Below are 288,358 nucleotides of genomic sequence, written 5' to 3' on the forward strand. Positions count from 1 at the left end.
TGTCAATGTTTGAAATGTTCTTGACTGGACCCTTCTACCGTGTTCGTTCCCATATATGCCACATATTCGTGTCAGTGTTTTGCCCTATATGTTACTCTTCAATGTTACGCACCATGTTCATCTACAATGTTCTGTAATGTAACACCTTTATACCTTGTTCTTTGTCAAATTGAATGTTCTGTCACGTTCTTCACTTGACGACACCTTTATACCTTGTTCGCTCATATTTCATGTCACACATTAGTTGTCAGGGTTTTGTTCCATGTGTGTGTACAATTGTGGGCTGTATGTTCGTCGTCAACGATTCTCCTCATGTTCGTCTACAATGTTCTACATCCAAATTTTAAACCTACGTGTAAATTTGTCGTCAACGTAAATTTCTTTCCATTTAAAAGCAGGTAAAAATGACAACAAAAGTGGATTTTCAACGACTTACTTTACTGCAATTGGTTTACGGACTGTATGTCAGATTACTTAATGGCACTTATATGCACAGTAGATATACAACAAAACGAAACACGAGTAGTGAGCCAAGCCTGACTAAATTAAAAACATTCGGCGCCGGGTTTATTGAGAGAAAACGGTGCTCACCCTTTGAGAGTTTTATGTTCTACAATTGACAGCAGAGATCACTTGTCTAAGGACAATAGACAATCATACATCAAATGAAGACAGGATTACTATAGAGCATTCTCGTGTCCTTGTTAAAAGTCGATCCAAAACGTACAATAAGAAAATGACCTTGCCAATTGAACAATGAATACAGTGATATAGAGCGTGAATCCATGCATTCTCTGCTCACAAATTGACTCTGATCCACTGACAAATTTAACAACAATGATCTTATAAGTGTATTTGTTGCCTATCTATCTGCATTTCAATTACATTCCAGGGAGTACTCAAGTCAGTTGACCCCTAGTCACCTTAGTTGCGAACCAACAATGGCGATAAAAGCCACCTGTTGATGTGAAGAGATTTCATAATATGTCCTCACGTTCAGATAATCACGATCTCGTACCACAATAAGATGTCAGATAACGACCACGTTGCCGCCAAAATTCACGCAATGATTGATGTTGTTGTTGTTGTTATCATTGTTTTTTGTCGTAGTCGTTGTCGTCGTCATCATCATCATCATCGTCGTGGTTGTTGTCATCGTCGTTGTTGTCGCCAATTGTTGTTTTCGCTATAAGTGCTGTCGTTATTAATGTTCCCTACTCATTTCTGACCAGATTTTAAAGAGTATATTCGGAATGGATTGATTTAAACACTAAGAATTGATCAAGTGTGGCATTTACTTTTACCTCGATCGATATATTATTGTACTAGATCGATATGGTGAGAGCAATTTCAATATCCACCCCGTTTTCAAATAAAAAAAAAATAAAAACGTTCTTCACGTGTGTGTCGATATTTAATAATAGACATTAGACATCGAAAAACTGATAGACATGTCATGTATTTGTGTGTTATAAGAAACCTGGGTGTCGTTGCTTGCTAGGCACCTGTAGTTATAGCTACACTGTTTCCTGCTATCACATAGCTATTTAGCAGACGACATTGCAATCCTTGAAAGCCTTGATTACTTGTCTGAAAGTCACATAATGATTAGATTGTTATCCTGGCAGTGACTAAAAGCAACCAAAACAACTAATGTTTCCTTTCTTAGGTAATATTCCCTTATAATGTCTTCAGTTCGTTTAGCAGAGGAAAATATGAGTGATCTAAGTGGTCTTTCACTGCTAGTCGAATACGACTCGAAGAATTAAAGACCAAACTCAACTAAAAGAAGCATTTAGGTATGAAAACAAGTGTTTGACAACTAAATAGAATATGTTGGTCTAGAACATAAGGCCAACTAAACAAGTTGTTTGGTTCTGTTACCCGATCCCACCTAGTTTGTCACGCCGACCTTGAACTTGTTTTTTACATATTCTAGAAAAAATAAGGAAATCGCGAAAATTGTGAGATCTCGCAAGACATAGTGGATGCGGCAACTGACATCAACAGAAAAAGACAATATAAAAAAGTTCTTCCAATCTGTAATGGCAGTACATCTGATGTGAAGAAACCAATAATACAGAGACCATATGGAAAACAACATAAAAAATATAACTACCTGAACTAGACACTCACATATGAAAAAAAAAATTAAAAACTAAAATAAAATTCGACCTACCCCACCTATTTTAAAATGGAATGTTACAGTAATCGGAACCACACATTTGTATTACGCCTAAGGATGGTTCTATGTCATCCTTATGCGGCTACACTGATAAGTGGTCCATTTATAAGATAGCACTATAGCTAAAGCGTGAACCTGGAATGGAAATTCAGGTCTTTAAGGAGCCCCTAAGGCCACGAGTATTGTTTAGACTGTAAGATATGTCGTGTTGTTAATCCCTATCAGGCTTCTGATTGATATTGTGACGTATCGTATCTTGTAGACTAGAGTACTTTCCGACTGAGTGAAAGCATAATTGGGCATAATAGAATTACCCCTATGAAAGATCAGGAAGAATTACTGACAACTTTGAAAGTCTTGACTCATTTCTTTTCGTCTTTTTATCTATAGTCTCAACATGCATTAGGTAGACTGTATGGCATGCTTTGTAATATAAAAAGTACATATACATATCTACATTACAAATTGTCGCTTTACGTGTGAAGCTTTATTGGTGGCAGGAGATTGAAATGGTACTTTGAAGTTGTCGATTCTGACGAAAGAACACACTCAATGTTTAAACTCCTATTTGATGTAGAGCGCAGAGACACATGTAGTAGGACGGTTGTTTTCATTCATAACGACCTTATTAACAGAATTGAATGTTACTATATAAAGGTACCAGATGATATCAATATTTTGATACCTTAAAACAGGTAACCGTTGTTTAGTCGTCAGCTGAAGGGATATATTGTTATCTGCCAAGTTAGAGATACACTCAGACTGATTTCATTATCTATATTAATTTCATGGAGTGTATTGTATTGGCTAGTTGATGTCACGTGGTCATCCTTTTAGTTGCTCGAGAGGAATTTTCTTTCTTTCACTGTCTGTCTGTCTGTCTGTCTATCTGTCTGTCTGTCTGTCGGTCTGTATGTATGTATGTATGTATGTGTCAGTCAGTCTGTGTCTATATATATATATATCTATGTCTGTCTGTCTGTCTCTGTCTGTCTGTCTGTCAGTCTGTCTGTCTGTCTGTCTGTCTGTCTGTCTGTCAATCTGTAATGTCAGTCTGCCTGCCTGTCTGTCTGTCTGTCTGTCTGTCTGTCAGTCAGTCAGTCAGTCAGTCAGTCAGACAGTCAGTCAGTCATCAATCCGTCCTTCCGTCCGTCCGTCTATGTTTGTCAATTATCTGTATGTCTATCAGTGTATCTGTTTCCCTGTCATACTACGTAACTATGTATGTATGTATTATGTATGTATGTATGTATGTTTGTCCGGTTATGTGTCTGACTTTAAGTCAACGTCTCATTTTTTTTCAAACATGTAACGGTCTTTGTCCTAATACCAATCAAGGCCATAGGCATACACATAGTATGAATTGAACCTGTAAAGAAAACAAATGCCCTTGTTTGTCAGCCAATTCAATAACAGAAAGGTATAATGATTTACGAGTGTATACAACCAACGTAATTGGTGTACAATAATTTACAATGGGGTTTTACGATTCCACGCAATATGGAACTGTTGGACCATAGAGTCATACCGGATATGAATTGAAAGTGCTCTCATTAAATATCTCGACTTTAAGCCTGGGTCAGAAAAAGAAACGTGATCAAATCGCCAAATACGCAAATTAGGCAAAATCTTGCCATACGGAAGATTGCCTTGAAATCCTTTTTAAAAAATGGGGGCTTACTATCTTGTTTTTCATGAAATCGTCATTTTTTTCCCCATGGAGTCGTGTTATAGTTATTGTAACAGTAGTCGGCTGCTAGTTTGGATCCTAAATAACTTGCTACTCATACTAATGTCACCCCTGTTTATTAAAATTGCATCGTCAATTTTCTTTAATAAAATAATAGTACATTCATTTTCCGAGGCGCTTTTAAAACACACGAATGTATCAATCATGGTTTCACTTCATTTAAATAAATCTTCATACATATGTAGATTTATGCAAATTAGGATGATTGATATGCCTGAGCTTCATCTAAATGCAATAACTTCTAGTCGTAACCACATACAATGTAGCAAGAAATTTCATTTCTTTTAGACCATCTACATTGGAGACAATGTTTTTAGAAAAATTTGATAATTCGTATGCTAATTCTGCAAATGAAATCACATACATTACTCATTTGTCACAAAACTTTTCACATTATCACGTTTACCTTTGTTGTGTTCTTCTCACTTTTCTGTTTACTAATATTATCGACCAAAAGTGCATCGACCATGTACAAAAGAACATACATTTATAATGTGGAAAAACCTGTTATAATGTATTTATCAACGTTTTGGTATGACTAGAACACCTTTATCGAGCTGTGTGATATATATTAGACTAGTAAAATCATGATCCTGATTTATTTGTGATGATTTGTATCGATTTGTGAGTTAGACAACTGAAATCTCACGTGACTGCGAAACATCGCGTGATTGTTGCACATCGTTTTAATAAGAATCAAGACGTGGTTCTGATTAAATCGTTTATGTAGTCATGAGATATCTCAATGTTTATTCACAACCCGATCAAAAGTCACAAAATAAAAGAATCAGTCAACTTTAGAAGTCTATTATCTAAAGTTTGATATATATATATATATATACTAGTATATATATATATATATATATATATATATATATATATATATATATATATATATATATATATATATTGTGTGTGTGTGTGTGTTTTTTTTGTGTGTGTGTGTGATATACAGTATGCGTATGTGGAATACTATTAACATAATGTTTATGTATTGACTCATGCAGTCTTAAAGTTTAGAGTACAGTCGAACTTTTGTGAACTGTTATTTATATCAGCCATAATTCTTCATACACAATTTTCTTGTGGTTATAAAAATGAATATAAATAGCTATCTGCTCCCATTAGCGGATGGAGTTTTTTGTGTGATGTATTTTATGGTTTTTGAAACAGAGATGAAAGCACTGAAACTTAACGAGCATTTCTTTAGTAATCGTCAAGTCTTTTATAAGTTTGATTATTTCGTAATACAAGCAGTTTTAAGTGTCTATATGATAACTTCCTCATCATTAGCCCCGCCAGGCATAAAAGGTCTTTCATTTTCCTATGCTTACCTTGATTGTGTATAAATGGCATTTTGAAATACATTTAGCGCTTCCATTCCAATTTTGATGTAGGTTATCGGTAAGAATGATAACCTTAACAATCTTTATGACTTATTGAAATGTTTTTTTAATGTTCATCTCTCTTTAAAGATTAACATCGGAATAACTTTTGAAAATCAGATTAACTTTTTTCTAACTAGCTGCACGCTCATTTCAAAACTTGTTCTTTCGAAATCCTGTAATATCGTACGGTGATACTGCTATTTTATGCCAAAGCCGCATAAGGTCACTCGATTGACAATTACAGTTTACAAAAAGGAGGCAAAAACACAAAATTTACATACATACAAACACACACACACATACATACACACACACACAAACCAATTTAATAAAACAAGCAAAATTGGGACAAAATTCAAAGTCTTCTTTACCTGATTAAGGCATATATGCTTTTAAAACTAATGAATACTATTGTCTTGCAGATACCCTTGCAAGACATGTTAACACAATGTCACATTATTATATATAATAGTATATATGTTAAAATCAACATCCACTCCAAGTTATGACGTCATTGCCACCGAGTCACGAGTCCTTGCGATTTAACTTTCTTTGACGTTTTCGTAACGACGTCACTGAACGATTTTGACATCCGTTGTTGTTGAGTCATATTGAAAGGTATTAGCCTCGGGTCTTGTCTATATATTGTGATGAATTTCACAATTCTAAAGACCCTGTAACTGAAAACGTTATCACCTTAAGGCAATTATTCAAGGTGAGCACTATACTAGCGATCATCAAATCCCTTGGACGTAGGCCTAAAAAATTGTTTGGTTCCGGTTACCCGACCCCACCTAGTTTTTCACTGCCGACCCTAAACTTTTTTTTACGTATTCCAGAAAAAAAAATAAAATCGCGCAAAAATTGTGAAGTCTCACGAGAAATAGTGGATGTGGAAACTGACGTCAACTTAAAAAGACAACATAAAACTATTCTTCCAATCTGTAATGGCAGTACATCTGATAGGGAGAAATAAACAACACATAGACCATTTGGAAAACAATGGAAAACGTGAACTAGACACTCACACATGAAAACAAACATATCATAAAATAAAATTTAAAAAAATCTACCTTCCCCACCTATTCTAAAATTGAGCGTAATCGGAACCACACAATTTTTTTATTAGGCGTAAGCATGATTTCTTTTCTTGTATACACAGCTGGAAACGAATTCATAGTGGGTCAAATGACCGGAAGGGAAAGGGGAACATTATTTAGCTATGGATACATTATTTGTCGGATGATCATGAGGATAAAGGGAATAGTTACTGTGTTAGTATTTTGTAAAATAAAGTGCCATTTCATTCAATTGGTAAAATCACAAACAACAGAAGAAACTATATTGGTATTGTCTTCGTTGTACCATACACAAGCCAAGCTATTTCCTTTGAACAGAAAATATGGATTGTATACCCCATCATTCTATGTCATGGCAACCCATGTCTACATCTTTGCTTCTGTAGTGCTTGGATTATGAGTTGAAAGGTTCCAAATCGCCATTATTTTCCCGATTTTTCTTAAAGTATGCTTGAGGAGGCACGATTATATTATTCCCAATATATATTATTCATTACGCCGGAAAAGATTCATGACCGTTTTGCCTCTACCCGTCTAGCTACCCATAGAGACAAGGCCACTTAGGTCACTTGTATTTTCCTTGACCGAACAAAGAAACCTATTTGAGAATGGTATCTAATTATGCCACACGTAAGCCAAAGTATTTATAAACCATCCAATAGGCATTGCCCAATAATTGTCAGTGTTAGTGAAGGAAGAAACCTGCGTTGTTCGGTAGAGTCTAACTGAACGACACTCTTCTTACTTACAGAGTGGTTAATTTAATCAAACACTGAATGGGGTTCGAACCCCAACCGCAGAGGTAAGAGGCAAGTGGACGGCCACCAACAACCCTATATGCGTTCGAACAAAACCGTTATGGGGTTATACCATTTTCTGGCTATTCCAAGACAGCAAACGACTAAGTCACTGGTTCTTCCATGTACAATGTGAGTGGCAGCTACAAGACCCCCTTAGGCCACGCGTGTTTTCCGGAAAAAAATATTTTGGGAAAAAATAATTATCTATTAAAGTCAATTTATTGTATTTAAATTGATATAAATCGTTACCGTCTTCATTCTCTATTGAAAATCAAATATACTTCATATGAAACCCTCGACTATGTCCTGTGGTTCACAAAATTTGATAATAATTCGATTATTGTTTTGTAAAACTTGATCAGACTTTTGTTGTATTCTGCCTGCCTTCACCTTGATCAAATCTGTACTAACATCATTTGAAACGATTTTTTAAGAATTATTTAATTATTTATATTTTTCTTTTAAATTTGAAAACTAAACAACTGCAGAGGTCTGTTAGACTATCGTTTTGTATTTTATTATAACGAGTAAACGAATTGGGCAATGCCGTGAAAGGGAACAATCTTTATTGGGACACAGGATTTGAAAAGATAGCTTTGGTGATAGAAATGCAATACACATTCATAGGTTAACATCATCATCTTCGCTAAGAAATGTGTTTAAAATGTAGCTTCTCTTTATAAACTCTTTAAAAACATGCATTTCTTTTTGTTCGCACAGAATTGATCACTTTCCCATTGTATCGAATTTCAAGTGCTTCATTTATTTACTTTCTAAGTATAGATCGAGTTTGTACAAATATATCGCCCATCAGAAGATCGAATTGAAAAAAAGGAGAAGAAATCGATTTTACCAAAATGCATGAGAATTATTTCTCAGTTAATTTTACGAGACTGTAAAATTATGTTTGTATTTTACAATGTTTGAACTACTCCTCACCTTAAGTGGAAAGTATAACATCACTTTAAAGTCGAAAGAAGGAATAAAGCAGAGTACGGAAAACATCTGTACCTTCACGTGGGAAATCACACTCAAGTGTAGAGGAAAAGACAAGCTATGAAGGGCCTTCTTGTTATTCAATTGTACGTGGGAAATCTCGGAAAATATATGGGAAGACAAGCTATGAACGATCTCTTTGTACATGGAAAATCTCAGAAAAGGTATGGGGGGGGAGACAGGCTATGAAGAGCCGTCTTGTCATTCAATCGTACGTGGGAAATCTCAGAAAACTTAGGGGTAGGCCTTCTTGTATGTAGAAACCTCCGAAAAGGTAGAGGAACTGGGAGAGGCTATGATATGAAGGGCCTTCTTGTTATTCCATTGCACGTGTGAAATCATACCAGAGTAGGAGGAAATAAGGCAACGAAGGGTCGCCTCGTCACATGGGAAATCACACAAAAACGCAGAGAGAAAAAGGGGCTGCAAAGGATCTCCTAATCACTCACACATGACACGTTTATAATGGCATGGTAATAATGTGAGTAGGCTGTAAACATTCAGAGAATGGTTTTCAACGTTATCACTAATTTCTATAAAGTGTTAGATATAGGTTCATCATACTATAAGTACTATGCTTGAAATGCTCGTAGTATGGATTCAATACACACCGAGGAAAACATCTTGTAATCGCTTCACAATACCAATATCCGTTTGATATCTTAAACCATGTCAATTAAATGACAGGTCGTCGATTCCTTAATTAATTAGACATCGGATACCTAGATTAACTTAGCTATCTGATTAATATATGCATTCATTTAATCACCAAGTTCTTCAATATTTCATAACACACATCCTCTATGAAATATTAAAACCAACATTAGAGTTTCCGTCGCCCCCTTCCCGTTGCCATGCCTACGACTACAACATAACATTCTTTGTTATTGACTAAATGGCAACAGATACAGATGTAAACTTCAAAAATAATGAATTTAAATAAATGCTACAAAGTAACACTTAGGTATACAATACACTATTACCTTCAACGTGTAAGTCTTTGTCATAGCATTAAGACTATCTTTTATCTATTGTCTCCCTTGAAAACAATGACGTGAATCAATTTGTCGACGATCTGTAGTATTTTTTAGTGAGCGTAGTCAATCTTATTCGTTAACTACTTTATGCTTATATTTGTACAAAAGGCGATATATGATGCAGTTTTTGCGCGCACATACATGCACAAAGGCATCCACATCTACAAAAACACAATGATATACATACATACATACATACACACACATCCATACATACATACATACATACATACATACATACATACATACATACATACATACATACATACATACACACACACATACATACATACATACATACATACATACATACATACATACATACATACATACATACATACATATTACATATATACCATAACCTACACAATCTTAAAACATATTAGGTTAAGCAATCCATGACTGAAGCCGGTTTCCAAAGCAACAATCGTTACCCAAAGTTGACCATATTAATATCAACGTTTTGTATTAGCTTGCACGGTGACTTACTGGTTAATTTACTAGTGTGTGTATCGACGTATCTGTATATGGTCAGTTATAATGTGATCTTTTGCACTAATATCAAAGAATCGTACCAATAGAGGGTATCATTGGACAAGTGATTTGATATGACTCAGATATGTAGCCTTGGAGCAATCTATTTATCCAGTATTCATTGCAATAATTGCCATATTAACGAATACATTGACTATGATTCGTACACTTGTTATATCCCTCTTGTATGGATTTCATACCTAGACATGCATTATATATATCTATGCAAGAAAGTAGCGAATAAGAAAGACTTTACTGTTAAAACTACAGTTCGGTGTCTACTTTGAAGATATACGAATGGCATGCAAGTAACCGTTGAGATAGTCTAGCTGTTAGACCCTTGGGCATATCTGCTAACTTTAAAAGCAAGTACAGGTCAGGTCGCATAGCGCCAAAGGCCGAAGACATGTACAGGTACTGTCACCCACGGCTTTGGTTCGGCAACCTTTCAGGTGCAGACCCGTGTCTTACGCTACAAGACTACCGTCGGATCGTCTTCTCATGACATCTTATATTACCTCAACCGCATGTTTTGGAAACTTTGTCTATTTTACCAATTGTTAGGGTCCGTTTTGTTTACAACTTTAAAAAAGGACCTTTACTGTTAAAATGAGGCACATGTCTGCAGTAAACAATCATAGACGAACGAAGGGACATTATTGGATATAAAAATGTAAAAAAAAAAAAAACTAAAAGAAACCTTGAATTAAACGTTTGATATCCATTTGAAAATAATGACTGTCCCTATTGTGTAATTATAGAATAGCTCGGTGATGAAAACAAACGTATATGCTACAAATTATCGTCATCAATTAATTAGGATATGCTGACTAGTATTATTCAAGCCATTAAAATGATTGCATATTGCAATTAGTGGAAATGTCAAATATTATTTTTCGTCAAACATACTGTTATAACATAAGATGCTTAATGAGACTCTGGAGTATTGCCGGAGTAGTATTAATTGCATTTATTATTTCTTCGAAATATGTATCCCTTTTATTTTAATTGGAAATTTTTTTTCATTTCTTCTCGTAAAAGTGAATTATTATTAAAATATTTCAACATTAATTGGTTCAACTCACTTCAACTGACTGGGAGGGGCTGCTGTTTTAGGTGGCAGGGGGGGGGGGTGAGGCGATCATTTTGAAAAAAAACGCCACTTGAGGTGGAGGTCAGTTTGGAAAACGACAAAGTAAGTTTCATTTTGGTACTGTGAAATGACTCCTGAACAACCGTAACTTGTAAAAATGTTCTATCGTGGAACAGAATACCCTCCGTACCCTCCCCTATTCATAGATCTTTTCCACCTACGCTCGTGCAAATGTGCATTATTTCTCAAAGTATTTCAACTATTTAGTACTGGGGTATATAGCAGTTGTGTATTAGGCCTAACCATACAATTTGTGTGGTTCCGATTACGCTCAATCTTAGGATAGGTAGGTAGATTATTTTATTTTCTATTTTTTAAAGTATTTTTTTCAAATGTGAGTGTCTAGTTCAGGTAGTTACGTTTTCCATTGTTTTCCATATGGCCTCTGTGTTATTGGTTTCTTCTCATCAGATCAGATACAATAAAATATACAGATTGAAAGAAAAGTTTTATATTATCTTTTTAAGTTGTCAGTTTCCGCATCCACTATTTCTTGCGAGACTTCACAATTTTCGCGATTTGATTAATGTTTTCTTGGTTTCTTCTCATCAGATGTTCAACTATTACAGATTGGAAGAACAGTTTTATATTGTCATTTTAAGTTGCCAGTTTTCGCATCCAGTATTTCTTTCTTGCAAGACTTCAAAATTTTCGCTATTTGATTATTTTATCTCGAATAGATGAAAAAAGTACAGGTTCGGCAGAGAAGCTGGGAAATGGCTTATTACCAGGAAACCAATAAAAAGAAGATAGAGAAGACGAAATGGAGAGGCAGAGAAACATGAAGAAATTTTTAAATACTTTTTTGAGGCGTTTATTTGGTTCCGATTACCCAATCCCACCTAGTTTTTCACTACTGACCCTCGTGAATTCTCATGCGAATAGTGGATGCGGAAACGGGCATCACCTTAAAAGAGACAATATAAAACTGTTCTTCCAATCTGTAATGGCTATACATTCGATAAGAAGAAATAAATAACACATAGACCATTTGGAAAACCTGAACTAGACACTCACACATGAAAAAATATAATAAAATAAAATAAAAAATCTACCTTCCCCACCTATTCTAAAATTTAGTGTTCCCAGAACCAAATAATTTTTTTGTACTAGGCCTTATTCTAAATCGACGGACCGACCCAGAGTTGCCATTAAAAAGTAATGGGAGACCTAAACACACTAGGGTCACCCTAATCTGATTGCCTTGTTTAGTTTGGTTTATAGATAAAGCAAAGTATCAGTGTAACTGGAATTAGTAGTTGACACAAATATATTATGATGCTAGGACTTGACAAGTACATAACTTTGACTTCGAGTTGACGAAAGACAAGTTCGGGGTTATCAAACTAGCATTAACTTAAAACTAGCGAGGTTTCAACTGTTTACAAGCATTATTTATCAAGAGCGCGGGTGAATGCTTACAGGCGGTTCAAAACTGTCTATTGTGTATACGTAGCAAATTGTTAAACATATACATTTATATGGTGCTCAAGTGATATAGTATCCATATGTTATCCTGTATGAACCATTTACAAAAGAGATCCTAAATGTATCAGGTTACTATGGTTACACAACAGGCACAATTAATTTCTTCTTCTTGTTATGATATTTTAATGAAGTAAGCTTACCTTGCGTGAGAATTTTATTTTTATTTGTAATCTATATGATATACAAGTGTGCTTATCGAAGATATTTCGTCGAAGTCACAATTGAAAACTATATTGAAGTCTATTATGTATAATCAGGAACGTGTAGCAGCTAGTAATGAATACTTATTGCTTCACGACCATTTTGATGTTGCACTGTGCACAACTTACATTCAATCTTGTTTGGCACATAACACGTTATTAGCCATCTCTCTTCAGGTTGTCTTGTGTAGCATGCCTCGAGTCACTGTCTGACCTATTTCAAGTATTATAACTATTCTCAGAGGATGAAATCTTGACTTATTACCATTCGTGTGAATGAATTTGTAGTTTGTACTTTTACTACTGCATTGAAGAACATGAATCAAAAATGCGCCAACAATCGTGCCCTTTTTATGAAATGATGCAAGTTTAACTTCAAGTCAATTTATGAGTCATTTGTATGATATCAGTTTAATTTCATATATGTTTCTGTGTAAATCTATTATATACGATAGCGTCTGAATTGTGTTTTTTATCATTATAGTGTAAACTACATTTGTACACCAAGTCCATAGACTGACTAACAAACCCACAGACTGGCCACTAAACTAAGAGATTGGTAAAAACAAATCCACAAGTTGGTCAAACAACCAACGGAATGGTCAACAAACAAACAGACCAGTAAAACAACAAACCTACGCACTTTTTTCAAGGTATACATGGTGCCTCACGGCAATCGGTAATTCATCGTACAATGGAAACTAACTACCATAACATAGCAAATATATAGTTTATGTGTTTCCATACATGGTCCTTTCCAAAGGCCATCACGTCATACCGTGCCTTGAGCCAATTCACGACCGTCACGTCATCATGTGCCGTGGGCCAATGACCATTATATTTCGGCATAATCTCTACATTTGTTTAGAGGCAGATCGGGTGAGCACTTATCCCGCACAAATCTTAAAGCGGACTGGTGTCCCGTGAGTGATTAACGATAAAATTGGACTAATTTCTACTAAATCCTACATGGTGTAAGGCGTCCCACGATTATAATAGATTAAAATCACCAATTCTCGTTGACAAACTATCGCCGCGTACCATCCTTGGAATCAAATTTCACTATTTTATATCTAATGAGTTTACACATTACGTCAGAATCGTGCCATGGCCATTGGCAAATTATAAGAAAATATAGAATATGTATGTGTGTGTATGTGTGTGTGTATGTATGTATGTATGTATGTATGCATGTATGTGTGTGTGTGTGTGTGTGTGTATGTATGTATGTATGTATGTATGTATGTATGTATGTATGTATGTATGTGTGTGTGTACTCTCTTTGTATGTATGTATGTATGTATGTATGTATGTATGTATGTATGTATGTATGTATGTGTGTGTGTGTGTATGTATGTATGTATGTATGTATGTATGTATGTATGTATGTGTATTCTCTTTGTATGTATGTATGTATGGATGTATGTATGTATGTATGTATGTATGTATGTATGTATGGTGTGTGCGTGTGCGTTTGTATGTACAGCATACTCAGGGTGAAATTAGACATGTACTATGCATTACGTTGAGCTTTGATATAAAATAACAAATCAGTTGATGTGTTTATCGTCAAAACTATCTTTGAGATTGAACTCGGACTGCTTCGAGCAGAATGATGAAGTTTTATATACAGACGCAACAACTCACAACATAGTACTGTATGAACAGATACACGTTTTGATAGGGAGGCAGCTATTTTCAAAAGTGGCTGGTAAAGTGTGAACTGTAAAAGTGTGAATGTCTATTAACAAGACCCGTGGATCTGCCTGACAATGGATATATACCAGTTGAAACAAAGAACTGTTAAGCAAATTTTTGAGAAATAGCCGTCAAAATATTGCAGAGTAGCCCGGTTGTCTTGCCGGCTACCGGTCCCTGGATTAAGGTACAATAAATTTACAACTATAGTTTCACCATGAGAGCGTCAATAAAGAACAACAGGAGTAATTATATATAATATGAAAATGGCAGATTGATTATGCTGGTTTTAACAGTAGTATAAATGGGTGCGATATATAGCTACGACGACATTACGTTTGAACGTCCCTATATCTGAACTACTACAGACAAAAGTCAGACATATTAATTACCCCATAAAGTACCATAGAAGTCCCCTCACCAAAAGATATACCATACTTAGTCAGGAGCAGCTAACGAACAAAGTCATTTGTGTATGACTTATGTCAGCGAAAAGCCACAGTTACCCATTTTGTATATAATTACCCATGCAAAAAATGAGAGGGGCTTTTTCATGGTGAAGTGTGTATGCGTAGGAAATCTACCCCATTTACTCTCACTAGCCATCTTTGTGCCCACTGGTCCATTGCCCTAGGCCTCAAGCCGACATGACAGTTCCCCAGTTGACCACTGCCCTTCAGAAGTGTTTGCATTCCCACTGCAGATTTAACTGATTTCGGACCTAACGCTCCCGCCAATATGTTGCATGGCGAAACGTCAGAGGTTAACCTCATTTTATATTTCAAATCCCTGGTGACATATTTTCAATATTTTTCTCTCCTCATTGAGGTGAACTACAATGCATCGACTACATTTTCGCTATTCCCACTGACGTCGAAACAAAATTTCCCACCTGATAAAATGTCGCATACAAGAATATAGTTTTCTCCAAGAATAGCTTTGTTGGCCGCATCTGATTTATAGTACACCTTTAGCAGAACATTAGGAATAAGATGAACAGTGTGTGTATCAGCACTATGTCAACTCACCGTACCGAACATGCAGCCTCCCCGCTGCCTACGCTACCTGCCTTCATCTGACTGCCGATGTAGCAAGTGGAGGCTGACTGCGCGACTTCTAATCAAATGAAACATAAAAGAGTGGACGCATCAGTGAATACATATCGTTCCACCTGCGGGGATATCACATGCATCAGGTCCCAAACGTTCATTAAATGTGGACACATACAAAGCCTTAGGGGATACTTGCATGGCAGTTTTCACTACTCTTTTGCAAAACATTGTCACTTCAATGTACGACAGTAACAGACAGTCTTCCATTCCTTAAAACATACCAACCCTTGTACCACCATAAACAATAAGTTAAATGACAAGTAACATGTATGCCTAACCTCAGCCCAGTATAGAATATTTTCTGTAATGGTCTGAAATTTAGCTGCCCGATTAGTGGCAATATACACGTAGGTAAGTAGCCTGTTTAGTGATATTTCATTTACAGTCTAGCCTTCAGGTCATAGTTTGGAGGTCACTGCAAGAACTATAATTTACCATTTAGCAAATAATTTATATCTCTGGTTTTGAGGCGAGGGACACCTCAATTCGTGGTTTACACAAGAAGTGAACAGCCACGATTATTTCGAATTGTAGTGAACAAAAACGTGAAAGGACAACATAAAAGCAAAGTTTCCCTCCGACCAACGGATGTTGTGTGGACTAGAAGGTGTTTGGGTATCGCCATCTTATCATAAAACTTGGCCCAATTCTTCATTCATACATATTCTTCCTTCATACATATAATACATTGTTTAGTAAAGAATCACGTACTTTGTACTGATACAGATACACTTAATAATCGTCTCTTGTATCACACAGTGATTTACTAGGTTATCTTTGACTCCTGTATATTATTCTGCTGATTTAAGAGTTTGATTTTAATAGCCTTATAGTATTTCATTACAGCAGAACTTCCTCTGTATATACGAAATGCCTACGTATAACTTACTCATTCTGTTACCTCATTAGTATTTCTGCTGCCTGTCATACCTGCATCAAGACGAATTGATACAAACGCAAAAAGCAGTGTCGCATGTAGGTTTGATAAATTTGACAGATTAGCTGCTAAGGAGCAGATAAGTAAATTGTTCATGTTACTTAAAAAAGAAAATATAAAGAATACAACTCATTTCATGTTAGTGTTCAATGGCTCTGTTGATGCAGACCCCAATAAGAAACTGTACATTCTACAAGCAAGATCGCAAGTCCTTGCCACAGTTTGTCTAGATGAAATAAACCATTTAAATGTACTGTAACCAGAAGCAGACACCCTGGCGCCAATGTTTTGATGCCTGTACTTCATATCTGCACGGTGGCATGTTAATGCTCTTCATTCAAACACAATACGGCAAAGAAACCGTTTAGTCAATCTTGCTATCTTAAGGTGTAACATTGCAAATGTTTCTTGGTTTCTCCTTGGTGGCATCAAACAAAATCTGGTGGAAGCTTCCATAAAACGGGTTGTGCCAATGGATATACTTGGTGCGAAGATAGTATGTGATTGATATACATGTATAATGTAATTCTGGTGATTGGATGCCTATTTGCCAAAATTGATAGTTCTTCATTCTCGCAATATCTTCTTAATCATTGGAAGTTTTCGATTCCCAACATTACAGAACCCAATGATGCGCGATTACAATCGCTTACAGTGTCCTTTGCGGTCGTACTTTCACGACGGCAGCAAGTAAAAAGCAGCAGAAAATCCACATGCAACTAGAGGCGTATATTCGAGGATTTATGTTTTTGACTACTTTTAAATATATTAAAAATGACACTATAAATGTGTAGTTGTTCTCACCTAATTCACAATTAAAGTGTACACATAGGGTGTTAATTGTTCAGCCACACTTGGAGACTTTGTGTGCACATTCGCCGTTTACCTTAAGCTAAATCTACCTTCTTACCATAGCAAGGCTATGTACAATTTCTGTTTTCTTACCCACCCTAAAAAAAAACCAGTCCGCATATATTTAATTTTGACATCAAACTCAAACAGGAACCATTGAATAGATTTATAGTATTAATCAGCGACACAAACTAGATAGGTTGCCATGGAAACTCAACACGCTGAAACATAATGAATTTGTAGTTGCCGATTGTGATGGAAGTGTTTCTTTATAATCATTGAATGGTATAGGCCTGTTTCCATAGGACGTGAATTGAATACGGTTTGATATCTGCACACAACGATATGACCTATAACTGGCCGAAAGATAAAACGTATCCTGAGCCAAATTCCAATTAACCGCAGTAACGCTATAACCCTCTAAGCGGGTTTGAATTTGGAAGTCTTTTTACCCTGGAGAATATAGAAGACCTGCAATAGCTGATGCGGATATGATAGAAGGGAATGCCAGTAAATGATAGTGTTTGTTGAAACATATGTCCACAACTGATGAAACTCCGGTCGTCTGCTGAGCTTTAGTTTCTTGCACAGCAGGTTGAAACACGATTTCTGACAATCAACCGTCATCGATGTCTGAATTCATGGATGTCAGATAGAAAAAAATGATTCTGACAAACACTCGTTACGGATGTCTTGGGGTCACGGACATCAGATTGATTCTTGAAAGACAACCTTTATCGATAGTCGGAGCCAAACGAACACAAATCAATCATCAAACATTCAGGTTAGTTGCGGAGCAATGGAAATAAATTTTAGAGAAATATGTGCGGTATATGCTCCCAGCTGTGCTTTACAATGCACGAAACTATATATCTTTTATATATATTTTCCCCCAACATGTACGACTGTACAGAAACCACAGATACAAATGGAACACGTATCCGTTTAAAGACTTTCTCAGAATTCTACAAACGGTATATCAAAACTTCAAAAAATCGTACGTTTATATATATGGCAGTGATTTTTTAACTTTTGTGTGCATATTATCTTGAACAACTGTGTTCCAGTGTCTTCGTTACAAATTGAAATAAAGAATAATATGAAAAATTGAAATTTTGATAAATTTTGAAAAAAATCATTAATTTAAATAACAGATTAATATAAATTGAAACCACAATAGATTAGAAATGTCATTATGGAAAGATCGTTCTCTCAAATCCATTTGTCCTGCATTTTGGAATACTTTGCATTGTAATCTCCATCAAGTCCTTCCGTTATCCACTCAAGAACCATATCTTTAAACCGCTCCACTTGCCCTGTATCCAGTGTCTGTGTATTCACTCTCCCTGTTTTCAATACTGTAAAACACCTCCTCATTTCTACGCCTTTGCTTACAGGCTTACACGAATTATAAACCAGTTTTCTGTATGATTAGTATTAACGTTATTGCTGTTGTTATCAAATACATACATACATACATACATACATACATACATACATACACACATACACACATACATACATACATACATACATACATACATACATACATACATACATACATACATACATACATACATAGACATACATACATACATACATACATACATACATACATACATACATACATACTTACATACATACATACATACATACATACATACATACATGTACTAAACTTAGTCGGGTGCAAGTGAGTCTTTCTGTTTCTGCTTTCTTCCCGCTCGCCGGAACTCTAAATAAGTCACCTGGTGTTTAATTGTAGAACAAGACGTAATTGAGACTGTGTTGGTAAAATAGTCGTGATGTCATATGGTGTTCGAATGAAAGTACAGTAAGTGCCTGAAGGTAGGCAGACAGACTACTTTCTATCTAGATATATATACACATTACTGTCACTATTAGTTTTTGAATTTTGATATATTACAAACGGATATCCATTTTGTGGTGGAATCCGTTTCGCTACCTAGTATCATAGACATCATACATACATACATACATACATACATACATACGTATACACACTCACACATACATACATACATACATACATACATACATACATACATACATACATACATACATACATACATACATACATACATACATACATACATCTCTCATTTTTTGTGTATATAATCTGTTTTAAGGATATGCTTGCGGTGGTATTTAACGCAAACCGACATTTGATTACACTATTAATAGTAAATTCTAGGACATCAAACGGACATTTAGTCGATTATATGAAGCAACACATCAGTGACAGATGTTGACTTAGATGTTATTTTGTACGTTTGGACGTCATTGAAGTGGACGTTTTGTTAAACACACAGTGATGCAAGAAAAGTAATTTAGTTGTAGTCATTTTTATCAAGAAATCGGGACATCGATCGTTAATGAAAATCATTGTCACAGACCATCATTCGTGGTGCCGGAAGCTGAACATGCTATAAGAAATCGGTATCACTTTGACTTTAGATTCAACTTCGTATGTCTTGCTGTCATGGTGACTAAACACTGAAAATTCACATTGTAAATTTACTAGTAAAGCTGTTGTCTGTTCATCAAATCTAGACTTTATAAATCATACAGGAGAATTTTAACGTTAGTTTGCACAAGCAATCAAACAACCAACAATATTTTCACAGAAAATTGTTAACATACTAATAATTAGACACTATACATATTAGTTATCCATAAGTACCATTTAAAAAAAATTCCCAACCGTTGCCGCTAGTGCAGTTTTAAGGTTGTATTTCTATGGGTCTATACAACTAACAGCATGCAACACGCCTCAAAATGATGACTCTGTACTTACGTGAGTCTGTAATACTGAGAGTATGATCCTGACGTCTTGACTCGTCGACGATTTGTGTACATCAAAACATGTTGTTACCACACCATATAAGTAGTGTAGGGGCGAATTCACAATGCATTATGTGATGTCTGACAACCCTTATTAACTGCATTATTCAAATCAACGGGATACTTATCGAGTTTCAAAGTATGTACAATCTTACTAGGCAGTGACAGTAATATTTGACCATGTATACACATATCGGGATCGGCTGTTAAATTAAACAATAGTACTGTTGTATCAAATCCCGATTTGTGAATTGAAACTTCCAATTACAGATGGGTATATGAATTTATTCTGACCAAGTCAAGCACTTCCACAGGGTGGGGGGGGGGGGGGGGGCATTCAAAATAATGTTTTAACATAATTGCATGGTCATAAGAACATATACTACCAAATTGTGTATTTTGGTAAGGAAACCTGACAATTTTCCAATGTAATTTTCCGAAGTATTCAACTGAATTATTTTATCATGACTCATAAGGAGATAAATGCCACCATTATATTATTTTTAAGTCATTACTCAAAATGATTGAATAACTATTTATTGTAATGTGTAGCTGACTACATTGTGTGATACTCGTGTGCTATAACACTTATTTAGAAAGTATAGCACAATTCACATTATGATTATATTTTGTCTAAACATTGTTGCAATAGTTATTTGTATGCTTGTTTGCACCGTTCTAAATTAAATCAGACATCTGTAAAGTCTTAAGAGGAATTATCATACAATACAATTACACTAGCAATAGAAACAATCGGTAACAGGTTTAACGGAAGTTACCTGGCAAGGCTAATGCGTCACATCCGCTTAAGTTAGGATAGATGTCAGCTCCGTACTGGCAAGTGAAAGTGAAGCAAACCCACACATGTTATCTCGTTAATATCCGAGCTTTTATAAAACGTAATCAATTCACTCGGCACCATTTCCTTTCAATAACTTGACTTTAAATCATATCATCTTCAAACACATGCTTGTCTTTATTTCAACCAAATGTAGTAGACGGAATCTTGATGAAGTTCATGTTACAGTTATGCTTTGCGGTTTCCAGAGCAACCGATCTCATTATCGCACATCTTGAGATAAGATGATATCTATTGCGCCATTGATACGATTATGGTCAAGTGCTCAATTTACGTTTTATTCAATCAAAGAATGCCATCTGCCTTTTATACAATCCTTTCCATTCCTTTATTACCCGATCAAAAAAAGTGAAGAGAAAAAATGGCATCACAAACATAAATACAAAGAATAAAACAATCAGATCGGATAGCAGGAGTCAGAAAATAGCGATGCTAATTGTGTCTGACCCCTGGAAACAGTAAATAATGGTATACGTTTAGGGTGTATATAAATGTTCAAAATGTAACTATACCCTCGTTCCCCTCCCCCCCATATATCTCTGAGTGGCAAAATACAAGGAAGGCATATATCATATCAATATTTTACACTGCTATGCGGTATACTCTTTCATTAAATCTTTACGTAATGATGCTATGAATCGCTGTCTTCTCGGTTCATTTCTGGTGCCGTGTTGTATTGAATTCCATGTGATTACACCTGTGTATGTCATTGATTGTTTACCATAATATGTTTTAACAGAAGGTACACAAACATTATCCTGTTCTTTTTGTCATGTATTGCAGTCATAGCTTAACCTCTTAGTGGTCTGAGATTTAACACATTACAGTATTCATCAATAGAGTGTGGTAAATTATTGTGCAGCAAATCATAAACAAAGATACTGACCAAAAACCTCTGCAGGTTATATACATCGAGACTTTCTAGCTTGTGATACGAAAACACAATTGAAATAGGAATGTAAAGTGTTTCCCCAAACGTCTGTACCATATGATATATGTGGTTGAACGAAAGTCTTGTTGAGTAAAATTAGTATATTTTGGGGTACAAAATCCCCGAGTTTATACATTGCTCCTATTTACCGCCGTATAGTCTTATTTACAGTATCAATGTGCTTATTCCACGTAGATGGTTGTCGAAGATGATGTCAACAAAAGATGCAGTCAACTTGCTTAATGATATTTTCATTACTGCACAAGGTTCCATTAGCGTTCAGTTGTTTTCTGTGGCCTCTAATAAACATGAATTGCCTTTTTCTCATTGATAGTGAGTTTATTTGCAGTACACCAATTTGTCACATATACAAAGTCATTGTTCACCAATGAGATGTCAGTATTGTTAAGATGTTGAGGAATGTATGTAAGAAGTCGAAAAATGATGATGAGAGTGGGAGATCATTAATATATAGTAAGAATAGTGTATGGCCAAGAACCGATCCCTGTGGAACTCCACAAGAAATAGGCAAGTAAATCGAGTTGACACCGTCAGAGCTAACATACTGCTGACGATTATGTAAGTAGTTCTGAAACCATATCAGGGGTATACCTCTAATGCCATAATGATCAAGCTTAGACAACAATATATCATGGTTGATAGTATCAAAAGCTTTAGAGAAATCAATGAAATGCCAAGAGTAATCCTACCATCGTGTAATCGCTTCAGGAGATAATTCGCTAAATTAATGACAGACAGTTTTGTGCTGTACTTTTTTCGGAAGCCATATTGATGCACATGCAAACAAAAATGTATTATAATTAAGAAATGACCATAAGCGATTATCAACTAGTTTTTCCAAAATTTTATTCGAAAGGGGGAGAATAGAGATTGGTCTATAATTGTCCGGGGTATGTTCTGAACCCTTTTTATATATTGGATTGACTTTTGCTGTTTTGAGGGCATTTAGAACCTCATCAGAAGAAAATGAAGGTTAAAAATATATACCAAGGGCTTGACTATAGTGTCAGCTGCATCCAACAAATTTTTAACCCGGATGTTATCATAACCAGATGATTTAATGATATCGAGCGTTCGCAAAAGATTCTGGACTCATACTGGGTCTTGGGGTAAAGATAAAATGAATTGGGGATTCGGTCTGTTAAATAATCTTTATAATTACTATCTGATATTTTTCCAGGAAGTCTTGGCTATTCACATCATTGAAACCTGACACAATGTCCTGTGGTGAGGTGTATTCACATTGATTTCCGTCTGAAGAAATTATAAGTTTGTCAGATAGACTATCATTGGCATTACGATTCTCCTTTCCAAGAACATCATTAATTACAGTCTAAGGTTTCTTCCTGTTACCTCTGTTTTCAAAAAATAAATTACCATAGTACATCTTTATTGCATCCCCGATAACAGAAGGTAAAATGTTCCTACAGTGTTTATATTTACTGACAATACAAGGTTTGAAATTTGATTTGATGACATTAATATACAATGTATGTTTCCTAGTAATCGATTTCTTGATAATTCGTGTGATCCATGGTTTGTTAGGCTTGGACCTTTTAACATCGCATGAAATGACTGGCGCATACCTATCACAGATTGCAATGAAAATCGAACTAAATTTATCATATGCTGAGTTTACATTTGAACATTCATAGACAACACCACAGTTTACTCCGTCAAGGTGTCTCCCGAATAATTCTGCATCATAATATCTATAACTTCTGTAGGAATCGGCCTTTTATTCAGTTAGAATTGACGTACCCAACGCAGTTTACAAATGGAACTGATTTCTATACGTACTGCAAAAGAAACGAAAAGCAAGATATATCCAGCAATTGGCGTGAATTAGACATTCCTAAGGTGTACAATTCCTGCCATTCGCTAAGATATTAAGGTATGATCTGTCAATTTCTATATATGCTATAACGTTTCGTGGCAATCATTCTATTGAATAAGTTCTGAAGTGTATTACTACTTCCTTGGAAACAGCATAATAACAAAATAAAAGAGATGTGTGAATATTCAGTGAGCACGTCAAACCATTTCCCAATAGTGCAAATATGAATGAAGTAGAAGACAAACAGGAAAGAGAAATTTGATGAGAATCATCAAGGTAATAAGACCGAGACTCAATTAGCTAATTAAAGCCAATGATGGGTATCAACCCAAAGAGTGTTAAATTGCACAAAATAATCATACAAATATTATTCTAACGTCAAATTGGCACATCACATTTCTATGCAGTTAATCTAATGTTTTTCTGACATATGGGTCAACAACATTAATTAATTAGGGTTTGTTAGGAGATCCTTCACATACCATGACAACCACACACTGAATAACAACAACTTTTCATTGCCCTCGTGTTTCCGCTATTGGAGTGCGCCAACGTCATCTGGACACCATTTTTGTCAAGGATTCTTATTTAAAGACAATGCGGTAAGGAGAAGAGCCACCACGTTAAGGATTTTAGTTATTAAAATGATCTAATGACACTCTTACATATTCCAATTATACCATACGAAGGATGAGGGTGATGCGATAGAAGTATTTAAATATATGCATGGTATATGTTCTGTTTCCAGCATCTTTTGTTTTGTAACCCAGACAATGTCACCAGTGGTTTTATACCTAAACTTTGGAGTATGAAATCCACTCATGCCATTCATTTCATATCGACACATGTGTTCAGTACCTGGAGTAAAATGCCTTGTTACAGCAAACACTATTTCATTGTGAATGATTTGTTTTAGATAGTCGTTGGACAGACTATGAATATATAACAAATGTGTATTTAGATGTTGTCATGACAATTTCTGGAATTTGTAACGTGTACATTCTTTGAAATTTAAACATTTTCTGAATACTATGTTTTACAGTATGGCTTAGAACTAAACTAATATTTGGTTACTCTGCTGGTTGCTAGGACAATAGTACTACACTTATATTGTTTATAAATTTGCAGCATATACATATACCAATCCTTGAACATTTGACTGAGTTCTATCCGAATACCCATTGATAAATATGTTATGTCTCTTACCAGAATACCAACTGTCACTTTAGTATGAGTATAACTCAGTGTTACAAAACGACTCACTGTCACTTTATGCCCATTTATGTCCGCATATCCACTCTTACTTTGGGATAAATATGTTAAATAGGCCATAAATGTGTTCTTAGTTACCAGCATATCTACTGTTACTTCAAACTTAGACCATGAATGTGCTCTTAATAGTTACCAGCATACCTACTGTTACTTTAGGCCATAAATGTGTGGTTAGTTACCAACATACCCATTGTTACGTCAGGCCATAAATGTGTTGTTAGTTACCAGCATATACATACTCTTACTTTAGGTGTGTCTTAAGTTATCAGAATACCCAGTATTAATTGTCTATTACCAGCATACGAAGTTACGTTTTGCCATAAATATTTTGTCAGTTACCAGCAGAATACGAACTGCTACTTTTTGACATAACACTGTTTGACTATTACCAACATAACCACTGTCTCCTTGGGATAAAAATTATCTTCCATTGGCAGATTTTAGATAAATACCTCCTGTAAGGATTGCATGATTTTCGTTATTCTTAGACATCAATGCATTGCCAGTACACATACGTTGCAAATTCATTGAGGTTAGAAGGAACCTATCACTCAAAGTAATTCAATATTGTAACAGTTGTAACAAAATAGCTGGCTCATGACATGTTTGTTTCATTAGTTGAAAATGCACAGAACTATACATTTAAATTATCAATATTATGTTAATTAGTTTAGTTAGTATACGAATATATATACCATACATGAGTGTATGATTACAAGTTTTCATAATTAGCAAAAATATGTTATTCATACAAATTGTGTTTATGTGCACCATTTTACTCCCAAGTGACCATGTTTTATGTGACATGAAGAAGATACCTATAGCAGGTTTATATAATAAATACAATCACATGACGTTGAAAATGCATCATGGACACATACATTTACATAACTGGTCCAAGAACAGAATATACTGAATATAATCGTAGATTCAAGGCATACTACACACTATACAATGTTTCCTAGACAACGGTATACTTTAATATCGTTGAGATTTAAGACGTCAGTCTTCTGTATTATATACATTGAAACGCAATCGAGTTACACGACTGCACTTTGCATGCTTTGGATGTTTCATGACAGAGAATGGTATTAGACATTACATGGGAATGATTGGCCAATAATATTTGAATGTCATGTATTCTGTAAATGGTTGAATTTATAATGTAATTTTCTTTTTTTGTGTACTGTGTATGTTAAAATAATACTCGTTTATTTTTGTTACTTATATTGCATTGACTTGCATTTCATTGTATACATTGTATAGTATAGTGTTCTCTTCTGTTGCTTTGTATCAGTATGTTTATTGTACAGAATTGTATTGATTGTATTGTATTGCATTGCATTGCATTGTATTTCATTTATATGTTATTGTGTTCCGTCCTGTTGCTTTGCGTTGTATCAATATGTATACTGAAGTGTATTGTAATGTAATTTATTGTATTGCAGTGCATTGTATTGTTTTGTATGATTGTATTTTATTGTATCCCATTGAATTAAGTTTTGTCCTGTTGTGTTGCGTTGCGTTGCGTTGCGTTGCGTTGCGTTGTGTTGCGTTGTGTTGTGTTGTGTTGTGTTGTGTTGTTTCGCGTCGCATCGCGTTTCTCTTTTCTTTGTTGCATCCTATCGTATCAATCCTATCGCATCGTATGGTATCGTGCATTGTGCATCAATTGTACTGTACCAACAAGTTTGTCAATCATGTAGCACGTCCTTTCCTGAACTTTAATATGGTCGTTAATTGTCAATCATCAGGCAACTCACTGACCAATAAGGACTGCCTTCATACCACTATAAAACACACACGACATATAGAAGTATTTGGTACGGCATACCGTATCAGATAATACTAACTTATTTTTATTTTGTGATTGTCAAATGTAATTTTTAATTTTGAAATATTACTTGTAATGATTGTACTTGGTATTAGTCTCTGACAACTTATTTGACCTCATAAAATAAGAATTTTGCTCGAGTATGTAGTATTGACAATGACGAATTTGTGAGATTAAGTCTGCAGGATAAACTAGGTAATGCTGTTTCATAGATAGAATCGTATGAATTCACCTAGCTTTGAATTATACTGTCCAGTCACCAATACGTATTGTATTATCACGAGCACATACACGAGGAAATAACAAATAAATATGAAATACTTACCTTCACTTTATCCAGCAACTGATCTGGATGAGCTTTTCAGACTTCTAGTGCGTATTGAGAAACAAATGTTACGTCATTGAAGCAATGTTTGGCACAAACATAGCCATAGACCGTCCACGACGTAAATATCTTCTATCAGTGTGCATCATCGATGTCGTAGAATACGTGCAATTTCGATATGCTGTACTTGGTTGGTTGTATTGGCGATCACCAGAGGGCGTACATTGGTTAGCGAGGGAAATTGAGATGTATGCGCTGCAATTTTACGGTAGATTAGAAGTTGTTAAGACATTGACAACTGAGAGCAACACGATTCTTCTTAATTGTTCGGTTATATTATTTTTTTGAACATTCTGACTTATTCAAAGAATATTTAACTCTTAAAATATACAAGAACGGAGGGCAAGATAGACAAAGTTTATTGTAAAACGACACATGGAACTGAGAAGCTGTAAATGACAAAGAACATACAATGTATCCACACACACACACACACACACACACACACACACACACACCATAGTGTAATGGGTATGGACACGGTATCAGATAAATTGATGATTTCAAAGTAAATTGTCCTATGTTGTCATGTCAATTGTATTTTAACCGAAAATCGAATTTCCGGATGATGAGTTAGTCTATACGTGGTGTTCTTTAGTAGAGGTATGGTTAGTTTATCGATATCTACATCTATATGTGTGGGTGGGCCATTGGCCAGTGGTGGTGGTGGTAACTAATTTTATTAAGATGCCATTCTAACAGGTAGAATGCATTTCGGGGACGAATGTCACTGACATCAAAGTGTTTTTTAAAAAATAATAAACCCCAAACGTTGCCATATGAAGATATATAATAGCGTATGTCTGGTCCTTTTAACATTGAAATGATAAGATAAAATGTTGTGGTCGATAATCACTTGACCTCTTTTCAACCCCAGCCGTTCCCTTGTAAATTATGACAAGTGGGGGAGGAAGCGATTACATCGTCGCTCTCTATATAATACTGTACAATATGGTTTAGTACAGCTGTTGGTGGTGATCTGAAATTCATAACGGATTTATGTGTTGCAAGGGCGAACATCTTTGCGTAGATTGGATAGTATCTTGAGATTGTAAGACGAACAAACATCTCATGGCTATCATTAAAAGTAATGAATGCACGATCAAATTTCGTAGTTTGACATCGATAACGTCCATTACGTATTTGAAATAATTATTTTGATGAGGAAATTGTAATCCAATCATTTTAGTGTACATAGATATGTGAATTGGACATTTTGTTGCAATTTTCAAATTTCAATAATCTGTGACCAAAATAGGCAAATTTAGATAGTTCGGAAATAAGCACTGGGGACACGTCAAACCCCTGCACTTCATAGTCACTGTGTGCTATAATAACATTCATTGTTGAAACTATATATTGTCGTCATACTCTGATAAGGGTGGCTGAAAATGAAAACAGAAACGGAATTTTATAACAACACGTAATAGGACCTCTATTTCCAAGAACTTCGGAACCTATAGTTGTTGGATCTGTTTTGTGCTGCATTGACCGTCTAGTTAGTCTATTGCAGATACAGATATAAGTAGTCTTTTGCTCGACGTATCAGGGCAATTTCAATTTTGATTTCCCTATACATTGATTGATTGATTGATTGATTGATTGATTGATTGATTGATTGATTGACTGATCAAAATGTGTCTCTTCTACAATACAAACCTTGATGTATTCAGTGAAGTATAAATACAAAATTCTGTTGTCGGTCATTGTATTTATTTATTTATTTATTTATTTATTTATTTATTTATTTATTTATTTATTTTATTTATGTATTTATTCATTTAATTAATTAATTAATTAAATAAGATTGTATTACATTCAGCACTGTTATGTAATTAATAATTATTGAGTAAGTAACAGAAAATGTCATAAAAGACATTCAATTCAATGCTTATCCATTCCGAATATCTCATTTGTAATTTTATAATCAAACCTTAATAATTTATTTGCAATTGTGTAAAATAATCTACCTGCAATGTCATTTGCTTCATCAAGCTATCATCTCCATCTTGGTGTATTCTTGGGGCGTCTTTTAATCATTAATTGGCCATTAGTTCAATCATATATCGGCTACTTTTTAATCAAGTGGCATTTTAATGAAACTTATGAAATATTCATATCATGGTCTACAAGTGGAGGTCAAATTAATGTCAACCATCTTTGCATTTGTCTTATCAACCTACCTTTATGGGTAGCAGTTTAACAAGAACACACAGAAATAGTATAATATAATATAATATAATATAATATAATATAATATAATATATTATAATATAATATAATATGTAATTATAATACTTGTACAAAATTACTTAGACAATGGCGTCTCATAGGGAGAACAGGACTGAATGTAATATGTAATGTCTCTGTCTGTCTATCTATCTATCTATCTGTCTGTCTGTCTGTCTGTCTGTCTGTCCGTCGGTCGGTACGTCTGTCTGTCTGTCTGTCTGTCTGTCTGTCTGTCTGTCTGTCTGTCTGTCTGTCTGTATTAACATTTTGAAAAGTACGGCTGTCTCAATTATTTCAAACGAAGTTTGGTGCACGTGTTCTGTGGGGTAGTGACAAGAACTGACTAGGTCCTGGCAAACATATAATGGTTTTCGGTAATTACGCTATATCTTAAGAATGCACACTTCAAATTCAATGTACCTTGGTACATACATTTGGGATACCACATTGCATCTGTTTGGAAAATATTATTGATGTAGCCTTTAGTTTTAATAAGTTATTTGCATATTTTCGGTAATTAGATCTTTAGACAAACAAAAATGAAAAAAAATTGTTTCTGGTCAGGACATGTTGTCTTAGTGGTGTGACAACGCGAATTTTTTTAAATTAATCTCAACAAACGTTACTCAATCTACTATTCATGGCAGTTACTGTTCTCTTTATTTAGTACTTTACAGCAAGATTGTATGATGGGCTGATGCGAAAGAATCCTTTTTTGGCCTTATAAACTCTTTCTATGGTGAGAGACCCATTCTTCAACATTCTACACACACACACACTAATATAATCCTAGTCCATTATATATAAACTAAGCAACCTCTAGTTATATTTGTGATACATTTATTACTTATCTTGAAAAACTCTAACAGCGAAAAGCTGATAGGTAATGCATTTAGATAGCATCAAGTTGTTGGCATACTGGCCTGAGTTGATTAGTAAACTTATATTATTTATGAATTATGCATGTTCAATGAACTGTTATATCGCTCTTTGAGGCGTTTTGTGCATCTTTATAGTTAAGTTGATACATGTTGATATCAGTAGAATGATGTCTACATAGCATTCCGAGTGACTACGTAGCATATGGAACAAAGATAAAGATATGGTGTACAATTGCAACAGATATGTAAGTCCTAACAGATAATAGGAACAACGTACATAAACAATTATTATTCAATGATCCTATGGCAACTTTGCAGACATAATCGAGTACAAATAATCAAGGTACAGCGGAAGCTTTCATTCACACTGTCTTCAAATTTAATTATTAAGCTAGAATGCGTCATCAGGACCAATTTCAACAAAAACCAGAGTTCTTAAATTATCTCCAAAACTTTGACATATGAAAGTTTGCTTCTGGTCCGTTTAACAGAAATGTGTGGCTCCAGCATCATATTTTAAAGAAAATGACTTTTATTTTCCCATAGGGGTTAACACTGTGACATGTATTCGGTGGCCACATTATATTTTTAAATGACTGTATTTTGAGAACATGTTGACAACTATCTAAAAAATGCACGTGGCTACCCCTGATTGTTTTTCTTGATTTTAACTAAGAATGTTTTGGCGTTAACAGCAAAATTTAAAAGTTTATTTTACAGGCGCATTTCACTACAATTGCGTTGTTGCGTGAATTAGCTTTAGAGGCACAGGAATATTAATTTAGGAAGTAATCAACTTTTGAATTGTCGAAAAAGCAAAAGTTCATGTAACATGTACGACTCCTGTCATGTCGTTGTTTTGTAGCTCACATGTGAGATTACCGCTGATATAATTATTACAGTTGTAACCTTGAGGTACATGTTTGATAAGACAGATAATAAAAAAACGGTCCGTTTCGTTTATGAAGTATCATAGGTATACGATCCCGTCTTTTAATTAACTCTGCATGAAGCCCCCTCTTAATTATACTATTGTCGTGAGGTGTCATACAGCAGCCATATTACTGAAGTAGATGGTAAGATTTGACTTTCACACATTCAAAATGCAATACTTGCAGGCGTAACTGAAGAGAGCAGGAAGATATTATTTCCATTTATAATCAAATCAAAATAGCTCTATGACTTCTGGCTGCATTAGTGTTCTCGCAGTGTGTTATCTACGTGTATATATTTTCAATACCAAAGCTTCCACATGGCTTCAAATGGGTCAAGGTTTTAATATCCTTTCCATACATCAATAGACAAGGTGAAAATACTGCCTACAGTACTGCCTAACAAGTCAATTATCATGTTTTCAACACATCATGATATTGAGACGATACCAAGATCTCGGCCATGGCGATTACTATAATTGGAGGCCTATTTGGATTTCGCTTGGTTTATACTACTGTTCAAGAGAAAGTCCTCGGTTGATAAAAACGATGACAGTACGTAAGAGCAAAGTGAAATCTGTCATACGCAAATTAGGTCGAGCTGACAGCCATTAAAGAGACATGACCCAACTTGAAATACTCTTTAAATTTAAACGTGAAGTACACAAATTTATGCAAATTTCGCAAAATCGATCGTGGCTACAGTCAGATGGAATATAAGGCGTCCTTCGGGCGGGAAAGAAACCGCAGGTTAGGCGACTTATACCACCCACTTACTCTAGACCTGTATAATATCAAGCAATGCATTTGTACACTCTAATACACAACCAGGCTTATTATACTGTATGGCCACATGGCAGAATTTAAATCAAATATATCCATGTGGAAATCTGGGTAAAACATTTATTTTCAATTTCTGAGAGGATAATTTATGTCGAATAATATACATGGAATCGGGTGCCAATGTCTGCAGATATAAACAAACTATCTCATCTCAAACATATTCAATTGAAGAATTGACAATAATGCATGTATTTTCAGTACCTCATATTTTCAACTTGTGGCCATAATAGTCAATCCAATCTATGAGGTGTCAAATCTGTACTATTACTTGTGATAATATGCCTCTGATCAATTTCTCACTTCGACATATGAAGTCGCTATGAACTACATGACCCACTTTTACAAGTATGTTTTCCTTCTAAACTTTAACATTTCCATGGTTACACATGGCACTTTCACTCTTAACGACACAAAACCCCATATTGGGAAATAAGATATTCCTCCTAAACTGCACCGTTTCCATGACTACATTGACAAGTCACTTTCACTACTTACATGATATAGGTTAAACTATTATTTCACAAATAACACGTCAAAGAGATCGATGTAAGGTGAACACTTATGGTATATAGCCCTATGTGACATGGTTTCAGCGCTCAACCTTTGAAAGGAGTCTATGCATGATGGTATATATACAACAGAGCCATATTTAATAAGGCTGCCATTGTGTTATATATCTCATGCTGGTATCAAAAGTGTGTGAATTCCAGTTGTGTTTATGCATATCCTAAAATCTCAATTGTTGCAGAAGTAAGGTTCTATACACTTTGTTTAATTTAATTTAATTTAATTTTTTTTTCAAAATCCTAGCCCAGCCCAAAGGCCCAGTCCACGAACCGAGCCCAGGATCCGAGACAAGCTTTTAGGATATGCTTACAAAGAATTGTTATTACCGAAAAATCAGCTTTACATTAACTTATTTGCATGGTGGCACATTCTGTCGTGCAGCGTTGTTGTATATATCATGCTCTGGATATATAATGATGCGGGCAAGATACTATTGAATCTGCTATCTTCAATACGCAATACATCTATAGCCCCAGAGAGTTTTATATGACGCCGAGTTATTAAATGCACACGGCAAGATGGGTTTATTTGATAACTCTAGGAAATTTTACACATTTCGAAAGGCATTACTGAGTTTTTATGTTTCATAAAAACGTAGAACCAAATATTGTATTACCAATTTGAGACGAGGAGAGCCACAGAGCGCCTAGAGCAAATAATGTCTGAAAGGTTTACTGTTACATTGTACAGGAAGACTCCAGCACATTCTCATTTAAAAGAAAACATATCAGTGGTCATTATACAAACTTTTTAAATTGAGGTAAAGGTTATTTTAATTTTAGAGTCCAAAATAACCCCTGAGTAGTGCATTAACTGTATGGGGTAATAAAACATTGTCAAAGCCCTGACAAACAATGCACTCAATACTGTTGCTATATGATTTGGAAACGACGTAGAAAACGGCAAATATTGTATTTCAAACCTCCCATCGAAGTGCAATGGACATTATACCATGCTCAAGCTAAGTTGAACAAAACATATGGAATATATACTTTGGTCGTTCTACGTCAAGACAACGCGCGTATAGCTACTCGTAGTGACAAAGGCCCCTTTAGGTCAGTTGTATTGCCGTTGGCTGAACTAAGAAAAACATTGGGGAATAACAGCTAATAATACATCGAAAGCCATTGAAATTCGTTGTAAAGCAATGTCACGTGTAAACCAAGATGGCTTTCAACATTGGATCTTTCAGACGTCCGTTCATTGAGACATTGACCTGACAGCTACCGGCAGAAACACAATCTGACTAGTTTCTCTTATTCCAATGGGAACTATCTAAACATTGATCGCAGAATTGACAATATGCTTTATATCGCTCGAATAGTGTAAACTGATACATTTCAACACATCATTTTTACCCTGTTCAAGCAACTATTTCCTATTACATGGAATTTGACGACTTCTTTTATAGAGATATTGGCACTGCCAGACTTTTGGCTGCGATATCTTGTTGCTCAAAGACTCTTGGGATGTCATTACCAAAACGCTACCAGTTACTCTAAAAGCAAGTTGACACTTCCTTGAAAGCATACAATGCTAAAGAAAACGTGTTATCAATATAATCATGTTAGTAATTGCCCTGCAATATACAATATCCCCTATATTTCAATCCATGCACGTCTTCTTCTAGTCAAGGTACACACAGACATAGTGAGGGGTTTACTATACTCTTATTAGCTAAGGAAAGGATATAACAATTTAATTGGTAGTTACATGTACATTTGCCTTTTCCAGTTTGTTACATCATATAAGATTCAGTTGATTTTAAACAAAACACCATCTTGCTTGAAAAAAAAATGTTACTAATATTGCGACATTTTGTCGTCTAGCTCAACACACATCACTAGCCGTCGTGACAACAATCTTATAAACTTTGGTTCAGTCATATAATTGCTTTTAAGCAACCGTTATCTTTGCAGATATGTTGTCAAATTGACAACGTTGGCTTGCCAGTGAATACAAATGTAACATTTGTACGACATATGTTGTGGTGCCAAACGATAAGATGCAGCAATATAATGTTATTAGTAAGATTTGTGTCGAGACAGACGATAAAAGGTAGCAATGAAAGTAAGATTCTTGTCACGCCTAAGGGACGATTGCACAATGTCGCACAAGCTCAATAAATGAACTTTGTTCAGGGGAGTGTGAGTACTGAAATTCATTGTACCACTTCTAACCAAATTTCGAAAATGTTCATGCCTTCAATGATAACATGTTCTATATTTACTACTGAGCTGTTGATAAGTTGACTCAAATTTACCCCTTATGTGATATATATGCAGTGCTGGGTTTCCGGTTAATGTTTTAATGTGTTTAACATTATGTTTTTACATTGCATCGATCGTAGTGGTGTGACCGCTATAATTTTGAGGACGGTTTACATCATATATAAACGTGTCGATGTCGTATTTGTGAACGTTCTTTTAGGGGTAGGTGGAGGGGCTTTTGTCCTGAACATTCGTTTATTGAGATCAAGTTTTTGCGACAATGTGCTAAATTGGCAAGATTTTTTGTCGAAATAGACGACGACTTAAGTGCCGACTCTCATTATTTTAGTATTCTTAACTCTCATTGAAGCATCCGCAAGCGTGCGATAATTATATTCTGTAAAATTGATAATGAGTAATTCCCATTAGTATACAGATATGATTAATACCTTCTTCAAGTATTCAATGTTGATGGTTGTCTAATGGAACTCTAACGATAAGCTTCTACGTTGTCTTCCAAGTCTCTATTACAAATCTACCCTTAGGCTAACTGTCTGGGCATAAACACACGTGTCTAAATCAATCTAACATTAGATATAACGCACTACACAAAATAGATTTATAATACCCAACACAGGGAGCGCAAATGCCCATAGCTCGAATACAGATGTCTCATGACGTAATACCACAAATGCTCCCAGTGTACATCCCACTCATTTATTTCAATATTAATGAACAATGCTTCATGCAAACAAGGATTAGGGGAATGTGAGTCTTTAAAGTCTTTGTAAAGATTTGAGTATAAGATATGTATATAAAAGAGGAACAGTCTTTACCTTTTAGAGTATGTCTCTTCATATATAATAGCATTTAGATTTGTTCTTCTGTGTATTTTGTATGCATAATGTGTTTGATAAGTTAATATTGTAACCTGTTTCAGTCCACCATATCCTTCCTACTTGATATTGATTTCTTCAAAATGCAGATGGATTGTCTGGCAGTGATGCGTGTCGCTCAAGATAATGGTGATGCGCGCCGTGCGGCTGGCGCCAGATATTATTTCCGTTCATTGAACCTTAAAAGGGTAAAGTTTACTATATCAATATGTCATCTCAGTTCATGGGCTATTATTGTTACACCTAAGGCCACTCTACTGGTTTCAGATTACACATACAATGAATGAAATTGAGTGTATTCTGATAACAATCTTTCAGCACCCATCTTTCAGCACAGTAATCGCAGTTGGCTATTTATAAAGCATGACGCTGTGGTTGGGTCAAAGGTCAATAGAAAATATGAAAGCTGGCCAATTTGGTAACGTGTATCAATATTTCACTAAAATTCAGTGAACGCAATCATCGTCAAGTTTTGCACTATCTGAACATCAAGTATGAACAGAAAAGAGCTCGATGTTATGCTATGAATTTGTCTGAGTTCATGCTATCACATCGACCCTGTTAGATTAATAAGTTTATAAGAGTTCATGCTATCACAATCAACCCTGGCAGATTAATAAGATTATTTTCGGATCAAGGTTACATTACGCAATAACCCAACTTGTCAGTACAAAGATTATTGTGTTTCATTGGTTATTCCTATAATCAATATTCTAGTTACATTGCGATTTTGACGACAGCAATATCAACCCAAAAGACTTAGATATATATATAAGTTAACATTAGTATTACGAAACAAGGGGATATCAAACATTTTTTATCCATTATTGGCGTCCATTACTTTTCAGGATATTATCAATTTCGTTCGTTTCAGCATACGAACGGATTTGCATTTTTTTACATGTATAGTATTCGCTGCAACAATTTCCTTTTTGAATCATAGCACCTTATCACTCAATTATTGAAATATTTGCATACGTTAACACATACAGGAAGTCGGAATTTCTTCAGAAAAGAAAGAAATGTGCTTAATGTGTTATGAATAGGGAATTACTCTTATCATGGATAAACATCTGATAATTACTGTACACCATATTATGATATTTCTAATTTGATACAAAATTGTAAATAGCTTCAAATGCATCGATTTAACACACGCACACACACACATACATACATACATACATACATACATACATACATACATACATACATACATACACACACACACACACACACACATACATACATACATACATACATACATACATACATACATACATACATACATACATACATATACACACATACCGTCACACGCATACACGCACACGTACATACAAATGCACACCCATATATGCAATGCGCACTACATTCTGTTGATTATCATACGTTTGTCACAAGTTGATGTGTTATGGGTCAGTCATACCAAAAACGTTAATAAATACTGTATTGTGAGGAATTTGGCGAAAGACTGAAGTTACGAATATATATCCCTGATCAGTTCACGTCGTGAGTATCTGTATATCTATATACATTTACCTGTATGAGTATGCATATGTGTGCATGGGGGTGTCAGTGGGTGTATGTGTATATTGGGGCCTCGTTGAATATGTGTGTATGCGGAGGTGTCGGTAGGTATATATGTGTATGCGGGTGACGGTGGGTATGTACGTGTATATTGATCAATACTAAACGTTTAATATCCCAACCCGAGAATGTTAACTTGTCCTTTAAAGACTACTTTGATTTTAGAATTAATAAGAACGATAAAATGGAGAACGTTGATATAAATATTTTAAATATTTACTGACGATCAGCTTTGTATGATTACGATTCGAACAAATTGTTGTCTATCTTTTATCTTAGTCTTTGAATTATAATAATTACGATTCATACTAAGACAATATTGCCACATTGTTTGAATAACATATGGTAGTGAACAATGTCACCTTGTAGAATAGGAATATCGTATGAGCGAATTACATGTTTTGTAGAAGCAACCAAACAGAAATTAGAGCACAGACGCACCAGAGTTGCCTGCCGGGTCGTCTACTTACAGATCTAGTTTACGAATGGAAATATATCGGTTGAATGACAATACCTGGTTCAAGTTATTAATTCCCTGGGGGCGTGCGTACTTCTGCTGACAGCAGCTGCTTACTATTAAAAAAACCTCCTAGGGTTCCGCTGACAAAATACTGAGGTTTGAAATGTAACCCAGTGTGTTTGTTTTAGTGAACGATGAATGAAGTAGTTGCGAAAGACAGTGTTGATTAAAATGAAATAGTTTAAGAAAGTAATGCCTCATGTAATTCGGTTATTGAATAGTTATTCAAAGATGAAAACCCGCATAAAACATAAACTTAATTCTGACTCCACACTCTGGGTGACTATCTAGTCATTCTATATGTTGTTGCTGTTGTTGTTGTTGCTGTTGTTGTTGTTGCTATTGTCGTTATTGCTGCTGCTGCTGTTAACGTTTTTGTTGTTGTTGTTGACTGTTGTTGACTGCACAGAATAAATTCAACTTACAGTCTCAAAGAGGGTTTCTCTTTCATTAGTCTTTTTTAAAGTCCAAAGATACTTAGGCAAGGCAATTTACACAGAGATAGAAGTACATTTTCACCATTTTACCTTTTTGAATATAAAACAGTGTTTAGAGTCGGCCGGTTAAACTTAGTTCATAGGGTATCGGAAACATAACTTTTTTTTTATTTGGCCTTATGATATAGAACATAGAACCGTCATGTACGTAAAAACGAACAAATGACATTCACAGTTCAATAACACAATTCCAAAGTCACATTTTTTTTGTGTTTAGATAGATATATATCCATAGAAGATACAATGAATGCAATGTTTACATATTATATGCTATATTTTGATTTCACTGTATAATGGTGAGTGAGATTACATATCGCAACTTAATTCTTTATTAAACCCTCATCAATATTCATTAAAATTATTTATTAATTTCTCCATCTCTCCGGAAAGAGTTAAAAAAGTATAACCAGAAGTAAATGAGTACAAAACGAGTTGATTAACAAGATGCAATATCTTTTGAGGCAAACACTAAGGGGGTTCAAATGAATAGAGAAAGCTTAACAAAATGATCCACGCTATCTTTCTGTCCTACCTTCAGAAACGTATTTCCCAAGAGAATCATTTCAATGATACCAATATAACCGGAAACAATCTCGTAGTCATGGAAACCTTTTGCAGTGACGCCCGTTGGGTTTATGAAGGATGTCATTGAATGTTATTTTGTCGATTATCAGAACACCAGCGTGGATGAATTAAACGTAAATTTTGAAAGCCAATTTCAAACATGGGACATTTAATTTATTCTTTGAATTATCTTGGACTGAAGCTCCGTTCAACCAAGTGACGTGTTTGAACTTTTACATATGCAGTATGCCTTTTTTTAACTTCAAGATGACACACTTTGCTTGTTTGGTACACTTTTATAAGCCTTAGTGAGTAATTGTTGACTCAGACATTAAAAACATGAATTCGTGATCCTTAAGACCGAGTTGAAAATGTCATTACAGTTTAAGGTTGCACTTTTGTGTATGTTGCTTTCCGTACACTGTATCATTAATGCATATATTTGTAGACATTGCTTATTCAAATCATTATAAAAGTAATACATATAATTATGAATGTTGCCGTGTGTTCATTATAAAAGTACTATATGTATATGTATGTATGTTACCGTGTCCTCATCATAAAAAATGCATATATCTACAAGTATGTGTTTTGCGGCATGCGTGTGTTCATTATAGTTATACATATATCTCTTCGCTCTATAAATAGTGTATATGTATTTAGAGGAGAAATAGAAGGAGACGAAATAATTGATTGGTAAATCCAATTAGTTATAAATTCAAGGTTAATTCTATAATCTTACTTCATACAACATTTCGCGTGTGTTTATGCATCATATACGACTGTATTTGTTTGTTTGTTTGTTTGTTTGTTTGTTTGTTTGTTTGTGTGTGTTTGTTTGTTTGTTTGTTTCTGTGTATGTGTGTGTATGTACCTACAAGTATCTTGCCTTCGTATCCTTTGTAAAACAATATTCATTCGAAATGTCAGGATTGTACTTATTGATCAGGACTGTTTTATTCATTACTTTTGTACCCCTATGTATGTACAATGTATGTATATGTATGTATGTATGTATGTATGTATGTGTGTATGTATGTATGTATGTATGTATGTATGTATGTATGTATTTGTGTTCATGTGTGTGTGTGTGCATGCAGTTCGCTGTATAGTTATCTAAACACGAAATTTAATAGTCTAAGACAAAGATCGTTACAACGTAATTGAAGGACATGAACTGGAGTGTTGGCAAATCTAAGTAATCATAAAATCAAGATGAATTCTATAGCCTACCTCACTATCATGAATACTATGTAAATGTGATTAACTTAGGATTGGGAATATCATTGATACACGTAATATAATTGAAGATTTTGATTGGATTGATATCCTATAACTCATGAATTGTACTTTTAACAATTTAAATCCCGGACGCAACGGTAAGAAGTATACAAACTATCAGATGTTGTAAATGTGATTAAAGGAAAAAAAAACATTTAACTTGGTTGATGGATAATTGATGATCGTATATGCTTAGTGCTTTTTCCCTAAGGTTAGGTATTACAGAGGCGAGAAATCTAGTAATTTCGTATAGATTTTCATCCCTTATACTTTGTCCTATTCTGCCACTAAGAAGCTTGACGAACGTTCCTTTTCTTACACTGCTTCTTCAATTTGGAACAGTCTTCTCTACAATGTTCGTCATTCGCATTCATTTCTAAGTTTTCGTTCCGCTCTGCTGGCCATAAAACTTACCTATTTCAATCTTAACTCCCATTCATTTACTTACTGCGCTCTGCATCTTTCCATGTTTCAAATTGGTTTTCAGTATACTTTTATTTTTTAAGTAGTTCGTTGTCAGTGCCTCGAGCTCTTTGGAGCATAGGCGCATGATAAATACTCTATCTTTGGCTCGTTAGTACCCTAGTAAGAATATAAATAGGGGACTCATATAGATTTTATATCCTTGAATTCTGAGTAACCACGGTGGTGAAAGTCATTATTTTGCTTTAGTCGTGGAAACAAGAAATACATAGACATAAATAAATCAAATTAAATCAAATTGATTTTTTCTGCTTGGTCTTTCGACTTAAAAATAATTTACCTGACTGCAGGTTGTGAATCCGTATTTGAAAATATGCTTTATTAAGTTTATGCTATACACCTATAAAATTGAATATCCTGACAGTTCACATTTCATGGTCAGCCAGGGTTTATCATTTCAGCCTTATATGAATCTTACGACTAATAACGTACGACAAGAAAATGAGGACATGCCAAAGTGGATAAGAATATATCTTGGTATGACGTACAAAAGATCATCAGGTCACCTGGATATTACATGAACTATGATGTAAAACACGTCACTGGGAAAGTATCGTGTCGCAAGGTTATTACATGATCTATGACGTCCAACACATAATTGGGAAAGTGTCGTTTCGCAAGGTTATTACACGATCTATGACGTAAGACACGTCATTCCTGAAAGTATTGTATCACGAGTTTATCACATGATCTAAATCCATCACTCATCCTTAGTTAAGCATCGTTTTACAGGGATAATAATTACACGAGCTATGAAGTACAACACATTATGTAAGATCCCATCACATAGTTATCACACGATCTGTGACATGTTACAACACATCATTTCACTTATAAAGTTATTACATGATCTATGACGTATAACACATCATTATGTAAGATCCCATCACAATGTTATCACACGATCTGTGACATGTCACAACACATCATTTCAGTTATAAGGTTATTACATGATCTATGACGTATAACACATCATTATGTAAGATCCCATCACAATTTTATCACACGATCTGTGACATGTTACAATACATCATTTCAGTCATAAGGTTATCACATGATCTATGACGTATAACACATCATTAACATACGCATCATGTCACAAGGTTATTTCGTGATGTATGACGTACAACACTGCATTAAAGTGGTTATATATTTATGAGAAATCTGTATTAATTTTTGAAGATTTTCAGTCATAGAATAATGTTACCATTGTTTCCTACTTTAGAGCAATTTCACGCTAGTAACTCAATACATTGCGAAAAACTATGTAAACTGTCTATTGCTGTACCTACAAAATTTTAACTTTTTTATTTATTCGTATTTTTTTGCAATTATTAAGTTACCAACAGGGACTTGCTTATGTTCTTTTACACTGCATTTACACATAGAAAAACACATTTCTTTTATCAAAGAAATGTTTTTAAAAATCCCAAATAAGTACGAATTACGTCACAAGGTTAGGCCTTTAAAAAAATATTATTTGGTTCCGGTTATCCGTCCCCACCTAGTTTTTCACTGCTGACCCTAAACTGTTTTTACGTATTCGAGAAAAAAAAATGATAAAAATTGTGTGAAGTCTCATGAGAACTAGTGGATGCGGAAACTGACTTCAACTTAAAATGACAATATAAAACTGTTCTTCCAATCTGTAATGGCTGTACATCTGATAGAAAGAAATAAAAAACACAAAGACCGTTTTGAAAACAATGGAAAACCTGAACTTGACACTCACACACGAAAAAAAATCTATAATAACATTATAAAATAAAAAAAATCTATCTACCCCACCCTATTCTAAAATTGAATGTAACCAGAACCACAAAATTGTTTTTATCAAGCATTATTACACGATCTATAGCGTACAGCACATCCTTAAATAAGCAGTGTCATAAGCCAATCACATCTATATAACATATATCGAGACATATGCTGGTACTATCATACCATGCCCTTTGCTTGGTTGTTTAATAGAATCTGTCACCAAGGTAACAAAAGATACTGAAATTAAGTTGCTGCTACAACGACCCTGATTTCTAACCATTAGCCTGGATTTACTGAAACCATAATTACACGCGAAGTATTGGCAGCTTAAGTCCAACGACAAATCTTATAATTAAAAATCAAGTTCACTTGGTTCGCCAGTGTTTGGTAAGATAAAAATCCTTGTATAATTATAGTATATTCAGAAAATATGTCAGTATATATTGATATAAGAGATCATGTCTAAATCCATTTATACTGGAGTCTCTTGATGTCAGGATTTTGAAATCGTTATTTGAGGAACCAGCTGTATGTACTTTTGGATTATTATCTGTCCATTCATCTTCAATAAATTGGTGTGCTATTCATTATTCTGTATTGATCTCAAATATTGACTACAGCTCAGCTTCTACTTTACTTGTATGGACATGCCGACACTCTTTGAAATACTAATATACAACTGAAACGAAATGTGCGTGTTGATGACTCATAATAGAATATTGGAGAGACTCTCGTAGAAGCTTAGAATGTATAGTTGGTTCTCTAGTTTTCAAAGGCGGGGGGGGGGGTTGAATTACAGCCATGCCTTTCACAAATTTCTAATTGAAAAGTCTGATATGACAGCGGGGAGGTAACACAGGCCCGATTTAAAACTATCGTCGTAAGCTGTTAATAACAGCTGAACAGACGTTGATGTATTAAACTCGCAGTAGGGTGACGTCTCTGATGGCAAGTTTTTTTTCCTCTGGCTGAACATTCAATCTCATTCAGTGCGTTTACACTGACATGGTTACAAGGTGATTCACACCAGCACGGCACCATTATCACCTATATTTGTAATCTACCACATTGAACAACAGTAATGTGTGTTATAGCCTATTAGTATGTAAGTCAGTTGATCTATCGAGCTGAAGAACGTGTTCGGTCAATTGTCATTTGAGTGTGTGTCTATCTTAGGCGATAGCTTTTTTTCCGTAGTAAACAAATACATGTGATCGGTAATGAATATTTGGCGATTAATTAACCGACAGACAAAACAGAGCAAAGGTTCTATCGCATATATGTACAGTTGGGGAGGGGTATTCTATGAAGACTTGTTCCATCACTTACACACAGGTGTGAGAGATAAATTAAAAACCGTAATCCCTACTACAGTGGGAATAATACAAGTTACACTTTATATTAACTGATGGTTTAAGTATAGAGATACAAATAAATAGCATTTTCTTCATTTGTAGCGATTCGGTGTTTGAGGACACAGTAATCAAGACACACCTTAAATACAAGATAATGTCTTCAATTCTAATGTTTGTCGTTGAAACTTTATTGAAAACAAGCTATCTCCCGGCAAAGTAGTGATTATGTGGTTATTTCAAAAAGACGCTGTCAGTTAACAGTATTAGTTTATTCATCGACAGTTCTGAAACGCACTCCATATTCAAGTACCACACCCTGCTATCTTTGTGCCAAGATTAATTTTCAAGTAAACATGGTCATTGATTACGCCAATTTGAATGGAACTTTGTAGATCCGGATTTGCAATTTGCGCACGGCGATTAAATTGTATTTCTAAGATGAACATGCAGTTGAATTGTATAATACAATGTAAATATAAGCCAGTCATCATCACAAAGCCATGGTATTAATAGAAGATGCAACTCGGCCTGAACGGGCATAATTGGATAGACCCCCTACATGCGTAGAGTCTATGGTTGTATTTCTATCAGGGCAATGAAATTCGTGATCTATTCGTATATTATTTTAAATACCTATGTTGAACTTGTTCTCTAAGTGGTTCTAATACTCTGCTATAACAGGATGCATATCAGTATTTCGTCAACATGAACGAATAGACAAATCAAAAACACGCCGTATATGGTACACATAGACATCATTTCAGGCATAGTCATATTCTGTTCGAGTTTCTTTCTTCCAACAAGTTGTAATCAAGCCTTCGTGTTCGGCTCCTTGTATAGGTGGTTACTATGACAATAAAAAAATATTACCATGACAACTAGCTAATGTAATACAAGTAACACAAAACATTGAACACGAAAATGACCTAGATTGATATCCGAACATACTCAAAACTGTTTGTAAATGTTCCACATGATTCCCTACGATGGAATCATTTCTGAATTGCACAGTTTGAACAGGAGGATGTTGTATAGGCGATTATATAGTAATTGCCCAAATCCTCCGCTGAGTGACTATAGTATTCAATATTTACTTTACCGGATATAATACCAGCTAAGGATTTATACACACATTCCCCATGCCCTTAAATAGATATCAATTTCCTTTCACAACAACTTCCAATTTATTGCTCAACATTGATATGAAATTGAATTCTTGATTGACTGGCAAAAAAAACGACGATTCTTTGAATTTCCCAATAATCATGTCTTCCCGCGGTCATCTGATGACATGAAAAAGGGGCAGCGTCAAATAATATTTCATATAGGTAATCGTAAATACATGTTTCATCTTTTTGAAGGTATAGGTAGTGACACGGATTAGGTTAAACTAAAATAAATGTTTCCAAGTTTTTGTTGATGGAAATTGTTTCAACTCATAGACGAGATACTCATTGGTCACAATACTTCTGTGATAGTTCGATGAGGTGTAAAAGAAGTAAATGTAGACAATACAGGCCATTCCAGACTGCAAATAGGAAATCGAATACAGCGCCCTCGCTCAAATTGAGGATATCGTCATCTCACAGTACCACTTCTTAAGAGCTTTGTTCCTTAGTATCATGTAGAAGAGTAAATCGGGGATGCGTTTGGTATTGTTCAGACATCAAGGAAAGCAGCAGTGCTCTATGATTATCCAATTGCAAGTAACCTATACCATGTATACCCCCAAGGTACACCCAGACAGAAAGTAGAGCGCCACCATGGCAAATTTTGGAAAAGCCTATTATACGAACACAATACACAGACTGTATTATATAAATTCAACTTTTTTTTTGAAAGACTCGATTTCTTTGGAATGCGATTTTATAAAAAAGAATTGAACAAATGATACTTTAGCAAAAACATTTGCATGGAAATGGAACTAAATACTCACCCTTTTAACTTTTTTTAATGTAAAAAGAACATGTTTAGGGTCGGCGGCTTAAACTAGGGTTGGTCTAGTTATCGGAAACGCATTTTTTTTATTTGGCCTAACCAAACTAATTTGCCTTAACACTGTAAAACCACAGACATATCACAGTTGTCCGAAATATATAGTCAGGGAGCTATGGAAAGTGTTAATCATGTGTCTGACATCAAAACGTTTGGTGGTATTTTTTAATAGAATAGTTCTTGTAACCTTGTAATAACATTCCGTACTTGCAGCAGCCTAATATGAAATACTTTGCCATCGATAGTTTGTCAATAGTATCCTACATGAGAAGGATATTATATAGGTATTGACCTGGAGGTTAGTCCATGTTTGAGATGTATTCCGTGAGATTTCAAGGACAGCGCCATCATCAACCATGTTATAATATTCTTTCTATAGCTCATGGCCTGTATCCTTATTTGTATGAATTGGTTTGGGGTAAATCTGAATGAAAGAGCTAATTTAGTTAGGCTGGTTGTGGTTGAATTACACATGTTCATATGTTTGAGTGTTTCAAAGAATCTCGTCACATTGGTACGTATTTTGTGTTTTCATTGAAGACACACACGTAATCAAAGGCCCTCAATTGTGGGTTATGACGTTACTAATAGCTACTAAACACAACATTCACAAATCATTCAATGAGGCCAAATAAAAAATAGTGTGTTTTCGATAACCCGGCCGACCCTAGTTTGAGTACCCGGCCGTAAACACTTTTAAATTGTAATTGTTTTCATTCACTTCTTTTACACATCATCAAACGCTCACAGAAGTATTGTGACCGACGAGTATCTTATCTTGGAGTCGAAGTAATTAAAAAAAAAATTGAACTACCTTAAATTAAACTACCTACCGTATATTCTGAAGTAATGTTATCGGAAACAAACATTTTTTATATAATACCAGAATAGATAATCCGTATCAATCATTAAACTTCCACGGGGTTTAACAGATAAACATAATTAATATGTAATCTGCGTCAATCATTAAACAATCACTGTAAACCCAACATATTATACATACATGTACATCCATCTGTTGTACTGAAGTCCGTTGTTTACCATATCTGGATTCGTGTCAGTCCGGTAGACGTCACCACACAACCGTCACTGTCAGTGTTGAGCAACTACCAAGTGTATACTTCGTCTGTAAGAGGTAGGGATTCCAAAATATGTTACAATAATTGATATGGACGTTGCACATTGCGACTATGACAATCAATAGCGAGCAAAACGAGCAATGTTTTATAAAATCAGTAAATTATACCAATACTAATCAATATTGACTAACTTCAAAAGGTCAATTTGTTGGTCATAAACTGTCAACTTTACTTTACCGAAGTGTCACGTAAGCTACTGCTCACTACATCATTTCCGTCTTCACAAAATTCAACATGGACATTTATTAGATTTATTCTTGTTACCTACTGGTAACTAGACAGTAAGTCAAAGGTTCAATAAAGGTAGGTTAATACTTCGAAGTCGTGATAAGCCACACATATTTGCCAGTACTTTACGGAGAGATCACATGCACCATTAGTACGAAATGACAAATCAGATGACGTCACTTCCGTTAATAGCATACATTCCCGAAATACATTTGGTATGAGTCAATGCTAAAATCTGTACATCCGTCCTCGATAATTTATGGTTTGTCATGTGTCCCATTGCAGATTCAACAAATATTTCGGTGTCTTTTTAATACTATACTATCTAATTGTATATAATTGCTAGCCGTGTTCAGCCTCTGTAAGCACTCTAACATCACGTAAATTAAAGTTATAATAGTTAAATTAGATATTAAATACTAAATACACAATACGGCGACAGACCAAAGTCTGGCACTGTGTAACATACTGATATCAATGTTTAGTCGTATTTTGCAAACATTCTAGTATAGACGACTGTACCACTGAAATGCTTTACAGGAAAATTTCACTTCGGGTCCCAAATTCAAGAGTGAGCTGGCAACTTGACAAAACAAAACTATAAAGTTTACTAAGGCCTAATAAAAAAAAGAGTGTGTGGTTCCGATTACGCTCAGTTTTAGAATAGGTGGGGTAGGTAGATTTTTTATTTTTATTATATTTTTTCTGCGTGTGTGTCTAGTTCACGTTTTCCATTGTTTTCCAAAACATCTCTGTGTTGTTTATTTCTTTCCTTCAGCTGTACAGCCATTACAGATTGGAAGAACAGGTTTATTTTGTCTTTTTAAGTTGATGTCGGTTTCCGCATCAATTATTTCTCGCGAGACTTCACACAATTTTTGCGATTTTATTTTTTTTCTCTCGAATACGTAAAACAAAGTTTAAGGTCGACCGTGAAAAACTAGGTGGGGTCGGGTACCGGAACCAAACAGTTATTTTTTTAGGCCTAATGAAATCATTGTACATCTAACCCTGCTGTGGTAGCAACAGTATATCAGAGGGTGTTTGCATTTATTGTTGTTGATATAACTGAGACACATATGCCCCAGCCCTAAAAAGAACTTAACTTTACGACAATATTGTGCATGTTGCAATAATAAACATTTATCCTACAGATTTATGTCGTCATGGCAATGGACAGACGCCGTGTGTCTTGTGTAAGCGAAATACAGAGAGGTGATCACGTGGTAATTGAGCAATTTGGTGGTTTTCATTCACACCATGCCATAGCTGTGGATAATGGAACACTTGACAGCACCGTTGATGTCGTTCATTACACCAGCTGCTTCAGTAAACTCCAAGGGAAAGTACAACGTAAAACTATCAACCTGAAACCACAAAAACAGGTGGTTTATCGGATATTCAAGACTGCTATTTCAAGTATAAGCACATACCATGAAGCTGAAAGGAGTGAGAAATTTCTGAAAAAGGTCAAAAGCCAGCTTGGCAGGAGAAGATATTCAACCGAAAGCCTGACTTGCGAACATTTCGTAGAATGGTGTAAAACAGATAATCAGTATCGAGAAGCCGTGTCAAAGGTCACAGATATTAAAGCAGGTGATCATATTATCATTCGAAAGCAGTATAGATTACGTGAAGTTGATCAGCATTTCTTGGCTACTGAAGATGGTCACATGACGGACAATATTCGAGTTATACATTATTCAAGAGGCAAGGTCGTAGAAGAAGACATCAAACTATGTCCAGAGAAGGATAGGATATTTCAAATGGTGACTGCAAACAGCAAAGAGGCGTGTGCAAGTGTAGATTCCAAGATAAAGAAAGCAAGAAAACAAGTTGGACAAGAGATGTACTCATACAAAGAAAATAGCAACGAGCATTTCCTGTTGTGGTGTGGTCTTCAAACTGATTACACAGAATGGATCTCTTCCCTGAGTGACATTCAACATGGTGACCATCTTATAATCAAGGGTTATGGTAATTTACATGACCATCATGTTCTAGTAACAGATGATTGTAATACTCTATCATCCAATCACGTGAATTCTGTCCACTACACACCTGGTGAGTTGGTACATATATTAACAGCTTGTAGTAAATCCCAGCCAATCAACACGCTCAACGTCATTCACTACACACAGGGTGAAGTAGATGAAGAAGCTATCCAACTAAGGCCTGGTGAAAGTGACAAGGTCTTCCGGTTTAAACACGGTGCATACAGTTCATCAGATATTTCACAGTGGATAGTGAAAGCCAGAGGACACATTGGAAAGAAGAAATATGCAGTTGCTAAAAACAACTGCCAACATTTCATTGAGTGGTGTATGACTGATAGTCAAGAGGAACGCATCTTTGAGTTGAGTGCTGTGAAAAAGGGAGATCATCTTATTCTACGTAACCATGGCTTTAATCACAATCACCACTATTTGGCCACCGAAGACGGCACAAATCAGCACAATATATGGATGATCCATTACTCGGGTTGTAAGACGTCAAGAAAAGCTCGAATTATTGAAGAAAACGTGCAACTCAATGCTTATAAGATGAACGTCTTCCGGCGAATAAGCAGTGATACATTCATAGATGACGTCATCACTGATGTTGATGATGTCATTCGTAAAGCAAGAGGTCTGCTGGGAGAGAGTGTGTATTCCGAGGAAATGAATAGTTGTGAACATTTTGTACTTTGGTGCAAGAGAAGAACTTCCTATCGTGAGCGAATTGATGACGTAAGCAATATCAAAATGGGTGACCATATAATCACACAAAAAGGGTCACATGAGCACCACTCACTGGCTTCTGAAGATGGTTGTCAAGGTAACACATTGAGTGTTATACACTATCGCACCGTAAAGCGAGTAAGTAAAGTCTCACATGAGCAGATCACGCTTAACCCACGAAACGAAAGAATATTTCGTCAAATTGATTACAATGATGGGAACAATAATACAACAGTTGCTGATAAAGAAAGTGTCATCAATAAAGCAAAAAAGTATGAAGGCCAAAAGAAATACCATCCAACAAACAACAGATGTAAACATTTTGTGAACTGGTGTAAATACAGCACGATTGATGGAGAACGTTTGACCAGTATCCTAGATGTCAGAAAGGGGGATCACCTTGTTTGTCAGAGGTATGGACCACTACGTGACCATCATGTACTGGCTATAGAAGACGGAAAGGTTACAAATAATGTTCAAGTGATGCATTTCTCAGCCATGGATACCAAAGTGGCTGTCAACAAGATTGAAGTGCGTCCTGGGCCTGCAGACCAAGTCACACAAAATAAACTCAACGTTATTCATTATCATGGAGGTAAAGTCACTGAAGACAACATAGATCTTAACTTTGAAACGGACAAGATCTTTCGGTTATTTGATGATGAATGCGATGAATTATACAGCTACACAGAAGGTGTGATTAAAAAGGCACGAAGTCAACTTGGTCAGGAAAGGTATTCCAGCGATAGTAATAACTCTGAGCATTTTGTTAATTGGTGCAGAACTAGAACTGGTTACAGAGAACGTATTACAAATATTAATAACATCATTAAGGGTGATCACCTGATTCTTAGGAAATATCGTCGGCTGCATGACCATCATGTATTGGCAGTAGCAAATGGCAAGTACAACAAAATAGTTCATGTCATTCACTACACTGGTGGGAGAGTTGCTGAAGAACAAATGAAGTTGAGTCCAGAAGAGGATGTAATATTTAGAGTTATAGAAGAAGAAGAAAATGAGGATGATGGCGACAATGGGGATGATTACAATGATGACAATGATTATGAAGATGATGATAGTGGTGATGGTAGTGAGGGGGAGGAGGAGGAGGAGGAAGGAGATGGGGAAGATGTAATGGAAGGAGGCAGAGATGCAGAAAGAGAAGAAAGTTGGGAAGAGGAAGAACAGAAAATAGAAACGTTGAAAGTAGGAGATGATTGTGAAAGTTCGAAAAACAGCAAAGAGATGATCCGTAAAGGAGGAAAGCAATCAAATTATATCACAGGAAACAGACTGTATAAGACCATGCAGGAGGATGACACAGACAGCTTGACTGATGATATTAACGGAGGTGACAACCAAAGAAATACAGTGTATCTGGATAAAGTGGTAAACAAGGCAAGAAAACAGGTTGGAGAAAGTCAATATTTCTCAGATAGTAACAACAATTGTGAAGATTTCGTGAAATGGTGCATGGCTATCACTGGCCACAGACAACGTGTTCACCAGCTAACAGATATCAAAGAAGGTGATCATGTGGTAATGAAAAACCGATCCCATTATCACCACATGCTAGCCACTGAATCTGGCGCTTTAGGTGACAAACTCAATGTCATCCACTTCACACGCTGCAGGCAATTCAGAGGGAAGGTAATGGAAGAGACGATAGCTTTGAACCCATCAAAAGAAGCTATATTCCGAGTTGTGGACGACTATGAAAATATTGGTAGTGATCTAAACAAAAGCAAAGACATGATACGTAAAGCAAGAAGTCAGCTCGGATTGAAAGAATATTCATCCAAGGAAAATAGTTGCAAACACTTCTTAGAATGGTGCCAAGAAGGAATACCTCTTGTAGAGCTGGTATGTAATGTTTCTGAAATCCAAAGGGGAGACCACTGTATGACCAAACCTATCAGAGGTTGCCATTACCACCATATGTTGGCTGTTGAAGATGGACGCGAAGATGACATACTTCATGTAATTCACTTAACATGCAATGATGGAGACCAAACTGGTTTGCCACCTTTCCAGGTTGTTGAGGAAGACATTTCCATCCTGGCCCAGAAATCACTTCTGTTCCGCATTTCATACACAGGGCACTACAATGCTGAGGAAGCAATAAAACATGCAAGACAACGACTGGGTGAAAGAGTAAACCAAGATAATGACATCAATTGTGAAAAGTTCGTAACTCATTGCAAAGGGCGAGGAGATCCAAGTGAGCCATTAACTGACCAGTTCACACGACAGCTCACAATTGAGATTGCAAACCAGAGTTTGCCACTAAGTTCGTCAGGCATCAGTTACCTAGCTCTACAAAGGATAACGGTGCGGTCAATCAGTCGAATGTTTTCACGTTCAACAGCTCGTACACTGTCTCAATCACTTGACGGCATCAGGGCTCTTGCTGCTTTCACAGCCATTACCACAGAAAGCATTTTCTTAGCCCATGACATGACTAGATTGAGAAGAACATCAAACAAAGTCCGACTGTCAAATAAAGAATGGAGAGATGTAAGCGTCCAGAAATGGAAGATGGGCGGGACCTATGCTGGTGCAGTAGTTGGCCCCGTTGGTGGGTTCATCGCTGGAAGTATTCTTATTCCACTACCAATCTTGGGTGGGGCAATCGGTGGTCTTCTAGGAGGCATTTTTGGAAGGCAAGTTGGAGGAAGGGTTGCAGAGAGATTTGGTCGTCTCAGTTACAAACCTCGTATTTACAGACATTTGAGGCAATTTAATGTGAGCAAAGGTCGCATGAGAAAACGAAAGAACAGCAGTAAAAAGGCACCAGGGAAACGACCAAGATGTACAAGTGGGAAAGTTGTGAGAAGAAGAAAGGGTAAACAGAAAACCAGTACATTACTTGTGAGGAGGAAATCTCAAGAAGTACAACCAGCTGTGAATGATTAATACAAAATGCAGTGCCAAGATATACTTGATAGCACTTGTCTTTCTCAGTGATAATTTTAGTACAACACAATCATGATGGTGAAGGAGTTAAGTACATGTAATAGATATGTATCCTCTAATGCTGGCAAACAGCGACAGTCAAGTACAGAGCCTTAAGTGTATGTGACACAGTGTGAGCGACAAAGATTACCGAGTAAAAAGAGTTATACTGAGCACTCTTCATAACGTCCCCATTGGGCAAACCACGTCTCCTATATATAGTAGAACACTGGCAGGGTGACGGACAACTTTTGATAGTTCTATTCATCATATAGCGTCTGTTAACAACAACAGTCAAGTGCAGAAAACGTTTCAAGCAGTTCGTGACATATATGTTGGACATGGACACCTGCAGCTGCAGTAAGACAAAGAAATTAATTCCGCACTTTGACAATTGCAATTGCTAAAATTCCATTACTGCATATCAATATTTCTATTTGAGACTTTACCAACGGCAATTAGCATAATATAATCATAGAATACATTACAATATCCTTTAATTAGCCTGTCTACGCCACTGATGTGTTACTCTGATAGCTGTCGTATTCTCACAAGACTACAAATAGGAGAATACGAGAGCTATCAGAGTACAGATCAGCACCACGGAATGACATCCTTAATAAAAAAATCTGGCCATACCAATACTTTAATAGTGAAATTATCTCAATGACAATTCTTCTGATGAATATTCGAAATATCTTGCGAGATGTGATATCATTTAACTTTGCAATAGCTACTACAGTAACAAATGCTACTCCAGCACCTAATGCAACACCCAGAAATTCAACTGATATTTTAACATGAATAATCCAAACACTCGATTTGTTGCTATGGAAGAGCAAATTGCTTTTCCCCAATTTTTTATGCTAAGAAAAACAAACAACACTTTCCTGACTTGTAAAGAAGTATTGTATACTGAATACAAATAATGAAATATATGATGTTGCTCGTCAACCATGCCCATATATGGCAGTAGAGTGATCAAGCTTATAGTACACAAATTACCATGATGATTGCCAGTTAGAAAATAAACAATTGAAGCCATTAAAATCATCAAGTCCATATGTAATGTTTACAGAAGGAGCCTGCTTGTATTGAACTGTACAAGCAGCAATGTGTTATGGGTAAAGGATCCTGTTGTGTGTGTGTTGTGTTTCTGTCATTGCTATATAGTTTTAGGTTAACATATGTCTATCTTTATGTCAAAAACGTGTCCATGAGTGAAACACCAAACCAACATCATTCCACTGTAAAATACAGAATTAAACAAGCATGTCTTCTTAATTTTATTGACTAACAAATTTATTGTCAAAAAATATCATCCATCCCCTACCAACTCACATCGACAAGCAATTCCAGACATATTTGTCTTCAAAATTTCAATGTAAACATCTTTGTAATGTGATTAAATATAAGGTCATTCATAATCAGATTTAGATTTTGGTAATAGAAAAATATATAGGACACAAATGACAGCTGGAGGACTGTTGTGGATGATAACTCGCAATAAACCAGATCCATACATTTCAAATTTCACTACAACCTCAATGATATGAAATTAATATATAATTATATATCTATGACCTGTATATTTCGATACATGTATGGGATAATAGTATTTATACTTCCTGAATATCTGTACACATAGAAGTATAGAAATTAAGTCTTTCAACAAAAGAAAAAATATACGGAATATCATGAATAAAGAGCTTGATGAAATAGCTGCTGAAGAGTCTGTAAAGTGTAAGGTATGCCATGATGGACGCCCTCAGTCATCAACCAACCCCTTTCAAGTCTGTCTCAATCTGTACCTATGCTGGCATCTTCCAGCCAACTCTGGTTTCAGTCAATCAGGTATAGTTCTGTGACTGAGGGTGTTAACATGACCATGATGCCACATTTGTCGCTCATTTATAGCCATGTTGCTGTCAATGATATCAAAATAAATTTCCACCAAATCTGGTAACTTATCAAATTCAAACAATTGAGAAATATCTTCATGACAACAATTGTTCTAATCACCTGTCGTAGACATTTAGATATTACTCCCCAGTATTTTTCTTCACTCATCCAAGGGGAAAATATGAGTGACCTAAGGGGCCTTGTAACTACAAGTCGCAAGAGGAGTAGTGGCAAACCATTAGGTCATGAGTATTTTCTGTAAAGTGCAGAACTGAATCATCTTGGGCCATTTAGTTTCCTACTGTACTAAATGCCATTACAAAGTATTACATACATGTAGATTTACATGGTGTTATTCTCAAGTTAATACCAGTCTTTGATCTCAGCACCAAACTAATGAAACGATTTGGAGCAGGCTTTTGGTGGTCCAAGTCAATCTGAAAGTGATGTAGAATTGTTGCTATAGTAACTTTCATCTCATTCATTGCAAAATTCTGTCCAATACAGTTTCTGTGAAGAGAAAGAACAAAGATAGACATCACATTTTAAACTGATATCAAATGCAAAGAGTCTGTCAACACCTTGCATCAAGAAGACTAAATGCCATAGATAAACAAAGCAAGAGTATGGCGAGAGAGAAAGACTGGCACAAGTCCCCTGAAACATGGTTTTGTATGATAATAATGTAAATAATTTAAACACAAACTATACATACCTGTTGGTACAGAGAGAGAGAGAGAGAGAGAGAGAGAGAGAGAGAGAGAGAGAGAGAGAGAGAGAGAGAGAGAGAGAGAGAGAGAGAGAGAGAGAGAGAGAGAGAGAGAGAGAGAGAGAGAGAGAGAGAGAGGGGGGGAGGGGAGGGAGGAAGAGAGCAAGAGAGAATGAGAGAGCGAGGGGAGGGAGGGATGGAGAGAGAGTGAGAGAGAGAATGAGAGAGATACAAAGAGTGTGTGTCCTACTAGCCACTAGAATCTAAGTCATAAAATGTACAACTTAATTTGTAGTTCCTCATGTATGTCATTCCAACCACTGACAGTTGTGTGCCCCCCCCCCCCCCCCACACACACACACAGCTGAGTTGTAAGTCTCTTGTACGTAATAACCTACACTAGGCCTACAATGTCGGATTTCATTTGTTAAAATGAAATCTAACTGTCAATTTATAATAAGAGAGATGTCATGCATTTATACTTACTTGGATTAATTGTCTGATGCCTAGAGAAGATCTAGACAGAAAATTGATATTACACAAGTTGGGATTGGATGAGTTATGTCAGTAAAAGTAGCAATAGTAAATGCAATAATTTCATTATATTAAAGAGGTTTAAGAGTAAGATCATGATGCTTGAATGGTTAGAGTGGCCAGCTTGGAATCTGCATGTTGTAGGTTCAAACCACATTTGTTTCTGAATGGCTAAAGTCCTTGATTTGAACCAAAATGTTACAGCTGTCAACAAGATATATAATTGGGGTCCTGGTAGGCCCCATGGTAGAGCTTGCATTATGAATGATTTAATCCTTTATAGAGGCTGCAAAACAGAAGGGAGTAAATCAAGTATAAAGGACTATTGTGCCACTATATGTCTATGTAAAGTGCTTTGAGCCCAGTGAAAAAGTGTATCATTATTATACAATATAGTTAACAGACCTTGGTCCAGCTGCAAAAGGTACATATGCATATGGTGATCTCCCCTTTGTGTTCTCTGGAGTGAATCTCTCTGGCCTGTATTCACAAGGATCATCCCATACCAGTTGGTTATGATGTAAGTTGTTAATTTGTATTGTAACCCTGTAACCTAGGCAACAAAACATTATTTCAAAACTAATAATGTGCACTTTATACAGCATTTTCCAACCAAATACAGTACACAATGTACTGTACAAGTACTGAACATCTCACTTCTTTATTCACATTATTGTATTGTCCTCATGTTTAAATGGTAACAGTGGCTGGCATATGCATGGAATCACAAGTTGTTAGTTCAAGCCTTGTTACCGTCATTTGTGTCTGGTTGAGTAAAGTTCTTGGTCAATATGTGAGCCACAATAAAGACCCAGAAAATCCAACTGTCACATGTACAAATATGGAATTCGTTGGTTGGTTAGTTACCTTAATTTGCATATAGGAGTACTAGTCACGTTCTATTTTCCCTAGGGCAATAATCACGGAATGAAAAGTGGCATTCCTTGGTTAAACACAGAAATGCCCTATATAAAGAGGATTATGGCTAATACATGCAAATGCAGGAAATTCAAACTGCTGTACAGAGCACTAGCTTCTGGGTCTTGTTTTCAGCATTTTTTCTGTACTCAGAGAAACACACAGGTCATGAATCATGCACAAATTGTTTGTGAATGTCGCAAGATGGTAACTTGATACACAAATTAGTTGAAAATGAATCTGTTTGTTTCATAGAATGTAAAAACCTTCCAAAATGAGATGAATTCCCCTGCAGACAGCTGTTTAGATTGTGTGTCACTCAGGATTATTCAAATATGTGACATTTGCATGTGTGAACAACCCAGCTAGGGAATGTTTATATTTTGGCAATTAGTTGCCAGTGAGTCACCACAAGTTCTACACTCCCAAAACATAGTCAGTCATATGCAAAATTGGGTGCCAGGCACAGGCAGTCATGCCTTTAAGGCTAGTAGCTGATTTGGAAATGCTGTTAAAGCAAATTAAACTAATCCACTGCACTTACCAAAGATGACGTATATTAATATCGCTGATAATTAATAGAAATGAATTAAAGGCAGAGATAAATCTGATTAGACTTTTCATTTAAGTATTTATTACCTGCAGGGACTGTCCTACCATCTGGAAAGGTCAAAGGTGAAGTCAATAATCGACTTATAGCAGGCACTGGTGGATTCAATCTGAGGCTTTCCTTTATACATAATGTAAGATATCGAAGTTCATTAAGATCATCCCTGTCACAGAAATGATATATTTGTGAAATTATACAACTATGTGTTCTTGGTTGTAGTGCTTGAGTAGTCATAGGGTGATTTAATCATGTATTGAAGGATGCATAAAAGGCTTAGTGATATTTTTGATTATAACAAGTTGCATTCACATAGCCTTCAGTGATTGGCTTAGAACATGCCACCTGGTATAGACTTGTGACCCATTATTACCTTAATTTGCATATAGGGGCACTAGCCACATTATATTTTCCCTTGGGCAATATTCTCAGCATGAAAAGTGGCATTTCCGGTTTTGTACACATGATGGTTACGAAACACAATTTTGGTTATAACACATCGCATTCACATAGCTAGCCTTCAGTGATTAGCTTAGAACGTACCACCTAGTATGGACTTTTGACCCATAATGACCTGAATTTGCATTTCTGGATTTTTGGCAATTCCATTGTGTGACTCACGTATATGGAACTGGAAATGCCACCCTTTTATGCAATGATTCATGTGGCACTGAAGTCTTATTGGGGATTTGTTTTGAGCTGTATAGAAACAATATGTGCCCAAGAATGTGATGTGTTATGAAATACTTACTACCCCGCCTTATTTGGGCACTAGTAGACATCGTATCACCCTCCATGCTGTGATGTAGCAACTGTTTCTGAGGTTCACAGTTGCTACATAACAACTCTTGGAACAATACACGTCTATAAGTGCCCTCATAGCCAGGCTATAAATATATAATTGAACATGTAGTATATAGTATGTATGTTTACCAGAAATATATTTTTAACAGCTGGTCTAGTCAGTAATTTAACAAAGAGAGATTTACTGTTATACTGCCATACCTGCACTTTACATGCAAAATGATATTTTCAGATGTGATCCTCCATTACATACAAATTAATCATGACTGCAGACAGCCATAAAAACAAATATATATATTTATGTTTTTCTATCTGACAAATATAGATATTATTTTACACTTGCTTACACAGAACTACTTTTTTGTACCTCTAGCCCTAAAATCAAAGGATTGTGAATAGGAAGTGACACCTATAGTATTACCATAGAGACTCTTTTACGAATAGACTTGCATATAGGAAATACACTTACATTACTGTGTTTTGCATACATTAAACTTTGAAATAATTTAAATAATAATAATTGTAATTTATTTTATATAGTGTCAGTATCCACAGTCAAAACATGTGATCAAAGACGCTTATTAAAAAGTATACATGACACTAAAAATGAAAAAAAAAATAGTTAATAGCTAAACTTAATTACTTGAAATAAAAACAACATCAAAATGTTAATAAATAGCTATTCTAAAAATGGTGAGTGTTAAGTTAAGATTTACAAATTGCTAGGTTTGGGTAATGATGGTCTTCGAGAGATGGGACTTGTACCTCGTGTAGTTAAAATGGAAATGTAGTTTTACCTATTAACACATTTGTTTTAGTGTCAGTTTGTAAACCCTTACTGTTTGTCACAAGTGTTAGCACCAATGACATAATCAGGCTGGTCACTTTTAACTAGCTGGGGAGACAGGGGGAGGGGGGGGGGACATTTTGGAAACAGAACTTCAAGTGGGGAGGGAGTCATTTTGGAAACCACCACCTCAAGAGTGTGTGCATGTATGTGTGTATGTGGGGGGGGGGGGGGCTTTGGTAAACATCACTCAAGGTAATTAGCACCTGTACAAAAGGTAATTAGCACCTGTACAAAAAGATCAGTGTATTTGTAATTCTGATGTTATGGAGTGACTCTTTAACAACTTTAATTGGTCAACATTTAGTTGTCAACATTACAATGCGTCTATTCTGAAGCTCTACATCAAACCATGGCAAATGCCTTTGGAAGCACAGAAATCATTCTGAAAATACCACCAGCACCTGTGCTAAAATATGAATGGATCTTAACACACTTATAATAGGCAACATTAACAGTACTAATAATAGTCATGTCTGGTTACAATTTCATCTGTTCATATATTTACATACAAGATCCACTTTAAAATGGACATATAGATGAGTATTAGGTACATATTTTTGATTTGTAATTAATAAAAAAACTTTATCATGTCTTTCTACTTGAAAAGTCAATGTGAAACAACATTAACTAAGCCTGTGTGTGTAACTCAATACATTGCAAAAAGCGACAAAAATGTGTAAAAAGTTTGATATTGTATGTACAATAACAAACAATTTACACATTTATTATGCTTGTGCAATTTATTGAGTTACAAACACAGACTTAGTCAATGTTGTTTCACATTGATTTTTCAAGTAGAAAGACATGATAAAGTTTTTGTATTAATTACAAATCCAAAATAAATACCTAATACTCATCTATATGGCCACTTTAATTGACATAACTTAAGCTGCTGGTGGTAATTTTAAATGCAGAACCATTTCCCAGCATAGGTAATAGCCCTTGGCCTAGTGTAGAGAGCTTCTTAAAATGTAACACCAAGACAAGTTTCTATGTGAATATGAAATTTTACCATTCAATTTCTTGACTGTCTTTTCCTGCCAAAAGGTCATTCACCTCCTGTCTACATCTGTCTTGGTGTTCTGGATGTTTGGCTAGGTTGTACAAACACCATGATATACCACTAGCTGTTGTGTCATGACCTTCAAACAGAAATGTGTCCACCTCGTCTTTGATTTCTTGTTCTGTTAACCCATTGTTATCTTCATCCTGTGCAACACATAAGTATCATCAATGAATATGATACACAAACTATGATATATGATATAGTTATGATATATGATGTAATGTGATGGGTGGGGAGGGTGGGTGGGACGTTATGTGATGTGATGTGGTGTGGTGTGGTGTGGTGTGGTAAGGTATGATAGATATGATATGATACATTATATGATATATGATGTGTTATATATTATGGTATGATATAATATATGGTGCGATATCATGTGTGATATGATATATGATAAAAATATTTATCGAGTGGCTAGTATCTATTAGTAATACTCACTGACTTTCTACTGACAACATGAAGTAAATAACCTCTCTAAAAAATGTAGGTCTTAAATTTTATTTCTACTGTTTCCAATATGAGGTGAATAAGCATGATAACTGGATGTTGAGAGTGATATCAGGATAATGTGCGATTTCTCTCTCTCTCTCTTTCTCTCTCTCCTTGTAAGTATTCCTCTCTACTTTTTAATATATCATTTGTTGTGATATCTTAGAGTCACATAATTTCTTATCTGTATTCACAAGCACGTGCACGCGCACACACACACACACACACACACACACACATTGCATGTTAAACACAACTTCCAATACAACGCATTTATAATTCAGAGGGCCTTCCATTGTGAGATAATTGTGCTGTACAATTATTACTCTTGGCACAGACCTATATCAGCACAACAGCCCTAAATACTAACTTTCTCAACTCCCTCAGGAGCTTATCATATCAGCAGATTATTCATTCTTTTATTTCTAAGCTGTCATTGTGTCATTATGTATAATATAAATCTCACTCTCACCCTCTCTGTTTCAGATACCCATCTGGTGTAAATACAAAGATGAAATATAATCATAAATACCCTTGCTTTCAACAGAATGTCCAGAAAATCTACATATTTCCTGTTAACTGTTTTCCCATCTTCCTGAACCAAAGCAGCTTTTCTTTCTTGGATAACTTTCCATGAATATCGATGGACAACCTTTAAAGCCTTGTAAAACCTACGGCCACTTGGACTCAGCTGGTAGATGAAGTCCGAGTAAAATGGAGGGAAGCGAATCCTCTCAACGATCAAAGATGACAACGTGTATACCCCTTCTATATAAGGAATGTCTTTTCTGGAAAATAAAATGACGGATGTCAATATGTATGCATAAATTATACAACTCAGGCCTGAGGAAAATACCAAGTTCTACGGATTGTGACTTATATCACTCATATTTCCTTTAGCTAAATGAAAACAAATATTGGGAATATCAATTGGATATTATTCCCCAATATTTATCTTCCTTCAGCTAAGAGAAATATGAATGACCTAGGGGGCCCTGTCACTACGCATCACCGTAGGTAAGTAGTGAAAAAACCTTGTGGTCCCAAGTATTTTCATGCTGAATGAAGAAAAATATTATGGATTAATATATTCATAAATAAATCATAATTTATAAAACATCAGAAAAAACAATGTCAATTTTGAATGGTTTGAAACATATGTGGAGTGCCACAGAATGATGACATAGACACGGATTGTCATGATGTACAGCGATCATGGTATGTCATATTTTTTGCGTAAAGACAATAACTGGCTAGTGCATGGTATAATATCTAATTATAGCTTATAATAAGAATAGGAATATTGACTAATCTCTCAATACAGTGCTGATGTTCTCCGTACATGTGAAAAGATGAAAATACTATACATTTTATAAAAGAAATTTTAAATTGCATGAAGAATATACCTTAATTTGTAAGATACGATATGTGTCATGCCACTCTAAAAGTTTCTCTTCAGAAGGGCGGGCATAGACAGGCACCCTAACATGGCCTATCTTACAGAAAACTCATGTTTGAATGTGTATAAATAATGAATATAAACTTACATTTGTGTTTGACAATGACTATCTTGACTGAAAATACACTTCAATAAACTATCTAGTGTCATTAAACTGATATGTTCAAACATCTCAACAGGAACATCCTGAGAGTCTGATGATTTGCATATGGCAGACCACTTATCCTGGTGAAATTAAAATAGTTAATTATCAAAATAGGTAGTGTAGCTTTTACATAAAAATGATGCAATTTGACCCCTTAGTCTAATAAAAACTCTGACTTGACTCCCTAGTAAAACGAAAATGTTCATATTACCCCCATAGTATATAAGACTATATGACTGATTTAACCCTAGTACAATTAAATGCTGACTGGAACACAGCCCCCTCACCTTCCCCTTGAATGACAATGACCAACAACTAGACCCCCTAGGATACTATTCATTAAATTGTTGATGCAGGTTGTGGGAAATAACAGAATAACAGTAAATAAACTTGTAATCGTACACGTAGATTTACAAAAATAAAGTAAGGTTGCCTATAATATTATTATTCATATTTGAAGTGGCCATATGGATGACCAAGGGGTATACATTTTGGATTTTTAAACAACTTTACCATTTTTTTCCTACTTGAAAATAAATGTGAAATAGTATCGATAAAGTCCATGTTTGTAGTTAAATAAATTGCAAGAAAGAGTTTTCTTAAAATGTGGAAAAAATGTAATATTGTACGTACTAATATTAATAGGTATTAAATAAACACTTTGCACACTTTAATTTTTTGCAATTTATTGGGTTACAAACAACAACAGCTTGGTATGTGTGTTGCTTAACATTAGTTTTTCACGTGGACAAATACAATGTACAGGAAAGCTCTTCTAGCAATTAAAAATCCAAAATAGAGACCTAAAAATCCATATGGCCACTTTAATATAGAATGCACCGCGGAAATAAATATTGTACAATCTCACTGGTAAGGAAATCCAAAGCCATACTTAGTTGGAAAATCAGGTGTCATTGTACAAATTTAACAAATTTGTTAAATAGAGGTAAGAAATCAAAATAAATCAAAGATATCAAAATTTAGAATCAAATATGGTCACTGAATACTATGTTAACTTGTAGGAAATTCCTTAAACAAGAAGAGTGGCACCTAGTTATTTTATCCATATCGAAAGGATCATGAACAAGCTTTCATATGGGAGAGGTTTTAAGAACTTGGGCACATTCCATCTTAACTTCATCAAAAGTAAGGGAGAGGGGTGGGGTGATCACTGGTTAGAAACTTACCACAAGGTCAAGGGCACATTGATTGAATATCTTTACATAAGGTTTCAATATGTCAAAGTGAAAGCCAGGTGTTAAAAGTCGTCTATTTCGAAACCATTTCTTTCCTTTACTGACAAGCAAACCATCACCAAGCCAGGTACGAATAATTCCATACATAACTTCATCTTTGGGTTCTATAAGTGAACAAAGAACACACCTGTTAATCTGTGATATTATTCATAATATCTATCTCCAAGTTTCAGTAATTTGAGGACTTAGACTGTTGAAGGGGTAATCTGTATGCTCCCTGGGGAGATATCGATGAGGAAGACTAAAGGGCTGTTGTGCCGTTCTGATCCAAGCCAGGGGTAATAACTGTAAAGTGCTTTGAGCATGGCATGGGAAAGCACTATATAAGAACCCGAGATTATTATTATTATTATTATCTGGGATATTATTCATACATTTATGGCATAAGAATTTTGTCCTTAATTGTGTTTTTTAACTCATAGGGACAAACTCCCTTTTGTCACTTTTTACTTAAATGTATTATAGTGTACCGCACCGGTAATTTGGAAGGCAATGTTTTGTTGTGAGTCAGGGGTGACACGTCAATATGGCTGTTATTTTGTTATGTGTAAGCAGCATCAATTCAAGTTACTGTTTTACAGCAAAACACAATGATGGGTCATGCTTGTGACTTTAAATCAATTAGTTCTTGATAACTCATGTTGACTTTTGATGGATGTATAAATGGACCACACTAAATTTGCGGTATCACATGAAAATTGTTCTATCAGTGGTCTATCAATTTGTCTTAGAAAGTAACACAATGATGGGTTGTGGTCTAAACCCAGCATTTTTTATATAGTGCACATCAAACTGCTAATAGATGGAGAAAAACAACAGTAGCAATGCATGGGCCATACCAAAGTATGTGGCTTCATAAGAAATTGTGTTGGTGGTTCTACACAAAGTGGGCTTAGAAAGTACCACAATGATGGGTTGTGGTCTAAACCCAGCATTCATTGATATAGTGCACATCAAACTGCTAATGGATGGAGAAAAACAACAGTAGCAATGTATGGGCCATACCAAAGTATGTGGCATCATAAGAAATTGTGTTCGTGGTTCTACACAAAGTGGGCTTAGAAAGTACCACAATGATGGGTTGTGGTCTAAACCCAGCATTCATTGATATAGTGCACATCAAACTGCTAATGGGTGGAGAAAAACAACAGTAGCAATGTATGGGCCATACCAAAGTATGTGGCATCATAAGAAATTGTGTTCGTGGTTCTACACAAAGTGGGCTTAGAAAGTAACAAAATGATGGGTTGTGGTCTAAACCCAGCATTCATTGATATAGTGCACATCAAACTGCTAATAGATGGAGAAAAACAACAGTAGCAATGCATGGGCCATACAAAAGTATGTGGCATCATAAGAAATTGTGTTGGTGGTTCTACACAAAGTGGGCTTAGAAAGTAACAAAATGATGGGTCTTGACTTCAAACCTACCAGTTGTTGATAATACACATCGAACTGTTGATGGATGGATACAGACAACGCCGGCAATAAATGGACCAATCCAGTTTACCCTGGCTGGACTGTATGGTCCATTCAATGTTGTCTCTTGCACAATGAATTTCTCTTCTGAACTGTTACCCTTCAAATCAAAAGAGAAAACAATAAAAATAAGAAGAACAACTATAAGAACTATAAACATCGAAAGTTTACTGAGTGCATGTATCATGTAACGTTTGATAATATAGTTTGTAGTTTTAATGACTCATTTGCATAATTAATGATTTTCAGTAATTAGGCTATAACTTACGAATGCGCACTTCAAATTCAATATAATTTTGCACATACTTCAAACATAGGAAATGGCACGTGTCCAGAAAAGCTTGTTGATGTAGCTTTTAGTTTTAAGGAGTCATGTGCATAATTAATTCTTTTCAGTATTTAGGCTATACATGAAGAGTACAAGCTTCAAATTCCATATACTTTGGTATGTACATTAATGATACCAGAGTGCATGTCTCATAAGGCTTAATGATGTATCACTTAGTTTTAATGAGTCATTTGCATAATGAATGTCCCCCTTCAAATTTAATATAATTTGATATATATATTGATGGTAACAAAGTTCATGCACCATATAAAATTTGATAATGTATCTTTTTAGTTTTAATGACTCATTTGCATAATTAAAGATTTTCAGTAATTAGGCTATATCTTTAAAATACATACTTCAAATTGAATATAATTTGGTACATACTTCAAATGTAACTGATCACATATGTTCTGTTGCATTCCAACAATCATTGTGTGTAAGAACAAAAATCTAAAGTCTTTACCCTTATGGAAGGCATTCAGTTAGTTTTGGCACTGCAGTCATTAGAGAAGTACGTAATACTACGCTCAACAGTATAACGCGGAAGTGATTTTGTTTTAAAATGAAACAGCATTTTTAGACATTCAAAAATGAATTCATAGTCGCAGGTGACGTATAAGTATGTTATTTGCCAAATACTGTTCCACATCTTGATGCTCGAGGTAATTTTTCTGGTATAACGGCTCGCCTCCGGTTCTCCGTTATACCAGAAAAAATTACCTCTCGCAGCAAGATATGGAACGGTATTTGGCAAATAACATGTACGTACATGTATAGCCAATAATACTGACTTGTGAAATATCATGATATCTGCAGATAGCGATTTGGTGTATGTATGTGGTTATGAACATTAGATAGTGCTACTAGTCTTGAAGTCCATAATCTGTAAATGAAGACGAAAACGATCTATCAACTGGATATGAGCTCACTATTTCTTGTGATGTGAGCGTCCTGTTGTCAGTACTAGCTTGGAGTAATTATAGTTACGCATGGGATCATGACATGGACTGATAAACTGCTTCAAATGGGTCTTGGACTAAAATGGAATCAATATACTTACGAGACCGATATGTCCGAACAGCCAATGTCGTGGCGGGGTTGGAAATGCCGACAGATCGCTCTCCGCTTGCCAACGCCGTCTTACAAGTTCAACGCACTTTGCAATAAATAAACACGCCGTAATAACAAGCAGTGTTAGCGATGACAGTTTGACGTAATAAACGGGAGAATTTGTCTCCAATACTGCAAAGACTTGTTCCCGCCATGAACTCAAAAACGCTGACATATTCACTAGCCAGCAGCCAGTAGTTATATATAGCACTTGACGAACCTTAGTATAAACAGACAGACCTAGACCGTAGACGTCCTACGAAGCTTCGCGCTGTTTACGTTAGCCAAGGGTAGGTCAACGTTCAGCGTTTCGGATATCTTCCAGACGACCGCAAGCGGGCGGGCTTCGAGCAGAATTTTCTGTAGGAGATGGACTGAGGCGAGTCAGCCCGAGCCATGAACATTCTTATCGTATGAAAGAAAGGAGAACTTGAAATATTTTGCTCTTGATTTGCAGTTTTTGGAACCAAATAATTTAGGCTGGGGTTAGAATTTACGGAGGGGGGGGGGTGAAGGGGAAAAAATATTTTGGTCAAAATGTTTTTCGTACCCCCCCCCCCCCCCAGTGCTCTCAAAGAATTCCAATACTTCTGCCCGGATGCAGTTTACAGTGAATGATATCTTGTCCATTACAGCATATAGGTTAGATGCTATAAACATACAATGGGTGGTTCAACATCAAATGTTACACATATAGTTGCCCCAAAAGGGAATTTGCAAACCCACCATGTTGAATGTTGCATCATGGGAAATATAATAAACACTAATGAATTGGTATTGTAAACAATACTGTTACATTGTTTGCAACCACAAACGATCAATTCATAGTACCTGACCATTGTTGGATGTTTATTTTATTGGTAGCTCCAGATTATAACCACATATAATCCCATAGTCCTTTGCGTCTGAGCATGCTCAGTCTAGATTGCAAGTTCCTATTGCAATGTGCGTGTATTGCCGTCAATGCATTAATCACATTATAAATATAACGTTCTAAAAAAACGTCGTCTGTCACAGGGAAAATCATTGTATCGAAAACACAAAAACAGTAACTTTATCTTTTAATACAGAACTATTGAAATGTTCTATGGAACACTAGTGAGTAAAATGTGGATTCACATTTATGTCTGACACAATGTTTGTACCGTCTATGACTGATGCTGTGTTCTTGTTGTATTTCATATTGCATATGACTACACAAGGAAAGGTCTAGTCTTGTAACGAGACCTCAAAATCACATTTGAAAGGGTGCCGAGCATAGCTAAATTAAAGTGTACATGCAAAGTGTTGAAATCGATATATTTACTCTATTGACAATCTATGAATCTCTTTTCGATATGCCAATAAGAACTATCGATCAACGTATAGTAGGGAATTATACTCAGCAAGAGGTGCACACGAAATCACTGTATAGGGACACGACCAGAATAAAACTTCAAGCTGATTTATTAGCTGACACCGGCTGGTATACCACTTCAATACAGATCTCGGGAGATTTAAAATCTTAGAATCTCCCCAACAAGCCCCAAGCTACCATCCATCTCTCCAGCCATATCTCTCTATAAAGCTACAATAGTTATCCTATCTTATAGCCCAGAAAAAGGGCGTCTCTCGATATGCAAAGCATATTAAAATCACAAGACAATTTTTATTCTAAATCAGCATCCGGTGTCATGAGACGTTTCAAACATCCGACGTCTCTAGAGTTGAAAGCTTATTCAATGGTTCCCTTTGTTTCAAGCCCAGCACTCTAACTTGAACTTGACACTATCACTAACAAAAGCTATAGATTAGGTTTTTAGGCACTTATTGTTCTCGCTACTAATAGCTTTTTCCATTGTTTCGTTCAATTGTATTCTTTTGTTATTCTCGTGTCTTTGTACCTGATTGGAATGTTCTCTTTTGTAGTTATAATTGTGTGTTGGTTTTGCTAAAGTGCTTGGCTAAAAGACAATAGGAGCCATTATATCGATGTTTGGCCATAGCTCGTTGAATCCTTTTCTTGTTGAAGACTGTAAATATATGAGATTTTGCAAAATCTGTAACACAACTATGGTAGAGGACGAATATCACTTTCTCGTAATATGCCCACTTTATAACAATTTAAGAATCCAATACTTGCCATGTGATATGTTTTTAGAACCAAATTACTTTAAGTTTACTAAGATTATGAGATCAACCGATTCAAATATTTTGCTTAAACTCTGCAGTTTTGTTCATAAAGCAATCAGGCTTAGAGATAAGGTGTGTTTGACGTGATTGCTTCCATTATCATTTGATTGTATCATAGACGTTGGTGTAGGGTCTATGATTATATATATCGATTTTCAGTGAAGTTCTCTCAGAGCGATTGTATTTTCAGAGTCTTTCAAATTGTATTTATCTTTTCAACTGTTTTTGATAATACCACTTTTTTTCTGATGCATCCACCTTTGCATTTGGGCCGGTGGCCGTGAAACGCAAATAAAACCTATATATACTTTCATGTCAAAATCGTTACATTCTAGTTTTAAAATTGTAAATATATCTTCATATCAAAATTGTAAGTAACACTCCTTTCATTTCAAGCAAAACGTCCCGGTTTGCAGTGACAGTAATACAATTATATATGTAACACTCCTTTCATTTCAAGTCTTAGCCTATACCATCACCAAGCAAGTACAAAAAAATTGAAAATTGAAAGTTTGTAAAAACAAAATGTCTGAAAATAGAATACAGTAAAAATTTAAAATGTATAAAATGAAACTCACTTAAGTATACCATCACCATAATACAATAAGTCTTGTGAAAAATTAGAAGAAAAAATTCAATAAAGACTTGAGTAATTATATATTTACATGGACGTCCTAAAAATGGCCTCGTTTGGCTTTCATCATATACATTATCAAAAAAAATGTGGCCTCCTTCGGCTTTCATCGTTTACATTATCAATTAGGGAGCTGAACGGACATAATCATAGACAGATTTATCACTGTCTGAACTCACGTTGAACCCGCTCATGATCATATCGTAAAAAGTCCCTTCATCGACACTAGTGTCTCTATCATTACTTGTATCTTGCGATCCCTTGTCGCTTATCAAACTTAACTCAATACTCTCTTTGTTATTACTTATTTTCCTTAAGTTAGTGGACGCTCACGACTCTACATCTCTTTGATGTGATTTACCTAAACCTGTAGGGATTTGCGCGCTTGCCGTGGACGAATGTCCAATACTAAACTTATATAGGTCTGCTGGACGGAGTGCTTTCTTATGTATTAATCCTATCCAATTGCTGTACGCCTATTGAAAGAAGATCGTGGAGAAGACAGCGATTTGTTATTTTATTATTCGCCAATCATCTATACCCTAATATAAAGGATGAAGATCCTAATCACACAAACACACATCACATTCTTTCGCATTTATACATAGAGCTCGAGCTCCAGGACGTTTACTTTCGCACTCATTCATTATAGTGACTTGTCACTCATACACAGGATTTTCTTCTTCCTTTTAAGTTATTAAGGTATATTGAATTTTTATTTGAATAACGCAGCTACCGTTGCCTTGCCAGTAATCTTAACAGGATTACGCTTAAGGTATTCTTTAATACTTCTATTTAAATTATTTTCAATCTCCCAACTATCGTGTTTTGCTGAATAACCCTTCCATTTAACTAAATATTATATTATTACATTTGTAACGGCCTTTTTACTGATTGTATCGCTATTAATTAGACAAAGAACTCCCGATCTCCTGGTTATTCACAGAATCAACACCCTACCTCAATGTATCTATTGAATATATTTTCCGAAACAAAGGGCAACAAAACACTTTAACTTCACTATCTTTAACCTAAAATAAAATTATGGAACATTCCTGTAGTTCCTTCTAAAATCAGACCACTCCTTGGGTCATCTCGACTATAAATCGACCTCTCTTTGGGTCATTAAAACTTATAATTCCTTTACATTAAAACGAGACAGCTGCAACGTTATCGTATTTTCTTCATCTTTAACTTAGTCAAACATTTTCTCTAGAACGCTTCAATAGACTATACATTCTGTGAATGACAGTGATCAAATGTTGTCACCCTAATTATAATTTATTATTTCTGGCCGAAAGTGTATCCTTTCTAAATCTGTCTATATCTCAAAAATTTTTAGACGTAATTTTGTTCTTCTGAGTTTAACTTAATCTTAAATAAATTAATTTAAGTCCTAGTAACTGAAGATTGGTTCGTTTAACCATGGAGGGTCCCTTATATCTCCATGGTTTAACAAGTCCACATCTTATTACCAACACGCATGTTTTCATAGATACCGTCTATTATTTAAAATATAAATTCCTATCAGTGTAACTATAGCGAATATATTCATCCATTCAAAGACAATGAGAAACTTCAAATCGACCACTCCTAGGTCATTTTAACTTAACACTGGCCATCGTCTGGGCCTAAAATATCACATCGACCATCTCTTGGTCATCTTACTTACACAATGTGTATTGCTATCAATCTCATACTCACATTATAAATGGAAAGTTCTAAAAACGTCTATCATTTGGAAAAGAGGTACTCAGTTAGCACATGTAAACATGACTTATGTAAAAAAAAATAGAAAAAGAAAAAAAAAGACATATCATACCAGTGATAAAAATATACGTAGAGTCTGTTTCCTATAATAGTAGCAATCACGATTATTAGTTTACAGCTAACATACTAGCATCTAATGCAGCTCCAAATTTGTGGGTACACTTTACACGTGTTACTAAGGGTTTGACTCAGTCACATCCAAAGGACACGTAGAATTGTTTGTAATATTATACAATTGTACATTGTGAGATAATAGCTATGTTATGTTCCATTGAATGGTTTCTTGTTATTTGTGAACATAGGAAATAGTATGTGTGTGTGTGTGTGGGGGGGGGGGGTTCTTTCTTTTGACAGTACTGGTTACAGGGTTACAGCAGTTCGTCACTGGGAATCATCATGACAATATATATTCAGTTCAGACACATTTGTCAAGGTGTAGAATTAAGTTCTTGTCTTGAGTTGTTTTATTTTTTCTTTCCACGTGCCGAAATCTTTGATTTCTTCTTTCTGGAGATCCTTGGATAATATCTGTAAACATCCGTTTTGTGCAAGGCATTTCCAATTCTACCAGCAGTCAAACAACTGGAAAATCTTCCAACAAAACCACCAAAAACACCACCAACAACTGCACCTAATATGGGTACAGGAATTAATAGCTGGCCGATTGCAGCTCCCCCTGCTGATCCGACAACACCACCTACAAATGTACCAGCTATTTTCCACTGCTTTTCAAACATTTCCCTCGATTCTTCAGGTTTAAGTCGAACTTGATTTGTTTTACCTCTGAGCTTCACAACATCATACGTCAGAAAGGCACCTTCTGCAACAGCAGCAGAACCAGCTGCAATACCCGCTGATGCTGCAAGGCCTGGAATAGTTGCACGAGATATCCCACCAATGAATATCCGAGATGCACCTTTCAAGGAGATACGCTCTATGGCACCAATAGAGTATTTACCAACAACTCTCAATCCATTTCGGAAAACAAATGGAACTGGTCTCGCCTCTTCAGCAAAGTGCGCTACAATCTTAGTATTGGCAGATGATGCTAACTGATGACACTTATGTATTTGGGTTTTACACCAAACAACGAAATGTTCACAATTATTATTTGCAGGGGAGTACTGGCATTCACCAACCCTCTTTTTAGCTCTACATATTACTGCTTCCGTATCACTGGTACCTTGATAACTGACTCGGTAAATTCTTTGCTTTTCTAGACATACAGGGTATTGCTCTTCAGTAACCTTGCCAAGACTATGTCCTGTTAACAGTATTGAACTATCGTCTGTACATGCTTTGTAGTGGATAGCACCAAAAGTGTTATCTTGACTGCCATCTTCCACTGCAAGTACATGATGGTAGAACAGACCTTTTGCTCTCTCTATCATAATGTGATCACCCCTTCTTATGTCGCTGACTGCCATCACTCGTTCATTGCAGTAGATAGCATTCTTGCAAACCTCGATAAAGTGCTGGCAATTGCATTCTGATGAGTATTTGATCTCAAACAAAAATGATCTTGCCTTCTCAATCACTTTACTCCGATCATATGCAACAGTCTCATCATCAAAGGGAATCACACGGAAGATCTCCCACTCTTTGAAGTTCAGGTACATTTGTTCCTCTGCTACCCTTTTGTGTACATGGTCACAGTCAGCATAGTGGACTACCTCTACACCAAGATAACCATCCTGAACAGACAACATGTGATGGCCTTGGAAGGTTTTGCCTTTCTTAGATTTCCTAATGATGAGATGGTCCCCAGCCTTGATATCTCTGACTTTGTGAATTTGTTGGAGGTGTTCCATTGCTTCTTTACACCACTGGACAAAGTGCTCATTGGTGTTATTTTCAAGTGAATATCTCTTCTTACCTAGCTGACTTTGTGCTTTCTGTACAATATCCTTAGCATTCTTTGGTTGGTCATCATCGCAGAAGTCGTCATGAAAGACGAACACCTTATGTTTTCCATCAACAACTGGGAAATGCTCTTGCACCACCTCTTTAGCATTATTGTCATAATGTACAAGTACCAAAGAGTTGTTGTCTTTGAAATCTTCTGTTGCTAAGGAATGCAAATGCGTAGCTCCTTTGTAATCTTCAATAATAATGTGGTCACCTTTCTTTATGTCGCTGAGAGAGGAGACGAATTCTCTATGCGCTTGTCTGGTTTTGCACCAAAATACAAAATGCTTACAACTCTGACTCTCAGAACAGTAAGTGGTTCGCCCAACTTGCCTTTGAGCTTGTATAATGACGTCATCAATATCTTCTTGTGTTTCATCATCTTTGTCATCAAGATACTGAAAGATGTCTTCTTTGTTTGGAGAAACAGTAATCACCTCCTCCACCACTTTTGCTTTTCTAATGCCTCCATCTTTGTAATGGATTACAGTGATTGTGTTGTTATCATTACCATTTTCAACTGCTAGCATGTGATGTTCATGACGTCTGAACTTCATCACAAGATGATCACCCTTTTTTATGTGTTTTATGGAAGATACACGTAACTGGTGTCCTGTGTATGTTTCACACCAATTGACGAAGTGCTCACAGTTGTTGTACTCTGTGGAATATTTACTCTCCATCAGCTGACATCTAGCCTTCTGAACTACTCTGTCAGCATCGTAAAGACACTCTGCTAACATGTCATCAATACCCTCCTCCTCATCACCCTCGTAGCTATCATCTCGTTTTACATCTGTTAGTTTATCATCACCCGTGTCGTTTTCATCCCCATATTTGTAGTAGTATCTTGGCGAATTAGGATCCATAACCTTGGAAACCTTTTCTTTCGTTGGGTCCAATTTTATGTCTTCTTCAATTATCTTGCCTTTTATGAAGTGAATAACACTAACCACATTGTCATGGCGGCCATCTGCAACAGCCAATGAATGATGTTCATGGAGATTCTTATATTTTTTGGTGATGATGTGGTCTCCTTTTCTGATGTTGATGGTATTCTTTACAGGTTTTCTGAAGCTTGTTAATGTAAGGCACCAGCTAACGAAATTTTCACAGTTGTTGTTCTCTGGACAATATTTCCATTCGCCAATTTGAGCCTTTGCTTTCCGGATGCTCTCGTCTATCGGTATGGTTCGCTGTTTGTCAACATTAACCCTAAAAACTGGTGTGCTAAGGGGCTCCAAGGTTAATACCGTTTCTTCTACTATGCCAAAAATTCTTGGACAATTGCGATAGTGGATAACACGTATTGTGTTGTCATTGCAACCGTCTTCTATTGCAAGTAAGTGGTGTTTATGAATTCCTAGATGCTTCTTTATGAGAAGGTGATCTCCACGCTTTATCTCTGTCACAGTCGATATTTTTGTGGGTTCCATTGTTCAGCTATACCACAACAGAGCTGTGCTTTCGACCTGTAGAATATTGGAGAGGGATACTGCGTTACACATGATGAAACGTTATAATGAAATTACACACACACACACACACACACACACACACACACACACACACACACACACACACACACACACACACATACACATACGCACGCACGCACGCAAATACAAACACAGTCGATATTTTTGTGGGTTCCATTGTTCAGCTATACCACAACAGAGCTGTGCTTTCGACCTGTCGAATATTGGAGAGGGATACTGCGTTACACATGATGAAACGTTATAATGAAATTACACACACACACACACACACACACACACACACACATACACATACACATACGCACGCACGCACGCACATACAAACACACAGTCTCACAATACATGGGCGTGGTCGCATTGTCATATTCATAATTCTCTTTTTCAATAATGAGTTTGAAGTGTTTGTGATCCAACAATGCACCTTAGGGAGCAATTTCATTGGAAATAAAGGTTCTTAAAGAGGCCATGTATGGATGACGACTGGGGTATTTCTTTTGGGGAGGGGGGGGGGATTCTTAATTTCTGAAGCATTTTTATGACACCTTCCTTCTTGAAAAACCAATGTGGAAAACAATATATGCCAAGTCCTTTTTCGCAACTCAAGAAATTGCAAATATGTAAAATTTCTGTTGCTGTATGCATAATAACAAATATTGTAAACATTTGTTAGCCTTTTGCAATGTATTAAGTCGCAACACAGGCCTGAAATTCTTTTATGAATTAAAAACCGAAAATAAATATCCAATAATCATCCATATTGCCACTATCTCATCAAACTTTGCAATGTAAAAACTTGTTTTCCTATAAATAAAAAAGAATTTGAAGGTTTCCCACCTTGTTTTAAAGTAAATTGTATATATTTTACTTTCCCCATGGCACTGTTGTATTGTATTCTAAAATAGCTTTGGTATCAGTTTGAAATCTATTTATAAGGGTTATGATGACCTCTCATTTCTTTTCCTTGATTTGAACTGATTTGAGTATGGGTTTACTTTGTCCAAAAGAAAAAGTTTCAACAGTGGTGCATTATATGTTCAACGACAATTTGATGATGATATATGATACATGAATATATTTATTCCATATAACACTAGTACATCAATACTAATGTAAAATGAGAAAAAGAAAACGCCGACTCCTTTCAATGGAGAAGTAAAACTTAAATACACGGGAACGCAATGAACTATTGGTGAAAAATATAACACTAGTACATCAATACTAATGTAAAATGAAAAATTCACAATCTGATTTAATCTTATTACCAGAAAGGTAATTAACTATTAAATGTTATTGTCATAATTATGATTGTTTTGGGGGTTTACAATTTACTGAAAACATGAATCATTGTCATTGTAGGCATTGTTACCTTATGAAAAAGTTGTCATTTTTTTAAAGAAAAAAGTTCAGAAAATTTTCCATCAATTTAATGAACTACACATGTTTACTTAAATTCTCCCAATGACCAAGACGTTTGGTAAATGTAATATAAATCGCATCGTATTTAAACTCATGAATATGGGTTGAAGGACACGTTGTCAGTTATGGTGTGAGGAGAGACATTAGTCCCAAAGGAGAGGAAGGGGAGGTAGTGCGTTAAAACGTGACTGCTAATGTAATTGAACGGGGTGTTGACGTCTGCCCAGGCCAAGTCGATGTTGCATCCACCTTGCATTGAACTGAACTATGTTTGTGATTAGGACAACGTGGTTTATTTTTGATTCACTAAATTCATCAGCTGTGCTATTTTTTTAATGATTTTACATAAAAACATTTTTCGGACAAGATTTTCTGACAAACTAAGCGAAAGTGGGGACAAGTGTTGTAAAGACAGCCATGCCATACGTGAACAAAGTGATAGATGTTATACCATGGATATCAAACAACGACAAATGAAAGGTGTTAACTGTGTATGTATATATACAGAACTACTCACACTTAGGAGAGAGATTCCTTATAACGCGGCTCTCAAAACTGACATGACAGGTCACCCATGGAATTGTTGTCGTGCTATTACAAAGGGGACAGAGACACCAGACACCGACACTACAAAACATTTGCATTTGCATAGTAACAAACAACTTATAGAAGCTTAAACTTAGATCTACGAGTTCTTGTTTGGCCTTTGCCCCAACTCAATCGTGCAATGGAGACAGTAAAGGTTTTTACCTATTTTAACACAGCATAAAATAGAAAACAGACAACAGAATCTTTCGCAGTAGTCACAATAATAATAATATTTATTGTCCTTTAAATTGGCAATTAATTAATTGTCCCTACTATCAGAATGTACAAATGTTGGTACTCATGACTCGAGTCCTGCCACAGCATACCCTAACTATATACAGGTACTGCAGTCGGCACGATGCCAAGATGACGACAAATAAAAGCCCGGATGTATACGTACCGAAACCAAAAAGTGAATTCAGCAAAAAATAAAGTAAGAAGCCACAAGTGACTGATATAATTGAAGACATATACTGAACACTTGCTATTTTTGATTTTAAATATTGTACAAACCTATATTCTTACAACTACAAAATAGTGATTTCTCCTTATTTTCGTATTTTTAAGCGCTTGCAATTATGCAATTCACATGGGTCTTTAAAACATTCATCGCGTAGATAGGTCATCGGGTACAGCCAGCAAAGTGGTGACAATTTGAACAATTTAAAGGCACGTCTACCTAAAACAGACTGAATGTTACTCGCAATCGAAGTTGATAAGTGCTTTTGGTCGTCTGACAAGAATTATTCAGTGCAATAGAATTTGGGTTGTTAGTTTACTCTTGTGTATGGCCATGCAATGACTGAATTTCACATATACATATCCTGCTGAAAGTATCCTGTATTCAAATACGACACCGGCACCCAGGTAAACAATATAGAATCCTAAGATAACAACGCTCAGCAGCAGAACAACACATTCATTGCCCATTATTTACCTATAACCTACTATTTATCAGTTGGATATTGTGTATATTTTGTGTTCAGTACCATATGCAATGTTTTTGGATATGTACAATTACATTTAAAAGGTAAACTTACTTGTTAGATGATACGACGGGTATAAGACACCTTGGTGAACTGCTTTGGTGAAGTGTTTTTGTATGTGTATTCGTTACGCATGCGTGATGTCATTATATTCGAGACATACAACACAGCACCAATAGCAACAATACTTATACAGAATGCCCTCTGTGGTAACTACACTTGTCCTACGACAAATCTGCTTGCTACTGTACTGAACTGAACGTACTGTTGCAAGCAGGCAACAAATGAGAGTTCAGATGTACTGAAACTGCAAGATATATTGACAAAATAATGTCATTAAAGTGAAGTCTCCTTCTGTATAATAAAGTGTTCTGAAACGAACCTATCAAGATGTACATTGATATTTGTTTCTATAGAAATATTAGGGCGAATATTTTCTCCTTTATGATGTGCCAAAATATGTTAAACTCCCAAGTACAATGGCAATAAACGATATGACCATTCAATCACATCAACAAATCAAACTTAGCGTACAAGAAATATATACCAATTGTTGACTAAATTATACATAGTAAGTATGCGTATAGACGTCTCGCTCCAACGTCTATGGTATGTCAAGTACTAAAACATGCTAAAATGGCATTACTATATCTACAATAGTAATGAGCCTATGCCCGTCATGCTAAAAAGTGACCCTAAATTTCCATTCTCTAACAACGGCCCTCCCCTTTAATTTTTTTTTTCAAAGTAATGGGTCAAACGGTGTTAGCCATGGAAAAAGACATTAGTCCCAGAATCAATGGTTTATAGGACTTAATCCCATCGCTGCCACCATGTTGAAAGTTTTAAAAGATAATGGTTATTCCTCAACAAGCACCCTGCTACCAACGTAGTGAATTGTATTTTATAAAAGAAATCAGTGAAGCCACGCATGTGCAATTAGTAAACTCTCTGTGATCCACTACAGTATGTTCAGTTTCAAAAGAACACAGGTCATTGTAGAGGCTATCAAGATAGACCCTAAAACAGACCAGATGTTTCGCTTCATTGATCTCGAATTGACCGACCCACAAAAAATTATTGATAAGGCTATAAAGTATGAAGGAATAAAAGATTATTATTATGGATAACGGTCTAATTACATTTGGCATCTTTATTGACCTTAAAAAGGCTTTTGATACTATTGACCACCAAATTCTACTCAAAAAACTTTCTTACTATGGAATCAGAGGTGTACCTCTCCGCTGGTTCCAAAGCTATCTGGAAAATCGTCAACAGGTTGTTAATATCAACGGCTTCACTTCAAACCCAAGACAGATCAAATGTGGTGTACCGCAAGGATCTATCTTGGGACCTATCCCTTTCTTGATTTATATTAACGATATTAACAAATCTACTGATGCTTTCAACATTCGACTATTTGCTGACGGTACTAATCTTTTCAAATACATGACATCCACCCATATTAACCTTTCTCTTCTCAGTAAACCTCTTGACAAAGTCAACAAATGGTGCAATGCAAACAAACTTACAATTAACATCGAAAAAACAAACTATATGGTCATAAAAACGCCCCAAAAATCCACCCATTTGGAAGGACGTCTTTGTATTGGCAATACACCCGTAGAGGGAGTGTTGTCAGCCACATACCTAGGCGTAGCAATCGACCCCTCTCTTACTTGGAAGTCACATATTGAAAAAGTGAGGAACACAATCAGTCCGAAAGTTGGCATAATTTCACGCATTCGGCACTATGTTCCTAAATCTGTCCTCATCCTCCTCTATAATAGTCTAATTCTCCCCCACCTTAGTTATTGTTTTGAAATCTGGGGAAACACTTATCCAACAGCCCTTGACCCACTCTACCGTCTACAAAAGAAAATAGTTCGTCTCATAACCTTCTCTGACTACCATGCACACTCTACTCCTCTCTTTAACCAACTTAATATTCTTGACATCTATAAACTTTGTAAACTTCAGACTTGCATGTTCATCTATGATCTAAAGCATAATCGCTTTACACACACTCTTGACGTTATGTTTATAAGCTTCCATTTAATTTTGCCACCAACACTTCTCTTTATTTACTAAGAATTGTATTTTTGTTGTTATTGTGAAACTCGTACCAGCCCAAATTTGTATTTATTATGTACATGTACGGTCCATGGACATTGATTAGTTCCTACGAACTATTTCCATGGCCCTCACCAGAAATGTTCTATCTGTTGCTTTCAGAGTTTGTGTATATATTTTTCTCTTCTGGTGGAATAAATTTCAATTCAATTAACACCCATCAGAAAACAGCTGTCGTGGTGGGGTTGGAAATGCCGACAGATCGCTCTCTGCTTGCCAACGCCGTAAAAAAATACAAGGTCAACGCACTTTGCAATAACTAAACACGCCGTAATAACAAGCAGTGTTAGGGATGACAGTTTGACGTAATAAACAGGAGAATTTGTCTCCAATACTGCTAAGACTTGTTCCCGCCATGAACTCAAAAACGCTGACATATTCACTAGCCAGCAGCCAGTAGTTATATATAGCACTTGACGAACGTTAGTATAAACAGACAGACCTAGACCGTAGACGTCCTACGAAGCTTCGCGCTGTTTACGTTAGCCAAGGGTAGGTCAACGTTCAGCGTTTCGGATATCTTCCAGTCGACCTCAAGCGGGCGGGCTAAGAGAAGAATTTTCTGTAGGAGATGGACCGAGGCGAGTCAGCGGGAGCCATGAACATTCTTATCGTATGAAAGAAAAGGAGAACTTGAAATATTTTGCTCTTGATTTACAGTTTTTGGAACCAAATAATCTTAGGCTGGGGTTAGAATTTACGGAGGGGGAGGGGGATGAAGGGGAAAAAATATTTTGGTCAAAATGTTTTTCCTAGCCCCCCCCCCCCCTCTCCCCCCCCCGTGCTCTCAAAGAATTCCAATACTTCTGCCCGGATGCAGTTTACAGTGAATGATATCTTGTCCATTACAGCATATAGGTTAGATGCTATAAACATACAATGGGTGGTTCAACATCAAATGTTACACATATAGTTGCCCCAAAAGGGAACTTGCAAACCTGCCATGTTGAATGTTGCAACATGGGAAATATGATAATAAATACTAATGAATTGGTATTGTAAACAATACTGTTACATTGTTTGCAACCACGAATGATCAATTCATAGTCACCCTGACCATTGTTGGAGGTTTATTTTATTGGTAGCTCCAGATTAGGTATTACGATAACCACAGATAATCCCATAGTCCTTTGCATCTGAGCATGCTCAGCCTGGATTGCAAGGTCCTATTGCAATGTGCGTGTATTGCCGTCAATGTCATAATCACATTATATATGGCAAGTTCTAAAAACGTCGTCTGTCACAGGGAAATACATTGTATCGAAAACACAAAAACAGTAACTTTATCTTTACAGAACTATTGAATGTTCTATGGAACACAGTGAGTAAAATGTGGATTCACAATTATGTCTGACACAATGTTTGCACCGTCTATGACTGATGCTGTGTTCTTGTTGTATTTCATATTGCATATGACTACACAAGGAAAGGTCTAGTCTTGTAACAAGACCTCGAAATCAAATTTGAAAGGTTGCCGAACATGGCAATACTTCTGCGCGGGACAGTTTTACAGTGAATTATATCTCGTCGATTATAGCATATAGGTTAGATGCTATAAACATACATACAATGGGTAGTTCAACATCGTAATTTGGAACGACCAAACGTTACACATACAGTTACCCCAATGTGTATTGCCATCAATCTCATACTCACATTATAAATGGGAAGTTCTAAAAACGTCTGTCATTTGGAAAAGAGGTACTCAGTTAGCACAATGCATGTAAACATGACTTATGTCTTGTTATTTGTGAACATATTTTTTCTTTCCACGTGCCGAAATCTTTGATTTCTTCTTTCTGGAGATCCTTGGATAATATCTGTAAACATCCGTTTTGTGCAAGGCATTTCCAATTCTACCAGCAGTCAAACAACTGGAAAATCTTCCAACAATACCACCAACAACACCACCAACAACTGCGCCTAATATGGGTACAGGAATTAATAGCTGGCCGATTGCAGCTCCCCCTGCTGATCCGGCAACACCACCTATAAATGTACCAGCTATTTTCCACTGCTTTTCAAACATTTCCCTCAATTCTTCAGGTTTAAGTCGAACTTGATTTGTTTTACCCCTGAGCTTCACAACATCATACGTCAGAAAGGCACCTTCTGCAATAGCAGCAGAACCAGCTGCAATACCCGCTGATGCTGCAAGGCCCGGAATAGTTGCACGAGATATCCCACCAACAAATATCCGAGATGCACCTTTCAAGGAGATACGCTCTATGGCACCAATAGAGCATTTACCAACAACTCTCAATCCATTTCGAAAAACAAATGGAACTGGTCTCGCCTCTTCAGCAACGTGCGCTACAATCTTAGTATTAGCAGATGATGCTAACTGATGACACTTATTTATTTGTGTTTTACACCAAACAACGAAATGTTCACAGTTATTATTGACAGGGGAGTACTGGCATTCAGCAACCCTCTCTTCAGCTCTACATATTACTGCTTCCGTATCACTGGTACCTTGATAACTGACTCGGAAAATTCTTTGCTTTTCTAGGCTTACAGGATATCGCTCTTTAGTAACCTTGCCAAGACTATGTCCTGTAAACAGTATTGAACTATCGTCTGTACATGCTTTGTAGTGGATTGCACCAAAAGTGTTATCTTGACTGCCATCTTCCACTGCAAGTACATGATGGTAGTACAGACCTTTCGCTCTCTCTATCATAATGTGATCACCCCTTCTTATGTCGCTGACTGCCATCACTCGTTCATTGCAGTAGATAGCATTCTTGCAAACCTCGATAAAGTGCTGGCAATTGCATTCTGATGAGTATTTGGTCTCAAACAAAAATGATCTTGCTTTCTCAATCACTTTACTCCGATCATATGCAACAGTCTCATCATCAAAGGGAATCACACGGAAGATCTCCCACTCTTTGAAGTCCAGGTACATTTGTTCCTCTGCCACTTTTTTGTGTACATGGTCACAGTCAGCATAGTGGACTACCTCAACACCAAGCTTAAGATTACCATCCTGAACAGACAACAAATGATGGTCTTGGAAGGTTTTGCCTTTCTTAGATTTCCTAATGATGAGATGGTCCCCAGCCTTGATATCTCTGACTTTGTGAATTTGTTGAAGGTGTTCCATTGCTTCTTTACACCACTGGACGAAGTGCTCATTGGTGTTCCTTTCAAGTGAATATGTCTTCTTACCTAGCTGACTTAGAGCTTTCCGTATAATCTCCTCAACATTCTTTGACTGGTCATCGTCAGAGAAGTCGTCATGAAAGACGAATACCTTATGTTTTCCAATAACAACTTGGAAATGCTCTTGGACCACCTCTTTGGCATTATTTTCATAATGTACAAGTACCAAAGAGTTGTTGTCTTTGAAATCTTCTGTTGCTAAGGAATGCAAAGGCTTAGCACCTTTGTAATCTTCAATAATAATGTGGTCACCTTTCTTTATGTCACTGACAGAGGAGAAGAATTCTCTATGCGCTTGTCTGGTTTTGCACCAAAATACAAAATGCTTACAGCTCTGACTCTCAGAACAGTAAGTGGTTCGACCAACTTGCCTTCGAGCTTGTATAATGACATCATCTATATCTTCTTGTGTTTCATCATCTTTGTCATCAAGATACTGAAAGATGTCTTCTTTGTTTGGAGAAACAGTAATCACCTCCTCCACCACTTTTGCTTCTCTAATTCCTCCATCTTTGTAATGGATTACAGTGATTTTGTTGTCATCACTACCATTGTCAACTGCCAGCAAATGATGTTCATGAAGGTTGGACTTGATAACAAGATGATCACCCTTTTTAATGTGTTCTATGGAAGATACACGTAACTTGTGTCCTGTGTGTGTTGTACACCAATTGACGAAGTGCTCACAGTTGTTGTACTCTGTGGAATATTTACTCTCCGTCAATTGGCATCTAGCTTTCTGAACTACTCTACCAGCATCATAAAGACACACTGCTAACATATCATCAATGCCCTCCTCCTCATCACCCTCGTAGCTATCATCTCGTTTTACATCTGTTAGTTTATCATCACCCGTGTCGTTTTCATCCCCATAGTTGTAGTAGTATCTTGGCGAATTAGGATCCATCATTTTGAAAACCTTTTCTTTCTTTGGGTCCAATTTTATGTCTTCTTCAATTATCTTGCCTTTTATGAAGTGAATAACACTAACCACATTGTCATGGCGGCCATCTGCAACAGCCAATGAATGATGTTCATGGAGATTCTTATATTTCTTGGTGATGATGTGGTCTCCTTTTCTGATGTTGATGGTATTCTTTACACGTTTTCTGAAGCTTGTTAATGTAAGGCACCAGCTTACGAAATTTTCACAGTTGTTGTTCTCTGGACAATATTTCCATTCGCCAATTTGAGCCTTTGCTTTCCGGATGCTCTCGTCTATCGGTATGGTTCGATGTTTGTCAACATTAACCCTAAAAACTGGTGTGCTAAGGGGTTCCAAGGTTAATACCGTTTCTTCTACTATGCCAAAAATTCTTGGACAATTACGATAGTGGATAACACGTATTGTGTTGTCATGGCAACCGTCTTCTATTGCAAGTAAGTGGTGTTTATGAATTCCTAGATGCTTCTTTATGAGAAGGTGATCTCCACGCTTTATCTCTGTCACAGTCGATATTTTTGTGGGTTCCATTGTTAAGCTATACCACAACAGAGCTGTGCATTTGACCTGTAGAATATTGGAGAAGGATACTGTGTTACACATGATGAAACGTTATAATTAAATTACACACACACAGTCTCAGAATACATGGGCGGGGTCGCATTGTCATATTCATAATTCTCTTTTTCAATAATGAGTTCGAAGTGTTCGTGATCTAACACTGCACCTTGGGGAGCAATTTCATTGAAAATAAAGGTTCTTAATGAGGCCATGTATGGATGACGATTGGGGTATTTATGTCGGATTTTTGATCGATAAAGCATTTTTATCCTGGCTTCCTACTTGACAAGTCTAATGTGGAAAACAATATATGCCAAGCCCTATTTTGTAACTCATTAACTTGCAAATGTGTAATATATATGTTTGTAAACATATTGCACATTTTTTATTTTTTTTGCAATGTATTGTTACAAACACAGGCCTGATCAATCTTGTTTCGCACTGATTGTCCAAGTACAAAACCATGATAACATTCTTTTATAAATGAAAAATCCAAAATAAACACCTGGTCCACTTGGTTGGGAGAGAGATTCTTGATAACATGACCCTAAAAACTGACATGACTGGTCACCCATGGAAATGTTGGCATGCTATTGCAAAGGGCACACAGATGCCAGACACCGAGACTACAACTTATTTCCAGTTCCATAGTAACAAACATCTTATACTCTTAACTTAGATCTACGAGTTCTTGTTACAAAATCGTGCAACTGAGACGGTAAATGTGTTTACCCATTTTAACACATGATAAAATATAAAACAGGCAATAGAACCTTTCCCAGTAGTCACAATAATAATAGTATTTATTGACCTTTAAATCGGCAATAAATCGATTGCCCCTGCTATCGAATTAATGTACAAATGTTGGTACTCATGACTCATATATATGCTTATTACAGTCATTATTGCTGTCACCTATTCATACCAATCAAAGCTTGATCAAGCTTGTAAACTATGGCGTACAATTTTAAAACTAAACTTGGGCATGTGTGACCTATGTACGGGATGGATAACCCAACCCCCCGCACGGACTAGTTTGAAACCAATCTATTATACCTGGGTCATGACAGGTCTATCTTACTAACATTGCTACATTTATTCATCTGGCTCAACAAACAATTTACTAACACTGCTACATTTTATCACCAACTCACATTGACTGACACTTCCACTGACCTATCAGTAGCCAGTTAAAGAGAAAATAAGTCGCTATGCAAACACATGAAAATATGGTGTAGGATGAATTGGATGTGCGATTTGGATATTCTGGCAGTAACATTTTATCATGATTTTTCTGCAAGTTCAACATAAGTTTTATGTAAATCAAAACAGCAACAAACAGCTGATAAACGCTAGGTCATGTAGATAGTAGCCTAGGTCAAGCTAGTATGCCTTGGTGAATATGATGGGGACAATGTTTGGCGAAATGTAAATGCTAAATATCAAACAGTCTGGGCAAACGCCTCGTTGATTTTCAATACCTAGATTGTTCCACATACTTATCGTCTGGCATGACTCGACAGCATTAATATCTTACTATCAATCACTGCTAAATGTTATGGTCTTGCTAGACAAATACCTCTGTTGGTAAGATTTGTGTGGAGTCAGACGATAAAATGTACTGCAGTTAAGATTTTTGTTGACTCTGAATTTAAAATTTAGCACTGGGTTCTGGTGAAACTTTTGTCGGTTCAACCGACGTTTTATTAATTGCACTGTCTTGTAATTGTCACAAAACTGAACCGGTCTACAGTCTGCTACTCTGGGTCAGCGACTCAAGTCCTGCCATAGCATACCATAACACCAGGTATTGCAGTAGGAACGTTGGCATGGAGACGACAAATAAAAGCCCGAGTGTACCGAAACCGAAAATGAATTCAGCAAAGTAATATTAAGCCCCACATGGCTGATATCAGTGAAGACATACCTGAACACCTGCTATTCGATTCTTAATTTTAAAACAAATTATACAAAACTATTTTGTTACAACTAAAAAAAGTTATTTCTTATTTTGTAATTCTTTTTAAAGCTTGCAATACTGCAATTGGCATGGGTCTTTAAAACATTCATCGGGCAGGTAGTCAACAGGTAAAGCCAGCAAATGAATAATTTGAAAGTCTGTCGACCTGAACAGACAGAACGTTACTCGAGTTGATAAGTGTTTTTGGTCGACCGACAAGCATTATTCATTACAATAGAATTTGGGTTGTTAGTTTATTATAATCGTGTATGGCTATGCAAATGCTGAATTCGACACAAACTTATCCTGCTGAAAGTATCTTGTATTCAAATACGACACCCAGGTAAACAATATAGAATCCTAAGATATCAACAAAAAGCTCAGCAGAACAACACATTCATTGTCCATTATTTACCTATAACCTACTATTTATCAGTTGGATATTGTGTATATTTTGTGTTCAGTACCATATGCAACGTTTTTGGATATGTACAATTACATTTAAAAGGTAAACTTACTAGTTAGATGATACGACGGGTATAAGACACCTTGGTGAACTGCTTTGGTGAAGTGTTTTTGTATGTGTATTCGTTACGCATGCGTGATGTCATTATATTCGAGACATACAGCACAGCACCAATACTTATACAGAATGCCCTCTGTGGTAACTACACTTGTCCTACGACACATCTGCTTGCTACTGTACTGAACTGAATGTACTGTTGCAAGCAGGCAACAAATGGGAGTTCAGATGTACTGAAACTGCAAGATAAATTAATGTCATTAAAGTGAAGTCTCCTTCTGTATAATAAAGTGTTCTGAAACGAACCTATCAAGATGTACATTGATATTTGTTTCTATAGAAATATTAGGGCGAATATTATCTCCTTTACGATGTGCCAAAATATGCCAAACTCTCAAGTACATTGGCAATGTACGATATGACTGTTCAATCACATCAACAAATCAAACTTAGCTTACAAGAAATATATACCAATTGTTGACTAAATTATACATAGTAAGTATGCGTATAGACGTCTCGCTCCAACGTCGACGTCTATGGTATGTCAAGTTCTAAAACATGCTAAAATGGCATTACTATATCTACAATAGTAATGAGCCTATGCCCGTCATGCTAAAAAGTGACCCTAAATTTCCTTTCTCTAACAACGGCCCTCCCTTTTAATTTTTTTTCAAAGTAATGGGTCAAACGATGTTAGCCATGGAAAAAGACATTAGTCCCAGAATCAATGGTTTAGAGGACTTAATCCCATCGCTGCCACCACGTTGAAAGTTATAAAAGATATTGGTTATTCCTCAGCAAGCGCCCTGCTACCAACGTAGTGAATTGTAGTTTATAAAAGAAATCAGTGAAGCCACGCATGTGCAATTAGTAAACTCTCTGTGATCCACTACAGTACGTTCAGTTTCAAAAGAACACAGGTCATTGTAGAGGCTATCAAGATAGACCCTAAAACAGACAAGATGTTTCGCTTCATTGATCTCGAATTGACCGACCCACAAAAAGTTATTGATAAGTCTATAAAGTATGAAGGAATAAAAGATTATCACCCATCAGAAAACAGCTGTGAGCACTTTGTAACCTGGTCATGATGGCATTTGTGGTGAACGAGTTTTATGTCTAACAGACATTCAGATAGGTGACCATATTCTTTATCAAAAGTTCCCTTTTGACCGTCACTATTTGGCCATTGACTAAAAGGAACCAAATGTGTCTGTAATGCATTATGATAGCCGAGTCATGGAAGATAACCTCTGTGTTCGCTTCGATGAGGAGAAAATCTTTCGCTTATTTGATGATGAGTCCGACCAATTATACAGCTACACTGAAGGTGTGATTAAAAAGGCACGAAGTCAGCTTGGTCAGGAAAAGTATTCCAGTGATAGTAATAACTCTGAGCACTTTGTTAATTGATGTAAAACACTTACCGGATACAAAGAATGTATCACGGATATTAAGGAAATCATGGAGGGGGACCATCTGATCGTTTTGAAGTGCCGTGGGCTACACGACCATCATATACTTGCAGTAGGAAATGAAAGTGAAACTGGTCAGATTGATGTTGTACTTTGCACTCGTGAAAAGTAGTCAGAGAATTGCTAAAGGTTAACCTTGAGAAAGACAAAGTATATAAAATGATAGAGGAAGAAGAAAATAGAGATAGGGAAAATGATAGTAACAGTGGAAATGGTAACTTTGAGGTGTTTATAGAAAATGAAGATGTGGAAGAGGTGATCAATGTATCCACAGACACATTATTGGACAATAACAGAGTTATCGAGAAAGCAAAAGCACAGGTTGGCGAGAACGAATATTGCTCAGAAAGTCAACACAACTGTGAAGATTTCGTGGAGTGGTGTAAAACTGTCACAACACATCGAAGAAAAGTAAAAGAAATGACAGAAATAAAAAGGGGTGATCACTTGATCCATAAACGAAAACATCACCGCCTTCACTTGCTTGCAACTACAGCAGGTGCTGAAGGCAAACCTTTAAGTGTCATTCATTTTAGTACAAGGCTTTTGGCTGTAGGCAGCCAAGTACTTGAAGAGGACCTAACTTTTAAACCGAGTGAGGGTACACTTTACCGCGTTGTGGACGACTCAGTTAGATCCTACTGATGTAACCAACATGATAGAAAGGGCAAGACGTGTAAAGGGTCATCACGTATATTCTCACAAAGGACATGACTGTTGGCATTTCATTCACTGGTGTCAAGAGGGCAGTGATGAAAGGGTCCTTCAAGTCAGTGACATAAAACGTGGTGATCATATCATTGCAGAAAGGAAGAATGGTATTTATTACCATCACATGCTTGCAGTTGAAAATGGAGATCATGATAGAGTCACCGTCATTCACTACATCAAGAATTGGTCGATTACTTTCACAAAGAGTATTGGTATAATTAAAAAAGAGCCTATGCACTTTGAGCCTGGAAATGTTCTGTTTCGTGCTGCATACAAAGAGTGTTATGATACTAAGAAGACAATAGAAAATGCACAGAGCCGCCTTGGAGAGATGGAGTATTCCTTTATCAGAAATAACTGTGAACATTTTGTTACTTGGTGCAAAACTGGCAATGACGTATGTCATCAGCTAATTGACACTATAGCAGGCCAAACAGTCGAGGAAATTTCCAGTCAGGGTTTTCCAATGCGAACAACAATTAAAACTGCTGGTAACAGTGCGGGTAAGACTGTTGTTATAACTGCAGAAGGGTCGACTTTGCAAACTGCAGGGCATGCTGCTGCTGGTAGCACTGTTCGATCACTATCTCGTTCAGTTTCAGTCACAGCAGGTGCTGCTGCTGGTAGTGCCGCAGCTACAGAATTAATCTTCTTAGCCCATGATACGTATAAGCTGCATGTTAAGAAAAACAAAGTTAGACGTACCCCTGAAGAACGTAGAGAAGATAGTGCACAGGAAGGGAAAATAGTAGGTACCTTTGCTGGTGGAGTTACTGGTGCAACAACAGGGGCTGTTGTTGGTCAGATCGCTATTCCTGTTCCAGTACTTGGTGCGGTAATTGGTGGGTTTGTCGGTGGTGTAATCGGAAGGCAATTGATTGGATTCGTCGGTAAAAGAGTTGGCCATCTACTCCACAAACCTCTGCTTTACAAACAACTCAGAAGGTTAAAGATCATAAGGCAGAACAGAAAACAAAAACAACTTCAACTAATGACGGACTGATTATCCCATGAAGGGCGATCGAACACAAGCAAAACACCTCACTATAAATGATCATATTGGTGTCTTGTGAACAAACCGCTCACTATTGAAACACGAACGAAACGTGGAGAAAATCGGCGTTGCTTTTGTGAATACATTCTTACATAGAAACTGATTCTTCAATACCGAGGACAAATTTTTAACGGAGACACCTGCAACAATTACACATTCTGAGTGAGTGAGTGAGTGAGTGAGTGAGTGAATGAGTGTGTACATTGCTCGTATAGATTAGCCTATTCTTAGCCTAGATAACAAATACGTAACCAGTACAGATGTCAACTGAATACCGTCAGTAAGGATGGTTTATCCTATATCTTTTAGTACCATCAACTTATATACCAACTTATATGATGTTTGAGGTAGGCATTGTTAAGGTAGAACATTAAGACATTGCTTAATTATTGAAAAAAGTTCCCCATTATGCAAATGACCCATTAAAAGTAAAAGTCAAACCTAAATTCAAAAGATTTGTTAACTACTTAATATATACTTGTATACAATTATATACAATTTGAAGCAAAGTCTAATTCCCGACAATTTTTAATTATGCTAATGATTCGTTAACTCATTCAATGTTTAACAATAGCTAAGCCATTCAAATAATGTATTTTAAGAGTTACTACTCTCCTCTCTCTCTCCATTTATAGTCTCACTAATATTAAATATGTGTTTGATTTTGACACAACGAAATGGTGTTATTGAGGCATTTGACTTACCCCCCCCCCCTCCACACACATTCAAACATACGTACATGCATGTACGTACACACATACATTATACACATCTACATACACACATTCACATACATACATACATACATACATACATTATACATACACATACATACATACATACATACATACATACATACATACATACAACTATCCAGCTATCAACTGTCCTTCCATCCATCCATCCATCCATTACCTACATGTACATGCATAACACGTATTGTACTGTTCTATCATTTTTAATCTAGATAATAAATAAAAGTATTATGCAGTCGCTCCAATTTAATTCTAATTTACATTACATCTGAAAGTGTGACCTTCACACAACAGAATACAGGTATGAGTGAGTCATATTTATAGACTGATGTTACATCTATCAATGTAAATAGATAGAAAGAAAACATTTCATTTGGATGGACAGCAATTGTTCTGCTATTTGAAGGGATTAACGGAAAGGTATCAGACGCTTTAGGCCTGCGAACTTGTCTCAAAGGAACCTGCATGCAATACAAGATGTGAAATATTCCCCAGACTGCACTGCTCTGGGAGATCTTGAGAGATATCCAGTGTGGGCAAATTGGAATTATGTTTCCTCAGACTATTGTCTGGGTGGTCTTGTGGTAGAGCCCCCAGCAGAGAGAGAGAGAGTCTGGGTAACTGAGGCTACAGTTAGCTACACTTTATTTCTATCAAACATTGCAGGGTTCTCTCCAATACAGAGAAAGCAGTGCTAGCATCATGTATGTCACCCAGGTAGTCTTGCCTGGCAGGTAATTGTCTCTGTTTAGTCTGTAAGGTATGCTGTGACAGGGCGCATTCACACATCAGTCGACCCCTCTAGCTATGCTTCAAAGACCTTTTACCATTCTTGACTATAGTAATTGTCCCTGTTAACAATATTATAATTAACACTTTTACACAGAGAAATGAGTGATCCTAATTTCCACAATTGTGACAATTGTATTTGACAGTAAGCATAACCACTGAAAGGGCCACTTTGAAAAAGGATTAAATATTAGGTGTGGAAAAAATTTGTCTGACAGAACTTTAGAAAAAGTTGGCCCAGAACAAAAGAATAATCCTATGTAATCCTCAAGGCATCACTGATAAGATAACACTAATGAAAGAATCTGGGATTGAAACCTGGCCTTTAAATGTTTGCTCCAATGCTGAAGATGTGCATATATTAATTTATGCATTATGTAAATTACTGTAGTATTGATACGATGCAATATAATACAACACAATACAATACAATACAATACAATACAATAAAACTTTATTGATCCATACCAGGAATTTTCTGTGTTTGCCATAAAATCAATTTAAACAAGTAAATAAAAACAATAAAAACAAGTACATAAAAGCAAGACTTTTAAAATCAAAATACGTACATGACAACAACTTGAAAAGTGTGGACTTTAAAAAAGAATGGCCACAGCTAAACATGTGAGTATGTAGGGCTACAGTCGGGGTCTGTCTGCCTGTTGGTGGTTTATATTAATTGCTGCTGGTAAGAATGATTGCTTGTAGCATGTTGTTCTGGTACGTGGGAGTCTGAGTCTGCTGCTTTTATCTATTCGTTGACTGTCAAGTTCTGGCCTAAGTGGATGTGTGTTGTCAGCTAATATCATTCCCAGTCTGTCCATAATGTGTCTGTGGTATATGTTGTCAATGTAACTCTGTTTTTTACCCACCACCCCTCCCACTTTTCTGATGATTTTGTCAAGTCTGTCTTTGTCTTGTTTAGTAATATTTCCAGCCCAACATACTCCAAAAGTAAAAAGAGTGCTCGAAGTTGAAGTATAAAACATTTGTGTAGTAGATCTACGCTATCTCAGTTTTCTCAAGCAGTACAATCGACTGTGAAGTTTTTTGACGTTCCATGAAAGCTTATCATGGAGATAAATACGTATATGTTCCAGCTCTATTGACAACTTCATCCTTGATTAAAATATCTTCATACACAGACAGCTTTCTTCTAAAATTGACAATCATTTCTTTGGTTTTACCTACATTAAGTTCTAGATAGTTCTGGTCACACCAGTTTACATGTACAAATGTACTTCTTTCTAATTGCTTATTTTGCTGTAACGTCGTTGTCTGTTATCAGTCCAGCCAGTCCATACATACATGTATGTATGATGCAGAGATTGTTCCAAAAATTCACAGCAGATCTTTATCTATCTATCCTGGGGATATAGGCTGCACTGTCCATAGTGTCTATCATCGGGGGAATACTGAATGTATTTCAAAACCCAGAACACAGCATCATATCCAAACACCTAGACAATGTTGTCTACACTATGTTCTCATCATTCAGAAACTTCAGACATTTCAGCAGCCACATCCTTGCATCATTCATCATTTGAGTTGGATAATGTGATTGTATGAAGCTGCATACATCAAGTAAGGCTTGGTATCTCACTCTCACATCAAAGTGTAAAGCATGCTGTAGTTTCCTCAGACAGATCGGACACAGAAACAATGGCTGTGACATTGCTTCTTCCACAGAACCACTTTCATTCATAGCACAATCAAAGTAGACACAGTGTGCTAGACCAAACACATGACAAGTTTCATGACTCATCACCTGTAAAAACAACAAAATAAAGATTAATATATATATACAAAATGAAGATATATATATATATATACACATGTGTACACGAATAGAAACCACTGGTCATGGTACAAGAACTAAAAATATAATATATAAATTGTGTACCTTGATGAGTCTCCATAAAATTTCTCCATCAATTGCATTGATACCTGGATCATCATCCCCCTTGTTGCCTTGGTAACTCTTTGGTTCATAACGACCAAAACTAAAAACAGCTGAACGGTGTTTGTACGATGCTTCTCCAAGAACAAAATTTAATTCTTCACACGGATACAGGTCAGTCCAGGAAAGACCCACAACAAGATCATTCTTTACAGAATGTTTCACAAACTTTTTAAGTTTTGAATTCAAGTCTGTCACGAGTACTTGTTTTTGTCCTGTCACGTGATGGTATCGTGACGTACAACCTAACGTGTCTATGTTAATTTCTTCCTGTAATTCAACTTTCATACCGAGGAAGAATGCAGCTGCAAATTCATGTAACAAGTGCAACAAAGACTTCGTTCCAATGTTAAAATCCCTGATGTGGTTTGGAAATTCACCAAGAGGTTGAAGAAAGAGTGTTTTCATGCGTCTCTTGCGAAATAAATTAAAAGTAAACAAGGAATCCATCTCCATGACGACTTTCCATTGAGGAAACGACTGCCTCCCGAGCCTCGGAATTTGACTTTTGACCGAAAATAGTTTGTCTATTTGTATTGCTTGAATTTCAATGGGGTCATTTCCTGGCCATTCATTTCCAGTTCGAATTCTTTTCGCTGTAGTCTCGAGAACTTCGAGACAAACTTCGGATACTAGGAATAGTTTCTTGACTTGTTTGTCAAATTTTCTGATATCACCAATAAGAACTCTCACTCGACGTGCTCGTGGTGTTTTCCTCATTATACTGATATATTTCACTATCATCGACAACAGACACAAGAATGTAGCACAGGTTACGAAATAATCAGTCGTATAGTCTGTTATGTAGGTTGGTGGCCAAGGGAAGGGAGGCCGAGCGTGCATATGGTTCGAACTCCTACTTCTCCACTGGCTATGGTTGTTCCAAGGAGTTTCCTCCATGGTTGTCATCTAGCATACGCGACTTTGAGTTCATCTCGATCGGGTCACGCCATGCCACCACCGTACCGAGTGCAATGAAGTGATAGAAGTGTGTGTACATAAACTCTTCACTTCCGTAAACATAAACGAACTGTATGATGGGAAGAAGAACAAAATTTGGCTGTATTTTTTCTTATAAATACACACATAATGAACGAGATATTAGTCAGGATGAGGTCGCAAATATTTATAATAAATTGATTTGTCATATATTATGGTTAGACAGAAACTGATGTAAGCGCTACACTTTACATGGTTCAAAGGTCACTTTGCTGGCCAAAGTTCACCCAAGTGATAAAAAGTTCATTCACACCCTGATTCACACGATATCTACAGACTACAGCTGTAAAACTCGCCAAGGTGTCAGCCTGCCTATACTGTAGGCTCACGATTGACGTGATTTTTATTTGGACGTTAGATCTTTGACAAGTGCGAAAAATGTCTTGGTTTTTGTGGTTTTTCTTCACTGCGATATTTTTGTATTTTCTGCGAAATCTGTATTTGCCCGAGGCTGTTGCACTGTACGGGAAATATGCAAGACGAGGTCCATGGTACTGGGAGAAACGGGGCATCTTTCTGTTACTGTTGAAACTTAGGAAATATCGTGCCGAAAAGGATGACGCTAAGGCTTCGGAGGGAGGTGCAGGCTATGGTGTGAAATCCAAGAGTGATGTCAAAGATATGGATTGTGCACAAAAATTGGAAAGTACCCCAAAAGTATGTTTATATCGTTATGATTTTTATTGAAAAAGAGTCATAACACTTAAATATAACAGGTTGGCTTAACATGTATTTAAAAAATATTATATATATATATATATATATATATATATATATATATATATATATATATATATATATATATATATATATATATATATATATATATATATATATATATATATATATACATACATAAATAAAAATGAAAGAAGACGAGTCTGATATTACATAGTGGAATTACACTACGGACCGTTTCACCCGAAGGATCGTCAGGTGTACGATCCTTCGGGTGAAACGGTCCGTAGTGTAATTCCACTATGTAATATCAGACTCGTCTTCTTTCATTTTTATTTATGCATGATAGCTCTCCAAGGTGATCGAGCACTCTACTTGGCGAAAGAAGAATGAAATTATATGTGTATATATATATATATATATATATATATATATATATATATATATATATATATATATATATATATATATATATATATATATATATATATATGAATATAAGTGTCTCCCTGGAGAGAACAGTGCTCGATGCAAATATTAGTAGCAGAGCATTATAGACTTATAGACTTAATTCAAAAGAATAAGAATGTAATAAGTCGTTACTCAGAGTTTCACGCTTCGAGCGATCATCAGACAACATCTGATGATCTGATCTGATGATCGCTTGAAGCGTGAAACTCTGAGTAACAACTTATTACATCCTTATTCTTTTGAATATATATATATATATATATATATATGACTTATATTTACCGATGAGAGCAACCTTTTCATATAATTCATAACTGTGGGAACAATATATATATATATATATATATATATATATATATATATATATATATATATATATATAATATATGTTATTAAAAATTAGAGCCAATCTCAACATTATTATCTTGATGACAATTTTTAAAGATATTTTGTATGTTTTACGATAATTAGTGCTCACTAGAATACAATCAAATTTATGCTATTGTAATACATTTGTAGTATAATTTTCAGAACTGTAACTTGCACAAGATTTCAACAGAATTGATTTATCAGCCATTATTATGTACTATAGCTTGCATGTACTTTTTGGTATTTCACTGAAATTAGCATCATTTTCAGATACATATTAATTCTTACTGGACAACAGCTGAATTTTGTGAATCCGTAATATTATGCTGATAGCATTATCTTCATTTATTGGTCACACAACTTAGGGGGAGTTCGGGGGAGCAAGCTGAATAATATGAAAAGTTGCTCTTATCGGAAAATATAAGTAACGCTCATTGTTTTCTGTTAATTGTACACGACTTAGTGGCAGGTACATACAATAATCCTATTTTGTATGTAGTATATATTCAACAAATTCAGAATACAAAGAATAGACAATTCTCTTTTCATCACTTTTTCATTATTCTGAATCTGGTGAACCTTCTTTAAGCATATATTTCTTATTTTATGTATTTCTTATTTTTTCTTATATAAGAATATATTTCTCCTTGAAATTGCTACATCTATAATAATCCTAATAACACCAAAATCAGATTCAGATTCAAGACCAATGGTTATGAATCTACTTCTGAGTCTAATGCCGACCACAAGAACGTTGTCACGTTGTTAGCCTCACTATGTAGTTGTCAAGTCCATAGTGTAAAGTTCATTGAACCATTGTCTGCTGTCTGATGACCTCAATGCAAGATTAACTTAATCAGTTATCTTGTGGTTTTTCTATTCCAATAAATTTTATACTATAACCATGGGAAATTTTTATGAGTTTGACTACAACATATCAGTACATCCATATCATGCACAATTAAAATTTCACAAGTATTTTATACATGATGGACAAGATAATGAAGTAAATGATCATTTGTCAATTTACAAATCCCATCAAATCGTTTTAATTTATGCTAAGGATTTAGAACTTCTTTTTTTTTTTATAAAGAAGGGAAAATGTACAGTAAAATCATAGATCTTGTAATAAAATCATAGTAAAATCATAGACCTAAACACCCCCTCCAAGTGTACAGAGTTTTTAAATATACTTCAGTGTGTAAGATAGCTTTAGGGTGCAAGAAACACAGAAGATGAAATGTGTAAAAATTTACTTAAATATGTTGTAGGTGGTTTAGGAATAATGTTGTTCTTTGACAGGCTGTGGATGCTGTCTATTTCAATGGCTCTAATGAAGATGGTGCATACATTGTCACTGCATTGTCACGGAGACCAAAAAATGTGGCACAAATGGTACTTTTTGTCAAACTTCCAGGAGGGGATCTGTTTCAGCTGCCGGAACATCCAGACTCCACAGTCTATAATTGTAACCCAGACGAACATGATGCCGGTGGTCTGAAACTGGAATGTGTGACACCTATGAAGCAATGGAAAATTACGTACAATGGAAAACTCAGGTCAGTTTATATGGTAACATTATTAAGTCAGTCTGTTGGTATGGTAACAGAGAAGTTGGCTCGTTTCTGTAGAAATAAATTCAGGGAATGTATATTGGGTGAAATAACTGTGTTGAATATATATCTTTCATTTACCATCCTCGTCATTGTTACATTTCCTTTCATGCCAAATACACAAGGTGAGGCTGGGCATTGTCTTGAATATTTACCAAAAACAAAGCTTGCTAAAACAAAAATACTGGGGCCTTGCTCAAGTTAGGGTGCTAACACACAAGTACAGTAACATATTTCAGATTTCTCATTTGTTCTTGTATATATGTATATGTCATAATTACTAGTAGTATGGTATATTGTTTTATAGGAAAGGATTTCATATTATGGTCATTCTTGGATAACATCAGACACAAAAAAAATAGTTTTTCTTTTAAATTGATGAAATTTGGTGTATCTTCAATAGAAATAAATTGTGTGAAATATTGTTGTTAAAAATGACATTTCAGATTTCGTACTTAATTACTCATAGTGTATATTGTTTTATAGGAAAGGTCCAAGAGATGAATGGAAAGATGATGAGGAGGGTCTTGTAGACGCCAAGTTTGATTTCACGTAAGTTTGAATATTATTAATTTCAAGGAACTGTTATTTGACTTGAGTGACAAGGAATTGATTTTACATTTCTGTTTTGTCATACAGAATAAATTTATTCAAGGTAAATCAAACACTGTAACAAATAATGCACAGCAATTGAAAGCCATCAGTGACTTTCCATTGGCGGCCTAATACATGAACATGAAACACGTACAAACTCTAATTTGTATTAGTTCTGAACTAACAGCGTAAATAATTCACCGATAAAATTTTGGCTAAATCACTCGGTTTCTCCAGCTGTCGTTGTATGCAGTTCAATGACTTGTCATATGACCACATGAGGGCTATGTATACTCCTGATAATTGCCATTCCTTTGTCTCTGTTACATGATGGCCGTTGTCGTTTGCTTCTCCTGATGGTCAGTTGAGTAAACCAATACAAAATATAATTCCAGAACAAGGAAATGTTTTTGATTGTACAAACCCTAGGTACATAAAAAAAATGACAATGTACAATACTTTCAAAATAAATTAGATATCTCACTCTGCTTTTGTAGTCTAGGAAGCTTACATATTAAATGAATAATTTTAGTAACTTTAATATACAATTATAATAGTGCAGTCCATTTTTTTTTTTCACTGAGAAAAGTTATTGAAATATTCAATTGTTATCATTTTTCAGCTGGACAGCTTACACTGAGTATTATGACTTCGATGTAGACCAACACCCGGCAACCATATCGGATGCTGTTGCTAAGGAACAGTGGAGTAGAGAGTTCTTCAAAACTCTCAAGGAGTAAGTACAACTATTACTGGGGGTTGTTGTTGTTGTTGTTGTTGTTGTTGCTGTTGTTGTTGTTGTTTGGGGGGGGGGGTGTTCTTAATCACCAAAACTCAATGTCAACCCTGCTCCTAATGTAGACTCAACTTACTATTAATATTTCAGATATCCTTGGGCCAAATTGCAGAATAATTCAGATAATGCCCTTGAAGTCCATTTTTATGACACTCCCTCAATGACTACATTAGAAGGCTAACTACTTACTGTGACATAGCTAGCAAAGCAAGATTTGGTCCATATTAATCAGTCAGCAAAGTGAATTCACTTTCTGAAACTAAGACTCTCACAATAATTCTGACAACCTATATATGTGAAAGTTGCTGTGAGTTATGACCACCTTGCATGATATATTTGTTGTCATTTCATACCGTTTAGCTTATGTATATTCTTTGGATTTTAAGTTTTGGAATACTCCATTTTGATTTTACAAACCTAGATATTTTCACTAAGAGAAGATTTTGTGATTTTATAGTCTTCATCTAGTTCTCAAAGACTAATTTTCACAAATGATCAGACTTGTCATTGTGTTTATGTATATGAAGGTATTTGAGCCACTCATTGCAGTCAATACTTATTTTTGCATTATTTTGTTATCCTGTGAAAATAAGTGAAAAAAAACGTCTCTAGTGAAAATGTCCATGTTTACAGTACTCCACTCACAATATGTATGTTGTTATTTAATGTAAATGTAAACCATTGATTGACAGTGCTCATCAGACTCATTACGAACAGTTTGGTGAATGGATCGGTACAGTAGAAATCAATGGTCAGAAAAAGATTGACTTAACCATGAGAGGAATGAGGGACCATTCCTATGGTAAGTGTACCATACATTATTATGATGTTGACAGGTAAAGCAACAAAACATCTCACTCTTTCCTGTTACAATTGTGCAATGAAAAAGAGATGCTATCCAGCAGTAAGGGGTATGGTAGTTGCTATATTAAAGGATAATTTTAGGAAATCAAAGTGTAATATTATATTATTTTATAACATAAAGAACACATGACTAGTGCCCCCTATATGCAAATTAAGGTCAGTATAGGTCAATAATCTATACCACATGATATGATCTAAGCCAATCTCTGAAGTCTATACGGTAACAATGTGTTATAATAATCAATATTGTTACACATACCTTGTGTACGATTGTTTGATGTCCATTTCAGGAAAACGTCGGGAATGGGGTGACTTCCATCGTTATGGTATTCATATGGTACACTTAGCAGATGGTACTTCCATTAATCTTGGGAAGATCTGCATTCCGGGTATGCTGTCAGAGTAAGTCAATTGATGCAACAATAGTACATCTTGATTCATTGTCCATTCACAGTGTCTCTATTGTCTGATCATAGTCCCCTCTATCTGATGATTGTGACCATTTGTTAATCAACACAAAATTACAAGGTAATTCTCGTCACATAAAAGAAATACCAGCTAAAAGCTGTAGAGTTGTACTGGGTATTTGTCCATGAAATGAGTCTGTTGGATTTTATTTTCAGTCTATCAATTGGTTATGTAATGAATGGTAGTGGTAAGAAGGATGCTATCAGCTCTACTACTATGTCATTACCAGAACTCGGTGAAGATGGCATCCCTACAAAGAACTATGAAGTTAGTTTTGTAGCTGGTAAGTCACTTTTATAGATAGTAAGTTAGTTTTGTAGCTGGTAAGTCACTTTTATAGATAGTTTTGTAGCTGGTAAGTTAGAATGGTAGCTGGTAAGTCACTTTTATAGACAGTAAGTTAGTTTTGTAGCTGGTAAGTTAGAATGGTAGCTGGTAAGTCACTTTTATAGATAGTAAGTTAGTTTTGTAGCTGGTAAGTTAGAATGGTAGCTGGTAAGTCACTTTTATAGATAGTAAGTTAGTTTTGTAGCTGGTAAGTTAGAATGGTAGCTGGTAAGTCACTTTTATAGATAGTAAGTCAGTTTTGTAGCTGGTAAGTTGGATATTTTGATGGCAAGTTAGTTTGGTTGCTCAGAACTAGCTGGTACATTAATTATGTAGCTGGTAAGTTATTGTTGAAGCCAGTGAGTAAGTTTTGTATCTGGTAAGTTAGTTTTGTAGCTGGTACATTTAGTTTTGTAGCTGGTATGTTAGTTTTGTAGCTGGTACATTTAGTTTTGTAGCTGGTATGTTAGTTTTGTAGCTGGGACGGTAGTTTTAAAACTGGTAAGTCAGTTTTGTAGCTTAATTTTGTTGCTGGTAATTTAGTTAGATAGTTAGCTTGTAAGTTAGTTTTGTAGCTGGTATTATAGTCAATTTGTAATTCAAAACAAGTAGTTGGTTGATATGTTGGTAATATAATCACATGTACTTCTGTACATCTGATTGGTTGATAATCACATGCTGCTATTCAGTACATCTGATTGGTTGATATATTGGTTGTATTATCACATGCTGCTATTCAATACATCTGATTGGTTGCTATCTTGTTGATTGACAGGAGAAGAGAATTACAAGATGCAAGTGGAAGTTTTACATGCTCCTATATTCTACATGGGTTTTGACTGGGAAGCCAAGATTTTTGAACAAATGATAAAAGTTAATGTAAATGGACAGAAAGGTTATGGAATTGCTGAATTCTTATACAGGTAGGTTTATTTATTAAAAAACACTATTCCCCAATATTTCTCTTCATTCGGCCAAGGAAAATATTAGTGACCTAAGGAGTCTTGTCACTGAGTCAATAGACTTTCAGACCTTAGGTCATGAGTAAAGAAAAAATTGTATATAGTTCTATTTCCATATGCATAATTTATAAAAAAAAAACCCAAAAAAAACCAAACAAACCAGGAAAGGTATTGGTGATTTGCAGCTCTTGACTTGTGTTTCAAGCATCACAGAACTAATGAATATGCAGATGTGAGTTCTTGAGATGTAGGGCAGGGTATAAAACCCATATATTTTGTGCAAACATGTTCAACTTGGCCAGTGTTTGTCAAAATTAATGATTGAATTGATGAATTTTTATATGGTGATAAAAGTAAGAAATTAGTGAATACAGTGTACTTTTTATCATGTAATGTGTTTTCTACTTCTTCTTCTTCCATTAAGGATCAACTTCATAAATGAAGGTTCAGACCCTGAAATGTAATGTGATGTATGCCTGGCATGCTTTGCTGCAACACCACTGTGACATCAAGTACTATTACACATGTCAATATCTTAATTAAGAATACTGCATTACAAATGCACCACATCTCTAATTTCCATTTGTTTATTTTTAGGTGGTATTTAGGAAGTCCTCGTACAGCAGAAGAGAAATTTGACTAAATTCTGAGCGGACCATTTAACCAGGTGTACATGAAATCACCTGGCAAGAGTTACAGTGACCAATCATGTATCAGAATTCTATATGACAGATATCAGAAGAAATATGTAAATTTTGTGAACATTCAATGAAACTACATAATGGAGCAACTTTTTTACGGGGGATAGAATGTCAATTTGAGGTTGACTTTTATGTAATTTGACACGTAGTTTAACTTTGGAGTCCGACAACCAACACAAACATGGAGTAATTATAATACTGCATATTTTATATATTCTTTTATATGAGACACATAATATTATTGCAGTGGAAAGCATGCTATCGGCAAAGTAAGATAGACACAAACTGAAACTATTGAGTAGCTGTGCCTTGGTTATGTGGATATAATCATTGTGTAAGTGTCAACACTGAATAAGGTTGACTGGCTACTTGAGGAAAACATTGATATCAAAAACACCACCCTAGTGTGAGTGTAACTATTAAAACTAATGTTGTATGTGGTAGATTACACAAGTGGATGATAGCAGTGTCTTGGTTATGTGGATATAATCACCTTGTAATCAAGATATTGTACTGACACACTGAATGAGCTTGAATGTGCAGCCACTGAGAACGTCTTGCTAACAGAGATGCCACCCTACTGTGAGTGTAATTACATCAATTCAAGTGACAGTATATATCAACCTATTGCAATAACAGTTTGTGTCTGTGTTAGCTGGCAGATAGTTGACTTTCCACTGTTGTATCTTGGAGTAACAATAAAAATAATAAATAATATAAAACTCATTTTACATTCAATTTGGAACATAGCAGGTGATTTTTATGTTTTATTGAATTTGTTTTCAAACTGTATCAAGATTAATTTCCTGCTTGAATTTTCTAAGATTTTATGGATGACTATATTGGAATATATAAAGGCATATATGTTTTTAGTTTGGTGTAATTGTAAAAAATTTGGTTATGTAAAATTTCTATGTAGACAGTCAAACTTGTCTGATACCAGTTAATACTGTGCTATTATTCTTTGACTATTTTACAAGAGTAAATGATATAATTGAGAGTAGACATCTAGATCTTAAGGGCCATTTATACATCATCTAGACGAAGATATGTCATTTTGCTCCATCCTCAGCGGTCTTGCTCTACATGGGGGTTGGCCTATGAATGAGGGTACCCATCATATGATGTACGGTACCTTGCAGATTAAAACCATCAGGCTTCATTGTGTTAACAGCAGAACATTTCCCCTTTTCTATAAGAGTGGAAAAATTATTTTGATTTACACAAATAAGTAAATGGGAATTTGCTGTTAAGTTATGTTTAAGTTGAATACCACTGTTGTCTTCAGGAATATTTATGTATTACTGACTGTTAATGGGTGCTATATTGACATGTTTTCAACTGTAAATTTCTGAACAATGTAATGACATGAGCTATTTATCATATTTGATAGTATGGACCAGACGTTTTCCCTTTTCATAAAATTACTTTGTATGGTCTAGTGCTTGAGTACTTTGCCTACAACATAGTTTTATGTTTTGGGAATGTAGCATTGAACAATGAACTAAATAAGAACATTACTATATTTGGTATGTGATGAAAAGTCAGCATTTTACCATATTTGGTTGCATTTAACAAAGTCAGAATATTACCATATTTGGTATGTGATGAAAAGTAAGCAGTTTACCATATTTGGACATGGTACACTGACAAAAGTTAGTAGATTACTAATTCTGGAATCTTAACGAATGCAGATCAAAACAGTGGCATATTAAGGCAAATTAGCCCAATAAATGGTAGTGAATTACCATATTTGGGCATGCTCTAATAAACAGTAGTGGATATACCATATTTGGGCATTTTAGACCAATAAATAATCATATTTGGGCATGTTGGGCCACAATTTAGCTGACGGTTACCATATTTGGGCATGTTGAATGAAGAAATGGTGGAATGCCATATTTGGGGATGTTGAACTAATAAATAACAGTGGATTACCATATTTGGTCATGTTGAACCAATAAATAGTGGATTACCATATTTGGGCATATTTGAAAACAATTATATGACATGGATTAGACATAATATTACACATCTTGAAAAGAAGTGTCTCGCATGAATTATTGAGTCAGCAAATAGTCATGTACATTTCTTTAAGATTAGTTAACAAAAAACTAACTTTTAATTAAATAAAAAACATGACAATTATCTTGAAGTTTGATAATATTTATTATCTTTATTATTCCCACCACCACAAGAGTAACATTACTCTCAAACACTGTAATTCTCAAATTACTGCCTTGTTTCCGTGGTGACATGACGTTACATCACTTGGATGTGTATTTGCACAAACGTCTCTCATAAAATTAAGGTGTTAATTTGCTTTTACACCATAGTAAAACTTTTCGTTTTAAAAAAGTCAAATGAATGATTGACAGGAGGCTTAGTAATCACTTCAGCATTCCTCCATTTACTCATGCTCACATTATTTTCTGAAACCATATTCAGTCTTAATATGTTCTCGTCCAATATGGGTTGATTTCTTTGCAAGGTCAAAGGTCAACCATTGTGATTCATGCACTACAGGTAACATCTAATATGGTTCAATTTAAAAGCATAAACTAAAATTATGGATTGCAAACTCAGCAGCTCACTCCAAAATCTCTTTACTATTATTGTTCACAAATATTTAAATGTGCAGGAACTTATTGGTATGAAACTGTGTGAAAATGAAATGAAAATGACATGAGCCTGGAAAAAGATTTTGTACATATATTAAAGGACCATTAATCTGAATACATATATGTGAGGATCAGTAATCTGAATAAATAATTAAGGACCATGATGTTGAAGGACTCCCTCTAGTGTTGGAGGACCAACTTCAGTGTTTTCATTGACGGGTGAAACGGGTGTTGACCCCTCGTCATTTCTTTTTTGCTACAGTCACTGTCACTGTCAACCAGTAACTGATCACATTAACTGAACTCATCATGAATTGTTTTATCTTTTCTGAATCAATGCAACTAATTATTCACCAAAAGTCTGCAGCCAGGATGAATGAAAATAATGTCTGATTTAAATTGTCGTTTTTGTAATCATGATTTCAATTCTTGGATAATTAATTTTATTGTAGCGAGTATTTGATACTTGATTGCTTTCACATCTTTGTTATCTGCACTGTGGTAACAGAGAAGGGAAATTTGATAAAACTTAGTTTCACAATCATAATGGATAAGAACGCAAATAAAGAGTCCAGTGGCACATTACAGATTTGACCAACTTACAATGTGTAGACATGAACCTTGGTGTTGTGAGCCTATTGTGCAAGATTTGACCAATTTTATACATTCCTTCACAAAAATACTGATGTGTAATTTTAGAGTTGTACAATTCATGCAATTATTTCAAAGAAATTATCTGGATTGATCTTCAATGTATGCGAGTTGCATTTTTTAACACATCGTTCAGTACCTTTCACACCCGTTTTGAATAGAAAAGTCCACATCTACAATAGGCTCATACCAAGTAAACAACAGAGTTGGGGGGAATTAAAAGGCGAGATATTTGGCTGCTGAAGTTTGCAAGACCCTTATATAAACCCTTCCATCCCTATTTTTAACATGTTATCTGCATCTATAGAAAAGCTGGACTATTCCAAAGTCAGCATGATAGGGTTAGAAGGGTTCATTACAAATGTTATTTCTTGATTCTATTATTGTAGTGCTGTAGTAAGTAACACTGAATGGTATGAAGCCTTTCCAATGCTGGCTGGAACTCATTCTGTAGTTTAAGTGTGGCCTCGTAATATTGTAATGCATTCACATAGTCACCCTGTAAATAAATTAATACAATATTATTTTAGTTTTTATGATGAGATAATCTACACAACAACCAATGTCACTGTTAGTTATGCCACTAAACTTTTTTAAAGAGTGATCAGTGGGCGTTTGTCATCTTTCGATAATCTCTCTCTCTCTCTGTCTATTCATCTCCTTCTCACCTACAATGTATGCTGACTGTTTGTGTGTAAATTTGTCTGTCTGTCTGTCTATCTATCCATCAGTCTGTCTGTCCATCCACCCACCACCCACCCAGCCATCTGCCCGTCTACCTACCCACCCATCCATCTATCCATTAACTACCTATCTTTTATCTGTCTGTCTGTCTGTCTGTCTGTCTATCTATCTATCTATCTATCTATCACTATGTATCTAGCTATCCGAGTTTCTGTCTATTCTTTATATGACTCTCTTACTCTGTTACCCAATCTGTGTCTGTTTCTGGTTTTCTGTCTGTGTTTGTCTCTGACACCTCCCCCTCCCAAGACTCCCTTACCTCCAGGTTATAAGAATACCTACCATAGAGGAGAACACATTAGCCATGGTGAAGTGATTGACAACCAGGTTTGGTGAGATTTCTAATGCCATTTTAGTGACAACCAGGGCGTCGTCATAGAGACCAGCTCTGTGAAAGATGTTGGCCATGCTGATCAGGGCAATGTCCTGCAAACAACAAAAATAATACTCAAATATGCTTAGTTGAATCTCTAACCGCAAGTCTGAAAATTACAAGACGAATTTTTGTCTATGACAGTCCATATCGCTTTCTTTCATTGGTCTACATGTAGGTGAGACGAAAAAGTGTAGTCTAATACAGTCTGTACCATCACACTTAAACTGTCGTTGGTCACTGGGAGAAGAAAAATGTTGTCTGATACAGTCTGTAACACTTACATGTACTGTACTTCGAAATTTCATTGGTTGTTGGGAGAAGGAAAAAGCTTGTCAAATATACTATGTATCACTACCTTTCATTGGTCAATGAGAGAAGAGAAATGCTTGTCTAATTTAATATGTATCACTTGCTTTCATTGGTCTTGGGGAGAAGAAAGGTGCTTGAATGTCTAATATAGTCTCTATCACTTACTTTCATTGGTCTAGGGGAGAAGAAAAGAGCTTGTCGGAGACAGTCCAAAGCTTTTTCAGCCTCTCCTTCTACTCTCCAGTACAAAGCTGCCATATTGGACAACACCCATGACGATTGGTTGGATGCCATGGCATGTGTGATACGGGTGCCTATTGCATCATGGGATTCCGATGTCCCACCAAGTGTCTCTAGTACCTGTCAATACAATAACAATATATGTATCATTCAAATAACATCAACTGTTTCTGGTATTGAAAGAGTGGCAAATTTGATTGACAGTCATTTTAGTAAAACAAGGTACCTTCAAGAAATTACTACTAACTATATAAAAGCTAGGCTCAAAAGCTCACAATGAAGGGTGTTTTCAGAGGGGAAACTCTACAGTTGAGTCAATTTTAAAGATACAAGAGTGAATGTTCATGGACTCTGTGTTCACAGTTACTAATGAAAATTTCAACTTGCTGTCTAAAGATTTCTTGGAAGTGAACCCCAAATTTTCACTGATGTCTTGTCAGCATCATCAGGGGTGTATTACAATAGGTTGGTGTCACATGTCAAGTGTACTTGTAATACATCCCTTACAATGCTGACGAGATGTCTATAACAATTGGGATTTGCTTGCAAGAAATGTTTTGACTCTGTGAGTTGGGATTTTCATTTTAGTAGTTTTAATAATGTTGAGTAAACTTTAGACAAAGTAGTGATCTTGGTTTGTAGACTACACACTTTAGACAAAGTAGTGATCTTGGTTGTAGACTACACACTTTAGACAAAGTAGTGATCTTAGTTGTAGACTACACACTTTAGACAAAGTAGTGATCTTGGTTGTAGACTACACACTATAGACAAAGTAGGGATCTTCGTTGTTGACTACACACTATAGACAAAGTAGGGATCTTGGTTGTTGACTACACACTATAGACAAAGTACTGAGCTTGGTTGTAGACTACACACTATAGACAAAGTACTGAGCTTGGTTGTAGAATACACACTTCAGACAAAGTAGGGATCTTGGTTGTAGACTAAAGTTATAACACAAACCTCTTTTAAACCTTGTTCAGCGGAGTACTCAATCTTATCTCTCTCAGCTAGTCCTTTGAGATGGTCCAATGTAAACAGACTAGGTCCCAAAGTTGTCTCACAGAATGGTTCAAACATTGTACCATCCAGGACTGACTCAAAATTGATGTGTTCATGTAAGCTGAAATAATAACATAATATCATGTAAGCTGAAATAATAACATAATATCATGTAAGCTGAAATAATAACATAATATCATGTAAGATTATTTCAAAATATATGCATGTACTGTACATAAACTGAAATTATGATGCATTACTGCAGAAAGCCAGCATCAGCTAACTGTAATAGACACAAACTAAAACTATTGTTGAGTTCTAAAATTTAAACCGATACATACAGTATACTTTGATAAGTTGAGAGCTTTGACTGCAAACTGTCAATCTTGTTCACTCATGATAGATGGTGCTGTTTATAACGATCAAATCACAAAGTGAAAAAATAATGAAAACTGTTCGATGTGCTAGATTACACAAGTAGTTGATAGCAGTGCTAAATGGTTATGCGGATTGTGATTAAGATTGTGTAAACACTAAAGGTTCCTCAAAAAGTAAACATGGAAGTGTAAACATGACTTACTTGACATCTTTAGCAGTCACTGACAACCAAGTACTGGTGAATCCTTTCAGGTTGGCCTTCTTGATGTCTTTACATTCATCCATACTTAGCCATGGTACTATTGCTGTCTCTATCAACGTAGGGACAACTGAAAACAAACCCATCATATAACAATGTTAAACTGTCTAGCTACATCATAATTGAAAACACTGACAAAATGTCTGGGCACTAACACAGAAGTGATCATAGACTGTTACCAGTGTTCCCTCTAGACCAATTTGATGCACCACTGATGCGTGCAATTTCTAGTGACATACCAAAAATTTCTCATTCCCTATCTCTTACTATGTGGTGACTCACAAGAAATGCCAGTTTTTCTCATTTTGACTCACAAAAATACCGCCAATGGCGTTGTAGCACAACTGTAGTTTTTAAAAATGCTTATCCATATGCTAGTCTATGCTAACAATAGGTGTTTATTTGCTGAATAACTATCCAGTTGCCTATCCAACCATGTTGCTATCTTTACGATAAATGCTATCATTTGGCTGTTGCTATTGGCGTGGTCATGTTGTTAGATATATTTGCATACATTTGTGTATGTTTTTGTTCACTTGTGTATGAATTCCTGATATTGTCTTTGCAATATACGTGATCATTTGGCTGTTGCTATGGGCGTGGTCTTGTTGCTAGGAAAATTTACATACATTTTTTGAATGTTTATTCAATTGTCTATTAAACCCTGTTGTTATCTTTGTGAAATACACCACCGTTTGGCTGTTGCTATGGGCGTGGTCATGGTTACTAGGATATTTGCATACATTTTTTGAATGTTTATTCATCTGTCTTTCTATTCCTGTTGTTATCTTTGCAATATACGTGATTATTTGGCTGTTGTTATGGGCGTGGTCTTGTTGCTATGCAAATTTACATACATTTTTTGGATGTTTATTCAATTATCTATTAAACCCTGTTGTTATCTTTGTGAAATACACCATCGTTTGGCTGTTGCTATGGGCGTGGTCATGGTTGCTAGGGTATTTGCATACATTTTTTGAATGTTTACTCGCTTACCAGATGATGTTCTTATTTGACCAAAATATACTGCCATTTGGTTGTTGCTAAGGGCGTGGTCATGGTCGCTAGGGCCAATTTTGTCAAAATGTTTTTAAGAAAATCTGCAGAATAACAGTTTCAGAAACATCTCGCCAAGTTTCAGACTAATTGACCAAGTACTTTTTGAGATATAAGTTTTTGACCAAAAATGAACATTTTTACACCTAATTTGCATATCACTCATGGAATCATGGTAAGCTTAATATTTCTTCGTCCATACATCCCTAGATACATTCCCATTAAATTTCAGCCCAATCTGCTCAGTAGTTTTAGAATTATAGATTTTTAACCAAAAAGACACATTTTTAGCCCTAATTTGCATATCACTGATGGAATCATCCCGTCATGAACAAATCTTACTTTACACCACCTTAAGAATGTTCCCACCAAATTTCGCACCAATCTGCCCAGTAGTTTCTGAGTTTAAGTTTTTTGACCAAAAATCACATTTTTTTACCCAAATCACACACCTGTGATGCGATTATTTTGATTTGAACAATTTCCCAACTAGACACCCAAAGTAATGGACCCACCAAATATCGTGGCAATCGGTTCAGCGGTTTTTGACTTTAAGTTGTTTACACACACACACACACATCCACACACACACACACACACACACACACACAGACAGACAGACGCCGGGCGATCCCTATAGCACTACTGAACAAGTTCAGTTGTGCTAAAAACAAAATTTGGCTATCACTAGAGGGCAAAAGACCAAAATTCCAGTGGTTGGACAAAACAAACTATTAAATACTGCTACGGTGGCAACCAACTTCAATCTGTGGTCCACAATGTCCACAGCAGGCGCTATTCATATCTGATGTTCTACAGTACACTGAGTGATCTAGAGTTCTTAGAATTTGTGGTCAGAGTTGGTCCACCAATGTCTATAGAGGGCACTATTCATATCTGATGTTCTACACAGAGTTACCTAAACTCACCCTCTAATTGGTGAGTTCCTGGAATCTGTGGTCCAGTCAGAGTTGGTGCACCCGGGTCCGATTTATTTTCTCCATTGTTCTTTGCAGTATCTCTGTCATTACTTTCATTACCATTACCATCATCATCATTGTCTCCGTTGGTAGTCGTGGTAACTTGTCTTGTCTTGGTAGTAGATGTTGATTTTAGATTAACAGTCACCTGCAATACAATGTACAAGTGAACATTTAACAGCCATTCTTAGCAATTTCTTTTCCAATGTCTCAACAGAACTCCAACCAGCCCCCACCCATCCACCCTCTAAGGTTTATACAGCCACTCTCTACTGAATTAATTTCTTTCTCCGTCTCATTACAACCCCCCCTCCCCCCTACCCACCTCAAGTCTACTGGTCTTATGCCCCTCTTACCAATTTCTTTCCCTCTGTTTCACTAGACTTCAGGTTGACAACACGTTGCTCCTCGCTCAACGCCTTAGCAACAGGTGCAAGTAACTCCAGACTATCTTCAATCTCATCCTCCAGATCTTGCAACTCTGCTTCGTCTATCTCAATAATTTCTACGGCGTCTACTTTACATTGCTGAGATGGGGGCCCGGAATGACACTGAAATGACTTGTTTTCTTCCGAGTTGCCACAAGATGAACACTTCTTCCCACAAGTCTTTGCATGTTGTTCCATAGATCCACATATATCCCTAGCTGGTGGGGAACTACATGTAGTTGTACAAACGCTAGCGCAGTTACCCTCTTCTGCTGAGTTCACCTTCCGTTGTCTTGTCTCCACCTGACACTGCTCGACTCCCTGTAGGTGGTGACAGACGATACGTTTCTCTGTCTGGCTACTGCTACTGCTTCTAGACGCTCTGTCTGGTTTAGAGCACATGGCTGTATCACTGGTATCATCGTTGCTGGTCTTAGCAGCACAGTGATACTTCTCATGACATTTCAGAGTTTGTAGAGTTTTCAACGCCTGCTTGTAGTCTGGGTTGATATCTAATGCTACCATGTATTCATGGGCTGCACCACTGTAGTTACCAAGGGAGGCTAATGCATTGCCAAACGTGAAATGAGTAACTGCCTGGAAACAAAAAACATACCAGTTGTAAACTGAATGCCTATTACTACTGACTGGGCACTATCCATTCACAATTCAATACTCTGTCACTGATTGGATAATAGCCTAATGCTGTTTAATACAGTGATGCTAATAGGTAACTTGCAATCCAGACTGAGCATGCTCAGATGCAAAGGACTATAGGATTATCTGTAGTTATTGTAATACCGAATCTGGAGCTACCGATGAAATTAACCTCCCACAATGGTCAGGGTAACTATGAATTGATTATTTGTGGTTACAAACAATGTTACAATATTGCTTACAATACTAATTAATTAGCATTTATTATCCAATTTCCCATGATGCAACATTCAACACGGCGGGTTTGCAAGTTCCCTATTGGACAGTATTCATCTGTAATTTGATACCCTGTCACTCATTGGACAATAACTTACAGTGGAATACTTAATTTTTCAAGTGATTTGGTTTTCACTAGAAAGCATAATTACAGATTCTACTTTGATTTACTGTCACTATGATACTGTAAATATCCTATATATCACCATAGATGGCGCTATTTACTGGTACAACAATACTGTACAAATCTACCCACCTCCTTATTGTTCACTCTCAGTGCTTTCTTCAATAACAGACTTGCATCTTTATGGTTTCCCACTCTCTGCATGATGTTGGCCATGTTTACATAGATGATATCTAAGTAGTCATCAGGTGTGAAGTGTACGGCTCTACGCAGACACTCTATACCATGGTAATTATTACCAATCACTCTCCAGTATAAACCAGCCAAGTTATACAATATCCACTTAGATTTGTTGTTCTATAACGTAAGATATAAGACAGCCAATTAGATTTGTTGTTCTACAAAAAGTTACAGATAAGACAGCCAATTAAATTTGTTGTTATATAAAGTTAAAGATAAGACAGCCAATTAGATTTGTGGTTCTACAAAGTAATAGATTACACAGCCAATTAGATTTGTTGTTCTATCAAGTCACAGACAAGATAGCCACTTAGATTTGTTGTTCTACAAAGTTAGACATGCCAGCCAATTACATTAAATTTTTTTGTTCTACAATTTGGGTCTATAGATATAACCAGTCTAAACATGTTCACAATTTGATAGACTCATATTAGAGTTACTATGGTAACTAAGTGAGAATTCGCAACAAAACGGTGCTAACCTGTTTGAGTGCCGTCAATATACGCTGTCCTACTTCCTCTTCTGTGACATCACCATTGTTGACAAGGTTTAACAGAATCTATATAGACAGAAGTATAGACAACAGCTTTAACAAATAGACATCCAGTATAGACAATACATGTAACAATAGACTAGTATAGACAATAGATGTAAAAATAGACCAGTATAGACAATAGATGTAAAAATAGACCAGTATAGACAATAGATGTAATAATAGACCAGTATAGACAACAGATGTAAAAATAGACCAGTATAGACAACAGATGTAGAAAACAGACCAGTACAGAAAACTTTGTTATTCTCAATATTTTCTTTCATTCATCCAAGTAAAATATGAGTAACCTAAGGGGTATTTGCCACTATGAGTCGCTTTGCAACAACAATAAAATTTAAAAAGATCAAATTACAAGAAGTTTTCATATTCCTACCAGGAATACATGACCAGAAAGACAAGGTATCGAAAAATGTGAAAAACACTGAAGTGAGACTCACCTGTTTAACATTGTGATCTGGCATTTTGATGGGTATCTTCTCTCTATTGCGTATACCCTCTACTCTATCAATGGAGGTTTTCACATTGGTGAAAGCATCAATATGGACACACACAGGTGGGTACCATGGCAACGGATGCTCCTCTCCTGCGCCAGTGACCAATCCAAGGTCTTCAGTAAGCAATGGCTTTACACTGAAATAATAATAATAAATGATTTATTTATCGAAATATGTATCATAAGTAAATATATCATTGATTTAATTACTATTATTATAAAAACTATGTGATGCAGCAGACCTGGCTTTGGACTATTAATAGTATTATCCACAATATTATTATCCCGTAAAATGCAACGTCTCCATGTGCAGACAATCCCTACCAGGTTCCCAGGCCATATCTGTATATATGCAGACAAGTTTACTCATTTGCATAAGCCCAATTTCCACCTCATATCTGGATATTAAAATTAATATTCATTTGACAACATATAATTATGTAATGTGTGGATAAGGCAAAAATAGGATTGATTGTATGGTTTATTTATAGTTGATAATTGTAGAGTCGGTAAGATCCTAATCTGTGTGGAAAAAGTCATTGGCCTAGGGAGTCTTTTACATGAAAAGTCCTTGGCCTAGGGAGTCTTTTGCTTGAAAAGTTTATGGCATCTTAAGGGGTAAAATGAAATATTATATTTTCACTTTAAAAGATTAGACTTACTGAAATCCTTTGTTCTCAGGAGGTAGATATGTAGATTCATATTCCTTCCATATTGGTAAACCTTTATAGTTCATATCACAGTCTGTCTTCTGTGGCCAATCTTTACTACGATATTCAGCATTTGGGTCGGGTTCTCGTACAGACGACTTGACAGTGGATGTCTCTATTTCAGGGTCAGTCGTCTGTTCTGTACTATCGACATCAGCCTGTAAAACACCCATGACACAACGGTTATTAAAAGCCCACTTTGGAGAGGGATTGAAATTTAAGGTGTGAAGACCAGTTATCTGGCAGAGCTGTTGAAACGAGGGTCTGAATGTAGGTAATATGTATATACGCAGCAAGGCACAGTTCAATGACTTTTGTTGATAAAAGCAAAAAAGACAGAAATAACATTTTTTTGAAAACTTACCTCGACTGACTCTTCAGTCTCTTGGTAATCAACACTCCAAACATCTACATCTAATGCTAATAGTTCCTGTCAACCAATCAAATCATGACAATATTGTTACAATGTCTACATCTAATGCTAATGATTCCTGTCAACCAATCAAATCATGACAATATTGTTACAATGTCTACATCTAATGCTAACAGTTCCTGTCAACCAATCAAATCATGACAACATTGTTACAATGTCTACATCTAATGCTAATAGTTCCTGTCAACCAATCAAATCATGACAACATTGTTACAATGTCTACATCTAATGCTAATAATTCCTGTCAACCAATCAAATCATGACAACATTGTTACAATGTCTACATCTAATGCTAATAGTTCCTGTCAACCAATCAAATCATGACAACATTGTTATAATGTCTACATCTAATGCTAATAGTTCCTGTCAACCAATCAAATCATGACAACATTGTTACAATGTCTATGATATTTGTCTTGCCACACACCATGACACTTACCTTCTCAGACACCATGACACCAAATGCTTCAGACTCCATCTGGATCTCCTTCTTACAAACCAATACCTGTCTTCCTGTTTCATCATTGATATGGCATTTCTGAGTCTCACCTAGATAACAGATAACATGAATACATCATGTTCTTTGAAGGTAATAAACACATAGGCATCAGGAATTTCTTCTCCTATGCATGCATGTCTCTCAGACATACACTGAACAATGAGTGAGATACAAGTTTCAACTCGGTATTTTTCAACAATTACTTGTCATGTATTTGATTTAAAATCATGAAATTACTCGCAAGAATTCGAAATTTATGAAAGTGCCTTTATTTCCTGCTGTGGTGTTCCTCTTTAAGTGTAGTTTGTTGATATGTCAAAAAACTTACCGACGCCATCTTTCAGTCGTTGTTGTTGATACTTGATATTATACTCAAACTGTGTTTCTGTCAATTGTTGGTGATCCATCAATATCTTCCTCTGTTCCTGAAAGTACTCATGCTTCTTCTGATATTCCTTCAATTCGGAAAGAGTCTTCTGTAGATGACTGAAAAATAAAAAGAATAACTGAGATATGTAAATAATGTATACCATATTTATAATAAATGTAATTGGTACATACATACATACACACACACACACACACACACACACACACACACACACATACATACATACAAATGCATCCATCCATCCACCCACCCACCCACCCACCCATTCATACATACATACATACATACATACATACATACATACATACATACATACATACATACATACATACATATATACATACAATGTACATACATACATACATACATACATACATACATACATACATACACACGTACGGTACATACATACATACATACACATGCATGCATGCACACATGAGTGAGCACATGCAGGCATGCACACACACACATAAGCATGCACACACACGTACAAATGTAAACATATAATACATATTACATGCATACATTTTGAGAGACATTAAGACCGACCTGAAGGAGACAGATTATTTAAATTCATAAACTTACTCATGTTGGTCTTCTAGTGCTATCTCTAACTTCTCTTGACACTTGACTGCATGTTTACGTTTATGTGCAGCCTCAAAGTCAGGTTGATGTTCTGTGGTCTGCTCAAAGCATAGCACTGACTTATTGTACTCTCCTAGTACCTGTGATGACAGAGAAATATTACAGTGTCAGTCTACATGTAACTGAGGTCTCATCATGTATAAAATACCCATACATGCTCTCTCAGTCTCAGACACACATCCAAACAAAAACACACACACACACACACATTCATCTAACATCTACACAAACTATCATCCACCCTATTCATAAGCCCCCATACACATACAAATACAGTGACTTGTATCAACCCCATCCCCACACATCAACACTTACAGCACCTGTCCACCCCCTCACACACACTTACAGCAACTGACCACCCCTCTAAACACACACAATACGGTTACCCAATCACCCCTCCCACATAAATATATACCCACACTAACACCCATCCAACCTAACTCATGCATACACATGCATACACACATGCACACACACACACATGCACGCACACACATGCACATATGCATGCACGCACGCACACACACATGCACACACACTACTTACAGCATATATATTTCCCAAAGTAAAGTGATTGACATTGAGGTCAGTGGATACATCTAGTGATGCATGTATTAAGATGGCTGCTTCAGCTGAGTGTCTTGCACGGTGTAAAATGTTGGCCATGTTGACTAGGGCTACATCTTTGTGTTCTCTGTAGCAATATATATGACATATGATAAAGTTAACTGATTACAGACAATCATGAAGTCTGGAAGATAAGCTGTGTTAGGGCGCCCTCGCTGGTCTTACCCCACCCATGTAAAGTGAAAGCCAATAAGAGCTGAACAACACAAGTCATGTATCAATCATGTAGTCTGTAAGATACACTATGTTAGGGCGCCCTCGCTGGTCTTAACCCACCCATGTAAAGTGAAAGCCAATAAGAGTTGAACAACACAAGTCATGTATCAATCATGTCGTCTGTAAGATACACTATGTTAGGGCGCCCTCGCTGGTCTTAACCCACCCATGTAAAGTGAAAGCCAATAAGCGCTGAACAACACAACAGTCATGTATCAACCTGTTAATCATAATGTTTTAATCTCGTAGTATTTGTTTTGTTGATACCAGATGATCACTTGAGTATTTTACTTGTCATTTTGTCCTGGTTTGTGTCAATTTCACATCCATTTGTTTCAATTCATCACTTTGTATGTTTGTATATTCTCTTCTATGTATATATTTATATATTTTCATATCTCAACACTGTGTGTGTGAACAGTCATTGACTCAACAGTCTACCAAGCTTGAATAAAGTAAAATAATATTGAAATGACAATTTTAGAAATAATAGTATATTGTAAAATATAGTGATAGATTTGTTTAGAAACCACCCTGGCTGTGGTAATAATTATAATAATAATAATAATAATTCAACAAAAAAGAGGTTAGAAATATTTGCATGTGACATGAAGTACAAAGACATGGTCAGTAAACTTTACAATTAATTTCATATGGTTATTGTAAAAATTTATCTGGCTACAGCTATGGTCAGAGATTCACATTTTGATCTTCCTACATCCAGGGGCATAAAATCACCATCTGACAAGTTGTCACAACTATTAAATGAAAGCCCTGAAAAAAACATTGTATAGACATGACCTTTAAGGTCAGAGGTCAGAGTTCACAGTTATCACTAACCTAGGTGAGAAATGGAGAGCTCTTCTACAGCACTCTATCACCTGATAAGAATGGCCTTTGATTCTCCAATAGAATGCTGCCAAGTTGTGTAACACCCATGATGTCTTGTTCTATAAAACAAGAAACATCATTCTCCATTATGGTACACAAAATTACGATCATTCAAAACATATGAACAGAAACAGAATTGTTGATTCTAACTTGTCTCTGAGTAAATACATGAATAATACATAATACATAAATACATTCTTTCTCTAACTGGGTGTGGGGGCGGGGTATTTGTTTGTATAAAAATAACTTCTCGTTGAACAAAACTGACTGGATTAACAATGACAAGATTCAAGCGTCTAGTACTGAGTACTGTGACTTAAAATGCTTTCACTAGCCTAGGTATAAGATACAGCCTACAGGAGTTAGTAAATCCATTTCAAATCTAGTGGTACCCCAAACAGTGATTAATCTGGTGGTCCTGAAGTCAAATCTACATGTGGTGGTCCTGATTTTTTTTTCATGAATTTTTCAATATTGGAACTTTCGCTAAGGTCTCTGTTTTTCAATTGCCGTGGCTCATAATTCCTATCAATGGTGTCAGACAAGGGGGATTCTCAAAAAGCCTGGATTGCATTTTTCAAGTCGTCTACTTTTACAGGACTCTGGGCAGATTTATGTGTCGCCCATTTACTAGGTATTGTCACTAACTTTACACTGTTCCAATATTACCTACTGATTTGAAAATTAGCTACATCCCTGACTAACTACTCATCCATCAACTCACCTTCTGTAAACTCTTATACACAAGATGACCAAACTCATCAGGATCAGCTTTGTAGGATATAGCACTCCTTAATCCAGGCTCTGCATTATTGGTCAGATTAACTCTCTCCTGTACACCCTGTTGAATCATACATCAATGGATTATGGGATTAAATTCTATACTTAATCTCTATAAATATGAAATAATACACATCATACCATGCATGAACCAAGTTGAACAAAAAAAAATGGAATTAATACCCTGGCCATTGTACGTCATGACAATGTGCATCTAATTAAGACGATGCACATCTACGTCATTGGTTCTGCTGTGTTTGAAATATGAGTCAAAATGTTCAAAATTGCCATTACCTTCCCTTGCTTTCCTTTGATATTACTGGCATTGGTATATTTATGTTATTCTCCAATATTTGTATCATTAAGCCAGAAAATACTCATGATCTAAGGGTTGACACTACTAATCTAGCGACTCATACGTACAAAGACCCTTTAGGTCACTCGTACTTAGTTTGTACCATCAATCTAGTCAGGGAAGACACTGACCTTCAGTATACATAACTAGGTTGTGACGACACAATGAGTGAGACACTGTTTTTGTTAAGGCCAGTAAGCAGATAAAATCTACCTGAGTTTCCCACTGAAATATCTATCTGAGTTCCCAAGTCTATTTTTACCAGGGTTCAATACAAAATAATGGTGCAGTATATAGGGGAAGCTCAATGCCAATTTTATCAAATTTTCCCTCTCTGTTTAATGGGTTTCAAAAATCATGAAAGAAAATACACTGTAAGATCTTTACAATAGGATATCAGTTATTTGAGGTACATTGTCTTTTTGTGAAATCATAAAGACTGGGATCCAAAAAATGCGACGGTGCATCAAATTAAATCTGTGACGACCTTACATGTATTAGCAGTGTGCCCTCTAAGCCAATTTGACATGCCATTGATGCACACAATTTCTAGTGACCCACTAAAATTTGGTGTTCCCCTATCTCTTACTATGTGGTGAGCGTGCCCTCTAAGTAAATTTGACACACCACTGGTGCACACAATTTCTAGTGACAGCACCAAAATTTAGGGTTCCCTTATCTCTTACTATGTGGTGTGACTCACAAGAAATCCCTGTTTTTTCTCATTTTGACTCACAACAACAAAATTTGTCGATAAGTGAGATCCCCACAACACAATGGCCTACCAATTATACTATGTACATTGTGTGTGTAAGGACATAATGAGCCATATCGATACAATACACTGTCCCATCAATCATTCTACACTCATTGTAATGCCGCATTAATGTCATATATGACAAAGTAACGATTGATGTGTTGCGAAGTCTATTCCTTCCATTTCAATGAAAGCTATACAGTGTAAAGTACTTGAACATCTCTCGGGAAATTTTTATCAACAGGGCTGATTTGCCGTTTGCTTTAATGCCCCTATAAACAAAGAAACTATACACGTTTCAATGGATATGTGGTCAGCCTCAAAGACAGAGTCATCAGGAATGAAATGACCCTTTTTGAAGTCTGGCCTTAAATGTATGTACAGGTAGATTTCATCTGAATCGCTCACACGTCATTAGCATTATGATGGTAAGTGTCATTACAATGAAGATATCTGAGATATTCAGATGGAAGCTACATAGTTGTTTAATACCAGACATTGAAAAAGTCACTTTATTTCCAATTGAACTATACTTAAGGGAGTCCGTACCAATTTCTATTTTTATATCAAAGTCATGATAATAGGTTGTTTTCTACAATTAAAAATTATCATTTACCAAGGGCGATTTCTTTGTTTATGAGGATATAAAAGTTGCCTCCATATTAGCTCTGGAAATCATACGCTATGGGGTTTTGGCACATCTTCTCCCCTCCACTTTAGTTTTTCCTTATTTAAAACCCGAAATTTCATACACACTGATTTGGGTCTAAAACTTTTAAAACGATCCATATCATTGTCAATGACTACAGAAATAAACTTTTTAAAGCACCAAATGCAACCTATGTCTTGTCTGTTCTGTCATTTCTTGTCTAACGTTCACTCAAGCCGCAAAACAGACAATGATACTAAAGTCATGTAAACAGATTAGCTATATATTGCACATGGGCACAATTTGTCATGTCATATATTTTGTGGCTCGAGCGAACGTTAGACAAGAATTGACAGAAATGACAAGACGTAGGTTGAATTTAGTGATTTAAAGTTCATTTTTGTACTTTATATACTCATTAGCAAGGGTATGGGTGATTTTTTATTTAAAAATCCATCCACATGAAATCTATACGCAATCTCAGAGTTATTAATAGGGAAGAACCAAAGTGGAAAGGGTGGAGATGTGTTGAAACCCCATAGTGTATATTTCCAGAGCTAACTCTGCAGAGGAAACGCTATATTTAGTTTGCCACTTCTGTAAAAAAAACTACCTCTGTTTTAACAAAATAAAATAGTGGACTGTAAAAAATTGCAAAACACATGCAAATAATCATCTTCAGAAAAACCTAACTTACCAGAATAAACTCCTTTTTTTAAATTTTACAGTAACTCTAAATAACTAAATCATTGCATGATCAATGTTAGTGGTAAACACTTAAAATATCGCTATCCTTTCTAATCTACCATTTCAAAGTACTACATTTTACTTTCTAACTTTTTTTCTATTATACTGTAATTCATGTTAATGTTCTTTAATTCGGTTTGGTCATTTTAAAGCTATTAAGGTGTTAGAGAATTCACTTCTTTGTTCAATGGAAATTGAGACCACTGATAATTCCAAGGTCACTGCGTCATAGACATTTACATTGTCTGTATACAGTACCTGAACAGGGGTCAAAGGTCAGACACTAGACTAGCAATACACAACGTGATTGTATTGTACCAAAGATTACTAGACTGGCACTGAAAACAATGTCATTCCTTGGTTCTATAGAAAACATAAAGGAATTCAGACACTGCAGTGCAAACCCTTAGTGTACTCAATACTAGCGCTATAATATTTCAATTTTGTTCTCTGTCATCAATGCCCAATGCCCATATTTTTACAACTCAAGGAATTTATGAAACCTATACATGTATTTGTATGCATGTATGCTGAAATGTTCTATTTTCTGTAATGATTAAGTTTGCTGGTATAAAAAAAATACTTCAATGAAGGTTATGTTATATGACCTTTGCATTTTGACCCCACATAATATACTTTAAAACTGTTGTTTTATATCCCCGACCAAATTATTGGGATAAAATTCTTTGTCAATGTTCAAAGCAAGTAAATGTCCTTAACATTCACTTCGGAACAAATCTCATATAATTTCTGATCATTCCAGTTTGCAATCAAAGTTGCGGACACCTCAAATAAAACATTATAAAAATGTGATAACTGTGAAGAAATAACGACACCTGCAATGGTGAAAATCAAACGATTTCAACAATTTTGAAACTGTATATCACAAAAGTTATTTAATTTAATTTTGAATCTGTTTCTCTTTCATTACACAATACAGCAGGAGGTGCAATACACAGGTACGTATAGAACACATGAAATCTCCATAGCAACACTTAGAAAGTGAATACAGGTGGATCATAATACATTTTACCCTTCAGACATACACAGATGTTAATTTCATCAAACACATTATATTTAACACTCAGTGACATATGCTAAACATATGTCACTATAATTCATGACAATTAAGGACAAACTAATTCCAACCAAACATTTCCAGTTCAAATTTACACAGACACAATTTCATAATTGCGGGTAATTTCTAACTTCCTTTTCAATAAAGAAAAAAAAAATATTGCTTGGTTCAGGTAACCCACCCCAACCTACTTTCTTTAATGCCAACCCTAACATTTTTTAGGCAATTTGAAAAAAATTATCACACTTTTACACATTTTTTTTTTTTTACGAGGTCTTGAGTTACAAACACAGACTTGGTATATAGGTTATTTCACATTCATTTCTCAAGCAGAAAGCCATGATAGAATTGTTTTATAAGTTAAATAATCCAAAAATAAATACCAAATCTTCATCCATATGGCCACTTTAAAATAGTTTAATTGACATTATTAGGAAAGCATTTTCACTTGAATAACAAGCATATAAACTCAGCTTGTGCCACCTTTAAACGTGGCAATAGGGAACTTGCAATCCAAACTGAGCATGCTCAGATGCAAAGGACTATGGGATTATCTGTGGTTATCATAATACCTAATCTGGAGCTACTGATAAAATAAACCTCCCACAAAGATCAGGGTGACTATGAATTGATCATTCCTGGTTATAAACAATGTAACAATATTGTTTACAATGCTAATTGATTAGTATCAATGTATGTATTATCCAATTTCCCATGATGCAACATTCAATATGGCGGGTTTGCAAGTTCCCTATTCTGTAGGTGTTTCTGCCGTCCATTGATTAATTAGCTATAAATAAAGTAGTCTACATTACCTTGAGATGGTCAAATGCATGAATACTGTACGGTAAATCTACCAAATTGGTACAGCTGGGTTGTTTTAGTTTCTTACATTGTGGCAGTTTACTATTCAAATCTATATGGTCTTGAACTCTGTCAAAGCAAAAAACAAACACGAACAATGTTACCTGCATTGCTTTAATTCTTTGGGGACCCAGATAAGTCATTTTAATCAATTCTGCATTGTGCAACCTGTATAAAATAAATTTTATAAAAATTGGCAAATCTGGCCTAGAAGATAAGGGGCTATATGTACCTTTAATATGCACCTTTTTCTCCTGAGAGCTCAAGGGGGACTCACAACTATTACCCCTTGGCACAGATCAATGGAAACACAATGACCCTTTATACTTCAACTCCCTGGTGTGCATACAATCCATTGCAGCCTTTATTAGTGCATAGGATTAAAGCATTCACATTGCAACCTCTATCCTATACAGTTCCCCAATTATACAGCTGGGTTGACTGAGGCAGAATTATGGTTCAAATCTTGCCCAAGGACTTTAGCCAATTCAGAAACAAATTGCAGCGATGGGGCTCAAATACTGCAACCAGCAGATTCCAAGCCAGCCACTCGAAGCATATACCAATCATGACTCCACAATAACTTATGCAAACTGTGTTCACTGTACGTAGTATATAGTGCTGGTATATGACTTACTTAATTCCTTTATTCTCTAGTGGAAGTACAGTACTGGTGTACAAATCATATTCCGGTAGAGACTTCTCTGCTACCATACAGTCCGGATCACTTTCATAAAACTTGGCTTCGATATTAGTGTCAGACTTGTCATCATTTTCATCAATTTGTATTTTTTGGTTGAGTAGTTCTTGTTGAAGGGATTGTACTGTGTCTGAACGTTCTGCTTGGCGTATAAACTCAACTAAATCATATGGCTTTTTAAGGTTGTATACGGAGTCCAACTGTAAGGAAAAAGTAATTCAAACATGTGTTAAAATCAATATGGTTAAAAGCACAGCCGTTATCCGCTTCACACACATATATACATGTATGCTTTGGGAGCCACCAGTACAGCTTTATATGTAAACATAATATTACTTTGGTAATTGGGGTTTCAGTTTACTATGATACAGAGTAGATACAAACTACTACTAATTGTCATAACATGTTGATACAACCTTGATAAGATACATGTATTGAATGGATGTTGGTTTAATTATAGTCTCAGTAGGGCAGCTCTCTGAAAGCTACAACTGTAGTTCATAGACCCTGGTGGCGGGTCTATTTATAGTTCTATCAACTTTAATATAATACAATATACTATTTTGGGACCTCCAATGTTTACACTATCTTGATCACAGAGTGATTAGATTTCCACAACAGAGGAACTGCTATCACCCACTTGTTACTTGTGTAATCTACCACATCAAACAACAATAGGTTTAATTTGTGTCTATCTTAGTAAACTGAAGCCTCAATTACCAGAATGACTTTTATATACATTAGTAATTGTTATGTGACATTGTTTGTCAAGTTACAACAAAGCACTTCATCCAGACATACATAGAGACAACAATTAACGTTAAAATGTCACTTTGTATTCTATAAGTTTTTGAAAGCATATATCAAATACATGTATGTACATGAAACGTTCGACTATAAATACATCAAGTCATTCAACCCTCATCGATGTGTAAGGGTGCCCTGTTAAGGCGTACCTTACAGAGTAATGAAACGTAGGCGATATATTTGTCAAATCAAGGTAAAATAAAATATCATCTGGCGTTATCACCAGGTGATTTGACTGTAGCACACCACTCCAATGCTACTGAACCCTACTCCCACGCTCATTTGAAATGCCTCACTAAAACCTTTATATGTTTGACCATAGACAATGGCGAAGACGTCTCCCTTTGTCAATGATTTGAATCACTGGCATTGATCATTATCTGTATCAAGTAACCAACAACAATGTAAGGATGAGTTCTCACATGTTCATTCATGATGGAAGTGCAATTCTGGTGTTGAATAAGTGACAATCTATTGACTTGTTTACATCCAAAGGTGCTAAATAGAGAGGGTTATGACGCCAAGCTCTTTTTGACGTCATAAGATAGTTGAGTTTAACATATTGTTGGTTTCAACAATCTACATTGACAGATCCAGTGGGCGGTTTAATTCACTGATGTGCATTAACTGAAAAGATGAGTTGCACAGAAATTAACAACTAAGAGGTGTAACATCTGAGAAACTATCATATCAGACTTGCAGTGTGCCCTCTAAGCCAATTTGAAATGCCACTGATGTGCACAATATCTAGTGAGGCACCAATATTTGGTGTGACACTAGACTGAATAGTAGTCAAACATTTGAAGATTTAAACAGAGAGCATACATAACTTGATGTTGACAAAGGTGGAAGTTCATTAACTTATGTGAAGGGAAAGGAAGGAATACAACAAATAACTAGATTGCCCAATATATTTCTTCATAATACAAGTGACCTAAGGGGCCTTTGACGGTCACTACCAGTTGCTAGACGAGTATTGACAACCCTTAGGTTGCGAGTATTTTCTGGCTGAATGAAGAAAAATATTGGCAAATAAAATAATTATTCCAGCTGCTGTAATATCAAAGAAATATCAGGGAAAGAAATGACAATTTTGAACGTTTTGACTCAAATTTTGACTACAGCAGAACGTGTGAAGGAGACATGTGCTGTGGTGACATTTTGCATTTTTTTTTTGCATTTTTTAAAAAGTTTTTCTAAATTCTAGTCATTTTTTATTTGTGAGGTTTTTCTTTGTCATTTTTTCTAAGTTATATAATGAACTGTGTCTAGATAATGGTATCATTTGAAATCTAAGGAGATTTTGTTAGATTAAAGTGTGAATTACATAATTGCATTAACACCTCATATCAAATAGGATACAGTCAGATTACAAATGTACAATGTAATTTACATAATCTCTTGTAGTATAACAGTCACTAAACCACATTGACAGTAGAAGTTTCCACTCATTTTCTATACACAAGGCAAGCTTTTACACAGATGTTAAATGTCAATTATTTTGGTTTGTATTTCTGAACACTCTCTGCTATGCATGGGGGTGAGGGGTATGTCTTAAGAAAACTAAACATTAATTGGTATCCGTCCGTCCATCCATATGTATATTTATTTATATGGTATATAGATCTATCTAATATGATCTATCTAATTTAAGTTAATTCATATATATAATATATATATACATATATCTTTATCTATCTACATGTATCTACTATCTATGTATCTATCAGTCTGTCTGTCTGTCTGTCTACCTGTCTGTCTGTATATATCAACCCATCCATCATGATCCATCCTGGCATCCATCCAACCATCCACCCACCTGATCTAACCTAACCTAACCTAGCCTAACCTAACCTACCTACCTACCTACCTATCTACCTACCTTCATGTACCTTAACCTAGTAATACTACAGTAGTATGTACAGGAGTATTATCACAAACTATCTACCTACAAATGTATCTTCCTACCAACACCTACCTACATATGACACTTGTATGCCTGTCTGACTGCCTGTATGTATGTATGTGTGTATGTATGTATGTATGTATGTATGTATGTATGTATGTATGTATGTATGTATGTATGTATGTCTGTCTGTCCGTCTGTCTCTCTGTCTGTATCTCTGCCTGTCTGTCTGTCTGTCTGTCTGTGAGTCTATTCCTATGTATCTATAGATCTATCACCATGTACACTGTATCTTATACACCAATTTACATGTACCCATTCATCCATCCATCCATCCATCAAATTCATCATCATCAATTCATCTATACTCAATACACCACACTTACCAAGCATAATAATTTAATACACACCACTACACATCATGCACATATTATAAATACATCATCAGTTCTGATCAACCTCTGATATTTCAAATAATTCAAAAAGTGTTGAGTAATACTCTGACACCAATACCCCATTATGGTAATATTTCATGATAGGTATGGTTGCTAAGCAACACAATCCTAATTACCAGATGAGTTCCATTGTAACACTTCAGTAGCAATGACAGTCATCATTTCTACTAGCAAGTCATTAAAATGATTAAAATGTAAATTAAAACCAATCCTACATTTCAGTTATTTGCAATTAATCAACTCAAACTTGTTTTGAACATTAATTCTGTGAACAGAATATTGGGTTACTATCGATCATATTTTTTACATGTGTCAATACATGGACAAAGTAACAACGATGTGAACGCACTGATGAGGCCGTTATTTCTACCTCCAACGGAAGAAATTTAGGGCGGATACGTGAACAGTGACACCGTTGTAGGTGATAACTACAAATGTAGTAGTAAGTACGCTCCGGAAATCTAGCAAAGAAACGGGTAGTGTTTTTGCATAAAATGAAACACATTGTTCTAGTTTCTCTGTATGCCTCCCCTTTCGATAACTTCGACATTTAGATACGAATCGTGGCAAGTATTAGTAAACACATTAACTACGACACTTAATGCAAAAGTCACTTGTGTACAACATAGCCACAGGTTTACAATGACATTATTTCGTCAGTTCCCCTTTGTTTACATGGGTCATTCACGGTTGTATCATGTACGATCGTTCCTTCTTCCGACAACTGATGAAAACTATGTCGTGATATTGACGACCAAGAAATAATTTGGTATGGCCATTACGATAAACATGACACATTGTAGAGTTCACTCGACGTTGATTTGACCCAAGATGTTACTAGTGTTCAAAGTACACTCGAAGTAAGGACACGTCACTGTAAGAGTGTAAGAGATGGAACCCCAGATAAATATACTAATGGTGTTTTGGGCGATCAAGACCTCCAAATGATACCAAAATTATACAGCACGTACCTGTTGTGTTAACATGCCATCTTCAGTCACTACCCAATGTGTACTGGCACACGATGGCGGCAAAATCGCCGCATGAACGACCAGTACCAGTATCACACTGGCCGATAGGTCGGCCATTTTCTTCCTACAGTTGTACGCACAAGTCGATGGTCATTAATTATTAATAAGCCCGCTTTACTCTAAAATATATTTACAACGGAGTATTTTTGATAATCGAATTATAACAACTTGAAATCAAGTTTTAAGATATGTTACTGTGATAACTTTTGCAGTTTTCTCAAATGGTAAAATGTTTTGATATATTTCTGTACCGACCCAGGCCGAATAGTAAGAGGAATTCGACGGAAGAGACACGCGTCGATAGAGGGCGCCCTATATAGAGTAAATAGTTTGGTTTCTTGAAAAAAAAAAAGATGGCAGCGTTCGTGCAGTAACACCGCTAGTTGATATTTTTTTTGCAGATATTATATATTCCGTCCACAGAGGTGATGATAGAGCCGAGGATGCAACGTAACTAATAAAGGTATGTTTGGTTGTCGATAGACGATTTTAATCAAAGGTGTCTCACACATAATTGACTGTTTGCTCAGTGTTGTGTCCCGTTGATTCACAGTTTACAAAAACAATAAGTTTACAACTGTTTTATTGATTTGATCTCTTGCACATGTAACGTTATCCTATAATTGTCTCCAGCTATTTGCATACACATACTGCCAAATGTAGTATAGTCTACAATATTCATAAAATCACTGTACTATACGTTTGTATTATTCAGTATTGGTATGCTCTAACGAAAGAACTGATTTACAATGTAGCTTGCAAGTTGTGACAACACTGCATGGACATTCATGTACATGGAACAACACAGATTAGCATTGTACATGTTAACAATGTACTGCTTGGGTGTCAGTCATCCCGTTTATTTTACAAAACCTTCTTAAACACGTGTAGAGTACAACTTGGAAAACAATTACAGGTACTTAATTTGTATACATGTATGCTGTAGCAGAACTCAAACCGGAGTTTTCATGAAGTTGTGATGTCATTATATACAGAAATGTGTAATTATAAACTTTTATTCTAGAACAGAACTTGTTATAAATATTACAAAATCAACGTTAACAATAACATTATTTCACAATCTGGAAAACATTGTAAGAGGAAGGGACATACATATCCTTTAAAGTCTACCAAACACTAGTTGTCATGGTAACAAGTGAAATGCGTGACCCCAGATGATAATTTCATAAATTTTAAAATGTTAAAAATAGGAAGTTTATACAGACCATAATGGTATCATTTCAAATGTTATTTCAATTATTAATAAAATGCAGGCCATATTTGCTAACAAATATGGGATGTCTGTTGAAGTATTTATAGTACCGTCTGTACCTAAAGAAACTGAAGCAATTAATGCCGGATGTGGGATAGTTACTGGCATATTACTTATTTATGTACAATGTACCTATATGTTATTTATTTATACTGGTGATTTCATTCTCAGTACCTGTAATAGCATTTTACCTCATGCTTGAGAGTCAAAATAGAACAAGAAGGTTGACTTACTCCCATCATACACACCGATAGTAATGCATGTGTGGCACTCGATCATAGCAGAAGTGATACTGACAACCAAGAAATGAAATAGGAGTTATTTTTATGGCAAACCTCGGTGATAGAATTATATTGCAGGTACCGAGAATTGTCGTGAATGCATTATTTTAATATTAATCATTTAAAATGTCAATGTATCCTATATGTTCAGAATCACTGTCCAGTTATGTATTGAAAGCTTTTATGAATAAGTAATAGTGTGTTGGTTCTTCATGAAGGCATAAGGCATAATACTTGTCTGATGACAGAAGTGTACGACAATTAGGATTCCCCTGTCTGACAAGTAAGACAGCATCATCGTAAACCACAGCCTCTTTTACAGCACCGTCCAAGACGTACCTACCGCCAAGATTCATTATTTTACTGTGTCGCAGAAGAAATAACAGCTCTAGATCTGGTTTGCAAGAATGGTAAGACAGTAAAAGGCCATGTAGTACTTTATAGGTCTATGAATACAACTTTGATTTGAAAGCAATACTGTATTTGCACTAGCAGTGGGGCAGTTCCTTGAGAAGGTACTTCTCCTACATGGTTCATAAAAAAAGTTCATAATGTACTTTTATAAAAGTTACCATCTTGTACATTTCTGTGTGTTCTCTACAGGTCAAGTTCAGGATGATTGGAGCAGAGAAAGGAGTGATTGTTTGGTGACTGTTTCAACATTACATCCAGCATAGACAGTTTGAGATAACCACACAATGGCCCAAATTAAAACCTACTGTCGTATGCGGCCTTCAGACACCTTGTCTCAGTGTTTTGATTGGGATGGCAGTAAGGTGTTTGTGAGGACACCAGAATCAGCATCAACTGGTAGAGTTCAAGGTCGTACTATCGATCAGGAGTTTAACTTTGGAACAGTGTTTGGACCCCACAGCACTCAGGATGATGTGTTTGATACAGTTGCTAAAAGTATCGTTGATGGTATGTAATTAAAATTCACATGTACAAGCTGAATCTATATGTTTTCGGGATGTAATTTTTTCTGCATATTAAAAGGTACTCATAGTATTCTACTTACTGATGTACACTTAACTACCACTTACAGTGGACTGAACTCAAACCTGGTAATGTGGTAACACATGTGTAACTTATAGACGGTCTGTAATTTATTATTCATATAACAAATCTCAAGGAGATCCCTACTATGTAATCAACTGTTCTAACCGTGCAAGTAGCCTCGGACAATGGGGAACTTGCGAACCTGCCATGTTGAATGTTGCATCATGGGAAATGTGATAATAAATAGTGATGAAAAAATATTGTAAACAATACTGTTACATTGTTTTTAACCACAAATAATCAATTCATAGTCACCCTGACCATTGTGGGAGGTTTTTTCACTGGTAGCTCCAGATTAGGTATTACGATAACCATGTATAATCCCATAGTCCTTTGCGTCTGAGCATGTTCAGTCTGGATTGCAAGTTCCCTATTGTAATGTCATATAAGGCAGGCATCAACATTACAGTATATACTAGAATAGTGTAAGCAAGCTTTTATGTACTAAATATTTCCATGTGAGTACACTTTTATAAACTCATTGTGTACCAAAGTGTAGCCCTGGAAATCCACTGATTTGGTTCATATCGACATATACTTAACAAAGTAATGGAATGTCTCAAGAACATATCCTGGCTGCTATGGTAGAGGCATACTCTGTTATTTAGATTGTTTTTGTTTACTTTATGAAAATCCAATGTTTTAATAATTTAGTGGAAGTAAAAGAAACATAGTGATATATATTGGTAGGTTAGTATACTCTGAAGGTGAAATTGCACATATCCGACAAATAATAATGATGATGATGACACAAGACTCATTTGGTAATAGTGAAGTTACCATTATTGTAATCTACTTTTTGTAGCTAGATTCCAATAAGGTAACTTCACTATAAAAAAAAATGGTGTCAAGTATCAATTTCTATTCTGATACTATACTGTTCTAATACAGTAATAGGACTTTCACCTTTATGTTGCTTTGGTAGTTTTTCTGAGGTGTTTGTTTTGTCAAAATACATGTAATTTAGTCAGTGTTCCCCTTAACTGCAACAGTTAGTATGAAAACACACTGTATTCAACCTATATGTATTCATGCCTGGTCACATGACTGTTTATATGAATATTTAATGAGGTTTGTTTGAGCTATTGATTGGTTGAGTTCACAACAATAGAGATTGCACAGTATGATAGGTGACAATACACAGTTAACAACTAACACCTTGCTTTGGTCAGTGTTTGGACATTTGTAAATCGTGCAAGTACCTGTACACAGAGCTTTAGAGGTAGAGTTACTGTTTTTATGAGTAGACATGTATATGTATATGGTCAGTTGTTTGTAGTTAGTGGTATAATGTCATCATAATTCCATGCAGTCCACCACCACAAAGGTACGGGTTGTCATATTAACAGTACAATTGTGGTTTATAAAACTTCCTGTAATGTTTTACCAGCAGTATTCAACTTGAATCAAGATAGTTATTTAGTACTTGTATATTGCTGATATGCATTGTAACATGGTAAAATGTTTTGTAGTTGTTGGTAACTTGTTAGACTACCAGTGTATAGGGTGTTAAACTTACATGTTACTTGTACACTGTACAGAACAATTTGTGAAACTTCTTGTACTGTTTGCTTTGATATTCCTCATGGTTATTATCATAGAAATTGTTCAGTTATTTTTCATGTGTATATATCATACGATATGTATGTTTCAATTCCAAAATAACAGAAAATTATAAGCAGTGAGTGAATCGTCTTTCTGTACGTGACACTGCAACTGTAAAATGTTTGTCATTTATTTCAATTATTTATACATGTAGCAACATTACAGGAAGGTATACATTGTGTCTTTTACCAACGTTAGCAATTGTAGAAATTATTAAAAATTAGCACTCAAATTAATCAGTTATTAGCACAGTTTTATAATGTGAGGTTAATGATGGGAAATTATGCTATCAGACACAACTGTGTTGTTAACTGTTCCAAACTCCTGGTTTATTAATTAATAAGTATAGATTTAATAATGCTATCTTTTCATTCTCCTCTGCATTTCAGGATTTCTCTCTGGATATAATGGTACAATCTTTGCCTATGGACAGACAGGTTCTGGTAAAACATTCACTGTAGAGGGTGGAGCTAGGAAATATTCAGATAGAGGACTGGCACCAAGGTATGGTGATATAGACAATAGACACACAGACATGCATAATATATATAAACCCATATGCACCGACATATATACATATATACACTGAATATATGACATTTTTTTTTATGACAAAAACCATATTTTCTTATTCACTGACACATACTTTGCCTTTTCTAATTTCCAACTACAGAGCCCTGTCCTTCATCTATAGAGCACTGGAAAGTCGTCAGGATGAAGACATAAGTGTTCATGTGTCTTATTTAGAAATTTACCAAGAAAGTGGTTTTGATTTACTAAGTCCTAGTTCTAGACCTGGTAACATAGTCAATCATTTACCAAAGGTAAGTTACTAGTATGTTATGATTTTCACTAAGTCCTAGTTCTAGACCTGTTATCTATTTACCAGAGATAGGTTATGTTATGATGTACTAAGTCCTAGTACCAGACCTGGTTACATACTGCGGTAGTCAGCCATTTACCAAAGGCAAGTTATGTTATGATTTCCTAAGTCCAATAACTTTAGCCCTTGGAATGTGGTACCTCAGGGTAGCCAATGAAAATGAAACTTCACATTTCTCACAGCGGTACAACTGTGTTGTCTGTAACTTGTGCACCTCACAGCCATTGAAAGTCTTCAGTTCACTTCGAACATTTGAGAGTCCCCAGGTTGCCAGTAACAGGTGTACATGTACCTCCCAGCATTCATTGGATGTATGTAATTTCTGTTAACTACTCACTCAGGTACATGTGGTAAAAGATCTTCAGAACATCTGTGTTGTTCATAACAGATGTACCTCCTGGCAACCAATGAGAATGTTTTATGTTCACTCGTTACACAGGTACATGTAGTAGAGGGCCCTCAGAACACCTGTATTGTTCGTAACTTATCTATGCACCTGGCAGCTGATGAACATGTTGCCCAGGAATTACTGCTGCAAGGACAAGCTAATAGGAAAGTTGCAGAAACTCCCATGAATCAACGGTCTTCCAGATCTCATGCAGTATTTACAATACACTTAACATCAAGATCACCAGGGTCAGAGGTCATCACAAGGTAGGTTGAAGATCATACAGTGGTAAACTCTTTATCAACAAAGTCATCAGGTGATATTTCTTACATGTAGATTTGTGTAACATCTCCATGGATAAAAAATATATGCATGGGAAGAGACAAACTTGCTAAAGACCTAAAAAGTAAGATAATGGTATTAGATTCAACAGATTTCAATTTGAGGTAATGTCTTCTGATCACATTACTGGGACAAGCCATTAGCCAAGCAAGTGGACTTGTTATCAAAGAGTACCAATATTTACACATGTGATGATGGGCTCTTACATAACACAAGTAAACAGCTGTAAAACCTCTATTCGGCCGGCTGCATGGACTGCAATTGAGGCAAACCTTATCTCCGTCTTATATCAGTTGTTATCAATTTATTAGGCTATCATAAGTAACGCTACACACAGCTTTAGAGATGCAAACAACTTTTATGACACCCGTTTTCGCCAGGCAAGCCCGCAGGTTTGTTGCACTTGGACCGCTAATGGTTTGTGACTGTCATGATAATTGAAACTCAAGTTTACAACATACTTGAAAGATGCTACAAGGTAGGCTGTCAACCGGTATATAAAAAGAAACAGAAAATATATTATAGTATATTAGGGGTGTGGATACATGTAATGTGACATTGATATGAAGTGACATAATGACATAATGAACTCTTGACTCTGACCAGCACTACATTGTGTATTGTTCACCATACATGCACATGTATATTAAATGTCAAGGGGAAAGCCACTCTAGGATATAAAGGTAAACAATGTATATTCATGACTCCTAAGTGCTTACATGTATGAATACGCATTGTGCATCTAACAAATATTCACGTTTGATCAGACCCATGCAGCAATAATGCAATACAGAAAGAACAGTAGAGGAGAAAAAGCATTTCAAATTCGTAATTTGAGTGAAATGTATGTAATGTGAAATCATGAAATGACTCTCCAGAACCCAAAGTTTATGAAAATACATCATTCTATTTCCTGGAGTGGCATTACCCTTTGATATGACTGACTGGGGTTTTTTCCATATCAAAGATATAAATTCATATCATGACGTGTATTTTTATTTCAGGTCCAAGTTACATCTGGTAGATTTAGCTGGATCAGAAAGAGCTGCTAAAACTGGTATCACAGGTCAACAACTTGATGAAGCTAAATTTATTAATTTATCACTACATCACTTGGAGAGAGTTATCATTGCATTACATGACAGTGTTAAACAAAGTGAATCAAGACATCGAAGTAGCAGTGCTGGGTATGTGTAACATAGTCAAACATAACCAATCAATCAACCAAACATATTTAAAAGGGTAGCCCAGTTGGCCAAAGCCAATCTCCTCCAAGGCCCTCCTTGTAAAATAGTCCAAAGTCAGAAGATACGAGATGTAAATTGAATGCTTCCATATAGGGGTAGAGAACATTTTAACGGAATGTAAATTGAAAATACATAGAGAAATAGTTATTCAGGTTATGTGTAACATAGTGAATCAAGACATCTGAAGTAGTTTTAATTTTACTATGATTTTTTATAGCATCAGTATCCACAATGATGTACATGTATATAGTGACCAAATATATAAATGTCTTAGATAAGTTAGAATGTAATAAAATTAGCACTGAAAGCGCTGATGCCTGAGTAAATAATATTTTGTTTGTGGTGTACATTATGCTGTCCATTCTTTTCTTTCCTTGATTTCCTGTCAGATTGGTGGTATTTTGAGTGCACCATCTATTATTTTCTCTCCTTGATTTCCAGGCGGATAGGCAGTGCTTCCAGTACACGGTCCATTAGACCGCGATCTAGCAGTTTCCATGGCAGCAGTAGAGGTTACATTCCATACAGGAATTCGTTACTAACTATGGTTTTAAGGGACAGTCTTGGTGGTAACTGTCTAACAGCCATGATAGCTACAATATCCATACATGAATCAAATATGGGAGAATCTATCTCTACTTGTAGATTTGCACAAAGAGTGGCTTGTATTCGTAACCATGCAAGGTGAGTAGTTAGCTGGTGTTATAACACATCATTTTCATATTGCCTTCAGTGATTGGCTTAGATCATGTCATGTGATATGGACTAGTGACCCATAGTGACCTCAATTTGCATAGAGCTTGCACTAGTCACATTCTACTTTCCCTAGGACACTATTCATGTACCACAGGATGTTTGTAATAAGCTTTGACTAATGAAACAAATATGTGCCTGAGAATATATATAATTATTTAAATGTATGTCTTAATGTTAATATACAGTCGAAATGAAGAACTAGATGACAGAATGGTTATAAAAAGATTGAGAAGGAGAATTGCAGAGTTAGAGGCTGAAATAGCATGTCTTAAAGCTGGTAACATAGAAGATGGTGATAATATACAGGTATATACAATATAAACAATGTTCTCCCAAGTTATCCCAAGTCAGTGGCTAGCCTAGAATAGACCAGAAATATTACATAGTATGTATACCTGGGATTACATGCGCATTGTACTTTATTAGTAGTATTTCTACTGCAGTGCAATACTGACAACATTATTGATTGCCTATATGCATTGAGCACTCAATTGTTCCTTGCACACAAATTGCATGATTCTCTAGTATGATTTTGTAGAAATCTACTGTTTCAGATAAACGTATATATAACAGCACCCCATGATGTATGTTCTCTGAATTTATACATTTATATTTTACCCCTGAGTGGTATTGCGCTCATGCTTGCAGTGTTTTCTGCTGTACGAATGCAGAGAACACAGCATTTGCAAACACTCTTGCAAAAACTCCAAGTATGCCACTCTTGCACTCATGCATTGGGTTCTATCATCTTATTTACTGGCAACATCAATCCATGCCAGGGGGATGTTTACTCTCCCATCTCATTTAATTGTCCAACATCCTCATATTCCAAAATACTAAATATATTCATTTTGTGTTTCATCTCCCCATCAGACTACTACCAACAAAGAAATTGAAGATTCTGACTTGCCTGACAGAATTCCCAGACCTGTTGGTTTATCAGATGATGATAAAAAGCTATGTGTCAAAGTTATGCATGGATTTATTGGAGGAAAGATACGGGATCCAGTCGCTGCAGGTTAGTGGTTGTCAACATCAACAAAAGATGGCCCAATATAAAGTCTTTACACAGATTTTAATTGTATGCTTATACCAGGAATGATGTGATTTTTCTTGCAATAAGGATGTTTATTGGTGGGGCACCATGGCAACGCACATACATATTGAAAACCCACCCGTGCAGTCATTCCAATGGGTTTTGTCTACAAATCAAACCAAACCATTTCTTTTTGAATGGACATATTATTATCATGAAAAGAGACAAAACATGAGAAAGAATAATGTTTATAATATTTATTTTTGATGAATATTCCAAAACTGTGTTCAACATTGGGGTAGTAAAAATCAAAGAAGATTAAGTCCACTAACTATATAAAAATTTCAGAATAATATCTTGGTGGGTTTTATAGATGCAATTTTTTTCTTTTGATGTATGCACAAGCCAACCCACATACTACCGGGAAGTACCTTAAATGTAGCCATTGTTTTGTTCATGTATGTATGTATGTATACATAGATCATTAGATGTCAGTGTGACAAGAAGTTGTAGGATCTAATTTCCATGCTAATCAATTGACCATCATGATTTCACAATAGAGGGCACAAATCATTATTTAACAATTGTTCATACAGGTGTGAGAGATCCGTACAAGTTTAGAGAGTGCATGCATCTACTACGTGAGATGTTGATGAGATCATATGCAGTGGAAGAAAAAGCAGCACAGAATGAAGACGAAATATTGTATAGAAAAGACAGAGGTCGTCGTGACAACAGGAAACGAACTAGAAGTCATGACAACACACAAACCTCACAGGATGGTCCAGGAGAGGAGAAGAATGTTAACGAAGAAACACCAGAGATGCCAAAAAGGTAGTGACAGTACTTTCATATTTTACTAAGAGTCTGTCTTTAATATCACCATGAAACCATCCACTTCTCTGCAGGTAGAAACATGAAATGACTATGTATAAGCCATAATCTGTTACCTAGATGCATATCTATTATCAATTATATTGTAGTTGAGTCTGACTTTAACCTGCGATGCTAAAACCTATTCTGATCTTTTCCAGAGTCCACAGTGCCCCTGCATCTGAAAGCAGGAGATCCCGTAGAGACAGAGAAATGGATCACAGAAGAGGAATAGAAGAAGCTCATCAAATTCTTAGTCCAAGAAGTTCAGGTAACTTTAAGATTTCCTACATGTACAATGTAGTGTAACAATTTTAAATTGACAATAAAAGTCACATTACCACGACCTCATAGTTTGCCATGAAAGTTTTTTTTAAAAATGTAACAGTTATTACAAGTGCATGGTTCAAACTTCCTTATTATTTGGTTCAATTTGCATAAACTTGTTTTCAACAAACCATTGTAGAAGCCCCTTCCATTAGTTCATTGTACCAAGTATATTTGGGTACTGGTGAGGGACATTAGCTAAAACCCCTCCAAGAACATGTCCAATGAGGGGGATACACATGGCAGAGAGCATTACCGTCAGCCCTTCCAATGATATGCCCAGTTGCACACAACTGAAAAATACAGAGTTATACCATTGGTCGATTCCCTCCAAGATATCTGCTTATACCCACATAAGCAGACAGACCACCCAGTAACAAACTGAATAGTTATTGATGTATTCTATATCTACAGGCAGTGGCCAAGCTAACACAAGATATAACTTTAAGACTCCATTTGAAGAGAAAAGAGAGAAAGATATCAAAAGAATTGGTGATAAAGTAGATAAATACTTTGATACACAGCCTAGCGATCAGCGAGAATTGATGGCATTCCAAGTCACTGTCAAAGAAGAAAAACTAGAACTTATGGAAAGTCAAATACTGTAAGTTATGATCCTTCTAATAACAGTTCTCTCTTTGTCGGTAACACCCATATCAAGTTACTGATTAGGCTTTGGCAAGATTTAGCACAATCTCATTAAAATCCGATGTAGTGTACACTTGCTATTTCTTTTTGGCTGTTACGTTTACTATCATTTGTTCTTTTGTGTGCACTCATTAGATACATCTGACACAATACAATATGTTTTCCTGAATGCAGTCTCGTACTTACGAGTAGCCAATCAGAATCTGTCTTACAATATAACACTCAACGTTTGAAATTGAAAGAAAGAGAACAACCAAACAATAATGATGACGTCATTGTCTGTATTCTGTGCTCATGCTCTTTTCCAACAGAATACTCTGAAGTACTGTACCTGTATGTTTTGGCATATTATGCATTTTTATTGGTTGAGTGAATTCACTTGGCACTCTTGTGTGGCTTGGGAAAACCTATGGTATTGTATCAGATGTATGTAACGAGCACTCACAAAAGAACAAACAACAGTAAATGTAACAACTAAAAAGAAATAGCGAGTGTACACTACATCGGATTTTAATCAGATTGAATTTAGCATAGAAGTAGCACAGAAGAAAAAAAAGGCCCTGTTTGGAGTAGGGTTAAAATTTAGTTGTGAGAAACAGTTGTCTTGCAGAGCTATATAGAAAAACATTGTTCTTGAATGAAAGCATTGTCCTGTGTAACCCTTATGGCTCCACTGATAAGATAACACTAATAATGAGAACCTGGACTTGAAACTCTGGCATCATGAGTAATACCCTGGTATGTAGATTTTGACCTATGACCTCCATAATTTATTATTTTGTTTACAGCCATAAGCTGACTACTCTGAAGGAAAGTATTGGACAGCAACACGATTATATCCTACATCTAAAGAAGAACAGAGCCGATACTGAAACTATCAACAATCAAAAACTTGTTGAACATCAACTCAGGACTAGACAGGTTGGTGTGTTTTGTAAACTGAATGTGTGATTTTGATTATATAAATTTAACCAATACACAAAGCATAATTTGAAAAGTTGAGAGCCTTTGACTGCAAACTATTAGCCTTGTTCACACAGTATGGTAGATGGTACTGTTTATTATGACTTACAAAGTGACGTGATCTCAGAGGATGCTCCCATAGATTTTAAGGATGAAGTGCCATTCTTCATCTCTGTCCAAGTTATTTGGGCAACTCTTGATTCATGTAATTTGTTAAAAAATGTGATTTTGATGTTAGATCATTCTGAGGTACATTGTACATATAAGTCTAGATGTATGATAACTTTAGAACCTTATTTTAGGCACCAATAAATGGAATATTGGTGTTGGGGGCTTTGTCTCAAAATGTAGAAAACTTGTTTACAGATAATGTAGACATGTTCAGAGATAGAGACATCAGGCAATTCCCACTGTTATTTTAATAACAGTAATATTCAGCCCTGGCTGACTGCTCATGAGAAGTCAATGAAATTTGGTATTCATTTCCCAAAAATTGTTTGTCTCTATGGGGAGAAATTTGTATTCATAGACAATTCATCCAATAAGGAGCAAAAGGGGTGAGAGTTTAATGTAGGATAAACTATATTGTTTAAGTTAGCCATCCCATTGTAAGTTAATTGGCTAATTTTGATAATTGTTCCAGACAGCAAAATCAGTATGAAGTAGTGTGTTATGCTATGAATACAGAGTCATTATGTAGTGAGAAAAAAATAGCTGTTTTATTGGCACATTGATGTATTTTAGTGCCATGCATTGACTATGGCAAACACATTTCCATTTCTGAATTTGATGCTTTTTAGAAATATTTGTATTTAGGGGTACAAAAAAGATTCCATTAAAAGTAAAATTACTTTTGTTGGATGAGAGAGAACTAATATGGTTCAACCCCACCCCCTAACTAAAAGAATTATGCATTTTATCTTACATTGAACTATTGATCTCACTCCTTGATTTCAGGGTAAATATGAAAGACGGCTGAGATTTGTACAAGAACAATTACAGTTTCTACAAGACCATGAATTAGTACAGAATGAAAGAGAACATAAACCAAGAAATAGAGGAGATGATGCTGTATCCATGCAGTCGGCTAGTTATAAGGAATACCTCATGGATAGATATCAACACAGAGATGGGAGAATGAATTCAAGGAAAGTTCTGGAATTACTGAAAAAGGAAGAAAAGAAACAAGACAAGGTTAGAAATATTGCAGTGGAAAATGTGCTATTGACAAATTAAGATAGACACAAACTAACACTATTCGCATGTAGGTTTTACAAGTGAATGCGTGATAGCAGTACCTCTAATAATTCTGTGGATAAAATCAACCTTGTAATCAAGATAGTGTAAACACTGAATGAGGTTGAATGTATGGTCACTTGAGGAAAACTTAAAATATAACTTATGATAGATGCAAACTAAAACGTTGTTGTTACATATGGTAGATTGCACAAGTGGATTGTAGCAATGCCTTGATTATGTGGATATAATCACCTTATTATCAAGATAGTGTTAACACTGGATGCTGTAGAATGTGCTGCCACTTGAGGAAAACTTAAAATATAAATATAACATATGACAGACGCAGACTAAAAATGTTTTTTGTTACGTGTGGTAGATTACACAGGTATGTGATAGTTATTGCCTTGATTATGTAGATATAATCACCCTGTAATCAAGATCATAGTGTAAACACTGAATGAGATTAAATGTGTCGCCACATGAGATAAAACTTAGGATAAAAAATGCCACCTTACTGTGAGTGTACTTCAATGTCTGTTGATAAATTATATCAACATTTTGCAATAATAGTTTTAGTTTGTGTCTGTACAACAGTCCCAATTACTTGTCTGCATTTGTCAATTCTCATTAAAAGTTTCACTTAGGGTACTTAAAAATGGCAGCAAAGAAAGTGTGGTGTTTGTTCTATAGCTACAAATAAATTTAGCAGCGACATATAAATATCACATCTAGTGATCAGGGAGAGTATTTATCATGTTGGAGTTCAGGGGAGGCATATGTAGGATAAGGTATATGTAGTTTGGATATAATCAACTTTAAGTTTTATCAGTATATTTGACATTGTGCTAAATCATTTTCTTTTACTTCAGCTCCAAATGAGAATTGAACAACAGAGAGTACAGGCAGTAAGTGATCACCTGGCTGTCAAAGAAGCTCAAACCAGACAAAAACTTTCAGAATTCAAAGAGAAACTGAAACTAGCTAAAGAAGAACGAAAATTCAATACAAGCAGTCAGTCATCAACAGCTAACAGTTCAGGAAACTCTGCTAATAACTCATGGTGGAATTCATCACCAAATAAGGACAATGCAAATACATCACCAAATAAGGACAACTTGATGTCACCATATATGGATAGTACTAACACATCACCAAATAAGGACATGAAGTCGCCATATATGGACAATGCAAATTCAGACACCAATGATAACTCAGGGAATGCTAATACAACAACATTTACGAATTCTGGATTATTTGAGAGTTCACCTGTAAATGGATGGATGAATTCAACACCAAAGTCACACCAGAAGAACAAACAGAGGTCATTTAGATCCCCACAAACAGACACTCACAATAACAGTGATGATGATACAAACGATAGTCATTTACCGAACTCAGGATTCAGTACCAGGGGTGTATTCACACAGAGCCAAAATGAAAGGAAAGATAAAGTACCTCTAAAATCTGGACTGCATTCAGAAATAACATATACCAATGGAGACATGGCAGTAGAAGATATAGAGGAAAGTGTACATGTACAACAAACTTCCAAATCTTCACAGGAAGATGATTTCTTTTCATCCAAAAAATCAGACGTTTCCCAAAGAACATCAAAATCACCGTTCGATAATAAATTTGTGTATACTCCAGCCACAAACCCTATGGTAAGAATGTCAGCCAAATCCAAAAACAAGAAAGATAATAATGAACTCTCCCAGGCAACAGACACACACAGAGAACGGACTACTGAATCTGAAATAACATACAGTCCAACTGAATATTTACAAAATGAAGACAAATATCCATTTGATCCAAAGAAATTTTCTTTGAGCTCAAAGACTTTTGACTCCTCCATGGCATCCATGTTGGAGGACAGTCCTTCATTATCTCAACCAAATAAGGATCCGCCTGATTGGTTCAGCAGTTCTAAATGGTCCAATTACAGTTCAGGTTATGGAGATTCAGCCAGTCAGAGTGGAGTATCTTCACCCATTGGTGGTAGGGCAAGAAGTCCATTAGTGCAAACAAGATCTGCGTTGTCACCGGAAAAGGTAGATATCAAATTATGAAAACTTTTTTTTTCATTTTTCTAGCGAAAGACAGATAATCATCTAGTTAAAAATTGTCCATTTGATATATTTTGATTTGAGAAAGTCAGGGAAAGTCTGAAAACTCAAAAAAATGTTACTTGAGTAGCTGAATTAGGTCAGAGAAGAATATCTACATGTATACAGATAAATTATTTAAGAAGACCCCTACATCCATTTAAAAGGCCAATTCTTTACAGTCACAGGTACCTACTGGGTAAAGCTCAGTGTCAACTTTTCAGCTTAGAAAACCTTACCTCAAACTGGGCACCAAATCCCAAAAGAGGGTTTTTTATTAAAAAAGAAAAAAAACATACAAGGGGAAAATCAACTGTGACAAGTTCTAAGAAAGTTTAAAAGGTACATCTTCAACCCTCTTTTATTACTTTTTAGATTTAATCCCTTCAAGTTTGTTATTTCATGAGTAGATTTTAACTGTCAAAAGTTATCAATTTAACATTTCACATTTTTAGGTAGCTGATGGCAACAGTTATTTCTTAATTTACCATTTCAGGTTTCTGATAGCAATCCTCTGTCAATGAAAGAGAAGTTGGCGAGGTATTTAGACAAAGCTGCTACTTCAGGATTTAATAAAAGAGCACCACCTAGAATGATGATGACAAGACGAGGTACATAATATATAATGTATATATTAGACGTTGATATTGTCTCGATTTTAATTTCTGAAGAAAAGTGATGTATCTTCTTGCTGCAATATTCAGTGATTATATTTTCAGAGAAGGAGAAATACTTCACTATATACAGAAACTTAAAACATACAGTTGAAATTTTGAACTTCAACACTGCTTAGCAGATCAGGTCAAAATTCAATGGTGATGTTTCTAGGGATGTGTAGATGAAGAATTATTCATGACATGATGAATGAGCACCATAGTTTATATGCAAAAGAGGAATGCAGATATCATTTTTGAGAGGAAAAAATGTTTGAATTCCAAAACTGCAGGACGTAGAGATCTGAAATGTGATGGAGATGTTTGTTGGGATATGTAGATGAAAAAGTGTGAAACTCAAGATGACTTTATTTTTTATATGCAAATCAAACAGCCAGTAAATAGTTGATTGTATTCTGTTTACAGGTACCCCAAGTATGGATTACAGTGTTGGTGATGATATCAGTACAGTTGCCTCAACAACTCTAAAACTGACTAGTCCATCTATGGATTCATTTGGTACAGATCCACTATCTATGTATACTACAGGTACTTACTATACATCGGATGGTAGACAAACACCAGACAGTAAATCAGATTTGGAGAATGAACAAGAACATAGTAAGGAAAGTAACAAAGAAAGTAAGGAAGCCTCAAAGGAACATACAACAAAAAATAAACCCAAAATCAAAGCCATGGATGATGCTGAGAGAGAACAAACTTACGTGAATACTGTGAAACAACAAAGAGACAGGGTTGCTAAGATACGAAGGGCTGTGAAAGCTGCTGATACAATCCAGAGAGCTTGGAGGAGATACCAAACTAAAAAACGAAGATAATGAGCTCTGTAGCAGGGACTGAGTTTGGTACATTAATCTCAGTCTGCTAGGACTTAATCTCAGCCTGCCAGGATTTGATCTCAGCCTGCCAGGGTTGGAAACACAATAATCTCAGTTTGTCAGGATTTAAAATACAGTACAGCAGAAATGAAGATACCTTGGTGTTTCATTCATGAGACACAATTTATTTTTGCACAGAGAGAGACAACTTCAAATGCAAAACAAACAATGATAGATGTACTGTGCACAGTGGGGATGTATAGAAGTAGACAAATTACCATCATGTTGATTATCAATTGGAAAGTAAACAGTTGAAGCTATTAAAATCATCAAGTCCATGTGTAATTATTTCAGCAGAAGTCTAGTTTCTACTACATTGATAACAAATAGGAATGCTTATTACTTTTCAATGTGATTAGGTAAAGAATAATGCCATGTTGATTGTGTCTCTGTTATTGTTATAGTTGAATTGTGTGTGTCTTTGTGATAGAAACATCAGTGGGTGAAACACCAAGGCAACTTGATTTCTCCTGTAATCTCAGCATGCCTGGGTTTGAATTGTAATAATCTTGGCTTCCCAAAGTTAAGTTTCAGGTGTTTATGTTTGTGAACAGAAGCAGAATGTTAAGACTGTAGCTGTACATGTATATATAGAAAAAGTCATGAAAATAGTCTCAGGAAAAAATATTCTTGCCAAAAAAATGTATTTTGTCACAAATTAAAATATGTAGTGTGTTATTTTCTGTATAACAAGTGAAAATGTTATTGTGAATAATCTATACAAGCTTTGTTTGTGTCTTGATGAAACTCACACATTGAAGGTCAAAGGTTACATTGTAGTACATCCATTCCAAGAAGGGAACGTACTCCATGTAAAGTTTAGTTTTAACATTAAAAGAGAAAGCTCTGAATCATATGGACCGCATTTGATTTTTTAGATAAAATATTTAATAACTTACATTGTGATTTGTAGTGTATATTCATTCATTTTATCAAAAGAGTTGTTCGTTTACCAAGTGTTTCAAGTTTGTCTTTCACCTCTTTGTTTATTGTTATTTCTCTCTCCTATACCACCAACAGAAACTTTCAGAATTGTAAATATTTGTTTGATATTATATTTTGTATTTAAAGTTACTTGACCAGTACTAAGAATAACTTTATTTTTTTTAAAGTATGATGCTATTCGGGTATGTAATACTTAGTCTCTGCAGCAGGCAACTTATGCAGTAGTCACTCAGCAGAAGGCTATATAGTTGTATCTGCAGCAGGTAATGCAGTAGTAGTCTCAGAAGACTATGTAGCAGTGTGTATATATATATATATATATATATATATATATATATATATATATATATATATATATATATATATATATACATTATACTTTTAAGTCTTATGACTGAGTTGATGTTATTCTCTACAAAGCTTTGAAATAACAAAACAAATGTCCATATCAATTGTCCCTGGTGGTGTAATGTGCAAGTGATGTAATACTTTTACCTTACATGTCAGAAGAACTGTCTTCCTGGCTACATGCATAGTGACATTTAAAGTACTTCAAAAACAAACAAAATGGCCGCCGCAATTATGATATTGGTACCCACGATATCACATTAGTCCCTCTTACACTTGTAAAATCAAACTTTACAGTTGCAATATGCAAGACAAAAATTGATTTTATTGCCGATTACAAGAAAAAGAAACGACACCTCCCTTGGTCAGATTTATCATATTATCATAATCATTTTTAAAAAAAAAATGTATAATAAGTAGTTATTATGTTAATAAATCATTACAAGGCAATGTACTATAGATATCTTGACCCCAATAACATCTGAACCAATATACTGTTTTGTGTATTTTTTGTTTACACGGCATAGACAGTCTAGGACATCCACGAAAATGTTTGATTTGTAAGTTTGGAGAATTCTGTGTTATATGGTCTGTAATACTCTCTAAGGAGATTTACAACAATTGGATCAACATCCGGGTGGGTTCGACCTTTCCTCTGATTCATGCAAAATTCAGGAGTTTTAATACAATAAAAGCCCTTAGTTTCGTTAAAGTAAAATATGTTGTCAGTGAAATAGGGTTGAAGATTTAGAAATGATTCCACCTGTTGGATTGCTGACACTGGGTTTACTTTGAATTCACTACCGTCCACAATTAGCATTCTTTCAAGGCCGAAATACTCCAGCCAGTGTTTAATATAATCAGAATAACGCCCTCTATATATTGTACCATGGGACGTCACTAGTTTCCTGTTATTGTCAAGAATTGTTGATTCAAATGTAGTATTTACTGTGTTGTTAAATTTGACTATATTTTCCAGAAATATTTGTGCCTTTTCGTATTGGCTAGATTTCGGTTTAGATTTTAAAATGTCTTCGTACACCCCTTTAGTGGTAACTGTATGGATGTAGTCGGAGATGGCTCGTTCTACAGGATCACAAGCAACTAAGATAATCTTGGTGTCTACTGGAAGCTCGTAATATATCTCCTTTGCTGCTTGACCTCCGAAATAACCTGGTGATCTTTCAATGGTCAGCTGCCCAGGTGTTGAAACTGGCATACGGTTAATATACCAATCTATTCCCTTCTTGTGATCGGGACTACCAAAGTAATGTACTTCTTCTTCCGCAACAACAATATTGGGATGAAAGTCAAGAAAAGTACCCAAGGTAGCTGTGCCGCATTTTTTGATTCCGGCAATAATCGCTCCTGGAAGTCTTTTCCGACTTACAGACACTTTCTTGTGTCTTTCTTGAATCTTTCTTTGGTCGACCTTTCCACTTATATCACCCAAGTCTGAGAGCCCTTTAGGTAAAGTTGGACTGGCGTACTCAGCGTCTGGTTTGCGTACAGTATTTTCCTTTTTTTGCCAGTCTTCATTGTTGTCATGGCAAGGTGTTGGACGGGCTTGGATTTCGCCGATACCCTTGATAGATATTATATGAATCTTTCCTATTTTTAAATAGCAGATAATGGAAATCACAGAAACCAGGAAAGCCAACAACACAATCCTTGTTCTTGACTTCATCGTGTATTATTGTCAATGAATAATGTCACGTGACGAAAAATAGATGCAATTATATATATATATATATATATATATATATATATATAATATCTCTCTCTCGGAAGGCAAATAACACGGTCACTGTATTCCTGTACAAGAGAACCACACAATATGTATTAAAATACACTTCACAGACTATATAAGTTAGAGAATATAACAAAAGTAATATCTATTTTAAGTTCGAATATTAAAAGGTACTTTGAAGATCTAGAATATATTCTTGGGAAGTTTCAAGTTTTCGGTACTGGCATCACTGTATACAGCGTTACTTCTTACTATGAAATAATTTTAAAAGTTATTAAGACTTTTTGCGCCTGAAATCAGTTGTAATGGAGTCGCTACACTTGTTCCCCTTTGCATTCTATAATACCTTTTAAGCTATTGTTAGTTTTTATATTCTTAGCAAATGTGATAAATGTTACATCATAATCTTCAAGGTATGGTTATCTTTCTCAAAAATTGCACTTTACAATTGAAAATACTGCAAAACAGTAATTTATGCCTAACTCAAAAACTGTCATACATGGAGATTAAATTCAAGTGTCTACCCCCATATTTTCAGAGAACTAAACCCATACCTTTGTATACGGTATTAAATAAAATGTTAGCCTTTGGCGAAATGTTAATTACAAGTAAAATCAGAACAACGTGATCGAAGAGAAATGTGAAGCCTTTAATATGGACGTCTAAAATATGACGGATATATACTTACGTCACCCCCTCTCGGCTTCGCTGCTCGGATCACAATGTTCACGTCACCTCACAGTTTAGAAGTTGTACTGTCTCTAGATAGTCTGGCAAGCGACACCAGCTTATATCCTGTCATGCACAAACTGTATATTGGGTCAAACATGACATCTAAACAATAGGAAACATTCCGAGTCTGAAAACTTGACATGTTGTCAATATTGTCATTATACAGAAATGTATAATAATATTACCCAATATGTTATTCAATAGCGAAGAGTCCCTCTTCAGGTTCTCAATTGCCAATTAATCAAATGATCATAGTGCAAATCTCCATAGTAATGTTCTGTTTAGTCTTTAGAGCACTTTGTAGTGATGTTGTCAACAACCATATCACCAGTTGTGTTTGATTAGTCCACCAATGAATTATATCATATCACGAGAACGTGACATTGCAACAAACAAAGTTAGTCATTTGTTGTAAAAGCCACAATAATTCATATATTTTTACAGGCACCTCGCTATCTGAAGATTACTAAATTACCGGCTGTCTATCGTAAGTTTTGCGGGTAGTGAATAAGCTTATATGTTACAAATTAAATGTCCCCTAGTGGGCTTCGTCACAGTAAAACCACCCTTATTACGTTGCACCGAGGACGAGGTTTACACTCCTCATTGTAATTAATGTTGAAAAGCCATCATCTCCAGGATGTTTTGCTCTCAAAGTCCATCCCCGGAATGGAAATGCTGATGTTCTCCGCAGTGTTGGAAAGCCTATCCCGGATTGGAGTGCTCTCCGCAATGTTAAAAAAGTCCATCCCCAGACTTGAGTGCCCTCCGCATCTATGTAATGTTCTGCTCCCAACAATGTTGAAAAGTCCATCCCAGGAATGGAGTGCTCGCCGTACACTGTAACTTTGCAAGTTTATTGCAGTTATAAATCTCCATACACCTAACGATAATATTAGCAATTTGCTTATGACGATCTTGGCATTTATAGGGTAATGTATACCTTTTCAGTTATTCAGTGTTTGACCATAACGATGTACTGGTAGTCAGGACTGTCACCACACGACATGTGTAGAGCATTACATTAACATTGTAAATATCTGAGGGATCTTTTGAAGGCTACGAGGGATTCATGAACAGCCCAACATGAATAATTTCGGATTGTTTCATCTTTTAATGTTATTCCACTCTCCATCAATCGAAACATTCTACGAACATATATAATTTCTTAGGTTTAGTTTTAGCTGCATTATGTCCTGTTATATAACCCTCACATTTCCTCGTGTCTAGCGCCTCTAGTGATACTTTTGAAAATGACTACTTGGTATGAATCGAAGCTGCTGTAGCTATTCAATACGGTGGCCTACAAGTGCGACAGGACAAAACAAAAATTAATGCACAAAATTTTTAATTTTCAACACAAAAACTTACATTTCATAAAAACTTTATAGTTGCAATATGCAAGATAACAATTGATTTTATTGCCCATTACAAGAAGAAGAAACTACACGTCCCTTGGCCAGATTTATCGTAATATTATAATCATTGGAAAAAATTAAAGATGTCTATAAAGTAGTTATTATGTTAATAAATCATAAAAAGGCAATGTACCATCGATATCTTGACCCCAATAACAGCTGAACCAACATACTCTTTTGTGTATTTTTTGTGTCCATGGCATAGACAGTCTGGATCTGGATAAGTACTGCATAACACTCCACTGAGGTGGAGTCAAACATGCAGGAAATGGTGTGTGCATGAGTAATTAGCTATTCTTGCTGATTGATGTGCTCAATGATGGCTGACTTGAATTCTTTCGGATCTTCTATGGTAGTTGTTAAATATGGTATGGTGTTCCAGTCTTTAACAGTTTGTGGCAAAAAGCTGACTTTGAAACAGTCCTTGTTGGCTGGTATAATTTGATCTGCTGAAGGATTTCATTCACCGACAGGGTTAGGAGGCCTTGTCTAGCTTTGTGTAGAATGCACAGTCTGTTTACAGTTCTTCTGTCTTTGAGTGTGCTCTAGTGTAAGTCCTTGATGATTTCGGATACACTACTTGATCTGGATGGAGTAATCATTTACAACAAATGTCGCCGCTCTGTGTTGGATGTACCATGTGCTCCACTTTATTAATAAGATCTTTGGTATAAGGGTTCTAGACAGCAGATGAATACTCTAATAATGGGCGAACTAAAGACATGTAAGCAGTTTTTTTTCCTTGATGAGTTTGTTACATGAATAGGGATTCCTCTTGATAAAGTTGAGAGATCTATTTGCAGATGATGTAATATGACTGATATGTTTGTCCCAGGTTAGATTGCTTGTAATATCAACTCTACGATAAGTATGACACGATGTAAATTCCAGTGTATGAGTCCCAAGTGTGTAGTTGAAAAGCTTAGGATTGCGAGCATGTGTGACCCGCATGACAAAGCACTTCTTTACATTGAAATGCATTTGGCCAATCTTCCTGCCACATGGGCCAGTGTGTTTAAGTCATCTTGGAGTTGAGCCTGGTCTAGCTGATTTTGTATATGTCTAAAAACGACACAGTCATTGACAAATAGTCTTACTTCCGACGAGATGTTATGGGGAAGGTCATTAATGTATGCAAGGAAGAGCAAAGGTCCCAGCACCACAGTCTAGGACATCCACGAAAACTTTTGATTTGTAAGTTTGGAGAATTCTGTGTTATATGGTCTGTAATACTCTCTAAGGAGATTTACAACATTTGTATCAACATCCGGGTGGGTTCGACCTTTCCTCTCATCCATGCAAAATTCAGGAGTTTTAATACAATAAAAGCCCTTAGTTTCGTTGAAGTAAAATATGTTGTCTGTGAAATAGGGTTGTAGATTTAGAAATGATTCCACCTGTTGGATTGCTGACACTGGGTTTACTTTGAATTCACTACCGTCCACAATTAGCATTCTTTCAGGGCTAAAATACTTCAACCAGAGCTGAATGTAATCTGAATAACGCCCTCTATATATCGTACCATGGGACGTCACTATTTTCCTGTTATCGTCAAGAATTGTTGATTCAAATGTAGCATTTACTGTGTCGTTATATTTGACTATATTTTCCAGAAATGTTTGTGCCTTTTCGTATTTGCTAGATGTCGGGTTTGATTTCAAAATGTCTTCGTACAGCCCTTTACTGGTAACTGTATGGACGTAGTCGGAGATGGCTCGTTCTACAGGATCACAAGCAACTATGATAATATTGGTGTCCGCTGGCAGCTCGTCGTATATCTGCTTTGCTGCTGTGCTATCTCTGAAATAATCTGGTGATCTTTCAATGGTCAGCTGCCCTGGTGTTGAAAGTGGCATACGGTTAATATACCAATCTATTCCCTTCTTATGATTGGGACTACCAAAGTAATGTACTTCATCTTCCGCTGCAACAATATTGGGATGAAAGTCAAGAAAAGTACCCAAGGTAGCTGTGCCACATTTCTTGATTCCGGCAATAATAGCTCCTGGAAGCCTTTTTCGACTTTCATATACTTTATTGTTTCCTCCTTGAACCATTCTTCGGGCCTTTCCGAGATCGTTTATAGCACCCAAGTCTGTGGACCCTTTGAGTATAGTCGGACTGGTGTACTCGGTGTCTGGTTTGTGTATGGATGTATTAGGTGGGATCAATGGTTTGTGTAAAGTATTTTCCTTTTCTCTCAAGTCTTCATGATTTTCATGGCAGGGTGTAGGACGGTCTTGGATTTCGCCGATACCCTTTATAGACAAGATGTACATCTTTCCATTTTTTGAATAGCAGATGATGAGAATCACTAACGAAATCAGGAAGCCCAACAATATAATCTTAGTTCTCGTTCTCAGCTTCATGATATACTGTTGTCAATGAATAATGTCACGTGACGAAAAATAGATGCAATATATATCTCTCGGAAGGCAAATAGCACGGTCACTGTATTCCTGTACAAGAGAACCGTACAATATGAAGGTAGGTATCTTGTTATGTAAAATTTGAACGTGAATAGAGTGTTTTATTGACTTCTACATGATCCGTTCCGTGTGTGCTAACTAAATTTTCGGTAAATTGACATTCGATCTGTACGAATTACAGAATCATGGCCACTATATTTCAAAAGTAGACTGTTTTGAACTTTTACATTATATATGTCTTGTTTTTGTTTGATTTTGGTCGTTTCAAGGCATAATTCCATAAAATACGGCAGATAGAAATCACTCTAGTTCACACTTGTAATAAATTAATCAATATGGCAACCAACCTCGCGTATATTACACTGTGTTACTGACATACTTTCCGGAGGAAAAAAAAGAGCTAGATTGTAGCGCAGAATCTCATGTAATCAACATCTTATTTTTTGTAAATTTACTAGCAATACCAATGACCAAGAATTATATTTAAAAACACCCAAACAAACCATGAATGCATGTGTTTGTGAAGTTTCCTATTTGGCAGGAAAATACGATGTGACCGTCGTTTTCTGAATCAGGGCAAAATGACATCGAAGTTCTCGATCATGTATTACATACTGTTACATTATTATCTAGTTCTAGAGTTAAATACAACATCATCACTTTACACACTCGTTTGGCAGTTATGGTATAATTTTTGCTCTTGCTTTTTTTCAGGAATGGATACAGTGGGAGGCTGTGATCCCGTTGTTGACTTACTCAAAACACAAAAACAGAAATTACTAAAAGGAAGAAAAACACACACCCATACACACATTCTCCACAGAAATACAAAACACTGTGTTGGGCTTCGATGGCCTTGAATATATTTGTACAGTGTGAGAAAACATCAATAAGGGGTCGTAAAATACTGTATTAGACTCAGCAATCTAATTTTTATTGATTTAATTTTTTTCATATGACTACTCATACAATATACACTCGCTGATCTATTTTTTATATGGTAATGCTACCGTGTTAATTTTTACAGAGAACTAAATGCATACCTTTTGTTATCGGGATTTATTAAAATATAGTCTTTGGCGGATTACTAATAATTGCAGAAAAAATCATTAAAAAACATGAAATAAAATCTAAAGCTTTATAAATGTCTAAAATATGACGGAAACATACTTACGTCATCCGCTCGCGGCTTCGATGCTCGGATCACTATGTTCACCTCACAATTGAGAAGTTGTAGCCTCTAGTCTGACACTGAAGCGAGACTAGCTTATAGCCTGCCATGCACAAACTGTACAATGTATGCATTGCTTATTCAACTAATTAGCAAAGCATATATACTGAGTCTGTTTGTACTGTCTGAACCGACATCTGTCTTTATCCAGCTAGAAGCGTGTGATAATATTAGTACATGTTGTACTTGTAAAACAGTCCCTCTTTTGGCATTTCAAATTACTATAGCGCCAATTTTCTGTTCAGAGTATTACTAAATAGTTATAACACTCTGTAATACCCTTAAGGTATAAGGGGGGACTTATACATCCATTATATATTTCCCCTTATACTGCCATTCGATCTATGGTAATATATATGTTGTGAACAAATAAACCACCAGTTTTGTTTGACTGGTACACTAATACCATATTATGTAGACACGCACGACATTGCAACAAACAAAAGTTTGTTAGTTGTCATTGAAACTCATTGAAGCGCTAATAATTCACCACTTTGGGTATATATTGACTGGTTTTAACTACAGACAGAACTTGTTATTTGTGAATCCATCAATTTGTCAAATGAAATAGTACAGGCATTATGATATATTGGCTACATCTGAATGCGTACAAAGAAAAAGCCTTAAAAACATTGGAAATTATGTACAATTGATATTAATACATAGTCTGTATTCGGACGTGCATCATATTTTGTCGTATTTTTGAAGAAAAAAAAACTTGTGAAATATATTTTTTTTATTCCTAATTATGCACACATATATAACCCATAACATGCTATATAATAATCAGCATGTACAGTGTACATTCTCTGGTCTATACACATACTACAGAACATGCGCTACTCTCTGAGGAGTCGAACATATATGGCTTTAAATTTGGTCATCGGAGCTGGGGAAACCCATGTTCACTAACCCCCCCCCCCCCCCCCCCCCTTAATTTTTCCACTTCACAGCTGCAGTGCCAGGTAGAGTTTAACCCTCGGCCCTCCCTCCACTAGTTTATGATGGTTTATAACTCGAGCTCGAGCGATCGCCCTATTTTCAACTCGTCTCATTACCTTTCAAAATGATGTACGGTAAAATTAATTTGCAGATCTTTGCAATATGATTTACATGTGCATCTGTGGAAATCGGGAATGCACTAATAGAATTAGAAGCTTACATGCAATTGCAACATCTTAAAACGATCGAGGTAAAGGCCTATAAGCCTAAATGGGACGAGCTGAAATTGTGGTTAAATGATCCGTCACATAATTTTGGTGACTGCGTTATTGATGTACTGGCATGTACCTCACGCTCCATGGTGATTTTCAGAAATCCTTAAATTTCTCGACGTCCATATGCCCACTGACTTACAAAAATACAATGTAGTGGTCGCGGCTAGTTGGCCAGTTCGGTCATCGCGAAACAATTTCAGATTTTGCCGATGGTGGCGCTGTTTATTTTGTAGTGAGAGGTCAACTTGGGTCAACTTACAATTGGACTTCTGCTGCTGATTGTCACATGATGGTTTGGTGTTTGTCCGGTGACGGTGTTCGTACACACTTTAGCTGACACTCGAAGGGGTCGCCCACTCACTTGTTGATTTTACTTTCTTTATATATTTGTCATTAGTTCTGAATTCCAGTAATACTGGTAAGTTTCACCGTTCTGTAACACTTCCGTTCCGTCAGTTGTCTTTAGCCTTGGCTTTGATTTGAAAACATGATCAGGTAGTCATGCATGGGAGTAATGGGTTATACCTCCACTCCAGCTGTTTCTATTTGTGATTCTGCCTCCTACTCCTGTTTGCAAACGGTGCACGGGACGCTATTCTGACAATGTCCCAAAACAAGGCGGGGAAGAGGGACATTGCCAAAATCTAGTCCTGACCATACATGTATAGTTCATAGACACTGTGTGTGTGTGTGTGTGTCGAGAGGGACTAAGCTGTGTCCTGATTTAATTACCCCGTCTCCTAGTCCTGCTTGCATACGGAGTAATCCGGGACTCGATTCTGACAATTGTCCCTCCTGTTTCTGTGTTTAGAGTCAAGTCAGTAATATAGACTCGTGCACCGACGTCTGTAAGCAGGACTACCCGTCTCCAAGCAGGACTACATGTATCTACCTCCATGGTCAAATCATTTCAAAATCACAACCAAAGAGTGTAATTCAGAGTTGATACAGACTTTAACGTCAAATTATTAGAGGAGATGTAATCCAATACAGCCCTTTAATTATCATTTCACAATAGTCCTGTTTGCAGATGAATGCGACACTTGATGCTGACAATGTCCCTTTGGCTCATGGGCAGTGTCAGAATCTAGTTCCTTATTACATCTGCAAGCAGGACTAATGTCATTTCAGAAAACACATTTTATATTGGTTATCTGAGATGTCATGTTTATAAAACGTCATTTATGTGAACAACAAATAGATATTGCCATGACAACCAGCAATCATGGCCACAATTTTCATCAAAGTCAAGGTCAACCATTGGCAAGTGAAAGTTTCCCCTTCATTGTCTGTAGATCAACCCAGCCAAGCTGGTTCTTTTGATGCACTCTGATTATGTAAATAATTGTATATCTATGTTTGTAAAATTAGTGAGTTCGTCTTTTTTCTATCTCTTTCTTTCTTTGTTAGTAACAACTGGTAATGATGGGCAAGTACAGTGTATCTTCCTTGCTGATAGTTTTATTCCTCATTACTACATCATTACTTCTAAAGACAACTTTGTCACAGCAGACACGCCCACCACATGTTGTGTTAATAGTCGTAGATGATTGGGTAAGTGGAAAGTCATTTATCATAATAAGAGTGAAAATGTAGTAATGTAAGTTTTTGTATAGCAATCTCCCAAACTATGGCCAAAGTGCTTTTTTTTGTTACAGCTGGCATGGCGCTGTCATAGCGCAATGTCCTTTATGCTCCCTCAACTCTCTCGAAAGCATACAATCCATTGCTACCATTGCATATAGAATTAAAGCACTCACATTGCAACCTCTATCCAACCAAGTCCTAAATTATACAGCTTGGTTGACTAGTTTAGATCTTGGCTAAAGACTGCAGCCATTCAGAAATAAATGGCAGCACCATACAGAGGCTCAAACCTGCAACCTACAGATTTCAAGCTGGCTGAGGTCACATCCAGGGCAAAGAATCAAATATAATGGAGATTCACTTATATAGGGGTTGTTAGGGTTTGTAATTTGAATACTACATTTGAGTTATCATGTTACCTAATTATTGATGTATGTTATGTACATATGAAGATCTATAGAACAAGTGATCTCTGTAAGTATACAATTGTACATATGTCTATCACTGTATCAGTTGTCATGTACAACTATAAACTCTAATCCACCACTTTAATGAATATACAGTGAACAAGTATACATAATGACTTACCATTAGAGGGCAGTCTTTACTGGAATTATACTGTATTGCTGAGGTATCGTACATGATATTAAAGTGTCTGTTTTTGTTTCCCAACAAACACCTAGGGCTGGGACGATGTCAGTTTCCATGGATCTGATCAGATACCTACACCAAACATTGATCAGTTAGCACATAGTGGCGTTATACTAAACAACTATTATGTACAACCAATCTGTACTCCAACCAGAGCTGCCTTGATGACTGGACGACATCCAATACATCTAGGTAAGTGAACTACTATCTCCAACCAATCTGTACTCCAACCAGAGCTGCCTTGATGACTGGACGATATCCAATACATCTAGGTAAGTGAACTACTATCTCCAACTAATCTGTACTCCAACCAGAGCTGCCTTGATGCATACCAAAATTTGCCAACATTTTGTGATGGAATGGTGTCCAAAAAGACAATTGATGTCACTTACCAAACAACTTGGATATCTTGTCATATTGTTTTCTGCTAGGTTTACAACATGATGTTATCTACGGTGCCCAACCATACGGACTGCGACTTAATGAAACTACAATGGCACAATACCTACAGCAATTAGGATATACAACTCATATGGTAGGAAAGGTAAGTTAATGGAATTCATTGTCACTTTTAGAGAGAATATGTGAGATAAGTGTATAAGGGTATATTATCTTTGATCTCAATTAACACTCTAACAAAAGTTCAGACAGTCTATACCACCACTATCAATAGATTTACTTCACCTACATGTATTGCCATATTTCTTTGTAATATTTCTTTTAATTTTTAATATATGACTATAACTCTAATATTTCATTTCATTTCGTATATAAATTATTTTCATAAGTAAGTAAGTCTTAATTATCAGAGAGAAATTTTAAGCAGTTGTGTAAAATGTGTATAGCAAGTGGTCAATTGTGTAAAATGCATGTAAAGAATAACGTACTTAAGTAACCTAATAACTATTGATTACATGTAGTGATAAAATTACCTTTATGGAATGTGGTTTCAAGCAACTATGTAACTTTTGTCCAAATCATTCTGACGTCATCCACATAATTTACATGCAGGTATGCAATAATTTTTTCGGTATTGCACTGCAGTGAAAATACCACTAGTATGCGGTGCACCAGTGCAAGTAATCTCTGGTACATATGTTATAATAGTTTGAAATTGTGTCTATTGCAGTGAGCTGAAACATTGCTTGCCACTGCAGTATTTTCAAATCAGTATCTGAATTTATTCTTGGATTTAATCACATTGTATTATTTTTTGTTCACCAGTGGCATTTAGGTTTTTTTACTAAAGAACACACTCCAACATACCGAGGCTTTGAAAGTCATTTTGGTTACTACTGTGGACATGAGGACTACTATGATAGACTATCAGGGGAAGTAAGTTTTATATTCTGTTATACTAAATTATGAATTACCATTCACGTCCTGAACATACCAATTTGGGTCTGTACAATATTAATATTGTACTAGCTGCAATGGAGACATTTTTATTTGTCAAGCAGCAAACGATACCAAGTATGTATGTTCAACTATCCTAGGATCAACTGAGACGGGGCATCAAACTACCTAACATCTACAATTGGCTGATTATATCGCCACCTAGTGGTCAGTTGTAACTACAGAATTTGTCATTCTGATGAGGATCATTGACTGAGACAGATAAAAAGCTCAATGCTGAAAGACTTTGAACTATTTGTGTGGTATAACCTTTGTAAATCATATGTTGAATTACTTGTAAAAATCTGTAGTGCCTATAATAAGTGATCACTTTTATCCATAGTTAGTGCAGCGACAAGTTTAGATCTTGAGCTTGCACTAGGTTTTGAATCTGACACCACATTAGTTTGATAACTTGCTGCAATGGCAGTGTTCATTGATGCAGTAGTAGTGTTCATTGATGTAATGGCAGTGTTCATTAATGTAATGGCAGTATTCATTGATGTAATGGCAGTGTTCATTGATGTAATGGCAGTGTTCATTGATGTAATGGCAGTGTTCATTGATGCAACAGTAGTGTTCATTGATGTAATGGCAGTGTTCATTGATGCAATGGCAGTGTTCATTGATGTAATGGCAGTGTTCATTGATGCAATGGCAGTGTTCATTGATGTAATGGCAGTGTTCATTGATGCAGTGGCAGTGTTCATTGATGCAGTGGCAGTGTTCATTGATGCAATGGCAGTGTTCATTGATGTAATGGCAGTGTTCATTGATGCAATGGCAGTGTTCATTGATGTAATGGCAGTGTTCATTAATTATACAATATCACAAGCTGGATCATACATGTTGTGTACTGTTACAATTGCCATACACTAATTCATGGCATGGTTTGGGAATGATTATATTTTGTGTGACACTATGTGTTGTATTTGATTTATGACAGGGTAAATACTGGGGATATGATCTCAGAAGAAATGGTGTGTTAGATTACTCTACATATGGTCAATATTCAACTGATTTGTACACTTTTGAAGCACTGAATGTTATCGGAACCTATGCCAACTCTTCAAAGGTATGTTGTTTTTACTTTTTTTTTTCCAAATGCTATCATTACAGCCTAATACCAGATAATAACATACAGACAGCTAAATATCGTACTATTCTCTCAGATTTGTAATGTTTTGTTATTGGCTCCTTTAGTTCAGCTTAATCTCAGCAGTATATGTAGGATTTTCTGAAAGCACTTTGATATTTTAAAACCATAGAATTGCCACTAACGAGTTTCTGAATACCCATTTTCATTGATTTAGATCTGTCATATTTGATGAAAGGAGAATGGGAGGGGGGGGGGGAGAGGGGGTGTTATCAAACACCTTGACATAGATATAAAAACAGTCTGATTCTTGCACAATAAACAAACAATGACATGTTTTTGTCAGTCAAGGGCAATCTTTTAAACAGAAACATTATATTTCCCATCAGCCTTTGTTCCTGTACTTGGCTCATCAAGGAGTGCATGCTGGGAATTCAATTTATCCACTTCAAGCTCCTGCTACTTACACTAAAAGATTTCCTAATATACAGAGTGAGAAGAGAAAACTTCTAGCAGGTATGTCATGTGTATTGACAATAAATGAAAAATAAATTAGCAATTAGTTTGTCAAAAAAAGTTAACCTGTCAACATTAAGACTAGAATATTGTCATGAGAGATTTATTTAGATACCATTGCCAAATATATTCCTTCGTTCAGCCAAGGACAATTCGAGTGATCTCAGGGTCTTATCACTATGAGTCACCAGACTGGTACTGACAAAAACTTAGGTCACAAGATTTTTCTGGCTGAATGAAGAAAAATATTGGGGAATATACCTCCTCAAGCATATTTTTATGAAAATTTGGATAGTGGCATTCTAGAACATTTCTCAGTTATATTTTGAGCACCACAGAACTAGTGATATAGACAGGTTGTTGTGACATAGAATGACCAGGGTATATAATCCATATTTTCTGTTCAAAGACAATAACTTGGCTTGGGAATGGTACTGTAATACATTATATACCAACAGGAATTTCAATGTCAAATAATTACAATCATTATATATGTACCAGAGATTACTTGCACTGGTGCACACGCATACTAGGGGTGTTTTCACTGCAGTGCAATACTGAGAACATTATTGTGTACCTGCATGTAAATGATATGCAAATGAGATGTGATCATTCGAAATCACGTGATTGCTCTATGATTCTTGTGATTTTTTAATGGGGAATTTGCCATTTCAGATAAACATGTGTAATAATAACAGAACGCCATGCAATGTGAGTTCCAGTGTGGGTACATGGGAGTATCTGCACTTGTGTTTGCAGTTTTTTCTGCTGCACTGTAACTCGCTACATATGTGAAAGTACGGGCACAGAAAAAACTGCAAGTACACCACACTTGCACTCGCATGTCAGTGGGTTCTGTCATAGCTTGTATCATATGTCTAATAATATTTCTATTATTTCAGGAATGATAGCAGCTGTTGATGATTCTATAGGTCTTATTGTCCAGGCTTTAAACGCATCTGGCATGTACAACAATTCTGTTATTATCGTAACCACTGACAACGGTGGCCCTACTCATGGGTATGATGGAAACGCTGCATCAAATTGGCCATTAAGAGGATGTAAACATACACTATGGGAAGGTGGTGTCCATGGTAACGGTTTTATTCATAGTCCACTATTAAGCAAACCAGGACGTGTATCATCAGAAATGATGCATGTCAGTGATTGGCTGCCTACAATATATCATGTTGCCGGTGGCAACATCAAGGATCTCCCTGGCAACCTAGATGGGTTTAATTTATGGGATACACTCTCTCAGTAAGTAGTTCACAAGGAATCACAAAAACTGACATTCTTTTGAAAAACAGTCATCACCAGAATTAGGTGATTTTAAAACAACAATTGTGTTTTAAGATAGAATGTTTGTCAGGGTATTCTACCATAAAACAATATTTCTGAAACTCGAAATTATTGAAGTCTGGCCAAACCTTGCCACATAAAGGCTTGTTTCACATTTCTCTTACATTCTCATTTTCAAGAAATTTGACTATATTTTATTTCTCATATAATTTAGACAGTATTCAGTAGCCATTTTAGATTTACAGATGGTTTGATTTGATATGATTTTGATCCCTATTTCGAATCTGAATTTTTTAAACTTGATTTTATCTCCTAATGGGTTTGAGTGTTCTAGTACAAAGTAACAGCAAAAGTTTGAGATTTTAATATCCGAGACACATAAATACATCACCAACTACCTGGGATCTATGATCATCTGTTATGGCCTACCCAACGACATCACATCCAGTCCCAATCTGCTACTATGCCCTCTAGTGGCAGCGAGTAAATGCAAGAGGTTCTAATCGAATGCTTTTGTAAACACTTTTGTATTTGTGGTGGTGTGAAATTGGCTAAAAACAATTTTCAGAATACATTTGTTGTTTTGATTTGTATTTACAGAGGTATCCCATCTCCAAGAACTGAAATTCTTCATAACATAGACCCTATATCCAACACTGCAGCACTAAGGGTTGGTGGTTATAAGATTGTGATTGGAGAAGATGCTGGGGGACATTATGATGGTTGGTATAAACCTGATGAAATATATGAAGGTAAGAAACCCCCCTCCACCAAACCCTTCTTTTCCCCACACCCAACCACCTCCACCTTTGCACATTCACTGACAAAAAAAGAATATATACATGTTCATGATATGCCATTGTGAATAATGTCACTGACTGATGCTGCACCTGATCTCCTTTTTCTAACTTTGTCTTTCTCAAACTTCCTTACCTGTAGTTGCAATCATTGTCATCAGACTATTCATTGTATCCTTATCTGTAATCGCTTCGAGCAGGATCCCTCTGGATAAGTCCTTCTTGAATCCTTCTATGATAGACTACACGGCTGCCACCAGTATAACACTAGGTATCCCAATCAAACGCACACACCTTAATCTTTGATTCTTTCATTTTCTAATCTGCCTACTGATATCTGATATACTGGGATTTGTCTGTCTTTTCATGGTTGTTTGAAAATGTGACTAAGTATTTTGGTTTGAAATGACATAGTCTTACTTGCTCAGATACAATCATGACATCAAATTTTACAGACGGAAGCCATTTATTCACGACATCTAATTATACAGATGTACTCCAGACATTCATGTAATCAAACTGAAAATAACCCTACCGGTAATTTTTTTCACAACTTATTTTTAGAGAAATTCCGGAGTAAGAGGAATGCTAGTATGAAATCTAAGCTGACGATAGACTGTGGACCTAAACCTGTAAATGCCTCAGAGAATTGTAAACCGGCAGAGAAGCCTTGTTTATTTGACATTGAAAGAGATCCATGTGAATATGTAAATTTAGCAGATAAGTATCCAGGTAAGAAAGTGTTGTTCATATGCAAATTTAACTGATATGTATCCAGGAGAAGTGATTTTGATATGCAAATTTTAAGTTAATGGTACAATATGAGAAAATATTGTTAAACTGAGTCAAAGGTAATTATGTCAATTATTACATATAATTTTTTCATATTTTTTTGTTTTCCTTTACTGTGTAGATGTACTGCAGATGTTACTCTCCAAACTACAGTCTTATAATAGCACAGCTGTCCCACCAATGCATCCAGGTCTTGATCCGGCAGCAAATCCGGCAATTCACAATGGAGCATGGGTTCCATGGGTTAACTCAACATCAATGGAAGACATTAGAAAATATGGAAGATATTTCTAAAAAAGTTTTTTTTCTGCAAAGTTGCCAAATGTGTGTACAGTGCAATGATGACTTCATTGTCTTACCATATCTTGTGTTTAAGAAGTAAGACTAGCTATAACAGTGGCACTCAAGGTCTCGGCTTACTAAGAAAGACACAAAATAAAATTAGTCTTCCGACTTGCCTATATAAGCTATTGAATGGTCTTTGGTTTAAATTAATTATACTCAAGTATGGTGGCATTTCTGTCAGGTAATTGTTCTCAAGTGACCACACACTATTTTAATTATGGGGGGGGGGGGACTACATCTACACAACAGAGGCGCCATTGTCATAAATGTGTGTAATCTGCCATATCAAATAACAAGTTTTAGTTTTCGTTCATCATAGTAAGCGGAAACCTTGATTGCCACTGTAATATCAAATTTATAATTGACTTTATAAAAGAAATAGGCTGTAAATGAGATACAAATAATTTAAAATCTTTAATTACTTTCAATAATTTTGTGGGTACATGATATGTGCTATTGTATCTACAGACCATTACTCAGGAAGATTGCAAGACCATAATATTTACAGCGTCTTTCCATTTTAATACCATGTTACTCCTGACAACCGACCAATTTGACCTGACTTGAATATGAATATGAGTGTATATGAGAGGTGGTAAAATGACCAATGTGACCTGATTTGAAAGTGAATACGGGTATATATGAAAAATTAAGAGATGGTGATGCAGTTATATATTGAACGCTGTCAAGGTATTACCACAAATGAACGGAGATGTGGTATTAGTAGGATATACAACTCAGTGCTAATGTACCTCAGTGTATTTCTTTTACTTACAGTGCAGAGATATGTGTACATAATTAATATGAGGAAAAGGTAATGGAATTTTAGAAATGCAGATATATAGCTAATAGCCAGAGAAAATGATGGAAATACAAATAATTGAAAATAATTGAAAATGTAGAAATGCATAATATTAAGAAAAAATAGTGGAAATGAAATGAGACATATATGATTGATAGCTGATAGAGGACATACTGGGATTTTTATAATGCAGATAGATAAATACCTAGCAGTAGGAGACATGCAAATCTAAATGCAAACATTCCTAATTACTAATAGCAGAGAAAATAAGAGAATTTGGCTATGTAAGGGTACATAAACAAACCAGCTCCCTGTTGCTATAGTGGTTCAATCTGACGACCAACAGTCAGAAGGTCATGGGTTCGAATCCCTGTGGCGAGCAGGAGACGAAGGGAACTTTCTGCAACCAACCCAAACTACAGACTTGATGTCTATGCTGTAATGCAGAGCCATGTCTCACTTATAATATGAGTGTAAATTTTGGGAGACTCGTAGAGTAATGCCTCCAGCAGTCAGGGAAGATTACTATTATAGAGAATACAGATACATGCACAGTGTCAATAGTAGAAGAAAATAAGTGAAATGTCACATGTTGTCAGTGTTCAATGTATTGTCAAAATCAAAAGAACTTTCAAGTGTATTTTTACATGGGCATCTGTTTTTATATCATTTATATGATGTAACTAATCAAATATTTTTGCTAATATGCCCGAATTTTATGTTGTTATATTGTACTATATTTTTGTAAATTTGACATCAGAATCAAAATGATCAGTTACTTTTACATATACTGATGGAGACACAGGTATCACAAAAGTGTGCAATCTACAAACAATGTTTTCTTCAAAATTCTTAAAGCTGCTCTAACTTGAACTTGAATATTATTTTTTTCGATCAGACAACAAACACCAGATTTTCTGGAAATTGTTAAAATAACATAATTTGATAAGTAATACAGAAACAAGTTGAAATTGCTATCTGAGTCGTGTTTTGGTGCTGATTTTAAGGTGCAGACTTAAAAATCAATCAGATTGGATATATTGTATAACATACTATGTGCACAGCTACACAAGTATATTTACCAACCCAGATGATTCAACACTGTCCAGGATGTACAATATAATCGGATAGTTAATTATTATATCTTACAAAACAGTTTGAAAAGTTGCAACTATTGCAACTTTTATGAGTTGATAAATTTGAGCGGAAATAACTCAATTTCATGTATTGATATATAAGCAACATATGTTTAGAATAATAGGGTTGTTTACATGCAATTATTGTTTTATTGCCAAAATCACCATGTACATGATATGTATGTTGTCAGTTAAAGTGTTGTTCGATGAATTGAATAAACTTTGTATCTCAAATCAAAATTCTCAAAACACGAATGAATATTATATGCATACAGAAGGTAAAGGATATAGTTGTGGGTTTTGGGCCCAGTTCACTTCTATTTACCCACGTGACTAAATGGCAATATCACAGTTGTGGGTTTTGGGCCCAACTCACTTCTATTTAATCACGTGACTAAATGGCAATATCACATGACTGTTGTTGTCCAATGGCATGGTACCATGTTGGTATATGTTGTCTGTGCTGTCGAGAGTGATTGAAGAGTCCATAGGGACACTGATACCTGGCCTTCGTCCATTGGTACAGATCATCGACCACGAGCTCTTGTTTTTGGGTTGATTTGGTTGTGAAGTGTGGCATTGAACATGCTGGGTGAAATCACAACAATATCCAATTTATGATAAATAGGTTGTCAGTGGTTAAGTATGCCTCATACCACTATTGTCAGAGCCTAGAGCTTAGTGACATCAGAAGCATATTTCTTCAATGTGGACTTTATGTAATCGTCAATGTAACTTTGTAACAGGACCATAGTATCAGCTGGTACAGTAGGGTAAAAAACATCAAAAACAGGAATTCATTGTTAAGACAGCAACATGCAGTACAACAAATTACAAACAACTTTTCAAAAAGCTACTGTGCGGGAGATATTGTCATAATCTTGATAAAAGTGGTACCCACGTTGATCTCTCCCGTAGTGGTACTGCGTCTCGTGCTACCTCTATACAGAGATGGTGGTTAGGTGGGTCACATGTAGGGTACAGGTTGGGCAATGGTGGGTAAATGTGACTTTTCGTGTAGTGTGACTGCATATTTGACAGTTATTTTACAGGTGAAAAGTTGGTGTTAGGGCCCCTCATTTTTGACAGCCACTTGACAGCCACTTGTACTTTGGAACAACATAACAGTATTAAAATAGTTTTCCTGTTATTTCGGTGATTGTATTCAGCGGATACAGATCACACGGTGAGTAATACCAACCTTAAATATCTTGCATTATCATCTCTGGGCCGCATCAAGAAATTCCCAACTATCCGTTAACTTGAGTTTTACACCTCTGTCGTCTTGGTCTCCCTAACATTAATAGCCACGTGTCATGTCAGTAAAGTACAAATGGCATGTCTTTAACATCTTATTCCATAGAAGCATTTTTCCGTGTGTGTGTGTGTGTGTGTGTGTGTGTGTGTGATGGGCCGCCTTACTTACCTGTCTCTCCTTTGTTAGATAACAGTCAATCATCGGTATGGGCAGAATGAACAAATACCAAGCAGCACTACTTGTAGTAGTTTTAATTCACGTTACAAGATTGATATCATCGTCTCCCTCACAACAGAAAACACAACCACATATTATACTAATAATTGTAGATGACTGGGTAAGTTTTTAGATTTATTGATAACACCATTAAAGGCATGGATACTGAGGACTGATTAACATACCGGGATTGTGGCTGTTTATTGACTGACTGACTGACTTACTTACCCGATAGTATTACTTGCCTACTATAGCTATTTTGTGTTGACCGACTGGCTGACTGGCTGCCTCCCACACTGACATCTCTTAATACTTTACTCTTACTATCAAGGGTTGGGGTGACGTCAGTTTCCATGGTTCTAGTCAGATACCAACACCAAACATTGATCAGTTGGCATACAGTGGTGTCATACTAAACAACTATTATGTACAACCGTTGTGTTCACCGACTAGAGCAGCCTTGATGACTGGACGATATCCAATACATCTAGGTAAGTGAACTACGTATGTACAACCAATCTGTACTCCAACCAGAGCTGCCTTGATGACTGGACGACATCCAATACATCTAGGTAAGTGAACTACGTATGTACAACCAATCTGTACTCCAACCAGAGCTGCCTTGATGACTGGACGATATCCAATACATATAGGTAAGTGAATTACTATGTTCAACCAATCTGTACTCCCACCAGAGCTGCCTTGATGACTGGACGACATCCAATACATCTAGGTAAGTGAATTACTATGTTCAACCAATCTGTACTCCCACCAGAGCTGCATTGATGACTGGACGATATCCAATACATCTAGGTAAGTGAACTACGTATGTGCAACGAATCTGTACTCCTACCAGAGCTGCCTTGATGACTGGACGACATCCAATACATCTAGGTAAGTGAACTACGTATGTACAACCAATCTGTACTCCCACCAGAGCTGCATTGATGACTGGACGATATCCAATACATCTAGGTAAGTGAACTACGTATGTGCAACGAATCTGTACTCCTACCAGAGCTGCCTTGATGACTGGACGACATCCAATACATCTAGGTAAGTGAATTACTATGTTCAACCTATCTGTACTCCCACCAGAGCTGCCTTGATGACTGGACGACATCCAATACATCTAGGTAAGTGAATTACTATGTTCAACCAATTTGTACTCCCACCAGAGCTGCCTTGATGACTGGACGACATCCAATACATCTAGGTAAGTGAATTACTATGTTCAACCAATTTGTACTCCCACCAGAGCTGCCTTGATGACTGGACGACATCCAATACATCTAGGTAAGTGAATTACTATGTTCAACCAATTTGTACTCCCACCAGAGCTGCCTTGATGACTGGACGACATCCAATACATCTAGGTAAGTGAATTACTATGTTCAACCAATCTGTACTCCCACCAGAGCTGCCTTGATGACTGGACGACATCCAATACATCTAGGTAAGTGAATTACTATGTTCAACCAATCTGTACTCCCACCAGAGCTGCCTTGATGACTGGACGACATCCAATACATCTAGGTAAGTGAATTACTATGTTCAACCAATCTGTACTCCCACCAGAGCTGCCTTGATGACTGGACGACATCCAATACATCTAGGTAAGTGAAATACGTATGTACAACCAATCTGTACTCCAATCAGAGCTGCCTTAAGCTTGATAACTGGACTGGACAGTGTTCATAGTGTAGTTATGACAGAACCTTTGTTTCAGTAGACATGTCAGTAATGGTAATGACTCACATATACAGAAATTTTTTGATGTCTCTGCTGCTTATTGTGTGAAAATGTTATATTGTCTAACCGGCCCACCCCAATGCCCACGACTCCCCCATTATTCAGTTTGATATTGTTGACATAAGGTTTACAGCACGATGTGATAAATCCGGCGGCTCCATATGGTTTACCCTTGAATGAAACGACACTGGCTGAATATCTACAACGCTTAGGTTATACCACTCACTTAATAGGGAAGGTTAGTATCTCCAGGTAATGGGTTATACCACTCACTTGATAGGGAAGGTTAGTATCTCAAGTATCTGAGTTATACCACTCTCTTGATAGTTGGGTCCAGAGGTATCTACAAAATGCGGATATTATGGTAAATCAGACAGACATGTCGACAGCGTTCTGTTTGAAGAATATGACACCACGTTGGCATTTATTTATAACCACGCGCTTCTACATTTTCACTGATATGTACCCATGTATGATTTTGTGATGTAACTTTATGATTAGTGCTCGCGTGATGGAATTATCCTTAATGTGGTGTAACATTACGATGTGCTGCAGTAAGCGTGATATCATATTTCTTCTTTTCGTATTGTTGTGATATGTTGTAACATAATGTCAGTTAAATTCCATGTCAATGTAGTTGACCTAACATGTTCTCCCGGTGTATGTATGTATGTATGTATGTATGTATGTATGTATGTATGTATGTATGTATGTGTGTGTGTGTGTGTGTGTGTGTGTGTTGTGTTTGTTGTGTTGTGTTGTGTTGTGTTGTGTTGTGTTGTGTTGTGTTGTGTTGTGTTGCGTTGCGTTGTGTTGCGTTGCGTTGCGTTGCGTTGTGTCGTGTTGTCTTATTTTATGTTGTTATGTTATGTTATATTTCGTCATATTTTGTTATGTTATAATGATTATATATACATGTCTTCTCGTCACAGTGGCATTTAGGTTTTTATACCAAGGAGTATACACCGACACGTCGTGGTTTTGATTCACACTTTGGTTATTACACTGGAGGCGAAGATTATTATTTCAGAGTATCACAGGTAGTTGTACCACAATAACAATAAAATAACACAGTGAATATATGATCATGTGATGTGGCCATCATATATAGAAAAAATGGCGATAGGCAAGTTAAGAAGCTGTCACCATAGCAAATGTACAAGTTCTATTTAAACACATTTGTTTACTTCTTTCTTTTCATGATTTTTCGGGATTTACAAAACTCAAACCCAGTCCAGTTTTCTCTGGTTGAAAGAAGAATATGGCAAAAGAGCACATAATCTCAAAAATGGTCAAAATAACGATTTTTTTGTGCATCTCCACCTTAATATATATTTTTCTAAAACCTAGCATGGCATGGCGACGCTATATACCGATTTCCAGTATAGTAATCATATTTTGAAAAACAAAATGATGTTCAGACAACTTTGCTTGCAATCATGTGGATTTCATCGTTTTGTCGACTTGTCAAAATTTCGGGTATAACATATATATTCGGGTTTATTGCTTAATTACAGTAATATTTAGATCGTACGATACATAATAAACTTGTTTTATTTCTTGTAGAACGTGGACAATTATTTTGGTTATGATATGAGAAGGAATGGTGAATTGGACTACTCTACGTATGGACATTATGCAACTGATTTGTTCACTACTGAAGCAGTGAAAGTGATAGAACAATATTCCAACTCAAATGAGGTTTGTAGTGTTTCTATTCATCTGTATGTTGCAGATTAATAATATATTCACTGGGTTTTTTTAATTCAAAACCTACTATACACTGTCTACAGTATACAATAGGATTATAAAGCATAGACCTTAGTAATAACACGTCGTAGTACCACATAACAATTTAATATCACATGATAAAATGCCATATCAGCATGGCGTGACGTCGTGCTGTATGATATACCTATTACCAAATTAACACAAAATGACTGATAAAAGTATGATATCTAGATGCTATGATAGAATAGTATACTGTATGTCGTCTGATCATGATGATATCACATCCATGTATTATGACGTGATCATTCAAAATAGTATAAAGAAATAGTGACAAATCTTTGTTCATTCTTTGATAGCCACTGTTCTTAGACATATCACACCTTGGTGTTCACATTGGTACCACCCTGGCGCCACTACAAGCACCTGACAAATACACCAAAAAATTTCCCAATATTCAGAGTGAGGAGAGAAAGATATTTGCAGGTAAGAATAACGTCATTAACTCTGACACTGACCTTGACCCTAACCCTAACCCAAAGGGGTTCCTGTTTCATAAATGCTTCCTGTGACTTTGATAGGTTGGAAAATGCAATAACACCATAACACATAAGGAATTACGTTGTATCATGAATGACTTATCAAAATATACACGGCTGGATAACAGAGCTAGACAATTAATTTTAATCGCAATATGTTGTTTCAAACTGCTCTAGCTGTAACCATGGTAACTGGAGTATTATTTATTCAACCAGACAACCACAATGCATTCACAGAAATTTGTTAAAATACCGATGATGTGTAAGAAGTACAACCAACACTATATTTACTGAAAATTGTTAAAATACCTATAATCATACATTCTATTATCACATAAATACGTGCATATCTTCTACTGTGTGACGTCAAACAGGGGGTGATTTCAGACCATATCACCCCTGTTCTACCGAACTATTTTTTCTCCGTACTGTTCGAGTGTTCGTGCAATCCCTTGCTACGATCAAGTTTATCGTAATAATTATGTGCTTTCAAAATGTAAATGCATACATTACGTTACATATATCCTTGGATGGCATGAGTTTGATACGTAGAAGTACTTTTATTTTTATTTGGTACATTTTATTCTATTTAAAAATCACGTAGATTATCGATGTAGCAGCCTGCAAGCTTACTTCCGGTTTTCCGTCGAGCTCAGATCTCTGAACTTACACAACCCGAGAAAATATGATTAAAATGACGGCACAAAAGTCGTATTTAGACAATTCTACTTACGTTTTAAACTAAATTCGATATTACATGTACATCGCAAGATTATAACCGATCATTTTGGTTGAGAAACCACAGAACAGTATGACCGGTACCGTGTTTGTAGTAAGCTTGACCTCGCGACAGGTCACGCGATTATGTAATTTGCATAGCCGTCGGGCGCCATTTTTTAATACCCGATGAAGAATATAGTGCGATGAAATGATGCAGTATTCGTAAAATACGAATGAAAATTTTAGAAAAATACGGGGGAATACTTAGTTATGTGATAAATATATAATTCCATGAAATCGTAAAACTAACATTGATTTCATGGGATTATATATAAATATCAACTAGCGGTAGACTAGATTGTATCCTTCGGTAGTGCAATAACAAGTTGACACCATGACTGCGCTGGGGTGCTGATTTTAGGGTGCTTATTCAAAACTCTATTTTAGTGGATTTACTGTACCATAATATGTTACAAAAATATGTTTACTCAAAGGTGATTTAATACTACTTGGGTGTAGTATATTACGAGTAAATCATCTTACAAATATTTCAACACACGTTTCAGTTGCAGCTTTCAATAAATGGTGACTAATTTAAAATTTCAGCGATTACTATGAGCTGGAAAGTCAGAAATAATAAATGTATTTCTTTTCAGGGATGATGGCAGCCGTGGATGAATCAGTAGGTCACGTGGTACAAGCATTGAAAGCTAACAAAATGTACAGCAATTCCATTATAATTGTTACCAGTGACAACGGGGGATTGACCAATAACCGCCCCGATGGTGCTGCCTCGAATTGGCCATTACGAGGAAGTAAGAATACCTTATGGGAAGGTGGAATACGTGGAAATGCCTTCATTCACAGTCCGCTATTGAAACGACCAAAACGAGTGACGTCAGAAATGATGCACGTGTCTGATTGGATGCCAACATTATACCATGCGGCTGGTGGTGACGTCACCAATCTGCCAGATAGCTTAGATAGCTATAATCTATGGGACACTCTGTCTGAGTGAGTATTGGTTTACCCCATGAAATAATTTTTGTTTAGTTTCTTAACCCTTGCAGTTGATATATGTATTAGCTTATATTCAGAATTAAGCCCATTATAATTTTGGGTGAGTGATATGATAGGTTATAGTATTTATTTCAACTACATCGGCAACTATGATCAAGTGATCAAGTCTGTCTGACACTAATTTATGATAATTTTATTTACGATAAGTAATTTATGATAAGTAATTTATGAGAATCTTGTGCACAATAGCAAATGTGTTAATGTAATTTTACCGCATTCCTAATTATATATCATGATCATTGTACACTAAATTACAATATTCAGTGTATCTATTGTGTCCATAGAGGGACGTCCTCACCAAGAATAGAAATTCTTCATAACATTGACCCAATAAATCAGAACGCAGCGTTACGAGTTGGTAGTTATAAGATTGTTGTTGGCAACATTGATTATAATGGGTGGTACAGACCAGATCACTTGGCAGGTAATTAGTTTTATGATTTGTTCCTATAGTTTAAGATAAGTGTAACCTTATCACATGGCAAGTGGATATTATGGTTTTGGAAATCAATACAATGATGATTGGTGTAACTTGCTCACGTGACATGAATATTGTAGGGTGGACATGATTAGGGCATCCTGGGAAGGCAATGACAATAATGAATGATTGGTGTAGGTTGTTTTTGGCAATGAAGTGATGACAATATTAGTATTGCTATGGTAATAACGATTCTGACAAACGTTATCATATCCTATCGTTCTCCCAATAATATATTTTACTTCAGAGGACTTTCAGAGTAAATGGAATTCGACCGCTGGTTCCCCAGTGATAGTAGATTGTGGGAAAAAACCAGGCCATGCAATGGAAAACTGTAAACCTGAAGAGAAGCCATGTTTGTTTGACATTGATAACGACCCTTGCGAATACAATAATTTAGCCAACAAGTATCCAGGTGAGAAGTTTGGTTATTAAGCAAATTTAGATTAATATTATCTTGGTAGGAAACTTAGCTAATGTGTAAATTTACATGATTAAGTAGCCCTGGCTTTAAGGACCTTCAAGTTGGTTAATATCTTAAGCATCCAGGTGAGAAGTTGGTTGTTTTTTAAATAGATGATTGTTAAACTTGGTTTATGTATAATTTCATGATTAAGTAGCCATGGAGCTAGTTAAAACCCTTGATTAATATCTGAGGTGTCCAGGTGAGAAGCTTGGATATTATTTTACAAAAAGATTATTAAGTATCCAGGTGTGAAGCTTTGTTAATATGTAAATGTTGATGAAAAGTATCCCGTAAGCTTAGAAGCTTGGTTAATATACAAATTTGGATGACAAATATTTAGATAAGTAGCTTGGTTAATATGTCCGTCGAGATGTCATCTAATATTGTTCACATGTATCAAATAGAAGCAGCTTAATTTCCATAATCTTTAAGATGATATGTTAATATATAAAGACCCACTGTGTTGAATGACGTCACCATTGTGAACCGTTGGAAAGTTTTTTGTAGATGACGTCACCTTTATGAACGATTGGAAAATAATTGTAGACTGCCTATGCTTAGATTCACATATTAAAGCAATTCGTAGATTTTTATTTGCTTTCTCTTTTTGACAACCGAATTACAATTTTATTAACATAACTAAGAGAGAGTGAATCTGAGAAAACAGTTATTGATAATGAATGATAATTCACCTATATTTGTTTTCACCCTTTCCTTACAGATATTGTAGAGGGACTGTTATCCCGACTACAAGCCTACAATGCCACGGCTGTTCCACCACTGAACACTGATATTGACCCGGAAGCAAATCCAGCAAAACATAATGGTGCATGGGTACCATGGAAGAAACCTACATAAACGACAAATGTCGATTTTCACACTACGTGCAGGCAGATGCAATGTAGAAACTCGGGACTATGTTGTTGTTTTTTCGATTTGAAATTACTGCTAACTCTGTTGACTCCAAGTGGATCTTATGTAAACCTACATATATGATGTGAGGCCACACATGACTACATTGCAGCTGTGGCCAATTAATACAATCAGTGTTTAAGTCAATACGAGATCCAATTAGATTTTAGCAGTGGTTTTGGTGGTAATGTCAAATTCAAAATAATCGGAAGATAAAGGGTATCTGCCTGGTTTTGGTGTGGAAAGCTACTTGACAGTCACTGACCTACGTCTATTGGAATTTCTAGTCAGTCTTCCGCTCTTATTCTATCGTATACAACCAGAAAGAATATTATGGTAATACTTCTAAAATGAACAAAACCAATAATGACAGTGTCAATGTTGTCCTAACAAATTAAGCAAAACATTATATGAGCTTGGTGTGTATCTATCTACTTTACAGCCACTATTTTCTTAGGACTGGTTTGATCAAATAAATATCCATTGTAATATATGTATACTGTATTCTGTCATTGTGGAGAAAAAAATGAAAGTTGGGCTGCGCAAACTTAAAGAATTGAACACTACGTCGTATTGGATTTTGACGCTATATACATTCTTTTGATTGATTGATTGATTGATTGATTGATTGATTGATTGATTGATTGATTAATTAATTGATGGATTTTTCAAAAGTGGCCATAATGCCATAAGTTACACATTCATCAAAAACAGTTGAATCCAATGGGTTGAGTGACTGTAACGGAGCCAGCAACGCACCTGTTAAAACTGGGTTAAGAGCAAAGTCATTTCTCAAGGATACATATTGACAATGTCTTGCAAGTGTTGCAACAAAAATCTAAAAGACATATATTATTAATTGTAGTAACGTGCTGGAAACAACATCTTCTTCGCAAGCTACTAAGCTTCTTCGTGGCACTATATCTACTAGTCTATACATATATGTATGTGACAGGCCGTGTTAATGTCACAGCAGTACATACAGGCGACAGATCAGGTTCTCGCCACTGACTATTCTTTGCAGAGTTAATCGAACTCACTCGTCTTGTGTGGTTGTCATTAGCGGTTGCCATCGTTACTTATCTCTGACCATCTCTGGACACATGTATGATAACATCATTTCTACTTGTTGCTTGATAATATACATTGGCATATGAACATCATTGGGTTCAGTGTGAGACAATACCATATCCCATACATCAATAAACCTAACTCCAATCCCAGCAAAGACTCGTCGTATCATTCTGTTCTGATCATACATGATCCAGTCACTACCGTGAACTCGTTGACCTATCTGATCGTTATTTTGTGGGTTGGATAACCGAATCAGTACCATTGAACCTGGACAGCGATTAAGAAATCTAACAAAGGCTAATTTGGCTTGGAAGAGTCTCTCTAGGTATGGTCTTGTCGTCCAGGATACGAAATGAAAACTGAAGTTCACGATGAATACAGCTGTGCTATTATTGCATACTTCCTGGGGTATTGTATCGATTACATCGCTTTCAAAGTTTATACTGGTCACTGGCTGAACAAAGCGACCCAATCTTAAAGCAAGGAATGTGAATCTCTTGAAGATCGGGAAGTCAAATTTAAAACTTCTGGAGACTTGGCCCATTGTTGAACCCCCATAAATGTATAGACGTTTATTTGAAAGACAAGTTTTGACTTCTTCATCACTCCATTGTTGACTTCTACACATCAATGGAACAAAGGTTGTGTTATCAGCCCAGTATCCATCTGAAAGTGGTACAGGTATATCAGGGCCACACGGTGGTAGTTTTAGTTGAACAATTGGACCTGCAATAGTCAAAATATGTGAATGGAAATCACACCCGTTGTAGTGTTATAATCACGTGGTATTAGTTCATTATCACCTACATAACATTAGGAATGTTACTTTTAATGTCTGGTGCGAAGATTGTTCAATGAAATATGATCGTACACTCATTATGCAAATCAGGGCAATTTCGTTACAAAAACATTAAATAAAACATTAATGGGCGAATTGGACTAAATAGTCTTTATATAATAGCTTTAGGGATGGTGAACGTTTTATCTAGTTTGTTCAATCACCAATAAACTTGATTAAAGATATATTCTTACCAGTAATAATGGCTTTCAAATCAGCGTGTTGTAATCTGCCGTTGTATATCCCACTAAAGATATTTACAAAAAAAAATATATCAGCACAACGTCAAATTCATTCATAAAGACAAAAGACGGCAGAAGTACGGAAAATACTCAACGTATATTGGCAATAGGTAATATTACTCTTTCACTGTTATATCCAAAGCTAATATTTATACCATTACCATTATTGTATGTTTGTTTATTGCATACCTTTCATTGTCTCTCTGTCTCTGCATGCCTGCCTGCCTGCCTGCATGTCTGTCTGTCTGTCTGTCTGTCTGTCTGTCTGTCTGTCTGTCTGTCTGTCTGTCTGCCTGTCTGTTTGTCGGTGTACCAATACCTCACAAGAACACTAGCTGGAATAGCTGGATTCAAGTGAAATTTAGTATTTGGGTATTGTGTATTTTTAACTCAAGAAGTATGTGCTTTGTGGCCTGGAAGCATGTTGAATACCTGCCACGAAAGCCAAAGTGTTAATTGTATGTATAAACCTAAACTTACTTAACATACGATCTGTATGTACTTCTCAAAATATGGCACGATAATTAAACTTATTGAACGTTATTATAGGCGTATTACTTCATTTTACGAATACGAAAAAAACAAGACACCATTAGTTTAATTGTTTGTGTGGGGCTTTTTCGCATATGATATAATAGCAGTTTTCGCTTATTAAATCGCAGTCTAATGTCTTACTGTGACACAAAACTCACAATAATTTGATGTCACAATGAAGGAAATATAGGTTAGTAGTATAATTATTAGCTCCACAGGTATAATTTATGAAAATTCAGGAAAAGATAATGGTGATATAGATTGTTTTGACTCTTCAGGCATATTTTTTTCTTGGTGGATGGTGAGTGGGGACAGGGGTGGGAGGGAAGTGACGTAGATGCAAGTTTTCACATACAAAATCCTTATTTTTTTCTTTCGAAAGCATTCAACCATCTGGCATATGTATAGTTAAGGATACATATAACTGGTAGAAAAAAGAAAATTGTTCATAGCCCTTTCAATCGTGGATTCTTACTTTACATCGACCTTAACAATTTAGGATCATTACCTTTCAAAGAGCGATGTCGATCCGGCGATCCTTTGTGTTGTCACCCTTTGTATGAGTGTGAAGAAATGACTAATGCTGACAACGTTTTCACAGGTGAAGTTCTCAGGTCGTTTACAAACATATACTGTTTTTCCTAATGCAATCGGATTGGTATATTCACATACATCTTCCCAGGTACCGTCACTTAATATGGAACAGTTCGTTATTTCAGAGATGTTACCGATGCCGAATGCTGCCTGCCAAACACCCTGTGGTTCAGTCTTTAAAATATCATTTTTCAGGAACAATATGGCTTCTCGAGTAAATGCCAAGTTGATATAAAAATCTGCAGTGCCTTGCCAGGCAGCGTAGAAGTACACACTGTATGTACCATTACCATAATCAACAACTCGTCCACCAGTACGCTTTTCAAGTCCTGTATTATGCATGACAGGCTCAAAAAAGTCCCCTCCTCGTTGTCGTCGGCGGCCACTATTATCATAAGCTTCGATGACTATGTGTATATAGTCTCCTGTTTTAAATCTAGACTTCCCTTCAAAGAAACGTGCCCTGAAATAAAAGGGGTGAAAATGCAGTTATCAGGGATTTGTCCTTTGCGTTGGTAATAATATTAACAAAACATTCACCAACGATAACCTGCTGTCTTAAATATGGCCACAGCCATAGTGACAAATGACTTTTTATTTTTTTATTTTTAAATTAGAAAACACTTTACGATATATTCATATCTACATTTCCCCCAAAATGTGCAATAATACTGGTCAAGTCAGGATTTGTAACTCATTATTGAGCAAAACTGAAAGCGAGTGTAAAAAGTTTGCTATCATACGTACAAGGAGCGAATGATGGGCGAATGGTTAGAGTGGCTTCGAGCCCCAGTTCAATCATATTTAATCCTGAAAATTGCTTAATATCTAATACATCGCCGGTTAAGCTCATATATACCTTGTTGTTCGAATAGATGTCATTCCCATTTTACCATTACTAACAGCCAGGGGATAATATGGGTTAGTGGTTAATGCAGCAGTCGTATAGCCATCTTCTAGTTTTGTTTCTTCTCTACTAATGTTAAGAGGACGATGTGGTTCATTTATTGGTGCATGCATCGAACTATGTTCAAAAGTCCATTCCAATTCGTTAACTATTTCAAGCCATCCAAGAGAAAATCCAGAGTAGGCGCTATAAAATGACGTATCATCCTTGTTGTTTTCACAGGAAATCGTTTGTTGTCTACTAATGTCAGAGTCAACATGACGTTCTTCCGCGTTTAGCGATGGATCTCGGGCATTTGGACGACCAGGACAACGACACTCAGTATCCATAGCATGGAATACCTTTTTGTACACAGACTGAAATAAATGGACATTGAATATCAATGGCACCTTTTTTGTGTGTAACTTATCAACTACTCCATACACTACACCATAAGGTTGAACCATCATAGCATTCTACCAACTAGTTACATATGGTATATTACATTGTTCTTGAGCACGATGGACAAGCGAGGACACACTTGTCTACCAGAAATTATATGTTTTGGTATTAAATGCCATGCACCATACATGCCGCGCACTGCGAAGGTATGCATACAGATATATCTCGTGGAACATACCACTTTCTGTGTGGTCATACTCGAGCGATTAATTAAGAAATGATTAGTTATTTTGTTCTCTTAAAAAGTACAATGAACAGTTGTGATTCTTGTCCGCGTACTCCAGCATTTCGGCGAGAAAGTGGTGATTTGAAAATGTTAGGTCGGTCGAACGTCAATCCAAAAATTATGCCTGAATGCCTAGCACATTGGAATTTGTGATTTGTAGCGATAAACTACAATATGAGAGTGGTCCAAGCAAATCGAAATTACAGTATTAAACATATCATCAAGTGAAAATAAAATATTCCTTTATTGCAATGTTACAGAAAGAGCTAAATTTTCTATTTTCAAATGTTGTTCTCTATCATGCAAATATGTGAAGTCAAATTTTGACATATTGACAAACAGGTCTGTAACACCACTAACTTATAGCGTTGTATTTCTACCGTGATATCTGACTGTGTTTACTGAACGAACATGTTTTCGCCAATGTGTATTTAAATAAAAAAATTGTGCAACTCGAGCTGTGTACATCGACACAAGTTATGAATTAGAGGTTGCAGTTGGTTGCAAACTTTTAGGTTAAGATGTCAACTTCAGAAGAGGTCCATAGTTTACCTTACTTTATATATCTTTGTTATCAAGGACATAGTTCAATGTAGGATAAAAACTCTCTTACTCAGGGGTGGGTGGGTTTTGAGCAATTTCAGTTCTCATTCTGCAAAATCAATTGTACTTATAATGGATATTTAGTACCCCTGAATACAAACATTTCTTTCAAAAAATGTCAAATTGAAAAATGGAAGAATTTCTGCTATATTAAATGCATGGTACTTAAATAAATTACAGTGTCGACAAAAGAACTATTTTTGATAACTACATACTGGCTGTATATTCATAGCACTACATTGTACTAAATACTGATTAATTTTCAATTTTGACCATTTTGCTTAGAACGGGGAGACAGGGGAGTGGGATGTCTGATTACTAAGTGTAAGAATTTAGTTTTTTATCCAACATTGAACTAATGATCTCGCCCCGAAGCTATCCCATTCAATCAGAATATCTATAAATTGGACGTACATGTATAACGCGGAAAGTACATATAACGAACAATTAATCACAAAAGTGACCTTGCATATTAGACTTACCTTGTCTGTCAAGTTCAGCAAAGTAAGACATATAAACGCCAGAATCATTATTAACAAAAACAAGAATTTGAAATGTGGTACTCCTGAAGAGGAAGCCATGGTGATATGTGCAGTACACTACTACAATGTAATATTTCAACCAGTGGAGTATATAAGTCTGGTTGAATGATATTCTCAGCTGTTACCGACTCTAATAGATTTTAAAAACAGGATGTAAACTGAATGCTCTAAATAAGGTATTTTAATTAGATTCTATTCAGATTGTGAAACACACCATGGTATATCACTTAATTTGTCAATCACTGCTGCCCAGTGGGGTCCTTTTGTGCAGTATTCCGGGAAGCATTTAGTAGCAATATTTGATTAACAGCTACAGTATCGATTGATTGTGCAATGTTATAAAATGGTACAAAGTTTAGTGAAAAGAATATTGGTTTTTTTTTTCCGAGGTGGAGCGCACCGAGCGTTGTAAGCGCCCATGGAACGCATCATTGACCTGTTGATAGCATTATATTTTGTGTGAAATCTACGTAATATTTCGAAATTCTCGCCTATTAGCCACAGCGCTTTGATAACTTTTGAGAAAGCAATTGCTAAGTCAGTCTGTGTGTATTATTTATAATGCTCACAATTGGGCAACCCATTTTTGAGAAAACGAAGACAGAGAAACAGACTTTCTCTCGTTCTCGCTCTCCTTCACACACACACACACACACACACACACACACACACACACACACACACACACACACACATATCGTCATGGCTATACTCTAACCTTTCTTTGCATAATTAATTCTATACATTTAGGTATTACTAGGCTGTCAGTTTGCGTCGGTTGTGTCAGTTATGATAGTTGCAAAGTAAATAATTCGATTATGCCATACTACTTCCAAATCATAAAAATCCTAACACCAGCTGGCACTGCTTGGAATAATGTTTTTGTATCTGCGCACGGATTGTTATTAGTTCGTTTGTAACAGGAAGAAGGCAGAGATCACCATAACGTAATCCAAACATTGTAATAATGGAAAACATTTTGTTAAATTATTTGAAAAGATGAAACCGAAATGACCTTTGACTAAAGCATTTATGCATGTCTAACATATTTCAGACATGTGATACTCCCACCGTTGGCATTTTGATTTGCACTGTTCGTTGTAGCCACGTCTACTGATACAATAATTATTACAAAGACATCTTACAAACGTTCATTGGATATCTCATACCACTGGTCTGTGGCTATATGTAGTCAGTTAAACTACTTCTTCAAAACAGCAAGTTTTAATACTGACTTTTACCATTATGAATGAAAGAAAATGTCAACACAATCGTATTCAAAATCACGATGTCAAGAGGCTTAAGTAGAATGCATGTCAATATAAGAAATGGAATCAGCAGAACTATTAACCGGAATCCCACACTATCTGTAAAGAGAAAAAGTTGAAAATTTCAGGAAGTGAAAAAGAAATGGAAATCCAACCACCAAAGCTGAAAAACAAAGAAAAGAATCACTAGTTCGAGTGAAATGCTTAAAAGCAGAAAGAATTCCACGTAAAGTGACAAAATTAGCCAAAAAGTAATTTTATTTATCCCTAACGGGTGGCAACAATTGACGGAGCAGCCGAAACGATGTAATGACAATAGAAGAAACAGCCCAGCCAATCATCGGCCAGCTTGATATACATGTAGCTACCGAAAACATGTCGCACAGCAAAGTACTGCTAAAAAGGTTGCCGAGCCGAATACAAATCAACCACATACAGAGGAGCGTCAACGACCGAATCAATCCCTACAACAACGTGTACGGGGTGAGATCAATAGTTCAATGTAGGAAAACGAATTAAATTCTTTTAGTTAGGCCTAAGATCCCCCCCCCCTCCTTGTAAGTAAATTGGCCAAAATTGGAAATTTTTCAGACAGCACAATCTATTTCAAATCAGTATGCAGTGGTATCAATACAAAGCCAGTATGTCGTCAGGAAAAATAATTCTTTTGTTGGCACTTAACGTATTTTGGGTACCATGCATTTACTACATCGAAAATCCTTCTATTTCTCAATTTGACGACAAACAGATTCATTAAAAGTAAAATCGTTTTTGTAGGATGAGAACTAAAATGGGTAAAGTAAAAGAATTTAGTTTTTTATCCTACATTGAACTATTTATCTCGCCCCTTAATGGATGCAAAGATCGATAAAAACTCACAAAAACTTCACAAAAACCACAACATCGCCCAGTTTGTCCAGGAAATACAAGAAAATGGTCTACAAAAGAGATTCGCTACGTTGGAAATTACTTTTTAATCACCAGTTATCGCTAAAATTTCGAGAAATAGACACCGGAAATGCTCCAAAGATATTATTTCCAGAGATATTACAACCCTGGCCGAATAAATGCAATGAGTGAATAGTGGGTGAGAAAGGTCAAGGTCAACGAGACAAGTTGTAAAATACTTTATCCTCCTCGCCAAAAAAGTGGTTTGCATTTGGAGTTGGTGAGTTGGTGAGTTGGGTCCTAACCTGGAACGATTGTCTTGTAACTAATAGCTATTTCCCAGCACGACGGTTACCACTATAGAGGCTAAAGCCAAAACGAAATTGCACGTCCCGGTCAATGTTTCTTGTGTTCCTTATCCAAGTGACATCTTCAGGCCACCGAGGACAGACTTCTACCAGACCATCCCGGGGACTACCACCTATTCGTCAGGATAGCTCCACTGATGAAGTAGGACCACATGTACGACCAGTGTACCCTTCACTGGCGTTCGCTGATAGCTTTTTATCTTGAAAACGTGAACAACTGAATTTAGATTTATATTGCTCTTACTAACATTGCATGTACCGTAATCATATCAACAGCGTCCCTTAGAGTACGTGTTTACCTAAACTTCTAATTTACAGGAATGCCAAGAACGCATCTGTAATAGGCCATTGCGGGCTGCCAACAGGAATTTGAGAATACAGCGCCCTCGCTCAAATTGGGGGTATCATCACCTCATAGTATCATTTTTAAGAGCTTTGTTCTTTGTATTCTGTAGAAGAGTATATCAGAGATGTTTTTCATATTGTTCAGAATCGAGGAGGGCAGCAGTGCTCTATGATTAATTGAGTAACCTATACCATTTATACCCCCAGGATACACACAGACAGGAAGTAGAGCGCCACCAAGGGAAATTTGGGAAAGGCCTATTAAGCAAGTCTCTCTCTGTCTCTGTCTCCCTCTCCCCCCCCTCTCTCTCTCTCTCTCTCTCTCTCTCTCTCTCTCTCTCTCTCTCTCTCTCTCTCTCTCTCTCTCTCTTCAAACAAATGGGACATAAGAGGCAAGTGTTTTAGGAGTATAAAGTCGTAGACAATTTACAAGGAGGTTAAAGAAAAGTGAAAAGGTATCTAATAAACGACGTAGTGTTTAAACTTTCAAACCTATCCAATTAACGTTGACCTGCGAAGGTGGGCTATCTGTGAAAAGCTAGCAATTTAACACAACGAATTAAAGTGTCCATAATGCCAAAAGTTACACTGACAACTAAAATCTATCAATTGGTTGAATCCAATGGTTTGAGTGACTGTAACGGGGCCAGCAAAAACTGGGTTAAGAGCACCAATAGGCAATGTCGTTTCCCAAGGATACACATTCACAATATCTTGCAAATAGTGCAATCTAAACCAGTAACAGACTCATATTTTTAAGTGTAGTAAGGTGCTGGAAACAACATCTAGTTTGCAAGCCACTAAGTGGTGGAAACTCAATTGTTCATAATTTAATTGCAAGACGTCTGAGTTTGGATCGCTGGTAAATTTATATGGCCTCGTAATATACATGCCCACCCTGTCCATTGGTTTGTGCTTGACGGGCGGCATATGGTACAGTTTCCCTCGATGGTCAGATCATGGGGGGGGGGGGGGGGCTCTACCCCTATGATCTCAAATGTATGGCTGGGGTACTACTTCGAATCCATATTTTCACAGTCTACTACTTGTATTTCATATTTAGTGACAGAATATCTACAACTCTATAAATGTATGTATGTGACTAAGTAGGCCGTGTTAATGTCACAGCAGTACACGCAGGCAACAGATTGGGTTCTCGCCACTGACTATTCTTTGCAGAGTTAATGGAACTCACTCGTCTTGTGTCGTTGTCATTAGCGGTTGCCATCGTTACTTATCTCTGACCATCTCTGGACACATGTATGATAACATCATTTCTACTTGTTGCTTGATAATATACATTGGCATATGAACTACATTGGGTTCATGATGAGACAATACCATATCCCATACATCAATAAACCTAACTCCAATACCAGCAAAGACTCGTCGTATCATTCTGTTCTGATCATACAGGATCCAGTCACTACTGTGAACCCGTTGATTTATCTGATCGTTCTCTCGTGGGTTGGATAACCGAATCAGTACCATTGACCCTGGACAGCGATTAAGAAATCTAACAATGGCTAATTTGGCTTGGAAGAGTCTCTCAATGTATGGTCTTGTCGTCCAGGATGCGAAATGAAAACTGAAGTTCACGATGAATACAGCAGTGCTATTATTGCATACTTCCTGAGGTATTGTATCGATGACATCGCTTTCAAAGTTTACACTGGTCACTGGCTGAACAAAGCGACCCAATCTTAAAGCAAGGAATGTGAATGTCTTGAAGATCGGGAAGTCAAATTTAAAACTTCTGGAGACTTGGCCCATTGTTGAACCCCCATAAATGTATAGACGTTTATTTAAAAGACAAGTTTTGACTTCTTCATCACTCCATTGTTGACTTCTACACATCAATGGAACAAAGGTTGTGTTATCAGCCCAGTATCCATCTGAAAGTGGTACAGGTATATCAGGGCCACACGGTGGTAGTTTTAGTTGAACAATTGGACCTGCAATAATCAAAATATGTGAATGCAAATCATATCCGTTGTAGTGTTAAAGTCACGTGGTATTAGTTCATTATGCATTAATATCTACATAACATTAGGAATGTTACTTTTAATGTCTAGTGCGAAGATTGTTCAATGAAATATGATCGTACACTCATTATGCAAATCAGGGCAATTTCGTTACAAAAACATTAAATAAAAAATTAATGGGCGAATTGGACTAAAAAACTGATGAGGATATTTCTACGAGTGGCTAAGTAAGGATTGATTAAAAACAAGCTGATCCATTGTTCATATGCAAATAAAGTCTACACAATCTCAACTCATAAACGTGGTAAATTTTAATTGTTCTGAAACTTTATTGGGAAGTTGTCAAAGTGACTGAAGTTTAGAGTTAAAATTGTTCAAGAAATGCTGATGTTAATGTACTTATAAATGAGAATTTAACATCAAATTTTATGACGTCAACTTAAACTTAAAAAAATCCTGGCATCTCATGATCAGTGTCAAATTATTTTCAGATGCCTCTTGGGGTATCCAAATCGAGAGCTGTTCAACTCAAGGCAATCTTTCTGTGGATATGCAAATTTGGTGAAAACATTAAAAGTACAACAATATTTTGGCAGATGGGATTGAAAGGTGTGGTTCTATTGTAACAAGCTAATGTCATTGTTGAATATACCTATCGGTATGAAATAGCAAGTGGCAAACAAGAATCATATAATATAACTGATTAAACGTAGTTATATATCTAACTATTAAAATCATGCTTAGTCCCATTTAATACTGGAAGAAGTAACATTACGTTTGGGGGGGGGGGGGTTCATAAATTAACTATTTCCATTGGCTTTCCGACTCAAAGAAATAGTCTTTATATAATAGCTTTTGGGATGGTGAACGTTTTATCTAGTTTGTTCAATCACCAATAAACTTGATTAAAGATATTTTCTTACCAGTAAAAATGGCTTTCAAATCAGCGTGTTGTAATCTGCCGTTGTATATCCCACTAAAGATATTTAAAAAAAATATATATATCAGCACATCGTCAAATTCATTCATACAGACTAAAGATGGCAGAAGTACAGAAAATACTCAACGTATTTGGCAATAGGTAATATTACTCTTTCACTGTTATATCCAAAGCTAATATTTATACCATTACCATTATTGTATGTTTGTCGATTGCATACCTTTCTTTGTCTCTCTGTCTCTGCCTACCTGCCTGCCTGCCTTTCTGTCTGTCTGTCTGTCTGTCTGTCTGTCTGTCTGCCTGTCTGTTTGTCGGTGTACCAATACCTCACAAGAACGCTAGCTGGAATAGATGGATTCAAGTGAAATTTGGTATTTGGGTATTGTGTATTTTTAACTCAAGAAGTATGTGCTTTGTGGCCTGGAAGCATGTTGAATACCTGTCACGAAAGCCAAAGTGTTAATTGTATGTATAAACCTAAACTTACTTAACATACGATCTGTATGTACTTCTCAAAATATGGCACGATAATTAAACTTATTGAACGTTATTATAGGCGTATTACTTCATTTTACGAATACGAAAAAAACAAGACACCATTAGTTTAAAGTATGTTTGTGTGGGGCTTTTTCGCATATGATATAATAGCAGTTTTCACTTATTAAATCGCAGTCTAATGTCTCACTGTGACACAAAAGTCACAATAATTTGATGTCACAATGAAGGAAATATAGGTAGGTAGTATAATTATTAGCTCCACAGGTATAATTTATGAAAATTCAGGAAAAGATAATGGTGATATAGATTGTTTTGACTCTTCAGGCATATTTTTTTCTTGGTGGATGGGGAGTGAGGGCAGGGGTGGGAGGGAAGTGACGTAGATGCAAGTTTTCACATACAAAATCCTTATTTTTTTCTTTCGAAAGCATTCAACCATCTGGTATATGTATAGTTAAGGATACATATAACTGGTAGAAAAAAGAAAATTGTTCATAGCCCTTTCAATCGTGGATTCTTACTTTACATCGACCTTAACAATTTAGGATCATTACCTTTCAAAGAGCGATGTCGATCCGGCGATCCTTGCTGTTGTCACCCTCTGTAGGGCTGTGAAGAAATGACTAATGCTGACAACGTTTTCACAGGTGAAGTTCTCAGGTCGTTTACAAATATATACAGTTTTTCCTAATGCAATCGGATTGGTAAATTCACACACATCTTCCCAAGTACCGTCACTTAATATGGAACAGTTCGTTATTTCAGAGATGTTACCGATGCCGAATGCTGCCTGCCAAACACCCTGTGGTTCAGTCTTTAAAATATCATTTTTCAGGAACAATATGGCTTCTCGAGTAAATGCCAAGTTGATATAAAAATCTGCAGTGCCTTGCCAGGCAGCGTAGAAGTACACACTGTATGTGCCATTACCATAATCAACAACTCGTCCAGCAGTACGCTTTTCAAGTCCTGCATTATGCATGACAGTCTCAAAAAAGTCCCCTCCTCGTTGTCGTCGTCGGCCACTATTATCATAAGCTTCGATGACTATGTGTACATAGTCTCCTGTTTTGAATTTAGACTTCCCTTCAAAGAAATATGCCCTGAAATAAAAGGGATGAAAATGTAGTTATCAGGGATTTGTCCTTTGCGTTGGTAATAATATTACAAAATATTCCTCAACGATAATCTGCTGTCTTAAATATGGCCACAGCTATAGTGAAAAGTGACTTTTTATTTTTGATTTTTAGATTAGAAAACACTTTACTGGATATTTATATCTATATTTCTCCAAAAATGTGTAATAATACCTATAGTGACAAATGACTTTTTATTTTTTATTTTTAAATTAGAAAATTACTTTACGATATATTTATATCTATATTTCCCAAAAAATGTGCAATAATACTGATCAAGTCAGGATCTGTAACTCATTATTGAGCAAAACTGAAAGCAAGTGTAAAAAGTTTGCTATCATACGTACAAGGAGCGAATGATGGGCGAATGGTTAGAGTGGCTTCGAGCCCCAGTTCAATCATATTTATTCCTGAAAATTGCTTAATATTTTTAACATCGCCGGTTAAGCTCATACATACCTTGTTGTTTGAATAGATGTCATTCCCATTTTACCATTACTAACAGCAAGGGGATAATATGGGTTAGTGGTTAATGCAGCAGTCGTATTCCCATCTTCTAGTTCTGTTTCTCCTCTACTAATGTTAAGAGGACGATGTGGTTCATTTATTGGTGCATGCATCGTACTATGTTCAAAAGTCCATTCCAATTCGTTAACTATTTCAAGCCAGCCAAGAGAAAATCCAGAGTAGGCGCTATAAAATGACGTATCATCTTTGTTGTTTTCACAGGAAATCGTTTGTTGTCTACTAATGCCAGAGTCAACATGACGTACTCCCGCCTTTAATGATGGATCTTGGGCATTTGGACGACCAGGACAATGACACTCAGTATCCATAGCATGGAATACCTTTTTGTACACAGACTGAAATAAATGGACATTGAATATCAATGGCACCTTTAGTTGTGTAACTTATCAACTACTCAATACACTACACTATAAGGTTGAACCATCATAGCATTCTACCAACTAGTTATATATGGTATATTACATTGTTCTTGAGCACGATGGACAAGCGAGGGCACACTTGTCTACCAGAAATTATATGTTTTGGTATTTAATAAATGCCATGCACCATACATGCCGCGCACTGCGAAGGTATGCATACAGATATATCTCGTGGAACATACCACTTTCTGTGTGGTCATACTCGAGCGATTAATTAAGAAATAATTAGTTGTTATTCTCTTAAAAAGTACAATTAACAGTTGTGATTCTTGTCCGCGTACTCCAGCATTTCGGCGAGAAAGTGGTGATTTGAAAATGTTAGGTCGGCCGAACGTCAATCCACAAATTATGCCTGAATGCCTAGCACATTGGAATTCGTGATTTACAGCGATATACAACAATCAGAGAGTGGTTCATGCAAATTGAAATTACAGTATTAAACATATCATCAAGTGAAAATAAAATATTCCTTTATTGCAATGTTACAGAAATGGAGTTAAACTTGCTATTTTCAAATTTTGTTCGCTATCATGCAAAAATGTGAATTCAAATTTTGAAATTCACATATTGACAAACAGGTCTGTACATGTAACACTAACTTATATCGTTGTATTTCTACCGTGGTATCTGATTGTGTTTACTGAACGAACATGTTTTCGCCATTGTGTATTTAAATAAATAATGTGCTAGTTGAACTGTGTACATCGACACAAGTTATAAATTAGAGGTTGCAGTTGGTTGCAAACCTTTAGGTTAAGATGTCAACTTCAGAAGAGGTCCATAGTTTACCTTACTTTATATATCTTTGTTATCAAGGACAATTGATGTATTGATGTATTAATACTGATTTAATTTTCAATTTCATTTCGCTTAGAACGGGGAGGCAGGGGAGGTGTCTGATTACTAAGTGTAAGAATTTAGTTTTTTTTATCCAACATTGAACTAATAATCTCGCCCCTTAGCTATCTCACTCAAGCAGAGTATCTTTAAATTAGACCCACATGTATAACGCGGAAAGTACATATACTGTAATAGTACATTAATTTTCAAATATTGTCAGTTAGTCACAAAGGTGACCGTGCATATTAGACTTACCTTGTCTTTCAAGTTCAGCAAGGTAAGACATATAAACGCCAGAATCATTATTAACAAAAACAAGAATTTAAAATGTGGTATTGCTGAAGAGGAAGCCATGGTGATACGTGCAGTACACTACTACAATGTAATATTTCAACCCGTGGAGTATATAAGTCTGGCTGAATGATATTCTCAGCTGTTACCGACTCTAATAGATTTTAAAACCAGGATATAAACTGAATGCTTAAAATAAGGCATTTCGATCAGATTCTGTTCAGATTGTGAAACATACATCATGGTATATCACTTAATTCGTAAATCACTGCTGCCCAGTGAGGCCCTTTTGTTCAGTATTCCGCGAAGCATTTAGCAGAAATATTTGATTGACAGCTCCATTGATTGTGCAATGTTTTAAAATGGTCCAAAGTTTAGTGAAAAGAATATTGATTTTTTCGACATGGAGCGCACAGAGCGTGGTAAACGCCCGTGGAACACATTATTGACTTGTAATGATAGCATTACTAAATCCACGCAATATTTCGAAATTCTCGCCTTATTTGCCACAGCGCTTTGATGAAATTAAAGATTAACTTTTGTGAAAGAAAATGCTAGGTCAGTCTGCGTGTATTATGTATAATACTCACAATTGGGCAACCCGTTTTTGAGAAAACGAAGACAGAGAAACAGACTTTCTCTCGCTCACACACACACACACACACACACACACACACACACACACAAATATCGTCATGGCCATACTCTAACCTTTCCTTGCATAAAATATCCTATACATTTAGATATTACTAGGCTGTCAGTTTGCGCCGTTTGTGACAGTTTTAATAGTTCTAACGTAAATATTGGATTATGTCTTACTACTCCCAAATCACAAAAATCCTAACACCAGCTGGCACTGTTGCAGTGCTTGGAAATCGGTTTTTGTATCTGTGCACGCATCTTTATTTGTTCGTTTGTAACAGGAAGAAGGCAGAGATCACCTGATCCAAACATTGCAATAATGGAAAACATTTTTTTTAAAATTATTTTGAAAGGATAAAACCTAAATGACCTTTGACCTACTTTCTAGGCAATAATTATTAGTATTCCTATGTCTGATTGTTCCTGCTCGACTGCAGGCGGGTGCCATTTCATCTAAATCGACAGACTGGGCAGCAAATTCATTTGCCGTTCACGTTGCCCCACTCGACAGACTACAATGTAGATGTAACAGTTCAAATATAGATATTCATTAATTTTCAGATATATTCTTAACATTCAAATGTTTGTTCGCTATCATGCAAAAATGTGAATTCAAATTTTGAAATTCACATATTGACAAACAGGTCTGTACATGTAACACTAACTTATATCGTTGTATTTCTACCGTGGTATCTGATTGTGTTTACTGAACGAACATGTTTTCGCCATTGTGTATTTAAATAAATAATGTGCTAGTTGAACTGTGTACATCGACACAAGTTATAAATTAGAGGTTGCAGTTGGTTGCAAACCTTTAGGTTAAGATGTCAACTTCAGAAGAGGTCCATAGTTTACCTTACTTTATATATCTTTGTTATCAAGGACAATTGATGTATTGATGTATTAATACTGATTTAATTTTCAATTTCATTTCGCTTAGAACGGGGAGGCAGGGGAGGTGTCTGATTACTAAGTGTAAGAATTTAGTTTTTTTTATCCAACATTGAACTAATAATCTCGCCCCTTAGCTATCTCACTCAAGCAGAGTATCTTTAAATTAGACCCACATGTATAACGCGGAAAGTACATATACTGTAATAGTACATTAATTTTCAAATATTGTCAGTTAGTCACAAAGGTGACCGTGCATATTAGACTTACCTTGTCTTTCAAGTTCAGCAAGGTAAGACATATAAACGCCAGAATCATTATTAACAAAAACAAGAATTTAAAATGTGGTATTGCTGAAGAGGAAGCCATGGTGATACGTGCAGTACACTACTACAATGTAATATTTCAACCCGTGGAGTATATAAGTCTGGCTGAATGATATTCTCAGCTGTTACCGACTCTAATAGATTTTAAAACCAGGATATAAACTGAATGCTTAAAATAAGGCATTTCGATCAGATTCTGTTCAGATTGTGAAACATACATCATGGTATATCACTTAATTCGTAAATCACTGCTGCCCAGTGAGGCCCTTTTGTTCAGTATTCCGCGAAGCATTTAGCAGAAATATTTGATTGACAGCTCCATTGATTGTGCAATGTTTTAAAATGGTCCAAAGTTTAGTGAAAAGAATATTGATTTTTTCGACATGGAGCGCACAGAGCGTGGTAAACGCCCGTGGAACACATTATTGACTTGTAATGATAGCATTACTAAATCCACGCAATATTTCGAAATTCTCGCCTTATTTGCCACAGCGCTTTGATGAAATTAAAGATTAACTTTTGTGAAAGAAAATGCTAGGTCAGTCTGCGTGTATTATGTATAATACTCACAATTGGGCAACCCGTTTTTGAGAAAACGAAGACAGAGAAACAGACTTTCTCTCGCTCACACACACACACACACACACAAATATCGTCATGGCCATACTCTAACCTTTCCTTGCATAAAATATCCTATACATTTAGATATTACTAGGCTGTCAGTTTGCGCCGTTTGTGACAGTTTTAATAGTTCTAACGTAAATATTGGATTATGTCTTACTACTCCCAAATCACAAAAATCCTAACACCAGCTGGCACTGTTGCAGTGCTTGGAAATCGGTTTTTGTATCTGTGCACGCATCTTTATTTGTTCGTTTGTAACAGGAAGAAGGCAGAGATCACCTGATCCAAACATTGCAATAATGGAAAACATTTTTTTAAAATTATTTTGAAAGGATAAAACCTAAATGACCTTTGACCTACTTTCTAGGCAATAATTATTAGTATTCCTATGTCTGATTGTTCCTGCTCGACTGCAGGCGGGTGCCATTTCATCTAAATCGACAGACTGGGCAGCAAATTCATTTGCCGTTCACGTTGCCCCACTCGACAGACTACAATGTAGATGTAACAGTTCAAATATAGATATTCATTAATTTTCAGATATATTCTTAACATTCAAATGTATCGGCTAAACCAATGACAGTAAAGTGTTACTAGAGAGAAAGGAAAGTTTTGATGAGTGACGTCATAACGTGACGTGTTATATTAGTGCAATGCACGAAGTAAAACAACAAGACAAATTCATCAGCTATGTGATTTATTCAATATCATTGACCAGTTCTCAGCATTTTTAAACTGAACCAAGAAACAGATTAGAAAACATATACACTGCACGGCTCAACCTTCGCTGACGTACTTGAAAAATGCGAAATACCTGGCACTCGAGTCAATTCGTCATTGAATTAAAAATATTGACCATATTTCTCTACGTCCGCGGGACATGACGGATCAACCCATGAATCCCATGCCCCGTGATGCTTTGCGGGGTCAGCGGCTGGATCATTGTCCGGAAACATCGGCTCTACAGCAGTAGCATCATATTTGTCCAATACCGATAGAAGTCGCTGCAAAATATCTGAAGAGAAAAACAAACAAAATTAAGAAAATGATAAACAGAATGATATTATTTGATCATATTACATCATACCATTAACAGAAATGATACTACGTGTAAGTTACTAATCTATCGTATCATCGTAAACTACAGGCCTCTTAAAGACACCGTCCAAAACCTACGCATGCTCGCCAGAGTGTCAGAAGAAACGTGTTTCATTGTGTTATCAGTCGTTCAAAGAAAATGAACAATTCTGAAAATATTGCCCATACGTACCTGGTTGTGATTCGGCCAAGTTGTTGAACTCACATGGATCTTTACTAATGTCAAATAAGCAGGGTTTTATATTTGGTTGACAATTCTGTAATGCATCGTCTGGTCTTTGTCCACAATCAATAACTAAAGGAGAATCCAGGTCTTCTATTTGCATAAGAATATCTGGCAAAGACATAACAAATTTAATCTATTTCATACATACATAAATACACCCATACACACATACATAATACATCCACAGACAGACAGAGTCAGACAGACAGACAGACAGACAGACAGACAGACAGACAGTCAGACAGACAGACAGACAGACAGACAGACACAAACAAACAAACAAACGAACGAACGAGCAAACAAACAAGCAAGCAAACAAGTAAGTAAGCAAGCAAATAAACAAACAAACAAACAAACAAACAAACAAACAAACAAACAAACAAACCAAAGGAACAAATAGACAAGCGACGAGCCAGAAGATTGCTTACCAGGCCATTGAAATAAATACCTTGTGTTAGTTCATCTGGACGATACCAGCTGTTATTTTGTCCATGTACTTCTCCTACAACAATCTTATAGTCGCCAACTCGTAAAGCAGCTACTTGGAATATTGGATCAATATTGTGAAGAATCTCTGTCCTCGGAGAAGGTACGCCACTATGGAAAGGTTAAAGGTCAACATAGTCTTGTTATTCGTGCATAGATGTTTGTTATCTTATCTAGATATACTAATGTTTGATGTATTACAAAGCTGAAATTGATTCGGTGTATAATCACCATTTATAATGTCTGGACATTTATATGATTCTCTTCATTATTAAGAACGGTTTGTTGGTTTTCCATGTATAATATTTTGACTGGGTAATCCAGCAAGTACCGAGATTTATACTGGCGATCCACATTTTTCATACCTCGTCTAAACACAGTTGTGTGTATGCACATACATCGTTCAAATTTTTTTAATGATGACAATATGCGTAAAATCTACCATGCAATCTAATGCGGGCAAACACATGATAATTGTTAACCAAGTTACTTGGTGTATATAGTTTGCTTACTTTGCAATAGTGTCCCACAGATCAAAACCATCCAAATTATCTGGTAGATCTGTCATATCGCCCCCAGCGGCGTGATATAGAGTAGGTACCCAGTCAGTGAGATGCATTAATCCTGTCATAACACGAGGTTGACCCTTGAGATTTAGCAACGGACTGTGGATGAATGCTGTTCCCCGTATACCGCCCTCCCATAGACTATTCTTGCCTCCTCTCAATGGCCAGTTTGATGCATCGTTGTTATCATAACCATCGATAGCGCCACCGTTGTCAGTAGTTACAATGATAATGGAGTTGTCATACATGTTATTGTCTTTCAAAGCTTGTACGACACGACTTGTTGAATCGTCCAACGCTGCCACCATTCCTGGTTAGACATACACACAAAATGAACACGCATTAGTACGGTTATAACTTATACCTCATGTACCCAAGTCTTATTAAACGTAACTATGTACAAGGGGATACAATACAATACTATACAACACAACACAACACAACACAGCACAACACGATGCAATACAATACGATACGATACGATACGACACGACACGACACGACACGACACGACACAATTAGTACAATACAATACAATACAATACAATACAATACAATACAATATAATACAATACGGCACAACTGTAACGCTTTAGTATATTCAGATACATGCACATACTTTACGAAAGGCGTTCAGATTAAATTTGGCAAATAATGTGGCAAATACCGGGGGCAAATACTCATAAAGTAAACCCCATTGCTACACAGGGCTGTAATGCTATATACCTGCAAGTTGTTGTCGCGTCTCACTTTCAAGGAAATCGTATCCATTAGTGTAGACATCAGGAGCTTCTAATGGATGTATGGTATTACCTCTAATAACAGCAGTGTGGCATAAATACATGAACATAGGCTGAAAGACATACAAACCATAAAATACATCATGTTTAACAAAATGAGTTTGGCTCAGACTAATACAGTGGTCTGACATGTTGGTAATATATTAAAGCAATATAGCTTATTTATTCAAGCACGTGCAGCCTTTTCCAATAATTTCTCGACACGTCTCCTTTCCATTTTTAAAGAAAAATCTATCAAAAATAATTCATGCATATCATTATTGATAATAGTCTTTATGTATCAATGCTAATCATGTAAACAAATTCCTACAAACCAGGGGGTTTTCCTGTAAGAAGTTGATTAAAACTTCGAATACTTATTAATCTTTGAATTTTTGATAATTTAGATATGCACAGAGATGATGCCTTATCATTTTTGCTATAGAGTAGACATTGATACCACGAACATAATATAACATAGTCACAGTGACGTGATCATGTAAACAATAAGAGCGTGACATCATCAAGAACTTAGCTTATTACTTAATAAAGTTTCATACATATTATGAACATGATAAAGGCATCACTTGATGATAAAATAATTGCCTTTCATTAAACATAACAGGTCAGTGCGTTTTTTGACGATGAGGGTGCCCTAAATCTCACCTTATCTGAATTGGCGCTCTGGTCGATGATAGTAAGGGCTTCAGAGGTCAAAAGCTCAGTAATATAATATCCATATGTTGTATAGTCCAGTTCGTCATTTCTCCTGAAGTCAAAACCCCACGTTCCAGTAGGTTTGTTCTGTTCATGAAACAGTAAACAAACATAATATAATATGTCTCATTCGGATACAAACATCCGGGATACTTTCTAGGCAAGCGGAGCTTATTATCAACCGCACGCGGGCAAGACATGATAAAAATAATCCCTCGTGAAAATTGTGATTTTCGTGAGATTCTCACATAGTTTGTCAATCTAACTGGCTGAAATTGTTTATTATCAAATTCAGAATCATCCCCTATAATATAATGTTGAATTGGCACGTAAAAACAATATTAAATCACCGATATGACCGTTTTCATCTTCGGATTGGAAGGTTATCCGTCCACTTTGCATCCGATGAATTACTACATAGCTTGTTACACATAACAGTAGACGCCAGTCACTACACTCGAAATACACACATTGTCGGAAGTACTGCTACCCGCAAAGTTGGAAACTATACATTCATGACAAACCTATCGACAGGCATGAACGCCCATAATGGGATTGTTACATATAATGTAGGTGACATCTATATGAAAATGGCTGGCCTATCTGATCCCTCATTGTGACAAATCTCATCTATAAATCCCATTGATTAAACAAAATGGCTGAATCAAAATGGCAGACCCATCCCATCAATTCAATAGTTCTCAAATAAATTGAAAGAAGTCAACTGCCATTTCATAGAAAGTGTTTACATTTGAAATAATTCGATTGTAACAATCATTCAAAATGTTTTCTCTACTTTCACATTCATCAAATCAAAACTCTATATCATATTTCAAAATCCACTATGTGACATTATGAAGTTCACTTCCTATACTCTCTGAATAAATACTACAATGACGTAATTTCCCTGATTTTTGACCATACCTCTGTAAATGTATCTTGATGGAGTCTATCATAGTAGTCATGGTAACCGTTGTAATATCCAAAGAATGAATCAAATCCTCGATGGGTTGGAGTATGTTCTTTAGTGAAGTGTCCTAAATGCCACTGCGTGGAAATAAAATAATTATCTTGTCAGTAAAAATGTATCCCAGACAGATACATGACAATAAGGAAAAGTACCAATTAATAGTTTGTGTGAAATGGGGAAGAAATGTATCCTGTGACGTAACACATCTTTTTCTGTAAAAATGTGTTTGCCTTTTGCTTAATATACAAATGGAGATATCCCTTTTATTGATACACATACATCGTTTTCATCCTTTTAATGAAACACCCGATTATCTAATACTCGAGTCATAGGTCTTACCTTCCCAAGAGCATGCGTACTGTAGCCGAGATTATGCAGATACTGAGGCATAATAGTTTCGTTTAATCTTAAACCAAATGGCTGTGCACCTGTGATAGCGAAATGCTGTAGGCCTAGGAGAGAGATATGTGAAACATAAAGCATGAATAAAAGCAAGTAAAACATACTGGTTATAGAACTATAATAGTAGCTCCAATTGTAGCTCCAAAGATCAAATTATGTGCCTAGGGAATATTACTATATGAAGATAGGTGGAGATAACTTTGTCACTTGGTGCAAATTTCAAGTGCTTGGAACATGTCTAGCTAATTTGAAAATGTAGAGAACGTTTTCCAATTATTGAGGCGGTGCAGATGGTCGGACATAGTACTATGTTCACTTAAATGTATTGGATATCGTCCAGTCATCAAGGCAGCTCTGGTTGGAGTACAGATTGGTTGTTCACTTACCTGGATGTATTGGATATCATCGTTATCGAGGCAGCTCTGGTTGGAGTATAGATTGGTTAGACATAATAGTTCACTTACCTAGATGTATTGGATATCGTCCAGTCATCAGGGAAGCTCTGGCTGGAGTACATAACGGCTGACCATAATAATTATGTAATATAACTCCATTATAGGCCAACTCATCAATGAATGGCGTGGCGAATCGAGATCCGTGGTGGAATCCAACATCACCCCACCCCTAAGAGAATATAACAATTTGTAAATTCCACATTTTCGGCTACGTACGTACATACGTTGGTATACCCTTTTTGATCATTTTACGAGAATAAATTATATTGACACGATATTACTATCCTCCTTTAATATTAGGTAATAAAGTGTCGATCACAAGGCAAAAAGTTACTTGGAATACTAGTATAAAATTGAATTATACTAAATACTTTATCTTCTGTTTGATAATGATTGCTTGTATACAGATACTGCAGAATGAAAGGTAATTGATAAATCATCTTTGAGGAAGCTGCCTTTCATTGTTCAGATAATGCTGATTACCACTGAGATTTCTGTTACACATCTGTACGTAATAAAGTGAGCAATATTGCTTATATGGGCATGTGTCTACTTGAAATACTAAATGTATCGATTGAATTTATCTGTTGAATACATATAAAAGAAACTCAACTAGCATCGACTTCATTCGATGTATGCCTTACAATTATCATAGAAGCACCCGGTCTGTTTTTCCATGTGCATGTTCTGTACGAATCAAAGTAAATGAACATTTTGGGGTTCGCCATATTATATCATGGATTCGCATATGGGTTCGCCATATCATATGGGTTCGCCATGTCATATCATGGGTTCGTCCTGTCATATCATGGGTTCGCCATATCTATCCTCACTGAACCATTCACTGATTTGCCCTGCTGTTTTGCTAGAGATGCCATCGCTACAGCTGAGGATTACAACGTAAGGTACTATAACAAAATAAAATACTTTATATAAAACAAAATTTGCACAGCCTATGTTCAGATCTGGCCCAAATAGGAAAACACGACTGGTTTACGTTTACTTACCCAGTCATCGACAACTATTATAACAATATGTGGTGGTTTCTTCTGTGTAATTACAGAAACCACGAGGAGAGAAACAATCAACAATTGAAAACAGCTGACCATGTTTGCTTCTTACAGGATTGTCAACAGTTATCGGGATATTCTGATGGAAATAAAGAGATTTGTTGTCATGCGAAATGTGAAGGCATCTTACTGTAAACTAATTGTTAAGGTAATTGAACTTTGCATATACTAATCAGGACTGTGTAAGCACTTCTGTTGAAATTATTATTCATGAAAGTTTAACCATGTTTATGAGAGAGGATTTTTAAAAATATCAACTGTACATGTGTTGCATGAAATTACAATATTATGGAAGCCAGCTGACTTGAAAACAGAACATTGTCTGCTGACTAAAAATCTGACATTGCCTCATTTTATATTATGGCATAACCTAAATCTTACGAACATTAATTGCTTAATTTCATCGTCTCGCTTAATAAAGAGTCTTCTAAAATTGCTACATTTTATCGTCTGCCGCGACCAAAATACTTATCAAACTGCTTTTTTCCATCATCGAGCATAACACAGAAAAATCTTTTCCTTGGCTGCGAGCATAATGAAAATTTTACCATCAATGCTTCAATATGTTTGGATGGGATTCCGGCTCGTTGCCAAGTCATACACATTATAACGACGTATACTTCTTTCTGACATGTCAATGAATTAAAATATAACAATTGTATCTTAGTATTTCTCCAGTCAGACAAGGAAGGTTTAAAAACAAGACATTTGTCGACCCAACGACGATTTGTTTGTACTTATCTAACTTCCATTCTGTTGCATTTACATACTGAAATCTGTAACTCCAAACTTCCATCGTGATTCAAAGAAAGAAATATTATCAGCACGTACCTACCTTTTTTTCTCTCTCGCTGATTTCTTCTCACGTTGTCTTTCTTTGATGTGTACAACTAACAACGTGTTCAATGTTAAACTATAAGTACAAATATGGGTTACTAGTATTTGGGAATGATATGAATAGCTTAGTACAAAATGTGATCAGTGTGAATGATGTGAATAGCTTACTCATATACTGACATATTTATTGGCTGAAATACAATCTAACCGTTGAATCATGGTGTGTCTAAAAATGACAAGTCACGGGTCAAATCACCCAGTGCAAAGATGCATGTACTCGTTTCCGTTTTAAATCCATACATAATAAACACGTCATGGTCATAGGTCATATATTTATAAACTACCGTCACTTATATTATATACTGGTATTGTAGCATGATGTAAGGATAGGTGAAATTCATGTTGGTTTTACAGAAAATTAAAAGGTTTCTAGCTACAACGAAACTGTATGATTAATACTTATTTCCCTACTATTGTGGCTTTTTGGTCGTTCTGCTCTGTAGTCGTTCTATTCATTTTGTAGTAACCTGACAGTTACAGTGGATTTCACAATACTGGGATGTTCAACTTTTGTGTTGGATACAACCACGCATTTGCTACATTTTGCCTAAATGAAATAAACATTTTAAATGTATTGCAAGCACATGCAGACATTTGGACGCCAGTGTTTTCTTATTAATAAACACCATGTGGAGGGTGCCTAAAATGACCATTTGATGTCTGTATGGGGGCGTGTGTGGTTCATTTCACTTAGACAAAATGTAGCAAGAAACTGTACTAATTCAATCCTGCTATAGTAACGTGCAGCATGACCAGATATCTTATTGTTTTTTATGTGGTTGTATCAAACAGAAAAGATGAAATTCGTTGTAAGTGGGAACAAGATTGTTTGCTGTGTGTGTGTGTGTGTGTGTGTGTGTGTGTGTGTGTGTGTGTGTGTGTGTGTGTTCTCAAGTATCGATGTATGCATATGCATGTCCAAGTCAGACTACCAGTTCACAGAAAACCTACTATATTGATAAGTACATGGACGTCAGACTGGCTACAAATTTAACCTTTGATATATAACCACAGTGGCTAGTCAGATCATATAACCTCCTGGTATAATAATAGCTGTAATGGTGTAGTGGCATAATGGCATGTTACACGTCGTATTGCATTTCAATCTCTCGGTTTGGTAATACATACATACATACATACATACATACATACATACATACATACATACAGACAGACAGACAGACAGACAGACAGACAGACAGACAGACAGACAGACAGACAGACAGACAAACATACATGCCAAAGTATGGTATCTGAAGAAAAGATTGCAGGTTGTGAAATAAATTGTAGTATTTATTAATTTTTTCCTCTCCAATTTATATGTAACATAAGCTCCATCGTTACATCACATCAGTTGCTAGCTTGGGGTCATTACTCCAAGAATAACTTACACCATAAATAATTCGTTACTGTCTGTTAGTCTGTCTGTCTGTCTGTCTGTCTGTCTGTATGTCTGTCTGTCTGTCTGTCTGTCTGTCTGTCTGTCTGTCTGTCTGTCTGTCTGTCTGTCTGTCCTCCTGTCTGTTTATGTGTCTGTCTGATGATTCCTGTTGGAATTATACAGATATGATATAGATAAATGATATATTGGTGATATATTCTGCAATGACTGAATTTAATACCTGCATAGAATAGTAATGTTCCAAATGTTCAGTGTGCACGGATTATCCCATCATATGATATTAATTTAGTATGACATGACACATTTATATGGATTGTTATCTTCTAAATGGCGTACAAAGTTCCAATGCCATCAGTTAAAGAAGTCATTGTATATTAAGGACAACTTTTATGTATCTTGTTGTCAACATCCGGTGACAAATTTATCCAAGGAACCCAAGCTCCATTGTGGTTAGCAGGATTCGCAGTCGGATCTTTTGGTGGATACCTCGGTTCGACAGCAGTCTTGTTATATTTTGCCAACACAACGATAAGATCCTGGAGTATTTCTGGAATACGAATTAATGGTGACAAGTGGATATACATGTATGACCCAATAACTTTACTAGCACACGCTACGTGTACGGTAACTATTAAAACGTTTTACCAAGATTCACAAAAGCTTTTGTGTACAGATACCTCGCTCATTTCTAAAGAACAGTGATTATTTTAAATTTCTTAATTAAAGTTGTCTGGATTTTGAACGTTCTTTATATTGCAGTTAGATGTGGCTGTGTGTGTGTGCATGCATGTATGTATGTATGTATGTATGTATGTATGTATGTATGTATGTATGTATGTATGTATGTATGTGTGTATGCATGCATGCATGCATGCGTACATGTGTATGTGTGTGTCTATAAGGGGGGGGGGGGTTGTGACTGAAATTTGTAATTGAGTGGACATTATGTATAGTACAGTAGAATACAAACTCACCTGGATGGGTATCAGCTAGATTCACATATTCACAAGGGTCAACACTGATGTCAAACAGACATGGAGCTTCTGTAGGTGTACAGCTATCCAATACATTATCTGGTCTTGGTCCACAATCAATCAGTAGTGCTCGTGTTGAGGTGGAATTTATACGATTTAATATTTTCTCTAAATATGAACATAATTTCATTGATTTAGTATCTTTGTTATGACCTTATCAATACTACCTGCTAGTTTATGAACTAGAGTGTACATTGACATACCTTTTTCAATAATTATTTTACAGACAACTTGGTTCAAAGTGTCGCTTTTGGTCTGTTTACACAAAGTAGGCACCGGGGTCGCATATTACGAAAACTTTCAGTTAGTAACTAAGGACGCTAACACAAATTTATTTAAACCAGATTTAAAGTGAATGCCTCCAGTACTATCTTTCACGTGAGGGTTTAATCTTCTGTCTTGCGACGAGATTTTCGGTGTAAGTTTTACTTTAGTATATTGTTAGTTTTTGATAATGCCGGTTTTCATACACCAAATTTCCCACACTGTGCTCAGAGCGTGTTACGATTATTACCCCTGGCACGGATCTCTAACGACACAACGACCCTTTATACTTCCCCAAATTTTAAATCCCTTGAGAGAAAACAATTGCAGCCTGCTTCAGATTAAACCATTCACACTGCAACCTCTATCCTACCAGGTCCCAAATTATACAGCTGAGTTGACTAATGGGACATAATCGTGGTTCAAATCTTAAATCATTCAGAAACAAAGATAGGATCTGACCATTCAACCATCAATACATTGCTAGGATATGCTAGGCATTGACAATTGAACCTTTACTAACGTTAGTTGCTATTCTAATGAATTTACCTGTAGTAAGGTTATCTGGATTTTTCCACCCATCATAGTCTCCTCCTGCTTCCTCCCCAATTACAATCTTGTAATTTCCAACACGTAACGCTGCTGTATTGAATATTGGATCGATATTGTGGAGGAGCTCAGTTCGTGGAGAAGGTGTCCCCCTAAAGTTATAAAAAAAACAACTTTTGTTGTTAAAGTGTCCAGTAAATTTGTTAAGAAAGTGTCCCCTTGAATTAACAAAAAGATGTTGTTAATCGAAAACCTTCTCCTCAAGGACTCCACTTTATAATTTAACCATTCATTTAAATCTTAGTCTATTTCCTTGTATCACTTTCGTTGAATAAGTTGGCAAGTATACGCATTTCATTCATGCCATAAACGTTACTTTTTGTTTGAAACAGTAATGAAAGTTGGAAAAGAAAATGCACATGTATATAAAATATACATACGTACATTGTATATATATATTTGATCCAATGCATGCATATGTATATGTAGTGTAAATTTTATGATTTGTAATGTAATGTAATGTAATGTAATGTAATGTAATGTAATGTAATGTAATGTAATGTAATGTAACTTAATGTAGTGTAATATACATTGAATTATATAAGTAATATAAATTGAATATACATGTATATACAATGTAATGTAATGTAATGCTATGTATATTTAATGTAATTTAATGCACGTGTATATTATATGTTATGTAAATATAATGATGCAATGTACAGAAATATATATGAAAATAAATGCAACAAACATGTGATTTATTTACAATTTAATTTAGAGAGAAATCTTGTTCAGTTGAGAGTTTAACTACATTGTACTTCAGTAACTGACTCGATCGAAAACGCCAAACTCAAACTAGGTGATAAAAATAAACTTCATTCAAATGGAAGCTTTTCCAGTACAGTGTCTTGATTTCTATGTTTGATATGGTGACAGTTAAGTGCGACTTACCTTGATAAACTGTCCCACATATCAAAACCATCCAAATTATCTGGTAGATCTGTCATTTTGCCTCCGGCGGCGTGATATAGTGTAGGTACCCAATCAGTGAGATGCATCAATCCATTCATAACACGAGCTCTTTTCTCTAACAACGGACTGTGGATGAACGCTATTCCTCGTATACCACCCTCCCATAAAGTGTTCTTCTCGCCCCGTAACGGCCAGTTTGATGCATCATGGCCCTCATGCCCCTTTGTTGGTCCACCATTGTCGGTCGAAACAACAATAATAGAGTTATCGTACATACCATTATCTTTGAGAGTTTGTACAATGAGGCCAATGGAATCGTCAACAGCTGATACCATGCCTTTTAGGGATGAAAATAAAAACTTCAGAAACAGTTTCAGTAGCAAGCTAAAATCATTTATAGCAAAATAAAGAAGATATTCCACGTGGAGAAAGACGATGTCAGATACAATAAATGATTATATGTTCAATAACTTGAAAAAACAAATTTGAACATAGTCTGCAAAGATATTTTCCATTATTGCTCTCTCTCTCTCTCTCTCTCTCTCTCTCTCTCTCTCTCTCTCTCTCTCTCTCTCTCTCTCTCTCTCTCTCTCTCATCACGTGGTATACCTGCTACGAGTTTCCTTGTTCGTGTCTCCATATGTTCGAATTTGTTTAAATACCGACCGGGAACTTGTAGAGGGTAGAACTTATTGCCTGCATGGACTCCTTGATGTCCCAGGTATAGAAATAATGGCTAAAATTAACAAACGTTAACATAACGTTACTTTGACGTGTACAACTTAAAAATATGAAATAATTATAATATGAATATTTTCATTTCGGAATCCGTCAAATATAAGGTCAATTTCAAATCAACTTGTACGTGCCATGGCTAATGTTCCTATTTTCCTGCACATTGTGCATATTTGTGCATCTAATTCATTATGTATTTATTTTGAGTGTCACAAATTATGCAAATATATATATTTAACTTATCATATCATATCATATCATATCATATCATATCATATCATATCAAATTACAGCTAGAAAAGGCTAATAGCCTATGAGCTGATCAATGTCAAGTTGTCCAAAAACAATCAATCACCAAAATACATTTAGTAACAAAGTGTGTTTATGAATTAGTTCATGGTCCAAGTGTATATAGTATATATAGTACATATAGTGTATATAGTTTGACAGTGCCCCTAGCTTATGCGCGACATATGGACTACAATTTGGAAACCTGCATTCTTGCCATTCTGAATCAGATATTTCAAAGGACCGTCGTTATTACAACATTCTAGGATTTAAGCAAAAACCAGAATCCTCAGATACATTTGGATGATTGTATTAACATACAACAAAATGTCCTGTATGAAAACAAACCTTCGATGACGTTGCATGATCATTAATGATATGAATAGCTTCGTTAGTAAAGAGCTCTGTACCGTAGTGACCATAAGTACTGTAGTCCAGTATTCCATTCCTTCTAAGGTCGTAGCCCCAATATGGTTCCTAACAGTTGGAGGAAGTAAGAAAAATCAATTATTGGTATTCTTGGGTAACGGGTTCCAGTGTATTCCTATGGTAAATATGGCATAGTGAACACAGGGAGCTCAGGCTCAGTTAGTTTTGTTTACAAATACAAACAAACAAGTAAGTAAACAAACAAACAAACAAACAAACAAACAAGTAAGTAAGTAAACAACCACACAAACAAACAAACAAACCAAAACATTTAAACAGACAAATGAGTAGATAAATACTTGAGTAAACAACAAACCAACGAAAGAACAAACAAGCAAACACTACCCCCTGCAATTGTCACCATACATTATAAATCACCCTAAATGGGGTATAGTATAGTCAAAGTCGTTACTTTAGAAGTCCTGAGATGCATGAGATGCAATTTAAAATTCATCCACAGCCATCCACTCGGTCAGTCAGTAACATCGTGTCTTTGTTTATCAATCTCAAAATTCTAACCAATAACACAGTTCCTCGTAAAGTTAGTATTTGGGCAGTTACGTAAGAAACAGCGTTGCAATCCAGACTACGGCTAACAAAATTTGGCTGTTGCTATAGTCTTGTTACCCGGCATCAATTAATAACGTCTTCATTTTTGAAATGTTTATCCACTTGCCCACCTAGCTATCTACACAGAACCCTTCTTACCTCATTCAATAGTCTATCATAATAATCAATGTGTGCAGTGTAGTAGCCAAAGTGGGAGTCAAAGCCACGGCGATGAGGGGTATGGTCCTCTGTGAAGAACCCTAAATGCCACTGTGAAATGAAACATCATCACGATATGTGAACTTACATTTCATACTGATGTAGTTTCATTTCAATGAAACAATTTTAAGAATAGCCCGTGTTATCTGTGTATGAACTAGAACAACAAGTATTAATAAGAATGAAAGTCATTTTCCGTTATGAAATTACCTGCCCGCCCACCCGCTTGGCTTCCTAAAGTATAAAAAATCAAAGACCAAAAAATTTTATTGAGTGCATGCATGATTGGTTCATATAATGATATCATGATCGACATCAATTTGTTATTGCAAATAATAGTGGGGAGACGTTATGGATCTCAGGCCAGTCTTTAAGGTTGATGAGAAAAATCTAGATTAAACTTTTACTGGTATAAAAATATTCAGACTGCATTTTTCCCGCCCCAACGACAGTGTTATTACTTACTTTGCCAACAATGTGACTAGAGTATCCAAGTCTTTGTAAATACTGTGGCATAATAGTCTCATTTAAACCTAAACCGAGAGGCTGGGAAGCAAATATCAAGAAGTGTTGCAATCCTACAGCAAAAAGAGAAAATTGACACATATTTTATTCAACAGGGAAGCTTTTTCTAAAATAGGCGATTTATGTAATATATACATAATACATATAAACGTATAGACAGACAGACAGACAAACAAACAGACAGACAGACAGACAGACAGAGACAAGCGCACACATACATACATACATATGATATGTGTTTATTGTCATATATATACTGGTACATATATAACGAAACGTGTATTGATTTTGCGTGTAATGAAAAATTTACAAAAACAGTATTCTGTAGATGACTGGTAATACGAGACTCATGCCTTAAGAAAGAACTTAAATTAATTCATTAAGAGTGCGGACTGCAGTTGGGTAAAAGCTAAACAATGTGCGATTAGCACCTGAGTTGATCGAACCGTGCCTTTCGCCTGATGAGCGCTTATAAGTTGGAATACATTACGTGCTGGATGGAAATCGTCTTTTACAATTAACTGAGCTCTTTTCTTTACTTGAGCGTTGTACAACTCATTAAGAGAAGGAAGTTGGCACCTAATGATGCTACTGGCAGTGCTAGCGATTCGATTGAGGCCTTTCCGGTCATCAAGTTTGGCATTTCCCCTCAACTCAATTGCATCCTCAATACAACGGATATGTTCATTCTATAAGCAAATTGGTACATACATACATACATACATACATACATACATACATACATACGTACATACATACATACATACATACATACATACATACATAATATAGTTTATTGTATTCAAAGGCCTCCGGCCCATATACAAATTATCGTTTCAGTACAAAATATTATATTACATCACACGGTTGCAAATCAAAATAAAATCTCTCTTCTTAAACGCCAATTGAATAAATTTACAAAGTTTGTACAGAACATCTGTGTCCCTAGTCCTCATAATTCGTTGAAATTTAATAATGGTTGGTTCTGACTGGTATTCAAGTGGAAGGTATTCCTTCCTAAGAACGTCATATTGTGAACACACTAAGAGAAAATGAAATTCATCCTCTACTTCACTCGAGTTACATATCTTACAGACTCTGAGGTGTGGGTCAATATCATGATGTCTTCCCTCCTCGATTGCCAATGAGGTTGATGAGCAGCGAAAACGGGCAAATGCCTGAAATGTTCTGTTGCAGTTCAAAGTTAGATATTTTTCTGGTTCGAGTATATTTTTGAAAGTTATATATGTGCGCAGTTTTGGTTTCTGAGACAGACTGGTACGCCATTGTTGTTTACAGATATCTGGCACACGAGTGGTAAATTCATTTATAAACTTTTGCTTGTCGCCGACCTCTTGGGCTAGCCAAACATAACCAAAGCCATAAGAAAATAGCGTGTTCTTTATGGACGTAGCCCAAGTGTGTCTGCCTAACGCGTCTAGTTTATACAGCATCGTGTATACATACATACATACATACATACATGCATACATACATACATACATACATACATACATACATACATACATACGGTTGTACATAAAAGTTCTTTTACCTGTATGAATTGGATATCGTCCAGTCATCAAGGCAGCTCTGGATGGTGAACATAGTTGTTGCACATAATAATTATTCATTATTACACCATTATAAGCTAGCTCATCAATGTTTGGTGTTGCAAATGGAGCACCATGCATACCGACATCACCCCAACCCTATAAATAGTATAGACAGTAGTATCACCGCTACCTTACATACTAATTTTACGCAATATGGATAGCGTGCAACGTCGACTATTTTGCAAAAACAAAATATCTAAGGAAGGGTCCAGATTTACTTATGTCTGGCTTTAGCACACTTGTATTGATAAGGTAAAAATAAATCTGATTGCACCTCTTTCTGTTGACGTAACAGAAATGTTTTGACGACTTTATAACTTTCAAATTGCCTGACTCAATACCAGCCATTCTCAATTGTGACTCTTATAAAATGTTATTTTCAAATGACTAAATATGGAAACCTAAAACAGGACCACTGTTGTTATAGCGTAGATCTATATAATGTATTATGTAATAAAAATTAGGGTTTTACTATAAACGTTGCATATCAATTTGAGAGAAAACTGCCATTACATCCAGGACGCTATTATAATCGTTCTTACTCTCTTGTTTGTGTATTCTATCTCTGCCTGCCTCTGTCCATCTCTGTAAATGTATGTGTGTCTGTCTGTCGTACTGTCTGTCTCTGGCTGGTTGTCTCTGTCTGTCTGTCTGTCTGTGTCTGTCTCACCCAATGGGTTTTGAGCATAGGATTATCACGTGTACTCGGTAAAAAACAGAGTGACACTAGTAGAACAATGATTTTATTCAAGCTAATGAGAGAACAATTGCTTGTTGACTCGTTGAAAACTATATTCGATAGCGAGAGAGAGAGAGAGAGAGAGAGAGAGAGAGAGAGAGAGAGAGAGAGAGAGAGAGAGAGAGAGAGAGAGAGAGAGAGAGAGAGAGAGAGAGAGAGAGAGAGAGAGAGAGAGAGAGAGAGAGAGAGAGAGAGAGAGAGAGAGAGAGAGAGAGAGAGAGAGAGAGAGAGGAGCTAACATATAGAAATCCACTTCATGTTTATCTATTTCATGTAACCCGGTACAAGAATCAGGCCATTAATATTATAGGGTAGATAATTGCATCAATGGTAGCGGTGTGAATGGTAGTCATGTAGATAGCACAGAAATTCATTGTCATTGAAGGATGATTATGACGTCATCCCTTGCATGTACAGAAACGTATTCCATGAACACTATAAATGAATTAGAAAACATTCTCACTGAAGATTCAACTTGTATCAAATAAAGATGGTATCCTGTTCAGTTCTGTACTGTACCTTTCATAGACAGGGAGTTATTCATGGTACTACAAAAACCAGAAGAGTGTTTCCATTAGACGACATAGGTTTGTTTACATCTCACACGTTTTTTGTTACCAACCACACATTATCAAAATACAGACACTGATAGCGCACACTCACATAAAATGTTACATGTTATCTCACTGTCGAAGACAGATGAACATTTTTGTTTGTATCTTCATTGTCTCTCATCTGACAGTGGTGTTGATTTGTGTTCACAGTTAGATTATTTATATGCTTGCGCACTATCAGTGTATGCTTTGTTTTACATAATTTGTGACAAAAAAACTGCGATGTTTATCAAACATCATGCTGCTGAATTGAAACTCTAAAGTCACTTTGGTTTTGTAGTAAGTCATATGATTTGAACAATATTTAGCTATCCTGTCTTTATTCATGTCATAGACGTTTAACCTTTGACACACATTCTCGCTTAATCTATTATAATGTCAGCCTGTCTCCCATAAGAGGAACGACTGTTTTAGCATGTGTATCACTACGTACCCAGTCGTCAACGAGTATGAAAATAATATGTGGTGGTTGTTTCTTCGCACACACATTCTTGAAGTGGTACACCAATGTCAAACACAACAGTAGACGTGCAATATTCTTCATCTTCACATTTCACGTTGTAAAGAATAACAGAAGAAAAAAAATATACTGGGTTGGAATGCACAACTTCCTACCGGTATATTTGTGTCCACCGTCTATATATAACTGCTTGCGTGTGATCCAATAACAATACACCTAATTAAATCACACTATAGCTAGATTTCCATTTATTTACGATTGCCCAATACACGCTTATCTAACATACTGCATTTATTGATAAAATGATAATATTCGTGTCTTAATATTATATAGTATAAACTCAGGCTTCTAAGTTTCAGATCTAAAACATTTATGCCTGTTGGTTCATGTCTAGTCGTAAATACTGACTAAGCAAGAAACGTTTACATAATAAGTGGGTGGGTGTGTGTCCGTGCAAGTGACATACTTTAAACTAAAGCTTAAATACAAATTATGCATATATTTTATTGCTTGTACAATTGTTTCTTATATTTGTATTTCAAACCATCCCAAACAAATCCCATCATGTTGCATGTTTGTCTTCAGTGCAAGTCATGACATGGTGTATGATCGCAATATATGCGGGTAATAAATTCAAATACTGCTGGTCAGGCCATTGCAACCACGTGGTTCTAGCCTCATCTCCAGTTTTTTTTAAACACCGCATTCATTTCCCTCGTCGACACGTCGAGAGGTATTATTACTCATACCATTTCCATGCCGTTTAACTCAAAATGTCGTCATCAGTAGATGTCAACATTTCCGTGGTGTGCAAAATTGACTTATGACGTCAAATGCGCGTGTATGTGTTTCACAGATACGAATCGAAGCAGACGAATATGGTGTCATTGGCTACATTTGGAGTGAACGCCATTAATGAATCTCCACCTAAATATTTGTGCACAGTTCTGCAGAACGAGGAACTTGACACCCATAAGTCAGAAATGTACCTGGAAAGCACAAATTATTCATTGAAGGGGCATATTTTTTGTAGATTGCGGTGTTGTTTTGGGAAGGCAACATCATACCTCCGTTTTTCTAAAGCTTGTGATTGTGGGTCACCCCTAGCTCTGGAAATATGTTCTACGAAAACTGAAGAGTTTAATCTCAGAGTGCGTGTTTTCAGAGCTAGCTAGGTAACTCGACCGTTTGCTATTTCCCAAGGACTGAGGTGTTGTTGTGTCGTATTGTCCCTCGATGTAACCAGTCAACATGTGTACGTAATGTACGTTACTTATTACAGCGAGTACAAATGAGTAGAGGAATTTCCTTCACCTGAACTACTTCTAAATTTCTGATATGTTGCTACACCAGCAATTTCTCAGCTAACCACAAGAGGGCGCACCAGATTTAGAAACGTGAGTGGGGCTAAATTTGTGTCATGGCCACTGGTTGCATGAGGAAGCAGTGAATTAAATGTGTGAAATCACTTTGAATATCCATAAGAGTATTACAGTAATGGATAGACATGTTTAGATTCCTGGTAGTCTCTAACAAAATAGTATTGTGGGAACAACATAGAGTGTCTGCTAACTCAGTGTCTGCTGTTTTTCTGCAACAATACTGCACTAATGTGGCCCTCACTTCCTGTCAACAAATGGCTTGTGAACATCACTCATAGTCACCAAACCATGAAAGCCGTACTTATTTGATTATTGACAGCAGAATAAGAGGAAATACCACGCAGTGCATTTAATAGTGTACTACCACGGCTAACTTTGTGGTGATGACTTGATGGTATATCATTATAACACTTCGCCCTACGCAAATCACATTGGTCATACCATGGTATTATAACAATACTATGATAAATTGTTTGCCTTATTAGGATATTGCGTGGCATGTTTTGGACTAGACAGTGTGTACATTTGTAACAATAGTGACTATAAGACTCGATACTATTATATCAACGATTTACATTAAATGAAGTACCTATCAAAACATGGTTACTTGATTGATACAAAACTAACCACTATCATCAAACAGAGTGCATGTTTTAATGCAATGCCACTATAGAGAAGAAACAACATTTCAATATAGGTTCTCGTGACCAATGTCTCCAGTCTATAAGGCTGTAACGTCATTAATTTTGTCCAAAGTTTAGAAGTATTTTCCATATTTGCGGATATCCTCTTCAGATGATGTATTAACCCATGGTGTCCATGCCCCATTGTGTTTGTATGGATATGCTGCTGGATTAAATTCTGGGAACATAGGTGGTACAGCAGTAGAATTATATTCTTGTAACCTTGACAACAAAATGTGGAGGATATCTATGAAATGGAATCAGGATAATTAATTATGAAAATCGGTATTAATATAATTTGAAGATATTTCAAAAAATCAATGTAGCTTTTAAGCCATATCTACATATTTACAAGACTTCATCAAATTTACATATTAAAACTACTATCCCAGATGGATACTTATCAACTAAATGTACATATTAACAAACATTCTCGAATCTATGCTTAGATGATTACATAGTACTTTCTCAAATGCATACATACAGAAAAATATATACATATTAACAAGTCTCACCTGGATGCTTAGCTACATTTACATATTAACCACACTCTCACCTGGATACTTATCAGCTAAATTTACATATTCACATGGATCTCTTTTAACGTCAAATAAACATGGCTTCTCTGCAGGCTTACAATTCTCTGAAGCATTTTCAGGTTTAGGTCCACAATTGACAATCAGTGAAGATTTCTTTTTTCTACTTTCTATGTGGTTATCTGATGAATGAAACAATGTTGGGATTTTGAATCATGTTTCTGTCTGAGCTGAATAATTTCAAATTCACAGAAGTAGAAGATCTATCATATACAGTGGAGAAGCTTGGTAATGTGGATGGCATACAAGTGCATTTTTTCCTATTTATATTATGCATTAATTCTTTACTTAAAATAAAATGACACTCCATCACTACACTATAAGCCAGTAGTATCGCTTATTCAAATTCCATACATATTTTATTCTGATGTCATATCTTACGCAAATGTATCGGATTTGCCATCGTATTGCGTCATAGCTGACACTGACGTCACAATAATACAAATGAAATTGCTTTGCTTGAATCCATGAACTTTGTACCAACATCATATTACGAGTTTGATGAATAAAGGAAGATCAGTCCAACTACACCATATGATGTAATAGTTGACGCCAGAATGAAGGAAAAAAATACATTTTTATAATCCATGGGTTTGTATTAATAATCGCATTGCGTTATGTGATGTCAAAGAATTATCTTACCTTGTTTGAATCCATCAGGTTTGTACCAACCATCAAACTGTCCTTGTACACATTCACCAATCACAATCTTGTAGTTTCCCACTCTTAATGCTGATGTATTGGACATTGGATCAATATTTAGCAGGATTTCAGTTCTCGGAGAGGGAGTTCCACTTACAACAAAATAATGAAAATGATAATGAAATCTTAAGTAGCAAGATTATGTGGCATATCAACGAAACCATCGGCATATATACAGGTGCACTCAAAATATACCAATATCTTGAATATGCAAGTAACCATGTCTAACAACTTATTGTTTAGCGATGCCTAGTATAAACCATACATGTACATGCAACCAATTAGCTACTAGTATCTAGCAACAGAAATTTACATGATATACGAAAGATACTGCTCCAACGGAACCCTGATGCTATGCAAATATGCAATATTCAAGGAGGTCGGAACTTTGGGTAAGAATTTATAGTGATCTCGATACAATGCATTGTTGTCATTATGTTTTATCATAACTTTGCAGAGGAATGTCATAGTTTAGGATATACGACTCCCCATTAACACATTTTCTCACCGAGATAGGGTGTCCCATTGATCAAATCCATCGATTACAGAGGGTAGATCCCCGACATCGCCACCAGCTGCGTGATAAATTGTTGGCAACCAATCAGATACATGCATCATTTCTGACGTCACTCGCCCTGGCTTGTCTAACAAGGGGCTATGTACAAATCCATTACCACGAACACCGCCTTCCCATAGTGTCTCCTTGCAGCCTCTTAGTGGCCAGTTCGATGCAGAATTCAAATCATAAGGGTATACCGGTCCCCCGTTGTCTGTGGTTACAATTATTATGGAGTTATTATACATACCATTGACTTTCAGAGCTTGCACCAAATACCCAATGGAGTCATCAACTGCTGCTATCATACCTAGAAGTTGTGTAAATAATGTAAAAATCGATCGAATGCTCCGAAAATTGTGCTATTTCTCGTGGAGTGTCATGTGATTATTAGCTCTTTGGATAATATAATCAAGGGGTTCTCTGATTACACTATTGAGTCACAGCTGTATATGTTAGTGTTATGAGTCACAGACCTAAATTATATCTATTCAGGATATCTTGGTAAATTTTCATCATGAACTCTAAATTGAAGTCAAAAAGCATTTAAACTTTGTACATAGAGTGACATTCCGTTGCGTAACAACATAGGTCTTCGACATCTCAATATCGCTATTTCGGAATTGTTTGTACCAGGTACGATTGAACTGTCAACGTATAGGTTAGCAAGTCCGTAAATTGTTACAAGCTGTCAACAAATTGATCAACTATAAATAGTCCCTTTCATAATAATAATGTCCATGTAAACTCTATTTTCTACATCCTGCCTCGACACAATAATGGTTATAAGTACGTGGGTTACATCAAATTCTGCGTACGGTTTTTAGCCTCAGACGTCACAATTCGTTTGTCATTCCTACCTGCAAGTAACTTTCTCCTCTGTGTGTGTATATTTGGAAATCTATCGGTATACGTAGTAGGAACTTGCAAAGGATAGTAACGGTTGGCGGTATGGAGCGCTACTTGGGCAAAGTACAAAAACAATGGCTGCAAATAAAATCAAAATTGTTCAACCTTATTTCTTTGTTTTTGTTTGTTTAAAGAACTGTTGGATATTTTATTTTGTAGATATGTTTGGATGCCTCCCTCCATGCGCCTGCGTACCATTACGTTGTACTATTATAGTATGACCACAAGTTGAATATTCCCGTATCATGTGACCCGTACATAGCTACTATTGCGTTGACGGGTGTAAGTGTGGTATATACTGCAATATGTATGATTTATTAATCATTAAACCTTCTATACCAAACAAGTTACTATACAGAAGACCTAACAAATTATACTTTCAAATATGAATAGTTCAAATCTGTTATACTCGGATTGTTATATGTTCTACCCAGCTGAACAATAATTGTGTAATGTTATGTTCAATTATCATCACTTAATATGTAGTTGCATTATTGTGTCTCTCAAATCTGTACGTTAACACGTCAATATATTGACAAACGTATGCAATGTTCACATGACTATGCATAAATAAAGTACAAACTTTTGTTGAGTTGGTGTGATTATTGATGATATTAAGGACCTCTCGTGTGTACATCTCTGTGCCATACTGGCCATACGTATTGTAATCTAATTTACCATTTCTTCGGAGGTCATATCCCCAGAGTTTGCCCTATCAAAATAAACAAACAAACAAACGAACAAACATACAAACACACAAATCAATAAACCAAAAAATAAACAATGCAAACAAATAGATAAGTTGGATCTCATCATATAACATTGTTTTCTTTCCCCACTCGTCAAAGTGTCACTTTACATTTCAGCCGTTATTGTAATATTAAGATGAGTGCGCAAGTAAGTTTATGAAATTTATCAGGGGTTCACCATTTTGTTTTCAAGGAAATCGTTAATCGTTAAGGAATCGTTAATCGTCAAACTGTTATTTTTCCATAGCGTTAACACAGTTTTTGTCTGCCATATTGGATTCTACAAATTTTAATATTTTGACTTTTGTTTAAAAAGTTTGTGCGGTGACCCCCAGATTGTTTATTGGTTGAATAGGTTGGCGAAATTTTGAACAAAGAAGTAGCGACGTATCGTTTAGAGAGTTTAGCTTCAAGGCGCATGCTACATTAAAACAACCAACCAACCAACAAACAAACAAACAAAAATAACTTTCGTGGAAAAATATAATTTTTATGATTTTTGGTATTTTTTTGTAATATGTAACATATTTCAATTTTGTATTCAGACTACGATCAAAGAAGGAATGAATGGGTGACAAAACATATGAAGAAATTGTAATGACGCAATTGAACTATAAATACCAACCTCCTCGGCAAGTCTATCGTAGAAATCTTGATGTCCAGTATAGAAACCAAAGTGACTTTCAAAGCCTCGGCGTGTTGGTGTGTGTTCTTCTGTAAAGAATCCTAAATGCCACTGTCAAGGTTAGGAAGTTATCGAAGTAAGCAACTGTCATCAATACATGATATTAGCGCGTATCATAAACATAATTTTAATTGCTCTAAAAGCAGATTTCGTCAGTGAAATATTAACAACTAGATAGCAACTAGTATCAACATTAATTATGTTAATTGATTTGTGAAAGCATCTATCATCAAGATAATGAAAATTACAAATTGGCAGAATCTGAATTACTTGGGAAAGAAGCTGTTGTGATTAACATAATTCAAATATGCAACTTACATTAAGGCAGTAGCTATCATTAATATATATAATGCTAATCATTGGGATAGCAGCTCTCACCATAATATCAAGTATATGTGGAACACATGTACAGTTTGCATCACCATAATGCATTACTTGGAAAATAACTACTTTTAACATAATGCCAATTACTAACATATTCCTATTATATGGAGGCAGGAGGTACAAGCTTGTCACATTAGCATGATAATAACTACTATTATACAAACGTATATACTCAAACCATTGAGTCATCTACACATACCTTTCCTACCATGTGTGTTGTATATCCTAATCGTTGTAAATATTGCGGCATTATTGTTTCATTCAGTCGCAAACCTGCTGCCTGTGAAGACCATATCACTTCGTGTTGTAGGCCTTAAACATAAGTTGACAGAAAACATTGAAATGACACGAGAAGAAAAATAAATATCAAAGCGAAAAAAAAGAAGCAAGATGAAAGATGACCAGGAAATAGTGGAACATGAAAGAAAAACGTACTGAAGAAAGGCAAAGGAGAGAAAGTAACACACGTGAGTGCTGAAATGAGTGATGTAATGAGGTTGAAAATATCCGACATGTTTATATGTTTATCTGATATTCATTAATTGTATTAGTTATTAGAATTTGTTTCTGTAATTTTATAACAACATATATGAACATGCACATGGAAGATAGCTAGTATAGTTATGTGCTGTAATAATTAAACAAAATTCACTATTATATTGGCTCAATCCTTTGCTGGAGGACATACGTAGTTCACTTACCTAGATGTATTTGATTTCGTCCAGTCATCAAGGCAGCTCTGGTTGGAGTACAGATTGGTTGGACATACGTAGTTCACTTACCTAGATGTATTGGATATCGTCCAGTCATCAAGGCAGCTCTAGTCGGTGAACACAACGGTTGTACATAATAGTTGTTTAGTATAACGCCACTATGTGCCAACTGATCAATGTTTGGTGTAGGTATCTGATCAGATCCATGGAAACTGACGTCATCCCATCCCTGGATACACACAAAAAATGAAAACTATAAATAAGCAAGTACAAGAATTATTCAAATGAAACTCCGTATTTATATGTTAGCTACGTTATCATTAATGTATACCAAATATATGAATTCGAAGCTTGCTTTCATAAGCTATTGGCTGATTACAGAAGAAAGACACTTTATATATGCAGCGACAGGATAACTTGTAACACGTAAAATTTGTTATCATCCATGCAAGTAGAAATGTACCACTGCTTTCAGTCCATGTCACATTACTTCCAAGAATTCATTCCTTAAACTTGAACAAAACTTCTTTTTCCTTAAATAGTCCCAATCTAATGTATACAATACAAACCCAATCATCGATTACAATCAGGATCACGTGTGGTGGTTGAGTTTGCTTATTGGTTGATGTTGCACCCAGCGTAAGAATTGCCATGGTGACTAAAAATGACAGAAACGAACTGGTATGCGTATTCATAGTAGACAACTGCAGCTCTGCGAGAGAGGTTAATATATATATGATTGTGAAAATAACGAAGCATCAAGATCTATGTCGATCATGTGTCCCACACACTACGAAAACCTTATTAAAATGGTTTTCGAAGTATTTTAATAAGTGGTTTATTTACCCAATCGTATAAAATTTTAAAAGAGAGAAGGGTAAATGGGGAGTCAAGAAATAGCTTACAGCTATTCTAGCCTGATCCCCGACATTGTATATTGCGAATGAAAACATTAAGAGGGTTCAGTCATTAAGATGACTGAAAACATAACTTGCTCCACGTGAACTCCGAAATAGTTAACTAAGGCCTAAAAAATTGTTTTACCAAACCGGAACCAATTATTTTTTTAGGCATAACTACCTGATATAGGCACTCACACCTTAAAAAATATATAATAAAATTCAATAAAAAATCTACCTACCCAATCTATTCTAAATTGAGCGTAATCGGAACCACACATTTTTTTTTATTAGGCCTTACCCTATCCAACGTGCTGGACAGAACTTGGGATATTGAATAGCTTATAGATAGCGACTCAACTTATTGTGAACAACAAATACAAACTACTCAAACTACTATATTCTGAGTTGCGTATATCACTAACACTGAATAGAACAGAATTAATGTGCAATGACCTACAAAAGACTAGCTTGTTGTCCCTAGTAACAGCTACTAAATCAAAACACCGGAGTGTTCATAAACGAAGTACTCGTATCAATAAATCAAAACTGTCGATGTCAGTTATAGAACTACGTACAATGGTCATTTACAGTTACTGTTCATATGTACACTATGTGTATGTCTACATCATGAGACACGACTTCCATGTCATTACACAGTAGATCTACCCAAGTTCTGTACTGTTGATTTTCAAGTAGATAATACAACGCTGTTGTGCCTGGTGTAAATAATTACGCCATTTAAAGTTGTCGAAAACAAATTAGAGGATGTGCTCTCTCTCCAATCATGACTTCTCGTCTACCTCGGCGATCCAATCATAGATTATAACTATTTGATCCAATCAGGTCCAACGTCATATCAACCTTGGACGGTCTGTTGTACACACTGTACCCGAATCGTACATGTCATGAACAACACCAACCTTAATAAAATATTCGTTCAAATACTTACGTAAATGTAAAGAAAGTCTTTCACGACTACTAGCGGTCCACAATGTTGTCTTGAACTAACGGCAGAACATTCGATCTCATTTGCATAAGGTCAGAGTTTAAACTCGTCAAAAGCTATTATCAAACACATAACTGAGTCACGTGTTTCTCCGATATCCTATAAATATATAATAAAACGGTGTTAATATTATGCCAACACTTGAAGTACGATATTCTAAACTCGTAAAAACACCAATAGCAAGTGACCCACGTACTCGTTGAGTCAACAGAAAAAATTGTATTCTGGCTCAATTGCGAACTGCGAGAATGATAATGCATGTGATTTAAGCATAGGGGTAATTGTTATGAATACATCATAGTTGTACTGAAAAGTCTAAACCAGTGTGTCACATAAACCATGTCTCGATATCTTATTGGTCTTAATTAGGTCTTAGATTCTCCCATATCATTGCTACCAGCCACTCAAAAATAAAAAAAATATTACTCTATATATTATACTAATATGAACACACTGGAAAGTTAGAATGGTCCCTCACAATACTTCTTTCTTGAGACACATTAGTTATTTTGAATTCTGGCTTGATACTAGTACTTCTACTAAGTTCTAGCTGCAATAATTGTAGCTTTGTTTTTATTTGCAATACTTTTTTAATAATTCTTTTTTATATCTTATTTTGTGTGACTCAACATTTTTCGTTTTTACTTTTTATTTTCTTACGGGGTTTGCAAAGACGGAGGACCGAGAGCAAGACAAGTCCCACCGTGCGGTGGGTGGACTTGCGCGATCATAGAAACAAGTGTAATTTTACCCCTTTCATATACAGTCGGCTAAATACGTCGATATTATCGATATTATCGATATTATCGACATTTTCCGATACATATCTCGGAAAACAAATGCCTGTGACCGAGAGCGACGGGGCGAAAGCACTAAGTACTGCAGTTGTACAGCATCAGTATTATGTGCTTGTATACTAATGCCGTAACAAAGCGGGCGTGAATCCCCCGGATGAGGTCAAAGTTTACAGGTACCTGCTGTGGAATCACACCACACACCCAGGTAAGTTTGCGAAGTGTACGTGTGCGTATACACCAATGTCATTGTTGTGTTATGGTGGTGACCTGACCTAGGTTTAGGTATTGTGGAATGTGTTCAACAAGAGAAAACTGATTATAATTATGTCAAATTGCATGCGCCATAGTCCTGCTTACATGACGGTGCACGAGTCTGTATTACTGACTTGAGGGACAATTGTCAGAATCGAGTCCCGAATTCCTCCGTATGCAAGCAGGACTACATGCGCCACCGATCGACGCGACGTACGTGTTAATTGGTCAAATCGGCTGTGCCGTGCTAGGCTAGTCCATGGATGTATTAGTGAGTCACTAATACATCCATGGCTAGTCTAAGTGCTATCCTTCATCTAAGTCCTGCTTGCAAACGGTTAATAATGGTGTACAGGACGCGATACTGACATGTTCCTCAACACACAAGGACAATGTCAGAATCGAGACCCGGAAGTAAGAAATGCGAGTAACTAAAACAAATAGAACATGCAGTTATTATTACTGTTTTCACAGGACGGTGTCTATGGAGTAGGGATGTCATGATAGAGTTCCGCACTCAGTTGGCAAACACAAGAACACGATTTTACAAAAACGACATGTGTGAAAAGATATGTTTGTCGGGGCGCCCTCATCGACCGTACCTTCACAAAGAAAAGGCCTATGTTATTACTGGAATAATTACATAGGGTTACTCTTTTGTGCTTGACTAACTTTTTCTATAGCTCTGCCAGACAACTAATTTTCACATCTAAAATTTGATCATAATCCGAATATGGCTTTATAGTTGTCATGACATCACACCAACAGGACCTCACTTGTCATCATGTGTGATAACACCCCTTTTAATACAGAACTGTACTTTTTTCTTTTTGTTTTGTTGTTAAACGTTAACAGATAACACTTTTGTATTGTATCAACTCAAGGTCACTATTGTGATAGAGAATTTGTTGTCACCATAGCGATGCTGAAAATTTCACCTGCAGTGATATTATGGCTGTTCATCGGAACCACTTTTGCAACAGCATCAGCTTACAAACAACCACATATTATATTTATTCTTGCTGATGATTTAGTAAGTACATTTGTATTTCATGATTTAGTAAGCAGTGTGCCAGGTTTAATGGTAGCCAAATTTTGTTGTTGTGAGTCAAAATGAGAAAAGCATGGGGTTTCTTTGAGTGATCACATAGTAAAAGATAGTACTGGAACACATATTTTGGTGTGTTACCAGAAATTTTGTGCTAATAAATGGCATGCATTCAGTCAGTCGGTTCACACACACACACACACACGCACGCACGCACGCACGCACGCACGCACGCACGCACACACACACACACACACACATTCACTTCGATGGCCCATGCTATAAAGCACAGTCAGCAACAAGGGACACTTAAACCAAGGATGTATTATTTATTTTGTAGTAACTTTGTCAGTAAAATATTAGATGTTTTTTGGTAGGGACAACAACTTGAAGCCATATTAGGCTTATTTGTGAAGATTCCAGTAATCGATAGTGAGACTAATTACATCCATTTTTGTTTCTCAGCATCAATTTACTTGATTTATGAAAGAATTTTGCCCAAAGTTAATTCTAGTGTCATACAGTTTGCCAATTTAACATGGTGGTCACAACACAAGTCCGGTAAATATGTCCTATATAAAGTGAGTGTGATGCAACACAGTAAATTTGTCATAAACAAAAAGCAATTTATCCATACCGTGCTTATTGGATGACTAGTGAACGTTTATCTGCATATGATTAATGCGAGTAGGAGCTCTCTTATGTGAATAATCATGTGCATCCCCTTTTGAGAATTTAAAAAGGAAAAAAAAGATAGGCCCTGTTACTAAAATACATGAATAAACTATTTATTTCCGCACTGTTCGTAACAAGTTTGACAAAGTTTGTGTTTCTTTTTCAAAGGGTTGGGATGATGTCAGCTTCCATGGTTCTGAACAGATACCAACTCCTAACCTGGATAAATTGGCATACAGTGGAGTGCAGCTACACAATTACTATGTACAACCAGTATGTACGCCCTCTAGAGCTTCCCTGTTGACAGGAAAATATCCTATACGCTATGGTAAGATTCTATAACTACAATGCATGCCCTCTAGAAGTGTTCTATGGAGAGAAAAATATTCTGTTTACTATGGTAAGATCCTATAATTATGGTGCCCTCTAGAGATTTTGCTAATTTTAGTACACATTATGAAATACAAACTTTCAATTTTGTTTACTGCCTTCCGCTTTCATGTTTAATTTACAATCGGCTGTGCTATACATATCCCTGAAAGGATGTTCATGCGTCATCCCAGGGCAAAATAAGAATCACATGTCTGTCCCAGCATATACTATGCTAACCCATCAAGTCCTGCCACTGTGGTAACATTTTGTAGTTACTTTAGAGATTATAGTAAGAATTGTGTTGTAATAATTGATGTCATTTTTATATGAATTTCCTGTCAATTCTTGTGTCACTATGTAGGATTACAACATTTTGTTATCACCCCTGATGAGCCAGCAGGTTTACCATTGAGTGAGGTCACCATGGCGAACTACTTAAAGAAACTAGGCTATAGTACACACATGATTGGCAAGGTAAGGTACTAGTCAGGCTGAAAAATAGATTTAACAATTATAATCAAAAGTGATACATTGTTTGCTAAGATATATGATATATATAGATTTGAATGGATGGAGAAATTCAGATATGTACAGATGTCCGACAAATACAGAGTGTTGAGACAAAGAGACTCTGGTATTAAAATGTGATCACCAGAGGTTTTCCCATAAACCCTTGCAGGATATCCCAAAATGACCACACACGTCAAATGAAGTAGGGCAGTAGGCAAGATTTCAAAGTTTAATAAGTTACTGAAGTGCTATTTTATCACCCAAATTAAGTTGATAGCAGTAATAATTTCGAGTGTATTAAAGACAGAAATGATCCTGACAATTAAATTACCTTTAATTTCATATTTCTCAACCAGTGGCATCTTGGTTTCTTTGCCAAGGAATACACACCTACTTACCGAGGTTTTGATTCTCACTACGGGTTTTATCTTGGCCATCAGGACTACTATACCCATAATACACACTGGGTAAGTGATAATTTACAACAACATCTACAACCATTAGACATGACAATGACATATGAAGTACATTATTACATATTTACCAGTGATTACTAGCACCGTTGCACATGTATATACTAGTGGTGCTACTGTAAACGTTATTGCCTACCAGTATGCAAATGATATGCAAATGATGGCAAAATCATTCCTTGTACACAAAATTGCATGAGGGTATAGCATTGTTTATTTTTACGAAAATTTGCTATTTCAGATAAACATTATGACTTGAAATGGTAGTGTGAGTACTGGGGGGGGGGGGGGTCAGCATATATGCTTTCAGTGTTTTCTGGTGCACTTCCCTCACTTTTAAGTGAAAGTACAGCCATAGAGAACACAGCAAGCACTCATGCAAATATGCAGGGTACATTACTTGCACTCATGCATCATGGGATATTGTCATATTATTGTATAATTCCATGTATAGTGATGTATATACCAATTGTACTTTGAAGTGTTGTTTCACTACATGTATATGTCCACTAAGCCAGTGATTAATTCTTGTAATTAGACCTGCAGGTTTAATCACTCTCTGTGTAATATCTTTTGGCAGAAAGACTACTGGGGATTTGATATGCGTTATGACATGGAGATTGAAAGGTCAATATTTGGTGTGTATAGTACAGAATTATTAACATCCAAAGCAGAGGAAGTCATTAGGAATCACACAACAGACAAGGTATGTTAATAGAAATATCTATTTATTTTTAGCATACATAAATCACAGATGATAACACTTTATTTTTAGCACAGGTGGTGTGGGTCATTCCCCAAAGTATGCTGGGACAAAATATCTCATTCCAGCTCATTCAGTCTTTGCAAGCACATCCAGTTAATGCAAATTTGATCACATTGACAGTCATAGTTATGTTTCATATTTTGTGAGTTTTTTATGTGGAGTATCGACTGATAAATACTTGTCAGCAATAAAATCACCCTCTATATGCCAAAATAAGTAGTGACAATTGCTCTCTGAACTGACAGTCAGCCATACTGAATGTACAAGACATAAATGTAGTCAGGTGAATTACAATAATGCTTTCTTTATAGCCCAGATAAGCACCCAAAAGCACCCCAGTGTAAATGGCTGAAATCTCCTCAGTTTATTTTCTGGCATTCTTTAACCAGGACTTTGTGTATGTTATTTGAAGGTTCTTGACCCACACCACCTGTTGTCAGTAAATGTATTTACAAATATATATTAACAGTATGTATAATAAATATTAACCATCTATTGTCAGTACACATATTCGTAAATGAAAATTTGTTATTGTCGGTACATATATTCATAAATGATAACACTTTATTGTGAGTACACATATTCATAAATGAGAACACTTCAACATGACATTGACATTTGAAATGTGACAATTACCTGTATTTCTTCACCTATTATTTTATTTTTTTTTCCAATCAAACCATGAACCATTCTATTTGTGATTACGACATTTGCTTAATTATCCTTGGCCTAAGCCTCTAAGTTTGTACATCAACCCATTCAATTTTGATCATTTTTGTTGTATTCAATTTTTCCTAGCCATTATTTCTATATTTTGCACATCAAGCTGTTCATTATGCCAATGATGATATAATGCAAGCTCCATATAAATACACCAGTAGGTTCCCATACATCTCAGATGAAAGACGTCGTACATATGCTGGTAAATAATATTTAATTATTGCTCACAGATATTAGTGTGTGTGTATGTATGTGTGTGTGTGTGTGTGTGTGCATCCTGTGGATGTCTGACTGTCTGAGTGTGTGTCTCTGCTGTCCTGTCTCTGTCTATCCACCATACCATCTATCTATTAAACCAACCAACCAACCATCCAACCAACCAACCAACCACTCAGCCATCCATCCATCCATCCATCCATCCATCCATCCATCCACCCACCTGTCTGTCTACACCAATAATTACCCACATTGACTTATCAAAAGTCACATCACATATGAAATCATAATTATTACATTTTTGCCATCAGGTATGGTATGAAATCAATATAGTAATTAACATTACATCTTGTTTTACAGGTATGGTATCTGCTTTAGATGATTCTGTTGGTAACATTACTAAAGTACTTAAAGAGGCTGGATTGTATGACAATTCTGTCATTATCTTTTCCACTGATAATGGAGGACCCTCAGAGGATTGTGAATCATTTAATACCCCTCTAAGAGGGGTAAAAAATACCTTATGGGAAGGTGGAATCAGAGGTATAGGTTTTGTTCATAGTGAACTACTGGAGAAACCAAGTAGAATATTTAACGGAATGATGCATATGGTGGATTGGTTGCCTACAATTTATCACCTGGCTGGTGGAAATGTCACAGATTTAAAACACCTGGATGGACTGAATATATGGGATTCCATTTCTAGGTAAGAATTTATTGTTTGAATTACATTAGCCCCAAACTGGAGCAGCCCTGGTGGGTGGGTGGAGGGGGGTGGGGTGGGGTGGGGGGGTGGGGTCGTTGGAGTATACGAATGGCCCACATCCGTCCATCTGTCCATCTCTACATCCTTCCAAGGACAAGCAGCCATATCTCTGACATTCATGACTCAGTTTCATCCAATGACCAGGGTGTAAATTCTGTATTTTCTATTACAGCACTTACAACTTCTTTGCATGCGGCATAAAGTATGTTGTATTGTGTTACACAGAGTATGTCATGTTGCAGTACTGGTATATTTGATGTGTATAACGCTATGTGTATTACAGTGTTATTACAGTAACTGTATCTTTATTACAATGTGTTGTAATGCAGTGTATTACAGTATATGTATTACATTTTGTTGTATTACAGTAATAATAATAATAATAATAATAATATAGTGTCTGATGATCGCAATATGCGTGAAACTCCGAGTTACACCCAAGAAAGAGTTCCAGTACTACCAAAACTATTACGCTCTGCCACTGCGGTATAGAGCACTGTCTTAGCAGATTGATACTCACCGAGTTATATATATATATATATATATATATATATATATATATATATATATATATATATATATATATATATATATATATATATATATATATATATATATATATATATATATATATATATATATATATATACATATATTAGTTTGCTGTTTTTTTCTTTACAGTGATATCCCTTCACCAAGAACTGAAATTCTACATAACATTGATCCACTTTATAAAAATGCTGCCCTCAGAGTTGGAGATTACAAAATAATTATTGGTGAAAAGAAAATTTATTGGTTTACCCCGCCACAATTTGACAAAGGTGAATTATGATAAATTATTTTTCTATAATTATAATATGCTGTAGTGTTTTATTTTTTATATAGTACTTCCTAAGCTATGCTCAAAGTACTATTATTCCTGGCATGTACCTATAACTGCACACCAGCCCTCTATACTTCCTCAATTCCCTAGGGAGCATACAATCTGTATTAAGCACAGAATTAAAACATTTGCATTGTGACCTCAATCTTACCAGATTCTGAGTTGACTGGGATAAAGTTGTGGTTCAAATATTGCCCAAGGATGTTAGCTGTTCGTCAAAAAAAAATTTCAAGAAAAGGGGAGAAAATTGAGAATTTTTTTGACATTTATCTTTTCTGTACAGGTTTTAAAAATGTAAGCAGTGCGAGTAAAGGCTGGAAGGACCCTAGGGCAGATATTATTCACTGTGGACCAGTACCAGCTGTAGCATATACAAACTGTGACCTACCGATGAAACCTTGTTTGTACAATATTAGGGATGATCCATGTGAATATTTCAACCTTGCTGATAAGTATCCAGGTAAGACACTTACCAACTACAAAGATATCATGCCAACATTGCAATCTTTGTTGACAAATATCCAGATAAGACACTTACCAACTACAAATTTACCATGCTAACATTGCAATCTTTGTTGACAAATGTCCAGATAAGCCATTTACCAACTACAAGTATCCAGTTGAGAGACAATTACCATTTTCAACGTTAACCTTCATTAATAATATGACACAATGAACCCCATAGTAGGAGTGTAAGTGTCAAACACTGTGTTTCTACAAGTGCTTGTGGTGTTCTCTACAACATCAGTAAATACTGAAATACTGAAAGCCTGAATCATTGAATGTAAATACCTCAGAGTACCCATACTGGCACTCATACACCATAGAGTACTGTACTATTGTTGCTATTACATTACATTTATCCAAGACAGCAAATTTCAAGAAAGTACAATAGTGCACTCATGTGATTTTGTTGAACATACAATGTACTCATTTGTATATACAGGTATGTGAAAATATTTTTGGTATAGCACAGTAGTGTGGAATATCACATGTATGCACACTGAGGTATATGTGATCAATGGTACATATATGTATACATGTTATAATAACACAGTACTTTTAACCATGCTAATAGCTATCCAAGTAAAACATGTATTGGGACATCAAGTTAGTCTTAGCTTGGCAATTTCCTGTATACAAACTTTTTATCTTTTATCACAGATGTCCTTCAATATCTTCTACACAAAGTGGACCAATACAATGCCACCGCTGTGTCACCATGGATACCACCAGTTGACAAAAATGCTAACCCTCGACTTCACAACGATACTTGGATGCCATGGATAGATCTAACGAATAGTATATATGGTGTAGACTATAGATAGTTATTGCCATGGATACCAAAGGATACCTGTGAGGTATAGATACAAATAGCAGAGCGGGTGTTGTTTATATATAGTTTGGGTTATCGCCATGGATACCAAAAGGATGACTGGAAGGGTGGATGCAAATGATGTGGCAGATATTTTTCATCAGGGATACCATGTAAAAGGATTGTTATATAATTACATGTAGCAAGGTAGATCTAGGAAATTTTAAACATGGTTTACAACAGCTGACTCCCTAGCTGATTCAAACTTTAAAGACATTCACTGTATTCTCCCTAGCTTACCAAAGATTTTACCTTGACTCGAGGCATGTATTGTATTTGTAGATCTTACAAGGTAACAAGTTAGCAAAATGTATATGGATAAAGTTAGTAGATTTCACTCAAACCTTGCACAAAAGTGATACCGCACAATATGGAATGGGATTATCTTTGTATAGATAACTTGAATTTCAGTTTAATAATTAATAGTTATAAACTTGCATGATTTGAATCAGTATCAAGTGTTCACAAAGTTAGCACTTTATGTAAAGTATAAAATATTTATATATATTTTATAAGTTTGAGCTTAGCTATTTAGATAGTTGTTTTAGAAGTTACATCACATGTCAACTGTGGTTTTACTTTTCTTTGTGCTCATTTTGAAGTTTAACTTCAATAAAGTGTCCTTATTTTACACAAATGAGTAATATTGTATGAATTATTTTTAAATTCATAATTTTCTTAGCTTTAACCAATTCTATTTATATTCTAGGTCCTTTCCTTCTTTCTGTGTCTGTCTGTCTGTCTGTCTGTCTGTCTGTCTGTCTGTCTGTCTGTCTGTCTGTCTGTGTCTGTCTCTCTCTCTCTCTCTCTCTCTCCCCCCCCCTCTCTCTCTCTCTCTCTCTTGTATTTGTTTTTCGAAGTTTGTTTCTAGATTTGGATTTAAGTAAATACAGAAAGTGTAGTGTTAGAATAATAATCAAACTGTCATGCCTCACATTGTAACTATAGACATAATCCTCACTACATTTGTACAAGAGCACACTAGTAACCCCACCTCATGAGAATAAATGTTAATGTATAAACACATTTTAACAGACATTATCAAAATAGTCCATGCATTGCTCCTGGTCAATGGACACAGCAAGGAAGAGTATCTGTGGCTTCAAATCTTTTCTCGCGTCTCGCTCAATGAGGTCTTGAGATGAAATTTCAAATTCCATGGAAGACACCCACACCATCATCACAAACCACGGCCTCTTTTACGGAACCGTCCAAAATGTGTCATGAAGATTTCAAAGTTCGCAGAAGAAATAACAGCTCTGGTTTGCAAGAATGACATACACAGTATTTAACATCATGTCTTCGTTAATCAATCACAGAATTCTGCCCAATAATAAGCAAGTGTTACATATTGTTCAAATATCACTTGTCAGATCAGGACATTATTTATACATTGTTTACATCATTCTAACAGTTTGGGATTTCCTCATTTGCATGAACAACTTTTGGTTCACGATTTGTCATTGAAGAGAAGAGAGAAGAAGGGAAGAGAGATCTTCAAAGCCTTGCATAGCCTAGTAAGAAATATATATATTATGTATACATATATTGCAATCCAATTCGTAAGTTTCCAACTTGATTGACTTTATAATCTTGTCAGACTCCTAAGTTGTTCATAAATACCTTAAAAACTTATCTTCCAATGCTTAGAAATAGGTTAACAACTGAACATGTAAATAGTATAGGTAAACTGGAAAATATATCAAATTAGCCCTGTGGGGGCGCTATTTGGACAACGGAATGATCGCCGCAGATCGCCGAGGCCCTGGCCGAGGTCTAGCTCGAGCTCGCGCGCCCTCCGTGACCTCATCGACCTTACAACTGTTTACATCCACATGTGACTGTCAGCTGACCTAATCAAACTAGTACAATAGTACGAGTTTGTTTGATACAGGAAGGAAGTACACGCCTCTTTAGCTCTAACTTTTATGTCACAAATTGAACCGTGACGTGTGCAAGACCGAAGCTATTCCTACTGAAATCACGCTAAACACCAAAATATTATTGTTGATATCCTGGTATCCTGGGGTCACCTTAGGTCATACTAGTCTGACGATGGCTAATCGAAGAACCTTGTACGTCATGTTATTTGTTCTGTTTTGTATTTCAATTACACGATCTTCGCTGCAGAAACCAAGGCCACATATCATCCTTATTGTAGCTGATGATTTGGTAAGATTAGTGTCTATGTCTCTCTTTCAGTTTGTGTCTAACTTTAATATGTGCATGGGCATGCATATGCATGGATCGAAGCATGTATGTATGTATGTATGTATGTATGTATGTATGTGTGTGTGTGTGTGTGTGACAGTGTGTGTGTGTGTGTGTGTGTGTGTGTGTGTGTGTGTATGCATGCATGCATGCATGTATGTATGTATGTATGTACATGTATGTGTGTGTACATTCGTGTATGTGCATGTCACTGTGTGCATGCATGGGCATGCATTTGTCTGTCTGTCTGTCTGTCTGTCTACATCTAACTGTGTGTGTGTGTGTGTGTTTGTGCATAGGCATGAATGAATGCATGCATGCATGCACATGTCTGTCTGACTGCCGTCTGTCTGTCTGTCTGTCTGTCTGTCTGTCTGTCTGTCTGTCTGTCTGTCTGTCTGTCTCATCTGTCTGCCACTCTATTCTTTTTTGTTTCTCTAACACTTGTTATCCAGCACCCCTCTGTTCATTTATTTATATTATCATGGACGTAAAAACAGACCAACTGTTTATATGTTCCTGATATCATATCCCTTATTTATAATACTGCTAATGTTTCTAACTTTCGTTTGATGCAGGGTTGGAATGATATTAGTTTCCATGGATCTGATCAGATACCTACACCAAACATTGATCAGTTGGCACATGGTGGTGTTATACTAAACAACTATTATGTACAACCAATCTGTACTCCAACCAGAGCTGCCTTGATGACTGGACGACATCCAATACATCTAGGTAAGTGAATTATTATGTACATTCAACCAATTTGTACTCAAACCTGAGCTGCCTTGATGACTGGACAAGATCTGTTTCACTAAAACAAGTCTGCGAGTTTTGTAATATTATGTTTGTAAGAAACTATGCTGATTAGTAGAATGTTTTGTCTGGTTCAGAATGTGCAATAAACCTTTGTATGACTGTTTTCAATGAAGGCTACAGTATTTATACTGTCATGACCCTCACTTCTGGTTCAGTCATTATTTCTGAACAGCACTCAAAGTGGCCAAAGTATGCAATCTTTTGTTTTTCTGATAACTGGAAAATGGTGTATTGACGTATTTAAACCCCATCCTGCATTTGAAAAAAAAAATGTAACAGAACCAATATTGAGATAATAATGCCTACATTGTTAATATCATTCGTTTGTTGTAGGGTTACAACATGGCGTAATTAATGGAGCCCAACCATCTGGTCTACCGCTGAATCAAACTATATTCCCACAGTACTTAAAAACATTAGGTTACAATTCTCATATGATTGGAAAGGTAATTATTTGGTATATATTTTTCTGTATGTTTTTATTTGTTTGTGAACAAGAGTAGAATGAAAGATTTATCCATACTCCCTTTATCACTCCGTTATAAACAACTGACAGATGACCCTAGTTTTTTTTATGTTTCTCATTACTTTTTCATGGCAACTATGGGTCGGTTGATCGTTTTATAAAAAAAAGTGAAAATATAAAAAAACTATCTTCTTCATGTTTCTCTGCATCTCCTTTTCCTCCTCTCTATCTTCTTTATATTGGATTCCTGGTAACAAGCCCTTTCCCAGCTTCTCTACACAATTGGCATGTTCTCAGCCCCCCTACTTGAATAAATTCCATCATGAAAAAAATGCTCTGTTCATGAACAAGTGTCATCATCGCCACCATGACTGTAGATGACCGACAGTCTAGACACTTGCTTGTTCTTGCCAGAGAGGGTGCTGCTCTGCAAAATATTATGGGCAGGTGCAAATAAAACCATTTTCTTATTTTGATGTCGGAGCTGAAAATATGGTTCGGTCCTGTAATGAGAAATAGAAAAAAAATAGGGTTACCTTAAGCTAGTGTTAACAATAGCACCAACAATGATGAATCTGTCAGTCAAGGATGGAAATAAAAACTGAACAAATTACATACACTAATTATTTCCTTTATGGCTACCTTAAACATATCTTGGGAAATAATCATAATTAATTAAGTTTATGGTATACATTTCTTGAAATAATTTACTTCCAAAAACCAGATTGGAGATTGGTAGATTTAGATTTAAATTCGATTAAGCTTTTTTTGTTTTGTATTTTGCATTTATGTGATTATGTTCATGAGAGTTAAGGCTGTTATGAATTTGAAAAAATAAAAGTAACTTGGTTTATGTCTAACAAGTCAGTTTGTTGATTTCTTGGATGACACTCTGTGTATTTCTTGAATCTCTGAAGATAAAAGTCACATTTGCTCATTTTGTTGTTGTTGTTGTTGTTGTTGTTGTTGTTGTTGTTGTTGTTGTTGTTATTGTTGTTGTTGTTGTTGTGTAGTGGCATCTTGGATACTTTGCCTGGCCATACACTCCTACTTACAGAGGTTTTGAATCTCACTTTGGCTACTATAATGGTAAGGAAGACTATTATGATCACATGACATTAGAGGTAAGTATGTCAATAATTGGATTAATTACTTTCATCAATTGCTGCTTTCTTATTAATGGTAAATGTTCAAAAGGTGGTACATATGGACTTGCATCAACTTTTGAACTCAGTATAAAATGTAATATTTCAGGGATTAAATATATGAAAAAGTTTCCACATTGTCAGACAGACATTGGTATCAAATATAGCTAGATGGTAGTGCATTATTAGCTTATATATATAATGTATTTTCAATTTCATAATATTCAAGCACACAACTGAAAACATGAACAGATATATTAATTGTGTTTGTGTTGGTTGCTATGTCCCCATGAGATTCATACACTGAATTATCTGCAGATCTTTGAAACACAGATAATTGTTCATTAATATGAATGACCATAGTTTACACAACGGAATTGATGTGACTTTCTTAGAATCAGTTAATGGGCTATGATTTACGTGATGGAGTCAATGTGACGTATTCAGTGGATGGACAATATACAACTGAAGTGTTTACAAGTAAAGCTGAACAACTAATTAAACAACACAACAAAGACAAAGTAAGTCATTTATTTAATAAACCTTTAATTAATGAAATGTAGCCAAGTGTAGATAATTATTGTATATTTGTATAAAATGATTCGTAATTTGTTTTGGCGTTTTAGCGTATATGTACATAATTACCACTTTTTATTCATATCCACACTGTTCGTGTTTTAACCGAGCTACGTATAACCAAAGCGAATTCCATTGTATAATTCTATACTTATGGCAATAAAGTTAATAATAATAATAATAAAATGTAGCCAAATGATTGAGATTTCATGAATTTATTTAATTATGTTTGACAGGTAGCGATTGTCACTGCCATTATTTGTATTGCGTTGATCTGAAAAAAAATCATGTTTCTTACATAAATCCATATTTTCTGATTTTTTGTTTGGCAGCCTTTGTTTTTATATTTAGCACATTTAGCAGTGCACAGTGCCAACCCAAGTAATCCATTAGAAGCACCAGATAAATATGTCAACAGATTTCCACATATTCAGGACAAAAACAGGAAAATGTTTGCAGGTAGTGTGTTTATAATATATTATTATTTAGTTAATAAAACTACATGTCATATATTGCAAATATTATTGTAATGCATTTAGTGCATAATGCATTTATTCAAATTATTGTTCAAATATGAATACGATTGGCCAAATTCTGTTGATTTGATTAGCAAAGTTTATCAGATTGTATTTGATTGGTGAGACTGTTACCCTACAATATACATCATAAATTAAAGTTTGTAAAACAAAGTTTGATTATATTGTTACCCAACATCATAAAGTCTACTAAGACTGCATTTGATTGGTCAGATTGTTAGCTTGCATCATAAAGTTTGTAAGACTTGATTTGATTGGTCACGTTACCCAACATAGACTTTATAAAACTAATATTTGATTGGTCTAATTACTTTATGTTGCATAATGGAATGTATATAGATTGCTTGAATGGCCAGATTTAAGAAGACTGTAACACTGTGCAATACATGTACATGTAGTCATAAGATTATTGGGGCAGAGAATGTTGCAATCATTCATATCCTGGGCACTTGCACTACATGTACATGTAGTACATTGCAAGGTTCAGTCATATACATCTTCATTTCTCCTTTCATATTCACAGCTATGGTCTCAGCTTTGGATGATTCTGTAGGTAACATAACAAAAACACTAAAAGAAACTGGAATGTATGACAATTCTGTCATAATATTTACAAGTGACAATGGCGGTCCAGCAGCTGGTTTTGACTATAACCATGCATCTAATTGGCCATTACGTGGTCTTAAAGACACACTATGGGAAGGTGGTATGCGAGCTGCAGGATTTGTTCATAGCCCCTTACTAGCAAGATCTGGTATTGTTCTAGAAGATTTGGTTCATGTCTGTGATTGGTTACCAACTGTTTATACTGTTGCTGGGGGAAATGTAACTGATTTACCAGCAAATTTAGATGGTTACAATGTTTGGGAGACATTATCAAAGTAAGTTTAATATTCCACTGAAACTGTTTCCTTGCATTTAAGTGTACAATTATTGGAAGATAATCTGGTTTAAATGTAGTATGGGGATTCTCCAACAAATTGAGATTGTTACTATATTTTTGAATAATGTATTTTGTCTCTGAACTTTTTATAGTTTACATAGCTTTAAGATTGTTTGCACCACAATTAATCAATGGTAAATCATGAACACTTTGGCTATACAGGCAGATTTATTTTAAATCAATACATTTATGTCTGTCTGTCTGTCTGTCTGTCTGTCTGTCTATGTGTCTGTCTGCCTGCCTGTCTGTCTGTCTGCCCATCTGCCTGTCTGTCTGCCTGCCTGTCTGCCTATATGTCTGTCTGTCTGTCTGTCTGTCTGCCTGCCTGTCTGCCCATCTGAATGTCTGTCTGCCTGCCTGTCTGCCCATCTGCCTGTCTGTCTGCCTGCCTGTCTGCCCATATGTCTGTCCGTCCATCTGTCTGCCTGTCTGCCTGCCTGTCTCTCTGTCTGTACTGTCTGTGTACTGATTATCTCCAAAAAACACAGGATGATTTCAATGAAATTGTGTACACTGATACTCACTATTACTTTGATTTACTTCTGTCAACCACTTCTCATTTATAAGTATCTTTATTATTCAATTTTGATGTATCATTGGGATAGATGATGTTGGTCAGTTGCCATGGTAACACTACATAACATTCATATCTTTCTTCTGATTTTAGAGGTGTGCCATCACCTCGGACCGAAATCCTTCATAATATAGATCCAATTTCACAAATAGCAGCATTAAGAGTTGGCAATTATAAAATTATACTTGGTGAATCATACAAAGGTGAATGGGATGGTTGGTATAAACCGGAACAAGTCACGCAAGGTGAGATTGATGACATGTCTTCATATAAGGCACAGTAAAGTGTAATGTCTTAAAAGAAAGCTTGCTCTGGATAATATAGGGGTAGACACTTGAATTGAGTTGTTATATTTTACAGTTTTTGAATTATATATAAAAAGAATCAGTGTAGTTTAATAAATATACAGATGTATCGATCACAGTACTTTTGAGCAAAGTGCCTACTCACTTCACAACAATAACACTTATAAATTTATAGTTATTTTTGTTTATCCACATTTGTCCCTCAGACCAAGACACATCGTTATCAGTGTCCCAGGTCAGTGATTTCAGGAGAAGTGTAGTACATTGTGGTGTAAAACCTAGCAATGCATCAACAAACTGTCAACCTGCAAAGACACCATGCCTGTTTAATATCAAGAATGATCCTTGTGAATACAATAATGTAGCTGATAAGTATCCAGGTAAGACACTTACCAGTAAACATGTGAATACAATAGTGTAGCTGATAAGTACTCAGGTAAATTATAAGGCACTTACCAGTAAACATGGGATTACAATAATGTAGGAAAGTACCCAGGTAAGGCACTTACCAGTAAACATGTGAATGATATAACATAGCTGATAAGTATCCAGGTAAGAGACTTACCTGTAAACATGTGAATACAATAATGTAGCTGATAAGTACTCAGGTACATTATAAGGCACTTACCAGTAAACTTGGGATTACAATGATGTAGCAAAGTACCCAGGTAAGGCACTTACCAGTAAACATATGAATACAGTAATGTAGCTGATAAGTACTCGGGTAATTATAAGGCACTTACCTGTAAACATGGGATTACAATAATGTAGTAAAGTACCCAGGTAAGGTACTTACCAGTAAACATGTGAATGAAATAACGTAGCTGATAAGTACCCAGGTAAGGCACTTACCAGTGTAATATCATAACATCATATGTTACCAAGACCTTCATTTTAACTGACAACATTCAAACTTTCTTAAAGCAATTGAGTTTTTAATTTGAACTTTAAATCTGGTCAGTAAAGCATAGTGTAATTACTTCTTGCATCTGTCTGTTCGTTGGCTGTATGCATATGCTTAGTAAATATTGACTCTGTTCTTATGTATATTGACAATCAACGTTTGTTGTTTTTGTTTCAGAGATTCTTAAAGATTTATTGTTGAGACTAGATCAGTATAATATGACAGCAGTTCCACCCTGGTTTCCACCAAATGATCCACAAGCTAATCCCAATCTCCATGGTGGAGTGTGGTCACCCTGGATTACTCTTAAGTAATACACTTCCATGGATTGATGCAACCTTGGATTACATGTATTCGGAAGGAATATACCATGGAATGATTTGGACCTATTATAAAATCAGTTTGATAACAAAATGTATGACTAGAGAAAATGCACTATCAGCAAACTGACAGAAATGTATTGTTGTTGCATGTGGTAGCTAGCAGCATGCTAAATTACACAAGTGGGTACAGTGATAGTGGTGATAGTGGTGTATTAGCTATGTTGATATAATCACTCTGTAATCAAGATATAGTGTATGTTTGTGGGCAATATTTACAAATGTGATAAAGGACTATTACATAACACATCAGGCAAAGCTATAACACATCAGGCAAAGCTAAGCTCAATGTCATATCAGTTGTACTGACCCATTATCAGTGACATTGCAAATAGCTTTAGAGATGCAAACAATTTTTATGACACCCGCCTTGCTGGCTCACCAAGTCGGGAAAGTTGCACTTGAACTGCTAATGGCAAATATCAGTCATGATATACACTAGCTGAGTAGATCATGGAAGTTTGTAAAAGTAAAATGGTGGATGTGTTTTCCCACAGACTGGACCATTTGATGACTCCCTTCTGTGAATGTAAACTTTATAGTTTACATGAACATCTTGCAATAATAGTTTAAGTTTGTCTCTGTGTTATCTTGTTGACAGCTGATCTGCCATTGTCATATGTAATTCACATGATCATGTACAACTTTAACTTTAAACATGTAGACCTAGGAGTTCTTAATACGGGGAAAACAATTTAAAGCAGTTTTATAAAGGGAAGTGGACAGCAATTAAAGCACAGTGTGGGGAATTTTGATACGTTGACTTTTTTTACATTGTATACTTATCAGAGTTGTTAGATTTAAACAGGGGGAGGATTCTCCTGAGTACAGTAGTTTTTCATTTTATCAAGAGCCAGGTCTTCACCATTGTTACATTGTTCAGGGAAAACGCAGTATAAATGTTTCTGTAAGGGTGTATTTGTCACTGTGTGTGTGTGTGTGTGTGTGTGTGTCAATGTGTGCAGGATTGTTTCAGAATCTGCAACAATAAAATACCATCGTCGTAAACCACGGGCCTCTTTACGGCACCGTCCAAAATGTGCTAGCCAGTGTGCTTCATATTTCATTGCATTAGCAGAAATATGTATTCTGGCATGAAAGAATGTAAAATACTAAGAGACTCCTTTCAAACACAACACTTCTAAAAGTTGATATATGTAGAATAAGATTTATTTTCATTTCATTATCTTTATAGTTTCCATATCTTAGACATGTAGCGATTCATACAGTTTTGTTAAAAAGAGAAAATTTCTGCAGCACTTTTTTTTTTGAAAAAATTGTATAGAGAAGTCCATATGTACTTATCAATGTACTTGCAACATGACTTTCTAGAAAAGCAGAAATTGCTTATAAGAGTCAGGCACATTATAATATCTTTTGATTGGTTGCTTGCTCAATGAATGGAAATATCTCTCTATGCTGTTTGAAAAGGTTTTCTAAGTAGAGTATAAAAGTCGAGCAATGTTTAAAATTATACATATATTTTCATTTCTTTATAAAATGTTTTTATATATAAATAGTATAATATTACATCACGCTTCAGAGTAAACATGTCTTGTAATGTTAGTTCGCTTCTATGGATACTTGGCAATGTTAAAAATCAGTCAAAGTGGATTGAAATACATAATGACACAAAATCAAAATAAAATATGAAGTAACTTATAATTTCTATGAAACTGTAATGTGTAATAATTTCCAGTGTTTCATTTATTTTTGTGAATGGTATTGATTAAACAAAGGAGGGACTAAACCAAGTACAATAATGCAGAAATGTCTAGATACAGGTACGAACCTTTTTCAAAGGTCTGTGTGATTTACAGATCTGAAGTAATTTTATGATTGGCTGTCAGTACGTCACATCTGTAGTACACAAGATCTGATTGGTTGAGTGCAACAAATGTATAATAGATAAAATATGATATTGGGCAAGTACATTAAATGCACACTGCACAAGATATGATTGGTGAGTAAATTAAATGTACACAACACAAGATATGATTGGCGAGTAAATTAAATGTACACAACACAAGATATGATCTGTTGTGATTACATCAATTTAATAATACCAAATGTTTGATTGGTTGGGTATACTCAAGAACATATTTTCATACATATAATGTATTTCACTGCACACATCTTTTTTTTTTGACAAGAAACCTGCCTAAATGAACAAATCTCGACTCAAAACAAGAAATAAAATACAGCCTCAGTTAGGATCAAAACAATGTCACATAAAATTTGAGACTTCAAATAATGAACGGAAGAGATAATGTATGGCTAAAAAATAACACTACCAACAAAAACACATCATATACATTTGACTTTAAATCGCTTGTTCCTTTTCATATTTTTTGAGTAACTAAAATATATCATTATACCTGAATCGAATACCATTGCCAAAGTCTGTTATATGAAGGATGGACTGTGATTTTGCTAATATGAACATACTATTACAGAAATACTGTGAAACTGTTAAATGAAAATAAACTATGGTGGTTAGACTGTGTCTTTGTTATGATGAACACACATATTACAAAAAGACTGTGACCTTGTTAATATGAACATAAATGTATTATGGATGACTGACCATGTCATATATATACATTGTGTTATGGATGGATTGTGGCCATCTTAAGCATTAGGTATTGGCTGTTATTCTTAATAGAGGTTGTATCACTGATTCAAATTGCAACAACTGCCTCATGAAGGAACACTCAATATAAATGGAAACAGCAAACATCCCATTTTAAAACGAAATATCTTTTGTAATAATTACAAAAACAATAAAATTGTATAAAATATTCGACACTACTATCGGAATGTTATTTAATACTACAATGTTATGAAAGGTTCAAATCAAATAAGAAAGGATACAAATATTGACAGAAAAGATATGTTTTTACCTTCCTAAAAATGGCAAGAAAAAGAAAATGGAAAATACAATTATGCAGCACACATACAAAGCGTAAACCTGTCAAAATCTCTCACCATACATTAATGTTCTAAGCATTTCTTCAGACCTGCTGAAATCATTACCACTGTTATAAATTTACATATTATTAAGCTTAAAACATATAAGATGCACTTTCAGCACATAATAACTCTTATGAAAATGAGTCTACATGTATGTATTTATTGTTCCATAACTGTAGTATAAAAATGAGTGTGTTACATTTTTATAAAATGTGTCATGTATCGCATTATATGTATGTATTACGTAACTTTTTAAAAAAATGTCACGTCGCATTGGAACTATTTTATAAAAATGATTAAGTATCAGATTATAGTGGCTTTAGTTATAAAAAATCTCTAATCCATGACTGTATAAAAATTATTAGTTTGTAATTTTCTATAAAGTACTTTTAGCAACAATTTACTGAAATATAATAGGAAAAATTGCTTGGAAGAATTACAATACTGCCATTTTGTTTATTAATAAAAGTAAATTTAAAGCATTTACCTTGCCTCAATTGATACCAATTTGTTAGCCTAATCTTTCTAACTCTCCTATTGTGGGTTGTACTTGGCTACGAAGGCTTGTAATCGCTATGTTAAGTTTCTTAATATATATCCCAGAGCCTCACTCCAGGAATCTATATAAAATGTGTGTCACATTATCATGAAATATGAATTTGGAGATGTACACTACCTGTATGTAAATAATTGTTAGTAACTACCCGTACACTATAAATGAATGTGCCTCAAATGTTCATTAATGTATACATTGTTATATCAACCTGAACTCTTCTTATAACAATAAATGCGGCGTATTCCGGTTATCGAACTTCCGGTTGTTTCGCAGGAAAGTATCGCGAGAGGGCGCACCATATCTGACAAAGTGAGGGCCAGAATTTTCGTCATGGCATCTAATAGTATGGCGATGTATGAAGCTGTCAACAAAATGGGCGTAAAAGAACTCCGTGCATTCATAAAAGAGTGGAAAATTACTACTTCTAAATCTACTAGATATCGCCAGAAATGCTGTCAACCTTGGTCTTGAAACACTAGAAAATGATAATTTTCTGAGAGAACGGAAGAGGAGACGAATAGTGGATGTCAAGCATCAAAAGATAGAACTAATCGACAGCGGAAACATTGAAAGTTGGACGGAGGACCTTCGAAATATACCCGATGTAGACATGATAAACATATTTCTTTACCTTACTGGTGTCTGTTGCTTGACAAAAGAACGATTAGAAAATTACAAATCTGACAACAGCTTCCAATCTGAGTAAAATCCGATGTAGATGTTGGCTGATCGTTCATTGCTATTTTACCTTCGTTATTTTGCCTGAATTGACCTTCTTGGTACATGTTTACATTTTTTAGCTTGCCTGATCGCCTCCTCTACGATCAGGCTAAAAAATGTAAACATGTACCAAGAAAAATAATATCAGGCATGATAAACATATTTCTTTACCTTACTGGTGTCTGTTGCTTGACAAAAGAACGATTAGAAAATTACAAATCTGACAACAGCTTCCAATCTGATTAAAATCCGATGTAGATGTTGGCTGATCGTTCATTGCTATTTTACCTTCGTTATTTTGCCTGAATTGACCTTCTTGGTACATGTTTACATTTTTTAGCTTGCCTGATCGCCTCCTCTACGATCAGGCTAAAAAATGTAAACATGTACCAAGAAAAATAATATCAGGCAAAATAACGAAGGTAAAATAGCAATGAACGATTAGCCGACATCTACATCAGGTTTTAATCAGATTGAACAGCTTCCAGCTACAGTCATTGCAATATTGAGAGTTCGGTCGACAATTACCAAGCCACATGTTTATATTGTAACTGATGTCGCCGCATACTTAGGCCTTTCTTGTTTATTAGAACAGTGGTGTAGCACCACGGGTGAAATCATAAAACTTTGTCCGGAAAAAAACATTTCATGTACTGGTTATAAGTTGGCATAAACATATTTGTATTGATATACTCATCTTTACTATCACACTTTGGTTAGCTTGCTATTCTTCATTCAGGACCATCAGTGTATAAAAAAAACCCATTGAAGTCGGCAACGAATCATAAATATTGTTATTGTGATTGATGTACCACACCGCCCACCCCTTCAATGAATCGGCCTTCCATGTAACGTTTACGTGGTTCACTCATCATACCATGTCTTATACCGATCTGATTAAAATCCGATGTAGATGTCGGCTGATCGTTCACTGCTATTTTACCTTCGTTATTTTGCCTGAATTGACCTTCGTGGTACATGTTTACGTTTTTGTCCTGATCGGTAGAGGAGGCGATCAAACATGTACCACGAAGGTCAATTCAGGCACAATAACGAAAGTAAAATAGCAATGAACGATTAGCCGACATCTACATCGGATTTTAATCAGATTGGTTTTATACAAGCTGCAATAACTGTAGCGTATATTGTGATTTTGAGGGTTCTTTCCTCTGTTTTTGTACCTTTTTCCGTTCCGATGTTTGACTGGAAGCAATCGCTACAATTTCTCCAACGGTAACGCAAATGGACGAGGTCACACTGAAAACGTGAGTGAGATGTCAGTGTACTACCCGTTTCAAAATGTTGCTACTTTTGGGTTTTCCTCACGGTCGAATTGCAGAGCCAAACTTACGCGAAATATTAGGAGAACAAGAGGTTAATTTGCTATTTCGTTATTTGATGGGCGATAATGCAATATTATAGCGTAAAGTTACGGGGAATGACAGAAAATCTTTAGTCAGTGGTTACGATGCCTATAGACTCTATGCTTTGCAACAATGCTCTACAATTCTGGCCCTCACTTCCGGTTCTAAAACAGCGCCCCTAGTGGCCAAACAATCATATCTTTTATCTTTTCGGGGCTTCTTCGATAACCGGAATACGGCGTATTAAAACTAACTGTCTTCAGGATGTAGGGTAAGCTTAATTTTGTTCTCTGATATGTTTTACGTAAAGGAAAAGTCCAATCTAACTCCCATCTTTAGTACACTTGTATTGATTACTTCTATCAACTTAATAAGGAAAAGTCCAGTCAGACTTATTTCTACTTTAAGTACCCTTGTACATTGTAATGATTACTGCTATCAACTTAATATGGAAAAGTTCAGTCAGACTTATTTTTCTTTCTGCCTTTAGTACACTTGTATTGATTACTACTATCAACTTAGTAAGGAAAAGTCCAATCTAACTCCCATCTTTAATACACTTGTATTGATTACTACTATCAACTTAATAAGGAAAAGTCCAGTCAGACTTATTTCTACTTTAAGTACCCTTGTAATGATTACTGCTGTCAACTTAATATAGAAAAGTCCAGTCAGACTTATTTCTACCTTTAGTACACTTGTATTGATTACTGCTATCAACTTAAAGGGAAAGTCTAGTTAGACTTATTTCTGTCTTTAGTACACTTGTATTGATTACTACTATCAACTTTATAAGGAAAAGTCCGGTCAGATTTATTTCTACCTTTAGTAACCTTGCATTGCTTACTGCTATCGACTTATTCTGAATATGATTTGTGTGATAAATTAGCACCTCACAAGTAACTTACTTAATTTTGAAATCTTGTTAAGAAATACTACTGCATTTGACATGTTCAGCCATTTTGGGATTTCTTGTATTGGAAAACCTATTGTGTTGACATCATAAATACCTGCATCTCTTTGTATTTTATACAGTATCAAAATCATATGAAAGTTGATAGCAGTTATCAATACAGTTACCAACACACCTCACTGGTCGATTCTTTCAATGCACAACCACTGGTATATCTAAGTTAATGCACAAAAAAGTATGTAAAGTGGCCAAATTATAGTACATTTTTGCCATGCATAATTCATTTATACTAAGTATTTTATGAAAAGTAATTCGTATGATAAGTATTTGTATCACGTTATGTCTTGATAAGTACTTTACTAACCAGAATTAATGTCTATAATTTGTGTTGATATAATCTTTGTGGTGTATGATATTAACATTTATGGGATGGTTCTTGAATTCTTATGTATCCCGACTGTATTCTACATGTCTTACCAATCTTAGAATTATTAACTACTATGCCAACACATTAATCGTTGCCTCTGAATGTTCAGTGGTCGCTAGATTCACACGTTCCCCTAGGGTTCCACACTACAAAACCTATAGCTAAGTAACAAATGATGCAACAAACTCCAGCATCATGCCCATAAATGGCGGTTCGAACTTGGGATAGGTAAGTGTTACATTACATTATGATCATGACACAACGAAACATGTTTGTCATCAAACAAAAATTTCTTCCTCCAGACACATTTATCAGACAGCTACTGAACTTAAATGTATCAGAAATCTTGCCAATTCTCCATGTCAATGATATTATTGGTTTCTTCCTGTCCTATACTTCTGACTGCGTTCCATTCTTCATTTCTTGAAGTATAGCTTGCCTTTGTTCCTGAGTCAATGAATCGGTTGCCGAGACACCAGGGATGCTGACAGATGTAAGATGAGGTTCCCTTCCAGATGATGAAGATCTAGATCTTGCTGTTGCTAGGAAACATAAGTAGAGTAAGAGGTTAGATACATATAAAATTATCTTTCCCATTGATAGGAAAGAGACACAATACAAAATGTAAGACCTGTAAACGTTTATCTTCCTGTTAAGATTCCATAGTACTTAATTTGTTGCATGCACAGTTACCTTGGGAAGTATCAGTGATGAGTCAACAATAGAGTCATTTTGTTCTGTGACAACATGGTGGGGGTCATTTTGTTCGACTATGCTGTGATGGCACAGGAAACAAAGTTAGTATTAAAGTTCATTTCATTCTGTGACAACACAGTAAACAAAAACAGTGGTTTTGATTTAATTGTTTGTTGACAACTGAGAAAATAACACGGTTCATTTCTGTTGGACATCCACCATCTATCTTACACAATGTGACTCACCTGGCTGATCTGATGATGAATCCATATACAAATTGTCACCCCTCTGCGATGAACTGTGTGGATCTTGTTTCCAACTATCATGAACATGTGTTCTTTGTGATGGCAAAGCCTGTTAAAGGAACAGTAGAGATACAATTTCAGCACCAATGGTGTAATAGCACAACTGCACAATTTGGGTAATGGCTTAACATAAATTTTTAAGTGAGTTTGATTGGTAGGATATTGTTCAGTCTTGATTGATTAATACCCTTGCAAAAAAGATATTTGTTTGATTGTTGCTATAGTTTTGGCCATGGCATGATTGTACTATAAACAATTGTGTTTATGTTTGAATTTCATTCATGAAACAATTGGCCAAGTTCTGTTTTTGCATTTAGGTTTTAGACCAGAAATCACATTTCTCTAGACCCAATTTGAATTATAATATCAATATTGGGATCAGATAGTCTTGACCATTCTTTATCTAGACACTCCTAGGAACATTCCTACCATATTTCTGTTACTCACTGTGTTATCTTGACTTGACCATCCTAATGCTGGCCCTGGTAGTTCCTCTGGACGGTTTGGGTAGGGTGATGGGCTGATTTTCCTCTGTGGTCTTCCCGTTGGTGAGAGAGGAGTGCTCCTTGCAGAGTTGCTTGGTGGTGCTCGTATATTGTCAAGCCTACTCTGAGCCTGTCCAAGCTCTCTTAGAGTTTGTTCAAGATGTAACTGTTGTAATCGGAGTTGTTCACTCAGGGCATCATTTTCTCTTGTCAGCTTGGCTTTGTCGGCCATGTCTTGACCTGACTGGATAGTACCATATTGGGGTTGGGGCTGAACAAGTGGTTGTCTATTCAATGAAGGATACTGAGCAGATTGAGATAATGAACCATATGGTTGATAGGGTGCTGATTGAACTCGTGTCCCATACCCAATATCAGACACTGGCATTCCCATTTGCTGTTGGAGAGTCCCAGTCATTTCTTGACGGGATCCCGGTACAGCTGATGAAGATCTTGGAAGTGAGCCCATTTGATCAGGATAGACACTTCCAGTTGTAACAGATCCTGGAATAAAAGCTGGATTTCTAGGATTTCTGTCGAGTGATCCAGGATCTAAAATAAGGCCAGAAGCACTCCCATATCTAGGATTTTGATAAGTAAGTCCAGATGTTGGTGGTGACGTTCCAAGTCCAGATGTGGGTGAAAATTCCGAGGATGACATGAGTGGGTTAGTTGTCAATGAAAATGCATCATCCAATAATCTATTAATCTGAACCCTTTCCTGCTCTCTTCTCCTTTGAATCTCCATTTCATCATGGAGTCTCTGTAACTCTGACTGTTCCTGGTACAGCTGTAAATGGGACATTGTAACAAAATGAGTTGGTTTACTATTATTATAATTATTTATACCAAATGTACACAAATTTCAGACACATGGAGACATAACATACCTATTAAGTATATTTTTGTTAGTATATTTATTTATTTATTTTTTATTTGCCATAGAAAGAATGAATTTGTCACAGTATGCCATACATATACAGAAATTGACAAACTAGGGAAATTGCACAACACATCTGGATAGAATACAATTGAGAGTTCTATGGCCGGAAAACAGGGAAAAGCTATAGTGTAGCTTGTAAAAATCTGTTTCCCGAGTTTGGTACTTTACAATTCGTAGTACAATGAGAAATAAGCCACACACACAGACATGTGGTCAGACAGAATAAGCCACAATCAGATTAACAAGAAAGGGATGATGATATTGACTTTTGACCTTTGACCAATATGAATAACATAAATTGTAATCTCATGAGATGGTGAGTAATAACAAGGCTTGTTATGATACAATGTAAATATGGCCACCTTTTGGTGATCGAAGCATGACAGGGTCATGAACTTAAAAGACAATATACCATAGACTAATAGTTGGAAGGATTGAAACAGGGGTAATGACCTCTAGTTGGAAGGAAATCAATGCGGTGTGAGGTTGGAAATAAATGAAATGTACAGAGGTATGTGTGACCACTAGTTGACAGAACACATAATACTTACAGGGTGTGTATCCACTGGTTGAAACATCTGTTGTTGCATCTGAGGTGGGAGTTGTTGCTGTAGTAACGGCTGTTGGTATGTCTGCAATGGTATCTGTTGTTGTGGATACTGTTCTTGCTGTAAGTACTGTTGCTGTGGCAAAGGTTGCTGTGAAACGTTGAGGTCAGTGCTCTGAGGTATCCATGCATATCCAGGCTGCGGTGGCATTGCTCCAAACTCTGTAGTCAGTGCATGGGGGTCATCAAGATAATGACGACCCTGTCAATATAATGAATACACATTAAAGTTGTAAATACATTGAAAAGAATGTTGGGGCTATAAATATAGAAATTTAGTCAGTTTGATATATATTTATATGAATGATGTGACTGAAAATACAGCAATTCTTTTCAATTATCCATGTGATGTGAAGAATGGCATCTGATGGAAATACAGCAAATCTGATGCAGATATCCATGTGATGAGAAAAATAGTGTAGGGGTGCTGGCATAGTGTGCAGTGCTATGAGTGCAGTAAAACTTCAAAGCGAAATGGATGATTTCATAATGATTGACATTAACTTACAAAACTTCCGAGTGGCTGTACATTAACAAGCTGTACATTGTTACTGTCTGTAGTGGGGTAGTCTGTTGCTACTTGATTTGATTTTGCTCTCATATTACGTCCCATCTTCTTAACATTCTAGATCAAAGTATAAAGATGTCTATTATTTTCAGCCTGATGGCTACAAGATGATTAAATATTTTTACATGAGTTTAGATACATACTCACACACACAAATACTTACATACATACATACATACATACATACATACATACATACATACATACACACACATACATATACATACATACATACATACATACATACATACATACATACATACATACATACCTACAGAGAGCAATTATAATTTCTTTGATTTCATTACAAATTTCAAGTGTAGTTGTAATTTTGCAAACAGAAATACCTATATGTAAATGAGTGTGCCCAACCATTCCATGTGACGAAATCACACAAAATACCAGTACGATAGTATATTTAGTGAAACTTGTTGCTTTTGGATATTAATTATGTAACAATAACAGAAACCCCAATGGATTGTGAGTGCCAGTGTTGGTGTACTTGGGAGTATTTGCTGTCAGGTTTGTGATATTTTTTTATTTCATTTTCACGCTTATGTGTATGAGGAATGAAACAACCAACTTACAAATTTTACATGAAATGTCCAAATAGAATGACCATCTTATAGATTTTACATAAAATGGCAGAATCGATCAATCAGCTTACAAATGTTACGTGAAATGGAGGCATAAAACAACAAACTTGCAAACTTTACAAATGGCGGAATGAAACAAACAACTTACAAATTTTACATGAAATGTCCAAATGGAATGACCAACTTACAAATTTACATGAAATAGCAGAATGGACTGACCAACTTACAAATGTTACCGTTCATGAAATTGAGAGATGAAACAACAAACTTATAAACTTTACATGTGGTGAAATGAAACAACCAACTTACAAACTTTACATCTCCATTGGGTATCGCAGTTGAGGGCATATCTCCTTTATGTGGATGTTTTTTCCATCGTTCACTGCGAGCTTCACGCATTTGTCTGTAATATTAAAAAAAAATGTTTTCAAAAGTATGAATAATCTAAGAAATACTGTAACATTATAAAATAAAATGTAAATGATACAAAATGAAAATAATATAATATAATAGTGTAGAATGAATCTGAATTGATTTATCAGAAACAGATCATATTAAAGTCATGCTATCACAATCAGTATTACTGCAAACAATTATTATTTTACTTAGCGATATTAAAATAGAGAAATCAGATCTTAACAGTTTATATATCCTAGTTAGCAAAATAGACATTTGACATATTTTAAGAAAAATGAAATAATATAAAAATTGGTTTAAAAATAGAAATATTAAAAAAGGCAAAGATAATATTCTTTTCAAGAAAATAATTTTTTTTAAAAAGCTAGAAGTCAACCTTGAGATTGACCTTGATCTTTGACTATGCCCTAATAGAAATCTTACTAGGCCATTTTCTACAATTGTTTTTCTATTTCCTGAAGAAAATGTGTCATACTGGCTTACACCCCCTCCCAAACATACAATGACTTACGCCCCCTCCCAAACATACAATGACTTACACCCCCTCCCAAACATACAATGACTTACACCTCCTCCCAAACATACAATGGCTTACACCCCCTCCCAAACATACAATGGCTTCTTCATGGATAATTGGGGGGGGGGGGGGGCCTCAAACTTATCCATAGAGATCCCTCTTATCAAATCAGTGTCAAATTCTATTAGCCTATACATATACTACTAATTAAGAACATTTGGTAAAAGTCACATGTAGATGTCCTTTCACTGAGACATTGAAATGAAATGACCTTGAAGTTGACATATAAATACTGGCACCTAATAATGATACAACTGCTGACATTCCAAGAATACACAGTAAGAATTTGAAACAATGTGAACAAGTCTGCAGAAAGGTCAATTTTGTGTTTAATATGCATTACATATTAAGATATACATCATACATGTATAAGATACAGAACCACTACAACTTTTTTTTGGCATTTAAAGTATTAAAACTAACAGATACAAGAGATACATTTCTATCAGTGAATCAAATTGACATCAACAAAGACATACTTGTACAGATATACATGGTGCACTAGCTACATGCAAATAAGAGAGAGTGACATGTCCATCTATCAAACATAGTTACACTGTACCTTATCAAACGTCTAAGTCTGTATGTATATATCATGGGTGAGAGAAATAAAAAGTGTACATGATATAGATGTGTTTTGTGATATCAATTATGGTATAGATATGTATTTATGATGTAAATATGTACTGGTATGGCATTATGTTATGAAGTAAAATATGTACTGTATCAGATGTAAAATATATACTATGATGTGACCTACATTGTTGAAATAGTTACCATGGCAACATACATTTTTAAAAAACAAAATATCATCTCTACTCTTGTTAGTTACTATGGCAACAGAAGAGTAATTCCTAAACAAAATTTATCATACTGTTATACATCAAGCCTTATTGCCTGGCAATTAGGTACTAGTTGATGTCTATTATCCCTAAGGCTATCATGCAGCATCCTGAGGCTGAAAGCCAAGGGAAATACAGGATGCTAGATAACAGCATGAGGGGTAATATGATGTCTACTGGTGCCAGTGGTCAATGAGGTGAGGCAGTAAGTGTTTTATAACACGTCACATTCTTAGGCACCTTTTTTTTCCATAGACTCCATAGTCACAATAAATAAATCACCAGTACAACTCCCATGTTACAATAATAGTGCCCTATGCAAAAGAGAGTACAGCTAGTGTTCTTCTGTATGCAAATTGAGATCATATGGGTCACACTAGTTCATACCATGTGACACAATATAAGCCAATCACTGAAGGCTATATTATGAAAACTATGTATGGTTATAATATGATGGAAGGTACGTACATGTAGTATGATTTGAGCTCTGTCCTGCGATATAAACATGCAATATGATATTAAATATATCATAACTATTATGGATACTGGACATGATGTAAGACTGTGGATATAATATGAATATGTACATAATTATATAGATATCATTCTCACAAGGCAGAGCACATAAAGTGAGTTTTGGATGGTGCTGTAAAAGAGATCTGTGGTTTATGAGTATGATTGATATAGCTTGGAGATAAAATAAGCACAACAGAAACAACGATGAGATTAACTAACCTTGCTGCAGGACTGACATCATCCCCAATAATAGCATCAATCTGAGGTTTAAAAAAAAAAAAAAAAAAAAAAAAAAAATCAGTTAGATTGTACGATATGTTGTTTCAGTCCACCATCACTGGCCTGTGAAAGGGGTTGGCTGATGTGTGAGGGCGCCCATCACGGCATACCTTACAGACTATGAATCAGTGTGACCGTAGTGTTTGTCTAGAGATATTTTTGGTCATAGTCATACTTGAGTCCAGTCATTGCTACTATGGCAACAGCAGAGTAATATTATGGGAATTATCATCTACACTATTACATTACAGTAACTTGCAACAGAGCAGTGCTTATTTCATTATTTATATTAAGTTAGTTACCATGGCAACAGAAGAGTAGTTTAACCAGTGTACCATCTATACTGCTCAGTTACTTACCATTGGAATAGAAGAGTAGTTTTTTAAGCAAAATGTATCATCTTCATTGTTAACTTAGTTACCATGGCAACAGAAAGTACTTTTTAAACAAAATGTATCATCTCTACTGCTACGTTAGTTACTATGGCAACAGAAAATTAGTTTTGATAGATATATAATCATCTAGATAAATATCATACCTCTGGTTGAGCAGCTAACCATGCATCTCTTTCTACATCATGTTCATCACTTGGTTTACGGTCTCTCTCTCGTTGTCTTCTCTTCCGTTCTCTTTCCTTTCTCAGTTTTTCTTTCTGTCTCTTTCTCTTCTTCCACTTGTCAATTTCAGTTTGTAAATCTTCAACCTCAAGTTCCTTCTTAGTTTTGTACCAATTCTGTGAAATGTTCAAAGATGTTCAGTTATTGTGTTAGTGTCTATATTGGTTAATGATGTGCAAAAGAAAAACCAATACACATCGTACTGCAGTATTTGATATCTTAACTCCCAAATTAATATGAGGAAAATTGCTACTAAACATCACATCGCAGTACTGGAAGCTGTCAACACATTGTGGCTAAAACAACTAAATCAGTTCCTGAAAATTATTATATCATTAGCAGAATTCTTTGAATGTTTAAGAAAACTTTTCTCATGAGAAACACTGGAAAATAATGTTTTAATGATTTTATTAATAGTAGACTTGTATTCAACTATATGTAACATGTAATAGCCTTCACCTCTAATGGCTGCTTATGAACAACGCCCCTAGTGGCCAACCTCCACAATCTTTTGTTTTCTGATCACTGTCATATGGCATATTTGACATTGCTCTTTAACCCTTTCAGGACTAGAAACGTTCCCGCCAAAAATTTTGAACAAAAATTCTTGTTTCTCTGTAATTTTTGGAAAAAGATCAACTTTATTTTAGACCAGAATTCAAGAAATATTACTTCCCAATGAAGTTATATTCTTAAATTTTAGTAAATGTTCTTACAATCAAGTTTCTATTTATTCCAATGTCGTCTCTAGGAATGAAAGGGTTAAACTACCATAGAAATTTTACACTCACCTTTTAAGGTCTGTATTTGACTAGGGCTAATTATTGAAAGGCATAAAGTTTTACTGAGAAATAGATTTCAATGAACACTGACCTGTGGTACTCCAGCTTCTCTCATCATCTTTATTTGTACGGACTCTTCAACTTTTCCCACTAATGCAGTTTGTGTTACAGGAGGTAGGTTAGCCAAGTCTTGCATTTCCTTGCCTGGTTTACGTTGGGAAGATGTTGCGTTCTCATCAATTGTTCTGAGATGTCCCACATGCGTGAAAAGACTGTTATCTCTGCCAGGTTCCTCAGGCTATTATAAAGAAAATGGAATACAGCACTTCAACCACACATCTGGAAACCAGTTGCCAAATGTTTGGAAACCATGGTAACAGTTGCTAAGGTTTGGAAACAATGGTAACAGTTGCCAAGGTTTGGAGACCATCATGGTAACAGTTGCCAAGGTTTGGAGACTATGGTAACAGTTGCAGGGTTTGGACCATCATCATCGTAACAGTTGCCAAGGTTTGGAAACCATGGTAACAGTTGCTAAGGCTTTGAACCATGGCAACAATTGGAATAAATCTAGTAAATTTTGCATACATATAGATATCTATACTTTGTACTGAAAAATTTGTACATAGCATTGTACAAAGCATTACACAGTATAGTTGATAGATGTAAGTAATTAACTATTTCTCCTGTCAAGATGTGAACTGTTATACTGACTGAATGGATTTTGCAATAGTTAAAATTTAGTATATTACATGTGTCTAATTGTTGCAATAGTGTACTGTATAATATATATAACTGCATTTCATATATAGCTAACTATTACCTCCATACTAACAGCTGACAGGAGACTCTCATATGAACCAACAAGTTTGGGTCTTCTGTCAGGTGGAATGTCTTCAAGACGTCTTGGTTTAATACTAAGAGTGTCAGCATCTGAGGTAACACTATTGTTACAGACAAAAAGACAAAAACAAAAAATATTAGAAATTGTGACGGCAATCCAGTTTGCTAAATAATGCAATCTTTTCATTAAAGTTACACATTTGCCAAATAGCAGATGCAATAATACATCATTTCAAGTTAATTTAATGATTAATATTAACCATATTATTAAAATAATCAGAGAAAATATAAAATTATCGCCTTCTGCCAAACTGTGACATACTGACCAAAAAGTCACATGTATTCACTCATTTCTCATCTGGCTATTGCTATGACAACATCAGTAAAATAGGTATCACCAAAAGAAATTTTCTTGTAAAGAAATAGGCCCTTTTAATACTGTGCAATGATCATCTCATAAATAGACTGAAATAACAAAATTAACATAAAAACAAAAGAAATCTCAATTTTGGGAGTAGAGGTCTCCCTACAATAAATTGGTGCATAATCCCTTACCTGATTAGGTCAAATTTATCAGTTTTCCTTCCTCTAGGTGTTTCTTGTTCTAAAGTATCATTGTCAAGTACTGTTTCTTGTATCTGTCCATTCTGAGATTGAACTTTACTCAGATTTGTGGATGGCCGTCCAACGATTTCACCTCTTTCAATATCAATACGTAATCCAGCCATGTCGATAGTTGTCGTCTTTTGCTGCTAATAAGAATCAAAGTTAAAATAGTAACAAAACTTAAATATTAGGTAGTGAAAGGGGAAGAAAGAAACACTGAGAAATAAGAATATATACAATCATATAACAGACTTTATGTTGACGATTTCAAGTTTTAAGATTTAGGAGGACAATTTTGAAAACACAATATGACAGATAAATATTTACGGAAATAGAGGAATTTTAAAAACAAAACTATACATGACTACAATTGTATAGTATTTGTTTTGACAATCAATGCTCAAGTATTTTTCTGAAGGAAGAACATCAATGCAGTGAAAAAAACCCATCATTTTCTGGAGTATTTCATGATTTAATTACATACAAGTGTATGTCAGCAATTACAAGTGATTGCTGAGAAACACTATTTTGAAACTTGTTACTCATTCCCTGTTCAGTGGTCCTTGTTATGAACATGTATTGGCCAATGGAGGTCAGCAGACATGCATGTGTAAGTGAACTTTTACATTCAATTCACTCTATTGTGGTCAGGATGTTTACCAATGCACTCTACTGTAAACAGGATGATTCTACCAATGCAATCTACAGTAAACATGATGTTAACAAATGCAATCTACTGTTAACAGGATGTTAACCAATGCAATCTACTGTAAACAGGATGTTAACCAATGGATTCTACTGTAAACAGGATGATTCTACCAATGCAATCTACAGTAAACAGGATATCAACCAATGCAATCTACTGTAAACAGGATATTAACCAATGCAATCTACTGTAAACAGGATGTTAACCAATGCATTCTATTGTGACCATGGTGTTAACCAATGCAATCTCCTGTAAAACAGGATGTTAACCAATGCAATCTACTGTAAACAGGATGATGGTAACCAATGCAATCTACTGTAAACCAGATGTTAACCAATGCAATCTACTGTAAACAGGATATTAACCAATGCAATCTACTGTAAACAGGATGTTAAACAATGCAATCTACTGTAAACAGGATGTTAACCAATGCAATCTACTGTAAATAGGATGTTAACCAATGCAATCTACTGTAAACAGGATGTTAACCAATGCAATCTACTGTAAACAGGATATTAACCAATGCAATCTACTGTAAACAGGATGTTAACCAATGCAATCTACTGTAAACAGGATGTTAACCAATGCAATCTACTGTAAACAGGATGTTAACCAATGCACTCTATTGTGAATAGGATGTTAACCAATGCAATCTACTGTAACCAGGATGTTAACCAATGCAATCTACTGTAAATAGGATGTTAACAATGCAATCTACTGTAAACCGGATGTTAACCAATGCACTCTATTATAAAAGGGATTTTTTAGACCAATTGTGCATAATATCTTTACAATGCATTCTATTGTAAATTAGATTATTACAATGCATTCTACTATGAACAGGATGTTTACTAAAGCAATCTATTGTAAATGGGATATTTAGACCAATGCACTTTATTGTAAATGGGATGTTTTTACCAATGCACTTTATTGTAAATGGATATTTATACCAATGCACTATATTGCAAAGGGGAGTGCTTAAACCACTGCATTCTGTTGTAAATTGGATGTCTCTATAGTGCAAAAAATGGGATGTTAAAACCAATGCACTCTACTGTAAACAAAATGCATATACCACCTCATTATTGTATTTGGGATATTTACACCAATGCATTCTAATTATTGTTAATTGAGATTTCATAGCCCTGCAAATGGATATTTTTTTACAGCAATGCATTCTATTGTAAACATTACCAATGCTATCTAATTATTGTTCATATTAACAATTGTATGATCCAGTGATGCACTGTATTGTAAATGGAGGGTATACACCAATACTCTGTATTGTAAATGGGATGTATACACCAATGCACTGTATTGTAAATGGGGGGTATACACCAATGCTCTGTATTGTAAATGGGATGTATACACCAATACTCTGTATTGTAAATGGGATGTATACACCAATGCACTGTATTGTAAATGGGGGGTATACACCAATGCTCTGTATTGTAAATGGGTGGTATACACCAATACTCTGTATTGTAAATGGGGGGTATACACCAATGCTCTGTATACACCAATGCTCTGTATTGTAAATGGGATGTATACACCAATACTCTGTATTGTAAATGGGATGTATACACCAATACTCTGTATTGTAAATGGGGGGTATACACCAATGCTCTGTATTGTAAATGGGATGTATACACCAATACTCTGTATTGTAAATGGGAAGGATATTTACAAATGCACTCTATCGAAATGGATGTTTATACCAATGCATTGTATTGAAAATGACATATCAAATATCACACTCTATTGTAACTAGAGGTTTGGTCTGCACTTACAAAAATAAGTTTTGTAATGAACAGATATGAGAAAAGAAAAGTGAATGCACAGAGCACTTGACATAGTGTAGAATCCAGCTATGGTGGGTAGGAAAGATGAAAAGTCATCATACAACTGGATGTCAGGCTCAATTAAACATGGTATTCTACACAAATAATATTGTAGACGGACTTGGGCATGCAAGGACATGGTTTCAAAAACTCTATCAATCCATGGATATGCTGTCAGTGTCAGTATGCTGGCGTGAATGTTATTGGTCAAAAATATTGATACATTAGCATAATGTGCTGTTATTTGCCTAAAATATTGAATAAATTAGCATAATGTGCTGTGAGTGGCAATAAAGGTGAGTTTTTTTATTGGCCAAATATATTGACTACGTTTAGCAGAATGAGCTGTGAGTGTTAGCAACAGTGAATGTTATTGGCCCAATATATTGAATACATTACAATAATCAGCTGTGAGTGTTAGTAACAGTGAATGTTATTGGCCCAATATATTGACATTAGCATAATGAGCTGTGGGTGTTAGTAACGGTAAATGTTATTGGCCCAATATATTGAATACATTATCATAATGAGCTGTGAGTGTCAGTAACAGTGAATGTTATTGGTCCAAAATATTGAAAAGATTAGTAGAATGCACAGTAGAGGAAGACACAATGAAAGACATGACTTACGAGATCAGAAAATGATTCAAACACCTAAACAGAAAAATGTGTATGAAAGAGTGACAAAAGAAGAAAAATAGAAAACAGACAGGAATTAAAATGTAAAGTATGAAATTGAACTGAAGAGAAAGGAGAGTTTAACAATGTAACAAGATAGTGTCATGAATTCACAATATAAATGTATTATGTGTATGAAAATACATAATATATGACATAGTTACCATAGAAACCATCACCATGGTGACAGAAAATATTGTCATGGAGAACAAGGGAAGTAACTGTTTTTCACACAATGTGACTACGTGAGGATGGTAATGTCATAGTTTTATAAGTTACATTATGATTAATTAGTAATAATTAATGTTACATGATTAATTAATAATTATTAATTATTCAAAAATAATAATTGTTAAATATGGATAATTAAAAAAAGCAGATATTTATGATAGCTATCTGAATTATAGCTTATTACTAAATTAAGAAAATCTAGCCTTTTACTTAAAAAAAGTGAAAAATGATAACGAAACATATCAATAGATAGGAGAATAGAAACATCATACGCTGATGACGTATGAGTGATTCAGACGAAAGCTACACAGCCTAGATTCCAATAGGGTAACTCTACTACTATTGTCCCAACAGATGTTTACATTTTTTTTAAATTATAATTTTAGGTAAGAGGGGTGGTGAGTTCAGATTTAACTAGTTCATAAAATTAATTATCAGTAATAATTTTTTAAAATGGGAAACAGGTTTGGCTGTGCTTCTACAGTTTGATTATATTTTTATAAAAAAATATTATTCTTATGAACACAAAATCACAAAAAACACCAGAAGAATGTACGGCCACTAAAAACCTACTTTATCAGTCTAATAACACTACTTGGATTGTAATAATAGTAATAGAATCTTAAAGGGGAACAATGGTAATACTGATTTTACCTTAGCTGAAATTCATCATGTTTTCAGGGAGCACACCAGAAAAGTAATTTTCACAAATCCTGCATCATGCGACCTCTCTTTTTGTTCTCTCAGCTAGCATCAACATTATGTACTTAATTGTTTCAAGAGGCACTAACCAGAAATGTGAATTGTAATCTTATACATTATCTATTTTTGCCTCATTTGACCTGTAAAATGTTGGCATTTGTAGATAAGTTTAGAACATTTTGTAAGTTTATAATTTTTGGCTATAAAGTTGTTATTGCTATTATTATTATTATTATTATTATTAATATAAGTTTTGAAGCTCCTAACTTTGTTTATTTCCCATAATACCTAGTGAATATCCAGCCTTACCTAAGCAAGATTTTTTCATTTTTTACTACTCTATATTAAAAGTTGCCTAAAATGCAGGATTGGTGAAAATCATGCTTTTCAAAGTCCTTTATTCCAAAATAAATTCACTTAATATGAGTTTTACTTTGTTCCCCTCTAAGAACCAGGCGTATTTCGGGGTTTTATTATCACAAATGGGGAGAACTTTTGAGGGGAGGAAGGGATGAGGGGATGAAATATTAACATACCATTTTTGATTTTTGTCTGCTCTTTTTGTTGACGTCTTCCTCCCCTATTTCAGAGTCAGATCTACAGTATCCTTTCTTACAGCAATAGTAGATGATGACAATAATGATGATAAGTAAAACAACACCAATACCGACTCCTAGTAGTATCCATAGTAAGTTGTCATCACCATTTTCATCTGGGATGTATGTAATTGGTGTTGGTGTAGTAGTAACCTGTACATAAATACAAACACATGAAAGTAATGGCAATTAGGTGTGGCAGGAAAGTAGTGTACGACAATGAAACACATGTTGATGGATCAATTTATTATTGTTTGACAGGATTTTGAATTAATTTGTGTTTGTTTAAAACAATCACAAGGTTGAGTCATTTGTAAGTTTTTTATGTTTGTACATTCATAATATTATCTTAGACTATTATATTTAAGTATCACATACTCCAGTTGCATCACTATTTGTGTGCATGTTAACACGTATGTCATTCTCTCTGCTAGTATTTTTGACTGATGGTCTGTCTGTCTGTCTGTCTGTCTGTCTGTCTGTCTGTCTTTTTCATGTCTCCCCACCTCCTTGTCTATCTGCATGATAGCCTAACACAAAGTCTGATCTCTTTGGCTCTGTCTGTCTGTCTGTCTGTCTGTCTGTCTGTCTGTCTGTCTGACTGTCTGTCTGTCTGTCAGTCTAGCTGTCTGGCTGGTTGTTTGTCTGTCTGTATTTTGTCAGTCTGCCTGCCTGCCTGTCTGTGCATCTGTCTATATGTCTGTCTATCTGTCTGTCTGTCTGTCAGTATGCCTGACTGTCTGCCTGCCTGCCTGTCTGTCTGTCTGTCTGTCTGTCTGTCTCTGTATTTGTTTTTGCCTGCCTGCCTGCCTGTCTGTACATATGTGCATCTGTGCATCTGTCTGTCTGTTTGTCTGTCTGTCTGTTTGCCAGTCAGTATGCCTGACTGTCTGTCTGTCTGTGTCTGTCTGTCTGTCTGTCTGTCTGTCTGTTTGTTTGTTTGTTTGTTTGTCTGTCTGAATGCCTGTCTGTCTGTCTGTCTATCTATCTGTCTGTCTGACTGCCTGTCTTTAGTTTGTCTGACACCCCTTCCCTCCCATACCTCATGTCCAAGGACAGCACTCATATACTGTGTTGTCATGGTATCATATGCTGCAGCAGCTTCTTCAGCAGGAACTAGTTGACCATTTTCAGTAATATAAAAAGATATCGCATATTCATCATCTCCAAGATTTTTCTGATCAGTTATCTGGTGGAAAATTACACAATTATCTGTATAAGTATACATATAAAGATAGTGTCACTGTTGATGTTATATGATATGATGGTACTACATGTAGTAGATATCTACAACCAGAGCTGCTATGTAGAAACTATTTGCATTGCCTTTCAACCTCCGGCAATAATTGGTACATAACAGCATGAGGGGTGATATGATGCCTACTGTGTCTAAATAGGGCCAGGCAGTGAGTGTTTTATAACACATCATATTCTCAAGGACATATTTTTTCCATAGTCATAGTAAATTCCCGATAAGACTTCCATGCTACATGAATTTTGCCCTAGGGAAAATATAATGAGACTAGTGCCCAAATATGCAAATATAGGTCACTATGGGTCAACAGTTCATACTAAGGTAATAGGGAAACAATGTGTTACAAACAGTTTTAACCACGGTTTTGTTTGTATATATGCTTTTACTTTGCATGATAATTTATTTAGTCAACAATTTTGCAATATAGAATTGATGCATTAGAAAATAAATAAACATTGGAAGTTAAACTTTATATGGATGCAAACCGGGTTTACATATTTGGGGTATAAGATGAGCTATAGTATTACAAGGTACTTGCAGTATACTCACTGAACCATACTTAATTAATCATTACTTTCTGTTGACCAAACTAAAACTGGTATTAAGATATAACTTATATACATATTTCAATGATGACATTTATTGTACATATCATAAATATCCTGAAAATTCACACTATGCAATCCACTGTTCTAACAGTGCTAGAAGACAATTGTAATGTCATTGAAGGCATGCACTGATGTAACAAGAGTTTAATGGTGGTTGTATGTAGCATTTCACTCAAGTAAAAAGTTTATATACTCAATCTGTACCACTTTAATTCATAAATAATACACTGTATTTATCTATTGTGTAGTTTAAACTTTATCACACAATGCCTAAGTCAAGTTGTACACCAGAAAACAAAACAAAAAATGAAATTATAAATCAGGATCATTTCAATGTCACAAAAATTACTTATTTGAGTTGAGGGACTACAATTTACGCGTCAAAGTGACCTAAATTTTATTATTTTACCCATTTTTTCTTAAATTAACCTTGCTCAGGTTAGCTGCAATAATTGTTGTATTTGATGTGATTTTGAGGGTTTTCTCTGCTGTTTTTGTGCTTTTTATCATTCCGCTGTTTAACTGGTAGCAAACACTACAATTCCTGTAATGTAAACGCAAATAGATGATATCACGCTGAAAACATGAGCAAGATGTCAGCGTACTACCCATTTCAAAATGCATGTGTTGCTACTTTTACCAATTTTGACGGGATTGGGGTACCTCTGAACATTTCTTGGGTCTAGAAGGCTTTGTAATTATAATGGTGGAGTTTGGAAATGTTCGGTTTCTTGGTAGGTGTGGCGTAATTTAGTTTCTGTCTATTTGTGTTTACATTACTGGAATTGAAGCATTTGCTTCCAGTTAAACATCGGAATAACAAAAAGCACAAAAACAGTAGAAAAACATTCAAAATCACAGCAAACACTAGCGTGCTACAATTATTGCAGCTACATGGCAGACAGAACTTACTCTACTGTTTAACTGGAAGCAAATGCTACAATTATTGCTCAGGTATAATTATAATTAAGGTGGTGACCTAAGGTGTTTTGTGACAAGGCCCCTTAGGTCACTAGTATTTTTCTCAGCTGAACAAACAAAAATACTGGCCTATAATATCTATATTCCTACACAAAACATGTATTACATGTAAATGTATATTATCAAGGGGACAGAAACCATTATAAATATTATAAAAAAAGACAAATATATGTTAACATAAAAATCAATATCTACATATTTTTAATGTGTATTCAATATTGTACTTTACATTCAGTAATCTCAAAGCTGCCCTTTGCAATTTTGAATATAACATAAAATACTCTCACAACCATATGTAGTAATTTTCAAAGTTGAATTATATATTTAAAAAGGTCAATTTTGATGTATTTTAAAAACTACTTTGCTTTTACATTCAAGGAAAAAAGATAGTAGCAAAATAAACAAATGCGAATTTCGTTTTCAAAAATATTTTGACAGTAGAAATTTTCATTTGTAATATCAAGTGATGTTATTTGACCTTTGACCTGCTTACATTTTACATGTTGGCTAGTTTGTTGAAATTAATTGTTATTTTGTAGATTTTACACTGAAAAGTACAGAACACTTTCAATATCATTCTCATAATATCATGATGAGACAAAGAAATAAAAGATATTTTTCAAAAAAACAAAACATATGAAAATGTATGTGTTGAACCTGACTATAAAGCTGTAACACATATGTGTGTAAATGTACAGCCAATTTGCATTTATAGATTTAGAATGGTTACAAAGCAAAAGTCTGCTTACTAAGGTGAAAAAAAAAATAACCATGTGTTTCCGTGTTTTTAAAAAAAAAAAAAAATTATCTTTACCTTTTTAAAATTAAAACTATAATTGCTTTGAACCAAAAACAAAAGTAATGTTAGTCAGAATAACCCTTCTGTGATATTTTAATGAAATATGTATAGTACATCACTGGGGAAAGAAAACAGACATGCATGTAGGTCACAGGAAGACAAAGAATTGCTTATCTTTTTGTTTTAAATGTTTAAAAATGGTGAGGGTCGGCGGCTTAAACTAGGATTTGTTGGACTATCAGAAACACACATTTTTCTTATATTTATTGTTGCCTTATGGAAAATACAACACGTACTGCAAAACAATATTATTGGAGAATTCAGATTAAATTTAAAATTCGTGAATTGGCTTAGGTAGTAAAATTCAGGGTTTTTTTTCTTTTGCCTTCTTGTGTGAGTTTTTCCAATAGCTGACAGCAGGTTAGTCACTGCATTATACATGTACATGTACTAATCTAGAAAAATTTCTATGAAATTTTGCAGAAAACAATGAACTGAATCAAAATATGACTTTTCAATGTTTTCCTTACATATCTCTATTCTACATTACAACCATGGTTTGCAGACTTACCTATCTGTACAGACCTACTACATCAAACAGAGTTTCCAAAACAAACAAATAAGGAGATTCCAACAAAAAAGAACACAGCAAAAAATTATCCTCCCAATTAAGAAAAAAATAAAAATGGGTGAAAAAAGATAAAACTGAAACCAAAATATGTTGGATTTGTTGTCACTAGTACTCCATCCGTGAACATATATGTAACATTCCAAATAAAAAGCTACACTGTGGCTGGTATATATGTGATTCAATCTGGTTATTAAAGACTGAAATCGGATGAAATTCACACACACGTCACAGCGGCATCATAAAGCTTGTATTTTCATTCAAATTTCATATATGAATAGGGAAGCATGTCAATTGTATATTGTACCACCTGTAGGGGGTTTGATTGGTGACACATCAATACATACTTCACTTATAAATCTCTGCATAATTCCAGTCTATCAACTCATAAAATCATATCTGACCTTTACTATAAGCCTCACATATGTTTTTACCTTTCATACTGACATTTTGACTACTATTTTATGGGATGATAAATATTTTAGTTGAAAAATTACAAAAAGTAAAAAAGAAAAATTTTGAATTTTTTTTTTCAAATTGGAAAATATTTTTTGATAAGCTTGCATTTTCTGATGAGTTACTATATGATTGAAATAGAATGTACACAAACATTACATCAATACAAATATCAGGGAGAGATTTAACAGTATAATGTAGAATAATTTGACCTTTGCTCTTCTCTGGCACTTGTTGTCATGTTCAATTAACCTTCTGCTCAACTTTCTGTTAACGAGAGTACCAATGCATGAATGTGATGCTATGCTTTATTACTCTTTACTTAGAGAAATGTTATACTTATTTTAAGTGTTATTTATGTATTTTATGTCCATTATGTTGCCTTGTAGTAGTTTTATTCAAATTATGTCAGTGTCATACACATTATGTTACAATGTAGTAATTTCATACATAGTATGTTACAATGTAGCAATTTCATACACATTCTGCTACATTGTAGTAATTTAAATTATGCCCCAATGTAGTAATTTCATACAAAGTATGTTACAATGTAGCAATTTCATTACACGTTATGTTACAATGTAGCAATTTCATACATGTTATGTTACATTGTAGACATTTCATACACATTATGTTACAATGTAGTAATTTCATACATAACCATACTAAAATATTGATAACGGTTCATTTTCTCTGCTCTCTCTCAAGTTGTGGTCGAGGATTCCAACTTGAATAGCAACCTCTTTTGTCAATATACATGTACTGATATACATGTATATGTGATGTTTGCTCAGTGCTTACTATGATAAAGTTACAAAATATACACAGCATAACTCTGTACACAAATATTGATATTAATGCAAAATATGCTAAATAAATAACTATATAGGATTTAGGTAACTTAGACATTTTATTCTGATGTTTAAGTACCTAGTATACTTACACCGTATTGCAATGTCCTATAAAATGATGTTAGTTTCTTTCAGTAGTTACTTTATTTGATTGTACTGTCTTTTTCACTTGTGTCAAGATTTTGATTAATTACATTGTAATTTCTATTATGTGGACTTAGCCCATTGTTTGTGTCATTATACACATCAAAGTGAGCAGTTACTGTTACTTATTTATTTCTGTGTGTTGCCATTCTGCTAATGGTAACAGAAATAATGACAACAGTTATGCAATGTTAGTTCTTTTATAGTCTTGCTGCTAGACGTTCGGGCTTTCTTTCGATGCTATAACTATAAGCGAACGAAGTTCGCATGTGAGGGCCTGCCCGAACAGTCTAGCGAATGTCATTTTCAGACCGGACATTCCATTGAGATTACATTGAGCGGTGGGTTGGGCCATCTATGCATATATATACTTTAATATATTCAATAACCTATGACCTCGGGGAATCTCTGCATGCAAGTGTTGACAAACACATTTACGTCATTACTATGGCTTATCGGTTTATGGTAATTGTGAGTTTGATGAGTGCGTAGACGTTGTCATTCACACATTTCAGTTAACGCATTGGTGGTTATTTTTACAAGCCCCTCCTTGAGATGAATATGCATGAAAATTTAGCTATTGTCCTCTGTTTGTGCTTGTCGCTAATACGGTTCTCTGATTGGCAGTTATTTATATCCTGATGACATTCGCTAGACCTCGGATGTTCCATCCTCGATAGCGTTGTTCGGCTGTATGTCGTATTTTATCGGAAGAACATCCGAGGGCTAGCTGATAGACTAGTTCTTTTATAGCACTTTCCAACATTGCGCTTAAAATTCTGAACTATTAATACCCCTGGCATGGACCTATAGCAGCACCAGCCCATTACTTTCACTCCCACAACACCCTCAAGATCATACAACCATTGCATCCTATGTAAGCACATAGGATTAAAGCATTCACATTGCATGCTCTATCCTACCAGGTCCCCGACTATGCAGCTGGATTGACTTAGGCACAATCACGGTTAAAATGTTGCACAAGGACTTTAGCCATTCAGAAAAAAATGACAGTGGCACGAAGGCTTATAACCTGTAAACTGCAGATTCCAAGCTGGCCATGCTAACCATTCAGCCATCATTACTACAGTACTCTGAATAAACATTCATCATTTATAAAATTGATTTATAAAAAAGAATGATAACTTACCTTTACAACGACATCGTCATCAGCTTCTCTGACAACACGGTAGGTATTCCCATTCCTAACATCATTATCAGTCAACTTTGTCAAAGACTTTTGGAAGGAACCAATGTGTTTGTAAAGATAGTCTTTGACTGAAGACACGTTCCTAAATGAGTTTAGAACATTGAAAATTTTCCTTGCTGTGCTAAAATAATACTCCTTTTGATAGTCTTCTGTTTGGTTTTTAACATTGTCCATTTCTATGTCAATCTTATCAGTAACAATGGTGACATTTCCTCTAAGATCATCATTGTGTTTGCTTTGTCGTTCACCATCACTGAGGAGATAATAATCATGTTTTGGTTTTTCTCTATCATCTGTATCCAAGAGAGCAACACTGCGTTTCTTTCTCCTTCCATCATCTGTATTCAGGTTATCGTTTCCAGTTATGTATAGATCTGCTAAGTCTTCTTCTACTTGTCTCCAGGTGTCATTATTGACAGTTCCTACAACTTTCAGTGACATGGCCAGTTTATGACTGTCATCAGGTTCTGGTTGTTCTGTGGCATTAGGCGTTGTCTGTGATTCTGTTGTTGGGGTTGAGGATTCTGGTGTTGGAACTATTCTCGTTGGAGTTGTGGAGGTTGGCAATACTGTAGTTGGAACTATGGATGTTGGTGATTCTGTTATTGAAGTTGTTGTGGTTGGTGATTCTGTTGATGGACTTGTGGACATTGGTGGTTCCATTGTTGGACTTGTGGATGTTGGTGATTCTGTTATTGGAGTTGTGGATGTTGGTGATTTTGTTGTTGAAACTGCTGTTGGTGTCAGGGAAACAGTTGGTGATGAAGGTTCTGTTGTGGATATTGTTGATGTTGGTGATGCTGTAATTGTAATTATGGATGTTGGTCCTTCTGTTATTTGAGTTGTTGATGTTGGTAATTTCATCGTTGGAGACATTGATGATTCTGTTGTAGGAGTTAGGGATGTTGGTGATGCTGTCATTGGAGTTGTGGATGCTGGTGATTCTGTCAATGTTGACGTTGGTGTTTCTGGTGCTGCAGTTGAGGTCATTGGTGATATTGTTGTTGGAGTTGCAAATGTTGGTGATGATGTCATTGTGGACACTGGTAATATTGTCATTGGAGTTGTGGACATTGGGAGTTCTGTCATTGGAGTTGTGGACATTGGGAGTTCTGTCATTGGAGTTGTGGACATTGGTGGTTCTGTCATTGGAGTTGTGGACGTTGGTGACTCTGTCATTGGAGTTGTGGACATTGGTGGTTCTGTCATTGGAGTTGTGGACATTGGTGGTTCTGTCATTGGAGTTGTGGATATTGGTGACTCTGTCATTGGAGTTGTGGAGATTGGTGGTTCTGTCATTGGAGTTGTGGAGATTGGTGGTTCTGTCATTGGAGTTGTGGACATTGGTGACTCTGTCATTGGAGTTGTGGACATTGGTGGTTCTGTCATTGGAGTTGTGGACATTGGTGGTTCTGTCATTGGAGTTGTGGACATTGGTGGTTCTGTCATTGGAGTTGTGGACATTGGTGGTTCGGTCATTGGAGTTGTGGACATTGGTGGTTCTGTCATTGGAGTTGTAGACATTGGTGGTTCTGTCATTGGAGTTGTGGACATTGGTGGTTCTGTCATTGGAGTTGTGGACATTGGTGACATTGTCATTGGAGCTGTGGACATTGGTGGTTCTGTCATTGGAGTTGTGGACATTGGTGGTTCTGTCATTGGAGTTGTGGACATTGGTGGTTCTGTCATTGGAGTTGTGGATATTGGTGGTTCTGTCATTGGAGTTGTGGACATTGGTGACTCTGTCATTGGAGTTGTGGACATTGGTGACTCTGTCATTGGAGTTGTGGACATTGGTGGTTCTGTCATTGGAGTTGTGGACATTGGTGGTTCTGTCATTGGAGTTGTGGACATTGGTGGTTCTGTCATTGGAGTTGTGGACATTGGTGGTTCTGTCATTGGAGTTGTGGACATTGGTGGTTCGGTCATTGGAGTTGTGGACATTGGTGGTTCTGTCATTGGAGTTGTAGACATTGGTGGTTCTGTCATTGGAGTTGTGGACATTGGTGATTCTGTCATTACAGTTGTGGACACTGGTGGTTCTGTCATTGGAGTTGTGGACATTGGTTGTTCTGTCATTGGAGTTGTGGTCATTGGTGATTCTGTCATTACAGTTGTGGACATTGGTGGTTCTGTCATTACAGTTGTGGACACTGGTGGTTCTGTCACTGGAGTTGTGGACATTGGTGGTTCTGTCATTGGAGTTGTGGACATGGGGGACACTGTCATTGGAGCTGTGGACATAGGTGATTCTGTCATTGGAGTTGTAGACATTAGTGGTTCTGTCATTGGAGTTGCGGATGTTGGAATTGTGGATACTGGTGATTCTGATATTGGAGCTGTTGAAGTTGGTGATATTGTCATTGACGGTGTGGACATTGGCGGTACTGTCACTGGGTTTGTGGACATTGGTGGTTCTATCATTGGAGTTGTGGACATTGGTGACTCTGTCACTGGAGTTGTGGACATTGGTGGTTCTGTCATTGGAGTTGTTGACATTGGTGGTTCTATCATTGAGGTTGTGGACATGGTTGGTTCTACCGTTGGAGTTGTGGATATTGGTGGTTCTATCACTGGAGTTGTGGACATTGGTAGTTCTATCGTTGGAGTTGTGGAAATTGGTGACAATGTCATTCGAGCTGTGGACATTGGTGATTCTGTCATTGGAGTTGTGGATGTTGGAATTGTGGATACTGTTGATTCTGTCATTGGAGCTGTTGAAGTTGGTGATATTGTCATTGACGGTGTGGACACCGGTGGTACTGTCTCTGGGGTTGTGGATGTTGGTGATTCAGTCGTTGGAGTTGTGGACATTGGTGGTTCTATCATTGGAGTTGTGGACATTGGTGGTTCTATCATTGGAGTTGTGGACATTGGTGACTCTGTCCTTGAGGTTGTGGACATTCGTGGTTCTGTCACTGGAGTTGTGGACATTGGTGGTTCTGTCATTGAGGTTGTGGACATTGGTGGTTCTATCATTGAGGTTGTGGACATTGGTGGTTCTATCATTGAGGTTGTGGACATTGGTGGTTCTATCATTGAGGTTGTGGACATTAGTGATTCTGTCGTTGAAGCTGTGGACATTGGTGGTTCTGTCATTGGAGTTGTGGAAATTGGTGACATTGTCATTGGAGTTGTGGACATTGGTGGTTCTGTCATTGGAGTTGTGGATGTTGGTAGTTCTGTTCTTGGAATTGTGGATACTGGTGATTCTGTCATTAGAGCTGTTGAAGTTGGTGATAATGTCATTGACGTTGTAGACATAGGTGATTCAGTCGTTGGAGTTGTAGAAATGGGTGGTTCTATCGTTGGAGTTGTGGACATTAGTGATTCTGTCATGAGATTTGAGGACATTGGTGAATATGTCGTTGGGGCTGTGGACATGGGTGGTCGTGTCATTGAAGTTGTGGACTTGGGTAGTTCTGTTGTTGGGGCTGTGGACATTGGTGATTCTGTCATTGGAGTTGTGGACATTGGTGATTCTGTCATTGGAGTTGTGGATATTGGTGATTCTGTCATTGGGGCTGTGGACATTGGTGATGTTGTCGTTGGAGTTGTTGGCATTCGTGATTCTGTCATTGTAGTTGTGGACATGGGTGATTCTGTTGTTGGGGCTGTGGACATGGATGGTTCTGTCATTGGAGTTGTGGACATTGGTGGTTCTGTCATTGGAGTGGTGGACATTGGTGGTTCTGTTGTTTCAATTTTGGACATTGGTTGTTCTGAGGTAGATGTCAGGGATGTTGGTGATTCTGTCATTGGATTTGTGGATGTTGGTACTTCTGTCATTGGAGCTGTGGACATTGGTGATTCTGTCGTTGTAAATGTTAGTAATTCTGTAACTGCAGACGTTGATGATGCTGTCCTTGTGGACATTGGTGATTCTGTTATTGTGGATGTCAGTAATTCTACACTACTGTATGTTACCATGCTTGTATGAACGGATTCTAGGCTTGGTATTGCAGAGGGAGACATTGATTCATTTAGTTCATCTATGGTACTACTCAGCAGTGCGGTAGTTGGTAAAATTGTTGCATGAATACTAGATATAGAATCGGGTATTACACTACTGGATGGTACTATTGGAGACTCAGTTAAGGTGACTGGAGTTGTAGTGGACTGACTTGGTGTACTGGCAGGCATAGATAAAATCATATCAGAAGACTGTGTCGTTGGATTACTAGTAGAAGATTCTATCAAAGAAGGAGGGAAAAGAGGGTCTGTTAGCAATGAACTAAGTTGGATGCTGATGGTGGGTGACGTGCTAGATGATGAAACACTCTCACCTATACTTGGTAATGATGACACTGTAGAGGTTATTGAATATAATGTCTGTTGTGATGGCAAGCTAGGAATCTCAGAATATGGCATTGGTGATGATGATGGTGATGATGATGATGATTGCGAACTAAGGGTTCCAGAATAAATCACTGGTGAAGAAAACAGGCTCAAACTCTCAGGATATGACACTGGCAGTAAGGATGACATCAGACTTCCAGAATATGACATTTGTAGTGATGACAAGCCAAGTGTTCCAGAAAATGGTATCTGTAGGGAAGACATGCTCAGGGTCTCTGAATATGGCATTGGTAGTGATGACAGGCTAGGTGTTCCAGAATATGGCAATGGTAGTGATGACAAACCTGGAGTCCTAGAATATGATATTGGCAGTAATGACAAGCTTGGTGTTCCAGAATATGGCACTGGTATTGATGACAAGCTAGGTGTTTCAGAATATAGCAATGGTGATGATGACAAGCCTGGAGTCCTAGAATATGATATTGGCAGAACTGACAGGCTAGGTGTTACAGAATATGACATTGGTGGTGATGACAAAATTGGTGTTCCAGAATATGGTATTGGTAGTGATGACTGGCTAGGTGTTCCAGAATATGACATTGGTGGTGTTGATAAGGTAGGTGTTTCAGAATATGGCATTGGTAGTGATGACAAACTAGGTGTTTCAGAATATGGCATTGGTAGTGATGACAAACTAGGTGTTTCAGAATATGGCATTGGCAGTGATGACAAGCTTGGTGTTCCAGAATATGTCATTGGTAGTGATGACAAGCCAAGGGTACCAGAATATGGCATTGGTGGTGATGACAAGCTTGGTGTTCCAGAATATGGTATTGGTAGTGATGACAAGCCAAGGGTGCCAGAATATGGCATTGGTAGTGATGACAAGCCAAGGGTGCCAGAATATGGCATTGGTGGTGATGACAAGCTTGGTGTTCCAGAATATGGCAGTGGTAGTGATGACAAGATTGGTGTTCCAGAATATGGCAATGGTGGTGATGATAAGCCAAATGTTTCAGAATATGACATTGGTGGTGTTGATAAGCTAGGTGTTTCAGAATATGGCATTGGTAATGATGACAAGCTAGGTGTTTCAGAATATGGCATTGGTAGTGATGACAGGCTAGGTGTTTCAGAATATGGCATTGGTAGTGATGACAAGGTAGGTGTTTCAGAATATGGCATTGGTAGTGATGACAGGCTAGGTGTTTCAGAATATGGCATTGGTAGTGATGACAAGCCAAGGGTACCAGAATATGGCATTGGTAGTGATGACAAGATTGGTGTTCCAGAATATGGCATTGGTAGTGATGACTGGCTAGGTGTTCCAGAATATGGCAATGGTGGTGATGATAAGCCAAATGTTTCAGAATATGGCAATGGTGGTGATGATAAGCCAAATGTTTCAGAATATGGCATTGGTAGTGATGACAAGTTTGGTGTTCCAGAATATGGCATTGGTGGTGATGACAAGTTTGGTGTTTCAGAATATGGCATTGGTAGTGATGACAAGGTAGGTGTTCCAGAATACGGCATTGGTAGTGATGACAAGCTAGGGGTGATGTGACGTGATAATGTCAACTGTACTGATAGGCTGCTTGGTAAGGCTAATGATGACAATAGCTCTATGGATAAGGTATTTGGTAAGGCTTCTGATGATAAGAACTGTATTGGTATACTGCTTGGTAAGGCTACTGATGGTGTCTGCATTGATAAGTTGCTTGGTAATGTTACTGGAGGTGTCTGAATTGGTAAGCTGCTTAATGAGGCTATTGATGGTGGTTGTATTGGTAAGCTGCTTGGTAAGGCTACAGATGTTGGTTGTGTTGGTAAGCTGCTTGGTAAGACTATTGATGGCTGTATTGGTAAGCTGCTTGGTAAGGTTACTGATGGCTGAATTGGTAAACTGCTTGGTAAGGCTATTGATGGTTGTATTGGTAAGCTGCTTGGTAAGGTTACTGATGGTGGTTGTGTTGGTAAGCTGTTTGGTAAAGTTAGTGATGATGGTTGTGTAATTAAGCTACTTGGTAAGGCTACTGATGGTGACTGTATTGGTAAGCTGCTTGGCAAGGCTACTGATGACTGCTTCAACAAACTTGAACCTGACACAATTCCCGGCTGTGACATTGAACTTAACACTATTTCTGGTGGCAGCGTTGAACCTGATACAATTCCAAGCCATGAAATTGAACTTGGCATGATTCCTTGCTGTGATGTTGTACTTGACATGATTTCTTGTTGGGATGTTGAACTTGCTATGATTTCTGGCTGGAACATTGAACTTGATGTGATTTCTGATTGGAGCATTGAACTTATCATGACCTCTGACTGAGCTTTTGAAGTTAACATTTCAGATTGAAACCTTGAACTTGATGCAATTGTTCGCTGTGATGCTGAACTTGACATGATTTCTGGCTGCAGCATTGAACTTGCCATGGTCAGCTGCTGTGATGTTGAACTTGACTTTGCACCTGGTACAGACAATGAGCTTAACATGACCTCTGACTGAGCTTGTGAAGTTAGCTTTCCTGATTGAGACATTGAACTTGACATGATCATTTGTTGCGATGTTGACCTTGACATGATTTCTGGCTGCAGCATAGAACTGAACAGGATTTCTGGCTGTGATGTTTGACTGCCAATGTTTTCTGACAGTAGCATTGAACTTGACATGACCTCAGGTTGGGGCAATGAACTTGAAATGATTACTTGCTGGGATGTAAAACTTGAGGAGAGTCCTGGCTGAGCTGTTGAACTTAAAATGATGCCTGGTTGAGTCGTAGCACTTAAAATGACCCCTGGTGGGGATGTTAAAGTTGGCAGACTATAATGCTTAGATGATGTGCAGAGTATTGAACTTTGTTCTGAAGATTCAATAACATTAGATCTTGACATGTATTCATATGATGAACTTTTGAATGAACTGAGGGTGGATTTAGTTGACAAAAATTCTGAAACTACACTTCCAGGACTTGACTTTGATAATAACATGTCTTGTGACGATAACGCAATGTCACTTTGTTTGGAACTAGTTAACTGTACAATCGTTGGGGTAATAACTGAATCTGAAGAATAAGGCACTTCTTTGCTTAAGCTTGGCACAATATTTGAGTACTGTTCAGTGAAAGTTTTTGTTTTAAAAATATATGATGATTCGATATTTGATTCTAAAGTTACAATGGAATGTTCACTGCTTATCTGATTATCTTCAGCTGAGCTTGGAGTGACTGCTGTACTATAGGGTGACAAAAAAGATGTAAAAGTTTGTGGATGGTCAGACAATGATGTAAATAGTGGTTCTTTACTCAAAGATGCAGCTGGTGTCCCGATGACATCACTGCTAAGTTCAGGTGTTGGTTCTGAAGATGTCCTGGATGAAAGACTTGTGTCTTTGATCAATGATGATATAAGTACGCCTGTCCCCTCAGTTACTCCCTTTGTTGCTATAGAAACTATAGATTTGCTTGGTTGAATTGCAGCAGTAGATACCTGAAAGGCGAGCAACAGTATAAATTATCATTTATAAAGACACTTACATTGATATGTATGTATAAATATTTCTGTTGCGTTAAACTTCTGATAACTGTATCGGTACTGTATGTATGTATGTATGTATGTATGTATGTATGTATGTATGTATGTATGTATGTATGTCTGTCTGCTTGTCTGTCTGTCTGTCTGTCTGTATGTATGTATGTATGTATGTATGTCTGTCTGTATGTATGTATGTATGTCTGTCTGTCTGTCTGTATGTATGTATGTATGTATGTATCTATGTATGTTTGTATGTATATATGTATGTATGTATGTATGTATGTATGTATGTATGTATGTATGTATGTCTGTCTGTCTGTCTGTCTGTCTGTCTGTCTGTCTGTCTGTCTGTCTGTCTGTCTGTCTGTATGTCTGTCTGTCTGTCTGTCTGTCTGTCTGTCTGTGTGTATGTATGTATGTATGTATGTATGTATGTATGTATGTATGTATGTATGTCTGTCTGTCTGTCTGTCTGTCTGTCTGTACGGACGGACGGACGGACGGGTGGACGGGCAGGCTGGTTGGCGGACGGATGGACGGATGGACGGACGGGCAGGCGGGCGGACGGATGGACGGACGGACAGACAGACAGACAGACAGACAGACATACGTACATACATACATACATACGTACGTACAGACACGCATACATACATACACATACAGACATACATACATACATACAGACAGACAGACAGACAGATAGACAGAAAAATAGATAAATAGATTTGTAGATAGACAATTAGGTAGGTAGGTAGGTAAGTATGTATGTGGATGGGTGGATTGATGGATTGATGAAAGGATGCATAGATGAATGCATGGATGCATAGATGCATGGATGGAAGGACATATTGACAGACAGACATGGGTTGTTTGGCGGGAAGAAAGAAAGAAAAAGACTGACAGAGACAGACAGACAGACAGACTGACAGACACATAAACATATATGCAAATTACTAATTAAATGTAAATGCATAAATGCCACTTTAAAAGACATAATGAATAACCAAGTTGCTCATATTTTTCTTTCTAAATGAAATTGAATGGCAATAATAAATCACTTAAGAATGCAATCAACATAATTAATGTCAATATGATAATGGTATCAACGATATAAAAATGATGAAATCAATACTTTTATATTTGACTTACAGGTTGTTTGGAATCAGACATAGGATGGATACTTGGATGAAATGTATGCCAAGATGGATCAATACTTGAACTTGGCCAAATATCCAATGTACTTGATAACTGTACTGATGTTGTATACGTTTTCCCATCAGATACTACAGATGTCTCTGATTCCATTCTAAGAGTTGAAGGTAGTGGTCTAACAGCACTTTGAGAATATAACATGCTAAGTGTGCTTCCAGAAACTGAATACATAACAGTCTGTAAAGGCGACGGTGTTTGTGATGCACTGAGTACAGTTGGTAAGAAACTTTCTGAGAATGAAGTTAATGACTGTGGTGTTGAAGTTGGTATAATTGGAATGTCACTTTTTGAAACTACATTTGATGGTTGTTGTGTGGCAGTTCGAAATATTAGTGAGTTAGTTTTGGATTCTAAAATAGATAGTTCTTGTGATACAGTTGGTACAATTGGTGAGACACTTTCTGATACAACAGGTAATTTCTGTGAAGTTGTTAGAGTTCTCGAATCCCTTTCTGATACCACGGTTGCATGATATTGTGGTGAAGTTGATACAATCAGTGAAACACTTTCAGATATGGGTGAGGCACTCTCTGACAGTATGGTTGGTGGTTGTGATGTAGTTGGTGAAATGGCTGAGACACTCTCAGACACTATAGTTGGTGGTTGTGATGAAGTTGGTGAAATGGGTGAGACACTGTCTGACACTAAAGTTGGTGGTTGTAATGAAGTTGGTGAAATGAGTGAGAAACTCTCTGACACTATGGTTGGTGGTTGTGATGAAGTTGGTGAAATGGGTGAGACACTCTCAGATATGATGGTTGGTGGTTGTGATGTAGTTGGTGAAATGGGCAAGACACTCGCTGACACTATAGTAGGAGGTAGTGATTCAGTTGGTGAAATGGATGAGACACTCTCTGACACTATGGTTGGTGGTTGAGATGTAGTTGGTGAAATGGGTGAAACACTGTTTGACACTATGGTTGGTGGTGTTGATGCAGTTGGTGAAATGGGTGAGACTGTTTCAGACACTATGGTTGGTGGTTGTGATGAAGTTGGTGAAATAGGTGAGACACTCTCAGTCACGACAGTTGGTGGTTGTGATGCCGTTAGAGTAATGGGTGAGACACTGTCTGACACTATGGTTGGTGGTTGTGATATAGTTGGTGAAATGAGTGAGAAACTCTCTGACACTGTGGTAGGTGGTTGTGATGCAGTTGGTGAAATGGGCAAGACACTGTTTAGCACTACAGTTGGTGGTCGTGATGCAGTTGGTGAAATGAGTGAGATTGTCTCAGACACTATGGTTGGTGGTTGTGATGAAGTTGGTGAAATGGGTGAGACACTGTCTGACACTAAAGTTGGTGGTTGTAATGAAGTTGGTGAAATGGGTGAGACACTGTCTGACACTAAAGTTGGTGGTTGTAATGAAGTTGGTGAAATGAGTGAGAAACTCTCTGACACTAAAGTTGGTGGTTGTAATGCAGTTGGTAAAATGGGCGAGACACTCTCTGACACTATGGTTGGTGGTTGTGATGAAGTTGGTGAAATGGGCAAGACACTCGCTGACACTATAGTAGGAGGTAGTGATTCAGTTGGTGAAATGGGTGAAACATTGTTCGACACTATGGTTGGTGGTGTTGATGCAGTTGGTGAAATGGGTGAGACTGTTTCAGACACTATGGTTGGTGGTTGTGATGAAGTTGGTGAAATGGGTGAGGCACTCTCTGACACTATGGTTGGTGGTTGTGATGCAATTGGTGAAATGGGTGAGACACTTTCTGACACTATAGTTGTTGGTTGTGATGCAGTTGATGAAATGGGTGAGACACTCTCAGACACTACAGTTGGTGGTTGTGATGCAGTTGGTGAAATGGGTGAGACACTCTCAGACACTATAGTTGGTGGTTGTGATGACGTTGGTGAAATAAGTGAGAAACTGTCTGACACTAAGGTAGGTGGTTGTGATGCAGTTGGTGAAATGGGCGAGACACTCTCTGACACTATGGTTGTTGACTGTGATGAAGTTGGTGAAATGGGTGAGACACTCTCAGACATGATGGTTGGTGGTTGTGATGTAGTTGGTGAAATGGGCAAGACACTCGCTGACACTATAGTAGGAGGTAGTGATTCAGTTGGTGAAATGGGTGAAACACTGTTCGACACTATGGTTGGTGGTGTTGATGCAGTTGGTGAAATGGGTGAGACTGTTTCAGACACTATGGTTGGTGGTTGTGATGAAGTTGGTGAAATGGATGAGACACTCTCTGACACTATGGTTGGTGGTTGTGATACAGTTGGTAAAATGGGTGAGATACTCTCAAACACTATGGTTGGTGGTTGTGATGCAGTTGTTGAAATGGGTGAGACACTTTCTGACACTATAGTTGGTGGTTGTAATGAAGTTGGTGAAATGGGTGAGACACTGTCTGACACTAAAGTTGGTGGTTGTAATGAAGTTGGTGAAATGGGTGAGACACTCTCTGACACTATGGTTGGTGGTTGTAATGTAGTTGGCAAAATGGGTGAGAAACTCTCTGACACTATGGTTGGTGGTTGTGATACAGTTGGTAAAATGGGTGAGACACTCTCTGACACTATGGTTGGTGGTTGTGATGAAGTTGGTGAAATGGGTGAGACACTTTCAGACATGATGGTTGGTGGTTGTGATGCAGTTGGTGAAATGGGTGATACACTCTCAGACACTATAGTTGGTGGTTGTGATACAGTTGGTGAAATGGGTGAGACACTCTCAGAAACCATAGTTGGTGGTTGTGATGCAGTTGGTGAAATAGGTGAGACACTGTCTGACACTATGGTTGGTGGTTGTGATGCAGTTGGTGAAATGAGTGAGATTGTCTCAGACACTATGGTTGTTGGTTGTGATACAGTTGGTAAAATGGGTGGGACACTCTCAGACACTATAGTTGGTGGTTGTGATGTAGTTGGTGAAATGGGTAAGACACTCTGAGAAACTATAGTTGTTGGTTGTGATGAAGTTGGTGAAATGGGTGAGACACTGTTTGGCACTACAGTTGGTGGTTTTGATGCAGCTGATGAAATGAGTGTGATTGTCTCAGACACTATAGTTGGTGGTTGTGATTTAGTTGGTGAAATGGGTGAAACACTCTCTGACACTATGGTTGTTGGTTGTGATGAAGTTGGTGAAATGAGTGAGACACTCTCTGACACTATAGTTGGTGGCTGTGATGAAGTTGGTGAAATGAGTGAGAAACTGTCTGACACGATGGTAGGTGGTTGTGACACAGTTGGTGAAATGAGTGAGACACTCTCTGACACCATAGTTGGTGGCTGTGATGAAGTTGGTGAAATGGATGAGAAACTTTCTGACACTATAGTTGGACGTAGTGATTCAGTTGGTGAAATAGGTGAGATACTCTCAGACACTACGGTTGTTGGCTGTGATGCAGTTGTTGAAATGGGTGAGACACTTTCTGACACTATAGTTGTTGGTTGTGATGTAGTTGGTGAAATGGGTGAGACACTCTCAGAAACTATAGTTGGTGGTTGTGATGCAGTTGGTGAAATAGGTGAGATACTCGCAGACACTATAGTTCGTGGTTGTGATGTAGTTGGTGAAATGGGCGAGACCCTCTCAGACACTATGGTTGGTGGTTGTGATGTAGTTGGTGAAATTGGTGAGACTCTCTCAGACACTATAGTTGGAAGTAGTGATGCAGTTGGTGAAATTGGTGAGACAGTCTCAGACACTATGGTTGGTGATTGTGATGGAGTTGGTAGAACTTGTGAAACACTTTCTCTTTCCACAACTGATGGTTGTTGTGATGCAGTTGATAGAACTGGTGAGATACTTTCTGTTACTACAAATGATTGTTGTTGTGATGCAGTTTGTAAAATTGGTGACATAATTTCTGTTCTTATTGTTGGTGGTTGTTGCGATGATGTTGGTAAAATTGATAACACATTTTCTGATATTACAGTTGGTGATGGTTGATGTGACATAGTTGGTAGAATTGGTGTGTCAGTTTCTGTTACTAGAATTGTTGGTTGTGATGTAGTTTGTAAATTTGGTGAGACATTCTCTAACACTCTGGTTGTTGGTTGCGATGAAGTTGGTAACATTGGTGAGACACTTTCTGATACGACTGATAGTGATTGCTGTGGTGTAGATGGTACAATTGGTAAGTCATTTTCTGTTACTGCAAATGATTGGTGTTGTGTCACAGTTGGTAAAATTGTTGAAACACTTTCTGATACTATCATAGCTGGTGTTTGTGATGTACTTTGTAGAATTGGTGAGATGCTTTCTGATATGGCAGTTGGTTGTGGTTGATGCGACACAGTTGGTGCAAGTTGTGAAACACTTTCTGATCCTCCAATTGAAGGCAGTTGTGATATAGTTGGTGTAATTGTTAAGACACTTTCTGATATTATTGTTGGTGGTTGTTGAAATGAAGTTGGCAAAATTGGCAACATACTCTCTGATAATACGGTTGGTGGTTGTGATGTACTTGGTAGAATTGGGGAGCCACTTTCTGTTAGTGAAATTGATTGGTGACGTGATGTACTTGGTAACATTGGTGAAACACTTTCTGTTCTTACAGTTGGTGGTTGTTTTAATGAAGTTGGGAGATGTGGTGAGACAGTTTTTGATACTATGGTTGTTGGTTGTTTTGATGCAATTGTTAGAATTGGTGAGAAACTTTCTGAGACTATTGTTGGTGGTTGTGCTGATGCAGTTAGTAGAATTGGTGAGCCACTTTCTGTTACTGAAATTGATGGATATTGTAATGCAGTTGGTAGAATTGGCGAGACAATTTCTGATGTCATACTTGGTGGCACTTGTGATGCAGTTGGAAGAATGGGTGAATCACCTGATGTTATGGTTGCTGGTAGTTGAGATGAAGTTGGTAGAATTGGCAAGTCACTTTTTGATGTTATGGTTGGTTGTAGTTGAGATGCCGATTGCAGAATTGGTGAGACACTTTTTGTTACTATTGTTGGTGGTTGTTGTGATGCAGTTGTTGGATTTGGTGAGACAAGTTCACTTCCTAAAACTATTGTTGATTGTTGTATTGATGTCATTGGTAGAATTGGTGAACCACTTTGTGATGATATTGTAGGTGGTTCTCGTGATGTAAATGATAGATTTGATGAGTAACTTTGTATTAATACAATTGACTGTTGTTGCTTGGATGCAGTTAGTAACATTGGTGAGATGCTTTCAGATACTACAGTTGCTGGTGGTCGTGATGTAGTTGGTATAATTGGTAAATCACTTTCTGTTGCTACAATTGAATGTAGTTCGGATTCAGTTGGTAAAATTAGTGAAACATTTTGTGGTCGCTTTGATGAAGTTGGCAGAATTCTTGAGACACTTTCAGAGACTATGTTTGGTGGTTGTTGTGCAGTTGGTACAATCAATGACCCACTTATTGTTACTGCAATGGATGATTGTTGTGATGCAGTTAGTGGAATTTGTGTGTCAATTTCTGATACTACTGCTGGTGGTTGTTGTTGTTGTGATGTAGAAGGTAGAATTGGTGAATCACTTTCTGTTACTACATTGGATGGTTGTGATGTAGTAGGTAGAATTGGTGACATGCTTTCTGATACTACATTTGGTGGTTGTTTTGATACAGTTAATAGTACTACTGTGTCAGTATCTGACACTATGGGTGATTGTTGTTTGGGTGATGTTGGTAAAATTTGTGAGATACTTCCTAACATTATAGTTGAAGTTGGTAGAATATCTGAGACACTTACTAGATTTAAAGTTGGCGATTGTTGTAATGTAGTTTCTGTTACTGCAATTGATGGTTGTTGTGAAGTGGTTGGAAACATTCGTGTGTAACTTTCTGATGCTATAGTAGGTGGCTGTTGTGATGCAGTTGGAAGAATGGATGAGTCACTATCTGATGTTATGGTTGGTGGTAGTTGAGATGCAGTTGGTAGAATTGGTGAGACATTTTCTGATGTTATGGTTGGTGTTAGTTGAGGTGTTGTTTGTAGAATTGGTAAGTCACTTTTTGATACCACTGTTGGTGATTGTTGTGATGCAATTGTCACAATTGGAGACTCGCTTTCTGTTACTACAATTGTTGATTGTTGTGATGCAGTTGGTAGAATTTGCGAGAAACGTTCTGATGTTACAGTTGGTGGCACTTGTGATGCAGTTGGAAAGACTGGCGAGTCACTTTTTGATATTATTGTTTGTGGTAGTTGAGATGCTGTTTGTAGAATATGTGAATCACTTTTTGATACTATAATTGGTGATTGTTGTGATGCAGTTGGTAGAATGGGTGAGTCACCTTCTGATGTTAAGGTAGGTGGTAGTTGAGATGTAGTTGGTAGAATTGGTGAGTCACTTTCTGAAGTTATGGTAGATCGCAGTTGCGATACAGTTGGTAGAATTGTTGAGTAACCGTCTGATGTTATGGTTGGTGGTAGTTGATGAGATGCTGTTTGTACAATTGGTGAATCACTTTTTGGTACTATTATTGGTGAATGTTGTGATGCAGTTGGTAGAACTGGTGAGTCACTTTCTGATGTTATGGTTGGTGGTAGTTGAGATGCAGTTGATAGAATAGGTGAATCACTTTGTGATACTATAATTGGTGATTGTTGTGATGCAGTTGGTAGAATTGGTGAGACAATTTCTGATGTTATGGTTGGTGGTAGTTGAGATGCAGTTGATAGAATAGGTGAATCACTTTGTGATACTATAATTGGTGATTGTTGTGATGCAGTTGGTAGAATTGGTGAGACAATTTCTGATGTCATGCTTGGTTGTAGTAGAGATGCAGTTGATAGAATTGGTAAGTCACTTTCTGATGTTATGATTGGTGGTAGTTGAGATGTACCGGTAGTTGGTAGAATTGGTAAGTCACTTTCTGATGTTATGGTTGGTGGTAGTTGAGATGCAGTTGGTAGAATTGGGGAGTCACTTTTTGATACTATTGTTTGTGGTAGTTGAGATGTAGTTGGTAGAATTGGTAAGTCACTTTCTGATGTTATGGTTGGTGGTAGTTGAGATGCAGTTGGTAGAATTGGTAAGTCACTTTCTGATGTTATGGTTGGTGGTAGTTGAGATGCAGTTGGTAAAATTGGTAAGTCACTTTCTGATGTTATGGTTGATGGTAGTTGAGATGTAGTTGGTAGAATTGGCGAGTCACTTTCTGATGTTATGGTAGGTGGCAGTTTAGATGCAGTGGGTACAATTGATGAGTAACTGTCTGATGTTATGGTATGTGGCAGTTGAGATGCAGTTGGTAGAATTGGTAAGTCACTTTCTGATATTATAGTTGATGGTAGTTGAGATGCAGTTGGTAGAATTGGTGAGTCAGTTTCTGATGTTATGATTGGTGGTAGTTGAGATGCTGTTTGTAGAATTGGTGAATCACTTTTTGATACTGTTATTAGTGAATGTTGTGATGCAATTGGTAGAATGGATGAGTCACTTCCTGATGTTACGGTAGGTGGTACTTGAGATGCAGTTGGTAGAATTGGTAAGTCACTTTTTAATACTATTGTTTGTGGTAGTTGAGATGTAGTTGGTAGAATTGGTAAGTCACTTTCTGATGTTATGATTGGTGGTAGTTGAGATGCTGTTTGTAGAATTGGTGAATCACTTTTTGATACTGTTATTGGTGAATGTTGTGATGCAATTGGTAGAATGGATGGGTCACTTCCTGATGTTATGGTAGGTGGTACTTGAGATGCAGTTGGTAGAATTGGTAAGTCACTTTCTGATGTTATGGTATGTGGCCGTTGAGATGCAGTTGGTAGAATTGATGAGTAACTGTCTGATACTATTGTTTGTGGTAGTCGAGATACAGTAGGTAGAATTAGTAAGTCACTTTCTGATGTTATGGTTGATGGTAGTTGAGATGCAGTTGGTAGAATTGGTGAGTCACTTCCTGATGTTATGGTAGGTGGTACTTGAGATGCAGTTGGTAAAATTGGTAAGTCACTTTCTGATGTTATGGTTGGTGGCAGTTGAGATGCAGTTGGTAGAATTGGTGAGTAACTGTCTGATGATATGGTTGGTGGCAGTTGAGATGCAGTTGGTAGAATTGGCGAGTCACTTTCTGATGTTATGGTTGGTGGCAGTTGAGATGCAGTTGGTAGAATTGGTGAGTAACTGTCTGATGATATGGTTGGTGGCAGTTGAGATGCAGTTGGTAGAATTGGCGAGTCACTTTCTGATGTTATGGTTGGTGGTAGTTGAGATGCAGTTGGTAGAATTGGCGAGTCACTTTCTGATGTTATGGTTGGTGGCAGTTTAGATGCAGTTGGTATAATTTGGGAGACTTTTTCAGATAATAAAGTCAGCGGCAGTTGTTCTGAAGTTTGTAATATTGGTGAGACACTTTTAGATGTCAAAGTTGGTGGTTGTTGTGGCACAGTTGGTAGGACTGGTAAGTCACTTTCTGTTACTACAATTGATGAATGTTGTGATGCAGTTGGTAGAATTGTTGAGACACTTTCTGAAGCAACAGTTGTTTGTTGTTTTGACAAAGTTGGTAACATTGGCGAGTCATTGTTTGATACTGAAGGCAATTGTTGTTTTGAAACAGTTGATAATATTTGTGAAGCCCTTCCTGGTATTACAGTTGATTGCGTCATTGAACTTTTGTAAGCATCTGTAGATTGTATATTTGTAAGTAAATGCAACACACTCTCTGTCTGTTTGCGCTGTGATGTTATTGATGTTAATGAAACTATACTTGGCATCTGAGCTTCCATACTTTCAGTTTGAATAACATGTGATGCAATCAACATTGAAGTTTGTTCTGTTGGACTAATCCCAAAGTCTAAAGATTCTGTCTTTGTAGAAAACTGCCCAACACTACTTGTCAGTATCCTTTCTGATGTTACAGAATCAATGGAAAATGTACTAGCACTGGAAATCATAGTTGAAGCAACAGGACTACTGTCACTTTGTTTTAATGACGATGTAGGGAATATTGACTGAATTTCACGTGTTGCTGGTACAATAACTGTTGAACTAGTTGGGATAAATTCCAAGGAAGTGTCTTTTCCAAATCTGAGAGTGGCTAATGACACTTGGTTACTACTCATTAGTGTTGATTGAAGAGTTTGCTGGACATCTTCTTTTGAAGTTAACTTCGTCATGGATAATACCATCACAGATTCCATCATCCCTGGTGAAGAGTTTATGGCCGATATAATATCAGTACTTTGGTGAACTTTTAGTGAAACAGAAGGAATAATGCTGTCACTAGTAACTGTCATATCTGTGGCAGAAATAGCCATGGTTTGAGCAGGTGTTGACCTTAAATGGCCTGCGAGAGTTTGCTGAATAGATCCTGTAATGCCACTAATTCCTATCTGTGAGCTGCTCAAGTCGATTTTAGCTTTCAAAGAGTCAGATTTGTCTGCAAAATTTGAATTGACACTAGTTTTTGTATGATATTGAACTTGTTCAGTCTTTGACAAAACACTTGCGATGGGTGCATTTTTTGAAAATGCTGTTTGAGATGACAGAGTGGGTTCATCAAAACTTACAGAGGGTATATATTGTTTAATTGCACTTGAATATTGCACTTGATCTAAAGTGTTTGAACTTTCTTGATATATTGCACTTCCAGCAGTAGCTGTGGAACTTGAAGAAGTTGGCATCATTTCTGAAACAATGGAACTTGAAGGAACTAATGTCATTTCTGAGACACGAGTTTGACTCTCAGGGGATAGGTTGGTATTTCTATATGATAAGCTCTCAGATGGTAAAATATTGGTAGTTACACCTGGTAAACCTAGAGTTGGTGAAATATTGGTAGTTGCACCTGGTAAGCTCTGGGCTGGTGAAATGTAGGTAGTTACATCTGGTGAGCTCTGAGTTGGTAAAATATTGGTAGTCCTAACAGGTGAACTCCCAGTGGGTGAAATATTGGTAGTTACACCTACTACACTCAGAGTTGGTGAAATAATGGTAGTTACATCTGGTGTGCTTTGACTTGATGAAATACCACCATCAGAAACTAAATTGGGTAATGAAGTTCTTAGCACCAAGCTTTTTGAAATACTTTTAAATGTTTCACTCGGTTTAAGGAATATTTTTGATTGTGAAGACTCTAAAAAGGCACTATCAGACTTGTAAATAATATCTTTTGTTGCATCCATTGTGTTGTAAATTGACTTTAACATCACAGTCTCCAAGGATTTAGACACTGCCATACTACTGAAGTGAGCATGCTCAGTGCCCCCGGTAACCGAATTCATTTGAATATCAACTCCTGATTGGTCAATTCGAAGACTACTAGACATTACTATTTGCTCAGTATCTCTTATTTCCATGGTAACTGAAGAACTGATGGTAACAGTTTGAGAGTGGTAAATGGCAAATGATGGTGCAAGCTCAGTGATGGCATGCATGCTTGTCACCCATGATGCCACAGGTTTCATGGTCTCGGTAGAAATCTGAAAAGCAAAAATGAATGAATTTTGTTGGTTGAAATGTTGAAATGGAAAGCTTTAAAATTGTGCATCTGGTGATGTATTAGGTATGAGAAGTGCAATGACATGCTAAATATTGAATGTGTTGAAATCTAGGTAAATTGTACATGCTACAAGCATGAAGTAATGATCAAAGCTGATGACAGAATGAACCCTTTCATGCCATCCCCTCATATCAATGTAGTACCTTTCGAAAACATGACATATGAACATTTCCATGCCATCCCAAATTTTGATGTTTTGTCAAATATTTTCAATAGACATCCAAACTCTGACTTCATATCATGTATGTTACACAAATCAGTAAACAAACGGAAGAGAATTTAGAGCATATTTTAGAAGAGAAGGGAATTTCCTCACTCTCTCATGTTCTGAAGATTTTGTTTCACATATGTTGGGTATGAAATTCCTATGTGCTTATTATCTCCTCATAAAACAACCACCAATATTTATGTTCTACAATGACATAATGCATATCTGCTGGCTCTAAAGACAATGTATGTCAATGGTAAGTAAGGACCTCCACTGAACATGAGAGAGGAACAAACTTCTTTCTTGGAGTGACATAAGCTCCACTTTTACTGATTGAAATGAATCAAATGAACCAATGTAACACGTGATGCTGTCCTAACTTAATTAAACATGCCAATGTTTGACATGCAAGATGCTGAATACCCATGATGCACTGCATCAAATGTATTGGTGCCAACCTTTTCTATTTATTTATTTGTAATAAAGTTATTAAATTCTTCTGTATACATACAGTAATATCAGTGGAATCTGAAATTTGAAATATTAATATTCATTAGGATATTTAAAAAAAATCTCACTAGATTACTAGTGACAATTTTGTTTTGAAATCTTAATGTGGCATTTGTTATGATATGAAACTGTATATCATGATATTGTATGTGGTGATATTGTATATGGTGATATTGTATGTGGTGATATTGTATGTGGTGATATTGTATGTGGTGATATTGTATATGGTGATATTGTATGTGGTGATATTGTATGTGGTGATATTGTATGTGGTGATATTGTATGTGGTGATATAGTAAGTGGTGATATTGTATGTGGTGATATTGTATGTGGTGATATTGTATGTGGTGATATAGTAAGTGGTGATATTGTATGTGGTGATATTGTATGTGGTGATATTGTATGTGGTGATATTGTATGTGGTGACATTGTATGTGGTAACATCGTATGTGGTGATATTGTATGTGGTAATATTGTATATGGTGATATTTGTTATATGTGAAGTATTTGCTACAAAATTAAATATGAGAAATAATTATGGTATTTTTTTTAAAAATCTGAAATATGGTGATATTTGTTTTCATAATGTGTAATATGTACTACTATGTAATATGGTGATATTTGTCGTGAAAAATTGAAATAGTGGTGAGATTGGCAACATTTGACATTTGGTAAGAAAAATGAAATATTAATGAGATTATGTATGATATATGAAATATTAGCATTATTCAGTTTGAAAATTGAACTAATTATATGAAATATGGTGATATATTGGGATAAAATGTGAAATATATAGTGACGCTTAAATTAAATGGTGATGAAAATATGGTATGGCAAGGTAAATTAAAGTGAGGTACAGTCATACATTTTTTTTGTAAGTGTGACTTCAACTCTTTCTGAAAATAATTTGTTTGTGGAAAAATAAATTATGCAAGGCAGCAGTTGAAGTTAATACAGATACTGATAGAGTCAGAGAGCTAGAGGTCCATCAACACATCCTCCACCATACATGTACATACCAGATTAAGGTCAAAGGTCAAACATTGGTTTTTAATTTACAAGTTGTACAACACAACAAAAAGCCTAAAGGTATTGAGCTTTGCGAAGAGTATACTGTTACCATGGAAACAGAGATGAGCAATACATCCAAAAAGAAACCCACACAGAAAGTAGTATTAAAAGTAAAAGAAAACACAGCTTTATTTCTCTTAGGAATAATACATAAATAAAATGCAAAGTACATTACAGCCCTTCACAAGTAATAAGCTAAGATATCTACACTGATCCCACACTCTTATGCATATATCGGAATAAGAAAAATATGAAAAGTAAACACAAAGCTTGATTCACAATTATTAACAAATACAAAGCAAGCCGGTATGATAAACAATGACACATAGACAGAATCAGGTCAGGGATTCTGGGAAGATGGTAAATGGAGGTGTATGTAGGTAAAAGTCAGTATAAAGAAGAAAGAAGTTCCACATTTGATTGACTGAGGGCGCACTAACAAATTCTTGCATCCCATGACATTTCAGACTGTCATGAAAAATATGAGTTTGAGGAGTTTTTGTGAGTTTGAATAAAAGTTTAAGTAAGTTAAAGTATGTGAATCTAAAAGAAATTATCGGATGACAAGTTTGTCGAAATTAAAATATAAAATAGTTATAGACATGAATGTAGATGTAGAGAATTAGAAAGAAAATAATGTAAATATTATATTTACCTGTTCATTACTGATTGGAGACCTGGTTTGATATTCTTCATTACTTTCTACTGTTGCCATGACAACTGCTCCCCTGGTTTGAATTTCTACTATGGAAGACATGTTTGGTAAATTGCTCAGAGATGGATCTGGAATGATAAGTTAAAACATGAAGAAACTCTATTATCAATCAATACTCTCAAAAAATGACAAATTTCAGAATAATTTGGGTAGTACAATTTTGGGAAAGCAGGTATAAATTAATGCATTTTTTGTGAAATTCCTAAGCTTGTTGGGGGGGGGGGGGGGGGATTACATGGACCAAGTCCAGTAACTAAAATATAGTGATCTTATTTATATATTTATATACACAACTTATGGAGGATAAACAGAATGTATGTAAAATGTAGTTCTAAGCAAAAACTAGAGGCTGTTAAATCTAAAACTTATCTCCTACTTTCAGATGGTCAATAATTTTGATAATATAAATTTACTAGGAAGATAATGCTATGTATACATTCTATAAATACACATACATGTAGGAAAGGTTAAAGGTTAAATAGAGGATGAAT

General features: G+C 36.0%; 16 protein-coding genes across 16 annotated transcripts; 5 read left to right on the forward strand and 11 right to left on the reverse strand.

The window, feature by feature from the left end:
* Positions 1 to 54,160: 54,160 nt before the first annotated feature.
* Positions 54,161 to 66,798, reverse strand: LOC144447960 (leukotriene-B4 omega-hydroxylase 3-like). Its single transcript, XM_078138082.1, has 9 exons — positions 66,475 to 66,798; positions 65,036 to 65,183; positions 63,536 to 63,708; positions 62,292 to 62,428; positions 61,277 to 61,532; positions 60,202 to 60,398; positions 57,568 to 57,701; positions 56,416 to 56,563; positions 54,161 to 55,277 (listed from the first exon to the last, which is right to left on the reverse strand). The coding sequence occupies exons 1-9, from the start codon at positions 66,697 to 66,699 to the stop codon at positions 55,094 to 55,096; spliced, it is 1,602 nt and encodes a 533-aa protein (XP_077994208.1). The 5' UTR covers positions 66,700 to 66,798; the 3' UTR covers positions 54,161 to 55,093.
* Positions 66,799 to 92,036: 25,238 nt separating this feature from the next.
* Positions 92,037 to 94,539, reverse strand: LOC144447979 (archaemetzincin-2-like). The gene is made up of 2 exons (XM_078138104.1): positions 93,473 to 94,539; positions 92,037 to 93,337 (listed from the first exon to the last, which is right to left on the reverse strand). The coding sequence occupies exons 1-2, from the start codon at positions 94,436 to 94,438 to the stop codon at positions 93,044 to 93,046; spliced, it is 1,260 nt and encodes a 419-aa protein (XP_077994230.1). The 5' UTR covers positions 94,439 to 94,539; the 3' UTR covers positions 92,037 to 93,043.
* Positions 94,540 to 94,774: 235 nt separating this feature from the next.
* Positions 94,775 to 104,435, forward strand: LOC144448454 (uncharacterized). The gene is made up of 9 exons (XM_078138705.1): positions 94,775 to 95,185; positions 97,349 to 97,605; positions 98,146 to 98,211; positions 98,876 to 98,989; positions 99,742 to 99,851; positions 100,204 to 100,315; positions 100,537 to 100,664; positions 101,484 to 101,631; positions 102,268 to 104,435. Exons 1-9 carry the CDS (start codon positions 94,907 to 94,909, stop codon positions 102,311 to 102,313), a joined length of 1,260 nt encoding a protein of 419 aa, XP_077994831.1. The 5' UTR covers positions 94,775 to 94,906; the 3' UTR covers positions 102,314 to 104,435.
* A 125-nt stretch (positions 104,436 to 104,560) lies between these two features.
* Positions 104,561 to 128,365, reverse strand: LOC144448237 (tetratricopeptide repeat protein 17-like). Its single transcript, XM_078138397.1, has 21 exons — positions 128,249 to 128,365; positions 124,047 to 124,309; positions 123,361 to 123,478; positions 118,904 to 119,020; positions 118,129 to 118,238; positions 116,992 to 117,139; positions 116,386 to 116,525; positions 115,735 to 115,892; positions 115,347 to 115,456; positions 114,812 to 114,904; positions 114,427 to 114,608; positions 113,709 to 113,901; positions 113,197 to 113,274; positions 112,608 to 112,832; positions 111,347 to 112,015; positions 110,940 to 111,138; positions 108,898 to 109,024; positions 108,279 to 108,438; positions 107,238 to 107,432; positions 106,670 to 106,813; positions 104,561 to 106,142 (listed from the first exon to the last, which is right to left on the reverse strand). The coding sequence occupies exons 1-21, from the start codon at positions 128,363 to 128,365 to the stop codon at positions 106,008 to 106,010; spliced, it is 3,681 nt and encodes a 1,226-aa protein (XP_077994523.1). The 3' UTR covers positions 104,561 to 106,007.
* An 18,345-nt stretch (positions 128,366 to 146,710) lies between these two features.
* Positions 146,711 to 147,865, reverse strand: LOC144448115 (heparan sulfate glucosamine 3-O-sulfotransferase 1-like). Its single transcript, XM_078138267.1, has one exon. The coding sequence runs from the start codon at positions 147,863 to 147,865 to the stop codon at positions 146,711 to 146,713; it is 1,155 nt and encodes a 384-aa protein (XP_077994393.1).
* Positions 147,866 to 151,244: 3,379 nt separating this feature from the next.
* LOC144448116 (heparan sulfate glucosamine 3-O-sulfotransferase 1-like) lies at positions 151,245 to 152,357 on the reverse strand. Its single transcript, XM_078138268.1, has one exon. It carries the CDS (start codon positions 152,355 to 152,357, stop codon positions 151,245 to 151,247), a length of 1,113 nt encoding a protein of 370 aa, XP_077994394.1.
* Positions 152,358 to 155,253: 2,896 nt separating this feature from the next.
* LOC144448520 (arylsulfatase I-like) lies at positions 155,254 to 163,515 on the forward strand. Its single transcript, XM_078138788.1, has 12 exons — positions 155,254 to 155,373; positions 156,366 to 156,509; positions 157,226 to 157,385; positions 157,625 to 157,737; positions 158,418 to 158,528; positions 158,755 to 158,763; positions 159,535 to 159,663; positions 160,074 to 160,200; positions 161,103 to 161,460; positions 162,103 to 162,254; positions 162,864 to 163,031; positions 163,213 to 163,515. The coding sequence occupies exons 2-12, from the start codon at positions 156,378 to 156,380 to the stop codon at positions 163,383 to 163,385; spliced, it is 1,632 nt and encodes a 543-aa protein (XP_077994914.1). The 5' UTR covers positions 155,254 to 155,373; positions 156,366 to 156,377; the 3' UTR covers positions 163,386 to 163,515.
* Positions 163,516 to 166,846: 3,331 nt separating this feature from the next.
* On the forward strand, positions 166,847 to 174,469 carry LOC144448117 (arylsulfatase J-like). The gene is made up of 10 exons (XM_078138269.1): positions 166,847 to 166,969; positions 167,180 to 167,339; positions 168,726 to 168,838; positions 169,533 to 169,640; positions 170,167 to 170,301; positions 170,688 to 170,814; positions 172,244 to 172,601; positions 172,952 to 173,091; positions 173,393 to 173,560; positions 174,333 to 174,469. Exons 1-10 carry the CDS (start codon positions 166,847 to 166,849, stop codon positions 174,467 to 174,469), a joined length of 1,569 nt encoding a protein of 522 aa, XP_077994395.1.
* Positions 174,470 to 175,598: 1,129 nt separating this feature from the next.
* LOC144448118 (NXPE family member 3-like) lies at positions 175,599 to 180,563 on the reverse strand. The gene is made up of 5 exons (XM_078138270.1): positions 180,465 to 180,563; positions 178,665 to 179,068; positions 177,720 to 178,268; positions 176,630 to 176,682; positions 175,599 to 176,323 (listed from the first exon to the last, which is right to left on the reverse strand). The coding sequence occupies exons 1-5, from the start codon at positions 180,561 to 180,563 to the stop codon at positions 175,599 to 175,601; spliced, it is 1,830 nt and encodes a 609-aa protein (XP_077994396.1).
* A 4,060-nt stretch (positions 180,564 to 184,623) lies between these two features.
* On the reverse strand, positions 184,624 to 190,042 carry LOC144448119 (NXPE family member 3-like). Its single transcript, XM_078138271.1, has 5 exons — positions 189,995 to 190,042; positions 188,412 to 188,815; positions 187,371 to 187,919; positions 186,302 to 186,354; positions 184,624 to 185,348 (listed from the first exon to the last, which is right to left on the reverse strand). The coding sequence occupies exons 1-5, from the start codon at positions 190,040 to 190,042 to the stop codon at positions 184,624 to 184,626; spliced, it is 1,779 nt and encodes a 592-aa protein (XP_077994397.1).
* Positions 190,043 to 193,355: 3,313 nt separating this feature from the next.
* Positions 193,356 to 200,338, reverse strand: LOC144448120 (arylsulfatase B-like). The gene is made up of 12 exons (XM_078138272.1): positions 200,328 to 200,338; positions 199,903 to 199,954; positions 199,220 to 199,261; positions 198,222 to 198,381; positions 197,695 to 197,807; positions 197,320 to 197,432; positions 196,335 to 196,461; positions 195,616 to 195,742; positions 194,836 to 195,199; positions 194,286 to 194,434; positions 193,784 to 193,927; positions 193,356 to 193,528 (listed from the first exon to the last, which is right to left on the reverse strand). Exons 1-12 carry the CDS (start codon positions 200,336 to 200,338, stop codon positions 193,356 to 193,358), a joined length of 1,575 nt encoding a protein of 524 aa, XP_077994398.1.
* Positions 200,339 to 201,955: 1,617 nt separating this feature from the next.
* LOC144448121 (arylsulfatase I-like) lies at positions 201,956 to 210,662 on the reverse strand. The gene is made up of 10 exons (XM_078138274.1): positions 210,551 to 210,662; positions 208,704 to 208,860; positions 207,089 to 207,201; positions 206,564 to 206,674; positions 205,775 to 205,903; positions 205,013 to 205,139; positions 204,383 to 204,740; positions 203,429 to 203,580; positions 202,556 to 202,723; positions 201,956 to 202,128 (listed from the first exon to the last, which is right to left on the reverse strand). Exons 1-10 carry the CDS (start codon positions 210,659 to 210,661, stop codon positions 201,956 to 201,958), a joined length of 1,599 nt encoding a protein of 532 aa, XP_077994400.1. The 5' UTR covers position 210,662.
* Positions 210,663 to 212,716: 2,054 nt separating this feature from the next.
* On the reverse strand, positions 212,717 to 218,589 carry LOC144448122 (arylsulfatase I-like). Its single transcript, XM_078138275.1, has 10 exons — positions 218,506 to 218,589; positions 218,006 to 218,165; positions 217,423 to 217,535; positions 216,780 to 216,890; positions 215,989 to 216,117; positions 215,357 to 215,483; positions 214,449 to 214,806; positions 213,881 to 214,032; positions 213,199 to 213,360; positions 212,717 to 212,889 (listed from the first exon to the last, which is right to left on the reverse strand). The coding sequence occupies exons 1-10, from the start codon at positions 218,587 to 218,589 to the stop codon at positions 212,717 to 212,719; spliced, it is 1,569 nt and encodes a 522-aa protein (XP_077994401.1).
* A 2,244-nt stretch (positions 218,590 to 220,833) lies between these two features.
* LOC144448458 (arylsulfatase J-like) lies at positions 220,834 to 229,069 on the forward strand. The gene is made up of 11 exons (XM_078138711.1): positions 220,834 to 220,846; positions 221,778 to 221,926; positions 222,785 to 222,944; positions 223,350 to 223,462; positions 223,855 to 223,965; positions 224,549 to 224,674; positions 225,533 to 225,656; positions 226,031 to 226,376; positions 227,118 to 227,257; positions 227,603 to 227,779; positions 228,484 to 229,069. Exons 2-11 carry the CDS (start codon positions 221,816 to 221,818, stop codon positions 228,645 to 228,647), a joined length of 1,572 nt encoding a protein of 523 aa, XP_077994837.1. The 5' UTR covers positions 220,834 to 220,846; positions 221,778 to 221,815; the 3' UTR covers positions 228,648 to 229,069.
* A 1,392-nt stretch (positions 229,070 to 230,461) lies between these two features.
* LOC144447987 (arylsulfatase J-like) lies at positions 230,462 to 239,393 on the forward strand. The gene is made up of 10 exons (XM_078138126.1): positions 230,462 to 230,866; positions 231,484 to 231,643; positions 232,061 to 232,173; positions 233,207 to 233,317; positions 233,734 to 233,859; positions 234,247 to 234,373; positions 234,974 to 235,331; positions 236,061 to 236,212; positions 236,479 to 236,652; positions 237,354 to 239,393. The coding sequence occupies exons 1-10, from the start codon at positions 230,750 to 230,752 to the stop codon at positions 237,488 to 237,490; spliced, it is 1,575 nt and encodes a 524-aa protein (XP_077994252.1). The 5' UTR covers positions 230,462 to 230,749; the 3' UTR covers positions 237,491 to 239,393.
* Positions 239,394 to 242,889: 3,496 nt separating this feature from the next.
* LOC144448123 (uncharacterized) lies at positions 242,890 to 268,087 on the reverse strand. The gene is made up of 14 exons (XM_078138276.1): positions 265,814 to 268,087; positions 259,984 to 260,130; positions 258,882 to 259,094; positions 254,138 to 254,334; positions 253,563 to 253,683; positions 252,831 to 253,037; positions 251,879 to 252,073; positions 251,281 to 251,321; positions 249,019 to 249,112; positions 248,054 to 248,170; positions 247,490 to 247,747; positions 245,958 to 246,785; positions 245,451 to 245,559; positions 242,890 to 245,051 (listed from the first exon to the last, which is right to left on the reverse strand). Exons 1-14 carry the CDS (start codon positions 268,085 to 268,087, stop codon positions 244,900 to 244,902), a joined length of 4,953 nt encoding a protein of 1,650 aa, XP_077994402.1. The 3' UTR covers positions 242,890 to 244,899.
* Between the last annotated feature and the right edge of the window lie 20,271 nt (positions 268,088 to 288,358).

The sequence above is a fragment of the Glandiceps talaboti genome, chromosome 17 (assembly GCF_964340395.1).
Source record: "Glandiceps talaboti chromosome 17, keGlaTala1.1, whole genome shotgun sequence".
NCBI lineage: Eukaryota > Metazoa > Hemichordata > Enteropneusta > Spengelidae > Glandiceps > Glandiceps talaboti.

Excerpts from the sequence above, each read along its gene's own strand:
- LOC144447960 (XM_078138082.1), bottom strand. The coding sequence starts at position 66,699 with ATGTCAGCGTTTTTGAGTTCATGGCGGGAACAAGTCTTTGCAGTATTG. Across the intron at positions 65,184-66,474 it reads TGTTCGGACATATCGGTCTC|GGTAACAGTTCAGAAGAGAA; the intron begins GTAAGTATATTG and ends TTTGATTTGAAG. Across the intron at positions 60,399-61,276 it reads ACATTCTGTTGAAAGCAAGG|GATGAAGATAACAATGGGTT; the intron begins GTATTTATGATT and ends TGTGTTGCACAG.
- LOC144447979 (XM_078138104.1), bottom strand. The coding sequence starts at position 94,438 with ATGACAACCATGGAGGAAACTCCTTGGAACAACCATAGCCAGTGGAGA. Across the intron at positions 93,338-93,472 it reads TTTTATGGAGACTCATCAAG|GTGATGAGTCATGAAACTTG; the intron begins GTACACAATTTA and ends TTGTTTTTACAG.
- LOC144448454 (XM_078138705.1), top strand. The coding sequence starts at position 94,907 with ATGTCTTGGTTTTTGTGGTTTTTCTTCACTGCGATATTTTTGTATTTT. Across the intron at positions 98,212-98,875 it reads GACGCCAAGTTTGATTTCAC|CTGGACAGCTTACACTGAGT; the intron begins GTAAGTTTGAAT and ends ATCATTTTTCAG. Across the intron at positions 98,990-99,741 it reads TTCTTCAAAACTCTCAAGGA|TGCTCATCAGACTCATTACG; the intron begins GTAAGTACAACT and ends ATTGATTGACAG.
- LOC144448237 (XM_078138397.1), bottom strand. The coding sequence starts at position 128,365 with ATGGCCGACCTATCGGCCAGTGTGATACTGGTACTGGTCGTTCATGCG. Across the intron at positions 115,893-116,385 it reads GCACTAGAAGACCAACATGA|TCATCTACAGAAGACTCTTT; the intron begins GTAAGTTTATGA and ends TTTATTTTTCAG. Across the intron at positions 109,025-110,939 it reads AGGAACTCACCAATTAGAGG|TTGTCCCTACGTTGATAGAG; the intron begins GTGAGTTTAGGT and ends GTTTGTTTTCAG.
- LOC144448115 (XM_078138267.1), bottom strand. The coding sequence starts at position 147,865 with ATGAAGTCAAGAACAAGGATTGTGTTGTTGGCTTTCCTGGTTTCTGTG.
- LOC144448116 (XM_078138268.1), bottom strand. The coding sequence starts at position 152,357 with ATGTACATCTTGTCTATAAAGGGTATCGGCGAAATCCAAGACCGTCCT.
- LOC144448520 (XM_078138788.1), top strand. The coding sequence starts at position 156,378 with ATGATGGGCAAGTACAGTGTATCTTCCTTGCTGATAGTTTTATTCCTC. Across the intron at positions 157,738-158,417 it reads CAACTCATATGGTAGGAAAG|TGGCATTTAGGTTTTTTTAC; the intron begins GTAAGTTAATGG and ends TTTGTTCACCAG. Across the intron at positions 159,664-160,073 it reads CCTATGCCAACTCTTCAAAG|CCTTTGTTCCTGTACTTGGC; the intron begins GTATGTTGTTTT and ends ATTTCCCATCAG.
- LOC144448117 (XM_078138269.1), top strand. The coding sequence starts at position 166,847 with ATGAACAAATACCAAGCAGCACTACTTGTAGTAGTTTTAATTCACGTT. Across the intron at positions 170,302-170,687 it reads AATATTCCAACTCAAATGAG|CCACTGTTCTTAGACATATC; the intron begins GTTTGTAGTGTT and ends ATTCTTTGATAG. Across the intron at positions 173,561-174,332 it reads TTTAGCCAACAAGTATCCAG|ATATTGTAGAGGGACTGTTA; the intron begins GTGAGAAGTTTG and ends CTTTCCTTACAG.
- LOC144448118 (XM_078138270.1), bottom strand. The coding sequence starts at position 180,563 with ATGGCTTCCTCTTCAGGAGTACCACATTTCAAATTCTTGTTTTTGTTA. Across the intron at positions 178,269-178,664 it reads ACATCTATTCGAACAACAAG|GGCACGTTTCTTTGAAGGGA; the intron begins GTATATATGAGC and ends CTTTTATTTCAG. Across the intron at positions 176,683-177,719 it reads TCGACATCGCTCTTTGAAAG|TGGGATATACAACGGCAGAT; the intron begins GTAATGATCCTA and ends AAATATCTTTAG.
- LOC144448119 (XM_078138271.1), bottom strand. The coding sequence starts at position 190,042 with ATGATTCTGGCGTTTATATGTCTTACCTTGCTGAACTTGAAAGACAAG. Across the intron at positions 188,816-189,994 it reads TGCTGAACTTGAAAGACAAG|TCTGTGTACAAAAAGGTATT; the intron begins GTAAGTCTAATA and ends CATTTATTTCAG. Across the intron at positions 185,349-186,301 it reads TTTGAAAGCCATTTTTACTG|GTCCAATTGTTCAACTAAAA; the intron begins GTAAGAAAATAT and ends TGATTATTGCAG.
- LOC144448120 (XM_078138272.1), bottom strand. Across the intron at positions 199,262-199,902 it reads CATTGACATGTCAGAAAGAA|AAGAAACCACCACATATTGT; the intron begins GTATACGTCGTT and ends GTAATTACACAG. Across the intron at positions 197,433-197,694 it reads GTACGCATGCTCTTGGGAAG|TGGCATTTAGGACACTTCAC; the intron begins GTAAGACCTATG and ends ATTTCCACGCAG.
- LOC144448121 (XM_078138274.1), bottom strand. The coding sequence starts at position 210,661 with ATGAAGAATATTGCACGTCTACTGTTGTGTTTGACATTGGTGTACCAC. Across the intron at positions 205,140-205,774 it reads ATCATGCAACGTCATCGAAG|CCATTATTTCTATACCTGGG; the intron begins GTTTGTTTTCAT and ends TGTTAATTTTAG. Across the intron at positions 202,129-202,555 it reads TCTAGCTGATACCCATCCAG|AAATACTCCAGGATCTTATC; the intron begins GTGAGTTTGTAT and ends TTCGTATTCCAG.
- LOC144448122 (XM_078138275.1), bottom strand. The coding sequence starts at position 218,589 with ATGGCAATTCTTACGCTGGGTGCAACATCAACCAATAAGCAAACTCAA. Across the intron at positions 214,807-215,356 it reads GAGGAGAAAGTTACTTGCAG|GTATGATAGCAGCAGTTGAT; the intron begins GTAGGAATGACA and ends CACAACTTCTAG. Across the intron at positions 214,033-214,448 it reads CAATGGGACACCCTATCTCG|TGGAACTCCCTCTCCGAGAA; the intron begins GTGAGAAAATGT and ends TTTTGTTGTAAG.
- LOC144448458 (XM_078138711.1), top strand. The coding sequence starts at position 221,816 with ATGCTGAAAATTTCACCTGCAGTGATATTATGGCTGTTCATCGGAACC. Across the intron at positions 223,463-223,854 it reads GTACACACATGATTGGCAAG|TGGCATCTTGGTTTCTTTGC; the intron begins GTAAGGTACTAG and ends TTTCTCAACCAG. Across the intron at positions 226,377-227,117 it reads ATATGGGATTCCATTTCTAG|TGATATCCCTTCACCAAGAA; the intron begins GTAAGAATTTAT and ends TTTTCTTTACAG.
- LOC144447987 (XM_078138126.1), top strand. The coding sequence starts at position 230,750 with ATGGCTAATCGAAGAACCTTGTACGTCATGTTATTTGTTCTGTTTTGT. Across the intron at positions 230,867-231,483 it reads TTATTGTAGCTGATGATTTG|GGTTGGAATGATATTAGTTT; the intron begins GTAAGATTAGTG and ends CGTTTGATGCAG. Across the intron at positions 235,332-236,060 it reads GTTTGGGAGACATTATCAAA|AGGTGTGCCATCACCTCGGA; the intron begins GTAAGTTTAATA and ends TTCTGATTTTAG.
- LOC144448123 (XM_078138276.1), bottom strand. The coding sequence starts at position 268,087 with ATGTCCACAACTCCAATGACAGAACCACCAATGTCCACAACTCCAGTG. Across the intron at positions 253,684-254,137 it reads GATAAATTTGACCTAATCAG|TGTTACCTCAGATGCTGACA; the intron begins GTAAGGGATTAT and ends CTGTAACAATAG. Across the intron at positions 247,748-248,053 it reads TACAGCCACTCGGAAGTTTT|GGTCGTCATTATCTTGATGA; the intron begins GTAAGTTAATGT and ends TTATATTGACAG.